This window comes from Leucoraja erinacea, chromosome 3 (assembly GCF_028641065.1).
Source record: "Leucoraja erinacea ecotype New England chromosome 3, Leri_hhj_1, whole genome shotgun sequence".
In the NCBI taxonomy this organism is placed as follows: Eukaryota; Metazoa; Chordata; class Chondrichthyes; order Rajiformes; family Rajidae; genus Leucoraja; species Leucoraja erinaceus.
Genome location: NC_073379.1, coordinates 93403201 through 93620160, shown reverse-complemented (window position 1 = coordinate 93620160; position 216960 = coordinate 93403201). Strand labels below are relative to the sequence as shown.

Genomic DNA, 216960 nt, shown 5'->3' with positions numbered 1-216960 from the left:
GATTCGGTATGTTGCTAAAAATTCTGTTGAACTTCCATGGATGTACAGTTGAGAGATGCTGACTGGATCAATAACTAATGCTCAAGAACAGTGAATGCTCCAGAAAGTGAGGATCATTACCCAGTCAATTACATGTATTGACCGCCTCACCATTGAAGGGGTCTACATGAAGTGCTGCCTCAAAGACCCACACCGTCCTAAGGGAATAACATGCAGATTAAATTGAAGTGAATGGATTAAAATATTTTTTTCAAAGAGCTAATGCTAGTAAACTGAACGGTTCTATTGATTGCTCAAAGAATTGGAAGGAATAATGATTCCTAACAGCACGTTGTGAAATCCTTTGTAACGGTTTGTGGTTTCTAGGCCAGCTCTCGTGTCTATAAAGCAGGGCTGCCAACGCTCACGCATTGAGCGTGAGAATCACGCATTTGGTCAAATTTCCACGCTCTCAAGCTGATCACAAATTTCTCACGTTCTGTCGTGAGAAATTCTGTGATCAACGAAAATTTCAAGAGGGAGGGATGGAAGCAGAAGCAGCGGCGGGGCAGATGCGGACGGGGAGCCCGGGCTGACGAGTGTTTGCCGGGCTGGCGAGTGTTTGCCGGACTGGCGAGTTGCTCGCTGCAGCTCCGGCCATTGAGCAGCCTAGCCTCAGTGCCAGAGTCCCGGGCCGTCGGAGGCATCGGAAGCGTTGCGCCACTGCCATGAGAGTCTGTGCCGAATTCGCCCTGGTGACCGGCATGGATCAGCGCTGCTGGAAGTAGGTACCAAGCACTGGGTAGAAGCGGTGGCCTTCAAATGGAGGTGGTTGGTGAAAGCATCCTGCTTACCTGCTAGATTTTTACTTACTGTAACTGCTGGAAAAATGTTCCCGATGTTGGGGGAGTTCAGAACCAGGGGTCGCAGTTTAAGAATAAAGGATAGGCCGGTTAGGAAAGGACTGAGATGAGGACAAACTATCTTCACGCAGAGAGTTGTGAATCTGCGCTCCCTCGGGCTTGGCCTCTCCCAATTTCTCACTCCCAACTCTCACCCAATGTTGGCAGCCCTGATAAAGAAACTTGATACGTTAAGGGTTTTTCTTCATTGATGCCACCTGAGCTGTGGAGTGTTTGTTTCTCCCCAGTGTTTTGCGGTTGCATATTTCCAGGGTGTGAAATGTTTCACTTTGGGTTATTCCCGTCAATCTGTGATCTGGCCTCAGCCGCCACCGCGTCGGGAACGGCGACCGTTACTAGCACACGCACGTGCCTATTTTAAACTCCCAGCTGCTGCACGCGCCGTGCCTGCCCTTCACTGGGACCGGTTATTTTGTCATCTAAAATGGATCTATAAAACTTAAACCTGCTGATCCATAGACAACACTAGTTGGATTTAGCACAGTGATAACGGCGAAGTTTGATGGTGCAAACTATGCCAACAGTAAATGCGTTATATAAGAAATGAAATGCAGGTCGCTGCAATTTGCACGTGGGAGTGGGAGTAGGCGGATGCTAAGACCCGTGCAAGCCGAGAGCTGTGCATGTTTTGAACATTGATGTTGGGGTCATTGGAGTGAATGGGTCCCTCTGCTAAAAGCAAGGAGAGGTTATGCACACTCTCGCCCCGCAAAACTTCGTCGTTGTCGTTTTGAACATAGGGGTTAGCTCGGTGAAATAGGGAAAGAATCAAACGTTGTTGGAGACTCGAGGCACTGCAGATGCTGGGATCCTGAGCAAATCACACGTTGCTGTGGACGCGCCGCGCACCCACACCGGCTGCTCACTGGGCGCTGTGAGTGCAGCTGCTCGCATCCACTGTGAATTTAGACAGTGGAGTTCAGCTGCTTTTAGCAATGCTGAAAAGTGCCAATGACCAGAATGTTACCAGTGCACCGTCGAGTTGTGATTACTGGGTTGACGGGTCCAACAAGGAGGACGTCCTGGAAGATTACTACGATGTAGAAGCAGAACTGGGACGGTAGGTCAGTGACTGATTCCACTTTCGGTCATCTCATCAGCTGTTCAAAACATTTCTACATACCGTTTTTTTTTGCAGGTTTGATTATGGGGTAATGTTGGGGGAAGGAAATCACTATTCTCCGTTAAACTTCCAAACAAATATGTTTTACATCCCGTCCGTTTCCCTATCGTCTGCGGTCCAAGGCAAAAATAACAAGATTGATGCATAGAGGTCAATATGTATAAATAATGTTAACACGAAAATGTTACCCCTATTTCAACGAGACGAAGCAGTCCCAAGATTATTTTTCACGTTATTGGTTGCCTTTCATAAATTCGTAACGAATAGCGTTCAATATTCACTTATAAATACCGCGTTGCCTATGGTTTTATAGTTTAATAGTTTTATAAAACCGTATGTCCTAAAATTTCGTAAAATCCTCAGGAAGAATGTGGAGGGTTTGTAAAGGGTGCAGAGTAGGTTTACCAGAAAGATGCTTAAATTAGAGGGTATGGACCACATTGGAGAGGTTGGACAAACTTAGATTTTTTTTTACTGGAGCGCCGAAGGTTGAGGGGAGACCTTATAGAAGGGATGTAAAATTAAGAGGCATAGATAGGATATACAGTCAACCTTTTTTCCAAGGCGAAAATATCAAATACTAGAAGGAATAGCTGGGGTTGTGATGGAGGCAGATATGATGGTGGCATTTAAGAGACTGGTGGATAGGCATGTGGATATGTTTGGACATGAAATGTGTGGGCAGATAAGAGTTGGCATCATGGTCGGCATACTGTCCCCATCATTGACTGCATCTACCCACTGTCTTCGGAGAGCAGCCAACATATTCAAAGGCTTTCTCAACCGACACATTCTTCCTCCTCCTCCTCCTCCTTCTTCTCCTCCTCCCATTGGACAGACAATAGACAATAGGTGCAGAAGTAGGCCATTCGGCCCTTCGAGCCAGCACCGCCATTCAATGTGATCATGGCTAATCATCCCCAATCAGTACTCCATTCCTGCCTTCTCCCCATATCGCCTGCCTCCGCTATTTAAGAGCCCAATTCTAGCTCTCGCTTGAAAGCATCCAGAGAACCAGCCTCCACCGCCCTCTGAGGCAGAGAATTCCACAGACTCACCACTCTCTGTGAGAAAAAGTGTTTCCTCGTCTCCGTCCTAAATGGCTTACTCCTTATTCTTAAACTGTGTCACCTGGTTCTGGACTCCCCCAACATCGGGAACATGTTACCTGCCTTTATGGTGTCCAAACCCTTAACAATCTTATATGTTTCAATGAGATGCCCTCTCATCCTTCTAAACTCCAGAGTGTACAAGCCCAGCTGCTCCATTCTCTCAGCATATGACAGTCCCGCCATCCCGGGAATTAACCTTGTAAACCTACGCTGCACTCCCTCAATAGCAAGACAGCTGATATAGAAGCTTGAAAGCGTGCTCCACCAGACACAGAAACCGATTCTGTCCCTCGTCAGCTGCAGGTAAACGTTTGGAAATGTCCGACGTTGGAAATTGTGACAAACCTCAAATAATGTTAGTTTGTATTGTGTGTGTGTGTGCGTGTGTATGTGTATATTGCTTATGTATAATGACTGTTACTGTTGAATCATGTGATTAACAGTGTGTGCAGTGATGTTTAGGGAAAAATCAATAGGCAGGCTGTGTACAGATCTTGGAAAAAAATCTCTCACTCACTGTTTTAGTTCCTAAATAGAAACAGTAAACAATTGATATATTTAGCAGGCAAGCAGCATCTGTGAAGGGAAACATGGTTATTGTTTGTGATTAGTGATCTTTTGTGATGATATTGACGACATGTGGATTCCTCAATAAAAAGTCTCGATCTTCGTGAGATGGAGGCATCGATGAAACAGATTATGGATAGTTGTTCATACTTTTCTGCAAAACATTGTCTTTTCAAACATTCCTTCTAAACTAGAACAATACAACATTCCATATCAGGATGTGCTGTTCATAGAGGACTTGAATGCGGTTAATTTAATTTGATGTCACATGTACCAAGGTAGAGTGAAAAACTTTTGTTGCCTGCTAACCAGTCAACAGAAAGACAATACATAATTACAATCAAATCCTCCACTGCGTACAGATACATGATCTGTATCTTGGTGACAGTTGGTGGGGACATGGTGAATTTCCTAAGCCTAAGGAAGTAGAGGCATTGGTGTGCTTTCTTGGCCATTGCTTCGAAATGGGTGGTCCAGGGCATGTTGCTGGTGATATTTACTCCTAGCAATTTGAAGCTTTCAACCATCTCTACTTCGACACTGTCAATGCATACTGGGGTATGTGTACCAATTAGCTTCCTGAAGTCGATCACTATTTATTTTGTCTTGTTGACATTGAGGGAAAGGTTGTTGTCTTGACATCAGGTCACAAGGTTCTCAATCTCCTCCCTGTAATCATTATTATTTGATATCCGGCCAACAATGGTGGTGTCAGCTACGAATTTGTAAGTTTAATTGGATTTTTACTTGGATGCACAATCAAGGACGTACAAGGAGTAAAGAAGGGGGCTGAGACGCATCCTTGTGGAGCACCAATGTTATGAATTATCGTACAGGATGATTTTTCTCCTATCCTCACTGTTTGTGGTCTATTAGTCAGGAAGTTGAGGATACAGTTGCCGAGATGAGTGCTAACTCCAATTTACCTTAACTGGTACATGCGACAATAAACTGACCTTTAACTTTGACCTTGAAGTTCCACAAATTAGGTGATAAGCTTGGATGGATTAATGGTGTTAAAAGCAGAGCTTAATCTTTTAATAGGAGCCTGACGTAGGGGCCTCTCTTATCCAGGTGTTCCGGGGATGAGTGTAGGGGCCAGGGAGATGGCATCGTTCATAGAAAGCATTTTATCAGGATGCATTACAGCTTGGTTTGGGAACAGCTCCATCCAAGACGGCAAGAAATTGCAGCAAATTGTGGACGCAGCCCAGACCATCACACACACCAACTTCCCTTCTATTGACACCATTTGTACCTCATGCTGTCTTGGCAAGGCTAGCAGTATAATCAAGGACGATTCACACAATGTTAATAATTCCCCTCTATCTGATTTAATCTTTAAAATTGCGAGGCCAGTCCCCTCTCCCATCAGGCAAAAGGTATGTAGTGTGAAAACGTACACCACCAGATTCAGGGATGTTTCTTCCCAGCTGTTATCAGGCAACTGAATAATCCAACCACAAACAGAGAGCAGTGCTGAACTACTATCTACCTTTTTGGTACACAAAACATACTCACGCATAGATTATTTCCTAGTGGATATAAAACGAATCCCTTATACTATGAACCCTAAATATCACACCAATACGATTTCAGATAATTTCCCGCTAACTTTCTTTTTAAAACTGGAAGGAATGTCTACGAATAAATCGTTTTGGAGGTTTAATCCACAAATTTTAAAAGACCCACAAGGGAGTATATATCTAAAAAAACAGATGGACTTATTTTTTGAGACAAACGATACACCAGACATATTGACCACTTTACTATGGGAATCCTTCAAAGCATTTATTAGAGGAGTCATTATCTCATACCAAGCTTTTCAAAACAAAAAGAATAAGAACGAACACAGACAATTAGATGAACAAATCAGACAACTAGATATAGATAATGCTAAAGATCCAACTATGGATAAACATAATAAAATATTAATATTGAAATTTAAACTAAATACGCTATTATCAGATAAAGTTATAAGACTATTCCAAATTACAAAACAGGAACACTTTGAGTTTGGGGATAATCCCCACAAACTTTTGCCACGCCAACTGAAAAAACGGGGAAAAAAAACACGCAATTTTAAAGATTAAATCAGATAGAGGGGAATTATTAACACTACCCAATGATATCAATAAAAGATTTGTTCAATTTTACCAGAGTTTATACACATCCAAAACGCTAACAGACAATAATAAAGTTTCAGAGTTCCTGGACAATTGTAATCTTCCAAAACTAGAATTGAAGGAACAAGAGGAACTGGGAGCACAAATTACATCTAAGGAAATAGAAGACACAATAAACACACTAAAGAATGGAAAAACACCAGGACCAGATGGATTCAGTAATGAATTTTATAAAAGTTTTTACGACATAGTTACACCACGTTTACAGAAAATGTATACATATTAGGTATGTTACAAAGCCTACCTGAATCGTGGCTGAGAATCTGCCCCACCCCGTGTGCGCGATTTTGGCGCTGTTTAGAGGGGGCGGATTTAAAACTCGATTTTTACTAGGCTGTTGCAATCGAAAATGTTCAGCCTAGTAAATCATTAACGAAAAATCGCTGAAAGACCCCATCGCAAAAGGTATTATTAGTTTTTATGGCCTTGTATAATAGTTATAGTAGTTTAAAAACCACTCTCTAAACCCGCGACCTCTCGCAGCCCCAGGGTTTTATAAAGCAAACAATTAAAGGTATGTACCTTATTTTTACATTAAAAGGGGCTTCTTAAGAACCCTGTATATAAAGTTTTCTATAACGAATAGTTCATTTTGGGCTCTTTATATCCCGCAGTATTTTTCTGGGCATTTGAGGGCACAAATCCACTGCAATGTGAACGTTCTAAACCAGCGCGTTCACAGGAACCCACTAGAAAGCCGATTTAAAATGGACTTTAATAGTAAGATTAAACGAGAACTTACCAGTTTGAAGTTTGATCTTTATTTTATGAGGAGGAACGTTGAGGGAATACGTGAAGAACCCCGCTACGGCGCATGCGTGTCATTCTTCAAAGCAGCGGTGTGAGGTCACAGATACACTATAATGACCTAAGATAGTAAGATTATTAAAGAGATACCAGTTTAAGATATGACCATATGAGGGTGGGAGCGGAGGGCACGTATTCCCTCAACGTTCCTCCTCATAAAATAAAGATCAAACTTCGAACTGGTAAGTTCTCGTTTAATCTTACTATTTTACTTCGGAGTCACGTGAGTGACTTCGTGAAGATTTCAAAGCTCTGTGACCTCATGCCGTGGAACGAGTCCAAGCTTCACAACTGCCTTGGTAGTTTGGGAGAAATTGTTACTGGTATTCAAGAAATACATTCATACCAACATTTTAAACAAAAATGGTAAATAATATTTATTAACTCAATTCATAAACCTTGTAAGCTTAAGGTATAAATTATATAGAACTTAAAATTTTGCCCGAAAACGTTTCTTCTTTTCTAACTGGTTTGTTGTAAAATCTGTGAAACGTTTTCTCTGATGACCATCCTGCAGTTCTGAGGATTTTGTCCATCGGTACCTCAAGGCGATTTGCTGCTGATGTAGCTGTAGCCTTGGTGGAGTGAGATTTGAATAAATTAGTGTCCACTCCTGCCTGAATTAAGCAATATATCAGCCACCGTGAAATGGTCTGAGTCGAGACTTTATGGTACGGCTTCTTATGGCTAATCAAAAAAAGCCTTTTCATTGCCTCTGATAGCCCTTGTTCTGTCAATATATAACACAATGTGTTTCACTACACAGAGGCGTTCGTCCTGCGGATAGGCTATGAACTCTATGACCTAACCCGCTGATCCTGGTCTATTTTGCTTAATAAGGTCCTGGATCACGAAAATCAAACTTCCTGTCGCCTCAGTGAAGTTATCCAATCTTAATTTCTGCAATGACTGGACCCTATACGCTGTGACCAGCGCCATTAGCATTACCATTTTCATAGTGAGTTTGTTCAGCGTTAATGCTGTAGCCGGTGACCAATTCCGTAACATGGTTAGGACTACACTCACATCCCAGATTTGGCTATATCTAGCCCTTGGTGGGTTTTTGTTAAAGATGCCTCGTAACAGTTTTACTACTAGAGGATGTGAGCCCACAGCCTGTCTTTCTGTGCCTTCCCATAAATAACTCGACAAGGCACTCCTAGCACTATTGACCGTGCTGTAACTGAGTCCTTCATAGTGCAGGCTTGTGAGAAATTCTAGCACAGCTGGAACATCCATCTTTCTGTGGTCTAGATTGTTATCCAGGCAGTATTTAGTCCATTTCTTAATATGACATAAATACTGTTTTTGAGTCGAAGTTCTCTGTGCTGCTGTGATCATGTCCACAGTTCTATCAGATAGACCCATATGCCGAAGTGGTTCTTTCAGAGTCTACAAACCAATAAATTCAGATAATTATGGCAAGAATGGCTGTCCCCAGTCACCGGATGCACCAGCAACTGAGGACTATGTCTTAAAATAATATATGGTGTTAGCACCAAATCCTGAAGCACCGAGAACCATGGTTTGGTAGGCCAATCAGGTACTATGAGAATCCCAGATGCCGAGTCTAGTTGAATTTTCCGTAGTACCCGATAGATGAGGCAGAAAGGAGGAAATGCATAAATGAACCATTTCCCCCCCAGTGCAGTGAGAATGCATCTGTAGCTTCTGCCCCAGGATCTGGTTCCCATGATATATACATTGGTAACTGATGATTTAACCTGGATGCAAAAAGATCAATATCCGGCATTGCGTACTTTGCTGTGATTTCAGCAAATATCGTTCTGTCTAACATCCATTCCGTATTTTCATTAAATTTTCGTGACCTGGCGTCTGCCACTGAATTAAGTATCCCTGGTAGATACGTAGCCCATAACCAAATATTCCTTTGGATACACCATTGCCAAATTTAATTTGCCAATTCATCACAAGATGTTGATATATTTCCACCCATATGACTTATATATGCCACCACCGAGGTATTATCTATCTACCATCTAACATGCTGCAGTTTCATTCCTGAGCAATAAGATTTTTAGCCCATGAAATGCACTTAACATTTCTAAGTACTTATACCCTTAGTGTTAAGTAGGTTAGCTTCTTGTATATTCCATCTCCCCCATAGCTCGAGATGGTATCAGTTGTACCGTAACCAATTGCACTGGCATCTGTTTGTAATAGCACAGACGGGTTGTGAATAACTATTGGGTTGGAGCAATACTTAACATTGTGTTCCCAACATTGTAATTCTTTTATAGCTTCTATCGTTAGCTCCATTGGCCAAAATAAATGGCCTCTATAATATTGAGCCCATTGAACTCTGTGGCTTTACCTATTAGTAAAGTCCTTATATTAAATGTGTTAATGGTGTCAATTTTGACTTCAGTGGATGGACAATGAATTCCAGCTGTTCAAATAATTGTTTAGTGGCAACCACTACCTAACCTGCCAATTCATAAGTTATTCCCACAATAAGGATATCATCCAACTATGCCATTACTCTATGATTTTCGTGTTGCAGCAGTCCCAAAGCTGTTTTAAAATTTTTCTTCTGTTGGATATTGAATAGTAAGGATCTTAAAGATTAATACTTGCCATAAAGTAGCCTGCTGAAAACTAACTCTTTAGTACTGCTAAAAGTATCCATTTTTAACATGAATATATTGCACAACATTGTGAAGCGTTTATAATCCATAATAATACGGCAACCCCCATCTTTCTTATTTCTAATAAAGATGTTTGAGACAAATCCTGTTGTTCAGGTTTTGTTTATTCCATTACCCTTTTAGTAAGCATGTATATCTGTCCGGTTTATGTTGTACTGGAGGGTTTTGTTTGTGTAGAAACTCTATCAGATATCCCTTAAAACTGCTAAGGATATATCTGTCCATAGATATATTACACCAATCTTCAACATGAAGTTGCAATGTTCCTCCAACTTCCGTGCTCCCTATTAATGCTGGAGCCCCAAATTCACCTACCTCCATGGTTATCGGTGGTAACCAAGTTATTTTCTTGGTTTCATTCGAGGTTGTGGAGGGCCTAAAGGTTTAGGTTAGGGTAGATGCTGACGTAGAGGCTTTTGCATCTTCCACAGTGGTCCTCCCGGGCCAAAAACCCTAAACAGGACGCTGCTGCTGGGTACCTCTGCCCAATTCTTTGTAGTATAATTACAAACACTACCTCTCTTAGGATGCACATAAGGTTAATGTCTTCCCCAGATATCATTTGGATGCTCTAATCAGCCTCAAAGTCGAGCCTCCTCATCCAATTCTTTAACCTGTTTGGACAGGTCTCCCCCAAATAACAGGGTTAATAGCCCTTTGCTTACATAGTATAGCGAACTTAGGGTCTAGAGCTGGCTGAATGGCCCTCTTTCTAATATATTTAGTTCAAAACTGCACATTGCAAAAATAGTGCAATAGCATCCTTGTGGTCACTAATTATGTCCACCTTTTCTAACATGCGGGCCAAAGCTGTTATGCCCGCCATGAGACCTTTCAGAGTATTTTGGATTTTAATATCCCGACTCCTAACGGCCTTCCCAACATGTCTGCAAGTGCACCTGTAACACTGGCTACATTAAGAGCACCACAATATCCCGGGGTATAAATGCCTTGCCAACACTTCAGCAAAAGTATTAGCTTGAAGTTGATGGGTGGACATATATTCAATACTCACAGCCATCCTTCTCGAGATCATTCTCAGTGTGTTCCTGCTGGCAGTACTGGCTCATCATGTTCAGCAGGTTGTTTTATCCCACCCTTCAATAGGGGAAAGGTGGCTCCATCACCTGCTCAGATTTTACCCCGTCAGACCTTCCATACCCTCCTCAGAGGCGTCTGATATTTCATGCAGCCCTTATGGGAAACTGCTGTGGGACTTATATTTTTTGCCCACTGTGGCTATCCTCCAATCCCGGAGCCTGCCACTGTGGAGAAATTCTTTTTTTTTTTTTTTTTTTTTTTCATCCTGGCCTCTAGGTCTTTGCCAGTCTGTTCTTGCTGGAAATATTTGCCCACCATGTCCAGCAACTGTGTTCCCTCATTCCCCATATGGGAACGTGGCTCTGACTCTTGTTCAGAGTCTGACTCAGGCAGCCCTTGAACACCCTCTTCAGAGGAGGATGAAATGTGCAGCAGCCTTTTCTGGCAATGTGCTGAGGGACTTACACCTTTGCCTGTGTGGCTTTTATCCATATTCTGGAGCCTGGCACTGTGGAGAAATTCCTCCCACAACCGCTCCAGCCGACTTACGTGCTCTCCCGCACTGGTCGATCGCGGGTGTTTATTTTTAGCCCACCGCTCTTGCCGACTTTCGTGCCCTCGGGCACTAGTCGCACACGGTTTTTTGTGGCAGCCGGTCCCCATGCCTACCGGCTCTGGTTGCTCCCGGCCGCTCCAAGTGCCGTTGTTCGCCGTCCCGGTACTCATCGGAACATGTTGATGACGGCCCCACATGCTGCAGCCACTCGTACTGATTTCCGAGCTCTGCAGATGTGGTCGCTGCTGGCTGCTCTATGCCCTGCAGCTGGTCATCGTTATTGCGGTATAGGTAAGTATTTACCTGCGACTTTTCGAGCTCACTTTCGCAGCAAAAAATGGAAATCAACCAGTGGTTTTAGTTGCTATATTGGTTTGAACTTGCATCAAGTGAGTAATCCTCAGACTTGGATGGAGGTTATATCTTGCTATACATTAGCCTTCCCGCCCGGTCTATAATTTGTTTTTCCCGGCGCGGGGTTTAAATCTGGCACAGCTGTCTCAGTACAAGCTGCCTGTGCCGCCGGCTGCTGCTGCGGGTCCCCGGCACCTTCACCGCTGACGTCCTGCAGCTTCTTCACAGCCTTTCTGCGTGTTGCTCTGTCCATTTCCTATACAGGGTGAAAATGCAGAGTCACTTACCTGCCGTCCACCGGCTTTGCAATTCTCTCGTTCAAGGGGACGTCCTCCCCAGGTCCGACACGTTCAATGCGTGTATGCGATATCACTCACGTGACTCCGAAGTAAAATTTACAGCAATTGAACACTAAATTCCTTCCATTTGGCCTATAAATTAATGTAAATGAGATTTTAAAATCATGTTTTATTGTGAATTATTTATGAATATTATTTGGACACTTGGGCTACTTAAAAACGTTAATCATTTATTAAGAAATGGATAGATGTTTAGATCTAGTAATTGAAGTTTGAAATTTGCTACACTTGGGTAACTAACTAATTATATGTTTTAATTTCAGGTCATCCAAGTTAGATTATTTTATGTTTGTTTCAGAATGGTTCAATCTACGATAACTGAAAATTTCATTCAGTTCTCTTAATTTTTAAGAAGGTTATGGCCTTTTGACAGCACGCGATCACAGCTTTTTTGTTATGTCCATAGAAAATCAATAGGGAACAAGATGCTAATTTCCGAGTATGAAAATGGCCATAACTTTTTAAATACTTGAGATATGAAAGTGAATTGGGTGTCAAATTAAACTTATTTTTATGCTTTACTGATGGGATAAGTTGCAGACTTGATTTTTTAAATCTCAAAATTTTGTAACATTGCTATACATATGCTTTTAAAGAACAAATCCTACCTGAAACACTAGCAGAATCAACGATTACATGAATACTTAAAAAAGATAAAGACATAGTAGAACCAGGTTCATACAGAGCTATTGCATTGTTAAATATGGATCAAAAAATATTAGCGAAAACACTAGCTAGAAGACTAAGTAAATATGTTAGTAAATTAATAAACGCGGATCAAACGGGATTTATACCCAAGAGACACTCATTTAATAACCTGAAACGTCTGCTTAACATAATGCATTCACACAAACCTCAAGAACAAGAGTTATCAATCATTTCATTGGACGCAGAAAAAGCATTTGATCATGTAGAATGGGATTATATGATTAATGTATTGCAAAAATTTCAAATGGGAGAGAACTTCATCGCATGGATAAAATTATTATATAACAAACCTACGGCTAGAATATTAACCAATAATATACTTTCTACGAAATTCCAATTATCAAGGGGCAATAGACAAGGATGTTCATTATCACCGCTGCTTTGGTAATTGAACCTTTAGCTGAAAGAATCAGAACACACCCGGATATTTATGGTTATAATACAAAATATTCAAATAACAAAATATCTTTATACGCAGACGATGTACTGCTGTACATCACAAAACCCCAAATTAGTATACCAAACATACTAAATCTAATTGAGGACTTTGGATCTTTCTCAGGAGACAGAATAAACTGGAACAAAAGTGAAATGATGTCGATAAAACCAAAAGACTCAACACATCTCTTAAAATTCCCCTTTAAAATAGCCACAGAAAAATTTAAATATTTGGGAATTGAAATTACTAGAAATTATCATGCAATGTTTAATGCCAATTATAGTCCCTTACTTAAGAAACTAAATACTCTAATCAAATTCTAGAAAACGTTCCCGATGTCTTTAATAGGTCGAATAAATGCTATAAAAATGATCTTTCTACCACAAATCCTATATCTATTTCAATCAATCCCTTTTTACCTTCCAAAAAAGTTTTTCAAAAAACTGGACTCAGACATTACAAATTTTATATGGGACTATAAATCCCACAGAATACAAAGAACACATCTGAGCAAACCCAAGGAGCTGGGTGGTCTAGCACTCCCTAACTTTATGTACTATAATTGGGCAGTAAATATTAAAAATATGATTCGCCTGCTGGACAACTCTGTCCAGCAGGTGGACTGGATTGTAATGGGGAGAGAGAGGACTGCTCTCCGTGCAATATAGGAGCGAATCTCCTCTCACCAATTAATCTGAATAACAAAAATTACAATAAAAATCCAATTATACATTGCGCAATTAGAACTTGGAAACAAATAAAACAGAATCCAAAATTAAGAAATCTACCTCTCTTATCGCCAATAGTCAATAATCCGTCGTTTAAACCTACTATAGATAAATCATTTACACAATGGGAAAGAATAGGAATCAAAACGCTCGGAGACTTGTATGAATTTGGAAAATTACTATCATATACAACTGAAATATAATTTGAGAAATAATCAATATTTTAAATATCTTCAAATGTGTGACTATCTGAAAAAATACACAAAATACTATCATAACATGCCTCCGGACTTACTGGACGAAGCAATGAAGACAAAGGCTGAATCAGCAAACCTAATATCATACTTGGCTACTGATTGGCTACAATCTCGCATATTTACATGCAAATGTTAATTAATATGCACTGTCCCTATAAACAAAACATTATTATTATTACTTATATGACACTATTTTAAATGTAGAAATACCTACAACTAACGGTATTAGAAGAGACTGGGAACAAGAACTAGCTATAAAAATTTCAAAAGAGAGCTGGGATAAACACTTACTATATGTGCATAAATGCTCGATCAACGTATGACACACTCAAATTTAAGTCAAAACATTACATAGACTATACTATTCAAAAACCAAAATAAATAAACTTTTCCCTAACGTCTCACCCATTTGTGATAAATGTCAGTCTCAAGAAGCTACCATAACGCACTGTTTTGTTTTTTGTATAAAAATCCAAAAATTCTGGAACAAAATATTTGAAATCTGCACAAAACTATTTAAAATAAAACTGATACCAAAAGCAGAATGGATTATCTTTGGAATAATGGAAGGTAGCCCTGAACTAAACATGTTTCAAAATAATTTATTTAATTACGGGCTAATAACGGGAAAAAAGCTTATACTCAAATTCTAGAAAAACGCTCCTATACCAACAATAAAAATGTGGATTTCAAACGTGTTCGAAACATTACACCTGGAAGATATGAGACTCCTCCTCGCAGGCAAAGCAGACCACTTCCAAAAGACGTGGTCTGCATTTATGGACTTACTACAAGCATATGGTGCAATAGTAATTTAAAAAATAAATGGTGCCAGGATCTGGTAACGGGGGGTGAAAAATATGGTTGGTATATCCCTTTTTGCAGAGTTTTTTATAATAGAGCGATTGTTTATTTTTCTTTCTTTTCTAGGGTCTATTTCTTAACTTTCTTCTCTAACTCTCTTTCTAATGGGCTTTCTTTTCCCAACACTTTCCTGCACTATCATGACCCTCTCTCACTTTCCTTACTTATTTTATTTCTATCTTTCCTAAAGCTCAAAAAATGAAGCGGTACAACAAATGTAATAAGATATATGTGGTCTGTATTACTGTAACTTATTGTACTTCTAATAAAAAAAAATAAAAAATTATTTCATTAGTCACAATATGCTTTTTGTTTATGTTAATCTTATTCAACAACAGATGGTTAATACAAATTAAACATAATACAAGGGCATCTTGACATTCTATCTCATCTTTCAAACAGACCGCGCCACTGCCCCCTCCCCTAGCCAATCATAACGCTCCATTGGCTGCTACTAGCGGCAGGGGGCACGGATGGTCTACCCAACTATTGCTGTTGTGTTTTGTTCACCAACGCTATGCATTCCCGGACCAGAACGGGCTGTGTTTAATTGATTTTGGGAACATGTAAACAATGTTTCCACACACATCACCTAATCTGTATACCAAGCACAACATTTGCCCAAAAGTGTTCGATTGTAAGTGTTCAAATATTCCATTGCAAGTGAAGGATACTCGTATGCCCTTGAGTACCACAAAATGATAATTTTTCACAATATAGTAAATGTGTATTTTTATATGGTTCATTAGTTAAATGTTGGTATGACAACAAGGCCACAGTTTACAAAAATAAAGCATATGGAGACCTGCTTTGTTAACCAGAAATTCTGTAGCACAGTCATTCATTTTTATTTAATTTGACAAGATACTGTGTATTTTAATTATTATCTTTTGTATAAAGAAGTATAGGCTAAAATAAAGTTTGCACTCCAACTGGGGCTTCTTCTTCACTTGCTCTCTCACATAATTATTCATTTATTCAATAATTATTCAATGAAACAATTAGGAGAAATAAGCTTCTTGACAGTCTCTTTCCTCAATGAAATAACAAGACTTCTTCGCACTCAAGTCTGAAGCATTTCCTGCCGTGTTCAGCCAGAAGTGCTGCTTGGTTGACATTCTTGGCCACTCTCTGAGAGACACTAGCCTCACAGAAGTCTGTTTTAAGCCACTTTGATCTGTTCCACGTTATCAGGAAGAGATCAGGAGCTCTGTGACCAGCAAAGACTATGAGAAAGCATCCTAGTTGATTACTAAAACTTGCACTTCAGAACTATCTGAGCTTCTATCATAAAAATATGTGTGAAGCATTCTCTTTTCTCCTGTTGGGCAGAAGATACAAACGCTTGAAAGCACTACCTGATTCAAGACCAGCTTCTTCCCTGCTGTTGTCAGTCTCCTGAACAGACCTCCTGTATGCCAAGTATAAATTCCTGACCATCCAACCTACCGTGGCATTTGCAGTTTTTATCTACACATTATAGCTGTAATATGATTTTCTGCACTCTATATATTTTATCTTTTGCACTACCTGATGTTCTTCTGTATGGTATGATTTGCCTGGGTAGCACACCACATAAGGTTGTCATTGTGTCTTGGTACATGTGACAACAAAAAACTAATAACAAGAATACGTTTGTATTTCTGCAAATGTATTGATATTATAATTGTAATTGTAATTAATTTATTAGCCAAGTATGTAAAAATATACAAGGAATTTGATTTGCCATACAGTCATGCCAAAAAAGCAACAAGACCATATAACCATATAACCATATAACAATTACAGCACGGAAACAGGCCATCTCGGCCCTACAAGTCCATGCCGAACAAATTTTTTTCCCCTTAGTCCCACCTGCCTGCACTCGTACCATAACCCTCCATTCCCTTCTCATCCATATGCCTATCCAATTTATTTTTAAATGATACCAATGAACCTGCCTCCACCACTTCCACTGGGAGCTCATTCCACACCGCCACCACTCTCTGCGTAAAGAAGTTCCCCCTCATATTACCCCTAAACTTCTGTCCCTTAATTCTGAAGTCATGTCCTCTTGTTTGAATCTTCCCTATTCTCAAAGGGAAAAGCTTGTCCACATCAACTCTGTCTATCCCTCTCATCATTTTAAAGACCTCTATCAGGTCCCCCCTTAACCTTCTGCGCTCCAGAGAATAAAGACCTAACTTATTCAACCTATCTCTGTAACACACAACAACATAAAAATTAACATAAACATGTGATGGAACTGCGCACTGTGATGGAAGATAATAACGTATTATCTTCTTCCCTTCTTTTCTCCTGCGTTCGGGGCAGTCGAACCATCCACAGTCGGGGCGATTGAAGCTCCCGCAGTCGACGATCGAAACTCCCGCGATCGGGATCGAAGCGGCTTGGTGCTCCCGAAGTCAGTCCCTAACCTCCACGATGTTAAGTCCACAGGCTCCCGTGGTTGGAGCTCCCACTGTCTATCGCCAGCAAAGGGACCGCCAGCTCCGCGATGTTAGGCCGCAGTGCGGACGGAGATATGATACGGAAAAGTAGCATCTCCGTCGAGGAAAGAGATAAAAAAAGTTTTGCCCCCCCATATAATACAAAACTAAAGATACACTAAAACATGTATCAAAACTAAAGATACACTAACGTTTGCGAGGCTGCCATCATACAGCGCCACCTGGTAAAAATAAATGTATGAATGTAAAAATATAATAACCAATGGCAGCCTTGAGAGTTTGCTCCCATGGCATTTTAATATTAATTCTCAGGATGTCGTTAACATAAGTAGTCATGTGGTGGAAAGGCAATTAAAAAGACCTCTTGTAAATCTTGCATGTAGTGATGATATGATTTGTTTACAAATGTATGCTATTATTCTTTGAATGCAAGGCAAGAAAAATACCAAAGAATTAAGTTTCCTTTTATTAAATGTTTTAAAAATATTTTGAAGCATTCAGTTTCTCTCTGAATGAACTGAATCAGTATGGTGAGTGAATGTTGAAATCCGTTTTTTTCCATAAATTAAACCATGATTTTTGCTTATTAATTGTTAAATATTTGGTTTTGTAAATGATTTGTTTCCACTAAAATGTTGCAATATTTTCATGTTCAAATAATTTCAATTATTAATGCCAAATTATCAGCTTATCAGTTGCAAGTTAAATAGACAAATTTGAGGTTCTCCAGATAATTGACAAATAAAGTTTCACATGGCCCATTGCTCATTACAATAATGTCCAAAGAAAATTTAAAGGAAAAAATGTTCTGCAAAAAATAATTATAAACATAAATGGACTGAAATATAACGTTAATTCAAATTAATATTTACTTTAGTTTAGAGATACAGCATGGAAACTGGCTTTTCAGCCCAAGGACTCCACACTGACCATTGATCGCCCATCCACACTAGTTCTATGTTAAACCACTTTCTCGTCCATCCTGTACACATTAGGGACAATTTTACAGTGACCATTTAACCTACAAATCCACACATTTTTGGGTATGGGAGGAAACCAGAGAACCCAGAGGAAATCCCTGAGGAAATTCCAGAGGGAATATGCAAACTTCACACAGCGAGCATCAGAGCTCAGGATCGAACTGTATCTCTGATGCTGTGAGGCCGCAGCTCTGTTATGTATCCATTTAAAAGTTAATAGATTTGTTGTATAACATGTAAAGATAATTAAAACTGATTTTCTGTTTACTTAGGGGTGCTTCATCAGTGGTGTTTCAATGCAAACAGAAAGGCACTGAAAAACCTTATGCTGTGAAAGTGCTAAAGAAAACAGTAAGTCTTCACTGTTTAGACAAGAATCGATATTTTACATTGAGCTAATAGGGCATGATTTATTTATGAGAAGCAGAAGCAAGTACAGTGCAAAAGAAAAAAATGGGGACACAAGAGACCAGGTGCTGGTATCTTGAGCCGAAAACAAACCACTGGAGGAACTCAGCTGGTCAGGCAACAACTGTGCAGGGACATGGACTTATACTAGATGCTGCCTGACCTGCTAAGATCATCCAGCTGGCTACAGATTCCAGCATCTGCAATCTCTTGTTCCCATTATTAAGGCATCCTTTGGTATGAAAATATACCAAGCATATATACTTTAGAAGATTACACTAAAATATAAGGTATTGTTAACAGTAAAGAAGGTTATCACAGATTACAGTGGGATTCTCATCAGCTAAGCACATGGTATGAAGAATGACAAAAAGTGTTCAATTGACATGTGTGAAGTATTGCATTTTGGGGCATCACACCAGGGTAGGATTTTTGCAGTAAACAGTTGTGACCTGGGGAATGTGGTAGAGTGCTTAATTGTCAAATGTACTGGCAATACAATTAAATTCTTATTTGCTCCAGCTTAACAGGCACGTTAGTACCATAACACATAAACAAAATATAATAAATAATATACAATAAATTATTAACTGTAGGACTAGGTACCTATAATAGTGCAAACAAAATGAAGTGCCTAAAGTGAAACCAGAGACACGACCCAAATAAGATCATGGTCGCTGAGGTAGGATTGAGGTTAGTGTTGTGCCGTATTCAACAGCTTAATGGTTGCTGGAAAAAGGTGTTTTGAACCTGTTGGTTATGATTTTCAGCCCTCTGTTCCACCGCTCCTATGGAAGAAGCTAAATGAGTGCGTTGCAGCAAGATGAGAGCATGATGAAGGTGGTTTGAGTCTGATATTGGCTGCCTTTTGGAGACAACGCCGCCTACAGATGTTTTCAATGATGGAGTGGGCAGTACCTGTCATGGAGTACCTCCTTTGTTCCTGCGTGTTCAAGTTGCCGATCCATGCCCGGTGCATCCAGTCACTATGCTCTCTACTGTACACCTATTAAAGTTCAAGAGAGTACTCGTTGACGTATTGAATCTCCTCAATCTTCCAAATAAAGTGAAGATAGTGGAGATAGGGAAGAAAGAGTGGATAGGGGAGAACCAGTGGATGTGTTAAATCTGGACTTTCAGAAGGCTTTCGACAAGGTCCCACATAAGAGATTAGTATACAAACTTAAAGCACACAGTATTGGGGGTTCAGTATTGATGTGGATAGAGAACTGGCTGGCAAACAGGAAGCAAAGAGTAGGAGTAAACGGGTCCTTTTCAGAATGGCAGGCAGTGACTAATGGGGTACCGCAAGGTTCAGTGCTGGGACCCCATCTATTCACAATATATATTAATGATTTGGACGAGGGAATTGAATGCACCATCTCCAAGTTTGTGGGTGACACTAAGCTGGGGGGCAGTGTTAGCTGGGAGGAGGGTGCTAGGAGGCTGCAAGGTGACTTGGATAGGCTGGGTGAGTGGGCAAATGTTTGGCAGATGCAGTATAATGTGGATAAATGTGAGGTTATCCACTTTGGTGGCAAAAACAGGAAAGCAGACTATTATCTAAATGGTGGCCGATTAGGAAAAGGGGAGATGCAACGAGACCTGGGTGTCATGGTACACCAGTCATTAAAAGTAGGCATGCAGCAGGCAGTGAAGAAAGCAAATGGTATGTTAGCATTCATAGCAAAAGGATTTGAATATAGGAGCAGGGAGGTTCTACTGCAGTTGTACAGGGTCTTGGTGAGACCACACCTGGAGTATTGCATACAGTTTTGGTCTCTAAATCTGAGGAAGGACATTATTGCCATAGAGGGAGTGCAGAGAAGGTTCACAAGACTGATTCCTGGGATGTCAGGACTTTCATATATAGAAAGACTGGATAGACTCGGCTTGTACTCGCTAGAATTTAGGAGATTGAGGGGGGATCTTATAGAAACTTACAACATTCTTAAGGGGTTGGACAGGTTAGATGCACGAAGATTGTTCCCGATGTTGGGGAAGTCCAGGACAAGGCGTCACAGCTTAAGATAAAGGGGAAATCCCTTGAGATCTTTTTTCACACAGAGTGGTGAACTCTGGAACTCTCTGCCACAGAAGGTAGTTGAGGCCAGTTCATTGGCTATATTTAAGAGGGAGTTAGATGTGGCCCTTGTGGCTAAAGGGATCAGGGGGTATGGAGAGAAGGCAGGTACGGGATACTGAGTTGGATGATCAGCCATGATCATATTGAATGGCGGTGCTGGCTCGAAGGGCCGAATGGCCTACTCCTGCACCTATTTTCTATGTTTCTATGTTTCTAAGACGTTGATGAGCTTTCTTCGTGATTGCATCAATGTGCTGTGCCCAGGACAGATCTTCAGAGATAGACACGCCTGGAACTTGAAACGTTTTACTCTTCTACTGTTGTCCTGCTGACGAAGACAGATCCATGGATCCCTGGCCTTCTTTTCCTAAAGTCAACAGTCAACTCTTGCTAACGATGAGAGCAAGATTATTGTTTGGCTCCATTCAATCATATTATCAATCTCTCTCCTGAACTGACTCATCTATACACATTATGTTTCCAAAAACAGTGGTATCATCAGCAAATTTAAAAAATGGCTTTGGATCCGTATCTGACCACACAGTCATGGGTATTGAGAGAGTGGAGCATCGGACTGAGCTCAGTCTTGAGGTCCTCCTGTGTTGATGGTTATTGAGGAGGAAGTGTTATTTTTAATTCGTAGTGATTGTGGTCTGCCGATGTAGAAGGGATGAACAGAGACCCAGTTCTTTGAGTTTGATGATGTTCAGAGGCGATGATGGTATTGAACTCTGATATGTAGTCAATGAACAGTAGCCTGTGTATGTGTTCTTATTATACGTACAATGCAGCATGGAGAGCTAGCAAGATCACGTCCACTGTTGATCTATTAGAGTCACAGGTACAGTCCTTTGGCCCAACTTGCCCAACCGGCCAACATGTCCCAGCACCACTAGTGCCACCAACCCATGTTTGGCACACATGCCTCTAAACCTGTCCTATCCATGTACCTGTCTAACTGTTTCTTAAATGTTGGGATAGTCCCAGCCTCAACTACCGCCTCTGGCAGCTTGTTTCACACACCCTCCACATCTTTGTGTGAAAAAGTTGCCACTTAGATTCCTATTAAATCTTTTCCCCTTCACTTTAATCCTATGTCCTCTGGTCCTTGATTCACCTACTCTGGGCAAGATACTCTGTGCATCTATCCGATCCATTCCTTTCATGATTTTATACGCCTCTATTAGATCACCCCTCATTCTCCTGCGTTTCAAGGAATAGAGTCACAGCCTACTCAACCTCTTCCTGTAGCTCAGACCCTCTAGTCCTGGCAACATAAATATTGTCTGTATCCATTCTAGTTTGACATCTTTCCTATAACATGGTGCCCAAAACTGAACACAATACTCCAAATCTTATACAACTGCAACATGACCTCGCAACTTTTATACTCAATACTGTGACTAATGAAGGCCAATGTGCCTCAAGCCTTTTTAACCATCCTATCTACCTGCAACTCCACTTTCAAGGAATCATGCACCTACACTGCTAGATCCCTCTGCTCTACAACACTTCCCAGAGCCCTACCATTCACTGCGTAGGTACTGCCCATGTTAAACTTCCTAAAATGCAACATCTCACATTTCTCTCTATTAAATTCCATCAACCATTCCTCAGCCCACCTGGTCAATCAATCAAGATCCTGCTGCAATATTTCACAACCATCTTCACTATCTGCAAAACCACCCACTTTCGTATTATCTGCAAACTTGCTAATCTTGCCATGTATGTTCTCATCCAAATCATTGATAGAGATGATAAATAGTAACGGGCCCAGCACCGAACCCTGAGGCACACCACCAGGCACAGGCCTCCAGTCCGAGAAGCAACCTTCCACAATCACCCACTGCTTCCTTCCATGAAGCCAATTTTTATCCATTCAGCTATCGTTCCCTTGAATGCAATTGTGGTGGTACACAAGTTAAAATGGGTCCAGGTCCTTATTAAGGCAGGAGTTGCACCATAACCAACCTCTCAAAGCACTTCTTCACCATGGAATTTACTGCCACGAGTCTGTAGTTATTGATGCATGTCACTTCGCTTTTCTTGGACAACTTCGGACTTTTGTAATGAGAGATTGAAAATGTTCGCAAAAACTTCAGCCAGTTGGCCGCGAAGATATTAAGAATGCAGCCATGTACACCATTAGGACCGGACACTAGTTGTGAAGGATCTTCTGACCTCGGCCTATTACTGTGATTGCTGTTAACGAGGGTTATGGGGTTCCGAGAAGGCACATCAAACAGAGTGCATAGAGCAACATCCTAGGAGTACAAACACACAGTTTGGAGAAAATGATGTCACAGGGAGTAAAGGCAGCGTTTGATACCCAGCATAAGAGTTAGGTCGTTCTGTTGCGACTGTAGAAGACATTGGTAAGGTGACATTTGGAAGATTGTGTACATTTTTGGTAATCCTGCTGTAGGAAAATTGACATTAAACTGGAAAAATCCCTCAGGCTGATGATATGCTAAATGGGAGCCTATTGAACTGAAACAATCCCAAATGCGCGTTGATAGTCAGCTTGGATTTAGATTTGTCATCTACACTTAACTGCAAGTAGGCATTTGTCAAGTCCATTTTTGTGATGACTTGGCCGCCTGTGAGGGTGCTAAACAAATCCTCTGCCGTTGATAGGGTATCTGGTATGCTATCTTCAAGTACCTCGTTTACAGTTACATTATAATCCCCACAAAGTCTAACACTACCATCAGTTTTAGGTACAACTACAATGGGTGTTGCCCATTCACTACTTTCTACCTTACTGGTCATTATTTCAACTTCAAGTCTTTTCAGTTCTTTCTCAACCTTGTCCTAAAGTGCAAACGGCACGGCCCGGGGTTAGTAATGCATGCTTCACGCATACTTTCACCTTGTACCCCTTGATTAGCTCTCCCTGGTCACTGAACACCTTTGTATTTTGCTCGATTACATCCTCCGGACACTTGAATTCTTTGCGAACAAGGAATATCTCGTTCCAGTTGAGCTTCAAGATCTGCAACCAATTCCTACCTAGCAAAGCAGGCTTATCTCCCTTTACAACTACGAGAGGCAACTCGTATTGGAGCCTGTTGCTCCTATACATAACTGGTACCTGTACACTTGCTAACACTGGAATTTTCGCTCCAGAGTAACCACATAGCTCGATTTGCTTAGCTTCCAAAGGAATTTGACTCAGCTTCTCCAAATACACAGATTCTGGAATCACGCTCACAGATGCTCCTGTGTCGACTTCCATGCTAACATGAGCTCCATTCAACTGGACTTGCATGGACACATTCTTTGTCTTCCGGTTTGCTAGTTCAGTGCTGCAGATGGTATACATGTCAAGAGGCTCTTCCTCTGCCTGCAGTTGATCCATAGAACGCAGCGACTGAAGGTGCTTACTTGTTGTTGAACCTGTGCTCTGCTTAGCCTTTTGACAAGCTTTCGCTACAAACAAATTTATTATCACATACACCAATTGGTGTAGTGAAATTTGACTTGCCATTGTATCACACAAATACAGATAAGACACAACATTAAAGAATTTAACAATAAACATAAAAACATCCCCCCACAATGGTTCCCACTGTGAGGGAAGGCACAAAGTCCAGTCCCCATCGCCTTGTCCACCCATATTGAGGCCTCCGCAGTCGCTACTACGGCGGCCCGATGTTTCATGCCCTTCTCGCCGGGTGATGGTGCTCTGGCGTCGGGAGAACCCTCTCAGCGACTTGGGATACCTGGAGCAGTATGGAGAAATATAGAAAATAGGTACAGGAGTAGGCCATTCGGCCCTTCGAGCCTGCACCGCCATTCAATATGATCATGGCTGATCATCCAACTCAGTATCCTGTACCTGCCTTCTCTCCATACCACCTGATCCCTTTAGCCACAAGGGCCACATCTAACTCCCTCTTAAATATAGCCAATGAACTGGCCTCAACTACCTTCTGTGGCAGAGAATTCCAGAGATTCACCACTCTCCGTGTGAAAAATGTTTTTCTTATCTCGGTCCTAAAAGATTTCCCCCTTATCCTTAAATTGTGACCCCTTGTTCTGGACTTCCACAACCTCGGGAACAATCTTCCTGCATCTAGCCTGTCCAACCCCTTAAGAATTTTGTAAGTTTCTGTAAGATCCCCCCTCAATCTTCTAAATTCTAGCGAGTACAAGTCGAGTCTATCCAGATACCAGGCTCCCGATGTTGCAGTCAGTGCCGCCGCCCGCGCTGGCCGCTCCACGGACCCGCAGCTCCGCGATGTTCACCTGCGGTCTCAGCATTCCGGAGCTCCAGCGAGGCGACCCGGGCAAGGCATCTCCGCTCCGCGATAGCGCTCCAATGCTGTGCCGCCGCAGAAGCCATGGTTCTGGCCGGTCCCCTCTGGAAACGGCGCTCCAGACCCGTTGGTAGGCCGTGAGGACGGGTCGAAGATGCTGCCCGGAGAAAAGCCGCCTCTCCAACCAGGTAGGGACCAGGAAAAGCAGTTTCCCCCTACCCCCACATAAAAAATAATAGACCTCCAAACAAAACACTTTTTAACACACTAAAAATAAAAGTAAGAAATGAAAAGACAGACAGTTGCAGGCTGGGCAGCCATACCCAACTGGACGGCGCTAGATGTCCTGTCTTGTGACACGAGTAAAGCTCCGCCTTGAAGAACAAACAAGACTGCTAGATGTGAGCCCAAACAGCGATAGCATGACTTTGCACTAGTCTTGCTACCCCTTCATGGATAACGATTCTCTGGTGTCTTTGTCGACTTATGCGTCTTTGTTTTGCTGAACTCCAGCTTGTTCAACTCTTCCGCTGGTTGTCTAGAATTTGTCCTGGCTTCTCTTGAACCACTCTCTGCCATATCCATTGACAAAGCACTTTTACAAGCTGTTTCAAATGTCAGGTCATACACCATCATCAGCTTACTTCGGATCCGCTCACTTCTCGGTCCACACACGAAACGGTCTCTTAACGCCCGATCTTGGAAATTTCCAAAATTACAATGAATTGATAACCTCTTGAGTGTCACAATAAAATGACTAATGCCCTCCTCTGGAAGTTGGAATCTTGTTCCAAATCGATAGCTTTCAGCTGTTTCTAATGGTCATAATGTTCTGTTAACTTCTTAAGAATATCCTTCAACGGCGTGTCCTTTGGTTTGGCTGGAGCTAACAAATTCTTTACTGTTTCATAAACATCGGGACCATCGGGACACATTTCAGTGAGGAAAATTGCTCTTTTCAAAGCTTGAGTTGCTTCATTCAAACGCCTTGAATCCGCATCAGAAGCTTCTACTTGAGTAATATTATTTGCAGCAAGGAACATCTCTAAACGATCCTGTTGCCATTTTGTGATATTGTATGGTCAGGCACAGTGTACTGTGGTTTATTAAATCATTTGCAATGAGAGAGAAGAGAGAGGGAGAGAGAGAGAGAGAGAGAGAGAGAGTCAGAATTTGGAAATTAATAGCTTATTGTCTTGAATGAAGGAACTAGAGAACCCAGTTACACCCAGTGTCAATGGCTGTGGTCCAGTTGCTTGTCTTTCCTATGCATAATGCCGAAGCAGGTCTTTACAAGTCCAAGGAAGCGTCCCCATTTAAAATTTCACCAATCCATCTTCTCCAGAGATGATGCCTGACCCATTTAGTTACTTTAGCACTTTGTCTTTTCTTGTAAACCAGCATCTGCAGTTTCTTATTTCTGCAGGTCTTTTAATCCTCCAGGTAGATCTGCTCCTGTTGTCAGAGCCCTTGTTTTTTATGCAAATTGGGTATTCACAGTAAAATCTTGTGAGGGTAATGTTAGTTGTGCTTGATATATTAACATGACTGCACTCAGCTGTCAGCCTTCATGCATATGTAAATTTAGGAGGGCACATCATCCGAGGACGTACACACCATTGAGAATAAACGGGGATACTATGGATAGGGTGAGCTGTTTTAAATATCTGGGAGTCCACATCTCTGAGGATATGACATGGACATCACACGCCGCAGCACTCGTGAGTAAGGCAAGGCAGCGCCTTTACCACCTCAGGCAATTGAGGAAATTCAGAGTGTCTCCGAGGATCCTCCAGTGCTTCTACGCAGCGGCTGTGGAAAGCATCTTGTCCGGAAATATTACCATCTGGTTTGGGAATTGCTCTACCCAGGACAAGAAGGCTCTGCAGAGAGTAGTGCGTTCGGCCGAACACACTATGGGAACTTCACTCGCCCCCCCTGCAGGAACTATACATCAGGAGGTGCAACTACAGAGCCAATAAAATCATGGGAGACCCCTTCCACCCCTGCAACGGACAGTTCCAGCTGCTACGGTCAAGCAAACGCCTCCGTTGCCATGCTGTGAGAACGGAGAGGTTGATAAGGAGTTTCTTCCCAGAGGCCATTCGGACTGTAAACTCCTATCTCACCAGGGACTAACTCTACTGAACGTTTTTCCTTCCAATATTTAATATGTAAAAAAATATGTGTGTGTTCATAGTTTGTTTGGTTGTTTGTTTGTTTGTCTTTTTGCACAAAGTCCGCGAGCATTGCCACTTTTCATTTCACTGCACATCTCGTATGTGTATGTGACGAATAAACTTGACTTGACTTGACTTGACATCATGCACACTGAGGACTGGGATTCCATTTCCAGAATTACCTGGAATATATGGCAAATGGACAGGCATTGTGGTCCACTTTATTTGCTTCAGTCAAACTTTCCCAAGTCTTTCCTCATCTAAATCGCCAAATGGTAGTGAAAAAGGTGATTATACTATGGAATGTCAGATGCCGGTATCAATTGCCTTGGAGTCAGAGTAATACAGCACGGAAACAGGCCTTATGGCCCAACCTGTCCATGCTAACCAAATTACTTAAGTGAGCTGGTCAGTCTTACCTGTGCCTGGCCTGTATCCCTCCAAATCTTTCCTATCCATCTAAGTGTCTTTTAAATGTTGTGATTGTACCCGACTCACCCACTTCCTCTGGCAACTCGATCCATGTATGCTAAAAAAAATTGCCCCTCAGTTTCCTATTGAACCCTTCTCTTCTCCCCTTAAACATCTGCCCTCTAGTTTTTGACTCCTCCACCCTGGGGCAAAGACTCATAAGGTCATAAGTGATAGTAGTAGAATTAGACCATTTGGCCCATCAAGTCTACTGCCATTCAATCATGGCTGATCTATCTCCCTCCTAACCCCATTCAGTCTTCTCCCCATAACCTCTGACACCTGTCCTTTGGTTATTCATCTTATCTATGCCTCTTGTTATATCATTTACATCCATCAGCCTCCTATGCTCGAGGGAAATTAGACCCAGCCTATTTAGCCTCTCCTTATAATTCAAATGCTCCAGACCTGGTTACATCCTTATAAATCTTTTTTGCACCCTTTCTAGTTTAATCATAATATTTCAAATGTAGCCAGTGAGAAGTTATAGACTGTTCAGTAAAACCAGAAACTGCTGTATATGCTCAGCAGATCAAGAAGCAATTGGAAAGAGAACTGGATCTTGCCTAACCATCAATATCTTAAAATGTTCAGATTTTATTCCAGATTTCCAGCATCTGTAGGTTTTGGGTTTTTCATTTTCTCAGTTGCTTTAGAGTTACCACCACCTACACTTAAGTAAATTGAAACTAAAACAGATGTAGAATAATTTTGAGCTAGAAAACAAGTTAAAAAAATTATTATGACATTTATATTACGGAAAAGCTAAATTATATTTAATTTTCTATTGTTTCACAGATAGATAAAAAAGTAGTTCGGACTGAAATAGGAATTCTACTTCGACTCTCTCATCCAAATATTGTAAGTATGATTGACTATATTCACCATAATATCCTACTTTCTTACTTATTAATACAATTTTCCATCTTTTTCTTTAAATCATTTGTATTTATGTAGTGTATATCCCAAAGTAAGATATATCCAACAGGATGCGCTTGGTACTGTGGGGCTCCCTCCCCTCCCACCTGCTGCTGCTTCTTACTATCGACGGTGGCTTTATCCACTGCCAGTTCCAGCAAGAAGCAGCAGGAGGGGAAAGGAGGGAGCCCCACAGTGACCGAGCGCATCCTGTTGGTGGCACTGTCCTAAGGAAAGCACTGTCCCCAGGGGCTACAACATGGGCTGCAACAACAGCCGTGTCATGGGACCGTGCGGTGGGTGAAGAACTGCTGCAGCTTGAGAGTGGAAGGTGGGATCGGAAGCCGGGGCTGTAAACGGTTAGGGAGACGGTGGAAGTTGCTGGTGTCAGCAGGTCCTTCCGCTATATCTGAAAACCGTTAAAAGATTTTTAATAGTATACTAGACTAAGTGGGACCCGTTGGGTCCCAGCATCACACGGGAGGGCTGGTCACCAATGCAATATTCCACCTCTCCACCAATTCCAATACTGCTCGCCAGTGGGGGGGGCTGTCTGTTGCGCTAGTATGGGTGTTGCGGGCTGAAGGTACTGGTTTCCAGAGGGCTAGTATAGACATTGTGGGCCGTATGGATGCTTGGGCAGGCATGCAACTGTTGCAATGATTTTAAAAGCCAAGCCAAGGCAAACAATTGGGCTGCAGCCACCCGACAACCAAAATTCATTTTGTGAACACAAACTTGTCAAAAAGGTGAGGCAGACAATTGGGCTGCAGACACCCAACAACCAAAATTCATTTTGTGAACACAAACTTGTTAAAAAAGGCGAGGCAAACAATTGGGCTGCAGACACCCGACAACCAAAATTCATTTTGTGAACACAAACTTTTTAAAAAGGGCTGCACCCACTTTACAGCCGCATCGAGGGGACTCACCGTGGAGTAGACGTGCGTTCAGTGTTATTCGCAGCTCAGAGAGCCGTGACCCTCTCGCTTCCTGGGTCTGGCAGAGACCAAGTGAGGCATGACACTTCTTGGTTTTATAGTCCCTCCCGCTGTTATCAGCGGGGGCAGCAGAGAGAATGGGGAATTTTGTAAAAACATTAATATCTCTCTAATTTTTCATCGACGGAAAAAATCCTCCGCACTCATACGGCGGAGGGGGGCTCTGAGCGAGGTGACCAAAAATGACAGCCGTAGGTGGCGGCGTTCTCTCGGATATCGCAGCACAGTTGGCCAAAAGCGGTCAAGATCAGAGATTTAGTAATATAGACTAGACCAAGTGGGCCCCTCCCCCCTATGTGGGGAGGGGGGGGGGGGGGCGGGGGCGGTGTCACACAAAGGGCTGATCCCCGAATGCAGCATCGGCGCTTACCCCAGAGACAGGCGATCCCCGGAACCAATCACCCGTTCCCCCAACATAACCTGTTCGCCCAAAGCAATATTCCACCACTCACCCTCGCCCCCAAATGCGCAGGCGCGACTCATTTATCCTCATTCCCCAACACTACCTCCCCCTCCTCTTCACCCTCCCTCTTCTCTCCCCACACCTCCACTCCCTCCTTCACCTTTCTCTCCCTCTCCTTTCCCCTACCCTCAGTCACTCCCTACCCTCAGTCACTACCCTCCCACCCTCCAGAACAGCTCTCCCCTCCCTACCTCCCTGAACCGTTGGGCCCCGTTTCCCCAATGCATTATTCCACCAATCACCCGTTTTCCCCCACACAACCTGTTTCCACCACTCACCCGTTCCCCCAACGCAACATGTTCCCCCAATGCAATTCTTCAGACCTAAATGGTCTCAGCCGATGAAATGAGACAACTGTCACACCAAAGATAGACACAAAATGCTGCAGTGAATCAGTGGGACAGGCAGCATCTCTGGAGAGAAGGAATGGGTGGTGTTTCGGGTCGAGACCATTCAGACTCATTCTTGAGGTCTGAAGAATAGTCTCAACCCGAAACGTCACCCATTCCTTCTCTCCAGAGATGCTGCCTGTCCCACTGAGGTACTCCAACTTTTTGTGTCCATCTTCGACAATAGACAATAGGTGCAGGAGTAGGCCATTCGGCCCCTCGAGCCAGCACCGCCATTTAATGTGATCATGGCTGATCATCCCCAATCAGTACCCCATTCCTGCCATCTCCCCATATCCCCTGACTCCGTTATCTAGCTTTCTCTTGCAAGTATCCAGAGAACCGGCCACCACCGCCTTCCGAGGCAGAAAATTCCACAGACTCACAACTCTCTGTGAGAAAAAGTGTTTCTCGTCTCCGTTCTAAATGGCTTACCCCTTATTCTTAAACTGCGGCCCCTGGTTCTGGACTCCCCCAACATCGGGAACATGTTTCTTGCCTCTAGCGTGTCCAAACCCTTCTCAATCTTCTATGTTTCAATAAGATATCCTCTCATCCTTCTAAACTCCAGTGTACAAGCCCAGCTGCTCCATTCTCTCAGCATGTGACAGTCCCGCCATCCCTGGAATTAACCTTGTAAACCTACGCCGTACTCCTTCCCGATGTTGGGGAAGAACACTTGTTCCTGATGTTGGGGAAGTCCAGAACAAGGGGTCACAGTTTAAGCATAAGGGGGAAATCTTTTAGGACCGAGATGAGGAAAACATTTTTCACACAGAGAGTGGTGAATCTCTGTAATTCTCTGCCACAGAAGGTAGTTGAGGCCAGTTCATTGGCTATATTTAAGAGGGAGTTAGATGTGGCCCTTGTGGCTAAAGAGATCACGGGGTATGGAGAGAAGGCAGGTACAGGATACTGAGTTGGATGATCAGCCATGATCATATTGAATGGCGGTGCAGGCTCAAAGGGCCGAATGGCCTACTCCTGCACCTATTTTCTATGTTTCTATGTTTCAATAGCAAGAATGTCCTTCCTCAAATTAGGGGACCAAAACTGCACACAATACTCCAGATGTGGTCTCACTAGGGCCGTGTACAACTGCAGAAGGACCTCTTTGCTCCTATACCCGACTCCTCTTGTTATAAAGGCCAATGTGCCATTCGCTTTCTTCACTGCCTGCTGTACCTGCATGCTTAATTTCATAGACTGATGAACAATGACCCTCAGATCCCATTGTACTTCCTCTTTTCCCAACTTGACACCATTTAGATAGTAATCTGCCTTCCTGTTTTTTATATCAAAGTGGATAACCTCACATTTATCCACATTAAACTTCACCTGCCATGCATCTGCCCATTCTCCCAACCTGTCCAAGTCACCCTGCATTCTCATAGCATCCTCCTCACAGTTCACACTGCCACCCAGCTTTGTGTCATCTGCAAATTTGCTAATGTTACATTGAATCCCTTCATCCAAATCATTGATATATATTGTAAATAGCTACGGTCCCAGCACCGAGCCTTGCGGTACCCCACTAGTCACTGCCCGCCATTCTGAAAGTGACCCGTTAATCCCTACTCTTTGTTTCCTGTCTGCCAACCAATTTTCTATCCATGTCAGCACTCTACCCCCAATACCATGTGCCTTAATTTTGCCCACTAATCTCTTATCAAATGCTTTCTGAAAGTCCAGGTACACCACATTCACTGGCTCTCCCTTGTCCATTTTCCTAGTTACATCCTCAAAAAATTCCAGAAGATTAGTCAAGCATGATTTCCCCTTCGTAAATCCATGCTGACTCAGACCGATCCTGTTACTGCTATCCAAATGTGCGGCTATTTCATCTTTTATAATTGTCTCCAGCATCTTCCCCACCATGTTTTGGTTAAAACAGATTACAGATTATCTGGTGTTTTGAGCGTGGGAGGTTGTGTGCATTATTGAGACAACCAGACGGTATTATTGTGTTTAAACATTAAATAAAACGTGCTTTTTGTTGTCAAGGGGTGGGGGGTAAGGAGATAAAATTATTTGTTATCATGCACACTTGTCATCGGCCCGCCAGGGAATTTGTGTCCCCCCCCATGTGTTGAAAGCGATTTACAATGGCTGGCAATGCGCCGAGCCGTCTGTCCCCGCGGCCGGGGTGGGGGGTGAATCACCCAGTGTAGGTGTCAGGGAATGAATCATCCCGTGTGTGGGTCGGGTTCCGGGTGTCGGGGGGTGGGGGGGGGTGAATCACCTTGGTGTGGGGGTTGGGGTCCGATGGCGGTGCATCGCGGTCAGTGACTCTGGGTGGGCGGAGGGACCAGCCTGTCCCACACCTCTGTTCCATCCGGCCCCGTGTGTGTGTGTGTGTGCGCGCTGTCGACTCGCAGCCTGTCACAGTGCGGCCGCACAGGGGGAGACGATGCAGAGGGCGGCCGTGTCCGTGGGAAAGTGGGGGCTGTCCCGAGGGATGCGCTCCTTCGGCCGCATACAACGTGATGCTCGGGTTCAGGTGCCCAGTCACCTATGGCTTGTGTGGGAAAATGACCCCCACCCTCCATCTCCACCGGCCAGTGATGTGATGGATGCGAGTGTCTGGACCAATCGCTGACAAGTCCCACTCCCCCCCGGTGGAGTCATGTCCGTTATTTTACTTTTCGGCAGTGCGGCCTTTCGGTGAGTTGGCGTTTCGGCATAGTAGCCTTTTGGTGAGTTTGCTTTTAGGCATCCCACCCTTTCGGATAGTTGGCTTTTAGGCCAACCGCCCTTTCAGTTAGTTGACTTTTTGGCTTCATAAGCTTTAGATTAGTTGGCTTTTCGGTTTCATTTCCGTTCGGTTATTTGGCTTTTACTTCTTTGCTTCGGCTTCTCGTCCTTCGACGCCACGCCCGGGTACCATTGCCGAAGGTAAGATTCGAGCACACCTCAGCAAAGATCATAGCTCGTGAGCTTCCCCGAGCACTGGAGTTGAAAACAAAATCCCAATAGTATCTTCCCAATTGCAATACCAATTGACCCTATGGGGGGTAACGTCACTCGCAGCGCGAGCAAGAAGCCAGCTTTTTTGTTTCCAAAGTCTTTTCAGATTCTTGAAGATTTTCATTAATAACTGGAGAAATAAACATGAATTTTTCAGATAAGGCGAATTAGGACTCCAGGGGAAAATCTCTATCGGGATATGTAAAAATTTTAACATTAGCACGTCTTTTTTTTCGAGAAGATGCACGCGCACACACACACACACTTTTAAAAGTATATCGATTTGATATATATGGATATGGATATGATATAGATAAATATCATAAAATACGAGTGATCCACGTCTTGTGGAACAAACTGCACACAACCTTTCAATCATTATAACTCATGTTGTCAATCACCCATATTTATTACCGGTCTTTTGTATTTAAGGTGCATTATTAATTTCATTTTTATTTTATTCTGAACCCTTTCTACCCACGCTAAATCTCTATTAGGTTAAGCTGTCACTGTATGTCCTAAGGTTCTCTTTTTTGCCTTATTTTGCTCCATGTGTTAAGAACATAGAAAACATAGAAAATAGGTGCAGGAGTAGGCCATGCGGCCCTTCGAGCCTGCGCCGCCATTCAATATGATCATGGCTGATCATCCAACTCGGTATCCTGTACCTGCCTTCTCACCATACCCCCTGATACCTTTAGCCACAAGGGCCACATCTAACTCCCTCTTAAATATAGCCAATGAACTGGCCTCAACTACCTTCTGTGGCAGAGAATTCCAGAGATTCACCACTCTCTGTGTGAAAAATGTTTTTCTTATCTCAGTCCTAAAAGATTTCCCCCTTATCCTTAAACTGTGACCCTTTGTTCTGAACTTCCCCAACATCGGGAACAATTTTCCTGCTTCTAGCCTGTCGAATCCCTTAAGAATTTTGTAAGTTTCTATAAGATCCCCCCTCAATCTTCTAAATTCTAGCGAGTATAAGCCAAGTCTATCCAGTATTTCTTCATATGAAAGTCCTGACATCCCAGGAATCAGTCTGGTGAACTTTCTCTGTACTCTCTCTATGGCAAGAATGTCTTTCCTCAGATTAGGAGACCAAAACTGTATGCAATACTCCAGGTGTGGTCTCACCAAGACCCTGCACTACTGCAGCAGAACCTCCCTGCTCCTATACTCAAATCATTTTGCTATGAATGCTAACATACCATTCGCTTTCTTCACTGCCTGCTGCACCTGAATGCCTACTTTCAATGACTGGTGTACCATGACACCCAGATCTCGTTGCATCTCCCCTTTTCCTAATCGGCCAACATTCAGATAATAGTCTACTTTCCTGTTTTTGCCACCAGTGGATAACCTCACATTTATCCACATTATACTGCATCTGCCATGCATTTGCCCACTCACCCAGCCTATCCAAGTCATCTTGCAGCCTCCTAGCATCCTCACAGCTATCACTGCCCCCAGCTTTGTGTCATCCGCAAACTTGGAGATGTTGCATTCAATTCCCTCGTCCAAATCATTAATATATATTGTAAATAGCTCCCAGCACTGAGCCTTGCTAACCCACTAATCACTGCCTGCCATTGTGAAAAGGACCCGTTTACTCCTACTCTTTGCTTCCTGTCTGCGAGCCAGTTCTCTATCCACATCAATACTGAACCCCCAATACCGTGTGCTTTAAGTTTGTATACTAATCTCTTATGTGGGACCTTGTCGAAGTCCAGATATAACACATCCACTGGTTCTCCCTTATCCACTCTACTAGTTACATCCTCGAAAAATTCTATAAGGCTCTAAAACATAGAACAGTACAGTAGAGGAACAGGCATTTTGGCCCAAAATGTCTGTGGCAAATAAAGCACTAACTCAATGTAATCTCACCTGCCTGCACATGATCCATATCTCACAATTACAGTGGCGCAGTGATAGTGTTGCTGCCTTACAACACCAGAGAGCTGGGTTCAACCATCACTGTGGGTACTGTCTGAATGGAGTTTGTACGTTTTCCCACATGGATTGTCTCTTGGGTAGATATAGATTTGCATCCTAAGACTGTCAATGCTGTTTAGAGTCCTGTCAATAATCATATATTTTCCACCTTGTAGTTAACCCAAAATGAAACGCCTTATACTTGTATTAATTGGACACCATTTGTTATTTCTCCAACTGCTCTTTATCCTACTATATATTTGACAACCTTCTTCACTGTCTACAACTCCAAAGTTCTTTGCCATGTGACACACCACTGGTCACAAATGACCAGTCAAAGAAATAGCCCTCCACCACTGTGATCAAGTCAGTTTTGAATCCAGTCCACCAAGATGGATCCACCTACCATCAGGGACCTTATCAAATGCCTTACAAAAGTCCATGAGGACAACATCTATGTTCCATCAATCACTTGTGTCACTTCCTCAGAAGTGTGTAAATCTATGCTAATATTAATTAGTTGTGATTTCAGCCTCGATATGCTGCTCAACTATCCTTTCAACATGCCAGGTTCATTCCCCAAAACCAACTATTTCACTGTCACTTTTGTTGCGGTTTGCAGTATATTTTTTAAAACATCTCTCAAAAGCATTTTACAAATTCTGCTCTATGAACGTCCCTGTTAATATTGCAGTATTTGAAAACGGAGCCATGATGAATGTAAGGTAAAATCTAACTAGAAGTAATCATTCAACGTATTTCCTTTCTTCAAGTACAATATCACACTTGAGATATACTCAGCGGAGTACATCTTTTTTTTAATTCCATATTTTCATGTTAATTTTAACATCTGTTGTAATTTTTCCCTCCTTGCTATTTTATGGCTTTTGTTAGCTGTTTTGACATCTTTATGGTGTTTATGAAGGCTACCCATTATATTTCCATGTGCAAAGAATGTCAAGTACAAATAAAAGCAAAGCCATTCATTATATGCAGTACCCATTGTATTTTGGGTTCTATTGTTATAATTGAACATAAATACTGAACCTGTTATCAGTTTAATTGATATATGTTACCTAAAAAAAATTGTAAAATTCTCAAACTCAGGGACTGGTGAAATAAATAGTACAGATATTTAAGGAGACAAACATATGGGGGGGATGAAACAAGGAGATGAGCAGAGCTTCAAATGGAACATAAACATGTTATGGACTAGCTGGGTTGAATGATCTTTTCTACGCCATGTATCTTATGTAATCCTATTTCAATTGCTTATTAAAGGAGTAGTAAAAAAAAATCTATAATAATTGTAATTAATATTTTTGACACAAATTAATTATTTTTATAGATTAGACTGAAAGAGATCTTTGAGACTCCATTAGAGATTAACTTGGTCCTCGAGCTGGTCACAGGAGGAGAACTATTTGACAGGTCTGTGATTGGTGTATATTGGCATTGAAAAACTGCAGTTTGAGTCTCATTTCACTTTTATCTCTCAGGATTTGGTATACTTTTTATGAAATTTATCTCTTTTACACTTACCAACTTCCTAATAATACAGTTAATAGTTTATCTATCTTTGCATGTAAATGTACATTAATGCAATTGATAAATAGAAATCCATGTTACTTGTAGTGAATCTGAGGATGTGGTTTTTATATCAGTCGAAATACTAACAGTAATGGAAATATGTTTTGAGAGATTATTATAGGAAGTGGGAAATGTCGTAAGTATTCACCATAAAATGTTTACTGTATACTTGTTAAGTTCCTGTGAAAATCAAAATCTTGACCTAGAAATTCAGTGGTGTAGTACAGCTTTGTGAGTTATGCAATGGAGTTTTGGTGAAAACACCATTGCTTCATTGCGCACTGAGGCCACGTCCAGATTTTTCTTTACATAAGTGCAGTAAGATCTAAAAGTTGGAATGCAAACAGGGGGCTCAGGACCACTGCTAAGAAGCGGAGGTGCCCATCATCTTACTGCAATGCAAATAAAGGTGGAGTCCACCCCCATCTTCTTAAGCTTGTCTTTCAGAATCAGGGGTTGGATGGTGTTGAACGCACTTGAGAAGTCGAAGAACATAGTCAGTCTGAAGAAGGGTTTCGGCCCGAAACGTCGCCTATTTCCTTCGCTCCATAGATGCTGCTGCACCCGCTGAGTTTCTCCAGCATTTTTGTGTACCATCCTCACATAGCCACCTGGTTCATCCAAAAAGAAGTAGATACGGTGCAGCATGTAGAGGACTGAGTCATCCACCCCAATGTTGTCCTGATATGCAAACTGTAGTGGGTGCTCGACGTGGTCTCAGGAGACGAATGAGTAGCCGCTCCATTGGCTTCATGATATGGGATGTGAGGGCCACCGGTCTGTGGTCGTTGTTCTTGGTTGGTCCGCCCTGCTTTGGGAACCAGCACGAGACATGATGTTTTCCACAGACCTGGCACCCTCCGTGACTGGAGGCTCAGGTTGAAAATGGTCTGGAGAGGCTCCGCCAGCTGAGCCGCACAGTCTATCAGTAGCCTGGGACATACACCATCAGGGCCAGCTGCTTTACCAGGGCACACGCAGCCTCCTCAGCTCAGCTTGCACCTCGTCCGCCGTGAAGAACAGTTAAGCGGTTGTGGGACGGCTTAGGAGGTGCTGCAGATGTGGTGTTAGGGGGCTGCCTCGTGGAGGTGATGGCGGGGGAGAGGCTGCACCAGTGGAGGTGGGAGGGGATACCAGATCAAACCTGTTATAGAACTCATTGGCCTTATCTACGTCTCCTGACGGCAGGCTTCTCTTCTACTTGAAGTCAATATGGTCTTCATTCCTCTCCACACCTCTTTGATGTTGTTGTGCTGCGGTTTCCTCTCCAGCTTCCTTTTATAGTCCCTTTTTGCCTGCTTCATGCTCCTTTTCAGGTGGTGCTGTACCCTCTTGATCTTTTCCCGATCACCAACCTTGAAAGCCTCCTTTTTTTCGTTTAGGAGGCTCTTGATGTTGCTTGTAATCCAAGGTTTGCTATTGGGAAAGCAACAAACAGTTCTTACTGGCACAACAACATCCCTACAGACGTTGATGTAGTCATCCTGTCGATGTCCATACTGCTGCTGAATTCCTGTGGCTCCATCAGTATGTCCCAGTCTGTGCATTGAAAGCCGGCCCTCAGTGATTCACTGGTCTCTGGTGTCCACTTTCTGAAGGACCGGGTGGTTGCAGGCTGACTCAGTACACAGGGTTTGTAAGAAGGCCTTAGATAAACCAGGTTGTGATCTGAGTTGCCAAGCGGTGGAAAGGCTAAGACACTATAGGCCTCCTTGACATTGACATAGCACAAGTCCAGAGTCTTATTGTGCCTTGTGGGACAGTCAACATACTGTGAGAAGCCCGACAAGTGGGGGCCGATGTTCACATGACTGAAGTCTCCTGATAAGGCAATGAGAACGTCCGGGTGTCGGGTCTGTAATCTCACCTCAGTCTATTGGAAGACGTCACACGCGACTACAGGCTCGGCTCGAGGAGGAATATAAACAATAATGGTGACGATGTGGGAGAACTCCCTCAGTACATAATAAGGTCTCAGTCCAACGCAGTATACGGTTATTCATATACACTCTTCATTACATGTCTTAAACAAAAAACTAATTTCTGGAGGAACTCAGCAGTTAGACAGCATCTATGGAGGCAGAGAAATGGTTGACATTTTGAGTTGAGACCCTGTAGCAGGACTGAGGGTATAGAGGGAAGATGGCCAAAATAAAGAGGTGAGAGCTGGTGGATTATAGGTTGAGGAGGCAGATGATGGGCAGATGGGTGATGGCTTGGGAGAGGTTGTATCGGGAGACAGCAGGTAGGTAGAAACGAACGAGGAGAATAAAAGGAGTCAGATGGAACCAAATGCGGGAAGGAAAGGGTTAGGTAGAAGCGAGAAGATAATAAATGGAGGCAAAAAAGGCACAAATGCTGGTGTCGGATGAAATGGAGTAAGTGCAGGCTCAGGGAAGTTGCGAACGTGAAGTACAACACCTTGTATTCTGCTTGGGGTAGTCTACGAACTAATTGAATATACAATGGAGGTTCCATTTCCTAGTAACCTGCACTCCATGTGTTCTTTTCTCTCTGCTTCTGATCCACCCAGGTTCTCTCACTTAACTTTTCCTTTCTGGTTTTCAATTTCTTGTTCTTTCATATCCCTGTCCCGCTAGTCGTCTAATCTCAGAGTACTGTGTGGTTCCAGTGAAGCCCAATGGTAATTTGAGGAACAGCATCTTGTCTTTTTGTTGAGCACATTACGACTTTCTGGAATCAACTGATTTCAGTAATCGAAGATCATAATCACTGCTTGTAATCTTTTTTCAGGCAGTTGATATCCATGATATTTCTGTTGCAGCCCTTTCTGTTGCATGCTCTGTACTGTGCACCTGCAGAAGTTAGAGAGAGTCCTCCTTGACAAACCGACTCTGCGTAATCTTCCCAGGAAGTATAGGCGCTGATGTGCTTTCTTTAGAATTGCATCAGTGTTCTCGGATCAGGAGAGATCTTCAGAGATGTGCACGCCCATGAATTTGAAGCTCTTGACCCTTTCCACCATCGACCCGTTGATATAAACGGGACTGTGGGTCCCTATCCTACCTCTTCCAAATCCACAATCAGTTCCTTGGTTTTGCTGGTGTTAAGGGCCAGGTTATTGTGCTGACACCATTTGGTCAGTCGGCCAATCTCTCTCCTATACTCTGACTCATCTCCATCAGTGATACGTCCCACAACAGTGGTGTCGTCACAGAACTTGATGATGGTGTTCGCGCTATTACCAGCTACGCAGTCATGAGTATAGAGTGAGTACAGCAGGGGCCTGAGCACGCAGCCTTGAGGTGCTCCCGTGCTGATTGTTATCGAGACTGACACCTTTCCATCAATTCGAACAGTCTGTGGTCTGTGGATGAGGAAGTCGAGGATCCAATTACAGAGGGATGCGCAGAGACCCAGTTCTGCGAGTTTGGTAACCAGCTTGGAGCGGATGATTGTATTAAATGCCGAGCTGTAATCAATGAATAACAGCCTGACATATAGTTTTTGTTGTCCAAGTGATCCAGTGGAAAGCCAGCGAGATCGCATCCAACGTTGATCTGTTGTGGCAGTAGGCGAACTGCAGTGGGTCCAGTTTTTTGTCGAGGCAGAGAGGAGAGAGAGAGGCAGAGAGGAGAGTGGGAGGCAGAGAGGAACGATCGCACTTTATAATGCACCGCCGACCCATTCTGACAGTCGCCGCCGAACAACCTCCCCATTGCACCCTTCTTCACGGCGGCTCTGTGATGTCTCGGCTCTGACCATTCGAGGGACCTACCCGGTAATAACACTAAGAGCAGCTACGGGCCGCCGCGCTCCTCGAATCGACTGGACGCCTAACGGACACACACTCCGTCCTGCGTTGAGCTTGCTGCGGGACGGATAAAATCTCGTGGCCGGCGGGCCATAGTTTGGAACCACTGTCCTAGACGAAGAGCTTCCTGCTGCCGTGACCCAGCAGCTCGTGAAGGCCGACCTGGTCGTCGAGGAAGAGGCCTTTCCACTTGATGTACAGGTCCTTGTCGTGATCCTCCAGGAAGGAGAGCTTCTGGGTATAGTAGGCCACTGCCAGCACATTACCGAGCGAGACGTTTTTAAATCCCACCGTCTGACGGATATCATCGTATTTGGGGATATTGATGCCGGCTGGGATGCCGCTGCCAGTGAAAGTGATCACGTCGAGGGAGGTGAAGTCGGGCTTGAGGAATTGGTCCTTCTTAAAGGGCTGGGGCCAGGGTAGCTGGGGCAGCAGCTGCTCAGCAGAGGCCACTAGCCGGGTTTACCTGGCACTCATGTCCTTGTTCACCAGCGCCTCAAACCCTTCAAACTGGAGCCATAGGAGGTCACGGTAACTTTCAATGAAGCCGATGTAACTATCAACGATGGGCCCCTCGTTCCAAATCCAGTGCTTGGAGCCCTCCTTGTTTGCGCGGAGCCGAGCGTGCGGGGCCGAACGGATCCCAGCAGGGCTGAGCGGGTTGGAGTGCTAGAGGGGGGTGGGGGTACAGAGGGAGAGGGAGCTGAGGGGGGTAGAGAAGGGGAGGGGCAGAGAGGGAGGGGTTAGAGAGAGGTGGGTAGAGAGAGGGATGTAGAGTCGGGGCAGGGAGGGTAGAGATGGAGAGGGCGAGGGATCCCAGATGGGCCGAGCTGGTCGGAATGTCGGAATTCCCTCGCGCCCGCAGCGTGTGAATGTATTGTGATGTCCGTCGGCATTTTTTCCTTCAAAATTAGAACATTGAAAACTTTAATATTTTGAAGCTGTTTTTAAAAAGTTAATAACGTTAAATATAGGTTGAAATGCGACGGGAAGATATGTATCATGTCAGCTGAGAAAATGTGAATAGCATGTGTGAAAATGGGAAGGCTGTGGCCAAGCATTTGGAAGAAGATACAAGTTAAGGAGATTAAAAGAAAGCCAACACAACCCTGGTTCACACAGACATTTAGAATGTCAAGAACAAAGGGAAGAGTTTTAGTATAATAGAAATAAAAGCCAAACCTCCTTAAAACTTCCAGCTGAGAACCTGGTTTTGGATACCTGTTTTAAAATAGTTTATATTTAAATTTGCTTGTTTCTCTACATTCTCAGCCAGCAAAGTATTAAGATAATAATGTCCTATACAGTGAATTGACATTAAAACCGTATTCTTTTCCTCTGGGTATAGTTTTCTCCAAAATTTAAGGATTGTCAAGTAAACAAAGGCAAGGACATTTAAGATACAATGAGTAACTTTTTGGTTAAGTATGCAAACCTGGTGATACCCTAATAGCTACCGGATCAAGGGAGAATGAGCATGTTAATGGATTTCACTGAGTTCTGAGAAAAATGAACTACTTTTCAAGACAGTTTCCAAATTAATAGTTTTGCTCAGTTTATTCTGTTGTTGCCTCAGTGGAAAGATTACGTGATTGCAGTCGAGCCATCCGCACTGTACAGATACATGATAAAGGGAATAATGTTTAGTGCAAGTGTAAAGTCCAATTAAAGATAGTCCAAGGGTCTCCAGTGAGGTAGATAGTAGCCCAGGATCGCTCTCTACATGTTGATGGTATGGTTCAGTTGCCTGTTAACAGCTGGGAAGAAACTATGACCTGTCGCTAGATGTGAATGTAACGAAATGGGGCAATAAATTAATGGTGGAGCTTACTTAGTCAGGATCCTTTTCAATTACATTTTGAGATTGTGTAAACTTTGGTGAAGATGCATGAAATGCTTTGAGAGGCTAGTTATAGAATGCATTGAATCCAGTCTACCAAGCAGCCTTGACCAACTGCAGTTCGCCTACCACCACAACAGGTCCATGGACAATGCCATCTTCCTGGCACTACACTCATCCCTGATCAAATCCTAGAAATGGCTATTCAATTAAATAAATCTAAATTTGAGACTGCTTCTCTGGAGAATAAAATAAAATAAATGCATTTCGTTGTCTCTGTACTGTACACTGACAATGACAATTAAAATTGAATCTGAATCTGAATCTGAATCTGAAAGTTAAAGTTTCAAACCAGTGAGTTGGATGTTGATAGATATGAAGAGCCTGAGAACATTTGGGTTATGTGGGTTATGGAAAGAAGAAAGGAAAATGTCAGAGATGGACTGGAGGACAGAGGAACAGTACAGAGTGATGCAGAGACATGGAAGCATGGCGCCGCATTTTAAAAAGTTGGAGTGCTCTGCCTTCCACTTTATGATAAAGACACAATCTACCCTGCAGGACAATTGGGTAGTAATTTATGATTTTATAAGAGCTGTCCAGAGTTGCACTGTTGCTATATTATCAAAACTACCCCATCCCCAGCTCCATCCCACCTGCAAATAATCTAACACTATTGAAGGACTGCAGGTGCAATTAAATGATCTGAGGAAAGACATTATTGGCATAGAGAAGGTACAGAGAAGGTTCACCAGACTGATTCCTGAGATGTCAGGACTTTCACGAAGAAAGACTGGATAGACTCGGCTTGTACTCGCTAGAATCTAGAAGATTGAGGGGGGAATCTTATAGAAACTTACAAAATTCTTAAGGGGTTCGACAGGCTAGATGCAGGAAGATTGTTCCCGATGTTGGGGAAGGGGGTCACAGTTTAAGGATAAGGGGGAAGTCTTTTAGGACCGAGATGAGAAAAACATTTTTCACACAGAGAGTGGTGAATCTCTGGAATTCTCTGCCACAGAAGGTAGTTGAGGCCAGTTCAATTTTTTGAAGCAGTCTGTGGTCCATGCCTGCTTCAAAAAATCCATCATTGTACCGGTACCAAAAAATGGCTCCCCAGCCTGTGTGAATGACCACCGTCCGGTGGCCCTCACCTCGGTAGTCATGAAATGCTTTGAGAGGCTGCTGAAGAAACACATCTGCGCCTTCCTCCCTCGCAACATGGACCCATTACAATTTGCATACCGTCCGAGCAGATCCGGTTTTGCACACCGCTCTCTCTAATCTTGACAGCCAGAAGGGGGGGGCTACGTGAGGATGCTGTTCATAGACTTCACAGGGCTCTCGCTTAACTTTTTTTCCCTGTTGCCAGCCGGGCAACCTTGGCAGCTTTTTAGGTTGCCAAATGACAGCTTAGGTGGTCATTTAAGACGGTTTGCATGACGCGTGCGATAATGTGCTCGGACGAAGTGCGTAGTTACCAGTCGGAATTATACTCAATGAAGCATTCACATATTATTTCTGCTTCAAATAAAGTCACAAACTAAACATATTCACCAATCAAGAAATGATATATCCCACAATGACATGCAGCAAAATTATAATACAGTATCTCAACTCTTTTTACACATTGCAATGAATGCAATTTCTATTAGTTCTTTCCACTTCCAAACTAAAATGTGGTTGGAACTGAAATATCTCCTGACCAAATTTGTGATGTATATGATCGACAGTAGAAGTAAAACCTGGATACACGTATGGTTGTGAATGTTGCTCATTAAATAACTACAGTACAGATACTCCATATTAAGAGCATTGATTTGCTTTTAAAATGAATTCTGTAATGATGTGTCAACGGCAGCAGTGACAATCGAACACTGCGGTTTTAATGTTTCACGTGTTCACAATATAATTAATCCATCTTTACGGACTAAAATAAACATCTCCAGCACAATAGGGTCAGGGGGAGGGGTGTGTGTGTGTGTGAATCAGTGTGGGGTGGATAGATGGCGGGGGTGGGGGGTTAGAAGGCAGTCGGGGCAGAATGGATGGATTGAGGCAGGTGAATTAGTACGTGTTGGTTGGAGTAGGTAAAATTGTGAGGGGAGAGCACAGGGAATGTCAGTGGTGTTGAATGGGGGGGTTCAGTACGGGATGGATGGGGGTAGACAAAAGTGCAGGAGAAACTCAGCGGGTGAGGCAGCATCTATGGAGCGAAGGAAATAAGCAACGTTTCGGGTCGAGACCCGTCTTCAGACTGTTTCCCCCATTTTTCTTGAATGGGAGGATCAGTACAGGATGGAAGTGGGGGTGGGATTAGCACAGGATGAATGGGGGGAGATGGGTCAGTACAGTGTGGATTGGAGGGTCTGTGCAGGATGAATGGGGGTCACTACAGGATGAATGAGGGGAAGGTGCAGGGTAAATGGAGGGTGGGTCAGTACGGGATGAATGCATGGATTAGTACAGGATGGATGGGGGATCAGTACAGGATGGATGGAGGTGAAGTGCAGGATGGATGGGAAGGGGGGTAAGTACAGGATGAATTGGGGGACCAGTGTAGGATGGATGGGGGGGTGGCAGGAGAATCAATGCGAGGTGGATAGGGTGATCAGTGCAGGATGAATAGATGGGGGAGGGGGGTAGATGGGGATGGGAGCACAGGGGATGTCATTGAGGACTCAATAGAGGTGGGAATGGGGATGAGTGCAGGATGGAGAGGAGGGGTCCCAAGATAAGGTGGGGGGGGTGGAGGGGGCGTACAAGGAGAAGAGAGAGGAGAGAGAGAGAGAGAGGGGGGGGGGGGGGGAGGGCGAGGTGTGGAGGAAGGAAGGTCAGCGCTCCTCGGACAACATCGTCCCGCTGCCTTGGCCGTTGGGATTTCCTCGCCACCGCCTCCCTCCCACGCCAGCCAACAGCAAGGAGCGGGGCCGAGCCGTGCAGCTCAAACATCCTATAGCTATAGGATCTATGGTGCAGCTGCTTCAGAAGATTCAGATTCAGAAGGGTCCCACACAGCGGCAGCAGATTCAGCGACAATTTTAATTGTCATCACTGATAGCCGTGTACTGTACAGAGCCAACGAAATGCGCTTTCAAAAGCATCTCCCTTGAAGAGCGACATAGCAAAGGGGGAGGCCTCGGCATGCGGGAAGTTTGTTTTAAAAACGCCCGGGGGGGGGGGGGGGGGAGGGGGGGGGGGGGGTGATTGGCAGTCACCGAGGTACGTTGTTTAGTAGAGTGACAGCCACCGGAAAGAAGCTGTTCCTCGACCTGCTGGTTCGGCAACGGAGAGACCTGTAGCGCCTCCCGGATGGTAGGAGGGTAAACAGTCCATGGATGGGGTGAGAGCAGTCCTTGGCGATGCTGAGCGCCCTCCGCAGACAGCGTTTGCTTTGGACAGCCTCAATGGAGGGGAGCGTGGAACCGGTGATGCGTTGGGCAATTTTCACCACCCTCTGCAGTGCCTTCCGGTCGGAGACACTGGAAGTTGCCATACCCTACTGTGTGCAGTTGGTAAGGATGCTCTCGATGGTGCAGCAGGTAGTCAAGATAGGAGGGAATTCATCGGATTTGAGGAGACAGATGGCCCCAGGGTTCTCCTCAGTCTCCTCAGGAACCTGTACACACATTAGTGTGGCTAGGTTCAGCTCCAACTGATGAGCCTTCTTGATCAGAGTAGAGGTATTGTGGGTCCAAGAGAGGTCATCGGAGATGTTGACTCCCAGGAACCTGAAGCTAGAAACACGTTCCACCTCCGTCCCGTTAATGATCTACTCTGGTGTGTGGATGGGGGTGTGCGTGCCACCTCTGGACTTCCTGAAGTTCAGAAGGGTCGGAGCGAATGAAGGGTCCCGCACAGCGGCAACAGCGGCCGGGACAGCGGCTCCAACTCCTCCTCACTGATAGCGGCCACTGCTTGCAAACCCGCTAACGGCGCTTTCAAAACAAACCCTCCCGCACGCTGAGGCAGGGAGGAGGGAGGAAGGGGGAGGCCTCGGCGTGCGGGAGAGTCTGTTTTGAAAACGCCGTTAGCGGTTTTGCAAGCAGCGGCCCTTATCAGGGTGGGTGGGTGCGGGAGGAGGAGGAGATGGAGCCACTGTCGCGGCCACTGCTGCTGCTGTTCGGGGCCCGTCATTTGCTCCGACTCTTCGTCACCACGCACCTAGTATCTTTGCCCCGCAATACAGCCGTCGCCGACACGAAACGTCGCGTTCCTTTTCTCCAAAGATGCTGCCTGACCCGCGGAGTTACTCCAATTTTTTGTGTCTATCTTCGGTATAAACCAAGTTGCCAAGCCGGGCAACATGACTCGCCGTTTAGGTTGCCCGGCGGCACTTTGGGTGGTCAGTGGCACCCGGGCAACCGCTAATTTCAAGCCCTGCTTCAGTTCAGCCTTCAACACGATAGTCCCCACCAGACTGGCCGAGAAGCTACTGGAATTAGGGCTCAACACCCTCCTGTGTGCCTGGGCCCTGGAATATCTCACCGCCAGGCACCAGGTAGTCAAGATAGGAGGGAATACATTGAAGTCCGTCACCCTGAGCACAGGATCGCCCCAGGGTTGCGTCCTCAGCCCCCTATTGTACTACTTGTACACACATTACTGTGTGGCTAGGTTCAGCTCCAACTCAATAATCAAGTTTGCTGAAGACACTGTGGTGGTGAGCCTGATCTCAGACAACGATGAGAAGGCCTACCAGGAGGAGGTGGCTGATCTGGCACTCTGGTGTCAGGATAACAGCCTCCTCTTGAACATCAAAAAAAACTAAGGAGCTGATCATGGATTTAGGAGGGCACATCGTCCAAGGACGTACACACCATTGAGGATAAATGGGAATACTGTGGATAGGGTGAGCTGTTTTAAATACCTGGGAGTCCACATCTCTGAGGATATGACATGGACATCACACGCCGCAGCACCCGTGAGTAAGGCAAGGCAGTGCCTTTACTACCTCAGGCAATTGAGGAAATTCAGAGTGTCTCCGAGGATCCTCCAGTTCTTCTACTCAGCGGTTGTGGAAAGCATCTTGTCCGGAAATATCACAATCTGGTTTGGGAATTGCTCTGCCCAGGACAAGAAGCCTTTGCAGAGAGTAGTGCGTTTGGCCGAACGCACTAGGGGAACTTCGCTTGCCCCCCTGCAGGAACTATACATCAGGAGGTACAACTCCAGAGCCAATGAAATCATGGGAGATTTCCTGACCTTCCTCCCCTGCAACGGACTGTTCCAGCTGCTACGGTCAGGCAAACGCCTCCGTTGCCATGCTGTGAGAACGGAGAGGTTGAGAAGGAGTTTCTTCCCAGAGGCCATTAGGACTGTAAACTCCTATCTCACCAGGGACTAACTTTACTGTACCACACTACTGCTATATGGAAAAGAATATGTGATTCTGTTACATTCTGTTTGTAGTTTGTTTGGTTGTCTGTTTGTTTGTCTTTTTGCACAAATTTCATGAGCATTGCCACTTTTCATTTCACTGCACATCTCGTATGTGTATGTGACGAATAAACTTGACTTGACTTGACTTGACTTCATTGGCTATATTTAAGAGGGAGTTAGATGTGGTCCTTGTGGCTAAGTGGATCTGGGGGTATGGAGAGAAGGCAGGTACGGGATACTGAGTTGGATGATCAGCCATGATCATATTGAATGGCGGTGCAGGCTCGAAGGGCCGAATGGCCTACTCCTGCACCTATTTTCTATGTTTCTATGATACCGTAAGATAAAGGATGGTGGTTGCTGCTGGAATGGAGTGTAGCTGCTGCTGGCGCCGACGATGGCGGCCACGGTGTACTGCTCCTTGCATTTTTGTGTGTGTTTGTTCATTTGTGTCATCTGCTAAAACCCTACAAAGATTACTTTCACGAGAGAGGTACTCATAAACATCGGACATACGGTACCTCCAAACATCGTTCCGGATTTCTCTCACTCGCTGGATTATTTGGACATACTCGTCGCTACGTTCAAGGTCTTGAGACGGAGGAGGATCCGTGGGAAGCGCCCTGGAGCACTCACCCCACTCCGGCGACGAGGATCACGCACACCACTCCTGAGCATATTCCTGGCAAACGTACGTTCTGTCAGGAACAAAGTGGACAAACTGCAACTCCTGCATCGGACACACAAGGACTTCTCTCGGGCTGCCGCCCTGTGTTTCACCGAGACCTGCCTGGCTTTGTGAGTCGACCCCGGACAGCGCGCTGCAACTGGCTGGCTTCCAACCTCACAGAGCGGATCACAAAGTGGAGACAGCAGGGAATCAAGAGGCGGTGGAATATGCTTCTATACCAACCAGGACTGGTCAGCTTCATCACGGTACTGTCAAATTCTTGCTCTCCAAACCTAGAATCCCTCTTCATAAACTGCAAACCCTTCTACTCTCCGAGGAAATTTAACTCCTTTATTATCGCTGGAGTTTACATTCCCCCCCAAGCCTGCGTACGTGAGGCGCAAATGCAACTCGCTGACCAGGTAATGAGGATAGAGAGTGACATCCCGGTCTCCATGGTCATTGTTTTGGGGGACTTTAACAAAACTAACCTCAGCCGTGACCTTCCAAAGTACAGACTTCATGTTACCTGCCCCACCAGAGGGGAGAGAACACTCGATCACTGTTATACAGCAATTAAGAACACATATCGCTCTGTTCCCCGGGCGGGTCTGGGTCTCTCTGATCATTGCATAGTTTACCTTATTCCGACCTACAGGCAGAAACTAAAAGCTGCTAAGCCTGTGGTCAGAACAACGAAGAGGTGGACAAATGAGGGCATTGAGAACCTACAATCCTGCTTTGACTACACGGATTGGAAAGTGTTCAGGGAAGCAACCACAGCCTCGATGAGTGTACCGACACTGTATCATCATATGTCTGCTTTTGCGAGGACAGTTGCATTCAAACTAAGACCCGAACATGGTGCAAGAACAACAAGCCCTGGTTCACTGCAGAACTCAGACAGCTCCGACGGTCTAAAGAGGAGATTAGATTAGATTCCTTTATTTGTAATTCAGACCTTTCAGTCTGAACAAAATTTTGTTGCCTGCAGTCATACATATAATAATAAATAACAGAACACACAATAAACACAAATTAACATCCACCACAGTGAGTTCACTAGGCACCTCCTCACTGTGATGGAGGCAAAAGTCTTAAAGTCACTGTCTTTTCCCTCCTCATTCTCCCTCTGCGCTGAGGTGATCCAGGCCTCCAATGTTGTTACCCCACCGGGCGATGGTAATTCAGTCCCGCGGCACAAATGTGCTCCGCGAACGGGCCGGTTCAAGCTCCGCGGCCCGGGGTGGTCGAAGCTGCCGAAGATGCCGCCCTCCAGTCCAGCGGATGCAGCTGTTGCCACGGGAGCTCCATAAAAACAGGTCACCAACCTGTGACCTGCGAGCTCCCGACGATGTCGTCCACTGGCCCGCGCGGCCGAGCCCCGGATTCAGGTCGCAGCCGCCGGGACGCCGCCTCAGCCCCGTGCCGGGTCGCTGCCACCGGAGCGACCCAACAGGAGCGGGGATGCAGACCTCTACAGGCAGGCCAAGTACAAGCTGAGAAGAGGAATCAAAGCTGCCAAGAAAGGTACTCTGAGAAGTTGTGGAGTAAGTTCTCAGCTAGTGACTCTTCTTCAGTTTGGAAGGGATTTCAAGAAATTACCAGCTACAAGAGGAAAGCCCCCCGCTCGTTGGACAATCGTCAGCCGACCAACGACCTTATAGAAACTTACAAAATTCTTAAGGGGTTGGACAGGCTAGATGCAGGAAGATTGCTCCCGATGTTGGGGAAGTCCAGGATAAGGGGTCACAGCTTAAGGATAAGGGGGAAATCCTTTAAAACCGAGATGAGAAGAACTTTTTTCACCCAGAGAGTGGTGAATCTCTGGAACTCTCTGCCGCAGAGGGTAGTCGAGGCCAGTTCATTGGCTATATTTAAGAGGGAGTTAGATGTGGCCCTTGTGGCTAAGGGAATCAGAGGGTATGGAGAGAAGGCAGGTACGGGATACTGAGTTGGATGATCAGCCATGATCATATTGAATGGCGTTGCAGGCTCGAAGGGCCGAATGGCCTACTCCTGCACCTAATTTCTATGTTTCTATGTTTCTATGAATGAGTTTTACTGCAGGTTTGAAAATCAGAAATGTAACCCTGGTACCCCCTCCCCAACCAACACAGCCAGACCCCAGTCTACAAAGAATGGACCCTGCACCCTCTCCTTCCCATTCACCACTTCACACCCACTCACAGCCTGATCTCAGTCTGCAAAGACTGGGCCTTTATACACCCACCCCCCCTCCAATCACCACCACACCCAATCACCCACACCTTCTGTGCTGCACAACATAACTTATCCAAATCAACAATAAAAATAGAGGAGATGGAGAGGCTTTTCAGAGGACAAAAGAGCTGGAAATCTCCAGGACCTGACAATATTTCCCCCTCTACTCTTAAGCTCTGTGCCAAACAGATGGCACCAGTCTATACAGACATTTTTAACCAGTCCCTGCAAACATGTACTGTCCCTGCCTGCTTCAAAGTTTCCACTATTGTCTTTGTACCCAAAAAGGCAAGGAGTACTTGTCTTAATGATTACAGGCCTGTTGCACTGATCTCTGTAGTCATGAAGACACTTGAAAGGCTTGTGCTGGCCAAGCTGAAAAATATCACAAACTCCCTGCTGGACCCTCTGCAGTTTGCATATCGGGCCAATAGATCTGTGGATGATGCAGTCACCTGGGCTTGCACTTCATCCTACAGCACCTAGACCGCCAGGGGACCTATGCGAGGATCCTATTTGTTGATTTTAGCTCTGCATCCAACACCATTGTGCCAGAGCTACTACACTCCAAACTTTCTGAGTTAACTGTGCCTGAACTGCTCTGTCAGTGGATCACCAACTTCCTGACAGACAGGAAGCAACATGTGAGGCTGGGAAAGCACATCTCGGACCCGCAAACGCTCAGCATAGGAGCACAGCAAGGCGCGTACTCTCTACTCTACACCAACGACCGCACCTCCACAGACACCTCTGTCAACCTTCTCAAGTTTCCGGACGACACAACCCTGATTGGACTGATCCAGGATGGGGAGGAATCTGCCTACAGACAGGAAGTGTCACAGCTGGCGTCCTGGTGCCGTAGCAACAACCTAGAGCTCAATGCTCTTAAGACAGTGGAATTGATTGTAAACTTTAGGAGAGCTCCCCCTCCCCTCACCCCACTCATCATCAACAACACCACAGTCACATCTGTGGAGTCTTTTAAGTTCCTGGGAACCATCATCTCCAAGGACCTTAAGTGGGGGGCTACCATCGACTCCACAGTCAAAAAGGCCCATCAGAGGATGTACTTCCTACAGCAGCTGAGGAAGCACACTCTGCCACAGGCAATGATGGTCCAATTCTACACGGCCATCGTAGAGTCTGTTCTCACCTTCTCCATCATGGTCTGGTTTGGCTCAGCCACCAAGCACGACACCTGGAGGCTGCAGCGAATCGTCCGATCAGCTGAGAAGGTTATTGGCTGCAACCTTCCCACCATTGATGAACTGTATGTTGCAAGGGCCAGGAAGCGAGCGGGCAAGATCATCTCTGACCCCTCTCACCCTGGTCACAAACTCTTTGAATCACTTCCCTCTGGAAGGCGACTCCGGACTGTCAAAGCTGCCACTGCCGGACATAAAAACAGTTTTTATCCATGAGTAGTTGTTCTGCTCAACAGCCAAAAATCTGTAGCCTCCCTTTGATCTGGTATTTTGTTGGTTCACATGCTTGATTAATGGTGTTTTATCATTAATGTTTTATTATTATTAATGTTTAGTGTTTTCTGAGTCATTCGTAACTGTCACTGTATGTCATGTTCTTACTTGTGGGCGGAGCACCAAGGCAAATTCCTTGTATGTGAATACTTGGCCAATAAACTTACTTACTTGCACAATAATAAAAGCACAACTTAATGTGCACAAAACGTTGGAAATTATTACATGGAAACATAGAAAAATAGGTGCAGGAGTAGGCCATTCTGCCCTTCGAGCCAGCACTGTCATTCAATATGATCATGGCTGATCATCTAAATTCAGTACCCCGTTCCTGCTTTTTCCCCATATCCCTTAATTCCTTTAGCCCTAAGAGCTGAATCTAACTCTCTATTGAAAACTTCCACTAAATTATCCTCCATGGCCTTCTGTGGCAGAGAATTCCACAGGTTCACAACTCTCTGGGTGAAGAAGTTTTTTCTCATCTCAGTCCTAAATGGCCTACCTCTTATTCTTAAACTGTGACCCCTGGTTCTGGACTCCCAGAACATTGGGACCATTTTCCTGCGTCTAGCCTGTTCAATCCTTTAATAATTGTATATGCACTATAAGATCCGACTCTCATCCTTCCATTATATTCTTATGCATCAATATGTATGTCATAAAGTCATAAATGACAGGAATAGAATTAGGCCATTTGGCCCATCATGTCTACTCTGCCATTCAATCATGGCTGATCTGATAGGAGCAAAGAGGTCCTTCTGCAGTTGTACAGGGCCCTAGTGAGACCACACCTGCAGTATCGTATGCAGTTTGGTCCCCTAATTTGAGGAAAGACACGCTAGAGGCAGGAAACATGTTCACGATGTTGGGGGAGTCCAGAACCAGGGGCCACAGTTTAAGAATAAGGGGTAAGCCATTTTGAACACAGATGAGGAATCACTTTTTCACACAGAGAGTTGTGAGTCTGTGGAATTCCCTGCCTCAAAGAGCGGTGGAGGCCGGTTCTCTGGATACTTTCAAGAGAGAGCTAGAGAGGGCTCTTCTTCTTGCATGTGGCGTGCACAGCCTTAAGTTGTAGGACAACTCGTTCTATTTGATCTTATTTGATTGTGCACACCGGGTTGATTGCATTCGTCGAAACATGGCGGACCACGTGAAGTTTGCAATCTTCCACCCCAATAGGGCTCTGAAACATAGCGGAGTCAGGGGATATGGGGAGAAGGCAGGAACAGGGTACTGATTGGGGATGATCAGCCTTGATCATATTGAACGGCGGTGCTGCCTCGAATGGCCTAATCCTGCACCTATTGTCTATTATCTATATTATCTATCTCTCCCTCCTAACTCTGTTCTACTGCCTTCCCATAACCCCAACACCTGAACTAATCAAGAATCTATCTATCTCTGCCTTACAAATATCCACTGACTTGCCCAAAATTGCTCACAATACTCCAAATGAAGCCTCGCCAGTGCCTTACCAAGCCTGAATATATGATTCTGTGTGCTGAAGTTCTCTCTCTCTCTCTCTGTGTTTGCAGCAACAGGGTTTTATCGGCATGGCAATGTGTGAGAATAGACGGCAGGCATTTGACAGAGGTTGGGCATACTTTAAAGATGTCATCATTTGTGGGGTTGTGGGTGGTGATGGTGTCATTGGCATTTATGATCCACTGCTAACTAACAAGGTGCAGATTTCACTGCTGAGGCTTAGCATTATGTAAGTGTGAAAGCTTCTTCCCCCAAACTTCCTTACTGAACTAGCTGGAATTTGTAAAGTTTCCAGCAGTTCATTTCCGTTTCAATTTATGTGTAGGAAGGAACTGCAGATGCTGGTTTAAACCGAATAGACACAAAATGCTGGAGTAACCATGGCCGTCCGAAGGTGGGGTGCGGTCACCCCCCCCCCCCCCTTTTTTTCAAGAGCAAACAAAAAATCCAGAGTGAATTTTTTTTTTTTTAAATTGGGGCACAATATATTTTTTTATTCTACACCAAAACAGAGGGAATCTTGCCTTTGGGCTCCTTGGCCCTCTTGCAGTCGTACAGCCACTGGATGACCCTGGCAGTGCGCCCAATGACCGAGAGGACAGAGGAACGGGGGCTTGTTCTTTCCTGGGACCGGCTGATTGCCGCTATCGCTGCTACTGTGCCGGGATGGCTCACTCTCCGAGTCTGAGCAGCTCATGCTGCGAAACTTGATGGCAAGGCTTTCGAAGGCTGCATCAATGGCAAACTTCTCCCTGGCCAGGTTATTGATCACCTCGGGTTCGAGTCCACAGTGCTCGAAAAAACTGTCCAAGCCCGAGCTCGGGAGATGTGTGAGCGCCGTAATCCGCCTTCACCAACCCGCCGCTTGACCGCCCCCCTGGGGCGACCTGCTGCTGCTTCTCGGGGCGCTGCTGGAGTGCTTACTTCTGCACCCTGGGATGCTGCTGACATGGCAACTGGAGGGAGGTTGGAGAGGGAGGGGAGATGGGAGGGGAGATGAGGGGAGGGCGGGAGAATGGAGGGGAGAGGAGGAGGGGGGCCAGAGGCTGGGGGAGAGAGGATGGGGGGGGAGAGGAGGGGGGGGGGTAGCAGCGGGGGAGTGGGCAGTGGATGTCAGCCAAAGGAGTAGGGAGGAATGGACGGGGGTGACGACACGCACAGCGCTAGCAAGACAGATTTTTGAAGATTTTCATTAATAACTCGAGAAATAAAGCAGGAAATTTTCAGAATTTTTCAGATAAGGTGATTTTGGACTCAAGGGGGCAAATCTCTACCGGAATATGTAAGAATTTTACCATTAGCGTGTTGTTTTTTCGAGAAAATGTGATTATACACATACAAACACACAGACACGAACAAACACACACACGAACAAACACACACACGTCCAAGATCAGACTTTTTAATAGACCAAGTGGGACCCGTTAGGTCGCGTCCCTTCAATGCGTGGTTTCATGGGGGGTGGGGGTGGGCGGCCTGCGGCACCACACACACACTAACCATACCCCACACACACACACATGCACTAACCACGCCCCGCACACACACACTAACCCACCCCCCTCACACACACACTAACCACCCCCCTTGATATTATATTAATTTTATTCATTTGCTCCTTTTACTCCATCCTCTCCCTATCCACTTGTGCATAGCCCCCAACTCACAGGCGCATCTAGAGAGGGAGAACGAGGGGGGTACATCGAGAGGGCAGAGAGAGGGACAGAGACAGAGAGGCAGAGGGAGGCGCAGAGAGAGAGAGGGGTTGAGACAGAGAGAGAGAGGGCGAGAGGGGGGTGGGGAGGGATGGGAGAGAGAGGGTGGAGGGGGGGGGGGGAGATAGACAGGGTGAGGGGCAGAGAGAGGGGGGTGAGGGGCAGAGAGAGAGGGGGTGAGGGGCAGAGAGGGGGGGGAGAGAGAGAGAGGGGGGGGGAGGACCGGAAGACCGGACCTGAGCTGAGCGAGCAACCGAGTCTTTTGAATAACTGGTGGGAGGGGTCGGGTGGGTGACGTCACTCATAGCACATGGAAGAAGGGCTCCGAACGAGCCAGCCAGCCGTGTCTTTTGAATAACGGGGGGGGAGTGGACGAGGTCGGATGATGTCACTCGCAGAGTGTGGAAGACGGAGCAGACCCATTGTGACGTCATCAGCAAAACTCAGTGGTTTTTAAATTCAATGTTTTTTCTGATTTTTGAACATTTTCAGTAATAACTCGAGAAATAAAGCCTGAAATTTTCAGATAAGGCGTTTTTGGACTCCATGGGAAACATCTCTATCGGAATATGTAAAACTTTTACCATTATCGCGTCGTTTTTTTGCTAAGATGTGACAATACACAAACAAATGAACACGCACGCATGCACACACACACACCCAAGATCAGAGTTTTATAAGTATAGCGATATGATTGAATCAAATTCAAGAATTATAAATTAACATTTCACAAATGGTTTCACACTTCAGTAGTACTGATTCTCATTATTCCATACTGATATTTGAGAATACATGAGGTTGCTTGCAAAATACTGATTTTCAAAAATCCAGTTTCTGTGTAGTACGTTTATGTGAGAAATACCAATTTCCCCAGCAAAATACTGATTTTACTTCGGAGTCACGTGAGTGACTACGTGAAGAACCCGCTCAGTGCGCAGGCACGGCATTACGCCAGCAGTGCAACAGCGGCGGCAGCTGGAGTCAGGCTCTCCAGCTGCACTTTAAAAACGGACCGTCAGGTAAGTATACGGTGCGTGTGGAATAACGGAGGAGAGTTGGAGTTGTGTTTGCCTTTCAGAATGTCGACACAACACAGAAAACTCTCAAAGAGAACTGCCCCCGTTTTAACTCCACCAGAGGAGCGTTCCATTCCAGCGGGGCAGCAACCGGCGGCAGCGTCGCTCTCAGAGCGTTTCGCTATCCCCGAGACCGAGCCAAGCCCAGTCTCGCCAAAGCCTGCACGGCGGACTGGGAAAGCGGCCAGGAAGTCCAACCGGCCGGTCATCTCCGATTCGGCGGAGGGGGACATGTCTCCACCAAAGCGGAGGAGAGACAGCCGCCTGAGCTGCATTCAGCAGTTCCTGGAGCAGGTGCTCCACCGGGACACGCAGCAAGAGCGCTCCTGGGGAGGAAGGACAGGTACCTCCTCCACAGTGTCTTGTGCACTGCCCTCTGCTCCCTCATTACTGGAGGCTAGCATTGGTGACCAGGGCTGGGCTGGTCTGGAACAGGGGCAGGCAGACGAATTCGGGAGTATGCCAGGGGTGCAGGAACAGGAAGAGCTGTTGGGTGTGGTGGACCGCTTTGTAGCAACTCCACGGGCTGGAGCACTGCTGGAACCAAGAATGGCGGCCAGCATCAACCATCTATCCAATAAACCATTACTGGAAAAGGTGCTCACCGAGGTGCTGGAACAACACACAGCACCAGAAAACTGTGAGGCCCTCAAAGTAAAAAGTGTCAACAGCCAAATCTGGGGGCATGTGGGGTCACACATCCGGATCCAAGAACTCAAGCTACAGCGGATCCTAAGGCTCCTGACGTCGGCCATCACAGCCTTTGCTCGTTCCATGGAGACCACGGAGATGGATACCTGCCAGCAGGATGTGCTGGCATTAATGTGTACCACTCAATTTGAGATCAACAATCTCCGGAGAGAAATCATAAGACCTGCCCTCAATCCCAAATTTGCTGGCTTGTGTAAAGCCCCAGCTGCGGAGACGGACGCGCTGCTATTTGGGAAAGATCTCAATAAAAAACTGAAGGAGATGGAAGAAGCATCAAAAACCTTTGGCCTAATGAGGGCAGGCCCCGGGACGAGCAAACCAAGACCTCCGATACCCAAGCGGCAGCACCCCACGGCATCCACCAGTCGAAGACCGCAATATGGGATTGGTGAACACTTGGGGTCCGCACATTATCCCCAAAGATCTTTTTTAGATCAGGGCCCGCAGCGGTCCCCTGGAAAATGCGCCTCCCCCCAACATCGCCAGCATGTCAGAACAGAACCTTCAGGAAAACGAAGAAACAGAATCGCCAATAACCATGGAAGTAGGTGGGTCTGGTTCCTACCAGCATATAGAGAATAAGGGTGCTTTACTAACAGGGGGGAGATTACACTTGTTTAAAGAAGCATGGGGTATGGGCATGAGTGAAAAGTATATACTCAACAGCATTAGTGGATATAAAATTCAGTTTATATCAGAAAAAACGCCGCCAGTTCAACATTGGCCCCAAAGGGTATTTTCTCCCTCCGTCAAAGAGCAACGGGAGGGACAAGCTGAACTGGTGAGACTTATCACAAAGGGGGTCATAGAAAAGACCAACCATGAACCCTTGGAATTTGTATCCAATATATTCACCAAAACCAAAAAAGATGGTGGATGTCGCATCATCATTGACTTAACATCACTAAACAAGTTTGTTAAGTATATACATTTTAAAATGGAAACATTTGTTACTGCTAGACAACTGATTTCCAAAGGATACTACATGGCAAGCATTGATCTCAAAGATGCTTACTATCTAATACCCATACACAAGGATCATAGCAGATACCTAAAATTTATCTGGATGGGGCAGCTGTGGCAGTACAAAGCATTGCCTAATGGGCTCACTTCAGCCCCAAGATTATTCACAAAAATATTGAAGCCAGCCATGGCAATACCAAGGATACAAAAACATATTGTCATGGCATATTTGGATGATATCCTCATCGTGGGGAAAACAATGGAACTGGCTGTGGCAGCAGTCTCAGCTACAAAACAGCTCCTTGAAACTCTGGGGTTCGTCCTACATCCAGATAAATCTAAGTTAAATCCATCCACTATCATGAACTACCTGGGTTTCACAATTAACTCAGTCCATATGACTGTTACCTTGCCGAGGGAAAAAATGATTGGATTAGCACAATCATGCAATAATTTAATGGTCAACAAAAGACCAACTATTCGACAAGTAGCAACAGTGATTGGTAAAATGGTAGCAGCATTTCCAGCTACACAATTTGGACCTTTGCACTATCAAAATTTAAAAAGAGCAAAGGTACAGGCACTAAAACGACATAGAGGTCACTATGATCGTGTCATGATATTACCCACGGAAGCAATGTCAGAGCTACAGTGGTGGACACAAAATGTTTGGCATACTTTTAGTCCTATTATCATCACTAACCCTACTTTAGTTCTTCAGGCAGATGCCAGTGCTCAAGGCTGGGGAGCAACTAACTCCATATCCAGCACAGGTGCTAGATGGACTAACACAGAGTCATCATTACTATCTACACTGGGCATTAACTATTTAGAAATGTTGGGCGCCTTTTATGGTTTAAAAGCATATGCATCCAATATGCAGCACTTGCATGTTTGGTTACAAATTGATAATACTACGGTGGTGGCTTATATTAACCGTATGGGCGGCATAAAATCTTTATCATGCGACAAATTGGCCAATATGATTTGGCAATGGTGTGTCGAAAGACATATTTGGCTTTCAGCTACCTATCTACCAGGTAAGCTAAACACAGTGGCAGACACCAGGTCACGCAAATTCAATGACAACATCGAATGGATGTTAAACCCTAAAGTATTTGCTAAAGTTATCAAGCAATATGGAACGCCAGATATCGATTTATTTGCATCAAGACTAAATCATCAGTTACCTATGTATGTCGCTTGGGAACCAGACCCAGAGGCAGCAGCGGTAGATGCCTTCACGCTGGATTGGGGAAAGTTCTTTTTCTATGCCTTTCCCCCCTTCTGCCTCATCGGTCGGGTACTTCGCAAAATACAGATGGACTCTGCTTTTGGTATTTTGATGGAGCCCGACTGGCCTACACAGCCATGGTTCCCAGTACTACATGTCATGGTGGTAGAATCACCTATGGTGTTTCCCAGTGATCCAGGACTATTAACTCACCCAGTATCAGGCATAAGCCACCCATGCCATGAAGACATTAAACTCCTGGGTTGCAGGTTCTGAACAGAACTTACCTGGACCTGGGATTATCCGAACAAACCATCACCACCATGTCAGCATCCCTTCGAACATCCACCAAAAGGCAGTACTTAACCAGCATCAAAAAATGGGAAAGGTACTGCCAGGAAACAGGGACAACATATGAAACAGCCACAGTAACCAACGTATTGGAGTTCCTGGCCTATCTACACCATCATGAAGGGATCAGCTACAGTGCCATCAACACAGCACGTAGTGCTCTTTCCGCTTACCTCAAACCAGCAGGACAACAGGCAATGGGATCCCATCCACTGGTGGTAAAACTTATGAGGGGCATTTATAATATTAAGCCCCCCAAGTCCAGGTATACCCATATTTGGGACATCAGTGTCGTCCTGACATACCTCAGGGAATGGCCACCAACTAGATCCCTCAGCCTCGAGCAATCAACACTGAAGACGCTCATGCTGATGACACTCGTATCCGCTCAGAGGGTCCAGTCACTACACAAATTGAGACTGGACAACATGGTGACAACCCCAGATCAGATCACATTCATTCTACAAGGTCTGGTGAAACAAAGCAGGCCAGGAACATCCAATCAACTAGTGGTATTCCGGGCCTACCCACCAGAGCCACGATTGTGTGTGGTGACCCATCTACTACAGTATATAGACACAACGCACAACATCAGAGGGAGTGAACAAGCCTTATGGGTCAGCCACAAAAAACCTCATGGCCGGGGTAACAAGCCAAACCATCTCAAGATGGCTAAAACAGGTACTGACAGCTGCCGGGATAGATATTAATACCTTTAAATCTCATTCCACTAGGGCAGCGTCCACATCAACGGCAGCAAGAATGGATGTACCTATTGACCTCATTCTGAATACAGCAGGATGGTCGAGGGAATCAACATTCAGAACATTTTATAATAAGCCGTTGATGAAACCTGATTTATTTGCAGCAAAGATATTAGAAGCTGCAAATATTTAATTTAAGCCCGGGGGAGCAATTTATTTTTTGTTATTGTTAATAAATACCTTTTTGTTTCTTGAAAAACAGATTAATTGGTTAATTACGATAACACTTCCTCCCTCAAGAACTTCGGCAGTGAGTGAATAAAACTGTTACACGGTTTGAAATCACAGAGCTTTGAAATCTTCACGTAGTCACTCACGTGACTCCGAAGTAAAATAGTAAGATTAAACGAGAACTTACCAGTTTGAAGTTTGACCTGTATTTTATGAGGAGTTACGATGAGGGATTTCGTGCCCTCCGCTCCCACCCTCATTATATGGATCAAACTGATAAATTGATGTCTCTTTTTCTTTACTATGTTTACTTCAAATACTTGTGTCTATCTGTGATTCCACACCGCTGCTTGGAAGTATGCCGCGCCTGCGCACTGAGCAGGTTCTTCACGTAATCCCTCATCGTAACTCCTCATAAAATACAGATCAAACTTCAAACTGGTAAGCTCTCGTTTAATCTTACTATTTTCAGCCATCAAAATACAGAAATGCTCGGTAAAACTTGGCAGCCCTTCAATTATTCACAATCACATTGTGTTTGAGAATTCAAAATGTGATCTTGTTTATGTCATCATGGAACTCGAATTTGTTATAGTAGTATGACAGTAAAATAGGTTTGTTTGAAAGCGATCGTAGTAATGTAAATGCATCATTTAGTTTGAATTCAATTTTCATGATGGAAATTGAAGTCAAAATAAATGTTGTATTCACATCACTATTCCATGTTGAAATTGATGTGATGTGAAGTTGTTAGGGCAGGAGGACCATTAAAGGTGCATTGCACACACTAACACAGTCTAACAGTAACAGGCAATCAAATCAACACACAAAACATTTTCTCAAAAATGGTTTTCTTTACAGCAAATCTTACAGTATTTTATTTGCAGTTTTTGCATGCTCTTTTATAACATTTTACAACAGTACAACTTGATTATTAAAACAAGGACAACTTCAATTTCTTGATTTTGAAAAAATGTATACAACAATGACCCCAATCATCCCATTCCACCCACTCATTACTCTTGACTCAACCAAAATAATTTCTGAAATATTGGTCATAAATTTGATGCAAAACTGCTCCAAAATAAGGCTCAGAATGCACCAGAGAGCATCTAAAACCCCAGAACTTACAGGGCCCTTACGTGGGCCCGGAACCCCGACCGCAAGGGTCTTTGTGCTTTCTGCTCGTGATGTGCGCTGGGCGGTGTGTAGGGGGGGGGGTGTAGGGGGGGAGGGGGGATGCAGGGGAGGGGAGTGTGGGGGAGTAGGAGAGGGAGGTTGTGGCAGGAGGCAGGGGGTTGTGGAGGTAGGGGAGGGGGTGTATGTGGGGAGGGGGGGAGAGGTGCGTGGTAGGGGTGGGGAGGGGGGTGGTGTGGGGGGGAGGGGTAGTGTGGGTGGGAAGGGGCGTCGCTGTCCTGGCGAATAACAGACCAATAACTTTATTAATATTTCACCGATTGGACCTTGTCAAAGGCCAGAGTGAAATCATATAGATTACATCTACTGCCCTGCCCTTACACTGTTACCTCTTTGAAGAATTCAATCAAATTGGTCATACTCAATCTGCCCTTGACAAAGCCATGTTGGCGGTCTGTGATTATTCTCTGCCTTTCCAAATGATCATTAATCCTCTCCCTCAAAATCTATACCCAAGTCTATCGCAGGTTTATAGTTACCAGGCTTTTCCCTGCTGCTTTTCTTAAAAAGGGATCTATGTTAGTCACAGTAGCTATCCTCAGTCAAATGATACCTCACATGACCAGCAAGGATCTAAAAATCTTAGCCAGAGCTCAAGAATCTCTTTCCTTGCCTTCCATGACAACCTGGAATAAATCACATCCAGTCCTGGGGTTTTATCCACCAAGCTCAAAGTACCTCTGTTTATGAAACCTGGACTTTCACTAAACCGTCTCTGAATTCTCCAAATACAAAGTGTATATTTAGCTTTGTTTATTATTGTCACGTGCACTGAGGTACAGTGTAAAGCTTTTGTTTGCATGCTATCCAGTCAAAGAAAATATTATACATGAATACAATGAAGACGTCCGCTGTGCACAGATAAAGGATAAAGGATACAATGGTGCAAAGATATAACAATAAAATCCTGATAAAGTCAAGTCAAGTTTATTTGTCACATACACATACGAGATGTGCAGTGAAATGAAAGTGGCAATGCTCGCGAACTTTTGTGCAAAAGACAAACAACAAAACAACCAAACAAATTATAAACACAATCATAACACACATATTCTTTTACATAATAAATAATGGAAGGAAAAACGTTCAGTAGAGTTAGTCCCTGGTGAGATAGGCGTTTACAGTCCGAATTGCCTCTGGGAAGAAACTCCTTCTCAACCTCTCCGTTCTCACCGCATGGCAACGGAGGCGTTTGCCTGACCGTAGCAGCTGGAACAGTCCGTTGCAGGGGTGGAAGGGGTCTCCCATGATTTTATTTGCTCTGGAGTTGCACCTCCTGTTGTATAGTTCCTGCAGGGGGGCGAGTGAAGTTCCCATAGTGCGAACGCACTAGAGCCTTCTTGTCCTTGGCAGAGCAATTCCCAAACCATGTTCCTGGAAAAGATGCTTTCCACCGCTGCTGCGTAGAAGATGGAGGATCCTCGGAGACACTCTGATTTCCTCAAAGGTGGTAAATAGTTCAAATGCTGAAGGTAGATTGGCGATATTTACAACCACTCTCTAGCTGGTGAGAAGACTGTTCAGTTGCATGCTAACAGCTGGGAAGAAACCATTGCTGAATCTGGAGGTGTGCATTTTCAAACCTCTGTACCTCTTGCCTGATGGGAGGGGAGATAAGAGGGAGTGACCTGGGTGAGACTGTTCCTTGATTATGCTGGCGGCCTAGCCGAAGCAGCATGAAGTGTAGATGGAGTCAATGGAAGGGATGCTGGTTTATGTGATAGTCTGGGCATGTTCACAATTCTCCACAATTTCTTGTGGTCTTGGATGGAGCTGTTCTGAAACCAGGCTGTATGCATCCCGATAAGATGCTTTCTATGGCGCATCTATAGAAGTTGGTGAGGGTTATTGGGGAATTCTGAACTTCCTAATCTTTCTAAGAAAGTAGAGGTGTTGATGGGCTTTCTTGGCCATAGGTTCGATGTGGCTGATCCAGGACAAATTGCTGGTGATGTTTGTCTACATCTCTACTTTGGCCCCATCAATGTAGACTGGGGTGTGTTGTACTGCTTTGCTTCCTGAATCAAATACAATTCTTAATTTGTAATTTATTAATGTTTTATGAATACAGACTGACATAAAATACACATGTTGCCTTCACTAATAAGCATTGCATTTTATAGGATTGTTGAAAGAGGATATTACAGTGAGAAAGATGCTGCCGATGTTGTCAGACAAATTCTGGAAGCAGTTGCTGTAAGTTTTATTTATTGTTATTCATGTTATTGTTATGTTATTTATTTATTGTTATTCATGTCATGTTATTCATGTGAACATTCATAGATCTTGAACATTCTGATTTTGACCAGTTATTGGTTTGTAACAATATTGCAGATTTCAAATAACAGTTAAAGTACTTTCCAATAAAGATGTAACCCAGAAATTCCATTGAACCAAAAAGGTGGATGGTTCAGTGAGACGCACACTATTGTTCATTAGACACTTGCTGCAAACTTCAGTTGCATGCTCCATTGGAAACATCCCATATGATCTGGAGAGCCAGGACCAGGATGCTGTGATTGTAATTCCAATAAGGCTTGTCCAGTGGTTTAGGTCAAGATATCAGAACTTGTGTACGTGTGTTGTGGTAATTGGGGAGGGAGGGGGCATTTTAGCCTTCTGTTTCAAAGTGAGAGAAGCATCAGAGCTATGCTGAGTTGGTGGTGGGGTAGGGAGGCAATCGAGAGCTCATACATTCATGGAGGTATACAGAACAGAAACTTGCCCTTTGGCCCAACTCATCCACACTGACCAAGATATCTATCAACACTCATTTCATTTGGCCCATATTTCTCTGAACCTTGTACTGTGTATCTGCCAAAAGGTTTTTAATTGTTGTAAAAGTCAAAGTTTGTAAAAGAAGGTTCTGCCACTTTCTCTGACAGCTCATTCTATATAGCCACCGCCTATTGCATGAACAATGTCCCTCTTGGTTAAACATTATTGCATAATTACATTCCTATCAAAGTATGAATAATGAAAATTAAATATGTTAATTTTCTGTCTTCTTCATAGCAGCAGTTATCACTGAGTCCTAAAAACTTTGGGTGTCCTATAATAAGTTGATGGATTATAAATAGCAAACCTGAATTTTAACCTCTCCTCCATTGCTAACGTTCTCCATGCCATTTAATGTTACAAACATGTTCAACATTGATTATTTAGTGGTAATAATATTGCCATTGTATTCTAATTCTTAACAACCTTTTAGTGTTGTGACTTAAAAGTACCGATTTGTGAATCAGATTTCAAATGAATAAATCTCAGACTCAGAAAGCGATAATTGTGATTCATTTTAGTTTGTATTAATAAAATGCTTTGACATTTCATAGAAATGGAGATGGTAAAAGGTATCTAAATCAGTACATATTCCTACTCTGGATGCATATTGCCAATAAAACAGTTTAATAGGCAAGCTATTTCTGATTTCTGTGCAATGTCATTAAATAGTTAACTGTTCACATCTTACAGATTGGACGGAGTGTATTCATGATCTTTTTAATTTGTTAATCAGTTATCTGAACCCATCATTAAATTATATTTTAAACAATAAGATTTAAATGTCAGGCTAAGCAGTAATTACTGATAGCAGTGAATGTCTAATGTATATACTCCAATGCCCACCATGTCTCCCCACCTCATTATTTGTTAGTAGGGAATCAATGGCCAGCCTTTTATTGTCAGTCCTTAATTTCCCATGGGAAGGTTCTGGTGAAAGGCATCGATGAAGATACTTCCACCGATTTTGGAGTGGGTGTTCCAGAATTTAGGCATTGCCCCTAATTATCGAACGTAAGGATTGTGTGTGACTGCAAGTTTTGTTGTGACAATGTGCCTGGTATTCTTTACCTTATTGGTGGCAGAGGTTATAGGCTTGGAGCATGCAGTTGAGATAACAGAGGCATGTAACCGAGTGCATTTTGCAAGCACACACTGTAGCCGTGCTGTGCTGGTGGTGGACAATGTGAATGTTTATGGTTGTGAATGAGGTGCGAGTCAAGAGGCCTCTTAATACTGGATGGTTTTGATCATCTTAAGTGTTAATGGAATTGCATTCATCCAAGGAAGTGAAGAATATTCTTTTAGAATCCTTACTTGTGCCTTAGAAACAATAAAACTGCTCAGAAGGTGAGTTACTTGTCACGGACCTGTGGAGTCTACTAAAAGAGAAACGGTGAAAAATTATAGTGGTTTGCTATCAGTCTGGAAATTTAACGGTTAAATGTTGTTTGTAACTCTGTCTGTAACCTACATCCACCACCACCCTTCTCCAGCCTATCCTCAAATAATCACATTAACACAATTTTAGTTGAACCAACAACACCTTCCTTTTACCATAACTTCAGCCAGCACTTGAATTATTTCTTAAATCTCTCTTCAGTTCCATATTATCTCGAAAAAAATCTTAAAACCCACACAACATTCTATAGCAATCTTCTATTCTACTTCCATGAAATGCTTCAGGGCGTTTATCCATTTATTTTTTTTTGCCCATCTTTTGCAAAACTTAATTGAATTCCTTCAATTAACTTGACAGAATTTGCCAGAATACAAAAAGATTTCCTAACAAAATAATTTAAGACATTCTACATGACTGTGACGACACCAATCTACTGTTTCTCATTCTTCTCAACCTGTCTGCAACTACTGACACGGATAACCGTACCTACATTTTCCAACTCCTTTCCATTGTTGGCCACTGAGCAAAACTACACTTGCGTGGTTCTTTTTGTATGTAATTCATTGCAGCCACCAAGCCATCCACATGGAACAAAATTTGTGGTACTTATTAGTTATACGAATAAAATGTTGGTCTGAGAATGGAATAGGAAATCTAAAGAAAGGATTATGACGTTAAATAACTAGAGAGACATTCAAATGTGATGAAAAATAAATCAAAGGCATATGCTTAGATGGAACAAAGGAAAAAGGCAATGTTTCGGGCCAAAACCCTTCTTCAGACTCCATAGATGCTCCATAGATGGTGCTGCACCTGCTGAGTTTCTCCAGCTTTTTTGTGTACCTTCGATTTTCCAGCATCTGCAGTTCCTTCTTCAACAGAGAACTGCTGATGCTGGTTTACATAAAAGGACACCAAGTGCTGGAGTAACTCAGCAGGTCACCTGTGCTGAATCTTTTCCCTTTCCATTGATAAGTGGATTTGAAAATCAATTGGATACAATTTTTTTTATGTCCCTGCAAAAATAACAGAAAGGTAAATATAAAGGATCTGTATTAAAGTTTGGTATCTAAACCATCATGTTTATTATGTGTGAGAACAAAACATGGTGATATCTAAACCTGTACATTGTGCTACTGTTTGTATATATACTTCCAGAGGCTTTTTATTGACTTTTCTTTAGTAGGTTTTACACTGTAAATCTATTACTGGACTTTTAATTAGGCACTCACTATACACTCATCATGAATGCTATCTTCTGTTGTCTTGCTGTCCATAATTGTAACAGCAGGATGAGCATTTTCTCCATTATTGTCAGAATAATAATCCTTTATAGGTCAAATAAGAGGAAGAAAGACCTTCACGAGAAATATTACTCTGTTTTATAGTGGTTTTATGGTGTATAACTAATTTATTCCAGTTGTTCCCAAAAAGATCCCAAAATCTACTTTAAGTGTGAATCAGTGAATCTAAAAGAATGTATTTCTGAAGTTAATATTTACAGTATATTAGTAATCTTGTATTTTTGCAAAACATTCTTACAAAATTAATATATTTAGAAAAATGGTCATACAATTTCATAAAAATAGATTGGAATGATAATTGCATGTTATTGATCATCCTTGTTTACCTATGTAAAGGTGTTGCACATAATTTATTATGCATCAGATCAGTTAGTCGATTAAATATAAAACAATTTAATTGTAGCTGATATCATCTCTTAGTAACTGCAATCGTTTTTAAAATTTTGTTCTAATTTTATTGTCAAGTATCTGCACGAAAATGGAATTGTTCATCGTGATCTCAAACCTGAAAACCTTCTCTACGCTTCTCCGACTCCAGATGCATTATTAAAAATAGGTGTGTTCTATAAATGCTGCTTCTGTAGATGATATTTAACATCAAGATATTTTGATATCAACAATGTTTTGCTACCTTTCCTTCTTGCAAATAGTTTACTTTCTAAGCTTCAAAGGACCTATATGGCAAAATAAAATGCACTCTTAAGGAACACTCTGAATGCCCCTTCAAAATGTGAAAAATTCATCACACTTTTTTAATTGTTAAAGGTTTCTCAGATCTATCAGTGGAACTGAATGAAATTTTAAAATTAAAAAATTGGTATTTCCATTTACTGGAAATGATTGTGTAGTTCTAAATCAACACTAGTTGAAACAATTTGATTAAATAATTACGGAAAAATAAAAAACTTCAAATGGAAACAATCATAGAACCAACTAAATGTTTTAGTAGCCCAGAGCATCAAGGCAATCTCCTTGCTATACAACGAAAGGGAGCATTCACAGTTGTACGGTTCAAGTCAATGATTAACATTATTAAGAATGTACATTTTTGTAGATTACATTGTAATCTGAAGATTGAGTTATTATGTGTTGATAATTGATACAATGGTATCTGCATATTGAATGTCATATATTTCTTTAATATAATGATCAATTTTGGGAACTGTGATTAAGAATTTGGTACATTATCAAATAACCTGGTTACTCTCATTGCAATGTTTGCACAATAAGAATAGTTGTTCTTAGATGAGATACTGTAAGGAAAAATGTGCAACACAGAGAAGAGCAGAGTCAAATAAATGAGCCGTGTCAGATCTGAGATTGTGTGTGAGAGAGAGAGGAGAGACGGTTGATGGAGAGGGGTCGAAATGGAGATTTAATTGGTAGAAGAGATTAAGAGATGTGGTGGAATGGAGGGGAAAATATTTCATTTAGTTCTGATGCTAAGCTCATATATGCTCTCACTCTTGCATCCTTCCTCAACCCTCTTTAAACATCCGCTTGCTCTTAATCTCTTAAGCACCTGCACTCTTCCACTCTCCCAATTAATTTCCCCTCTATCTCTACATTCCTTCTCCCCAATCTGTGGTGTTCCACTGCCAGGGTGATAACAAGGGTGCCTGATTGTGAATTTGAGGTGCCTAAGATTCAAGGCAATGTGCTGGGCTGAAGCTATTTTGAAATCTTTCCATTTTTCTATAATAATAATAATAATAATAATAATAATACATTTTATTGTCATTGCACATATGTGCAACGAGATTTGGTATGCAGCTTCCATCCAATGTCGTAACTATTGATGCTTCCATAAAAATTGAACCATTGACTCTGTGTAAATTTAAATCATGGATGTAATGGTGAATATTTGACAGCTCTTTTCCATTAATTTGTGCCATGTTTTACTTAAGAGACAAGACTATGATATATCTATTCAAAGAGCTACTCTCATAAAAAAAATTGACTAAGTACCTAAAGGAAAATGATGTTTGTCGATGTTCTTAAAGTCAGCAGCTTTAAATTTCAGTGGCTGCTTGCAATATCTTACATACTCTGTAGAAATGACAAATTAATTTTAAGCACTGGCAGCCACTACTTGATCGTTTTTCAAAATTCTATTTTTCATAAAGTTACTAATTTAGAAAGTGCATTATTAATATCTCAATGAACATCATCTGAATAATGCATACTTTTTATTCAAGCTGACTTTGGACTTTCTAAAATCGTTGAAGGACAGTTGTCCATGAAGACTATATGTGGGACACCAGGATACTGTGGTAGGTTTTAATATTTAATATACATTTTGAGAAATTATTTGTCTCACCAGTGAATATAAGCATTTATATTAATTCAACTCCAACAAAGACTTATTGCCAGCAACATCAAATTATAATACATGAGCATTTGTAATGATTTTTACAGAAATTTATGCAGCATTTACGTTGTATTCCTGATTCGCATTTAAAGGGCCTGTCCCACGATGCAAGTTCACCCAAGGGCTCTCCCGAGTTAGAAAAAAAATCAAACTCGTGGTACCCCATCACGAGTATTTTTTTACTTGGAAATGTTTCACACTGTTGAAAAAACTTCACGAGTTTCCGCATTTCCCGAGTACCAGCCGTTAGCATTACAAGCCGCTACGAGACATCCATGAGCTCCGACGTACCCGCTACGTACATTCTACGTACTTACCACGAGTTTGATTTTATTTTTAACTCGGGAGAGCTCTTGGGTGAACTCGCATATGGGACAGGCCCTTAACTTAGCAGGCAGCAATTTAAGGATTGTATAGAGATCAGACAACAAATTACCTTTCCTGAAGGACATTGGTTAGCCAGCTGTGTTTTTAATGACAATCTAGTGTGTCATGATTACAGGATTATCGTCATTTTTTAATTTGCTAAATCCTAGCTACTGTGGTGAAATTTAAGTTCAGTACATCAGTAGTTCAGATCCCTAGCTAATAGTCCAGTAACTCAGCTGTAATACTACCATTTCCATTGCCATGAGCAAGTAAAAGATTTATAGACCACCTATATGCTCACTAGAGAGACATTTGTATAACCTCTACAGATGGGAGCTATAAACAATGACGAAAGCTGTAAGTTTTCGTCTTCAACAAACCTTTCTAATTTTAAATATTTCTATAAATCTCGGTGATAAAATATGGATCTCACTGGCAAAGCAGGCATTTTCGTCTTTCCATAATAAACCCTTGTATCATTCGAACAAAATGTTTATATTCCCTCATGAATCTTCACATCTTTCCAAAATGCATTCCTTGGAATTAGACAAAACACTCCATTTATGACCAAAGCAGTGTTTCATAGAAGATCAAAATTATGTCTGTTTTTCTATTCGCTTAAGATACTATTTATAAAGGAGTTGTGCAGAGGCACAACTCCAGGACTGTTTGGAGTCTGTAGACTGGGCAATGTTCTGGGACTCGGCAACGGACCTGAACGAATACGCGACAGTTGTTACAGATTTCATAAATAAATGTGTGGAGGACTGCATCCCTACAAAATCCTTCCGAGTGTTTCCCAATCAGAAACCTTGGATGAACTTTGAGATCCACACTCACCTATAGACCAGACAGCGGGCATTCATGCCTGATGATACAGTGGTCTACAAGAAATCCAGATACGACCTTGGTAAGGCCATCAAAAAGGCCAAAAGCTGGAGGATGAGACAAGTGTTCAGCAGCTGTGGCGGGGTCTGAATGCAATCACCTCCTACAAGGCAAAATCAGGAGGTAGTTCGAATGTCGGCATAACATCACTCCCGAACGAGCTCTGCAATTTCTTCCCTAATGTCCCACAAGGTTTGAGGAAGTACTTGCTCAGGCTCTGGGGATTTATCCACCTTGATGTGCTTTAAAACCACCAGTGCCTCTTATAACCATATAACAATTACAGCACGGAAACAGGCCATCTCGGCCCTTCAAGTCCGTGCCGAACAGATTTTTTCCCCCCTAGTCTCATCTACCTACACTCAGACCATAACCCTCCATTCCTTTCCCGTCCATATACCTATCCAATTTTACTTCGGAGTCACGTGAGTGACTACGTGAAGAACCCACCCAGCGCGCAGGCGCGGCATTACGTCAGCAGTGCAACAGCGGCAGCAGCTGGAGCCAGGCTCTCCAGCTGCAGCATAAAGACAAGACCTCAGGTAAGTGCCTTTTTTGTGTTACAGAGTCGCTCAAGGGAGAATTATGGCCTCTCGAAAGCGACCAGCCAGAAGGACTGCCTGCCCAACTCCACCCGAGGAGGGGTCCATAGCTGGGCGGCAGCCACTCGTAGCGGAGGAGCCGTTTCAACGCTCCCGCTCACCCGACACCGAGCCGCCCCCTGTGCTGCAGATATCGACGCCCCGCACAGGGAGGAAGGCTACTCACAAAACCGACCGGCCGGTGTCCTCCGATTCGTCGGAGGAACGGGAACGCTCTCCACCACCGAAACGGGGAGACGCTCGCATCAGCTGCATGAGGCAGCTCCTAGAGCAAATGATCGATGAGGAGATGCAGGCTAGGCATCTCCCAGGAGGACGGGCTTTGGCCTCCTCCTCACCACACCCTTCTGTACCCTCTATGTTCGAGGGCAGTAAGGGAGGCCAGGACTGGGCTGGCCTATCCCAAGGGCAGGCGGAGGATAACATCAGTATGCCGGGCGTGCTAGAAGAAGAGCTACTGGGTGTAGTGGGCCGATACGCAGCGCCCCCAATGACTGGGATGGTATTACCACCCAGAATGGCGGCCAGCATTAACAGGCTGTCCAACAAGCCGCTGCAGGACAAGGTCGTCCAGCAGGCCCTTGATACGTACACAGCGCCAGAGAATTGCGAGGCGCTGCGGGTCAAAACGGTCAACGGGCAGATATGGAACCAGCTGGGGCAGCAGATCAGGGCTCAGGAAGTCAAGATGCAGCGGGTCCTGAAACTCCACTCAGCAGCCATCCCCTTTGCTCGGTCCGTCGGGAACGAAGATCTAACCATACCCCAGCAGGATGCACTCGCATTGATGTGCAGCACCACTTATGAGCTCAATAGCCTACGGCGGGACAACATTAGGCCTGCCCTCAATCCGAAATATGCAGGCCTCTGCAAAGCTCCAGCGCCCGAACGAGAGGCGCTGCTATTTGGTGCAGATTTGGCCAAAAAACTGAAGGAGTTGGAAGAGGCGGCCAAACCAGTAGGCCTCATGAGGGCAGGGCCAGGACCGAGCAGGGTGAAGACACCCAGTTGGCAGCACGCCTCGGCATCCACCAGCAGGTACCGAGCTGGTGAAAGCCTGGTGACCGCCTCCCACTACCCCCAGAGCTCTTTTTTAGAGCGGGGCCCAGGGCGGAGCCGTGGGAAGATGCGCCGCCCCACCGCAGCACCAACACGGACAACCTTGGGCCAAACCTACCGAAAACGGCCCCACAAATAAACATGGAGGTAGGTGGGTCTGGTTCCTGCCAACATACACAGACAACGGGTGCTGTATTAACAGGAGGACGTTTGAGGTTCTTCAAGCATGTTTGGTGCTCCTTAACTAACAATAAGTTTATACTCAACAGTATCAGTGGATACAAAATTGAATTCAAACCAGGCTTAGAACCTCCAGTTCAGCACATGCCCCAAAGGGTATTCCTTCCCTCAGCATTTGAGAAGGTAGAAGGACAAGCTGAACTAGATAGGCTCGTGGCTAAAGGCATCATAGAAATGACCACACACGAGCCGCACGAATTTGTATCAAATATTTTTCTTAAATCCAAGAAAGATGGTGGGTGTCGCATTATTATTGATTTGACGTCACTTAATCAGTCTGTTGAGTATCAACATTTCAAAATGGAGACATTTGTCACTGCCAGACAACTGATCTCCAAGGGATACTACATGGCAAGCATAGATATCAAGGATGCTTACTATTTAGTACCCATTCATAAGGATTATTACAAATATCTGAAATTTATCTGGATGGGCCAGCTGTGGCAGTACAGAGCCTTGCCCAATGGTTTAACGACAGCTCCCAGATTATTTACAAAAATTCTCAAAGTGGCCATGAAAAAATTGAGAGAACAAAAACATTTAGTCGTGGCCTATCTGGATGATGTTCTCATATTAGGGAGAACAAGGGAACTAGCTGTCGCAGGAGTTTTAGCCACTAAACAACTCCTTGAAACTTTGGGATTCATCCTACACCCAGATAAATCAATATTGGAGCCTACTACTAACATGGATTACCTAGGCTTCACTATTGACACTATCCACATGACTGTCACTCTGCCCAGAGACAAAAAAGTTTCACTCATCGAAGCTTGTAACAATTTAATTGCTACACCGCAACCAAGGATACGGCACGTAGCCAGAGTTATTGGCTCTATAGTAGCAGCATTCCCGGCTGCCCAACATGGGCCCTTGCATTATCAAAATTTGCAAAGGGCAAGGACTCATGCACTACGTCTTAATAGAGGGCATTATGACCGCAAAATGGAGTTACCCACTGAAGCCAAATCAGAACTTCAGTGGTGGGTCGAAAATATTTGGCACAGTCACAGTCCTATCGCCGTCACTAATCCTAACATAACCATTACAACGGATGCCAGTGCTTTAGGCTGGGGAGCTACTAACTCCATAGACAGCACAGGTGGCAGATGGACTAACTCAGAGGCATCGCTACTACAATCACTGGGCATTAACTTCTTGGAAATGCTCGCCGCCTTTTATGGGCTAAAAGCATATACATCTGATATGCGGCATGTGCATGTTAGGATTATGATTGACAACACTACGGCGGTATCTTATATCCAGCACATGGGTGGCATAAAATCAGTATCATGCGACAAATTAACTACTATAATCTGGCAATGGTGTGTCGAGAGACATATTTGGCTATCAGCTGCCTATTTACCAGGCAAGCTAAATTTAGTGGCGGACACCAGGTCACGAAAATTCAATGACAACATCGAATGGATGTTGGACCCAAAACTATTTGCTAGAATTGTCAAGCAATATGGTACGCCAGATATAGATTTGTTTGCGTCTAGACTAAATCACCAACTACCCATGTATGTGGCTTGGGAACCAGACCCAGAGGCAGCAGCGGTAGATGCCTTCACGCTGGATTGGGGAAATTTCTTTTTCTATGCTTTCCCTCCCTTCTGCCTCATCAGTCGGGTACTCCAGAAAATTCAGGCAGACTCAGCCTCCGGCATTCTGGTCGTGCCCGACTGGCCTACCCAACCATGGTTCCCAATGTTCCACGACATGGTGGTAGAGACACCTATGGTCCTTCATAACCACCCCCAATTACTGACTCACCCGGTAACTGGCATTAGTCATCCATGCCACCAAAAATTGAACCTCCTGGTTTCCAGATTCTGAACAGACCTTACCGGGGATTGGGGTTATCAGAGAGAACAATCACCACCATGTCGGCATCCCTGCGAGTTTCCACCAAAAAACAGTACCTGACCTTCATCAGGAAATGGGAACAGTACTGTCTGGAAGCAGGGACATCCTACAAGACGGCTTCAATCTCGGATGTGCTGGAGTTCCTGGCCCACCTGCACCATGACCTACAGATGAGCTACAGTGCCATCAATACAGCTCGGAGCGCCCTGTCCGCATACCTTATGCCCATAGGACAGCATAGTGTGGGATCCCACCCTCTGGTTATCAAACTCCTTAAAGGGATCTTTAACACCAAACCCCCTACACCTAGATACACCCATATGTGGGATGTGAGTGTAGTATTGACACACCTTCGAGGTTGGCCTCCGGTGGGATCCCTGAGCCTGGAACAGTCCACTTATAAGACCCTCATGCTCATGGCGCTTGTCTCAGCTCAGAGGGTTCAGTCACTGCATCAGTTAAATCTGAACCACATGGTGACCATCCCAGATACCATTACTTTCACCATGCCGGGGTTGGTAAAGCAAAGCAGACCAGGTACATCCAACTCCCCGTTGATCTTCCGGGCATACCCTCCAGATCCTAGGCTGTGTGTGGTGACCCACCTTCATCATTATTTAGACACTACCCAAACTCTTAGAGGGAGAGAAAAAGCCTTATGGGTCAGCCATAAAAAGCCTTTTGGACGGGTTACCAGCCAGACAATATCCAGATGGCTGAAATGGGTCCTTGACATGGCAGGGATTAACACAGATGTTTTTAAATCCCATTCAACCAGGGCAGCGTCCACCTCAGCGGCGGATAGGATGCAGGTTCCCCTAGACCACATCCTCAGAGCAGCGGGATGGTCAAGGGAATCGACATTCCAAAAATTCTACAGGAAACCGCTGATGGAAAAGGACGTCTTTGCGGAAAGAATTTTAGAAACCGCAAATTTATAATTTAAAAGCCCAGGGGAGCTATTTTTTGTTGTAGTTAATAAACATTTGTTTTTTAAAACTAAACAAACTTGTTGGTCTTTAGATACCACTTCCTCCCTCGATGATCTTTCGGCAGTGAGTGATATAACTGTTACACGGTTTGAAATCACAGACCTTTGAAGTCTTCACGTAGTCACTCACGTGACTCCGAAGTAAAATAGTAAGATTAAACGAGTACTTACCAGTGCGAAGTTTGATCTGTATTTTATGAGGAGTTACGATGAGGGATTACGTGCCCTCCGCTCCCACCCTCATTGTATAGATCAAACTCGGACTGATGTCTCATTGGTCTTTACTATCTTTACTTCAATTTGTGTCTATCTGTGATTCCACACCGCTGCTTGGAAGTATGCCGCGCCTGCGCGCTGGGTGGGTTCTTCACGTAATCCCTCATCGTAACTCCTCATAAAATACAGATCAAACTTCGCACTGGTAAGTACTCGTTTAATCTTACTATTAATTTTAAATGATAAAATCAAACCTGCCTCCACCACTTCCACTGGAAGCTCATTCCACACAGCTACCACTCTCTGAGTAAAGAAGTCCCCCCTAATGTTACCCCTAAACTTCTGTCTCTTAATTCTCAAGTCTCTTGTTTAAATCTTCCCTACTCTCAATGGGAAAAACTTATCCACATCAACTCTGTCTACCCCTCTCATCATTTTAAAGACCTCTATCAAGTCCACCCTTAACCTTCTGCGCTCCAAAGAATAAAGACCTAACTTGTTCAACCTTTCTCTGTAACTTAGTTGCTGAAACCCAGTACTCCTCTGTACAAAACCCAGTACAATCTCCTCTGTACTCTCTCTATTTTGTTGACATCATTCCTATAATTAGGCGACCAAAATTGTGCACCATACTCCAGAATTGGCCTCACCAATGCCTTGTACAATTTTAACATTACATCCCAACTTCTATACTCAATGCTCTGATTTATAAAGGCCAGCACACCAAAAGCTTTCTTTACCATCCTATCTACATGAGATTCCACCTTCAGGAAACTATGCACGGTTATTCCTAGATCCCTCTGTTCAACTGCATTCCTCAATTCGTTACCATTTACCATGTACATCCTATTTTGATTTGTCCTGCCAAGATGTAGCACCTCACACTTATCAGCATTAAACTCCTTCTGCCATCTTTCAGCCCAATCTTCCAAATGGCCTAAATCTCTCTGTAGACTTTGAAAATCTACTTAATTATCCACAACACCACCTATCTTAGTATCATCTGCATACTTACTGTAAAGGAGTTTAGTCTGACACACTGTAACCTTTACTAGAGCATTTATTAAAGCACATGGCACACACACGTCCCAGCACTGGCTGCATCCAGCCTACAGGCGTACCAGGACCAAATGGGAGGAAGAAAGGGGAGGATATCATAGTTATACTGATATGATGGGGCGTGTTAATGGTGATGATGTAACTACATTATAGGTTGCATGCATAAACCATCTACATCCTTTCCCATACAATTTAAACAAGGTTGCAAAAGTAGCAGGTTAATTGTACAGGACCTGCGAAGCTAAACGAAGTCTCCGTATCGAGCCGGAGCTTTGACAATCCGACCCGAGCGAGTGCGCACAGCACCCTCGCCCTCCCCACCCGAAAGAAGAGGAGGCGGAACGGGAACAGGAACAGGTGGGAGGGAAAAGGCAGGCGGGGATCCCAGCTGGAAAGGGGAGCTGGGAGGCACTGGTGAACCAGGTGAAATAGAAGGGGGAGAACGAACAGGAGTCGGAGAGAGAGAGAGACGGGCAAGGGGCGAGCGGACCGGAGAGTGGAAACCGGGAAGAGCAGAGGGAGGAAGCCGAGGGACGCGAACCGACCGTGGCATGCAGCCAGAGGGTGAGTTATTGGAGGGGGGCGCAACAGGCGGTGGAGGAGAATAAGGAACAGCAGGAGGAGGTTTCAGCTCGTTGACCGCCAACAGGTGCTGGCGGCTGCGCTTGTAGATAGTCCCTTCGTAGTCCACCAAGTAGGAACGTGGTGAATCGTCGACCCCCACCACGGTAGCGAGCCGGGAGAAACCGGTAGACGTCTGTAATCGGACGACCTGGCCTGGCAGCAGTGGGGATAGAGGGCGGCAGGACCTGTCGTGCGAGCGGCGCTGGACTTCGTGCTTCTGAGCAATCCACTGCTGGACGGCAGAAGGCTGCAGGACCCTGGGCACCAGAGACTGCTGGGCAATCGGCATCGGAGGGCGAATGATGCGGGACATGAGCCGTTGGGCAGGCGATTTCATGGTGCTGTCCCTGGAGATATTCCGAAGGTTCAACAGACCCTGGTAGAAATCACCATTAGAGAGATAGGATTGTTCAAGCAGGTGCTTTGCACTGCGCACAGCGCGCTCAGCCAGGCCATTGCTCTGCAGGTACTCCGGACTGCTTGTGTAGTGATCGAAGTTCCACTTCGCAGCGAAGGCTTTAAACTCAGCGCTAGTGAACTGCCGGCCGTTGTCAGTCTGTAACCGAACGGGAGATCCAAACGTGGTGAAGTGGCGGCGGAGCTTGCTGATGACCATCTCCGAGGTGATGGCAGGGAGAAGGTCCACCTCGAACCAGCTTGAGTAAGAATCTACCAAAACGAGGTATTGCTTTCCACGCCATTCAAAAATGGCGGCAGCCAGCGAGGACCATGGCATGTCAGGGGCAGGCTGTTGTAGCAGCGGCTGACGCTGCTGATGCGGGGCAAGAGAGTTGCAGTCCGGGCAGGAGGCCACCCTGGCTTGATGTACTTCGCCATGCCCGGCCAATAGTACTGTTCCTGGGCATGCGAGATGGTGGCGTCAGCCCCAGGATGCCCCATGTGGGCAGCATTGAAGTACAGGTCGTCAGTGAGGCAGGGACGACTTTGTGCCCCTTGATGATAATGCCATCGATGAGCACCAGCTCATCACGAACCAGGAAGAAGGGGTGAACGCCAGCAGGTAAAGAGGTGCGTTTGACAGGCCAACCACGCTTGATGACAGCGGCAAGCTGCTGTAGATCGGGGTCGTCGGCGGTGTGCGCAGCCAGGCATTGGAGCTGCTTGGAAGGGACGAAGTTCACGTTCAGCACCTGTAGGTCATCCTGCTCGAAGGGGTGCTGGTCACATGAGGTCCGGGGGGCCCGGGACAGCGCGTCAGCCACATGCATCTCGGTGCCCCTTTTGTAGACGATTTTAAAGTCAAACCGCTGTAGCTGCAGCATCATTCGCTGTAGCCTTGCTGGAGCGACGTGTATAGGTTTGTTTAGGATCGTCACCAGGGGTTGGTGATCCGTCTCCACAGTGAACCTGTTGCCAAAGAGGAAGTCTCTAAACTTTGAACAAGCGAACACAACTGCCAGCAGCTCCTTCTCAATCTGCGCGTAGCGCTGCTCCGTGTCCGTCATGGTCCTAGAGGCATAGGAGACCGGCTGTAAAGAACCATCATCATGCGGCTGCAGGCAAGCAGCACCCAGACCACACGTCACCACCACAGGACGGTGTAAATCAAAGAACCTCAGAGTGGGTGTGCTGATCAGCTTCTTCTTCAGCAGGTCGAAAGCTTGCTGGTGGTGTGGGAACCAGGACCAGGCAATGTCTTTTTTAGTAAGCTGTCTCAGAGGTGCGCTTAACTCGCTGAGGTCAGGAATGAACTTGCCCAGGTAGTTGATCATGCCCAGGAAGCGCTGTAGACCGGCAACATCCGTGGGGGCAGGCAGTTCGGAGATGGCGTTCGTCTTCTGCGGGTCGGGCTTCAACCCGTTGGCCGTGAAAATGTGGCCAACATACGGGACCTCAGGTACCCGGAACCGGCATTTTGACGGGTTCAACTTGAGATTTACCTGCCTGGCGCGGTCCAGGATTCTGCGGAGGTGGCGGTCATGCTCAGCCACATCTCTGCCGTAGACCAGAATGTCGTCCACAATAATCGCACAGGGCAGACCTGCAAACAGTTGCTCCATAGATCGCTGGAATACCTCACTAGCGGAGTTGATGCCGAACGGCATCCGCAAGAATTTGAACCTGCCGAAGGGTGTACCGAAGGTTGTTAAGTCAGAGGAGCGTTTGTCCAGGGGTATTTGCCAAAATGAACTCCTGGCATCGAGGACGGAAAACACCGTTGCTTGTCCAACCTGGGCAGCGACGTCTTCAACGGTCCGCATTGGGTAGTGGGGCCGCTTGATCGCCAAGTTCAAGTCCTTGGGGTTGATGCACACCCGTATCTCGTCCTTTCCTTTTTTCATCGTGGCGACCATGGTGGAGACCCACTCGGTGGGCTCGCTGACAGACGCCAGCACTCCCATGTCGACCATGTCCTTTAGCATAGCCTCCACCTTGCCCTTCATGGCGAACGACACTCTGTGCGGCGGGCGGATCACAGGCACCACGGAGGGGTCAGTTGCAATCTTGTACACCAGCGGCAGCTTCCCCAGCTTGCCGTCAAAAAGGTCTGGATATTCAGATAGCGGATCCATCACAGCTTGTACCTCGTGGACCGTCCGGTCGAAAGATACCAGACCGAGATCCTGGCAGGTCTGGTTGCTCAGCAAAGTGACACAGTTGCAATCCAGAATAAAGAAGGACAGGTCACGGGATGATTTCTGCAGCACACAGTGGAAGGTGGCCCTCCCCACAGGTGTTAGTTCCTCTCCCCCATAGGCACGCAAAACAGAGCGATCGGCAGTCAACAGCTCATTATTCCTTATCTTGTTGAAAAGCGATGTTGACATAACGTTGACTTTTGCACCAGTATCGAGCTTAGCAGAAAATGACTTGTTGTTCACCGTAATGAGCACAGAAGGATCGGGGAGGCGAGAGCGGCTGTGAAGGACTGTGTAAACACTTGACTCTCCCATGGAATATCCGAGCTCAGAGTCGGGGGCAGTGTCGACAGTGGACTGAGAATCCATCTCACTATCAAGTTGCTGATGGTTGTTTAGGATTCGCCTAGTAGCTGGTGGCACATTCCCACGGGAGCGGCATGCAGCTGCAAAATGGTTCATTTTTTTACAGAAATTGCAGGATTTTCCGAAAGCCGGGCACTGGGACTGCACGGGGTGGACATAGTTACAATTAGGACACTTTTGAGACCGCTGGTCCCGAGATGTACGAGCGGGCCTCGTTGGAGGGCGAGAGTTGTCTTACATACGGCGTGGCCCTGCAACGCCAGTCAGATGGGCAGCCCGGCTGTCAGATCCCCTCACCCCATGCGTAGGGGTTACCACTTCGGCGATGCTGCACGCATGCATTGCCTGAGTCAGGGTCAGGTCAGGCCGTTGCAGCAAATCAGCACGTAATTTCTGGTCCAACATGCCAGTAACGAGAATGTCACTGGTGAGCTGGTCGCGCATTTTCTCAAACCGGCACCGCTGAGCAAGGGATACACTCGACAGGTTTGTCCGGCTGTTGCTTCCGTGAGAAAAACCGAGCCCGCTCCAATATGCAGGTCGCAAATCTCGGCAAATTTGCGCAAAAGACATACCGGGTCGTCGGCAGATTCAGCTGGCACGACGGGCTGGCCGTTGGTATCCAGGACTGCTGGATCGTAGACGAAAGCCTGAGCTCTCTTCATAGCGTCAGGACCTGCCAGATTAAGCAGGAGGGAGGCACGGACCACAGCTGGGTCATTCCTGTGCACAATGTTAACGAAGTGGGTGTAGTCCATCACAAAAGTAGCCCATCGCTCCGCAATGTCGGCATCAAAGACCAGGGGAGATGGTTTCCGGCACGAGGAGGCTATTTAAAGGGAAAACTAACAGGGAACACCGGGCAACAATGAAAAGAAAACCGGTAAATGGGAGGCGCGAGTCTAACTAGCTGACACCATGTAAAGGAGTTTAGTCTGACACATTGTAACCTTTACTAGAGCATTTATTAAAGCACATGGCACACACGTCCCAGCACTGGCTGCATCCAGCCTACAGGCGTACCAGGACCAAATGGGAGGAAGAAAGGGGAGGATATCATAGTTATACTGATATGATGGGGCGTGTTAATGGTGATGAGGTAGCTACATTATAGGTTGCATGCATAAACCATCTACACTTACTAAACCAATTTTCCACTCCATCATCCAGATCATTGATGTACATGACAAACAACAATGGACCCAACACTGAGGCACCCCACTAGTCACCGGCCTCCAACCTGACAAACAGCCATCCACCATTACTCTCTGGCATCTCCCATTCAGCCACTGTTGAATTCATCTTGCTACACCACCATTAATACCCAACTCTTTGGTAATTCGTATATGGTCTAAGACATCCCAATTCGAATGCTTCAGTTTCTTAGCATCCATGATCTCTCCATCTTCCTCTATGTTGTGGAACATTGAGCTGCCAGCCATACACTTCTCTCAGGCATGTTTCTGTTAAGGCTGTAGTATCCCTTGCTGAGTCTCTCCTCAACCTCCAGCATTCCAGATAAAACAATCAAATCTGTTCAATCGCTTCTTATATCTAATACCCTGATGCCAATATCCAGACATCGTACCAGTAAACATCTTCTGCACTCTATCTACTAGTGTGGCCACTTTCAGAGCTTACTGATAGCAGAGGGTTTTGGTGGAAGACAAAATTCAAGATGGAGGTCTGTGACCAATGGCGATCTGCACGGATCTATGCTAGGACCTTTGTTTGCGATATATAAAAATGAATTGAAATGTAACCGGTTGGTTAGTAGGATGATATCAAAATGCTGGAGTCGTGAACTGTGAGGAAGGTTATCAAAGTGTACGGTGGGATATAGATCAGCTACAGAAATGGCCGGAAAAATGGCAGATGGAGTTTAAGCTGATCAAGTGTGAGGTGTTGCACTTTGGGAGGTTGAATGTAAGGGGAAAATATACAATTAAAATATACTAAGATCCTTAAGAGTGTTGATGTACAGAGGGATGGTGGGGTCCTAGTTCATGACTCCGTCAAGGTGGCAACACAAGTAGATAGAGTGGAAAAGAAGGAATATGGTATGTTTGCCGTCATAATTGGGGCATTGAATATAAAAATCAGGAAGTCATGATGCAGCTTTATAGGATTTTGGTTAGGTTGCACTTGGAGTATTGCATCCAGTTCTAGTTGCCACAATACCACACGGCTTTGGAAAGGGTTCAGAGGAGGTTTACTAAAATGATAGAGACAAAATGCTGGAGTAACTAAGTGGGACAGAAGGCATCTGGATAAAATGATGCCTGGAATAGGGGATAATGGCTCAGGGAGAGGTCAGACAGACGGATTATTGTTTTTGAAATTCTGGAGGTTGAGGAGAGAACTGATAGAAGTATATAAAATAATGAGATGCCTAGATAGTGTAGACAGCCAGAACCTTTTTCGCAGGATTAAACAAAAACAAATACTGTCGGGCATAGCTTTGAGGTGAGAAGTCAAAGTTTAAAGGAGATGTGCTGGGGAAGTTTTTTTTTTTTGTGGGTGCTTGGAATGTGCTGTCAGGGACAGTGGTGGGGGCAGATCCAATATCGGCATTTAAGAGACTTTTGAATAGGCACATGGATATGTGGGGAATGGGGGATTATAAATTAAGTGCAGGTAGATAAGGCTTGCCCTTGGCATCGTGTTCGGACGGACATTGTGGGCCTGCTCCTGTGCTGTGCTGTTCTATGTTCTATGGATTTGGACCCCAAGTTCCCTCTGTATATTAATGCTGTTATGGGTATTGCCATTAACTGTATACTTTCCCATTACCTTTGACATCTTTAATTTTAATTTTTAATATTTCATAGGATTGGGGAAATTACCATTAGATTGGACAATAGTGAATGCAGCTCCTTCCTGCAAAAATGGAAAAAGACAGAAAGCTGTTTAACTTGACGTGGCAAAGAGAAAACGTTATGAGATACTTTTTGAGACATCGTAGCATGACACTAAGAAAAATTCACGGTGATAAAGCAAAATCAACTGTTTTTGGATAGGAGCTCATGCTTGACTAAAATTTTGGAATTTGTTGTGAGAAAATGATTGAACAAATTAGTTTTCCCAGTCACATTAAAGTTATAAAAGGTCACATTAGTTATTGCAGAAAATAAAGGTCATGATGTGAGAGATGATATATTGGCCTAGATGAAAGATTGATGTCATACAAAGTCATCATAAACTGGATTTGTAACTTTTGCAGCATATTGAGTTGTGTAATTCATTGTGTCGGTCTGCTTTTCCAACTTGTCAGATGTTTGTTGGATCAAGGCAGAGAATTGGAAGTCTTTATTCCTGCTCTTGAGATTAGGTAGGCGGCGCGGCTCTGGCCAGCAGCGGCCTCTGCAGCCTGTCCGCGTTTTATTATTTTTTTGTCTGTGTTTCTGTGTAGTTTTTGTTATTTTATGTTGGGGGGTGTGTGTGTGGGGGGGTGGGAGGGAGGGGGGGGGAAACTTTTTGAATCTCTCCCTGCACTGAGACCCGACCTTTTCTCGTCGGGTCTCGGTCGTCGTTGAGGCCGTAACGAGGAGCGGCCTCCAACAGGAAGAGACCGGGGACTCAGGTGACGACTCACCTCACCGTCGCGGAGCTGGCCGGGTCCGGAGCGGTGGAGGAGCGTTGCTGCTGCTGGTGCTGTTGCTGCTGCTGCTGCTGGTGCTGTTGCTGCTGCTGGTGCTGTTGCTGCTGCTGGTGCTGTTGCTGCTGCTGCTGCTGGTGCTGTTGCTGCTGCTGGTGCTGTTGCTGCTGCTGCTGCTGCTGTTGGTGCTGTTGCTGCTGCTGCTGCTGCTGCCGGAGAGTCGGGGGCTCCAACGACAGGTCTGTGGACGACGGCGCCGAGCCCACGGCTCCCTGGGGGGGGGCCGCTTTTCGGGGCTTCTGCGGCGGCGACTTCTCCCGCCCGAGTTGCGGGGTCGAAGAGCTCCTGGAGCGGGGCCTGACACCGCTGCCCCGCGCGGCTGGAATGGCCGCGGACTCTGCGAGCGCACACCGGGGGCTCTAACACCAAGACCCGGTGTGCGACCTTGCACCACCCGGCGTGGCTTTAATGGCCACGGGACAATCGCCATCGCCAGCCGGGGGCTATGACTTTGACTCTGACATCGGGGGGGGGGGAGTGCAGTGGAGAGATACGTTTATTTGGCCTCCATCACAGTTATGTGATGGATGTTTATGTTAAATGTAATTATGTTGTGTCTGGGGTCTATTTGTGTGTTATGTATGGCTGCAGAAACGGCATTTCGTTTGGACCTCCAGGGGTCCAAATGACAAATAAATTGATTCTGATTCTATAGCTGAAACTGTTACACATGCAATACAGAACAAATGTACGCATGCAGCAATAGAGGACGCCAGAGGTTTGTGTTTAAATTGGGCAGATTTGACTCCATATTGTTAGTTGACAACAAGTTCTATGTGGTCAGAATAATCCTTGAACTCAGGGTTAAAGGGTATACTTCAGCCAAGGAATAGTTTAGATTATTGTCACGTGTTCCCAGGTACCATATAACCAAATAACAATTACAGCACGTGTTCCCAGGTACCATATAACCATATAACAATTACAGCACGGAAACAGGCCATCTCGACCCTTCTAGTCCGTGCCGAACACATAATCTCTCCTAGTCCCATATACCTGCGCTCAGACCATAACCCTCCATTCCCTTCCCATCCATATAACAATCAATTTATTTTTAAATGATAAAAACGAACCTGCCTCCACCACCTTCACTGGAAGCTCATTCCACACAGCTACCACTCTCTGAGTAAAGAAGTTCCCCCTCATGTTACCTCTAAACTTCTGTCCCTTAATTCTGAAGTCATGTCCTCTTGATTGAATCTTCCCTAGTCTCAGTGGGAAAAGCTTTTCCACGTCAACTCTGTCTATCCCTCTCATCATTTAAAAAATCTCTATCAAGTTCCCCCTTAACCTTCTGCGCTCCTAAGAATAAAGCCCTAACTTGTTCAACCTTTCTCTGTAACTTAGTTGCTGAAACCCAGGCAACATTCTAGTAAATCTCCTCTGTACTCTCTCTATTTTGTTGACATCCTTCCTATAATTAGGCGACCAAAATTGTACACCATACTCCAGAATTGGCCTCACCAATGCCTTGTACAATTTTAACATTACATCCCAACCCTCGTGGGCTGGAGAGTAGTTAATGGTGTTCCTTTATTTAAGAAGGGAAGTAGAGAAACCATTGGAGAGGATTCCTCGAGATATAAATTTCTCCTATTTGGAAGAGAATGGGTTCATTATGGGCAATCAGCATGGCTTTATGCGAGGCAGATTATGTCTCACTACCTTGATGGAGGTGATGAAGGTGATCGATGAAGGTAGGTTGGTGGATGGTATCTCCATGGATTTTAGTAAGGCATTGGATTTGGAATGATTTGGACGAGGGAATGATTTTAACGATTTGGACGAGGGAATTGAATGCAACATCTCCAAGTTTGCAGATGACACGAAGCTGGGGGAGCAGTGTTAGCTGTGAGTAGGATGGTAGGAGGCTGCAAGGTGACATGGATAGGCTGGGTGAGTGGGCGCATGCATGACATGCAGTATAAAGTGGATAAATGTGAGGTTATCCACTTTGGTGGCAAAAACAGGAAAGTCGACTATTATCTGAATGGTGGCCGATTAGGAAAAGGGGAGATGCAACGAAACCTGGGTGTCATGGTACACCAGTCATTGAAAGTAGGCATGCAGGTGCAGCAGACAGTGAAGAAAGCGAATGGTATGTTAGCATTCATAGCAAAAGGATTTGAGTATAGGAGCAGGGAGGTTCTACTGCAGTTGTACAGGGTCTTGGCGAGACCACACCTGGAGTATTGCGCACAGTTTTGGTCTCCTAATCTGAGGAAAGACATTATTGCCTTAGAGGGAGTACAGAGAAAGTTCACCAGACTGATTCCTGGGATCATATGAAGAAAGACTGGATAGACTCAGCTTGTACTCGCTAGAATTTAGAAGATTGAGGGGGGATCTTATAGAAACTTACAAAATCCTTAAGGGGTTGGACAGGCTAGATGCAGGAAGATTGTTCCCGATGTTGGGGAAGTCCAGAACAAGGGGGTCACAGCTTAAGGATAAGGGGGAAGTCTTTTTGGACCGAGATGAGAAAAACATTTTTCACACAGAGAGTGGTGAATCTGTGGAATTCTCTGCCACAGAAGGTAGTTGAGGCCAGGTCATTGGCTATATTTAAGAGGGAGTTAGATGTGGCCCTTGTGGCTAAGGGGATCAGGGGGTATGGAGAGAAGGCAGGTACGGATACTGAGTTGGATGATCAGCCATGATCATATTGAATGGCGGTGCAGGCTCGAAGGGCCGAATGGCCTACTCCTGAACCTATTTTCTATGTTTCTATGTTTCAATTTGATAAAGTCCCCCAAGGTAGGCTGTTCCAGAATATTAAAATGCCCGGGATTAATGGTGATTTGATCATATGGATTCAGAACTGGCTTACTGATAGAAGAGAGTTGTGGTGAAAGGACAATATTCAAGCTGGAGATCTGTAACCTGCGGAGTTCCATAGGGATCTGTGCTGGGACTGTCCAAGCAAAAAATTAAATGCTGTTCCTCCAATTTGCGTTTGGCCTCACTCTGACAATGGAGGAAGCCTAGGGCAGGAAGGTCAGTGTGGGAATGGGAAGGGGGATTAAAGTGTTTGGCAATCGGGAGATCATATATGTCTTTTGTGTCTATCTTTGGTTTAAACCAGCATCTGCAGTTCCTTCCTATGAATAACCATATAACAATTACAGCACGGAAACAGGCCATCTCGACTCTTCTAGTCCGTGCCGAACACATAATCTCCCCTAGTCCCATATACCTGCGCTCAGACCATAACCCTCCATTCCCTTCCCGTCCATAGCATCAGCTAATCTCCAGTCCTCCAGGGCTTCATCTCTGTCTAGAGAAGATACAAATGTCTAGGCCAAGGCTCCTGCAGTTTCCTCTCTTGCCTCTCTTAATAACCTGGGATATATTCGATCAGGCCTTTGGGAATCATCCACCTTAATGCTTATCAAGTGCTCCAACGCCTCCTCTGCATTGATTTCAAAATTGCCTTTGTATATTTGATTACCCCACACTGATCTCACTGCCCTTGTCTTTCCCCGAGGTGAATACCAATTTATTGAACTTGTTTAGTAGTTTCCTACATCCTCTGTCTCCCAAGCACAAATTCTCTCCTTTATCCTATCTTCTCTTGGTTACCCACTTGTATTTAATGTACCGTAAAAAGCTTTGGGAATTTCTTTAATCTGACTCGCACAAGCCATTTTGTGGCCCCTTTTGCCCCTTCTAATTGCCCATTTGAGTTCTTACCTACTTGACGGAAAATTGCCCTTTGAAATAGCCTCGCAAGGTTTCAGGACCTGGTGAGGGGGGGAGGAAAAATACGAAGTTGGTATATCCCTTTTATCTCTTTTTTTTTTAAAACTTTTAATATATCTTCTGTTTTTTTTTTCTCTTTTTCTTTTTCTATGGCTTACTTCTTAACTTTTTTTTCGATTTTTTCATGTCTAAGGGTCTTTTTTTGATCACTCTTTCACACACTATCCTATCTCACTTTCTTTACTTTTCTTTTTAAAGTTTAAAATATGAAGTGGTACAGGAAATGTATTATGTTATTTTTGGCTTATTATTGTAATGTACACTACTTCTAATAAATAAAATTAAAAAATTAAAATTAAAAAACAGAAACAGCCTCGCAAGCCACTCTGTTTAGGAGCAGCTAGGGTTCGGCAATAAATACTAGTTTAGCAGGTGATGGCACATTACATGAGCACATAAAGAAAAAAATAAAATTCTAAGATAATAAAATAAGATGTGAGTGGTGCTGATAAGCTTCATTTATATCCCCAATTTTTCTAGGGCCACGAGAAATACTTAATTTATTTCTCACTGCCCAGCAAATTTATGAAGTTGTAATGACTTTTATTAAAGTACCTAACCTCTCTTTCTTTTTGTCCCAGCCCCTGAAATCTTACGAGGCTATGCCTATGGACCAGAGGTTGACATGTGGTCAGTGGGAGTCATCACCTACATATTGTAAGATTCCAGAAATATAGTTTGTTTTTCCATTCTTTCATATATTCTGCTAATTGAATGTGGAACTAATCTGAAATTCATCCACTACTGAAGATCAGGAAAATAAAGAACTCTAAGACCTAAATCAAACAAAAGGAGGTTTGATTAAATCTCCTCCATCATTTAACAAATTTTACAGATCTTTGAATCAAACTAAGTTTTGATTAATCATGTGCATAAATGTGATCCACTGAGTAGTGTTGGCAGAGGAGATAGAGAGAATCAAATAATCAATTTTTCCATTAGGGTCCAAGAAACAATGGGAGGAGATGCCATTGAAACTAATCCAAGCAATCAAACCACATGACAAGAGTAGTCCCACTTGTCTCACCATCCACCCTACCAGCCGTCACATACAATAGATAAGCCTCTGACATTTTCGCTACTCCACAGGCCACATCTTCCCATTTCCTCCTCTTTCAGCTTTCCGCAGAGACCGCTCCCTCCGTAACTCCTTGGTCAATTCATCCCTTCCCACCCAAACCACCCCCTCCCCTAGTACTTTCCCTTGCAACCTGCAGGAAATGCTACACTTGTCGCTTTACCTCCCCCTTCGACTCCATTCAAGGACCCAAGCAGTCTTTCCAGGTGAGGCAGAGGTTCACCTGCACCTCCTCCAACCTCATCTATTGCATCCGCTGTTCTTGGTGTCAACTGCTCTACATCCGTGAGACCAAGCGCAGGCTTAACGATCGCCGCCCTACACCTCCGCTCAGTTCGCATTTAGGTAGACCCTACGTTCTCCTTCTTTCCCCTCCCCGTCCTAGCTCTCCTACAGCCTACTGTCTCCGCCTCTTCCTTTCTTGTTCCCGTCCCCCAACCCCGCCTCAGTCTGAAGAGGGGTCTCGACCCGAAACGTCACCTATTCCTTCGCTCCATAGATGCTGCCTCACCCGCTGAGTTTCCGCAGCATTTTTGTCTACCTTCGATTTTTCCAGCATCTGCAGTTCTCTCTTAAACATGACGTGTTTCATTAACTTTGGTTCAAACCAATGCACAGCTGCCAATCTCGCTGCCTACAATGAAGATGCCGAGACGTGTGTTCACCTCTGGCTGAACAATATCTAATCTTGTGATGTGGAGTCGATAAGTAGACTTTGTACATATGGTCAAGATCAGTATATAAAAAATCAAATCCCAATTTACAGTTGGTTACACAGAAAAGCTGGAGAAACTCAGCGGGTGCAGCAGCATCTATGGAGCGAAGGAAATAGGCAACGTTTCGGGCCGAAACCCTTCTTCAGACTGATCAGGGGTGGGGGTGGGTGGGGACAAGAAAGGGAAAAGGAGGAGTAGCCGGAAGGCTGGAGGGTGGGAGGAGACAGCAGGGGAGCTGAGGAAGGGGAGGAGACAGCAAGGACTAACAGAATTGGGAGAAGTCGATGTTCATGCCCCCGGGATGCAGACTCCCCAAACGGAATATGAGGTGCTGTTCCTCCAATTTCCGGTGCTGCTCGCTGTGGCCATGGAGGAGACCCAGGACAGAGAGGTCGGAGATGGAGTGGGAGGGGGAGTTGAAGTGCTGAGCCACCGGGAGGTCAGCTTGGTTATTGCGGACCGAGCGGAGGTGTTCGGCGAAACGATCACCCAACCTCCGCTTGGTCTCACCGATATAGATCTGCTGACATCTAGAGCAGCGGACGCAATAGATGAGGTTGGAAGAGATGCAGGTAAACCTCTGTCGCACCTGGAACGATTGCTTGGGTCCCTGAAAGGAGTTGAGGGGGGAGGTAAAGGGACAAGTGTTGCATCTGCTGCGGCCGCAAGGGAAAGTGCCCGGGGAGGGGGTGGACCGAGAGGGAAGGGAAGAATTGACAAGGGAGTTATGGAGGGAGCGGTCTTTGCGGAAGGCAGATATGGGGGGAGATGGGAAGATGTGGCCAGTAGTGGGGTCACGTTGGAGGTGGCGAAACTGACGGAGGATTATTTTTTGTATGTGATGGCTGGTGGGGTGAAAGGTGAGGACTAGGGGGACTCGGCCCTTGTTGCGAGTGCGGGGATGGGGAGAGAGAGCAGTGTTGCGGGGTATGGAAGAGACCCTGGTGCGAGCCTCATTTATGGTGGAGGAGGGGAACCCCCGTTCCCTGAATAGTGAGGACATTTCAGATGTCCTGGTGTGGAACGCCTCATCCGTGGAGCAGATACGGCGTAGACGGAGGAATTGGGAGTAGGGGATGGAGTCCTTACAGGAAGCAGGGTGGGAAGAAGTGTAGTCCAGATAGCCATGGGAGTCAGTGGGTTTATAGTGTATGTCGGTTAGAAGTCTATCACCTGCAATGGAGATAGTGAGGTCAAGGAATGGTAGGGAAGTGTCGGAGATGGTCCAGGTGTATTTCAGTGCCGGGTGGAAATTGGTGGTGAAGTGGATGAAGTCAGTCAGTTGTGTGCGGGTGCAGGAGGTGGCACCAAAGCAGTCGTCGATGTAGCGGAGGTAGAGGTTGGGGATGGGGCCCTGGTATGTATTGAACAAGGATTGTTCGACGTAACCTACAAATAGGCAGGCATAGCTGGGGCCCATGCGTGTGCCCATAGCTACGCCTTGTATTTGGAGGAAGTGGGAGGAGTCGAACTCGAAGTTATTGAGGGTAAGGACCAGCTCCGCTAGGCGGAGGAGAGTGTCAGTGGCTGGGTATGGGTTGCTTCTCTGGTCGAGGAAGAACCGGAGGGCTGTGAGACCATCGTGGTGGGGGATGGAGGTGTATAGTGATTGGACGTCCATGGTGAAGATGAGGGGGTGAGGGCCTAGAGAATTGAATGCGCGGAGACGACGGAGAGTGTCTGAGGTGTCTTGGACATAGGTAGGGAGGGATTTAACCAAGGGTGATAGGATGGAGTCAAGGTATTTGGAAATGAGTTCGGTGGGGCACGAACAGGCGGAGACAATGGGTCTTCCGGGACAATCTGGTTTGTGGATTTTAGGGAGAAGGTAAAATCGGGCTGTGCGGGGCTGGGGAACGATGAGGTTGGAGGCTCGGTCGGGTAGGGCATTGGAGTGGATGAAGTTGGTGATGGTGCTGGAGATGGTGGCCTGGTGCTCGTCAGTGGGGTCATGGTCCAGGGGTAAGTAGGAGGAGGTGTCCGATAGTTGGCGCGTGGCCTCAGCTTTGTAGAGATCGGCGCGCCAGACTACCACACAACTGACTGACTTCATCCACTTCACCACTAATTTCCACCCGGCACTGAAATACACCTGGACCATCTCCGACACTTCCCTACCATTCCTTGACCTCACTATCTCCATTGCAGGTGATAGACTTCTAACCGACATACACTATAAACCCACTGACTCCCATGGCTATCTGGACTACACTTCTTCCCACCCTGCTTCCTGTAAGGACTCCATCCCCTACTCCCAATTCCTCCGTCTACGCCGTATCTGCTCCACGGATGAGGCGTTCCACACCAGGACATCTGAAATGTCCTCACTATTCAGGGAACGGGGGTTCCCCTCCTCCACCATAAATGAGGCTCGCACCAGGGTCTCTTCCATACCCCGCAACACTGCTCTCTCTCCCCATCCCCGCACTCGCACCACGGGCCGAGTCCCCCTAGTCCTCACCTTTCACCCCACCAGCCATCACATACAAAAAATAATCCTCCGTCAGTTTCGCCACCTCCAACGTGACCCCACTACTGGCCACATCTTCCCATCTCCCCCCATATCTGCCTTCCGCAAAGACCGCTCCCTCCATAACTCCCTTGTCAATTCTTCCCTTCCCTCTCGGTCCACCCCCTCCCCGGGCACTTTCCCTTTGCGGCCGCAGCAGATGCAACACTTGTCCCTTTACCTCCCCCCTCAACTCCTTTCAGGGACCCAAGCAATCGTTCCAGGTGCGACAGAGGTTTACCTGCATCTCTTCCAACCTCATCTATTGCGTCCGCTGCTCTAGATGTCCGCAGATCTATATCGGTGAGACCAAGCGGAGGTTGGGCGATCGTTTCGCCGAACACCTCCGCTCGGTCCGCAATAACCAATCTGACCTCCCGGTGGCTCAGCACTTCAACTCCCCCTCCCACTCCATCTCCGACCTCTCTGTCCTGGGTCTCCTCCATGGCCACAGCGAGCAGCACCGGAAATTGGAGGAACAGCACCTCATATTCCGTTTGGGGAGTCTGCATCCCGGGGGCATGAACATCGACTTCTCCCAATTCTGTTAGTCCTTGCTGTCTCCTCCCCTTCCTCAGCTCCCCTGCTGTCTCCTCCCACCCTCCAGCCTTCCGGCTACTCCTCCTTTTCCCTTTCTTGTCCCCACCCACCCCCACCCCTGATCAGTCTGAAGAAGGGGTTTCGGCCCGAAACGTTGCCTATTTCCTTCGCTCCATAGATGCTGCTGCACCCGCTGAGTTTCTCCAGCTTTTCTGTGTAACCTTCGATTCTCCAGCATCTGCAGTTCCCTCTTTAACCCAATTTACAGTAACTGCTATGTACTGCTTTATGCAATGCAATCTCATTAGCGTATCATTAGCCTAAGCAATAAGCTCTGTAAATCAGGCTTTATAGCTAACATTCAAATGCACCTCATACATATTCATATGCTTAATTGTCGATCCAAATTGCATTTCGTAGCTTCAATATGCTGTGCATATCCCATATATTTTGCAAGACACTTAAAAACATGTTTCTGTGTATGTACTGTCTTTCCGCTGACTGGTTAGTACACAACAAAGGCTTTTCACAGTACCTCAGTACATGTGACAATAAACTAAATTAAACTGTCTCTTCTGCAGGGAAGGATGGCATATAATTGACGCCAATAGCGCCGAATGAAAAGAGTTGTGACTCCAACAATTCATTCAACAGAATGATACAGAAAAACTGATCCTGTGTTTGTACCTAATCTTCCTCCAGTATTTCATTATGCCATTACCTCACAATCTCTTCAACTTTACAAACTTCAGATCGTATTTACCACCCTTATCCCACATCATTCCCAACCTAGTGACCTCTTCTTTCAGATAGCTGAAAGCATCCAAAGGGCTTTAGGCACAAGTGAATGGGAAAGGAAGTGCCCTATCACTTGATTTGACTGTAACTGGTGCTCAAATACTGGAATATGTATATGGTAAAAGTTTTCATAATTTTGCTGCAAGAGGTAATATTTTTCATCTTTTCACCAAAGAAATTGGGTATTGCTGGCAAGGCTGGTTTGATATTAGATGAGTGTATTCCTTCACACTTCTGGCTTGTGCTCTGTGAATGCTGGAAAAGCTTGGAGACTGAGGAGCTGGATCATCTACCACAATATAATCTCCCCCTCTTGTAATAGTACATAAGTATTAGTACCATCACAGGTGGTAAGATTATGATTATTATTTCAGATTTTCAACATATCCAATTTTTTTTCTTTTCCTTCTCACTTATTGAGAATTGTCATTGCCCAGCCCATGTAAGAACATAAGAAATGGAACCAGGACTAGACCATAAAGCTTCAAATCAGTTTTGCCATTTAATAAGATGCATGCACATTTTTTGTGCAATTCCATAGAAAATAGGCACAGGAGTAGGCCATTCGGCCCTTCGAGTCAGCACTGCCAATCAATATGTTCATGGCTGACCATCCAAAATCAGTACCCCGTTCAGGTTTTTCCCCGTATCCCTTGATTCCCTTAGCTAAATCTAACACTGCCATGAAAACTATTATCTTGTCTGTCCTTCTAGTTAATGTAGTAAATTATCTAATACTGAATAGGCAACTTTGGGGGAATTTTATTAGAGTGGCAACAGATTGTTGGTTGCAATATATGGCAGATTTTTGAATGCCACCTTTGAGAAATTATATATCAGTCAGGTAAATATAGAACAGCTGCTCCCTAAAAACTCGGGAACTGCTAGTGCTAAACAGATCATAATCATAATAGACATTTATTAGCCACGTGTAGCTGGGACTCGCAGGAGTCTGGCCAAAAACTAGTTGGACACGTGTTGTGTACACCAGATGTGTTTAATCTCTCTAACACAGCTCCCTACGCCTTCAAGGACACGGTGTTGCCCGGCCTTAAATACCAAATATGGTACCGACCCCATGACTAGTGCCTCCCACACCAAGATGCCGCCCTCTAGAGCCGATGGTTCTTTGTGACCTTGGGTTGTCACCAGGTGCCGCCACATGACCCCCAGAACACGAGGCACCGAACCGGACAGGACGCCGAATGGGGTGGCCAGAACGCTTAGATACAATCCCACACCCCGGGGGCTTGCTTGGTTTGGAAGAATCTCCAGGAGCCCGGGACGGCGGACGCCCGCTCCGGTCCAAGTGGGCCGGTAGCTTTAGGGAGACCGACTTGAGTCCAGCCTCGCCAGCCTTGTAGGTGGCAGCAGCAGAATGCATTGTTTCCTCAAATTTCCCTTCCAGGATTACACTCCTGGGGGTCGGGGGTCACCAGTGTAGCGGGGACTCACAGGAATCCAGCCAAAAACTAGTCGGACACGAGTTGTGTGCACTAGACGTGTTTAATCTCTCTAATAAAGCTCCCTACTCCTTCAAGGATACGAACTCGGGTACCGACCCCATGACTAGCGTCTCCCACACCAAGACGCCGCCCTCTAGAGCCGATGGTTCATTGTGACCTTGGGTTGTCACCAGGTGCCGCCACACAAGTATGTTTTACAACATACGAGAAATTTGATTTGCCATACACTTACTTAATTACTTACTGCCTATTATACCTCTCGGCATGTGGGGCAGCAACAAAGGTCCTCCTGTCTGTTCTGGTCTGTCCGCCCGCTCGCAGCAGCAGGGTCGCCCGCTCAAAACACACCGCAAATCAGAAACCCCAGCTCCAAAAGGCAGGAAGCTCCCCTGTCTCTGTGCCCCTCTCTGTGTGCCCCTCTCTGTGTGGCCCTCTCTGTGTGTCCCTCTCTGTAGCAATGTTACCAAATTTTGAGATTTAAAAAATCAAGTCTGCAATTTATCCCATCAGATAAACCATAAAAATAAGTTTAATTTGACACCTAATTCACTTTCATAGCTTCAGTATGAAAACAGTTATGGCCATTTTCATACTTGGAAATTAGCATCTTGTTCCCTATTACTTTTCCATTGACTTAACTCAAAAGCTGTGATCGAGGACAGTCAAAAGCCCATACCTTTCTTAAAAATTAAGAGAACTGAATGAAATTTTCAGTTATAGATTTATGCATTCTGAAACAAATATGAAACAATCTTACTTGGATGACCTGAAATTAAAGCATATAATTAGTTAGTTCCCTAATTGTAGCTAATTACAAAATTCAATTACTAGATCTAAACATCTATCAATTTCTTAAGAAAAGGTTAACATTTTTAAATAGCCTAAGTGTGCAAATAACATTCACACAAGAGTTCACAATATAACATGATTTTTAAATCTCATTGTCATGGGTTTATAGACCTAATGGAAGGAATTTTGTGTTTAATTCCCGTAAATTAATGGCCATTTTAATCATCTTGCGAGTGGGATTTTGTGGAACGCGATCGTTTGGAACGTTGCGGTTGCGGTGAATTTAAACCCCATATCGGCAGAAGAAATACTGCTGGTTCGTATGGGTCTTATGTCACCTTTTCGCAACGTAAAAGTTTGATTAAAGGCATCCTAAGAAGCACGTTTATAAGTAAAATAAACGGCTTTCCTTTACCTGTTCTGTACGTGAAATCCGTCCCCGTTGTCGGTGTTGATGGCTTTAGAAGTTGATTTTTTAATCATTCCTGCTCTTAAAATATCCAGTGCAGTTTAAAAAAAACTAAATAAAACCGATGTTGGAGCAATTATTCTTCAGCAGCTAAACAGCCTGACAAAAATCGATTTGAACAGGCTGGGAAAAATTTTTTAAACCATTAAACGCATTTTAAAACCACCCCCCTCGCAAAGGCGCCAAAGTCGTGCACATGGGCAGTGACAGAACTGCAGTGCCGCTGAAGGTAAGTTTTGTAACATACCTACTCTCTATGTGTGCCTCCGTGTCCCTCTCTGTGTGCCTCCGTGCCCCTCTCTGTGTGCCTCCGTGTCACTCTCTGTGCCTCCGTGTCACTCTCTGTGCCTCCGTGTCTCTCTCTGTGCGTCCGTCTCTCCCTCTCTGTGCCTCCATGTCTCCCTCTCTGTGCCTCCATCTCCCCCTCCGTGCCTGCTAAAAAAGTAAAAATTCTAAATTAAGGCAAGGCCAACTGATGGTATTGAATAGAAATGTGCTAAAGTTGATTGGAGGAGGTTGTTTATGGACCAAGGAATGTCTGAAAAGTGCTTCAAAAATTGTGATGACATGAGTTCACAGCATGCGTGTTCCTGATAGAGTGAACCTTTTCACACAAAGGGTGGTGGGTATATGGAACAAGCTGACAGAAGGTAGTTGAGACAGGTACTATCATTATATTTCAAAGACATTTGGGCAGGTACATGGACATGAAAAATTTAGAGGGATATGGGTCTGAAGAAGGGTTTCGACCCAAAGCGTTGCCTATTTCGTTTGCTCCATAGATGCTGCCTCACCCGCTGAGTTTCTCCAGCATTTTTGTTTACCTGGGCCACACATAGCCTGGTGGGAATTGTCTAGATGGATTTGACCCAAATTAATACTCATAGGAGCATCGCAAGGCTGCATACTCTTCCCTCTCCTTTACTCTCTACACCAGCGACTGCACCTCCTCAGACTCCTCTGTCAAACTTCTCAAGTTTGTGGACCACACAACCCTGAGTGATCTGATCTAGGATGGGGAGGAATCTGCCTGCCGACAGGAAGTAACACAGCTGGCGTCCTGGTGCCTTTGCAACAACCTGGAGCTCAATGCTCTTAAAACGGTGGAATTAAGAGCATTCCATTAGGGAGAGCCCCCCTCCCCTCCCCCCCCCCCCCCCCCCCCCCCCACCCCCCCCCCCCCCCCACCCCCCCCCAACAACAACACACAGCAAGTAAGATCATCTCTGACCCCCTCTCACCCTGGCCACAAACTCTGAAGCACTTTCCTCTGGAAGGCAGACATAAAAAATGCTTTTTTCCACGAAAACTACTCAACAACCAAAAGTCTGTAGCCTCCTTTAGCTCTGGTATTTTGCTCTGGTATTCACATGTTTAAACTATAATGTCTTATTCTTAATGTTTTATGTTTTATTCTTAATTGTTTACTGTACGTCGTGTTATTACTTGCGAGCTGAGCACCAAGGCTAATTTCTTGTATGTGTACATACTTGGCCAATAAACATTAATTGATTCATTCATTCATTCATTCAAAAGGTGAAAATGCACATGATGGAATCTAACTGCATCAAAATACCATGGTCCCCTGATTAGTGTAGGCTTGCAATATTCAGGATAATAGTCATCTGGCTCTCTTCTTTTGACAGGTTATGTGGGTTTGAACCTTTCTACGATGAAAGGGGTGATCAACACATGTATAAGAAGATTCTTAACTGTGACTATGACTTTGTCTCCCCCTGGTGGGATGAAGTCTCACTTAATGCAAAAGATCTGGTAAGTACCAAAACAAAATACCTTTGCAGAAAACTAATGACAAACAATTTACAACACAGTTCTTGATGTATTTATTACATCTATTATTACACATTATTTTTCAAAATGATTTCAGACACTAACATATATGTCAAATGACAGAAACCAGACTGCAACAGGTGAAGGGAATTTTTCATGATAGACATTTTTAGAATTTCCTGAACTGAAAATCCCCAAAGAAAGATGGAGCTAATGAATCCAGCAGATTTTATATTTACTATAAAATTTGTATTGCATCCATTGAGGAATTTTTTCATGACACTCAAATCATTATTTTGCAGGTTAGAAAGTTGATCCTTTTGGACCCTAAGAAGCGTCTAACTACTTATCAGGCACTACTGCATCCATGGGTAACAGGAAGAGCTGCAAATTTTGTGCACATGAACAATGCACAAAGGAAACTTAAAGAATTCAATGCTCGCCGCAAACTAAAAGTAAGATTCACTAAATTCTGAAAAAATAAATTTAGTCTTTTAGTTATGTGTTATAAACTGTAAACTTTGCTGTTTTAGATTTCTTCAGATTTCTCAATGAATGTATCAAAAACAAAATTTGCTCCAGTCATGTATGCTCCTGCAATATGCAAAAAATCTAAAAACGTTCATGTACTTTTGCAATCACTTTTCAGAGTTTATCTTCAAAACTGCAAACTATTCTAGTGAGTGAGATCCTTTGTGAGGCAACAAGACTGGGTTCTTTGTGCATCAGTAAGCTTGATCTGATCTTTTAACTAAATCAAGGTTTCAAGGTCAGTTTATTGTCACATGTACCAATTAAGGTACAGTGTGACATTTGAGTTACCAAACAGCCATGCTAAGTGAAAAGCAACAACACACACAACTACATAAAAGTCACACAAAAGTTACCATAACTTCCATCACAGTGGATTCCACATTCCTCACTGTGATGGAAGGCAATAAAGTTCAATCTTCTTTGTTTTGTTCTCTCGCGGTCGGGGCAGTCGAACCATCCGCAGTCGGGGGCGATCAAAGCCCCCGCAACCGATGATCGAAGCCCCGGTTGCGGAGTTTGAAACTCCCCCGTCGGGGCGGTTGAAACTCTCTCCATGACATGAAGCTCCTCAGTCGGCCTCTTCTTACCTGAGACCGTGAGCTTAACGATGTTAAAGTCCACAGGCCCCACGGTTGGAGCTTCGATCCCCGACAAAGGGATGTTAGAGTCCTGCAGACTCCTGCTGCTTGGAGATCCCGTTGGTCTCCAGGAAAGGCCGCCAACTCCACAATGTTAGGCCGCAGTGGGGACAGAGATACGATACGGAAAAAAATCGCACCTCCGTCGAGGTAAGAGATTGAAAAAAGTTTCCCCTGACCCCCACCCCCCCACATAAACCAAACCAAAGGAACATTAAAACATAATTTTTGATACATACTAAAAATAACAAAAAAAAAGAAAGCACAGACAGACTGTTGGCGAGGCAGCAGTAATGAATAGTGCGTGAAAATACCTGGTCTAATTACCCGATAGGCTAGACTTCCACTGGAAATGTGTGCTATGTTAAAACATGTACATGTTGGCTTTTATCTGCAATTTGCACTCAATTTTACAGGTTTATGCCTTCAATGCCCCCCTGGGTTTCCCATATTCCCAATAGGAATTCCCCTCAAGGAACATTCACATGTGATTGTACATTTGGAATCCAAATACATTAAATGTAATAGATTGGTCATTCACGTTGCCCTTCCAACACTTCTGATCGGGGATTCTACAAAGACCATGCTAATTATAAAACCTAGTAAAGTTCATCTAGGCTAGCCTGTATCTATCATGAACAGCATCACTTTGTAGCATTTCACACAGGGAATTAAAAGCAATAACCAGGTTCCTGAATAATGTAATATTCTGTACCCGTCATGTCGTGCAGAAATGAAAAAACGTCCGTTAGACCTAACCTCACTTTATCGAACAGTATCAGTAATGGCCACATTTGCAGTAACTAATTGTTTAAATGTAGTGTCTACACAAAAAAAACATATTTTGCAACAATATAAGTTGCACAATGCAACAGTACAGATCTAGTTAAAACTCAATGGATGAGTTTGCAGTTGAGAACCCAGATGAGTTTATAGAATGTAGATATTCAAGGTGAAACATATTTGGGGTTGGTTGCAATGGTTACCACATTTAACCTTCCAATGTGCCAGTGACTAGTAGTGTTCCACAGTTGCCACTCTTCATGTTGAATATCAATGATTTGGATGATGGAATTGATGGCTTTGTGGACAGGTTTCCGGTTGTTATGATGATAGATGGAGGGTTAGGTCGTGTAGAGGATGCAGGGAGTCTGCATACGGACTTAGACAGATTGGGATAGTAGACAGGTGACAGGTGGAATACAGTGTAGCAAAGTGTGCGGTCATGCACATTGGTAGTAGGAATAAAGGAATAGACTATTTTCTAAATGAATTGATTCAGAAATTGGAAGTGCAAAGGGACTTTGAAGTACTGGTACAGGATTCCCAAAAGGTTAATTTGCAAGTTGAATCTGTAGTAAGGAAGGCAAATGCAATGTTAGCATTCATTTCAAGAGGACTAGAATATAAAAATAGGGATGTAATGCTGAGGCTTTATAAGGCTCTGGTCAGACTGCATTTGGAGTATGTGAGCAGTTTTGAACCACATATCTGAGGAGAGATGTGCTGGCATTGGAGAGGGTCCAGAAGATGTTTACAAGAATAATCCCAGGGATGATTGGGCTAATGATATATGATGAGCATTTGACAACTCTGGGCCTGTACTCGCTAGAGTTTGGAAGGATGAGGGGGACCACATTAAAACTTACCGAATCATGAAAGGCTTGTATAGAGTGGATGCGGAAAGAATGTTTTCACTAGTGGGAGAGTCTAGGACCAGAGAGCACAACCTCAGAATAAAAGCATGTACCTTTCAAAAGAAGATGAGGAAAAACTTTAATCAGACAGATGTATATATATGGATTTCAGCTGATTAAATGAATGAATGGTTCTTCATTTTTTCAGCTGGAGGTCTGTGACCAATGAAATTCTGCAGGGATCTGATTTGTGTGAGATATATACAAACGACTTGAATGTATAAATAGATGATTGCTGTTTGTCATCTATATCAATGATTTGGATGAGATTTGACAAAGCTAGGTGGTAATGTAAATAGAGAAGATAATTGTCAAAAATTGCAGAAGAATCCTGGAGTCATAGAATGTGGAAACAGGACCTTTGGCTCAACCTGCCCACACCAACCAACATGTTGGCTCAACTTGCTCACACCACCAACCCATCTGCATTAGTCCCACTTGCCTGTGTTTGACCCATATCCTTCTAAACCTGTCCTATCCATGTACCTGTCTAAATCTTAATCGTTGCGGTAGCCCCTGCCTCAACTACATCCTCCGGCAGTCGTCCATACACCCACCACCCTTTTTGTGAAAAGGATACTCCTCAGATTCCTATAACATCTTTCCACCTTCACCCTAAACCTATGCCCTCTGGACAAGAGACTCTGTGCTTCTACCCAATCTATTCTTCTCGTGATTTTATACATCTCTATAAGATCCTCCTCCACTCCAGGGGATAGAGTCCCAGCTTGCTCAACCTCTCCCTATAGCTCAGACCTACGAGCCCTGACACCTTTGTAAATCTTCTCTTCACTTTCTAACTTAACATCTTTCCTTTAACATGGTGCCCAGAACTGAACACAATATTCTAAATGTGTCCTCACCAATGTCTTACATAACTGCAATGTGACCTTGCAACTTCTATAGTCAAAACTCTGACTGATGAAGGCCAATGTGCCAAAAGCCATTTTGACCACCCCATCTACCCATGATGGCACCTTCAAGGAACTATGTACCCGCATTCCTAGATCCCTCTGCTCTACAACACTTCCCAGACCCCTACAATGCACTATGTAGGTCCTGTCCAGGGTAGACTTTCCAAAATGCAACACCTCGCATTAAATGCAACATCTCGTATTAAATTCCATCAACCATTCCTCAGAACACATGGTCAACCGAATAAGATCCTGTTGCAATTTTTGACAACCATATTCACTATCTGCAATACCACCAACTTTTGTATCATCTGCAAACGCTAATCATGCCATGTACATTCTCATCTGAATCATTGTTCAGTGCATTCAGAAAGAATTCAGACCCCTTCACTTTTTCCACATTTTGTTACATTACAGCCTTATTCTAAAATGGATTAATTTTTTTTTTTTTATATCGACCTACACACAATACCCCATAATAACCATATAACCATATAACAATTACAGCACGGAAACAGGCCATCTCGGACCTACAAGTCCGTGCCGAACAACTTTTTTCCCTTTAGTCCCACCTGCCTGCACTCATACCATAACCCTCCATTCCCTTCTCATCCATATGCCTATCCAATTTATTTTTAAATGATACCAATGAACCTGCCTCCACCACTTCCACTGGAAGCTCATTCCACACCGCTACCACTCTCTGAGTAAAGAAGTTCCCCCTCATATTACCCATATAACCAAATAATAAAAAAAGCTTTACTCAGTACTTTATTGAGGCACCTTTGGCAGCGATTACAGCCTCAAGTCTTCTTGGGTATGACACGACAATCTTGGCACACCTGTATTTGGGTAATTTCTCGCATTCTTCTCTGCAGATTCTCTCAAGATCTGTCAGGTTGGATGGGGAGCATCGATGCGTAGATATTTTCAGGTCCATCCAGAGATGTTCGATCGGGTTCAAGTCCGGGCTCTGGCTGGGCCACTCAACGACATTCACAGACTTGTCACAAAGCCACTCCTGCGTTGTTTTGGCTGTGTGCTTAGGGTCGTTGTCCTGTTGGAAGGTGAACCTCTGCCCCAGACTGAGGTCCAGATCGCTCTGGAGCAGGTTTTCATTCAAGAATTTCTCTGTACTTTGTTTTGGTCAACTTACCCTCGATCCTGGCTAGACTCCCAGTTCCTGCCACTGAAAAACATACCCACAGCATGATGCTGCCACCACCATGCTTCACTGTAGGTATGGTATTGGCCAGGTGATGAGCGGTGCCTGGTTTCCTCAAGACGTGACGCTTGGCATTCAGGCCAAAGAGTTTAATCTTGGTTTCTTCAGACCACAGAATTTTGTTTCACATGTCTTTTGGCAAACTTCAATCGGGCTGTCATGTGACTTTTACTGAGGAATGGTTTCCGTCTGGCCACTCTACCATAAAGGCCTGATTGGTGGAGTGCTGCAGATTTAGTTGGCCTTCTGCAAGGTTCGCTCATCTCCATAGAGGAACTCTGGAGCTCTGTCACAGTGACCATCGGGTTCTTGGTCACCTCCCTGACCAAGGCCCTTCTCCCTCGATTGCTCAGTTTAGCCGGGCAAATGGCATCAAGTTGGGAAAAGGGAAAGTACAACAGGATCTGGGGGGTCCTTGTACATCAGTCTATGAAAGTAAGCATGCAGGTACAGCAGGCAGTGAAGAAAGCAAATGGCATGTTGGCCTTTATAACAAGAGGAATCAAATATCGGAGCAAATATCGGAGCAAAGAGCAGTTGTACAGAGCCCTAATGAGACCACACCTGGAGTATTGTGTGCGGTTTTGGTCCCCTAATTTGAGAAAGGCCATTCTTGCTATTGAGGGAGTGCAGCGTAGGTTTACAAGGTTAATTCCTGGGATGGCGGGACTGTCGTATGCTGAGAGAATGGAGCAGCTGGGCTTGTACACACTGAAGTTTAGAAGGATGAGAGGGTATCTCATTGAAACATACAAGATTAAATTAAGGGCTTGGACACGTTAGAGGCAGGAAACATGTTCCCGATGTTGGGGGAGTCCAGAACCAGGGGCCACAGTTTAAGAATCAGGGGTAAGCCATTTAGAACGGAGATGAGGAAACACGTTTTCTCACAGAGAGTGGCGAGTCTGTGGAATCCTCTGCCTCAGAGGGCGGTGGAGGCAGGTTCGCTGGATGCTTTCAAGAGAGAGCTTGATAGGGCTCTTAAAAATAGCGGAGTCTGGGGATATGGGAAGAAGGCAGGAACGGGGTACTGATTGGGGATGATCAGCCTTGATCACATGGAATGGCGGTGCTGGCTCGAAGGGCCGAATGGCCTACTCCTGCACCAATTGTCTATTGTTTATTGATCCCATGCGATCAAACCTTCCAGAGCATCCTACCATGTGGAATCTCGTTGAATGCTTTGCTGAAATCCATATATATACATCTACAGCTCTGCCCTCATCAATCTTTATCGTCACATCTTCAAAAATCTAAAATCACATTTGTGAGACACGATATCCCACGTACAAAACTATCCCAGCTATCCCCAATCGGCCTTTACCCATCGAAATGCATGTATATCCTATCCCTCTGAAAAGTCTCGTCACCTCCCGTCAACACATGTTACACATTATTATTCCCAGCTCTTTCCCTGCAGACATTCTTGAAGAGAGTCACAACATTTGCCACCCTGCAGTCTTCCACCCTCGTCTGTATTTAATGACAGCTCATAAATTTCAGCCAGGGCTCCCGCAATTTTCTCTCTCGTTTCCTAATGTCCTCGGAAATATATCTGATCCGACCCGGGAGATTTGTCTACCTTCACACGCATCAGCACCTCTTTGACCGTAATACTGACTGCTCGCAAGACACTTCCATTGACTGCCCCAAGTTCCTCAGTTCTATTGACTTTCTTCACAGTAATAACAGATATATACTAATTGAGGACCTTGCCCATCTCCTGTGGCTCCAACGAGTTGACTGTTTTGATCCCACTCTCTCTACATTTACCCTTTATGCACATAAAATCTATTGGGATTATCCTTTCTGCCAGAACTATCTCCTGTCCCATTTTTGCCCTTCTGATTTCATTTTTAAGTTTGCTCCTTAGTTCCCAAAACTCCTCCAAGGATACACTTGAACCCCGCTGCCTATACGTGTCCCATGCCTCCTCCCTATTTTTGACCAATGCTTCCATTTTCCTCATCATCCAAGCTTCCTTATGTTTGCCTGCCCTGCCCTTCACTCCAACAGGGAAGTGCGTGCATGTTCAGAGCCCTTGTCAGCAAAAATTTAAAACCATTCCACTTTCCTAACATTTATTTTCCTTCAAACAACCTAGTCCAATCTACCTGAGCGAGTCCCTGTCTCATACCTTCAAAGTTGGCCTTATGACAATGTTAAATTTTAACTGATTCAATCTTGATCAGTTGGGCAGGAGGGCCAAGGAATGGTTGATGGAATCTAATATAGAAATGTGAGGAGTATCATTTTGGGAAGACTAACATGGGCAGGACCTACAGAATGAATGGCAGGCCACTTGAGAGTGCTGTAGAGACTGCATCTACTCGTAAAGTCTTAACTACCCGTTGAGTAAAGTCCAATTAAAGATAATCTGAGGATCTCCAATGAGGTATTTGGTAGGTCTGGACTGCTCACTAGTTAGTGATATGATGGTTCTGTTGCCTGTTAACAGCTGGAAATAATCTGTCCCTGAATCTGGAGGTGTATGTTTTCACACTCCTGTACCGCATGTCTGATAGAAGAGGGAGTGCGGACAGTGAGACTCGTCCTTGATTATACTAGTGGCCTTGCCGAGGCAGCGTGTGGTATGAAACTAGTGAATTAAACTAGAGGGGTGAATGAAAGGTGAATGACTTAATTTATTCTGATTTTTTTTTCCTATATTTAATAAAGGCATTGCCATTTAAGTGGTTAGTAAGCGCGTATTGGTTTTAATGGCAGTGGAGCTGAAAATTTTATTTTTATTTTCACTCTAACTATGGTTTTCTAATTTCAAAGTAGCAAGATATTTCCCAAATTTACTGTAATATAAGCTTTTAGGGAAGACCAAACTAGTGGGATCATAAATAAATAAATGGCAACACTGGAGGATCGCCGTAAGCAACGGTGATACAACGGTGATTGGCCTCATCAGCAACAACGATGAGTCGGCCTATAACCATATAACCATATAACAATTGCAGCACGGAAACAGGCCATCTCGACCCTTCTAGTCCGTGCCGAACACATAATCTCCCCTAGTCCCATATACCTGCGTTCAGACCATAACCCTCCATTCCCTTCCCATCCATATAACTATCCAATTTATTTTTAAATGATAAAAACGAACCTGCCTCCACCACCTTCACTGGAAGCTCATTCCACACAGCAACCACTCTCTGAGTAAAGAAGTTCCCCCTCATGTTACCCCTAAACTTCAGTCCCTTAATTCTCAAGTCATGTCCCCTTGTTTGAATCTTCCCTACTCTCAGTGGTAAAAGCTTTTCCACGTCAACTCTGTCTATCCCTCTCATCATTTTAAAAACCTCTATCAAGTCCCCCCTTAACCTTCTGCGCTCCAAAGAATAAAGCCCTAACTTGTTCAACCTTTCTCTGTAACTTAGTTGCTGAAACCCAGGCAACATTCTAGTAAATCTCCTCTGTACTCTCTCTATTTTGTTGACATCCTTCCTATAATTAGGCGACCAAAATTGTACACCATACTCCAGAATTGGCCTCACCAATGCCTTATACAATTTTAACATTACATCCCAACTTCTATACTCAATGCTCTGATTTATAAAGGCCAGCACACCAAAAGCTTTCTTTACCACCCTATCTACATGAGATTCCACTTTCAGGGAACTGTGCACAGTTATTCCCAGATCCCTCTGTTCACCTACATTCTTCAATTCCCTACCATTTACCACGTACGTCCTATTTTGATTTGTCCTGCCAAGATGTAGCACCTCACACTTATCAGCATTAAACTCCATCTGCCATCTTTCAGCCCACTCTTCCAACTGGCATAAATCTCTCTGTAGACTTTGAAACTCTACTTCATTACCCGCAACCCCACCTATCTTAGTATCATCTGCATACTTACTAATCCAATTTACCACACCATCATCCAGATCATTGATGTACATGACAAACAACAGTGGACCCAACACAGATCCCTGTGGCACCCCACTCGTCACTGGCCTCCAACCTGACAAACAACCATCCACCATTACTCTCTGGCATCTCCCATTCAGCCACTGTTGAATCCATCTTGCTACTCCACCATTAATACCCAACCATTGAACCTTCTTAACCAACCTTCCATGAGGAACCTTGTCAAAGGCCTTACTAAAGTCCATATACACAACATCCACTGCGTTACCCTCATCAATTTCCCGAGTAACATCTTCAAAAAATTCAAGAAGATTAGTTAAACAAGACCTATAGGGAGGAGGTCCAGCTCCTAGCAGCATGGTGTGCTGACAACAACCTGGCCCTTAACTCCAAGAAGACCAAGGAGCTCATTGTAGACTTCAGGAAGTCTAGGGGCGGCACGCACACCCTCATCCACATTAACGGGACGGAGGTGGAACGTGTTTCCAGCTTTAGGTTTCTGGGGGTCAATGACCTCTCTTGGACTCACAATACCTCTACTCTGATCAAGAAGGCTCACCAGCGTCTCTTCTTCCTGAGGAGACTGAAGAAGGTCCATCTGTCTCCTCAGATTCTGGTGAACTTCTACCGCTGCACCATCGAGAGCATCCTTACCAACTGTATCACAGTATGGTATGGCAACTGCTCTGTCTCCGACCGGAAGGCACTGCAGAGGGTGGTGAAAATTGCCCAACGCATCACTGGTTCCTCGCTCCCCTCCATTGAGTCTGTCCAAAGCAAGCGTTGACTGCGAAGTGCGCTCAGCATCGCCAAGGACTGCTCTCACCCCAACCATGGTCTGTTTACCCTCCTACCATCCGGGAGGCGCTACAGGTCTCTCCGTTGCCGGACCAGCAGGTCCAGGAACAGCTTCTTCCCTGCGGCTGTCACTCTACTAAACAACGTACCTCGGTGTCAAGGGTGAATGACATTTTGTGATAAAGGCTCAAGGGTGAATGACACTGAAATAGTTTAAGAAGCACTGCTCTAATGTCCACAGCTGGTTGCCTTGAAATTTCAATATCAATTATATTAATTGTTCAATAGCATTCTCATACTATGTCAGCTCATATTACAAGTTCAAGCTGTTCCCTTGCTGCAGCTCAGAAATTGTGTTTGGTTTTGTATTTAACAGGCTGTAGTAAAAGCTGTAGTGGCATCCAGTCGCCTTGGAAGTGCTGGTCAAATCACCATTCCGGATAGCAGTGCCAAAATCGGTAATACATCCATCGAGCAGAGTGAAACAGTACAAAATGAAAACAAGCAAGGTTCGCAAGAAGAAATTGAAGGTAATCAAAAAAACTCTGGGAGCAACAGCAAAATTGATGTAACTCCTAGTGATGTAACTCCTAGTGATGTAACTCCTGGTGATGTTAGCATTCTTGGTGATGTTAGCATTCTTGCAGTAAGTTCTGGTGATCTCAGTGCTGTCAATCTTCATGAATTTGACAAATCTGATGCCAGTGAAATGACTATTGGTGAAGTTAGTCCATAAGTTGAGCAAAAGGTTTATATCATATAAGAAATGTTACATGAACATGCTAAAGAAGCCAGCACTAAAAGAGTTGGCAGTAATGCAAAATTAATCACAGGAAATGTATTGTGAACAACATGAAACCCAACTCTTCTACATCAGCAATTTGAAATTTATGCTGTGCGTGAAGCTAATGATGTGGCTTAATTTTATGTTGTTTAATTGTGGCAGCATACTGATGTGTAAGTTCACAATATTGAAAGTTCCACTACATTTCCTTGCATGCAGCTTATTCATTAAAACAGCAGCAGAATCCTGAATGGCTTGGGCAGTGCAGAATGTGAAAAATGGAGGCTGGTTGTATTACACAGTCTCTTGGCAGTATTTCAGTCAATGTTAGCTTTAAGGTTTCAGCCTAATTTGTCTGTTTAGTTATTAACATATAAACACGAGTTGAAGTGAGTGTACTGATTTTTACATTCGGTTCTATGTTTTCTGTACTTTTATTAATAAGATTTAAAATCCATTCATTTGTCGGAGTTTTTATTCATGTTTTTGCCCTGTTCATACTCCATATCCTAAATTATTTCAGTAAAATAAGTTTAGCCATACAAACTGTAATGTTAATATGGGCAATGCGATTTTCTCATAACTTTAAGTATTGCTTCCAAAGGCTGCAATGAACACAGTCAATACACAATGAGCAAAATGCATTTAACTTTTTTTTAAATTGTTATTTATTTTAATGGATTTGCCTAAATATGATTGTTAATATTATAAAGTGTTTTTAAATGTTCAACATTTTCTAATGTATTGCTGACAAATATGTTGAAGAAATTTAAGTTGCAACTGGAAATGTCATAAAGTCTTCTGCAAATGATCTATCTTTATTAGTGTTTTCAACTGGAACGCCATTACACGTTGTGTGGAACAATGTAACTGAACTTTTTTTTTTAATTACCATGTCAATAAAAGCAGTTAACTAATCAAACTGTTTTTATAATCTAATTCAAATGATGGAGTTACATTGTATTCATACTGATAATCAGAAACCTTCATTCAAGCACTAAAATAATTAAATATACTATGTATCCAGACATTAAATGAACATTTACTTAAATAAAAGTTCCAGATATCTCAAAGAGCAAGTCATAGTTTGTCATAGCATTTAATTGCAGAACAGTAGCAAGCAAGACATTCATGACAAAAAAACTGGTAGGCAACTTGCTGGTTCAGTAGAATCGTTTTTTGAAAGTATTGTGGATGTATTGAATTCATTGAAAAAAGTTGGAAAGTTCATACCATCACTTTTGCCTTTGATTGAAACCATTTTAGCATTCTTTGGTAGGGGCAGAAACCAAATTGGAAGGATTGAAACTGTTATGGGAAAGATAACTTGATAAAGATAAGATGAGGAAAATACTTTTGCAAGAAAATAAAAGCGGGAGGGGGGAGGTTTTTGGGTATAAAGGAGATGAATGGCTCTTTTGATAGGGAAGGGCATGTACTTGAGGAAAAGGGCAGTACAAAAAGATCATATAGAAAGCAGATACTAGACTTTGTGGATTGTCCCGCATAATAAAATAGATAGCAATAGCATATCAGAAAGCTAGTTATACAATCAAATATCTCATACAACATTTTCCATATTGGCTACACATCTTTCAAATGTGTAGCCAATGTTAGCCCTGCATATGCAAAGCCACGATGATCCTAGAAGCAATTTGCCATCCTACAAGAACTGCACAGTTGTGAACCACTTATGTTTTGAGACCTGTATTCAGGCATTGCAGTTTTCCTTCCAATTTACCACAACCTGGAAATAGAAAAGGCCACAAAAGATATTCCATACTGAAGTACGCACTATACAAAATATTTGCTTATAAAATTCCAAAAACACAAATATGGGAAGAAAGGAAAAAATCTGAAAGCTTCCAGCCTTGGACTTTATTCCTTAGATTGCAGCAGGTTGAGGGGTGATCTTATTGAAGTCTATAAAATAGATAAATTGACTGCACAGGCTATTTTGCCCAAATTAGGGGAAATCGAGAACCAGAAGACATAGGTTTAAGGTGAGAGTGGAAATTTAATGGCAACTCTCCGAGAGGCAACTTTTACCACATGGAAGTAGCTTGGACCTTATAGTAAGCAACACTAGGCAATATGGTGCTTACTATAGCAACATTTAAAAGACATTTGGACTGATAGTTGATCAAAAACATTAATTATTACCCAACTGCTTCCTCACAGATTACACAGAGTAATCTGGCATCATCTATTGTACAATAGTTCAAAGTAGTTTTGCTGCACCAAACTGCGTGAGCTGTTGAAAATTATATCAGGCTTGGAAATTCATACACTTGATACATATGTTTAATGCACTACACTAATCATAGGTTAATTCAATTGCCTACTACACTGACATGTCCCACAGATGGCAAGGTACAAGACTGAAGACACTCAGCAATATAACACACATTTGATCTCACCATTACACTACTGGAGTGTGAATACCAAACATTTTTAAATAGCTTTTATGGCTCTAACTATAGGAACAAGGTCCATTCATGCATTCCCTTAAAGAGGCAGATGATACATGTACTGCTGGTGCACAGACTGCCATGCATTACAAAACAAATTCAACATTGATGCAGCAATGGACTGCATTTCTGAGCATTTTGCAGATGAGGTATTTTTCTGGCTGAGTATTTGAGGGACGTGAGGTCTGCAAGTGATTCAATCTTTTCCTTCGGTATCCTCTCCAATAATGAACAATTGAACAACAAGGTCAGATGCCCAATTCTCTTTTACATGCAGTGTGATAGTCCTACAGTCACCTATCCCCTTCCAGCAGTGGATCCAGGTTAGAAATTTGATATAAAAGCTTAAAGCTTTTACGGGATAGTTAGCAGGTAAGTCCATCTACAATTCATGAAATAGTGCAGTTTTTATGTGCATCTAAACTAAAGGCACAGGAATTATGTTGTTCATACATCAATTTGCAAAACATTGTCCTTTCACAAAAATGTCTTTCTCCCACAGCATCAAATGAAACTAGTGCCATTTGAATGCACATTTTCAAGAGATACAGTTTGAGCATTGTCATCAATTAATATAAACCCATCTTTCTGATTTTTTGAAACCACAATAGTTAATTATTTGAACACAAACCTCAGGATGAATTGATTATGGAATTATAAGGCTGCACATTAAGATTAAAATCCGTTAGCTAATTGTTACTGTGTAAGAAAGAACTGCAGATGCGGGTTTAAATCGAAGGTAGATACAAAATGCTGGAGTAACTCAGCGGGCGAGGCAGCATCTCTGGAGAGAAGGAATGGACATTTCGGGTCGCGACCCTTCTTCAGACTGAGCTCATTGTTACTGATAGCTTTACGTTGAAGTTGTCATATTGTATTTAAACTTAAAACTTACTAAACTTAAACCCCTGTCCCACAGTACGAGTTCATTCCAAGAGTTCTCCTGAGTTTGCCCTGATTCGAACTCGGAGATTTACGGTCATGGCCACTCGTCGGTACTCGGGGCTCTCGTGGACATTTTGCATCATGTTGAAAAATCTTCACGAGTCGTCCCGTGCTTACCTGCCGTTAGCTAGTCTTCCCGAGTACCTGCCGTTAACGCTAAGAGACGTCAGCAAGCTCAGACGTACCCGCTACGTTCATTCTCCATGCTAACCACGAGTTTGATTTTTTTTTTTAACTCAGGAGAGTTCTTGGAATGAACTCGCACCGTGGGTCAGGGATATTACATCACGGGATCTACAATAAGCCTGGCTACTGCCAATAAATATTACACTTAATGCCAACCTGAGCTCTAACACAATAGAATGGAATAGCAACATATTAAGGAGTTACATGTATCTTTTAAAAGGGGTCATCTATGGTTATTATTTTATCCCAGACTTAAGTTTTTAAAGCATTTCGGAGGTCATTATAGAAATTAACTAATGTATTTCCCATTGCAGTGTTCACTAATGTTTGTGGCAACATTCCTCTTAAGTCAGTCTGAATAAAACCAGTCAAGAGGCTGTGGTCTGGGTCACTCTTCAAGGGAATGCAAAACCATCCACATGGGTGATTAAATCCACGAACAAAACTGTCTTGTTTCTCCCCGTATTCAACGCTGACTCCTGTATTGGGTTAAGAAAAAAGGTTGTTCTTTAACAGAATTAGATAATTCAAAGCATTAGTCCCCAAAATAATTAAACCCTTTACAGTATAACACATGAGTTCTATGAAAATTAAATTAGGAATGAAACAAAACCATCTTTACAACGTGGCTGCATGTATGGCTTTAAATTGAATATGAAGTAGATACTGTTTAATGAGAATAATTTAATATTATACAGTAATTTCTCTGAGTTTGGAATCTTCGCACAAGGCAATGCATACTGGAAACATGAATCCTGACCCCTGCAGCAATCGCCGAAACATAACTAATGCAATTTGATGTCGATAATACAGTAAACCCTCATAACTGACAGCACAGGGGTAATGGTGTCTGCTATAAAAAAAGTAAGGGATTACCAAGAAATAGTGTTGTTGCACAGAACGGAAGAATCTGGGAAATCCAAGGGTGGAGGAGTCTGCTTCATGACCAATAATAACTGGTGCAACCCTGGATATATTAAGATGCTTTCTCGTTCCTGCTCGCCGGACCTGGAGCATCTGATGATCTCATGCCGTCCATTCTACCTTCCCCGTGAGTTCAGCTCAGTGATCATCACAGCCGTCTACATTCCACCGCATGTGGACACCGAAGTGGCACTATCGGCCCTACACGATGTGCTATGTCGACACCAAACCAAGAACCCGGATGCGGCTATGGTGGTGGCTGGAGATTTTAACAAATTAAATCACAAAAAGGTCATGCCTAACTTCTGCCAACACATCACGTGTGCCACCAGGGGGGGAAAAACTTTGGACCACTGCTACACACCGTTCAGGAAAGGCTACAAGGCTGTTTCACTCCCTCCTTTTGGAAAATGTGACCACGCTGCTATTTTCCTGCTACCGGAGTATAAACAACGGATAGTACGGGAAGCGGTAGTGACGAGGGACGTAAAGCGGTGGTCCAACCAGTCAGAGGCCATGCTGCAGGATGCACTGACTGATGGCGACTGGAATATGTTCCAAGCAAGTTCCAGTGACGTCAGTGAGTTCGCGGAAGCAGTCACGGACTTCATCGCAACAATAATCGACAACATCGTCCCCACGGTAAGCATCTTTCCTAATCAAAAATCCTGGGTAGACGGGTCCATTTGCATTGCCTTGAATGCTCGCACCGCTGCCTACAACTCTGGCCTGGCATCCGGAAATATGGACGACTACATGGTAGACTTACCGACTGCGAAGGGCGGTGAAGGACGCAAAAAGGAGGTACAGGGACAGGATGGAGCAGCAGGACACCAGATGCCTTTGGCAGCGGCTACGGACTACAACTTACTACTGGAGCAGCCCCCCCCCCCCCCCCCCCCACCCTCAACCGGAAGTGCCGGCACCTCCCTAGCTGACGACCTGAACTCTTACTACGCACAATTCGAGATGGGCAACATCACCCCTAGCTCGCCGGCTAACAACAACACCACCAGCGTGATGGCTAGCGAGGCTGCAGTGAGGAGGGCTCTGACACGTGTGAACATGAGGAAAGCTGTAGGCCCAGATGGAATATCTAGGCGAGTACTTAAGTCTTGTGCTACTCAGCTAACACCAGTCCTCACCACAATATTCAACCTCTCCCTGGCCAGGTCCATGGTCCCTGCCTGCTTCAAAAGATCCATCATTGTACCTGTACCAAAGCATACCTCTCCAGCTTGCTTGAATGATTACCGACCGGTGGCCCTCACCTCGGTAGTCATGAAATGCTTTGAGAGGCTGGTCAAGAACCACATCTGCTCCTTCCTCCCTCGCAACATGGACCCGTTGCAGTTCGCCTACCGTCCGAACAGATCCATGGACGATACGGTCTCCCAGGTTCTACACACCGCTCTCTCTCACCTTGACAGCCAGAAGGGGGGAGCTATGTGAGGATGCTGTTCGTCGACTTCAGTTCAGACTTCAATACGATAGTCCCGACTTGCTGAGAAGCTGCTGGGGCTTAACACTCCCCTGTGCATCTGGGCCTTGGACTTTCTCACCGCCAGGCCCCAGGTAGTCAAGATGGTAAGTCATACATCGACCACCCTCAGGATTCCCCTAGGGTTGCATCCTCAGCCCCCTACTGTACTCCCTGTACACACATGACTGTGTGGCCAGGTTCAGCTCCAACTCTATAATCAAGTTTGCTGATGACACTGTGGTGGTGGGCCTGATCTCCGATAACAATGAGAAGGCTTCCCGGGAGGAGGTGGCTGATCTGGCACTCTGGTGTCAGGACAACAGCCTCCTCTTGAATGTCCTCTTGAATGGGGACCGCCGCGAAGAACAATGAGGAACCGGAGTGTGGGGATCGCCGTAAGGGTCAGTGGGAGAACAAAAAAGGGGGGGGGGGGGGGGGGGGTTGTCACTCCAGTTTAGAATCCTCTGCCCAAAGGATAAAGCTGTGTTTGTTTGTTTGTTCATTTGTTCCGGTGAAGGCGCTGTGCACACGGCAGCTAGACGACAATCGGTTGTTTTTTTATTTTTGTTTTCACTTCTAATTTCAAGTTTCTGTGTTCCTTGGGTGTTGTGACTGTTGGCAGACCAATTTCCCCAAAAAAGTTTTATCGTATCGTATCGTTCAGAGTCTTGGTCTGGAACCGGGCCTGGAATCCTGGTGAGTTGACAGCCGGGAGAGTGGTGAGGATTGGCGGAGTCATTGGTTACGGCCTGCAGGTAGCTGGAGTGCAGGTAAGGTTCAGCAGTGGCGGTGGCAGTAGGCACGGCCTAGAAGTGGCCAAGGAAGCCGTGTGGGCCAGCAGTGGGAGCAGTATGTCCAGCCTGGAAGCAGTCGTGGGCCAGTGTCGGCATCCTGGCCTGGCGGCGATGGTTGGAAGGACTGGTCTGGAAGCGACTGAGATGATGGTGTGGCTCGGCAGCAGCTTTGGTGGTCCCAGCCTCAAAGAGACCAGGGAGGAGGTGAACATTGGTGCTGCATCTCCCGGCACCACTGCGGGTCTTGGCCTTGTGGCGGTCGGGTGCGAATCACGATCCAACAGTAGGTCTCAGCCCTAATGTCACCTATCCATGCTCTCCAGTGGTGCTTCCTGACCTGAGTTACTCCAGCAGTGTCCTTCATCATTGCACAAGTGTTGATCAAAGCAATTGGCCTCCCACAGTGTAGAGAACAGTCTGTGTTGTTAAAGAGACAGTGGTGTCTGATTATTGTGGGGACGCTCCATCCACTATGACAGAAATCGGTTGTGAGGGTTAACGTAACTCGTAGCTCGTGGAAAACAGTGCCCAGAAAACCTGCGTTGAAAACTGCGCAGCTAGCCGCGTGGAGCAGAGCTATTGCGACATCATCAGCTCGTTAGCTTTAAAAAATACCTTCGTTTTGTGAACAAATTTAATAAAAAACTCAGGAAATAATGAATCAAATTTTCAGATCAGGCCATTTTCGAGATCATGAGGTAAACCTCTATCGGAATATGTAAAAATTTCATCGTTAGCACGTCGTGTTTTCGAGGAGATGTGATTCACAGAAAAACACACAAATAGACACACAAATAAATACATCCACATCCAAGATCAGGGTTTCATAAGTATATAAATACCGTTCAGTTGTAAGCTACTCAAGCAAAGTATGAGATGGTGTTCCTCCAGTTTGCATATGGCCTCACTCTGTAAATGATGGTGGCACAGGACAGAAAGGTCAGTATGGGAATGGGAAGAGGAGTTAAAATGGTTAGCAACCAGGAGAATCTACGCTTGCTCTCGCCAATGTACAGGAGCCCACAACAGGAACACTGGAGGCAGTAGATGAGGTGAGGTGAGGTGAGGTGCACATAAACCTCTGTCTCACACGGAAGGACTGCTGGGGTCCCTGGATGGAGGCGAGAAAAAAGGTATAGGGACAGTTGTTACATCTCCTGCAGTGGCAGGGGAAGTATATGGAAAGGGGGTGGTTTAGGTGGGAAGGAATGAGTGAACCATGGAGTTGCAGAGGGAGCGGTCTCGGCCAGGAATAGAGAAAAGACTGTAAACTTCACTGCATATGCTTACCACAAGTTAGCAACCCATCCTGGTAATCTGTGGTGTAGGAGAAGTCAATGAATTCTCTTGGGGCAATCACATTCCACAATTGTCCTGCTGTGGTGTATTGCATCAAACAACAACCCTGCTGAATAAATTTGTAGGGTATCAAATATTATTTTCTTCATTATTTTATGGGATAAATAACAAAATATTTACTTAACATCTTCTGCAAAATAAGAGTCATCAGCATGAAACAGGCCGTTCAGCCTATATGAACTATCAAACAACCATTTACATTTATCCTACATTAATCCTTATTTTTATTCTTGTATTTTCATTAATGAATGAATCCGCACCCCAGAAGGTATTACTCATCTACACCCCAGGGCAATTTATAGTGAAATACTGGTAAATCTTGTCCCTAAGAATCCCCTCCAATAACCGTTCCACCACAGATTTAAAACATTGTATACCGGTACTTAATCAGTATTTCACTAGTTTCCTTCTGTTGTTGACCATCAGATCTCCCATGTTAATCACAATTCAAAAGCCAAAGGGGGACCAAATTTGTAACTCGAAAAATACTAAATACCCTTTTGCACTTCCGCAGCACCATTCTTCAGCATGCCTTTTCCCATCCTAGTGTTCCTACATGATGTGATCCCATTTGTGCAGCCTGACGGCGGAAGACTGTGGAATTCAAATGGAAGAGACTGCAAATTACTTTGAAGAGTGATTTCAGCAGCTCTAGCACTCGAAGCCAAAACTTCAGATCACACCCTCCTGTTAAGAACAATCACCTGCTGGCGGAACTAGCTAATGGGCAACAGGGAGGACATTGCCAACTGAGTCATGGGAATGAGAATCCGTCATATTGAAAATAGTCACAGATGTTATGGTCTATGGAGTCATTCTCATTCCCCTGGGATTGTACCTCAATCATTCCCAGTACCCTGTTATGGAGTAATTGTCATTCCTCTGGGATTGTACCTCAATCATTCCTAGTAACCTGTAGGCACATAGATTCCGGACTATGAGGACACTGTGGGAGCCCTTTTCAACAATGCTAACTGAGCTCATAAACTGGATTCCATTGCAGAACCTAGATACTGGTTAGATTCTGCTTATGCTGTTGTACAAGTTGCGTCATAACTATCAGACTTTGTGTTATGGTTGGGATCAGGTCTTTTCCACAGTTGCTCACCACTTCCATGTTCAAAATAATAGGCTTCATGCTCTAATCAATACCTTGTGCACAGTTAGTGCTGAGTTCCACCATGTGCACTCTGGCATTTTTGCAGGCCAGCCAATATATGAATCACTTTACGTCATTTACATAGATACATAGATAATAGGTGCAGGAGTCAGCCATTCGGCTCTTTGAGCCAGCACCGCCATTCAATGTGATCATGGCTGATCATTCTCAACCAATACCCCGTTCCTGCCAGAGTTTTCTTCTGTAGTCTACTCCACTTAATTCTCTTAAGAGTCCTCTTCAGGAAATTAGCTCAAGAAATATACATGCCTGCTCCCCTGAGATTGAAGTTACACAAACATATATACGTGAGCCTCGAAATGACATTGTCAGTGTCTGGGGTGTTATGTTAAATTGAATGATAGTATAATTTCATCTTCACCCACTTGTGTTTCTACCAAAACCTGATCAGGTTGCGATAAAGTCGTTAAGGCATGGAATTGAGGAAAGCACAAGGTGCATTTTTGTGCTTTGACAGAACCAAATTTTTTTTTTTAAATGAGAGTTAATGGAGAAATGAAGAGGTAGATGTGCTGCAGGGGTATCATCTATAGTTTCAATGCTGTTACTGACTATCTCAGTAGTGATAAATCCAATGATGTCGAGCACTGGAGTATGATGCAGTGGTACCTAATGTTGGCTGTTGCTGCTTGCAATTATGTACCAACAAGTCATGCATGAGAAAAGGAAGTGTGGTACAGTTCAACTTGTCTCTACTGGTGTAGCTTTCTCTAGCCTGAAGGCCAGAAATGTAACTTGACCAAGGGGTGACAGAAATACAAGGATACGGCAGTCACAACGGAATGGCTAACTATGTGTAAGCCTTTTGAAATGAGAGGGTATGGTAAAGTATAGAAACAACAGGTACAATTCCTGGTTGACGGAGCATACTGATAAAAATAGGGTGCAATGGCAGCACTAGCACCTGCTGCAGCGAGGCATGATATTCACCCCCCCAGTGGGGTTTAAGGGGACTCCTGCATTTTTATTAAATTGATTCCCAAGCTTTCTGCTGGTAGTTTACATAACAGAAGCTTAGAATTTTTCTAACACATAACCAGTAAAATAACCCCCCAAAATATAAATATTTCATGAAATAAATGACTTCGTACAGCTAAAAAAATCTTTACAAAAAAATGCTAACTGAAATGTCTCTTTGCCTAGCACTGTGTGCAAACAGTACAGAAAAAGTGATTTTGGCTGCAGTCATCTTCTGCTTCAGTAGGAATAGCTGGTTGGTGATTGGCCGCAACGGCCCTCGGAGACTGCGTCTGATTGGCCGGCAGGAGACCGATTTCTTGATTGGACGGGAATTTTAAGGGAAGCTGGTCGGTGATTGGATGCAACCCCCTTAGAGACAGCGGTTGATTGGCCACCAAATAATCGGGCACAAAAAAATTGAAAAGTAGGAAAACTAAAAAAAATCAGAATTCCGATTTAAATCTGAAGAATATCATGCCTGTGCAACCAAAGTACATCCCCCCTCTTAAAAGTGCAGGTTGGTTTTATATACTACGGTTTAGCTTTAACAAATGCTGGTCACTCTCAATACTGAGCCTCCTTTTGACGGATGCCGCCAAGGAACAGTGTGGTTGTGCCAGCTGTCCACATTAATCTAGCAGGCACCATAAAGCAGTTTTGGATCATGAGGGAAATAGGTTTGTGCCAATTATGACAAGCAAAGTGTTCCACATGGAGAATGATGCAGTGGTGCCTGATGTTGGCTGTTACTGCTTGCAATTATGTACCAGGTCCTGCAAGGGGGAGGGATGTATAGTACTATTCAAGCCCAATTTTGGGACTCTCCAATTTAGATCTGCCATGAATCAATGTAAAAAAAAAACCCAAGTGCACAGGAAAGGAGATATGGCTGCTTTGGTAATATATTCTCAGTCAAAAATACAAATTGGGCGAAACATCTTGTATCACTATCTTCTTCTTGTGTATGGGGTGCACAGCCTAAAGTTGTAAGACAACTTGTTCTGTTTGATCTTCTGTTTGCGCACGCCAGGTTGATTGCATTCGTCGAAACAGGGTGGACCTAGTGAAGGGTGCAATCTCCCACCCCTTGTATCACTATGATGGAACAGAAGTCACATCTGCCAGTGTCAAAGAACATATTGCAAGGAGGGTTCTGTTCACAGGGTGAAAGAGTACAGATCATAACATGCAAGGGAAAATTTAAGAAACATCCCCAAATACCAGTCGATATCAAATCTGTACTTAGACACTTTGATTATCGATTGAGATTCAAGCCAAAGAAAGAATATATGTCTTTTATGTTATTTTTTAATCTTTTATATTAAGTTAATCCTCCATTATCTACCCATGTGGAGCATGGGAGCTTTAACAAGACTCACTGGTGACAGCTGTTAAGTAATACAACCACGTTGAACAGGTTATTGGGAGATTAGTCTCTTCACTACGTTCAGCGTGACAGCATTCTCATGCCCATGACTGTCAAGTTAGCAATGTCTTTACTGATATCTATAAGCCAGTTCAACCAGAATATAATTGCTCTTAAGCAATGAATTGTGACTCTTTCCACAAGCACTTAATATTGACATTGAAAACATCCATTTATGTCAACCAGATGAAAAATCATCTAATTTATCTTGAAAATGGATTTTAGGCCATTTTGATGTGCCACACAAGAGCTACACAAGCTGGGGTAGATTCTCCCCCAAGAATATTGTGAAAGTGCCTCAGAACATCTTTGAGAGTGTGGTAAAGTGGGAATGATGGTGACTTTTAAAGCACAATATTTAATTTGGGGGAATCTACAGACACTGTCACACAGATACATCCTTCAATATGCACTGATAGCAGCAATACGTCTAATGGCAGCAAAGGTCAGCAAAGGGAGGCTGTAGGAAGCAAGAGAGAACGTCTCAATATACCCTATGCGATTTAGGTTTATTATAGTGATGTGTACCGTGCTTTGGTTTGCATGCTGTCATTTAGATCAGACAATACTGTACATTAAATGCAGTCACAACAAACTCAAGTACAATAGCTAGGGCAAAGGGTACGATACAGAGTGCAATACATAGTTTTCAGCGTTTTAGCGCATTAGTTCAAGAGTCAAGAGAGTTTTATTGTCATCTGTCCCAGATAGGACAATGAAATTCTTACTTGCTGCAGCACAACAGAATATGTAAATATAATACAAAATGGAAGATAATAGTTCAATAGTGTCTATAGACCATATATACACAATAAATAAACAGATATAGTGCAATAATAATAATAGACTGTTATTGTTCAGAGCTTATTTGATGTCGTGATTAATAACCTGATGGCTGTGGGCAAGAAGCTGTTCCTGAACCTGGATGTTACAAATTTCAGGCTCCTGTATCTTCTTCCCGATGGCAATGGTGAAATGAGTGTGTGACCAGGGTGGTGTGGGTTTTTGATGATGTTAGCAGCCTTTTTGAGACAGCGACTGCGATAGATCCCTTTGATGGTGGGGAGGTCAGAGCCAAAGATGGACTGGGCAGCAGTCACAACTTTCTGCAGTCTTTTCCACTCCTGGACGTTCAAGTTGCTGAACCAGGCCACGATGCAGCCAGTCAGCATGCTCTCTACCGTGCACCTGTAGAAGTTCGAGAAAATCCTCCTTGACATTCTCACTCTCCGTAATCTTCTCAGGAAGTAGAGGCGCTGATGTGCCTTCTTTATAATTGCATCAGTGTGCTGGGACCAGGAAAGATCTTCGGAAATATGCACGCCCAGGAATTTGAAGTTTTTGACCCTTTCCACCATCGTCCTGTCGATATAAACGGGATTGTGGGTCCCTATCCTTCCCTTTCCAAAGTCCACAATCAGTTCCTTGGTTTTACTGGTGTTGAGAGCCAGGTTGTTGTGCTGGCACAATTTGGTCAATCAGTCGATCACACTTCTCTACTGGTTCATCACCATCTGTGATTCGTCCCACAACAGTGGTGTCGTCGGCGAACTTGATGATGGAGTTCACACTTTGTCCGGCTACACAGTCATGAGTATAGAGTGAGTACAGCAGGGGGCTGAGCACGCAGCCTCGAGGTGCTCCCGTGCTGATTGTTATTGAAGATTACATATTTCCGTAGACAAAGTCCAATGTCCACAATGGGATAGAGGTGAAACACACAGCACCCTAGCTTATGGAAGGACCATTCAAAAGCCTGATAACAGAGGGGAGGAAGCTGTTCCTGAGTCTCATAGTGCGTGCTTTCAAGCTTCTGTATCTTCTGCAGAATCCACTGGGCACCCGTCCACCCGTCCTTCCCGTCACTCCGATGGAAGCAAGGGGAATGGGGAAATGGGTGGGGTGGGACATGTGTTTGAATAGGTTGGCTGCTTTCCCAAGACAGCATGAAGTGAGGGTGGAGTCGATGATGGAGAGTCTGGACTAGGACTCCACAACTCTCTGCAATTTCTTGTGGCCTTGGGCAGAGCTTTTCCCAAACCAAGCTGTGATGTAACCCGACAACATGCTTTCTATGGTGCATCTATAGTTTGTAAGAGTCATTGGGGATATGCCGAATTTCCTCAATCTTCTGAGGATGTGGAGGCGTTAGTGTCCCTTCATGGCTGTTGCTTCCATGTAGTTGCTCCAAAACAGATCATAGGTAATATTAACGTCAAATAACATGAAGCTCTATACAAGTACTCATTATTGCCATAGATGCCAGGAAAGAGATCCTGTGATGCAGGGTTGTCTGGTGGTCCAGTAGGATCACCAGTGGGAAAATGTGAAAGGAGTTGGCTCAGCAAAAATCTCTGCACTAGACAGTATGCAGGTTATTAAATCTGCTGACTATGCGCGCAGTGTTCCCTTCTGATGACAACATCCTAACTAAATTCCTGATAACTGAATAACTGAACTGCACTGCTGCATCAACAGGAAGGAACAAATGCTGAATCTTGTCCTAGAACTTCAAAAAAGTTAATTAAAGAAAACTGGCAATTATTACTGCATCATGCTTTCATAATGGGACAAATTGATAGTTATGTCAAGATTTCTAAAAAAAGCATAATTGAATTTCCTTTATTGTCATTCAGACCTTACGGTCTGAACGAAATTTTGTGCCTGCAGTCATACATACAATGATACAATAATAACAACAATAAACACAAATTAACTTCCACCACAGTGAGTCCTCCAAACACCTCCTCACTGTGGTGGAGGCAAAAATCTTAGGGTTGCAGTCTCTCCCTCTGCTCCCTCTGCGCTGAGGCGATTCCCCACCGGGCGATGGTATAAACAGTCCCGCAGCTCACTGAACCCCGAGAACGGGCCGGTTCAAACACTGCGGCCCAGGGTGGTCGAAGCCGCCGCACCTCCAGTCCAGCACACGCAGCTGCCGGCCCGCGGCTGAACCCAGGACTCTGGACATCTCCACCAGAACGTCGTCCCAGCCACCGGAGCACCGTCCCAGCCCCCGGACCGGATCGCCCTCACGTGAGTACCGTTCCACCCTCGGGCTGGGCCACTCCGACGGGAGTGCCGTTCCTCCCTCGGGCTGGGCCACTCCAGCGGGAGTGCCGTTCCTCCCTCGGGCTGGGCCACTCCGACGGCAGTGCCGTAGTTCCTTCCTCCCTCGGGCTGGGCCACTCCGACGGGAGTGCCGTTCCTCCCTCGGGCTGGGCCACTCCAGCGGGAGTGCCGTTCCTCCCTCGGGCTGGGCCACTCCGACGGGAGTGCCGTTCCTCCCTCGGGCTGGGCCACTCCGACGGGAGTGCCGTTCCTCCCTCGGGCTGGGCCACTCCGACGGGAGTGCCGTTCCTCCCTCGGGCTGGGCCACTCCGACGGGAGTGCCGTTCCTCCCTCGGGCTGGGCCACTCCAGCGGGAGTGCCGTTCCTCCCTCGGGCTGGGCCACTCCAGCCCCTCACCATGCCGCTCTCACGGGAGCACCGTTCCATCCCGGGCTGGGCCGGGAGCGAGCCCAGGACGAGTCCTGTCAGCTGCCTCCAGAGTCCCGAGGTCGCCGGCTCCGCTAGGCCTCAGCGTAGACGGAGGCAAAGAAGGGGGATACGACAAAAAGGTCGTATTCCCCCGAAGGGAGTGACAGCAGCCCCCGTTTCACCCCCCCACCCCCCTCCCCACATAAACACAGCCTAAAAACCAAAAACATAACTAGACAAAAACGAAAAAAAACAATACAAAAAGTAAAAACCAACGGACTGCAGGCGAGCCGCTGCTGCCAGGGCAGCACCACCACTTCCGGAGCACTAACTACACAGAAAAAGACAGAAAACTACAAAAAAAGATCCCAGAGGAATAATCCTTGTAAATGCAAGGGACAAATAAAAAAAATGAAGAAGTCAAGAAGTGTATCATACCTGTTCAAATTCCCCAACAATGTCCATGGAAGTCATCAGGCTGTCCCAGGCTAATCTACATGGGCCAGGCCGAATGAAATCCACTATTCTGTTGGGAGTCTCTTTCACAATTCCTTGAGTTTTATAGCTGTGAATTACATACATGTCTTGTTAAAAATCTCTACTAACATTATCCTTTCCAAACAAACTAATTACAAATAAGTTTGCAGTGTATTTTTTTTTAAAGACAGTTGTACTCTGCTCCTCTCTAAATAAATCTATCCATTTTCACTTGTAAACTCATACACACTTCAACATAAATTGCATTGGCTCCTCCTATTCCAGTAATAAACTGTTGTTACTTGCTTTTGAACATGTGTACAAACTATTAATTATAAATGAAAAATGAAAAGGTCTCAGTCCAATTTCTAGACTGAAATGTCCAGTATGAATTTGGATATTGGATGAACTGATTTTTTAATAAAATATAGGTAAAATGCCAATTATAGTAGGAGTATATTAATTAGTCTAATCTGAAGAGAACAGAAGAATGGATCAGATGTCAATAGAAAATGAGTTAAGAAGAAGGTGGAGTTGAATCTAACTATCTATACAGACCTGTAATTTCCTGTCACTATAAAGGTGGAATCTTTTAGAAATTGAAAGAAGGACTGAAGAAACAGAGATACAACGTTTCCCAATTTTCAGTCAGAGTGATACAGCGTGGAAACAGGCCCTTCGGCCCAACTTGACCACACCATCCCACATGTCCCAGCTACACTAGTTACACCTGCCTGCGTCTGTTCCATATTCCCTCAAACCTGTCCTATCCATGTATCTGTCTAACTGTGTCTTAAATTTGGGATAGTCCCAGTCTCAACTACCTCCTCTGACAGCTTGATCCATACACCCACCACAAGTTACCCCTCAGATGCCTATTAAATCTTTCCCCCTTCACCTTAAAGCCATGTCCACTGGTCCTCGATTCACCCACTCTGGGCAATAGACCGAGCATCTACCCGATCTATTCCTTATGATTTTATACACCTCTAGAAGATCATCCTTCATCCTCCTGCACTCCAAGGAACAGAGTCTCAGCCTACTCAACCTCTCCCTATAGCTCAGATCCTCAAGTCCTGGCAACATCCTCGTAAATCTTCTCTGTACCGTTTCCAGCTTGACATCTTTCTTGTAACAGAACTTAACAATACTCTAAATCAGTGGTTCCCAACGTGGGGCGTACGCCCCACAGGGGGGCAATTTGATTTTTAAGGGGGGCAATTGAGCGCGACTGAGGTCTGGGTCCAAATTTTCGATTTTTATTTTTTAGGATTTTCCATCAGGTAATTGTAGTTTATGTTTCAGATGTTATTTTGAGTAAATAATTTTTTTGGGGTGAAAAAGGTCTTTATTGTGTAGTTATTACAACCAAGGTATTGGCGTTTTAAGCTTCTTCAGCTGAAACGGAGTTCACTTTTTAAATGATAAGAATTATATATCACCACATGGGGGGGCATCAGGATTTTAGAGGTGATTAGGTGGGGCATGGCCAAAAAAAGGTTGGGAACCACTGCTCTAAATGCACATCTTATACAACTTCAACATGGCCTCCCAATTTCTATACTCAATACTCTGACTAATGAAGGCCAATGTGCCAAAAGCCTTATTGACCACCCGATCTACCTGTGACTACACTTTCAAAGATCTATGTACCTGCACTCCTAGATCCCTCTGCTCTACAACACTCCCCAGAGCCCTATCATTCACTGTAGAGACTTCCCAAAAGGCAACCCCTCACATTTCTCTGTATTAAGTTCCACCAACCATTCTTCAGCCCACTTGGTCAAGATCCTGCTGTAACTTTTCACAACCATCTTCACCATCTGCAAACCCCACTTTTGTATCTTCTTCAAGCTTGCTAATCTTGCCATGTATGTTCTTATCCAAATCATTGATGCAGATGGCAAACAGTAACGGGCCAAGCACCGAACCCCGAGGCACCCCACTAGTCACAGGCCTCCAATCCGAGGAGCAAACTTCCACCATCACCCTCTGCTTCTTTCCATGAAGCTAATTTTCTATCCATTCAGCTATCTCTCCCATGCGATCTAACATTCCAGAGCAGCCTACCATGCGGAACCTTGTTGAATGCTTTGCTGAAGTCCACTCTGTCCAACTCCCTTTTCTGAAGATTTATATCAAAATAATGGTTTGCATGTGTATCTACCTTTTTATCAAATCATGGTTTGTATGCGTACCTACCCTTGGTATCTTTGCTTCTTAAGTCTTATTGGTTGAAAGGAATAAATATCCATTTGAATACATATTTCCATTGTATCTCTTCCTCAGCCCACATGTCTCACTTGCACCATTGTTGATAAAAGTGAAAATGATTATTAAATATTTGTTACTATTTGATACTATTCAAGCTTGCACTTCTCAAATTATCATCTTTAATCACTATCTCAATTTTTTTTAATTCACTTTAATTACAACGACCTACTATGAAAGTACTTCTAGGGTGGCACAGTGGGTCGGGTTGCTGCCTTATAGTGCCAGACACCCAGGTTCGATCCTGACTACAGGTGCTGTCTGTATAGAGTTTGTACATTCTCTCTGTGACCACATGGATTTTTCCAAGGTGCTGCGGTTTCCTACAACTTTCCAAAGGTTAAGTTTCAATGAATACTTACAGAAATCCCCCAAATTCCTCCGAGGGCTTCTGCCAAACAGTTACATCATTCTGCAAACCCAGGATTAAATAGGTCATAAAGTGAACGGAAATGCAAAATACACTTCTACTAACATTTTCCCAACACAGCAGATTGTTTACTGCTAAATTATAAAAAACATATATTTATAAATTAAAAAAGACCATGAAGGCAGACAAAATAAGATCATGCATTCTAATTTATCACATGCAACTGTAGAGGAAACCATATTTTACATATAGAATTAAATTATCAATTATCTAGGTTGAATCTAATTTTTTTAAATATCAAACTTGTAAATCATCTTGAAGAATGTGGAAATCTACAGTGCATCGGTCCTGCATATGCATTGATTATTCCCAAAATATAACCAGACAATTCTGCAAAGAAACTCCGTAAGTCAAGCACCATCTGTGGAAAGAGAAACAGCCCCATTGTTTCTGGTCAAAGACTGTTGGGTTCTGACAAAGGGCCTTTGACCAAAACTTGTGGCTCGGTTTCTCTTTCAATGGATTCTGCATGACACACTGAATGTTTCTTGCATTGTTTTTTTTGCAAATTTCTAACATCCGCAGTTTACTCTGATTACGTCTGATCCTTAGGTAGTAAGAAAGATGGTAAGCTTGGATATGTGGTTTTCTATCCCAACACCAGCAAGAGTACTCCTTAATACAATTCCCAGGTCACTCCTTCGTGCCACAAACAACATCATAGATACTTACTGTTTCCTTTGCAACTCTCCATTCATCCTTTCCAATGCTGTAGTAATTAATAAGAATGCTTTCAACTTCTGTGGCTAGTTTTTGTGAATTAGGTAAAGTTTCCACTTCCATTAAACTGCAATGTTAAAAGATAGACATTACATAATTCCCCCAGAAAAGTTAATTCTTTCATTTCAATCTTAGATGGCATTAATTAACCAAAGTAGGAGCATGGGACAGAACTACAGATTAAAAATATGCTCAAAATGAATTATCCTTGAAATAAAATTCATTCTCCATTCATTGAACATAATCTTTGACAATTATTACTAAGACAAAGTAATGTTGTTGAAACAGGTAGTAGAGCAGCCGAATAGAGGTACATGATGGTTAGTGTGGACAAAGTGGGCAAAAGGGCCCATTTCTATGCCACATGACTCTGACTTCCTACAGTTTCTATCAATAACTTGGACAAAGGCACCAAAAGGTATGATTGCTAAACTTGCTGATGACAGAAAGATAGGTTGGAAGGAATTTGTGAAGATGACGGGGAGGGGGTACAAAGAGATTCAGGTAGATTATGTCCGTGTGCAGAGAACTGGCAAATGGCACTATAACATGGTAAAATGTGGCATTTCAGTACGAAAAATACAGTGGTCTTGGTTTCCCCCTACACAATTTAGAAGAGGCTAGTATGTAGGTACATTAAGTACCTAAGCAAGCTAACAGAACGGTATGGTTTATTGTGAGATGAATGGAATAGAAGTTATGCTTTAGTTATGAATGGCATCGTTGAGTTTACCGGACTAATGCTTGGAATAGCCTTGAGGAAAAATGGGACCGGCTAGGGTTGCATCCATCAGAGATAACACTTTATTGAAACATACAAATTCTGGGGATCTCTACAGCATAAAAATTGAGGTAATTTTTGATCTCATGCGAGAATATATAAAGAGGGATCACTAGTTGAAAACAAGGGTTGCTTGTTTAAGACAGCACTTTGTTTCTTCTCAGAGGATCAAGAATTTTTAGAACCCTCTTCCTGGGTGGAAAAAGATTTTGAATATTTTTAAGGCAGTCATACATAAATTCTTGATTAGCACGGTGTTGAAATGTTTTCCCAAGTCAGCAGGAATACAGAGCTCAGATTTGAATCTCATCAGTAAATGGTGGAGCTTCTGCTCTTAATTTCTATGTTCACATCTACGTCAATGCAATATAAGGGATTGCCATAGCATTCCTTTGTAGAAAAAGTGATTTTTTTTTTGATTTTTTTTAATATAACACGCGTTTCAGAATTTCTACATTATATTGATATTACTCAAGAAAATGATCACCTAGGTTACCATGTACAGGTATAATATTCCAGAACAAGTGCTTGTGAAGCAAAGATCACATCATGAGATTAAGCACACAAAGCTTGAGATGGCAGTTATGAGATTGTTATTAAACCAAATTGTTTCAGTAGCTAGGAAAGATTCTGGTGTTTCTCTCATGAGATTCTGTGATTTTCCAAAATACAATAAGTTTACCAGGAGTTCAAAAGGAAACACATTACAAACAACTTATTTTTAAAACGACAGTTAAGATGGTTTAACAAATATTTCAGCAACTATTTTTACAGAAATAGCTACCATGATTTGATAAAGATAATACAATGAAAGAAAACTGGGTAAATAAACATGCTTCAGGAACGTGCATACTTACTCTAAACAAAAGAACAGTGATTGCTATAAATATTGTGTAATGCGGGATGCCTGACTAAAGCAGTACAAAATCCTTGTGTATTTCAAACTGAGACATAAATTTGAAAACTGACCAGAAATGTTATTCTGCACCCAATTCTAAAATTGGCTGAGCACTAACTGACTCTGGCACTGGAAAGTGATATCGGAGATGAAGTTCTAATTAAAATAATAGTTAAAGGGTAGGCAAAATGAACGGCCAAGATACTGTAGCTCAGTGCTTCTTCATCCATTTCCCAATTATATATGACCCAAGTAGTTTCTCCAGAGTCGTTGCACATTACCAGCATTCATCCAACATTTATTTTCCACTGTTAAAATGCTCCATGTACCCAAGAAATGTTATAGCCTTTGCCATGTGCAAGGAGAGTACACTGTGTGAAAAGTGGCCAAGCGCACAGTAAACATTTCTATGTGGTACTGCAAAATGGCTTGCAGTAAATGATAAATGTAGTCAATACAATGTCGTATGATCTTATTAATCAAATAGGCTTATCAGTCTACTGAATCTAAACCGACTATCAAGCACTAAGCCTAAACAAATCCCATTTCTATCTTCCCAAATCTACCACTCACCCATACACTAGGAGCAATTTACAAAGGACAATTGACTCACCAACTAGCTTGTCTTTGAAATGTAGGTGAAAGCCGGAGAACTTGGAGGAAAAGCATACAGTTACTGGGAGAATGTGTAAACTCCACACAGTCCGCACTGCAGGTCAGGACTGAACCCAAGTTGCTGGAGCTTAGAGGCAGCAGCTGCTGCGCCACCATGTAGCTCCAAAGGGAATTTGGGAATAAGGTGTTTGAGAGCCAATCAACAAGAACCTTGAGGTAATGAAGTAATGTTGGCTGGGACAACAATGATGAGGTAATGTAGGAACAAGGAACTGCAGGTGCTGATTTACAAAAGACAGAGTGCTGGAGTAGCTCAGTGGGTCAGGCAACATCTCAGGAGAACATGGATAGATAATATTTCAGGTTGGGGCCCTCTTCAAACATATGATGTCATGGCAGGATGAGCATTGCCGTACAATTAGAAGCTTGTGCATTTGCATTTAGAGGCTAAAATTCCCTTCAATGTTACACATGAAGGCCAAGGTGAAAGCAGCCTAATTGAGCAAAGAGTGTGGAAAGAGGAGGATAAGGAATGTGCACAAGTAGGTACATTGCTTGGTAGTAGTAAAATAAATTTGTTTTGGTCTTTCTTCCTTGAGGAAAGCTTTCTAGAAGAGAAAGGTTCAGTAGCGATACAAGCTGGGTTGGTATTGTATCATCTTTCTACAGGGTGCACAGCAGCAACTCACCAAGACTCCTTAGACAACACCTTCCAAAACATGGTCTCTATAAGCTGGAAGGATATGCAGCAAAAGCATGGGAATACCACCGCCTCAAAGTAGCCCTCCAAGACATACACCACACCGACTTGGAAATGTACCGGCATTCCTTCGCAGTTGCTGGGTCAAAATCTTGGAACATTTGGCTTAACAGCAATGTAGGTACACCCACACCCCATGGACCACAGCAGATCAAGAACACAGTGAACCACCATCTTCCCAAGGGCATGAGATGGGTAATTAAATGCTGGATCAGCTTGTGAGGTCCATATCCCTTGAATGTATAAAACAAATGTTCAAAGCCTCATTGAAGAAAAATGCAACATCACCAGTGGCAGACATCAAGCTGTATAAAATAGAAACAGGCCCTTGAGCCCTCCACATCCAAGCCAACTGGTTTTCCCCATCTACAGAAATCTCAATAAGGGTTGGATCCATATCCTGAAATAAGCACTAAACAATATTCCCGTATCATGAATCTATGCACTGTAATGGCTCATCTGTAACCATGTATTGTATTTCTGCTGATTGGATGGCACGCAACAAAAGCTTTTCACCATACACATGGCAATAAACTAAACTGAAGCAAAGAACAGAAGTACCTCTCTAAGTGTCTCTTAAATCCGGTCATTTGATCTAATTCCACCACCACAACTTTCCCCTCAAATGTCCTTCCTCTCACTGTAACCATATGCCCTCTTATTTTTGATACGCCTACCATGATATAAAGATTCTGATTGCACATCTCATGATATTACGTAACTCCATCAAGCCACCTGGGAATCTCAGGCCTATGGTCGCTCAAAATTGAGAACAGTACATTAACTTCGTTTTTATATTCCTGGATATGGACTACCATCGGAGTGAAAATGTATACCTCAATAAGGTCCCCCCTCAGTTTCCTAGCTCCAAACTAAAAGACCCAGCATCTCCAACTCCCAATAATTCAAGCTCTTAAGTTCAGGTAAGTCTTGGTAAATCTCATATGTACCCTTTTCAACTAATGGATAACTTTCCTATAACCTGGCGACTAGAACTGCACACAGTAAGCCAAGTGTGGTCTCACCAACATATATACAGCTGCACCATGTCATCCCAAATTTTGTACTCGATACCCTTTCCAATGAAGACACATGTTCACTACAATGTCCACCTGAATTGCCACTTTCAGGGAACCTTGCACCTGCACTCCCAGATTCTGTTCTGCAATACTCTCAAGGGCTCTACCATTTACTGAATACGCGCAGCCCTTGTTTAACATACCTCACACTGGACACCTCACAAAACTGACACCTGTCAGAGTTAAATTCAATTTGATTTTTTTTTTGGCACATCTTCCCAACTGGTCTAGGTCCTATTATAAACATAGACTCCATTTCTCACTGTCCGAGATATCACCAACTTTGGTGTTGTATGCTTATTTACTAACAACGTTAACTACATTGTCATTCAAACTGTTAATGTTAAATTGTTAATTTTTAAGAAACCACAATGGACTCAACACTGACCCCTTCAGCACCCATTCATCACAGATCAGCAAAACAACCCTCCACCACTGCCCTTTGATTTCTTACTCTAAACCAATTTTGAATCCAATCAGCTAGCTCACCGTGGATTCCATGCAATCTACCCTTCTAGACTTGCCTAACATGCGGGACCTTGTGACAGACCATGCTAACGACCATATATACAACAGCCACTGCCTGGCCATTATTAGTCTGCCTGGTGATCTTTTCAAAAAACTCTCAGATTTGTAAGACACTTGTATGTCTTTGGGACGTAGGAGGACACTGAAGAAACCAAAGCAAATCTATATGGTCATAGAAACAAACTACCCACCGTCCATCCCATCAGCACCTCAGATGATCCCATCAGCACTTTATCCCATCAGATGAAAGATTCTGTAATTCCTACAGAGCTACAGAATCGGACACTACTTGCTAATGTTCCATTGCCCTCGAAGAGGGTCATCTAGATGTTTCCCCTCTAGCTCCTGTGTGCCATGAAGCAGAAATTATGTTCGAATTGACAAAAACAAATGAAAACAAACCATTATCAATCCTCCTCTTTGAGAGTTTTTCCAGAATATCCTTACCTCAAAACGATACAGTTGACAGAATCTGAAACCCCCTTGAATTGATCAGACAGCTTCAGCCTGAGATTGACACCTTTAATCCAGGAGGGCAGGCACTTTACAGCTTTGTTTCGCCGGACTGGCACTTTATCCTGGAACCAAAATCTTCACCTGGATCTTGATCTTTACCCAAGACTGAGTGAGGACTTGAACCTTCAATTGGGATTGATACCGTAACTCACTCAGGATTGCCAACACTCTGCAGCCGTGTGTCCCTGCGACTGTCACCTTTCCTCACAACTGACAGTTTCAACCATTCGAGACTTTTTAAGAACTTGCCGTTGTTTTCAATTCGTGTGAGGTTTTATTTCCTGCATATATTCACAATCCTCGCTGGGTACCGTTGTCAATACATCCGTTGTCTTCAGTGCTGCCCACTCATACTTCCTCGAATGATTCCTTCACCTGCTCTCCGTGTGATTGGCGGCTCGCGGTGCGGCAGAGACGTGGAGGGAGGGGGGCGTTGGTGGCGGGGGGCGGGGCGGCCCGCGGGGGGGGCGGGGCGGGGCGCCCCCGCGAGAGGGGGCCGTTGGTGGGCGGGGGGCGGGCGGGGCGGGGCGGCCCGCGAGAGGGGCCGTTGGTGGGCGGGGCGGGGCGGGGCGGGGCGGCCCGCGAGAGGGGCCGTTGGTGGGCGGGCGGGGCGGGGCGGGCGGCCGCGAGAGGGGGCGGGGCGGGGCGTTATATAACAGCGCGCACGCCATATGAGCCGGCGATGGGCGGGGCTATGGGGTGACCGTTGCTCGCTCGCGCCATCGCCTCGAGAGCGGGCGGTTGGACTGGCGCCGTGACGTCATCTCACCCGAACTCCGGATTGGTCGGCAGGCAGTCGCCAGGGGTCGCCAGGTCCTGTAGCGAGTTTTGACACCCCCTGTAGCGAGTTAGCGTCTATCTTTAGGTTGCCAAACATGCTGGAGAAACTCAGCGGGTGCAGCAGCAGCAGCAGCATCTATGGAGCCAAGGAAATGGTAGCAATGTTACAACATTGAGATTTTTTAAATCAAGTATGGGATGTAATGTTAAAATTGTACAAGGCATTGGTGAGGCCAATTCTGGAGTATGGGGTACAATTTTGGTCGCATAATTATAGGAAGGATGTCAACAAAATAGAGTACAGAGTCTGTAGCAATGTTACAAAATTTTGAGATTAAAAAAATCAAGTCTGCAATTTATCCCATCAGATAAAGCATAACAATAAGTTTAATTTGACACCTAATTCACTTTCATATCTCAAGTAATAAAAAAGGTTATGGCCATTTTCATACTCGGAAATTAGCATCTTGTTCCCTATTGATTTTCTATGGACATAACAAAAAAGCTGTGATCGTGGACAGTCAAAAGCCCATAACCTTCTTAAAAATTAAGAGAACTGAATGAAATTTTCAGTTATCATAGATTGAAGCATTCTGAAACAAATATAAAATAATCCTACTTGGATGACCTGAAATTAAAGCATATAATTAGTTAGTTACCCAATTGTAGCTAATTTCAAACTTCAATTACTAGATCTAAACATCTATCCATTTCTTAATAAATGATTAACATTTTTAAATAGCCTAAGTGTCCAAATAATATTCACAAATAACTCACAATAAAACATGATTTTTAAATCTCATTTACATCAATTTATAGGCCAAATGGAAGGAATTTAGTGTTCAATTGCTGTAAATTAAAGTCCATTTTAAATCGGCTTTCTAGTGGGATCCTGTGAACGCGCTGGTTTAGAACGTTCACATTGCGCTGGATTTGTGCCCTCAAATGCCCAGAAAAATACTGCGGGATATAAAGAGCCCAAAATGAGCTACTCGCTATAGAAAACTTTATATACAGGGTTCTTAAGAAGCCCATTTTAATGTAAAAATAAGGTACATACCTTTAATTGTTTGCTTTATAAAACCCTGGGGCTGCGAGAGGTCGCGGGTTGAGAGAGTGATTTTTAAACTACTATAACTATTGTACAAGGCCATAAAAACTAATAATACCTTTTGCGACGGGGTCTTTCAGCGATTTTCCGTTAATGATTTACTAGGCTGAACATTTTCGATTGCAACAGCCTAGTAAAAATCGCGTTTTAAACCCACCCCCTCTAAACAGCGCCAAAATCACACACACGGGGCTGGGACAGATTCTCAACGACGATTCAGGTAGGTTTTGTAACATACCTATACAGAGGAGATTTTCTAGAATGTTGCCTGGGTTTCAGCAACTAAGTTACAGAGAAAGGTTGAACAAATTAGGGCTTTATTCTTTGGAGCGCAGAAGGTCAAGGGGGGGACTTGATAGAGGTATTTAAAATGATGAGGGATAGACAGAGTTGACGTGGATAAGCTTTTCCCATTGAGAGTAGGGAAGATTCAAACAAGAGGACATGACTTGAGAATTAAGGGACAGAACTTTAGGGGTAACATGAGGGGGAACTTCTTTACTCAGGGAGTGGTAGCGGTGTGGAATGAGCTTCCAGTGAAGGTGGTGGAGGCAGGTTCGTTTTTATCATTTAAAAATAAATTGGATAGTTATATGGACGGGAAAGGAATGGAGGGTTATGGTCTGAGCGCAGGTATATGGGACTAGGGGAGAATACGTGTTCGGCAAGGACTAGAAGGGTCGGGATGGCCTGTTTCCGTGCTGTAATTGTTATATGATTATGTCTTTAATTTATCCCATCAGATAAAGCATAAAAAGAAGTTTAATTTGACACCTAATTCACATTCATATCTTCAGTATTAAAAACGTTATGGCCATTTTCATACTCGGAAATTGACATCTTGTTCCTTATAGGGGGGTTGCACGGAAGGTCACTGGGTCATAGGGCTCGACGCACGGAGCCGCTCAATCCATCTGGAGGACATCCGTCACTTCCGGTATATGTTATTAATGCAAGAAACGCGTACTTTCCTACCTGTTAAAAACTACCAAAATGTTGAATTTGTGCGCTGAAAGAAATTGTTGGGAGTCGGGGTAAGTATGAAAGACGTGTACCCAACTTCAGAATTCCAAAAGTGAAGCGAAATGAAGGTATAGACAAGCGAGAACTGAAGGGACAACAGCAGCTAAAGTGCTTGGTAAACATTGAAAATATTGGGAATTATCGCGTTTGCTCACTGCATTTCATCAAGTAAGGCATTATTTGTCTTTTTTCTTGATTCCTTTGGTATATAAAAATTCTCAGAAGTGATAAATCTGGCTGTAAATTTTACTTCAGATGTGTTTCCATTTTGTATGTAAAAACCCACTTGAGAACCATGGGCGATTTAAAAAATTTACAGCCAGATTTATCACCTGAAACTTTTTAGATGCCAAAGAAATCAAGAAAAAACACAAATAATGCCTTAGTTGATGAAATGCAGTGAGCAAACGGCCAATGTTTGCTAAGCACTCTGTTGTTGTCCCTTCAGCTCTCGTTTTTATCTACCGTCATTTCTCCTCACTTTTGGAATTCTGAAGTATGCTAAATGTCTCACACGCTTATCCCGATTTCCATAATTATTTACAGCACAAAAATGGACAATTTCAGCGGTGGGGTTTTAACGGGCCCACTACGCTGGAAACAATGGTAAGTGCCTACCTGCAGTACATCGTGTGTAATCCATTTGGAGTAGCGTAGCAACAGTACGGGTCATGGGTCGTGACCCCACTGCCGTGAAACCTCCCTATTGGCATCTTGATTGGTTTCCATTGACTTAACACAAAAGCTGTGATTAAGAACAGTCAAAAGCCCATAACTTTATTAAAAATTAAGAGAACTGAAAGAAATTTTCAGTTATTATAGATTGAAGCATTCTGAAACAAATATTAAACAATCTTACTTGGATGACCTGAAATTAAAGCATATAATTAGTTAGTTACCCAATTGTAGCTATTTCCAAAATTCAATTACTAGATCTAAACATCAATCCATTTCTTAAGAAAAAGTTAACATTTTTAAATGGCCTAAGTGCCCAAAGAACATTCACACAAGAATTTAAAAAAAAAACACGATTTTTAAATCTATGTCATTAATTTATAGGCCAAATGGAAGGAATTTTGTGTTCAATTGCTGTAAATTAATGGCCATTTAAATCGGCTTGCGAGTGTTTTTTTCTGGAACGCATTGGTTTGGAACGTTGCCATTGCGGTGGATTTGAAGCCCATATGCGGCATGAAAGATACTGTGGGTTTGAATGGACCCTAAGTCACGTACTCGCAACTTAAAATTTTGAATAAAGGGATCTTAAGAAGCACTTTTTAATGCAAAAATAAACAACCTACCTTGCCTTGTCCCCTACATAAGATCCGTCCCGTTGTCGGTGTTTGCGGCTTTAGAGGATGATTTTTAATCTACTATAACAATTAAATAACCCAATTTAGTTTAAAAATAACTGCAGCAAACTAATGTCGCAGCGATTTTTCGTCAGCAACTAGGCAGGCTGAACAACCTCGATTTCAATAGCCTAGAGAAAATCGCGTTTTAAACCCGCCCCCCTCTCAAAGACGCCAAAGTCGCGCACATGGGCAGCGACAGAACTGCAGCACTGCTGAAGGTAAGTTTTGCAACATACCTAAAAATAGGCAATGTTTTTGGGCCGAAACCCTTCTTCAGACTGATGGGGGGTGGTGGGGAGAAGAAAGGAAAAAGGAGGAGGAGGAGCCCGAGGGCTGAGGAAGGGGAGGAGACAGCAAGGACTAACAAAATTGGGAGAATTCAATGTTTATGCCGGTAGGATGCAGACTCCCCAAGTGGAATATGAGGTGCTGTTCCTCCAATTTCCGGTGTTGCTCGCTCTGGCCATGGAGGAGACGCAGGACAGAGAGGTCAGATGGGGAATGGGAGGGGGAGTTGAAGTGCTGAGCCACCGGGAGATCAGGTTCGTTAATGCGGACCGAGCGGAGGTGTTTGGCGAAACGATCGCCAAGCCTCCGCTTGGCCTCGCCGATGTAGATCTGCTGACATCTAGAGCAGCGGATGCAAGAGATGAGGTTGGAGGAGATGCAGGTGAACCTCTGTCGCACCTGGAACGACTGCTTGGGTCCTTGAATGGAGTCGAGGGGGAGGTAAAGGGACAAGTGTTGCATCTCTTGCGGTTACATCTATCTTTGGTTGGAACGCTGTTGCGGGGGGGGGGCGAGAGGGGAGAGGGAGCGAGAGAAAGGGAGGGGTGAGGGAGAGAGGGGGGAGAGGGGGGGGGAGGAGACAGTGGGGAGGGGGAGGGGGGGGGGAGAGAGAGGAGGGGTGAGGGGGAGGGGGGGAGAGGGGGGGGAGAGAGAGGGGGGAGGGGAGAGAGGGGGTGAAAGGAGAGACAGAGGAAGAGAGGGAAGAGGGAGAGGGGGGGAGAGGGGAGAGAGGGGGGAGAGAGAGGGGGAGAGAGAGGGGGGGGGGGGAGAGAGATGGGGAGAGAGAGGAGGGGGGGAGAGAGGAGAGAGAGGGGGGGAGGGAGGAGAGGTGTGCGGCAGAGAGGCTGCAGCATGCAGCGCGCAGCATGATCGACCTCTCCACCAAAGTATCTTTGCTCTCCACCCACCCTGGTGGCTGGTGAAATACCGCAGCTCCCCAAGTCCCCAATCTGAGGCCTTAAAGGGCCAGTCCCACCAGCATGCGTCTAGCGCGACCAAACGTGGTTGCCTGAGGCGTACGGCCTCGCGGGGCCCGGTCCCCATTCGAACCGCGGAGGCGTATGGAGTTGTGCAGGGCTTGTCCCGACATCATACTCACCAATCAGCTGGGCAGGAGGCGGGCCAACTGAATTTGGACGTCGGGCGGTGACGTCATCACGCAACGCCAAATCATCGCGCAACGCCACACGCTAGGCATACGCCGTCAAAACTCTGCGTACGATGTCAAGACGATGCGTACGGCCTCAATGCACCTGCGGGCCGTTGGCGCGCGGGATCTTCGGACAGTGCAAGATTTTTGGAGCCCTGCGCGATGTCGGGACCAGCCCCGCACAACTCCATACGCCTCCGCCGATCGAAGTGGGACCGGCTCCGCGAGGCCGTACGCCTCAAGCGACCACGTTTGGTCACGCTAGACGCATGCAATCGCATGCTGGTGGGACAGGCCCTTTACTCCCCCTCTCTCTCCAAATGACAGCATTTTCCATTTCATTCCATTGTACTAATCCCCACACTGTCATTAAAGCTGGTAATTCAGAAGGTAAAGAAGGCAACATGTCCTTCCTGGCAAATTGCTGGAGTAACTCAGCACAACAGGCAGCATCTCTGGCTAGAAGGAATGGTCTGAAGAAGGGTCTCGACCCAAAACATCACCCATTCCTATTCTCCAGAAATGCTGCCTGTCCCGCTGAGTTACTCCTGCATTTTGTGTCTATCATGTCCAACAGCATCTGCAGTCCCTACATATTTCATCTGCTCCACAGCAAAATCTGCAGGTATGCCAACTTTGAAGAAGTTCTCCACTCGACGAGAGTTCTGGGTCTGAAGAAGGGTCTCGACCCGAAATGTCACCCATTCGTTCTGTCCAGAGAGATGCTTGACCCGCAGAATTACTCCTGCATTTTCTGACTAATTCAGATAGCGTTCTTGTTCACTGAAGATCTGACCTGTCAACACGCCAAATTCAGCATTGAATTCCTCCATCCGCAACATGGCCTCATAGCCAAACTGCCTCCTTCTCCGATATCCAACTATAAATCTATAAAGAAAATAGAATATACGAATAGAGTAGCAAGACAAAATAAATTCGTACTACCGTGGATTGTAGAGTTTTGAGAAAATTGAGAATAATGAGGGCAAATGTCGCTTTTGCAGACATGGATGTCTCCCCTTTCTCCAATTGATGAATACATACGTTCATACGTTACAGGAGCAGAATTAGGTCATTCTGCCCATCAACTCAATCATGGTTGACCTATCTTTCCCTGTCAACCCTATTCTGCCTGTAGATGATATGTGCATGTACCTTTAATATAGTTACCTCACCACTACTAACCACTCCCCATATCACAAGTATAATTACAACCTCCCCACCCACTGCACTCGCTCTAGTTCCCGTGACGGGCCACGTACAGCTAGTGTTCATTGTAATGTTACAGTATGTTACAGTATGAATGTAAAGAATTAAAGCTTACTCAGTGTTTAGTAGAAAACACAAAAAACAGAAGGGAGAAGGGGGGGGGGGGGGGGGGAGAGATAGGTGGTGCTATATACATATATACAGATGGAAGTCCGGGTGTTGGGCTGTGAAGTCAGTGCATGTGTGAATTTGAATTAAGAGTAGTTATAATTTTCGGAAAACAGCTATTCCTGAGTTATTTGTCTGGATTTGATGCTTCCAGAGGGCAGCCTCCTGTTTACTGTCGGTATGAATTAAAAGTTACAGTGTTATGACACTTCTTTTCATACTTTTGCGCCCCTGTTTATCGGTTGTTCCCGTTTCCCGTTCCCTTTCTCTATTTTCTCGTTATGGCCACTTCTTGCCGCAAGCCCGATGTGCTTGTTTTCGATTCAGACATTGCCCATTGTTGGGATGTCTTTTGACGTGACTTCGACCACTATGTCACAATCGCCCATCCTGCCGCCACCCCTGAAGTCAAAGCTTCTCTGCTTCTCAACCTGGCTGGTCCCGATGCCCTGGAACGGTCTGAATCATTCGTCTACGCTGCAGATGAAACTGCTCGGGACCCGGTATGTTTATTGGCTAAGTTTACCGCGATGTGCGACATCCCCTCTAACTGCATCTTAGAGCGTTTTAAACTGTTCGGGCGGCGTCAGAACTCGGGTGAATCTATTGAGCATTACGTTGCTGCGCTGCAACACCTGGCCAGGCGGTGCCGCCTTGGCACGCTGACCCCCGATGAACTGACCAGGAACATTATGGTTTATGGTCTGCGCGATGAAAAGCTGAGGGTTGAAATTTTGCGGAAGCCCGACCTGTCTTTCGACGAGGCTATGCACGCCTGCCATCTGGCCGAAGCCGTCACCTTGGCGGTGTCACCGGCTGATCACGATATTAACTTTGCCAGCGTTGCTAGCCGTCGGCGGTACACGGCCCCGCCACGACCACGGGGGTCCGGCACTGCTCCAGGGGGAGGCACCCCGCAGCGTTGCCCCAATTGCAACTTTGCCACTCATCAATTCAATGTGTGCCCTGCCTTGGGTAAAACATGCAACTATTGCAGGAAACTGAACCATTTCTCTGCTGCCTGTCGTTCCCGTGGGAAGCCTGTTGCTGCTCCACGGCGTATGTTAAACAACTTGGTGCAAGCTGATAGCGCTCGGTTCCCAGAACCAGCCTGACGAACTCCCTCTGTCTGACTCGGGTTCCTCCCAGGGGGAGACCAGCATATTTTCACTGTTGGATGCACCTGCCCTAATAACGGACCCTTCAGTTCGTGTAACTGTCAACAACTCGACCTTCACCGCGAAGATTGATACTGGGGCAGTCGCAAATGTAATGTCAACAAGCCTCTTCAGAAAGATAAGGGCTAATGAGCAAGTTACTTCTGATCGCTCCACTTTGCATGCCTACAGGGGAGGGGTGCTCGTTCCTGTGGGAAAGGCAACCCTGCACTGCAAGATACTGGAGTCCACTCGCCCCCTCACTTTCTATCTTCTCGATTCCAACTGCATCACCCTGCTGGGCATCCGAGCATGCCAGGACTTGTGCCTAGTCTCCTTTCACCGTGACATCCACAAGGTGCAGGCCCTAATGAACCCGTTGATCGAATATCCTGACCGTTTTGACGACGAGCTGGGCGAGCTGCCCTGCAACTACAAGATTGTTGTCGACCGCAAGGTCGAGCCAGTGATCCGTCCGCCACACCGTGTCTCCTTCGCCATGAAGGATAAAGTTGAATCGACGCTGCATGGCATGGTAACCATGGGCATCCTGAAGGCGGTGATGAACCCACCTGGTGGGTCTCCACCATGGTTGGTGCCGTGAAAAAAGACAAAAGCGAGATACGCATTTGCATCAACCCCAAAGATCTGAACCTCGTCATCAAACGCCCGCACTACCCCATGCGAACAGTAGAGGACGTCGCTGCACAGGTCGGCCCGGCCACAATCTTTTCTGTTCTCGATGCCAAGAGTTCCTTCTGGCAGATACTGCTCGATGAACAGTCCTCCTACCTGACAACTTTCAGCACCCCCTTCGGCAGGTTCCGGTTCCTCCGAATGCCATTCGGGATCAACTCTGCTAGCGAGGTGTTCCAACGGACAATGGAACAACTGTTCGCCGGTTTACTGTGTGCCATCATCGTTGACGACATCCTGGTCTATGGTAAGGACGTCGCTGAGCACGACTTCAACCTCCGCCAAGTCCTGGACCGGGCCCGGAAGATCAACTTGAAATTGATCCCCAAGAAATGCCGGTTCCGCGTCCCAGAGGTCACATATGTTGGACATGTATTCACGGCCTCGGGGCTGAAACCCGACCCGCAGAAGACGACTGCAATCTCCGGGATGTCTTCACCCACTGACGTGCCCAGCCTGCAACGTTTCCTGGGCATGGTTAATTACCTGGGGAAGTTCATCCCCGACCTCAGCGAGCTGAGCGCGCCCCTGAGGGACTTGATTAAGAAGGACAATGCCTGGGCTTGGTTCCCTCGACACCAGAAAGCTTTCGACGTCCTGAAATCCAGACTGATCAGTACTCCCACTCTCAAATTTTTTGACCTGAAGCGTCCCATTGTCATCACCTGTGACACCTCTCAGTTCGGGCTCGGTGCCGCTTGCTGCAGCTCCACGACGGCCTGCAGCTGCCTGTTTCCTATGCGTCCCACACCATGACCCAGGCTGAGCAGCGCTATGCTGATAGAGAAGGAGTTGCTGGCTGTGATGTTTGCCTGCTCGAATTCAAGAACTACATTCTGGGCAACATTTTCACCATCGAAACCGACCACCAGCCGCTTGTCACCATCCTCAACAAGCCGATCCATGTTGCCTCATCCCGGCTGCAGCGCATGATGCTGCAGCTCCAGCGTTTTACTTTCGAGATTGTCTATCGTAAGGGCAAAGACATGTTCGTGGCCGACACGCTATCCCGCGCGCCGCTGACGTCCATCGTTCGCCACCCCTATGAGATGTCTGACCTGATGGTGCTCAATGTTAATATTGTCCCTTCACAGCAGATGCAGTCCCTGGTCCAGCACACTGCCAGTGATCCTGCCCTGCAACAGCTTGCTGCAGTCATCCAGCAGGGCTGGCCCGACCGTCGTTCCGCTTTGCCGGCTGGTGCCGTGCCCTACTTCCTGGTCCGTGACGAGCTCGTACTGCATGACGGCGTGGTTGTGAAGGGACACAAGGTTGTTGTGCCTGCTGCGCTGCACGACCACTATTTTCAGGCCGCCCACCGCAGTCATCCTGGGGCCGAGGCCACTTTGTCTCAAGCCCAGAGCCAGTTCTACTGGCCTGGTATGGCTCAATACATCCGGGAGAGGGTCTCCTCGTGTTCCACCTGCAACAGCCTCGCCCCCCACCAGCAACGTCAGCCGCTTCTACAGCAGCCTGCTCCGGAACTACCCTGGATGGCGGTTGCCACTGACATTTTCGAATGGCGTGGCAAGCACTTCCTGGTGCTTGTCGACTCTTACTCCAACTGGTTCGAGGTTGACCAGCTGCGCTCCCTCACCTCTTCGGCCGTTATCGATAAGCTGTGCCACCACTTCGCTACCTTCAGATCCCCGGCTAGCCTGCAGTCGGACAACGGCAGCCAGTTCACGAGCGCCGAGTTCCGAGCTTTCGCGTCCAGCTGGAACTTCCGCCACTACACCAGCAGCCCAGAATACCCGCAGAGCAACGGTCTTGTCGAGCACGCCGTCCGCAGTGCAAAGGACTTGCTGGAACATTGTCGTTTGTCTCATTCCGATTTTTACCTTGCCCTACTTAACCTTCGCAACATCTCCCGCGACCCTGCCATGGGTTCCCCTGCTCAGCAGCTTATGTCTCGCACCACCAGGCCCCCCGATCCCGGTGGCCCAGCGCTCCCTCGAACCCTCCGTCCTCAAACCGGCTGTTGTCCAGGAACGCATTGCCCTCAAGCACGAGGTCCAGAAGCACTCCCATGATAAGTACTGCCGCCCCCTTCCGCGCCTCTTCCCCGGTCAGGTCGTCCGCATGCAGTCCCCCTCCGGTCACTCCAGGCTCGCCACCGTCGTTGGCTCCGCGGGCTCGCCTAGGTTCTATCAGGTTGACCATGTGGGTACAGTCGACCACCGGTCCCTCGTCAACGAGCCTCCACCACCACCCGTCGGACCCCTTTGCTCCTCCGCTGCAGTCTCCTGCTCCACCCGCCGCTCCTCGCATGCCTCGGTCTCTGCCTTCCCAGCTCTATCAGTCCCCTCCTCCTGCGGCTCAGCCCCCTTCGCCTGCCCGAGCGCTGCCCGCCGCTGCGCCCGCGTCCCCTCCTTCTTCTCCGTCTCCTCCCAGCTCCCCTGTTCCAGGGGCACCTGCACCTGCTCCACTTTTTCCTGCAGGGAGGGAGGATGGCGAGATGCGAACCCGGGCGGGACGTGTTGTCAAGCTGCCTGTCCGTTATGGCGACTTCGCGTAACCGTGTATAGCGAATGAGACGTGGTCGCCCTGTCACTACCTTGTTGCTTTTGTTTCCTAGGAGAAGGATGTAGATGATATGTGCATGTACCTTTAATATAGTTACCTCACCACTACTAACCACTCCCCATATCACAAGTATAATTACAACCTCCCCACCCACTGCTCTCTCTCTAGTTCCCGTGACGGACCACGTACAGCTAGTGCTCATTGTAATGTTACAGTATGAATAAAAGTAAAGTTACAGTGTGGTGATGACACTTCTTTACACTGTCTTCTCCCCATAACCTCTGACACCCGTACAAATCTAGAATCTAGTTAATCTCAGTCTTAAAAATATCCATTGACGTCCTCCACAACCTCTGTGGCAATGAATTCCACAGATTCGCCACCCTCTGACTAAAGAAATTCCTGCTTAACTCCTTTCTAAATGGTACTTCCTTTTATTCTGAGGCTACGGCCTCTGGACAAAGACTCTCCCACCAGCAGAAACATCCTCTCCACATCCACTCTATCTAGGCCTTTCATTATTCAATACGTTTCAATTAGGAAAGTAAGTTTGAAGGAAAAATAAACTCCCATAGGTGCTGCGGAATCTGAAATCCAGTGCAAATGACAAAAATATATCCAGTAAAAATTATCAGTAATGAAAAACTAGAGAAGTTAATAAACGTGAAAACTGAATAATCTCAATTCGGAACAACAATGAGACTTGAAATAGCAGCAAAAGAAAAGCTAATATGAAGAAATTTCCTGGCTTTATACGTTTTGAAGAAATCAAAGCCCACAAAACTAAATCTATGATTTAAGAGTTATCAGGAACTCAGCTGTTTGTTTGTCTCAAAGTTCAATGTTGATTTCCCACTTCAGAGCATTACATCTCCAGTACCAGATGGAGGAAGTGCATTGTTACAAGTGCCACCTTTTGGATGACTATAAAACAACATCCCTTTTCAACAGGAAGTGAAACGGCCCAAGATGCTATTCTGAGAGAAATGGAAGAATTCCATCCAGTGCCCGGGACGCAATGTACTATTTAAAAAACATAATTTGGAATCCTCATTGGTGGTTTATTTCATAATTTTTGAAATCTTGCTACTTGCAAATTTACAAACTTGCTACATTTATGCAGTCGCTATATTTTAAAAGTACTTTATTGGCTATGAAGGCAGTCTGAAGTTCTGATGGAATTACATACATGTTTGTTTCGGATCAGCTCCGACTTGCCGTAACATATTCTTTTACTCGGCAGTTGCGTGATATTTAGGTGGCTGTAAATTTAGCACCAGCTGCATTTGAATTCTGCAGATAAGTGACAGTCCCTTTTTCCCCAATTCGGTCTCCATCCATTTATGCTCCATCTCATTTCTTAGAATGTATTTGCTTTTGAGCCTATTAGAAAAAAACAATATTCATAGTGCCTCTTCAGAATTGTCGGGTCTGCACTATTGCATTTGGAGCATTCTACTGTTAAAGGCCATTGTTAGTTAGAGAATATGAATGGACTGTACAAACTTAAAAACCAAGCTCTACACTTGCCTGGTGGACTCATGTATTTTCAGTTGAGTAACTGGTTATGTATTCAGGATGGGAGAAAACATCAGCTATTGTTCACTAAACAATTTTAACATTGGGGGAAATTAGAAAATTTCTCCCACTATTAAAATACCCATTACAGCTGGATAGGTAGTGTAAGTTACCATTTTTTTGTGTTAATTGATGAAGCTAAAGAAACAAAAAGCATAGCATATGGTTAATATAGACTATCATAATGATAGCTACTTCTTTAGAAGATTGAGGAGATTTGGTATGTCAACAAATACTCTTGAACTTCTACTAGCGTGCAGTAGTGGGCATAGTAACTGGTTGCATGCCCTGGAATGGGGATGCAATACCCTGGAAAGAAGAGGGCTTCAATGCCCTGGAAAGAAGAGGATTGCAAAAAGTAGTGAATGCTGCCAGTGAATGGGTACGGACCTCACCACCATCGAAGGGATCTAAAGGAGTCATTGCCTCAAAAAAGCAGCCAACACCATCAGAGACCCATGCCACCCTGGCTATACTCTCATTTCACTCCTGCCATAGGGAAGTAGTTATAGGAGCCTGAAAACTGTAATGTTCAGGAACCAACATCTTCCCTACAACCATCAGGCTATTAAACACAAAAAACTCAAAAATACATTGACTTGGGGGCATTGTTTGAGTCTTAGCACTATAGTTGTTTGTATACCCACACCTTTATTTGTTATTTATTATGATGTTTGCAAAGCAGATCTGTTGTGCTGCTGCAAGTAAGGATTTTATTGTTCCATGTGTCAGCACATATAACAATAAAACACTCTTGACTGTTGATCCCAAGCAGGATAACAGCTGTTAATATTACTTATTAAATAATTAATTTCTGTCACATCTTTGTCTGGGAGAGCCATACTATGTAAAATGGATCATTCTGATTCTAAAAATAATGGTGACAGCATTTTTGGCCTCATGCAACAAAAAACGTCCTGCCAGTATTTTTAATGAAAACTTGCTGTTTAAAATGAACACACAAAATCTAACTTGCAGCTGTTATACAAAAGCTAACTTCAGCCCATGCCCTTTTTTATATGTCGCAAAGATAATATATATATAATTCATATTCTAAAAATATATATATAATTCAAAGGTGGATAAATATTTTTAGATATATATATATTTTTATATACGTATACCTTTCTTTTATATTTCTCTTTAACTGAAGTACAAAGACTTATTTAGATTAACTTCTGCCACTAGGTTGTGCAAATTTAAAGTCACATGAAAAGACGTACAAACTGTGGTTATTATGAGAAATGGCTAAAGTAAAAGCAGAAGATTTTTTTTTAAAGTAGACAAATTAACTTCCTACTATCTATAATGAAAATAAAGTACCCTGCAATTACAAATTCACGTGGTGTACATGCTTTGGTAAATATTCTTAATTTAAATTCTCCCATAATGAAAACACATAAAAACTGTAGTGAATGTTAGAGTTTCAATGCAAGTAAGCATTGAATTCTGGCAAGCACATACTTGGCTGTGAAGGCAGATTTAGAATAGTTTTAACAGCAGGGGACGAGGAAAGTAATGAGCCGTTCCTGCGGTGATCTGTACTGACATGAACCTTCTGGCAAGGCTATGGAAGGTTGGTTGTTCTTGCAAAAGTTTCCTAATGTGAAATGGGTTAAGATGACTGGTTTTAAACATTAATTTGAAAATGTTATGGTTGGATATAACTTACTTACACTTTCTGCTATTTGTTAATACTTTCCAATGTCAATTACTACTAGTATTTCACATTAATGTAGCTGGTCCAATGCTTAACACCAGGAAAACAGTTTATTAAGAATTACATTAGGATTTCTACTACATTTCCTGAAACCCTAGATGGTTAAAGGTTGGCAAGTAATAGCCTGATTCAGATGAGGAAGGTACTTCGATAGGCAGATGGCTGGACAAAGGCCAGAGATGGAAAGACAGAAGGTGTGAGATCAAGAATCAAGGATGCAAATTGTGAAGCTAGAAGAAGGAATGCATGGAGGGGGAGGGGAGAAGTAGGTGCGAGTCCATAGTTGCAAGCTACCCAATGGGAACACCGGATACAGTAGCTTAGATTACGCGAGATGCACGTGAATCTCTGTCTCACCTGGAAGGACTGCTGGGGTCCCTGGATGTAGGTGAGGGAGGAAGTATAGGTGTCAAAGTTTGTTTCTTAAAAAGCAGATAGCAACAAAAACAGTTAAAGGTAAACCATGGCAATCTTTCTTCTTTAATTGATTCATCAGACGGGAGTGGCAAAGATCTACAATGAGCACAAACGTTGCTCAGTGCTTTTCAGGCTCCACTCACAGAACAAAGGAGAGTTAGCACAATTATACATTTTTCTTATCAGTAAAATACTCCTACCAAGTCTGATTGTGACATGACTGAAAGATTCTGTAGCCTTTCAGAATATAAGAAAAGCTGGGTCCAAATCAAGCTCAACCAATAACAAATTATTACTTATCTCTGGAGCATCAGCTATATTTTTCAATCTTGGCTTCTTTATGGCCTTGAAAAGAAGCACATTTTAGTACGCAGGCTGCAATCTTAATGTCTTTATTGAAAAGACAACCTGTCCTCCATATTGTGTTCCATATAATTTACAAAGTCATTCAGACTTGGCCCCGAGCCATTCTTTTGTTCTACTAGATCATACTTTTGTAGAAGAACTCGATTTTAGATTTGACTATTAGATTTGACTGTTAGTTCTTTCATTCCCTCCTTTTTATCAAACATGATAACATTCACAGTCTTCGGTAGGTATACACAATGGTCGCAAGTATTAGTCAAAGTCAAAGTCAAGTCAAAGTCAAAGTCACTTTATTGTCAATTCAATTATGCAACAGTAGTTACACATAGGATCAAAATTACGTTTCCCCATACTCCAAATGTGCAAGTAATATTAAAAACACAGACAGACAACATATCAATAAAAATAGACAATAGACATGCATTATTTAAAATATTAAAATATTCACAGTATGCCAAAATGTAGCAAAACCTTTGAGGTTAGAGCAATGATTAGCAGAATGATAGAGCCATAATGTATCACAGTACCCCAAAGTCCACCAAACCATAGGTATGGCTACCAGTTCAATAGTACCCCAAAGTCCATCAAACCAGTTCTCACTCCCTTCATTGACAACCATCCTGATGAAGCTTGTTTAGGGTCGATGGATCAGGTGCCACCTAGGTGGTATAATCCTTTCAGCCGATATTGGGGTTGTGACATAAAGTTTGCACCTGTCCGAGAGTGTTGCCAGTCTCTTCGTAGATCATTGCACAGGTGAGGTCCTGTGGCGGGATTCATCACCTTGATCTATACGCCAGAGTTGCCGTGGCTTTGGACAGCTTCTCCTCCCGGTAGGTTTGGGTGGCCTGCTTCCACATCACCACGTAGAAGCAGCTGCTGGACTGGAAGCCAAAGACAAAGCCAGCGTAGATTGCAGTTTGTGTTGATGTAGAAGTTTCCACTGAAGTGGATGCCGTTGAACTCCTCAAATCCGTCAGCAAGGCCAGGGTCAGATTTGGCGGTCTGCAGTAACTCCCTGCCCTTGTTGCGCACTACCCAGTCAGGAACGATCTGCATCGTCCCCTTTGGAACTTCCTCAGGTCAGTCTCACTATTCGCGCTATTCTCGGGCCACATGTCATAGATATCTCGGATGTTGTTGTCAAAGTCCATGCAGGTGTCTCCTCTCCTGTCACCATCAGCATCGATCTGATCAGGGTTGGGAACAAAACGGCATTTGTCCTTCTCATCAGAAACGCCTTCATTGCCATCCTCATCAATGTCCTGATTGACATCACACCAGATTACCCACCAGGTTTGATTCATTGGTTACACAAAAAAGCTGGAGAAACTCAGCGGGTGCAGCAGCATCTATGGAGCGAAGGAAATGGGCAACGTTTCGGGCCGAAACCCTTCTTCAGGTTTGATTCATTGTCTTCCTGGTCAGGGTTATGCATAATCTCTTTCAAGAGGTCCATCAGTTTCAAAATGTTCAGCTTCTCTCTTTCTATATCCTTGGTCATACGATAGAGCTCAAAATGCTTCAAGATTGTTGATCAAATGTGATTTGTCTTTCCAAAGTTGTGTACCAAAGGCTTTGCACTTCCTCCTTGTAGATTTAAATGGACTGCAACATGGAAATAGGCTGCCCATGGCGCAATATGGGCATTGGCCATTAGATGGCACTTACTTTCCCAATCTCATTTTCTAATTAGTTTAATTATTTAATGTGCAACTTTTGGCACTGACGAGTTATGACATCCTTCTCAATTATATTTCATTTTTGATGCTTGGCCCACAATCTACTGGAAACGGCCGTTAAGGACGACACTATGTACAGCCTCCCCCCCCCCGCCCGCACAAAACAGCTCCTCGGCTCACAGCCTATGTGTGATGGAAGCGAGATGGTCATTTTCAGACTGGGCATTGGTGAGCACATTTCTCATCTGTTCCAGCTCTGTATGAGGCTCCGGGATAAGCTGCCACATTTTTCTGGTTACTTCAAGAACCTGTGGTAATGGATCCATTTTGGTCAGTGTTATAAACGTAAGGACAGTTGGCAGCCTTATTCAGGATGTCTTGGTGCAGGGCTGTTTCCCCAAGTCCAGCCCATCTGGGCCAACCTCAGGATAAAAAGTAGGGTCAATAGCCCCATTGTCCTTTCTTGGTTCTCCTCCATCTATACTCAATCGTATCAGATGTCTCCAACAGGAGTAATCTTCAATCTTCACAGCGGTTGGTGTTATAGTAGCCCCTGGTACGGTCCCCTCCAACATAGTCCCAATTTTGTCCAATCCCAGTACTTTATCAGTACGTGGTCTCCCAGTATTATGGACTGTGTCTGTGTTCAACTGGCAGTGGCTTCTGCGTTTCCAATCCCTGTGAATGCAAGACTGACAAGGTTCTGCTTAATTGCTCTGCGTATGTAATTAATACATTGCCGTGGGCCTGTAGGTCATAACTAATTTCCACACTCTTTAGTGTCCTATTCATTCCCTCCACTAATCCATAATTCTACGGGTGATGGGGGATGCGAGATCACTCTTTAACTACCTATAAGGCAGACCCTTTAAAAATAAATAATTATACAAAAAAAACAATTAAAAAAATATTCCCAATTGTTCCAAACTACCTCCCCAAATTTACAATTTCAAATTAACAGATTTTGTTCTGAGATAAAGGCATCACCAATCTCATCTAACACATCTACCCGAATGCCACGTGGCCACCATGGAATTCAGGTCTCTATTTGAACTCAATTCAAAAGGTAAGAAATAGGAAAAAATAAACTTAAAGTTAAGAGAAAACAAAGAATAAACAATTAATTTTTATAGATTGCAAGCTCATTCAATGACATCCTATTTCATCTGACACGGACCATTTCATCAAAAGGGACATATATATGAATATTAAATATAGCCTGGGACTGGATGTCAAGTATCCCGATAGTCTTTGGGGTAAATTAAACAGACATAGCGAAATCTTGAACATAGTAAGAGCTGCCAGTTTATTGGCAGCATGGCCTTGAAAAGACCAGTGAGCTCTCTAATTAGATAAGAAACAGAACTTGGATGAGTGACAACTCGAAAGAACAGGAAGATCTGCTAATCAGATAAGAGCCAGAACTTGGAGTGACAACTTGAAAGAACATTGTAGAATACTTTTTAGAGAGCTTTTGGGTTTGAACGAATACTACATTTCGAACATTGAAAGAAAATTAGTACAAAAAACAGGCAAAATACACATCGGGTACACAAATTTAATCTAAGAGGAGTTAGACAAAGTGGCGCAGCCCCCCTCGTTTCCAAAAAATCGTGCAAAACATTGGAGACATCTCTCTGTATTAACTATATATTCCCCTCCCTTGTCTGACAAAAGCCGTTCTGTTTAAAATAATCTTTGTTTCTGTGGGGACCAATTTGCAGAATTAGCAAGCTAGAAAATTCCCCAGGCAGATTTTATGAACTGGGACTGCGAAGGTTTGCAAAAGTTGTCTTCTGTTGGAGTGAGAATTTAAAATGAACAAATGGAGTAGTTTAATGTAATGGTGGGCGGGCTAATGTTCAAATTAGGAGTGGTCTGAGCTGTGATTGGACAGTAACCCAGATTGTGATTGGCCACCTCCCCCATCTTCTATAGACAGGGTCGCCATTGCCAGACATAGGGTCTCGAGAGGACTTTCTGGTACTAGGTTTTTTCTCCGAACTCTTATCAGCGCTTTCTTTCTCTCATTTCTTAAAAAGCAGATAGCAACACAAACAATTAAAGGTAAACCATGGCAATCTTTAATTGATTCATCAGAGGTGTGGCAAAGATCTACAATGAGCACAAACGTTGCTCAGTGCTTCTCGGGCTCCACTCACAGAACAAAGGAGAGTTAGCACAATTATACATTTTTCTTATCAGTAAAATACTCCTACCAAGTATGAATATGGCATGACTGAAAGATTCTGTAGCCTTTCAGAATATAAGAAAAGCTGGGTCCAAATCAAGCTCATCCAATAACAAGTTATTACTTATCTCTGGAGCGTCAACGATTTTTTTCAATCTTGGCTTCTGTATGGCCTTGAAAAGAAGCACATGTTATTACGCAGGCTGCCATCTTAATGACTTTATTGAAAAGACAACCTGTCCTCCATATTGTGTTCCATATAATTTACAATGTCATTCAGACTTGGCACCGAGCCATTTGTTTGTTCTACTAGATCATGCTTTTGTGAAGAACTCCATTTTAGATTTGATTATTAGATTTGACTATTAGCTCTTTCATAGGGACAGGTGTTACGTATCCTGTGGTTGTAGGGAAGGTGTTGTTTGCATGGGAAGGGATGAGTGAATCAAGAAATTGCATAGTTTGTGGAAAGTGGAAAGATGTGACTGGTGATGGAAATGTCAGAGAATATGTCAGATGCGAAGGTTGGTGGGGTGAAAGGCGAGGAACAAGCGTGGATTCGGCAATCATTTCAGCGAACACATGCACTCGAGCAGTATAGGACAGCAAGTTTAAAGGCAATAGATTAGTGAGAGACTTAATGGCAGCAGGGATCATTATCCTTTTATTCCATTAAAAACCACGAGTTATCTAGTAAGATATAAAGTCCACATTGGACAAGATTCACTCACCATTCACTTCATATCTTCAACAAAAATCTAAATAATTTGTGAAAACAAATTTTCATTCTTCTAACAGGCCTGCTCTTCCATTTTGAGATACAATTGCTTATTTGAAGAAAAATAGATGTCCAATACAGTCCAATACAGTCCAATACACAAAAACAATAATAGTAGTAGGAAGATATTTTAAGTTTTGTTCTTCTCATAACTGGCAATGATCCTCAACAATAACATGCTTGGAGTTCTGTCAATGTTCTTCAATTGATACATTTCTTCTCATCATCAGACGAATTCTAAATGTTAAATTATACACTTAATTCATTGGTGACAAATATAATGTATTAGTAATGAAGGTTGCTATTATTTTAATGAAGCAAAATTGTTAGACTTGGATGTCGACCTGCTAGGCTTCCAGTAGGAGTAGGAAGATAAAACCATTTTGGCCCAATGATACAAACACTTTGCCAGAAGAGTTCCAAGGATGAGGAATCAAGAGTGCCTCGTCTAAAGGACACTTGGACCAATGATCACATTTCCACATATTCAAGGAGCAATGCATCCAAAAGCTAAGATTTCAAAACAAGTGACCACTGAGATCTTCCATCTGCTGCAGATTAGGGTTCCTGTCTGAACTGCTCAGCTGGTGGAGATAATGACTCTGTGGATCACTCCAGATGTTGCTGCGTAATATTTACCATATCTTACATCCTGCGTTATAAAATTGCATTGAGACTGTCAAGTCAGATATCAACAAAATTTGATGTTCATTAATCTTGACCATATTGGATCATTAACCTTTTTCTGGTTATAGCAATAGGCCTTGGAGCATCACAATATCTTTCTAATGCCAACTGCCACATCCTTCTAATTTCAAATTGAGAAATGTCATGGTGCTTCAGACTCTGGGGAAGCATGTAAATCTGAGTTTAACTTCCCTTTGAATGGCTGAGTGCTATTGGTTTTAGATGCCCACTGGCCACAGTCAACAAGTTTGAACCTGCAATATCCTAAAACATTTCTGAACATTTTCCTCAGTTATAACGTTAAGCCAAGTAATACTTCCATTCCAGTAAAGGCAGTCCTGCAGAGTAGTGAAGCAGTATTTGAATTCTTATCAATTATATTCTATTGATGTGCCTGACCAGGAAAAGATATTCATGTCTCTGCCAAACTCTGGTATTTAAAACCAGACCTTATACCAATCTTCAAACTTTAGAATTGCAAATTGGCTTCAATGCTGTACCAGAAAATTATTGTGAAGGGAATTATGAAATACAAATCTAACCAAAGTGCAAATGATGGATATCTCCTGCATTGTTATTTTTAAGCATGTAAATTGATAAATCAGAGTAGTGAAGATATTCCCCACAGGAAATCCTTCTTTCATTGTACCAATATTTGGTATGTACCTGTATCTATTTAATGTGTCCATTGTGGGACTGTCTATTAAACATAATTTGAAAGTCTCTAATATGAGAAATTGGATTATTTTCCTCTTGATTCCGTGAACTAACTTTAGAAATTTCTCAAATTGCTCTGATTTTATCTGAATGAATTATTTTAAAGTCTCCAATTTGACATAATTGTAGGGAGTGGGCATCATTGATAATTGTATTAATAAGGCTATAAGCAGTGCCGATAACATTTATTTATATTGTTGCAACATGCAGAGACCAATCAAGCACAAATGCAAAAATATTAACCAGAAGCTGCATTCTCCTCCCACTTGATTTATGCATACATTTTAAAAATCCAATCAAAGTAAAGTGTAAAAAATTGCAGAATAGTTCACATCAACAACCATATGTTTTAATCTAGGAGAACCCTTATCCTTATCTAATCATTAATACGAACAGAATGACATGACTCCTCCGTACCCCTCCCCCCATTTCATACATTCAGCAATGTGAAATAATGTGAAAACCGACCTAGATTTTGTTTTACATATTTAATGAGCAGAGGAATGTTATATAAAATATTGTTCAAAGGAAAGGAAGTGTGTGACTTTCAAATATCTTTACAAAATGTAATCCATTTACTGAAGAGTAAAGAATTTTGGATGGCATTTGCTACCATGCAATCTTTAAAATAATTAATATACAAATCCATTTCATAGAAAAATGGTAAAAATCCAGAAATATGACAGGTGGCAAGGAGTGATTCATGGTGCAGCGATCTAATGATTTATCCTGGGATCAGCTGTATTCGCAATCTGTTCTTCCAGACCCAGAAAAATGGATTAAGGGAACATTTTTAACATTGCCTTGCTACAGTATCTGGCAAACATATTGTGTTATTACATAGAAACATAGAAAATAGGTGTAGGAGTAGGCCATTCGGCCCTTCGTGCCTGCACCGCCATTCAATATGATCATGGCTGATCATCCAACTCAGTATCCTGTACCTGCCTTCTCTCCATACCTCCTGATCCCTTTAGCCACAAGGGCCACATCCAACTCCCTCTTAAATATAGCCAATGAACTGGCCTCAACTACCTTCTGTGCAGAGAATTCCAGAAATTCACCACTCTCTGTGTGAAAAAAGTTTTTCATCTCGGTCCTAAAAGATTTCCCCCTTATCCTTAAACTGTGACCCCTTGTTCTGGACTTCCACAACATCGGGAACAATCTTCCTGCATCTAGCCTGTCCAACCCCTTAAGAATTTTGTGAGTTTCTATAAGATCCCCCCTCAATCTTCTAAATTCTAGTGAGTACAAACCGAGTCTATCCAGTCTTTCTTCATATGAAAGTCCTGACATCCCAGGAATCAGTCTGGTGAACCTACTCTGTACTCCCTCTATGGTCATTCCTCAGATTAGGAGACCAAAACTGTATGCAATACTCCAGGTGTGGTCTCACCAAGACCCTGTACAACTGCAGTAGAACCTCCCTGCTCCTGTACTTAAATCCTGTTCAAATGCACCATAAAGCAGTGCAGAGAAAAGATCAATAATATTGTATGTGCGCACATATTGTACATGGCTTAGTTTTACTATTGTCACGTATGCTGAGGTACAGTGAAAAGCTTTGTTTTGCATGCTATCCTGCCTGCATGTTGTTAGTGTCTCCAGAGTACAAAACATTGGATGACATTTTCTATGAAGTGAATAGTTTTGAAAGTTTACAGTTGTGCAAAGAGATACTTCATAAAGTTTCCGTGTAAGTCACGGTGTTCAGTTACCCAGCATTAACCCTGTTCCCTAGTCACCAATTCGGTCTCTCTCCTTGGCTCTTGCATGAAGCTAAACAAGACCATCTGCCGCCTTAGTCTCATTATTGACCTTTAGGTGAGTTTACAATCATGTATTCACAGCATTATTAAAATTTACTAGACTAAGTGGGACCCGTTGGGTCCCTGTCACACTGGAGACACTGGTCCCCCAAAGCAACCCTTCCCCAACGCAATATTCCACCACTCACCCGTTCCCCCAATGCAAACCGTTCCCCCGACGCAATATTCCACCACTCACCATAGCTTCCAACCGCGCAGGAACGGTTCATTTCCCCTTATCCCCCAGCACTCCCTCCCCCTCTTCTTCATCCTCCCTCTTCTCTCTGCCGTCCTCATCCCTTCCTCCTGTCCCCAATTCCTCCCTCTCCTTTCCCCTACCCCCAGTCACTCCCTCCATAACTCTCCTCCCCTCCCTACTCCCCTCCTATCCCTCTATCCCAACTCCTCACCTCCCCCTCTCCCCCCACTATCCCTCCTCACCTCCCAAATGCCCTCCTCTCCCTCTATTCCCCTCCTTCCCCCACACTCCCTTCTCACCTCCCCTACTTTCCCCCCCTCTCCGTCCCTGCCCCCTCCACTCCCTCCCAATCCCCCCCCCCCCCCACTCTCCTTCCTCACCTCCCCAGGATCTTGAGGTTGCTGCTCCTTTCCCACGGAGCGGCGGCTGTGGCCCGCGGCGGTTCTGGCTGTGGTGGCGGTGGCTCTGGCCGTCCCCTCCGGCCTACTGGCTGTGTGGCTATGGCTGTGCTACACCGGGCATCGCTGGACGAGGAGGGCGCCGCAAGTGAATGACAGGACAAGAGGTCAATCCGTGGTTTTAAAATTTTCAAACCCTAATAACTTTGAAACTATACCATCGATTGGAACAAAACTTGATGCACTTGAGCACAGGAGAATGGTTAGTAAGGTGGTTTTCATGCAAAGAGAAAAAAAAAATGCAAACATGAAGGGCACAAGATCAGAGTTTTAGTTAGTTGGGGGGATCTTATAGAAACATAAAATTATAAAAGGACTGGACAAGCTAGATGCAGGAAAAATGTTCCCAATGTTGGGCAAGTCCAGAACCAGGGGCCACAAGAACGTCCTTCCTCGAATTAGGGTACCAAAACTGCACACAATACACCAGGTGTGGTCTCACTAGGGCCCCATACAACTGCAGAAGTACCTCTTTGCTCCCATACTCAACCTCTTGTTATGAAGGCCAACATGCCATTCGCTTTCTTCACTGCCTGATGTACCTGCGTGCCTTTCATTGACTGATGAACAAGGAGCCCCAGATTCCACTGTACTTTATCCCAATTTGACCCAATTTAGATAATAATCTGGCTTCCTGTTTTTTCAACCAAAGTAGATAACCTCACATTTATCCACATTAAACTGCATCTGCCCACTCACCCAACCTGTCCAAGTCACCCAGCATTCTCATAGCATCCTCCTCACAGTTCACACTGCCACCCAGCTTTGTGTCATCTGCAAATGTTCTAATGTTACTTTGAATCCCTTCATTTAAATCATTGATGTATATTGTAAATAGCTGTGGTCCCAGCTCTGAGCCTTCCGGTACCCCAATAGTCACTGCCTGCCATTCTGAAAGGGACCTGTTAATCCCTACTCTTTGTTTCCTGTTTGCCAACCAATTTTACTTCGGAGTCACGTGAGTGACTACGTGAAGAACCCGTCCAGCACGCATGCGCGACATGCTCTCACTACAGCTTTAAAAAGACGGACCGTCAGGTAAGTTTACTTTGAGGTCGTATTAGAAAACTTTGCTTTGCTTTGTTCACGCCAGGTCGAGACAACTGGGGAAAATGAACAAAGCGAGACAAGCAAAAAAGACCGCCACCCGTTCGACTCCAACAGAGGAGCGTTCCATCAGTGGGGGGGGGGGGGGGGGGCGAGAGGCGGCAGGACCGCACACCTTGCGGTCCGCTATTCCTGATACCAAGCCGAGCCCAGTACCGTTAGCGCAGCCTGAGCAGCACTAGAGCTGTATTTGGCCTCAGAAAACTGCATTTCGCTCAACGTACCGGCCGTCAACATCCAAATTTGGGGGTACGTTGGGCAGAACATCTGCAATCAAAAATTAAAATTACAACGTATTCTCAGGCTCCTGACATCAGCAATTACATCTTACGCTCGTTCGGTGGATGGGGTTGACATGACCACAAACCAGCAAGACACATTAGCTCTGCTGTGCAACACCCAATACGAGATAAACAACCTCCGTAAGGAGATAATAAGACCTGCCCTCAACCCCAAATTTGCGGGATTGTACAAAACACCGGCCTCATAGCCTCAAATCCTGCTCTTTGGTAAGGACCTCACCAAAAAAGTAAAAGACCTGGAAGAAGAGTCCAAAACATTTGGCCTCACGAGGGCAGGCCCTGGAACGAGCAGACCCACAAAACCCAGACGGCAGTACCCCACCGCGTCCACCAGTCGACGTCAACCTCATGGGACTGGTGAAAGCTCGGGGTCCGCATACCATTCCCGAAAGCCTTTTTTAGGCCAGGGCCCAGAGCGGACCCCATGGAAAATGCGCCACCCCCAACCAGCAGCACATCCGACAACACATTGTCCAACGAAGAAACAGAAGAAGGGATCGCACCCATAACCATGGAGGTAGGTGGGTCTGGTTCCTACCAGCATATAAAAAGTAGGGGATCTATACTAACAGGGAGGAGATTACACCCGTTTGTGGAAGCATGGAGGTCTATCACGAATGATAAATATATACTCAACAGTATTCATGGTTACAAAATAGAATTTGTTCAAGAAAACATGCCACCAGTTCAGCACACACCCCAAAGGGTATTTACCCTCTCAGTTAAAGAAAAACTAGAGAGTCAAGCAGAACTGGTGAGGTTACTTACAAAGGGTATCATTGAGAAAATGAAACATGAACCTTTGGAATCTCAAATATATTTACTAAAACTAAAAAAGATGGTGGATGTCGCATCATCATTGACTTGACCTCACTAAATACGTTTGTTAAGTATATACACTTCAAAATGGAAACATTAACTTCCAAACAACTGATTCCAAAGGATACTTTATGGCAAGCATCGACTTAAAAGATGCCTATTATTCAGTACCCATTCAAAAGGATCATCGCAGATACCTGAAATTTACCTAGATGGGGCAACTATGGCAGTTTAAAGCGTTGCCTAATGGTCTAACATCAGCCCCAAGATTGTTTACCAAGATACTAAAACCAGCCTTGGCAATATTAAGAAAACAGAAACATATTTTCATGGCATATCTTGATGATATCTTAATAGTAGGAAAAACCATGGAATTGGCCAAATCAGCTACCAAACAATTGTTTGAAACCTTGGGATTTGTCTTACATCCAGATAAATCTAAGTTGACGCCATCCACAACTATAGACTATCAGGGATTCACAATTAACTCAGTCCACATGTCTGTAACATTGCCAAAAGAAAAAGGAGCAGAATTGACACAAACGTAACAAATTAATGGTCGACGACCGGCCAACCATTCGACAAGTGGCAAGAGTAATTGGCAAAATAGTAGCAGCATTTCCAGCTACACAATTTGGACCTCTGCACTATCAAAACCTACAAAGAGCAAAAGTGCAGGCGTTAAAAAGACATGCAGGTCACTTTGACCGAATCATGAAATTGCCCATTGAAGCAATATCAGAACTACAATGGTGGGTAGGGAATGTTTGGCATAGTTCCAGCCCTATCGTCATCAATAATCCAACGTTATATATACAAACAGATGCCAGTGCTCAAGGCTGGGGAGCAACCAATACCATATCCAGCACAGGTGGTAGATGGACTAATTTTTTTTATTTTTTTATTTTTTTAAATATTTTTATTAGAAGTAGACATATAAAGTATAGTTACATATTATAGTAAGAAGACTTTTCATATACATCAGTCATACATTATTAAAATTTTCAATTATCAATTACTTCTGCTTCTAGTGTTTTTATAGAAAAAGAGAGAAAGAGAAGGTAGAAAGTTACAAATAAAAAAATTAAAAAACAACAACAAAGGAGGTGGAATGGATTACCTGTAATACGTCAATGAAGATAGGTGGACTAATCTAGAGTCATCTTTGCTACAGACACTGGGCATAAATTATCTCGAAATGTTAGGTGCTTTTTATGGTTTAAAAGCATATTCAACGAATATGCACCACTTGCATGTTCGTTTACAAATAGATAATACAACGGTGGCGGCCTATATTAACCATATGGGCGGAATAAAATCGATATCATGGCAGTGCAATTTGGTCAACACAATCTGGCAATGGTGTGTCGATAGACATATTTGGTTATCAGCAACTTACCTACCAGGTAAGCTAAATATAGTGGCAGACACCAGGTCATGCAAATTCAATGATAACACCGAATGGATGTTCAATCCCAAAGCATTTGCTAAAATTACAAAGCAATATGGCACGCCAGATATCGATCTGTTTGCATCCAGACTAAATCACCAGGTACCAATGTATGCCACTTGGGAACCAGACCCTGAGGCAGCAGTGATAGATGCATTTGCGCTGGACTGGGGAAAATTCTTCTTTTATGCTTTTCCTCCCTTCTGCCTCTGATGAGTCGGGTACTACGCAAAATACAAATGGACTCTGCTTCAGGTATTTTGATAGTACCCGACTGCCTACACAGCCATGGTTCCCAGTGGTCCTCGACATGGCCATCGAAACCCCAATAACTTTCCCCAGCAGCCCAGACTTATTAACTCACCCGGTATCAGGCATAAGCCACCCATGCCACGATAAAATTAAACTACTGGGTTGCAGATTATGAAAAGACCACTACTGGGCCTGGGATTGTCAGACAGCACGATCAACACGATGACAGCATCCCACCGCATGTCCACAAGGAAACAATACTTGTCGAACATCAAGAAGTGGGAAAGATACTGTTCGAATACAGGAACTACATATTCAACTACAACAATAACCAATGTACTGGAGTTCCTGGCAGGCCTTCACCACAATGAAGGACTCAGCTACAGCGCCATTAATACAGCCAGAAGTGCTCTGTCAGCCTACTTAATTCAGGCACCAGGACAACAGGCCATAGGGTCCCACCCGCTGGTGATCAAACTCATGAGAGGCATATTCAACTCTAATCCCCCCAGACCCAGGTACACCCAAATCTGGGATATCAGTGTGGTCCTGACATACCTTAGGGGATGGTCACCAGCCAGGTCCCTCACCCTTGAACAGCTAACCCTGAAGACAGTCATGCTGATGTTTTTGGTGCTAAAAAAGAAAGACTTAAAGTAACCCAACACCTTCACTCTCTGTCCCTGAAAACTTCAAACAAAGCCAGAAATCTCGGGGTTATTATGGATTCAGATTTACATTTCGACAGTCACATCAAATCAGTAACAAAATCGGCCTACTATCACCTCAAAAACGTAGCAAGATTAAGAGGACTCGTGTCAGCTCAAGACTTAGAAAAACTTGTACATGCCTTTATTACTAGTAGGCTAGATTATTGTAACGGTCTCCTTGCAGGTCTTCCGAAAAAAACTGTCAGGCAGCTACAGCTTGTTCAGAACACTGTTGCTAGAGTTCTAACAAAGACGAAACAATTTGAACACATTACACCAATTCTTAAATCCTTACATTGGCTCCCTGTATGTCAGAGAATTGATTTCAAAATCCTGCTGCTCATCTATAAATCACTACATGGTTTAGGACCAAAGTATATCACTGACATGCTTCCACTATATAAGCCTTCTAGATGGCTAAGATCTTCTGAGACCAATCTGTTAGTGATTCCCAGAGTAAATACAAAACATGGGAAAGCAGGATTTAGTTACTATGCAACAAATAGCTGGAATAAACTTCCTGAAGATTTAAGACTTGCCTCAACTTTGACCACTTTTAAAACAAGACTGAAAACTTTTATGTTTACTTTAGCTTTCAGCTAAATCTTAACTACATTGCACTTTTAACTTTTGCACTTTTTATAATGCATTTTTAACTTTGCTTTTATTTTCTTTTAATTCTTCTATTTTATTTCATTTTATTATTTCATTTTATTGTATGATATGTTTTTATGTGAAGCACTTTTTGAGTCTGCCTCGTGTATGAAATGTGCTATATAAATAAAGTTGCCTTGCCTTGCCTTGATGGCACTCGTCTCAGCACAAAGAGTCCAGTCCCTCCATCTACTACAATTGGACAATATGGTTATAACACCAGACCGTGCTGCTGGTGCACCCGCAGGAAGATGCCCCGACTGCTCTCACTGTGGACGCCTCGGAGTCGGCGGTTGGTGCTGTGCTGGAGCAGCTGACGGGCGGAGTTTGGCGGCCTCTGGCCTTCTTCAGTCGGCATCTCAACCGCGCGCAGACCAAGTACAGCGCGTTCAATCGTGAGCTCCTGGCTCTGTACCTGGCTGTGCGCCATTTTCGTTACTTCCTGGAGGGCCGCCCGTTTACCGCCTACACCGACCATAAGCCGCTCACTTTCGCCCTGCAGAAGGTTTCCGACCCCTGGTCCGCACGTCAGCAGCGGCAATTGGCTTACATCTCCGAATACACCACAGCCATCCGCTACGTCAAGGGGAAAGAGAACCGGGTGGCCGACGCATTGTCCCGCCCTGCTATAAATACCGTGTTTGAGGTGGCGCCCGGAATGGACTATTCTGCTCTGGCGGCGGCACAGCTCACGGACGACGAGGTGCCCGCCTACCGGACTGCCATCTCCGGCCTCCGCCTTGAGGATGTCCCTCTCGGTCCTGGGGGTGTGACAATCCTGTGCGATGTGTCGTCCCTGCCACCTGGCGCCGGAGAGTGTTCAAGGTGATCCACGGACTGGCTCACCCATCAATCCGGGCGACAACGGCACTGGTGGCAGCTCGCTTCATGTGGCACGGTCTGCGCAAGCAGGTTGCCCATTGGGCTCGCACCTGCATCCCGTGCCAGACGGCAAAAATCCAGTGCCATGTCCGCGCACCTCTCCAGGAGTTTGGTCTACCTCACCGGCGGTTCGACCATCTCCACGTGGACATTGTGGGGCCCCTTCCACCGTCCCGGGGCATCACCGACCTTTTGACCATGGTGGACCGCTTCATGCGGTGGCCGGAGGCCATTCCGTTGGCTGACACCTCAACGGCTACGTGTGCTCGTGCGTTGTCCGCGCACTGGATTGCTCGCTTCAGGGTGCCGGCACACATCTCCTCCGACCGGGGGTCACAGTTCACCTCCGAGTTATGTTCAGCCATGGCTCGCTTGCTGGGGGTGCAGCTGCACCACACCACGGCTTACCACCTGCAAGCTAACGGTCTGGTGGAGAGGTTCCACCGGCAGCTGAAGGCGGCATTGAAGACACGACTCACCGGCCCGGACTGGATGGACGAGTTGCCGTGGGTCGTGCTGGGCATCCGGACCGCTCCCAAAGAGGACTTGGCCTCATCATTGGTGGAGCTGGTGTACGGGTCGCCCCTCACAGCGCCCGGGGAGTTCGTGCCGTCGGCGCCTGAGCAGCAGGAAACGCCCTCCTCCACCCTTCAACGCCTTCGCGAGCGAGTTGGCAGGCTCGCACCCGTCCCGACATGGGACATTTCGCCCACACGTGCCAATGGCCCTCACGGACTGCCCATACGTCTTCCTGCGCCGTGATGCCCACCGGACGCCACTCCAGAGGCCGTACGAGGGCCCGTTCCGGGTGCTGGAACATGGGCAGTCGACTTTTGTCCTGGACATGGGGGGCCGGCCGGAGGCCGTGTCGATTGACCGTTTAAAGCCGGCGCACCTGGACATTGACCAGCCGGTGCTGGTTGCCCAACCTCGGCCCCGAGGGCGTCCCCCCTCACGACTCCCTCCACCTGTCCTCCCGCCGGTCTCTCGACCTGTCCCTCCACCTACGCCCCCGCAAGCCCCGGGATCTGCTGACTTCCGCACGCGGGCCGGCCGGGTCGTGCGCCCGCCGGTGCGTTTTGTGCCTCTGGTTCTGGGGGGGTCCTGTGACGGCTCCTAAGGGTCGTGCCATTATACTGCCGAACCCCTCGGCACAGGAGTGGTGCAGTCCGGAGGCGGCCCTTAGCCGGAGGGTTTAAAAGGCAGGGTTTGGGTGCCATCTTCCCCTGGTTTCGTCTTCCCTTGAACCGGGAGGAATTAAATAAAAGTGCTTCTCAAACTTTGGACTACTTGCCTCATTTTGAGACCCAGGCACTACATTACTAATGTTTTCCTCTTCACATACCTAAAGAAGCTTTTACTATCCTGCTTTATATTCTTGGATAGCTTACCTTTGCACCTCACCATTTCTCCCCGTATTACATTTTTTGGTATCTATCGTTGTCCTTTAAACATTACCCAATCCTCTTGCTTCCCGCTCATCTTTGCTACGTTGTACTTCTCTTTTATTTTTATACTGTCCCTGTCGTCCCTTGTCAGCCATGGCCGCCCCTTACTCCCCTTGGAATCTTTCTTCCTCTTTGGAATGAATTGATCCTGCACCTTCTGTATTATTCCCAGAAATACCTGCCATTGTTGTTCCACTGTCATCCCTGCTAGGGTATCTTTCCAGTCAACTTTGGCCCCATAGGTCCCCTTTACTCAACTATAACACTGACACCTCTGATTTACCCTTCTCCCTCTCCAATTGTAGATTAAACTTGACCATATTATGGTCACTACCTCCTAATGGCTTCTTAACCTCAAGTTCCTTTATCAAATCCGGTTCATTGCATAACACTAAATCCAGAATTGCCTTCCCCCTGGTAGGCCCCAATACAAGCGGCTCTAAGAATCCATCACGTTGGCACTCCACAAACTCCCTTTCTTGGGGTCCAGTACCAACCTGATTTTCCCAGTCTACCTGCATGTTGAAATCTCTCATAACAACCGTAGCATTACCTTTACTACATGCCAATTTTAACTCCCGATTCAACTTGCACCCTATATGCAGGCTACTGTTTGGGGGTGTTACGACTCCCGAATGCAGGTACTTCAGAGCCGCATAACACAAGGCAAAAACCAGGTTCAAGTTCAAAAATAGTTTTAATTATTCAATGGAACACAAAACCCAAACCTTATTTAAACAACCCAGCCAGGGATATGGATGAACTGACAATCAATTTAACAATGCTCCAGCCAGCCACGTGATGGACCATCGAACCGGAGACTCTAAAACCTGCCTAAAGAGATATAACCCTGAAACAAAATACACAAAAACACTAAGGTCAGCCCTTATCCGTCCCAATTCAATATTTGTTACCAAGGAATGGTGAAAGTACACAAAGTTCTATGCCATGTGGCCAGGCCTCCCTCGGCTCACACCAGCCGTCTGCTCATCAGTCAGGGTCGACGAAGAAGAGAGAGAATCCTGGGAAGCTCTGGTATTTAAGCTTCAGATGAGTCACCCGTCACCTGACGCAGCTTGGCCAATCGGGTACAGGAGCCTTTAACCCCTTGATTCCAGACTCACAGCCACGAGGCCTGTACTCGGAAGAGAAACAGAGAAAGGTAAGTACATAGCATTCACCAGGAGGGGGAAGCGCCTAGCACCCCCACCCAAAGATACTGAAAACGTTTCTGAAAATGAACTAAAAAACACCACCAAATTTCAGCAACTATTCAGTAGATATCACTGGCGCGACAATGCATCCGCCAATACATTATCCCTGCCACGGATATGCCTGATCTCCAGGTTGAAGTCTTGTAGCTGCAAACTCCAGCTCATCAACCGCCGGTTCTTATTCCGCATATTCTGCAAAAATACCAAAGGATTATGATCCGTGAGTACGATGACAGGGACATTCGAGGAGCCAACATAAACCTCAAAGTGATTCAGAGACGTTAAAACAGCAAGGGTTTCTTTCTCAATGGTGGAGTACCACTTCTGATGACGATTAAACTTCTTAGAGAAGTACGAAACTGGATGCTCCACCCCATCTGAATCATCCTGTAGAAGAACACCACCAACCCCACGATCACTAGCATCCACTGCCAGCTTAAATGGACGCTCAAAATCAGGTGCCGCAAGCACAGATGCGCGCACCAGAAGACTTTTAGTATGATCAAAAGCTTGTTGACACTCTGCGGACCACACAAAAGCTACCTTCGGACTCAGCAAATCTGTTAAAGGGGCAGCCACCGCAGAGAAGTTTGGACAGAATCCTCTATAGTACCCAACAATAGCCAGATACCTACGGAGTTCAGTCCTAGAGGTTGGAGCAGGAAATGCGACAATATGCCCCACCTTTCCTTGAGAGTGCGAACCTGACCCCGGCCCACCACCTTACCCAGATACGTTACATAGAAACATAGAAATTAGGTGCAGTAGTAGGTCATTCGGCCCTTCGAGCCTGCACCGCCATTCAATATGATCATGGCTGATCATCCAACTCAGTATCCCGTACCTGCCTTCTCTCCATACCCTCTGATCCCCTTAGCCACAAGGGTCATATCTAACTCCCTCTTAAATATAGCCAATGAACTGGCCTCGCCGACCCTCTGCGGCAGAGAGTTCCAGAGATTCACCACTCTCTGTGTGAAAAAAGTTCTTCTCGTCTCGGTTTTAAAGGATTTCCCCCATCCTTAAGCTGTGACCCCTTGTCCTGGACTTCCCCCAACAACGGGAGCAATCTTCCTGCATCTAGCCTGTCCAACCCCTTAAGACTTTTGTAAGTTTCTATAAGATCCCCTCTCAATCTCCTAAATTCTAGAGAGTATAAACCAAGTCTATCCAGTCTTTCTTCATAAGACAGTCCTGACATCCCAGGAATCAGTCTGGTGAACCTTCTCTGCACTCCCTCTATGGCAATAATGTCCTTCCTCAGATTTGGAGACCAAAACTGTACGCAATATTCCAGGTGTGGTCTCACCAAGACCCTGTACAACTGCAGTAGAACCTCCCTGCTCCTATACTCAAATCCTTTTGCCATGAAAGCCAACATACCATTCGCATTCTTCACTGCCTGTTGCACCTGCCTGTTACCGTGGCCTGGCCAAACTCACACTTCCCCACATTGATCATTAGGTTTGCCTCCGCTGGACGATGAAATATCGCCTTCAGATGACCGATGTGTTCGAACCACGACCTGGAGCACACAACCAAATCATCAAGCTATGCCTCACAGAAGGACAAACCAGACAATATAATGTTCACCAACCGTTGGAAGGTTGCCGGCGCATTGCGCATCGCAAATGCCATTACCATGTACTGAAGAAAGTCATCAGGCATAACGAACGCAGAGATCTCCCTCGCCCGCCTAGTCAAAGGAACTTGCCAATAGCCTTTTAACAAGTCCAACTTAGACACAAAAGATGCACTTCCCACACGATCCACGCAATCCTCCATCCGTGGAAGAGGATAGCAATCCGGCTTAGTTACACCATTTACTTTCCGAAAGTCCGTGCAAAACCTGTCCTCCCCATTAGCCTTCGTAGCCAGTAGACACGGAGAACTCCACGGACTACAACTAGGTTCGGCAATGCCATGCCGCCGCATATAGTCAACCCGACTTCTTAGACGATGACGCTTGTCAGGGTTGACCCGATACGGATGCTGTTTAATTGGCGCAGCACCGGGCACGTCAATGTCATGCTGCAGCACAGACGTCTGAGAAGGCACATCTGAGAACAGTGACCCATGTCTCCGTGATCCTAACTAGATCATAGTCATTAATAGTCATTAATAGCTATCTGCACATTCAACTCATCCACCTTATTACGAATGCTCCTTGCATTGAGACACAAGAGACACAAAGCCTTCAGGCTTGTTTTTACAACACTCTTACCCCTTATACAATTATGTTGAAAAGTTGCCCTTTTTGATTTTTGTCCTGGATTTGTCTGCCTGCCACTTTTACTTTTCACCTTACTACCTATTGCTTCTACCCTCATTTTACACCCCTCTGTCTCTCCGCTCACACATTTAAGAAACCCTTTCCCTTTAACTCCATTTGGCACCTCACCCCCCTTATTCAGTTTTAAACCACCCGTGTAGCAGTGGCAAACCTGCCTGCCAGAATGCTGGTCCCCCACCTGTTAAGATGCAATCCGTCCCTTTTGTACAGTTCCCCCTTACTCCAAAACAGATCCCAGTGATCTAAGAACCTAAATCCCTGCCCCGTGCACCAGTTCCTCAGCCACACATTCAGGTCCCGTATCTCCCTGTTCCTGCTCTCGCCAGCACGAGGAACTGGAAGCAAACCGGAGATAACAACCCTGGAGGTCCTGCTTTTCAGCATTTTTCCGAGCTCTCTAAAGTTACGCTGCAGAATATTCATCCCCTTCTTTCCGACATCGTTTGTGCCGACATGCACTACCACATCCGGCTGTTCACCTTCGCCCTTGAGGATTTTCTGCACTCTGTCCGTGATATCCTGGATCCTGGCACCAGGAAGGCAGCACACCATCCTCGCATCCCGTCTGTTGCCGCAGAAACCCCTGTCCGTACCTCTCACAATGGAGTCTCCCACTACAATGGCGTTGCCTGACGTTGGCCTATTTGGTTTAGGCTCAACAGTCCTATTTGCTTCGCTAGCCAGTCCGCCACTCAGTGTAATAACGTCTTCTGGCCCTGACAGCTTCTAAGTGGGTGAACCTGTTCACAAGAGGTACAACACCCGGGGACGTTTGCATTCCATGCTTCCCTCCCTACCTTTCTCACCGTCACCCACCTTCTCTCTTCCAGTACCTTAGGTGTAACAATCTTACTGTAGGACTTGTCGAGGAACGACTCAGTTTCTCGGACAAACCCGAGGTCATCCACTTGCTTCTCCAGTTCCTGCTAATTTCTGTAATACATAGTTTCAAAGCGTCTGGAAAATATCGCTGATTCTGCAGGCCTCGCCGGCCCGAGACCCCGCACATAAATTGATCAAAGGAGCAATTGGTGAAACAGTAGTCCCAGTAAAAGAAGTGCATTGCAAACATTACCATTGCACTGGTCTGCTATATAAATTTACATGCCTCTCTTTTTGGGCGAATTTGTTTGCATTTGTCTTGCATGCTTTTTCATTATTTATCAACCATGTTTGTTTTTAGTAAGGGATATTATTAGTTACCAAAGTAACATGTATTAGGGGTTGAGATAGTTTGGATGGGGGGGGGAGGGGGGAATAAGTAGAGGTACATTTACCAAAATATACATTTCAGACATTACAAATAATTCCCTTGTAAATATGACACTGTGAGTCAGACTTACACGCCCACCCATTGTTTTAGGGGTTGTTTTGCAGACTATGTGCAAAATGGTAATGTTCCATTAAATACAGCATCCTGTGGCTTTTGTTGTTTTGGCTTAGAACCACTGCATTCTCTGCTATGAACTTTCCTTAATGGTGCCAAAAGATTTCTTGTTGTCCCTGCCTTATACTTGAATTAGACTTGGTTGAATGCCAATATTTCTAAACAATAACCATCAGCATCTTCTGTTTATTTCCTGAAGCTTACTGAGAAAGATGAGCTGAAAGCTGTCTATCCAAACGTGTTGGTTCCATAAATTTGTTATAATCTACAAAAATATAATTTATAGTCTTAATATGCTAGGCTGATGTTTACATTTGAACATTAGATTAGCTGCAAAAGAGAAAGAAGAACATATAATACACAGAATTCAGATAGCCGGAGAGGGAAACAACACCTATCAATGAATAATTTCAGAAATGCATAAAGTTTTCACCCTTTCTTATCTAAAGTAAAGTAAAGTATCCTTTATTGCCATTCAGACATTTCAGTCTGAACGAAATTATAAACCTTGCAGTCACAACATAGAATAAAATAACAAAACACACAATGAACACAGTTGAACAACCACCACAGTGAGTCTACCAGGCACCTCCTCACTGTGATGGAAGGCAAAAGTCTTAAAGTCCTTGTCTCTTCCCTCCTCGTCTCCCTCTGTGTTGAGTCGATCCAGGCTTCCGATGTTGGGACCCCACCGGGTGATGCCAAGTCCTGCGGCCGCATCCGAGCTCCGCGAACGGGCTGGTTCAAACTCCGCGGCCCGGGGCGGTCGAAGCTGCCACTTTCCAGTCCAGCGGACGAAGCTGTTGTTGCGGGAGCTCCGGAGAACCGGTCACCAACCTGGGACCTGCGAGCTCCCGACGATGTCGTCCACTGGGCCCGTGGCCGAGCCTCCGAGGCTCCGAAGTCGGGTCGCCGCCGCCGCCGCCGCAACGACACCACAGCCCCGAAGTCGGCCAGCCTCTAGTTGGAAAGTCCTGGCTCTGCCTCCGGAACCTCGAGGTCGGTCCCAGTTGGATGCCGCCATCTCCGCGATTAGGCCTCATCGCAGACGGGGGATACGACAAGAAAAGGTCGCATTCCCCCCCCCCGAAGGAATTTCAAACTTCAACTAAAACAGTTTCCCCCCCCCCCCCCCCCCCCCACATACACAACTAAAATAAACGAAATAAACTAAACAGGACAAAAAAACAAGTAAAGACAGACGGACTGCAGGTGAGCCGCAGCTGCTTGGGCAGCGCCGCCACTTCCTGATCTTTCTCTCATATGAATGAATTTCATAGAGAAAGGATACTATTTAATACACAATCGCTTAATACAATTAATTGTAGAGATCCAATTAACAGCCACTTCAGAGAGCAGTTGAGGTACCAGTTTAACACCTCATCTACAAAAGCAGCATATCTGAGTGTGCAGCACACACATACCAGTTTGCCAGATATTGTTGATATTATTTGAAGTAATCAGCATTTTTTGAGATAATACATATATTTATCTTTTCACCCTTAGCCCTAGAGCCACATTCTAAAGCTGGAGCAAAATGTAACCATCATCGGGACAGAGTTTTCTTAGTCGGCCATCTGTCAAAATGTAAATGGTTGTTGGCAATTAAACAGTACCTCCACTAGGGCGAAGTCACCAACAGACATCAGTCAGGACATTCTACCTGAAATCAGTAAGAAGGAACAGCAGATGCTGGTTTGCACCGAAGATAGACACTAAATGCTGGTGTAACTCAGCGGGAAAGCAGCATCGCAGGATAGAATAAATGGGTGATATTTCGGGTCTGAAGAAGGGTCTCGACCCGAAATGTCACCCATTCCTTCTATTCAGATATGCAGCCTGTCCCGCTGAGTTACTCCAGCATTTTGTGTCTGTGTACCTAAAAATCAGTTGGGTGATGATAAGCTGCAGTATTCAGCAACACTGGACCATAGTATCTGCAAATGTTGATATTTTATTGTTGATCAGAGTGGATAGCTACACATGGCTCCCTCCAGAAATCATCTCTCATGCTCACTTTGATGGCATCTCACTTGATTTGTAGATATTGCAAGGCCAATAAGACCTGATGGCCATTGGCTGTGTGCATACTAACCTCCAGACATCTTGAAATTGTGACACTGGATTTGGATGGACTATTTCAGAGAGTGAAGGAGTTGAAGATGGGTCTCGACCCGAAACGTCACCCATTCCTCTCCAGAGATGCTGCCTGTCCCGCTGAGTTACTCCAGCATCTGCAGTTCCTTCCTAAACACCCTGACAATTCTCCACTACACACTCTCCAGGCCCAATCGCATTCTTCTTCTGTGACAACCTGAACTGCATACAATACAGCACAAGTGGATGGAGGGGTAAAGAAAACATATGATACGCTTGCCTTCATTGGTCGGGGCATTGAATACAAAAGTCAGGAAGTCATGATACAGCTTAAAAGGACTTTGATAGACTGCATTTTGAGCATTGCATGCAATTCTGGCCGCAAGAAGACGTGGAAGCTTTGAATAGGGTGCCAAGGGGGTTTACTAGAATGATGCCTTCTTTAAGGGGCATTAGTTACAAGGAGAGTTTGGCCAGACTTGGATTGTTTTTCTCTGGAATGCCGGAGAGCGCAAGGAGGCCTGAAAGAGGTATATAAAATTTATGGGAGGCACGGATATGATAGACAGTCAGAACTTTTTTCAGACATTAGAGGACATTGCTGTAGGGTGAGAGATGCTAAGTTTAAAGGAGATGTGTTGGGCAAGTTTTATTTTAAACGTAGAGGGTAGCGCTGCCGGCAGTAGCGGTGGAGGCAGATATAATGGTGGCATTTAAGGGACTTATGAAAAGTATAAAATATAAAGTATCCTTTATTGTCATTCAAACTTTGAGTTTGAACGAAATTACGTACCTTGCAGTCATGACAGAGAAAATAACAGAACACACAATGAACACAGTTTAACATCCACCACTGTGAGTCTACCAGACACCTCCTCACTGTGATGGAAGGCAAAAGTCTTAAAGTCCTTGTCTCTTCCTTCCTTGATCTCCCTCTGCGTTGAGGCAATCCAGGCTTTCGATGTTGGGGTCCCCGCTGGGTGATGGCAAGTCCCGTGGCCGAATCCGAGCTCCGCGAACGGGCCGGTTCAAACTTCACGGCCCGGGGTGGTCGAAGCTGCCACCTTCCAGTCCAGCGGACTAAGCTGTTGTTGCGGGAGCTCCAGAGAATCAGTCACCAAACTGGGACCTGCGAGCTCCCAATGTTGTCGTCCACTGGGCCCGCAGCCGAAGCTCCAAAGTCGGACTGCCGCCGCAGCGCCACCACAGCCCTGGTCGGCCAGCTTAGCGATGGCGAGTCCTGGCTCTGCCTCCGGAGCCTCGAGATCCGCCCCGTTGGAGGCCGCCAGTTCCGCGATTAGGCCTCAGCGCAGACGGAGATACGACAAAGAAAAGGTTGCATCCCCCTGAAGTAATAGACTAAAACAAGTTTCCCCCGCCCCCCACACATACACAACTAAAAATAAACTAAAACATGCGTCCAACAAGACAAAAGGAAACAAAAAAAGCCAGACGGACTGCAGGCAAGCCGCAGCTGCTTGGCGAGTCGCAGTGCCACCACTTCTGGATAGTTACATGGATATGCAGGGAATGGAGCAAGATGGATTATATGCAGGCAGATACGAGTTGGTCTTGTGATTATGTTTGGCACAAACATTGTGGGCTAAATTGTTGTATTGTACTTCCGGTGGCGCTGGTGCCAGCAGCCTCCACCTACAGCCCGGTATCTTTTTGTTTTTTTGTTTATTTAGTTATGTTAAATTGTGTTTTTTTTTAAATTTTTTGGTGTCTTTATGTGGGGGAAGAGGGCACGGTGTGGGGGATACCGTCCTTCAGCCGCTTCCTGGTGAGGACGCGACTATTATTCGAGTCGCGTCCTCGCTCCCCCCCCACAGCGGCCTACCTACCTGGATTGGCGCGGCCTTTCCTGCCGGGATCGACCGGAGCTCCAGCAGCGGCGGGACAGCGCTGGAACATCGTGGGGCTGGCGATGCCTTACCGGGGGTCGCCGTCTGGACCTGCTGCACCAACATCATGGAGCTGCGGTTTGCGGAGCTCCCAACGCGGGCGGCGCTGATGGACAGCGCGGGGTCCTGCGACTCTGCCCGGCTCGACCTGCGGACTCAGGAGCTGCAGACTCCGGCAGCGGGAGGCGGCTGATCAGGAGGTCCGGGCCGCTGAGGAGGAGGATGCTCACCGTCAGGGTTCGGCGTCGGCGTTCCACCGGCCCGGCGTGAGGGCCTGAACATCGGGCCACCCGGGGCGGCGACTGCGGGTGCTCGGAGGCCCCGACCACGGATGAACACGGAGGGGAGGCTGGCTGGACTATGGTGCCATCCTCACCTGGGTGCCATTTATGTTATGTTGTGTTGTGGACTTTCTGTGTTTGTGCTTCTTTTGTAATTTAATTTCAATTTTATTTTTAATATGTTTTATTATTTATTTATTATTTATTTATTCTTTTTTATGATTTTATGATACTGCCTGTAAGGGAAATTCATTTCGTTGTCTCAAATTGAGACAATTACAATAAATTTGAATACAATACAATACAATACAATACAATAAAGGGCTTATCCTGTGCTCTATTGTTCTATGTTACATGTAATACTCCAAATGCAGTCTACCCAGTGTTTTGGAAAAGTACAATAATGTCCTGACTATCAGATTCTCTGCCCTGACCCCAGGCCACATGCTTTCTTCACCACCATATTGACCAGCGATGCCTCTTTCAGGGAGCTATAGACCCCAAGGTCTCTGAATTCAATAACATTATTTAATGCCACTGTCATTTACTGTGTATGTCCTACACATTTTGACTTTCCAAAATGCATTGCCTCATACTTGTCAGGATTAAATTCCATCTCCAATGCCCTGCCCAACTTTCCATATGATATCTAACCCATCTTAGACAACCTTTATTCACTCTCTATGATGCCACCAATTGTCATGTCATCCACAGACATACTAATCAATTCTCCGATGTTCACATCGGTCATTAATGTATACCACAAATACCCAAGGTCCTTGCACAGATCGCTGTGGTATATCACTGGTCACAGAATACAAATCAGAAAAGCATTCTTCCACCATTATCCTCAGCATCTCACCAAGCCAATTTTGGTTCCAATGATCCAACGCCCTAGTTCCTTAACCTTCAACCTACCAAGAGGGATATTATCAAATACTTTACTGGCCCATTTAGAGAGTTTCTACCTCGCAGGCTTGATCGATCTCCCTGGCTGCATTCTCAAAAAACCCAATCAAATTATTATGGACAGTTGAAGGGAAAGGAGAGGTAATACCTTGCAAATATTAGCTACGAGGTGGAAATATTTGATATTGAACATTTTTAAACATTCTGAATTGATCTTTGCCAGGGAAACTGCGTCTTATTTATACCTTTAAAATGAGAAAGTACAGAAGTTAGCATGAGACTCAGAAACCCCTATTGGACAAATTAAATAATTACTTTTGAAAAATTATTATGATAGATTTAAAATGAGTGGGGGGGGAGAATTAATAGGATCCCGAGGGGTAACCTTTTTTTTAAAACATAAAGGGTGGTGAGTGTATGGAACGAGTCGCCAGAAGAGGTAGTTGAGGCACGTACTATCGCAACGTTTAAGAAACATTTAGACAGTTACACGAATTGGACAGGTTTAAAGGGATATGGGCCAAACGCGGGCAGGTGGGGACTAATGTAATTGGGACATGTTGGTGAGTGCGGGGAAGTTGGGCAGAAGGGCCTGTTTCCACGTTGTTTGACTATGTGTGACTCTATGATGATGCAGTGCTCTGTAAAACTTGAAATTTGATACGACTATTAAATCAAAAATATGTTAACTCCAAAGAAATTGTTGAAAGGGAGCAATATTTAAACTTGCAGGACATGAAAACCAAAGCAATGGCTTGGACAGTGGGCCTGTGAAGATACAGTTGGTAATGCAGGCTACATTGAAACTACAGGGATATGTAAACAAAGGAAAGTACTTGAAAAATGTAAAGTAGGACAAGAGCACTGATTAAAACAGAGAGAAATTAATTCTGCAAAGGATGTTAATGAAATAAGTGATATTCATCACAGAATCATAGACAATTAGTGAAAGACCAGCATTCATGGAACAATTTTGTTCACAGGAGAGGTTCAAGTAATAAATTAAACAAGTGTATTGATGAGAGATGACAAGAACAGTAATTAAGATTAAAGATGAAAACACAGATGTCCAGAGTCTCTTTACAGGATGCAATGCAATTCATTGAAACAACAGGTGGAAGCCAGATAGAGCAACAAGTGCACAGAACAAGATACCCTTGATAAAGGTATCATTGCTTAAAGCAGGACAGCAGGATGCAAGCATAGTGCTACAGAATCGGATTGAACTTCTCAGTGCCAAGCCTTACTTTGTAGGGTAAAGGAACAAATGTCCCTATATAATAAATACTGGTTTTAACGGACCTATTTGGAACAGATTTCGGTTGTAGCAGACCAAATCTGTTGTGGACTGAGTATGTCGTTTCATGGAATGACCACTAAGTGGAACGACCGAATGGTGTTTTTGAATTAGTTTAGAATTGTTTAGTTAGAGATACAGCGTGGAAATGCCAAGTGTGTGCCCACACCTTATTACCCATCCACTTTCTTCATTTTTTCCATCTCTTCTAAAAGTTAAATGTCGACTACAACAGAAAAAAATATATACATTTTCTCTTAATAATATTGCATATTTTCATGTATTCATTGATAATCTTGTTCTAGGATCTTTTATTAAAGAATTGGTAACAAGATACTTAGAATATGTCGAATCTCAACCCAAAATGTTACCCATTCATTCTCTCCAGAGATGCTGCCTGTCCCACTGCACTACTCCAGCGTTTTGTGTCTATCTTCGATTTAAACCAGCATCTGCAGATCTTTCCTACATTCTTAGAATATAAATGGGGTTAGAAACAATTAAGATGCAAGGATATTCATCTCCTAGGACATACTTTTAATATTAGCCACGAATAAAGTTAAGACCAACATGGCCAGTACTAATTATGAAAATCAGGCAAGCATTTAATCATCAACTTGATGAATTTTTCTTTAGAGAAATGAGTCATTGCTTGCTGTACTCAGGATACAGCCCAATGGCATTATAGGAATGAAAAGCAAAAATTAAATTGGCTGAATATTGATGAGTATTTCATTCATCTCAAAATCGATTGTAGATGGGAACTTTCACGATAATGGTGTAATTTATCATGCAAGGTAGTTAAGTAACAGTAAAAATTATATGGTGAGAAAGTCAGCTTTATAGAGGTATTGGCACAAATTCAAGACATTTAGACAATAGACAATAGGTTCAGGAGTAGGCCATTCGGCCCTTCGAGCCAGCACTGCCATTCAATATGATCATGGCTCCAATTAGTACCCCGTTCCTGCCTTCTCCCCATATAGAAACATAGGTGCAGGATTAGGCCATTCGGCCCTTCGAGCCTGCACCGCCAGCCAATGTACACTACATCCACTGATTCTCCCTTGTCCATTTTTCTAGTTACATCCTCAAAAAATTCCAGAATTTTAGTCAAGCATGGTTTCCCCTTCGTAAATCCATGCTGACTCGTACCGATCGTGTTACTGCTATGCAAATGTGGGTTATTTCATCTTTTATAATTGACTCCAGCATCTTTCTCGGTCTTCAAGGGTCCAACTTTGGTCTTAACTAATTTTTTCCTCTTCACACAACTAAAGAAGCTTTTACTTTTCTCTTTTATAGACGTGTCTAACTTACCTTCGTACATCATCTTTTCTCCCCGTATTGCCTTTTTAGTTACCTTCTGTTGTTCTTTAAACATTACCCAATCCTCTTGCTTCCCGCTCATCTTTGCTACGTTGTACTTCTCTTTTATTTTTATACTGTCCTTGACGTCCCTTGTCAGCCACGGTCGCCCCTTACTCCCCTTGGAATCTTTCTTCCTCCTAGGAATGAACTGATCCTGCACTTTCCGTAATATTCCTAGAAATACCTGCCATTGTTGTTCCATTGTCATCCCTGCTAGTGGATCTTTCCAGTCAACTTTGGCCAGCTCCTCCCTCATGGCCCCATAGTCCCCTATATTCACTGACACCTCCGATCTACCCTTCTCCCTCTCCAATTGCAGATTAAACCTGACCATATTATGGTCACTGTCTCCTAATGACTCATTAACCTCGAGGTCCTTTATCAAATCCGGTTCATTACAAAACACTAAATCCAGAATTGCCTTCTCCCTGGTAGACTCCAATACAAGCTGCTCTAAGAATCCATCACGAAGGCACTCTACAAAGTCCCTTTCTTGGGGTCCAGTACCAACCTGATTTTCCCAGTCTACCTGCATGTTGAAATCTCCCATAACAACCACAGCATTACTTTTACTACATGCCAATTTTAACTCCCGATTCAACTTGCACCCTATGTCCAGGCTACTGTTTGGGGGCCTGTAGATTAGTCCCATTAGGGTCTTTTTACCCTTGCAATTCCTTAGTTCTATCCATACCGATTCCACATCTCCCGTTTCAATGTCACCCCTTGCAAGGGACTGAATGTCATTCCTCACCAACAGAGCTACCCCACCCCCTCCGCCCACCTGTCTGTCTTTTCGATAGGAGGAATACCCTTGAATATTGAGTTCCCAGCCCTGGCCCTCTTGCAGCCATGTCTCTGTAATTCCCACAACATCACACTTGCCAATTTCTAACTGAGCCTCAAGCTCATCCACTTTATTTCTTATACTTCGTGCATTCATATACAACACTTTGACCTCAGTATTCACGTCCCCCCTCGCAAATGGCCCCGACCTTACTCTTTTATCCCTTCTCCAACTTTCCTTGCCATTAATTCGAGAATCTTTTGTAATTTTTCCTGTACTCACTTCCCCTTCAACTCCATCTTTATACTCCCAATTTGTCAATCCCTTCCCCCACACCTGTAGCCCTAGCAAACCTGCCTGCCAGAATGTTAGTCCCCCTCCAGTTAAGGTGTAACCCGTCCCTTTTGTATAGGTCACCTCTACCCCAGAAGAGATCCCAGTGGTCTATAAATCTAAATCCTTGCTCCCTGCACCAGCCCCTCAGCCACACATTCAGATCCCCTATCTCCCTGTTCCTGCCCTCACTAGCACGAGGTACTGGAAGCAATCCAGAGATAACCTACCTAGAAGTCCTGCCTTTCAGTCTTCTTCCCAACTTTCTAAACTCATGTTGGAGAACCTCCTTCCTCTTCTTCCAGATGTCGTTTGTGCCGACGTGCACAACTACTGCCAGCTGTTCACCTCCTCTCTCTCTCGAGGATGTTCTGAATTCGGCTTGTGACATCCTGAACCCTGGCACCAGGGAGGCAACAGACCATCCTTGCGTCTCGTCTGCCGCCTCAGAATCTCCCGTCTGCTCCTTGGACAACGGAGTCACCGACCACTATGGCTCTGCCCTACGTTGGTCTCGCCGGTCGAGTCCCATCTCTAGGATTGGAACCACCGACGTGTCCGCCACTCGGACTGGAAACATCGTCTCCCCCGACAGTTCCCAAGAGGGCATACCTGTTTACATTAGGTACAGCCACCTGGACTCCACGGTTACCAGCCTTTCTCTCAGTCACACACCTTCATTCTTCCCGTATCCTCAGCGTGACAACCTCACTGTAGGTCCTGTCCAGGAAACTCTCGTTTTCACGGATGGCCCCTGAGGTCATCCAGCTGCTTCTCCAGTGCCCCAACACGGTCCTTCAAGAACAGAAGCTGGACGTACTTGCCACAGTTGTAGCAGCCACCAGCTCCATCCATGTCCCTGGGCTCCCACATTCTGCAAGCATCACTCCGTCTCATCTGTCCTGTCATGTGTTCACCACGTCCCGTCCACTCCAGCTTTTTGCATAGCCTCCCCTCCTCGCCGAAGACTCTCAAGCCAAAGACTAACACTTTACTCACAAAGCCACTCCCTTAGAGCAACCTTGCTTATATTGACTGATAAATTGCCTAATTTACCAATTTACAAACCAAATTCCTCAGTTTTAAACTGTTTTTCCCTGAGTCTTACTCTCTTTTCCCGCGGGTTTCAGCCAATCAGCTCCCTGCTTCTCTTTGTTGCTGCTTGTCCAAGATCCACGTAACTCTGGGCTCTGTAAAGCATTTCTCTGCTTTAAGGAAAACAACATTTCTGGCCACAGCCATAACTGACTTGAATACTCAGATTGCAGCCATTCCATTATTTCCACACCAGTAGTCATGTTCTTGGCTCAAAATTCAAGTTTTTTCCCCAGTGTGTCCAAATACGGACACTGATTTTTATTCCACTTGCTTCTTTACTGAGCTAAAGTTTCCTGAAGGACAATACATCGTAGGAAGATGTCAATGCCTTCAGTAAACCTATGCCATTTGCTTTATTGGTTGAATTTAGATTCATTTGCACTAAATGGAAAATATTTCCATTAGGTCAAAAACAAACCCAAATAATCCATCTGAATGAATAATAAAATCACTTGGATTTATGATTAGAGAAACCCAAAAGGCAATTAAAAAAAACAATAGTGAATGGGTCACAGATCGGAAAGGCTTTGAAGTGCTATTTGACCTTTTAATCACATTTCTGTAACATGCAGAGGTATTGCAAAAGCAGAGAATTCTCAAAGCATTTTTTAATTCAACCAACAACAGGTTATGATTGACATGGTAGAAGAATGTTTGCACTGTGTTACAGTTGGGAGTACTTTATTTTAATACAGGTGCACAGCCTTTTATCCGAAATTCCGGAAACCGAAAAGCTCCGAAACCCGGACATTTTTCCCAGGATGTCGTCTGCACACCAAATCTAGCGTTTGGCGCCAAACTTGACCCGAAATGACCCACGGTCAACCCAGGTCTGTACTACTGTAGCGGCTGCCTCCTCCCCGACACACACTTAAACATCTGTAAATCATTGCTTAAATGTTAGCCAGTTAGTTTGGAGGTTTTTATGTGGTGGGGGGGGGGGGGGGGGGGGGGGGGGGGGGGGGTGAAGGGGGAAACTTTAATTCTCCAGAGAACTTTAATACTCGATCCCTGGCTCTGCGGCGCTCAAATCCAGTGCCGCCCGCGGCCGGATGCACGCAGCCCCAGCCGATGTTGGGAGTCGGCGGCCACAGCGCTCCGAAGCTTACGGCACGGCGACCCGGAAAGGCATTGCCCGCTCCCCGCCTCTCCGACCAGGTAGGGGACTAAGAATTAAAGTTTCCCCCTTCACCCACCCACCCCCCCTCCCTTCACCACATAAAATCCCTCCAAACTAACTGACTAACATTTAAGCAATGATTTACAATGATTCCCCGGTCTCCGGGGAGGAGGCAGCCGCTCCAGACTTTTCAAGCCGCCCGCGCTACCTATCTAATCTACGCTAAAAATCTTCCATTCCGACATCCGAAAAATTCCGAAATCCGAGAAGTGTCTGGTCCCAAGGCTTTCGGATAAAAGGTTGTGCTCCTGTACTGAGTTTTGCAGTGTATACCAACACGAGCACCTATCAACTTGAAAAACACAAATCTTCAGGCAAAACAAAATCTTGCCATGTCTGGAAATACAAACAATAGCATCTGATCCAGAAAGGGAAGAGAGACCCTGAAGATAACTGTCCTCCCAAGATAAGTCAGGCAGTTGGTGAAGCCTGTAGAGCAACTGACACTTCACAAGATTAAGCCTCATATGTAGGTACCAGCACCAAGAATACTTAAAGTAAATATAAATAATATATTTTCAAGTTGGCCAGTGGTAGAGGTGTTACCAAACCTTTCTTGATAACGGATGAGGTCAGTTATCTAAGCAGAATTCTTTACCCTCTTGTTCTCTTCTATTCAGCATTCAATGAGAGAGTACGGTCAGCATAGTGACGGCAGTTACTGGCAGAAGGTTTCTTTGTCCAAGATGACGCCTTGAGAACCTCATGGATCAAAAATCAAAGTTGAGGACTTCCAAAGGCACTCCTTCCCACCAATGTAAAAGACATTTGGTGGGACGACCCTGCTGAGAATTATGATATAAGATTGAGAGTTTAAATGAGGTAAATTATTCTGCAAATATGACTAAGGCAGACAGGCTCTCAATTAGCCTTACTGTATATACCTCCTCTAAATTTGCCACTTTCCAAGTTGTCATTTCATTTTATTTTCATATTTTCATTGCAATGGTTTATACACAGCAAGACAGAGTTAAAAGATGGAATATGGAATAATATCACACCTGCAGGGAAATTTCCTTCACAAAAGATGAAGTAGTGAATCAGAGATGGCAATCTGGGAGTTTCACCATTGTGACTGCTTCCTGCAGTAGTTTCATTAAGTAACTCGCAACATGTTTAAGTAATTGAAGAAGGGTTCCGACTCAGAATGTCACCTATTCATGTTCTCCAGAGATGCTGCCTGACCCGTCGAGTTATTCCAGCAGTTTGCGTCTTTTTGTGTAAATCTGCATTTCCTTGTTTCTATTTTGAAGTAGCTAGTTTCATTAAGTAAATGGTTTCATTAAGTAAGTTAATTTAAATGCCATTATTAATGGAGTTAGTGCCAAATGCTCTCCATGTCTAAGCCTAGACATGGAACAGTAAAGCACAACAAGTGGCCCTTCGGCCCACAATGATTGTGCCAAACATGATGTCATGGCCATCTCTTATCTACCTGCTCATAACCCATATCCTTCCATTCCCTGCCATCATTTCATCTGAAATTGGGGATGATATTTTGTTTTACATTCCCAACATCCATTTGAATTGAGATGGCAATTTTGTGGTGGGTGCACCATACCCATTCTGCCAGGCATTGAAACAGCTGGTAGCTACTAGAGGTCGAAACTCTAAACTTCATGGTGTGAATCAATAATCCAAGCAAGGAGTTTTGAGAATGCCAGTGAAAAAGGACAGCGCCACGCAGACTTTCAAGAGGAGATTTAAGGTAGATCTGAATCTGTTAATAGACCATGATAAAAGGTGGAGTGACTCAGCGGGTCTTATTCTTAAACTGTGACCCCTAGTTCTGGACTCCCCCTACATTGGGAACATAGGGACATAGGGCTCTTCTGCCACATCTGAGCTTTTCTTTGTGGGAGAGAATCCTATCCATCCAGTGACAATCCTGTCTCCAGTCTCCAACATTCGCCCACCTCTCCCCTCCCCCCACCCATACCCAGCCTTCTACCCTCTCTGGACCTTTTTATATCCACTGTTGGTGCAACAACTGTTGGTCTTGGCTTCTCTACTCCACTGGCCCACTCAAACCGGAAGGGTCCTGACCTGAAATGACAAATGTTTGTGAGCATCTCTGGAGAACATGGATAGGTGACGTTTCACAGTGCTAGAGTAACTGAGCAGGTCAAACGATGTCGGAAAGAAGGGGATGAATATTCTGCAGCGTGACTTTAGAGAGATCGGAAAAATGCTGAAAAGCAGGACTTCCAGTGTTGTTAAGATGGCGGACTGTGGGGGTGATGCGCCGTTGTGTATGGCTGCTCCTCCTGCAGTCCGTCCTTTCTCCCTTTTTTATTTTTATTTTTAGTCCAATGGTATCCTCCCTCTCCCTCCCTACCTCCTCCTCTTAATCCCCCCCACTCTCTCTCCTCACCTCCCCGGGATCACGATGTAAACCACCGCCAGCCCCGTTTTCTCCACAACGTCGGGGATTAAGTTGTACTTGAGGTCGGGGGGGGAGGCTGAGCAGCCTGGAGCCGGGGGAGGCCGAGGCTGCAGCCTAGTCCTTGCCCCGGGTCCCGCTCCTCTCCCTTCCCGTGGGCCAGGTGCAGCAGCGCCGCCGCCCCCAGACCTCGCCCCAGCCTCATCGCCGTGGTAATTTCAAATCCCACACACGCGGATACCGGGCCCACGCAAGGGGCGACTTTCAGTTATCTTTAAATCTGCACGCGTGGATACCATCAGTCACTTCCTCCCACCCTCCATAACCCCTCTCCCCTCCCTACCTCCCTCCTCTCCCTCTATCCCCCTTCTCCCCTTATCTCCCTTCTCTAAGATGGCGGACTGCGGGGGTGATGCGCCGTTGGGTATGGCTGCTCCTCCTGCAGTCCGTCCTTTCTCCCTTTTTTATTTTTATTTTTAGTCCTGTCCGTGGGAACTTTTAATTGGAAGTCTTCTTTTATGTGGTGGGTGGGTGGGGGGGAGGGGGGAAACTGTTTTAATCCCAGTCCTACCTGGTCGGAGATGCAGTTTTCTTCTGAACCACTTCTTCGTCCTCTCTGTGCGGCCTACCATCGAGCTGGAGCAGCACCGGAGCGACGATTTCCTGCCGGGATTACAGCTTCGCCAGCGGTGCAGATGCTGGGACACCAACACCAACACGCAGTCCAGGCCGCTGAAGAATGTTCACCCGACGCCGATGATCCAGCTTCGCGGCAGAGGTCCTGAGAACATCGAGTTGGCTGAGGAGGCCACATTAAGACCCCGACCTCGGGTGGACTATGAGGGGGAGAAATGGATATTTTTAGTGCCTTCCCTCACAGTGAATTCTGCTGTGGGGGGACGTTTCATGTTGATTTCTATAGTGTACTGTTCTGTGTCTTTTTTCTTTTTTCTCTTTTTTGTTTTGTATGGATATATTGACATTAGATCTGTTCAATTAATTTAATCAATCTCTGTAAAGCACTTTGGTTCAAATACTGGTTTTGTTGAAAAGTGCTATATAAATAAAGATTATTATTATTATTATTATACATGAGGCTCCACATCTTTGTTTGAATCGGATTATCGTGCTGCACTCATACAAGATTATCTCGCAATGTTCAATGCTACAATGGCTTTTTAAGTACCGTGAAATGGTCAATGACAGATGACTTATATTTTCTTGTAGCACACTTATAAATATTGGTAACCTCAATAGCTTGGGGAGAGTAATAATTGTCTAATTTCTGAAGTACCATGAGATTTGAGAGCATGTTCAAATTTCCTGCCAAAATAATGCAACTTAAAAAACCCTATGTTTTCATTAATCTTGCCTGTTCATCTTGCTTTCTGCCCAAGAGACTTCTAATATTCCAGCAGCATTTCTATCTGCAGCAAAATTAATGTGTTGCCTTGTTTCATTGAATCGCCGTGCCCTCCACCAAATGTCATAGTGGCATCCGACTGCCCCATGTGACTGCCTTGACCAATCACCCCCGACCTAGGCCAGTATGTCACCAATCATCCCAACCTAGGGCTGTATGTGACCAATGACTGGCCACCTAAGGGCGCAACCTTAGAGACGCACCTGACCAATGACCCACAACCTAGGGGTGTATGTGACCAATGACTCGCCACCTAGGGGCGCAAACTTAGAGACACACCTGACCAATGACCCACAACCTAGGGGTGTATGTGACCAATAACCTGCGACCTTAGACCTGCCTCTTCCACTTACCGCCCATGTACAGAGGTCACCACAGGTGAGCACTGCGTTAAATTGCTCCAAGTGAGTAAAGATCAAAATCCTTGTTCCTAATTTGAATGCTGATAATCTACAAAATTGAATTGAAGTTTTATTTGCCTTGACTGGAATATTCATAAGGAAACAATAACCCTATACTAGGTATGTCACAAAACCTACCTGAATCGCCATTGGGAATCTGCCCTCAGCCATGTCGGCGATTTTGGCGCTGTTTGGAGGGGGCGGGTTTAAAACGCGATTTTTACTAGGCTGTACTAATCGCACATGTTCAGCCTAGTAAATCATTAACGAAAAATCGCTGCAAGACCCGGTCGCAAAAGGTATTATTAGTTTTATAGGCCTCGATAATATAGTTCTAATAGATTTTAAATTACTGTTTCATCTCGCAACCTCTCGCAGCCCCAGGGTTTTATAGAGCAAACAATTAAAGGTATGTACCTTATTTTTACATTAAATGGGGCATATATATAACCCTATATATCAAATTATCTATAACGAATAGCTCATTTTGGGCTTTTTATATCCCGCAGTATTTTTCTCGGCACTTGAGGGCACTAATCCAGCGCTATGTCAACGTTCTAAACCGGCGCGTTCCACATGAACCCACTAGAAAGCCGATTTAAATGGGCATTTATTTACAGCAATTGAACACTAAATTCCTTCCATTTGGCCTATAAATTAATGTAAATTAGATATAAAAATCATGTTATATTGTGAATTATTTGTGAATAATCTTTGGACACTTAGGCTATTTAAAAATGTTAATCTTTCCTTAAGAAATGGCCTGTTGACTATCCAAGATCACAGCTTTTTTGTAATGTCCATTGAAAATCAATAGGGAACAAGATGCTAATTTCCGAGTATGAAAATGGTCATAACTTTTTTAATACTTGAGATATGAAAGTGAATTTGGAGTCAAATTAAACTTATTGTTATGCTTTATCTGATGGGATAAATTGCAGACTTGATTTTTTAAATCTCAAAATGTTGTAACATTGCTACCTATACCATGTAAAAAGTTACTGGCCTATTTAGCATGGATCCCAGTGGAGTGTTAAATCGTCAAATGGAAGATAAACCTAATAGTTTATGAAGACACAGAAACTACAGATGTTGGAAATTTGAGAATGAATAAAATTGCTGGAGAAAATCAAAGAGAGCCATAAAGTGCTTGAGTAACTCATTGTCAGGCAGCATCTCTGAAGAAAAGGGATGTGCGACATTTAGGGTCAGGACCCGAATGCAGTCTGAAGAAGGACCTGAAACGTCAACATCCTTTTTCCCCAGAGATGCTGCCTGACCCACCAAGTCATCAAGCATTTTGTGTCGATCTTTGGTATAAATCAGTATCTGCAGTTCTTTGTTTCTACATGCTGGAGGAAATTAATTAGTAAGGGTGTCAAAGGTTACAGGGAGAAGGCAGGAGGATGGGCTTGAGAGGGAACGACAGATCAGCCATGATTGAATGGCAGAGTGGACTTGATGGGCTGAATGGCCTAATTCTGCTCCTATGGCTTACGAACTTATGAAATCAGTAGGTCAGGCAACATCTGTGGAGGGAAATGGGCAAATGATGTATTGCGTCAAGACCGTTCTTGATGGAGTAAGGGAAGAAAAAGCTAGCAAAGAGTCTGTTTTGCAGCCTTTTCCACCCCTACCCCACATCACATTAGTCTGAAGAAGGGTCCAGATCCAAAATGTCTTTTGTTCATTCCCTTCACAGATGTTGCCTGACCTGCTGAGTTCCTCCAGCAATTTACTTTTTAGCTTTTTTTATGATCCATGATATCATCATGTTATGCAAGATTTTAACATTTAATCAGAAAACAATTTTGAGAAAGGTTTATTAAACATATCTAAAAAGTACATAACTTAATTTTGTGAAATGCCATAACATTGTGATGAAAATGGCTTTAATCAGTTGATTAATCATCTTTCAATGTTTAATTATCATACAATTTAAAAATAGAATATTCTCTCAGCTTATGTAGTTTTGCTCCCAGATGTCCCCTTCCCTTTCAAATAAGATGCAAATAAGATGTCAAGTTGGCAATCATAGATTAATGAAGCCAGTTCTTTTTAAACACTCAGTAGCTGCAGCAGCTAATTTTTTTGCTCAGTTCCTGGATGACAAACTTCTTTGTGCATTATCTTCAGATAAGTATTGATTTTGTGATGGTTTAAAAGGTTCCTTTACAAACATGACAGCAAGAAGCCAAACAGTTTATGTCCTGAACTGAAAGCATTAACTATATAAAAAAATAATTGTTATAAAGATTTGTACTGGACTTTCGTTCAAAGCAGAATATGGAAACCTGGAGAAGAACAATTGTTACTACTCTATCCAGAATAAAAACTGTCCACAACGGCGTGCACCTAAATATCCAGACCACCTTGACTGACTACTTATTACACTTTTTAATCAAAATGTAAATCATCAGGGAACAGATCTAGTTTCAGTCAGGATTATAGATTGGAATCCAATATCTTGATCAATATTGCATATTACGAATAAATGGTTTGAGAGTTTACCTCAATACAATTTTTAGAAATATATCTGATTCAGATATTTGTTTACAATTTGAATTTAGTTAATGAAAGCACTAAAGAAACATCTATGCCCAAGTGAGGTCAGTATGATTCAGGCATTGGAAGACAAAGACAAACTCACACAAAGGACATCTATTGTCACGTTCACCACTTGGTGCAGTGAAAGTTGAGTTACCGTGCAGCACACAAAAAAGATAAACACCACACTTCAGAATTTAACATAAAACATTAAAATAACATCCCCCACAGCGGAATCAGCATTTCCGCACTGTGAGGGAAGGCAACAAAGTTCAGTCTCTTCCTCTGTTCACCCTTGGTCGGGACTTATTTCTCCTCAGTCACCGCTACGGCGGCCCGATGATTTCAGGCCGTCGAAAGGAGGAACACTCTCAATAGCCCGGAGCCTCCGAATCGGCCACTTCCTACCGGAGACCGCGGCTCCCAAGGTCCACAGGCCGAGCTGGACGGAGATTCAACGCTAGCGTCCTTGGCGAGAGATCCCTGGCTCCGAGATGTCAAAGTCAGCGTCTGGAAAAGGCTGGAAGCTCCCGTCGCCCGTGGCTGGAAGCTCCACAGACCACAGCTCCACAGTGTTGAAGTCGGCAGTCACAGCACTCCGGAATTCCAACACGGCGATTCCCGACAAGGCATCGCTCGCTGCGCGATGGAATCTCGTGTTGTGCCGCTGCTGAAGTCGAAGCTCTGGCCGGTCTCCGGCAGGAAAGGTTGTCCCAATCCAGATGGTAGGCCACGAGGAGGGGGCGAAGAAGCGGCTCGGAGGATAGACGCATCCTCGACCAGGAAGTGACTAAGAGAAATGGTTTCCCTCTCACCCCCCTCCCCCCACATAAAAAAGACTAAAGACCAAAGATACTAGAGGAGCTACCTTTCCTAAAGATCTCCAAAAACAAACTTTAAAACAGACTAAAAATAACAAAAAGGATGAGAGGACAGACAGCTGCAGGCGAGGCAGCCACACTTGATGGCGCCACCACTCGAACAGAATGTAACATGTGCAACACACAAAGTGCTGGAGTAACTCAGCGGCATCTGTGGAGACAATGGACAGATGACATTTCGAATTGAGACCTTTCTTCAGACCCATATAACCATATAACAATTACAGCACGGAAACAGGCCATCTCGGCCCTACGTGCCGAACAACTTTTTTCCCTTAGTCCCACCTGCCTGCACTCATAACCCTCCATTCCGTTCTCATCCATATGCCTATCCAATTTATTTTTAAATGATACCAACAAACCTGCCTCCACCACTTCCGCTGGAAGCTCATTCCACACCGCTACCACTCTCTTAGTAAAGAAGTTCCCCCTCATGTTACCCCTAAACTTCTGTCCCTTAATTCTGAAGTCATGTCCTCTTGTTTGAATCTTCCCTATTCTCAAAGGGAAAATCTTGTCCACATCAACTCTGTCTATCCCTCTCACCATTTTAAAGATCTCTATCAAGTCCCCCCTTAACCTTCTGCGCTCCAGAGAATAAAGACCTAACTTGTTCAGCCTTTCTCTGTAACTTAGTTGTTGAAACCCAGGCAACATTCTAGTAAATCTCCTCTGTACTCTCTCTATTTTGTTGACATCCTTCCTATAATTGGGCGACTAAAATTGTACACCATACTCCAGATTTGGTCTCACCAATGCCTTGTACAATTTTAACATTACATCCCAGCTTCTATACTCAATGCTCTGATTTATAAAGGCTAGCATACCAAAAGCTTTCTTTACCACCCTATCTATATGAGATTCCACCTTCAAGGAACTATGCATGGTTATTCCCAGATCCCTCTGTTCAACTGTATTCTTCAATTCCCTACGATTTACCATGTACGTCCTATTTTGATTTGTCCTGCCAAGGTGTAGCACCTCACATTTATCAGCATTAAACTCCATCTGCCATCTTTCAGCCCATTCTTCCAAATGGCCTAAATCACTCTGTAGACTTTGGAAATCCTCTTCATTATCCACAACACCCCCTATCTTGGTATCATCTGCATACTTACTAATCCAATTTACCACACCTTCATCCAGATCATTGATGTACATGACAAACAACAAAGGACCCAACACAGATCCCCGAGGCACCCCGCTAGCCACCTGCCTCCAACCCGACAAACAACCATCCACCATCACCCTCTGGCTTCTCCCATTCAGCCACTGTTGAATCCATCTTGCTACTCCTGCATTTATACCCAACAATTGAACCTTCTTAACCAACCTTCCATGAGGAACCTTGTTAAAGGCCTTACTAAAGTCCATATAGACAACATCCACTGCGACAACATCCAACCCGATCGATGCTTTGCCTGTCTATTCCTTTTACAGATGTTGACTGACCCACTGAGTTACTTCGGCACTTTGTTTTTTACTCAAGATTCAAGCACTTGCAGTTCCTTGTGTAGCAAAAGCAGGTATAGTGCAAAGTTTGGATATTGCAAAGGATCCCATTCTGTCAGTTGATTGAACCGCAGGAGTATTTAACTCTAATGTGACTAAACATATACATACATCATTACCACTATGTGCAAAGGTAATGAGGTCAGTGGTTCTGGCCTGATTATGCAATCGACAAAGTAGTCTGTAGTAAACATGGCTGAAACCTTGCCAGATAAGATGTAGGCAACATTGCCTCATAGTACTCTGCATCATTTGTATTCAGAACGGATATAAAATCAATGTCAAATTGCACAATGGACAAATGATACTAAGATTATTAAATCTGTACTACCATTAATATTAAATCATTTTACTTGTCAAAGCATCTGGTTTTATGGATATTATGGTTTGTTTCTTCTGTCATCATTAATAAAAAGGTTCACCGATAAAGGGCCTAGACCACTCTATGATGAATGCATTATATCGTGCTGGTTCAAGAATAAGATTTTGCCTAAATTTCAAGTTACATCTTACATACTGTAATGTGGCTTTTACTCATAATGTTTTAGATTTAGGGAGAAAAAGCAGAGATATTGAGTGAGAGGAAGTTCATGTACAGCATTTGAATGCTATATGTGTTAACTGTATTTGAATGCTATATGTGATTGACTTAAATTTACCGATTGGGACTTATCCTATCGAGTTGCAGTTAAGACCAGCACAGAGGTTAGCATTGCCACCTCAGCACTCTTGCAGCCAGTATGCAACCTTGGCCTTGAGTGCTCCCTGTATGAAGTTTGGACATTCTCTCTGTGACCATATAGGCTTCCCCTGGGTGAACTAGATCAACGGTTCAAAGACTCCAAGGTCTGTTTATTGTCACGTGTACCAATTAAGGTACAGTGAAACTCGAATTACCATACAGCCATACTAAAAAAAAGCAACAAGACACACAACTCCATAAAAGTTAACATAAACATCCACCACAGCAGATTCCCCATATTCCTCAATCTGATGGAAGGCAATAAAGTCTAATCTTCTTCCTCTTTATTCTCCCGCGGTCGGGGCAGTCGAACACCCGCTGTCAGGGCGATCAAAGCTCCAGAAGCCGGCGATCGAATCTCTCGCGTCGGGGCGGTCGAAGCTCCTGTGGGTTGGAGCTCCCGAAGTCTCTAACCAGGGACCGCGAGCTCCACGATGTTAAAGTCCGCAGGCTCCCGCGGTTGGAGCTCCCAAAGTCGGTCTCCAACAGAGGCCGCCAGCTCCACGGTGTTAGGCCGTAGTGCAGAAAAAACTTGCATCTCCGTCGAGGTAAGAGATTAAAAAAGTTTCCCCGAACCCTTCCCCCCCACATAAAACAAGCTAAAGAACACTAAAACATATATTTAACACATACTAAAAAACAACAACAAAGGAAGGGACAAGACAGACTGTTGGCGAGTTTGCTCCCAATGCCAAGAACGTGCTCTTTGGCAGGTTAATTGACATCTGAAAATTGTCACAGGTATAGATGGATAGATGGCAAAACAGGAAATGGGACAGGGAGATAATCAAGACAGAATGCAAGATTACTACACTGGGTGTTTGACGTTCAATTTAACATGCCAGGCTGAAGGGCTTGTTTCCAAGCTGCATAATTAGCAATGACTTAAGGGTCTGTCCCACTTGGTCGTCATTTGCGCGTCATTTACACGACATCCTAAAAATTGGTTGGCGTGTCATGACACGTGGTGAGGCGTGGTGGCAAATGCAGTGACGCGCGGTAGCGCGCGGCGCCCCAGGATTTTGGGATGCTCAAAATCCTTGCGCGCCACCTGCTTGACACACAAACGACGCCCAAGTGGGATAGGCCCTTTACTGGCCTAGACATTGGATTAGTCAGTACCATTTACTTTCTGCCTGATTTGTGTGCATTTTTGATGGCAAAATAAAAACACAACATAATAACGTGGCTCATGCTGCTTGTGTTATGCATTGTATTTGCTGCTAGAAATATGCAGTGGTGACTTCATTACTTATATTGTAACATATATCTGACAATCTGGGCTACCATGCACACTTGGATCATACAAGGGTCTTAAAGGTGTTTAAACCATCCACCCTATTTAGAGGGTAGACAAAATTGCTGGAGAAACTCAGCAGGTGAGACAGCATCGATGGAGCGAAGGAATAGGTGACGTTTTGGGCACTGTTCTATTTAGAGGAATATTTAAATAGTTTCTGATATACTGGGAATTAAATTGGAGGATATTTGTTATGTGGAAGAGGTACCAGCATTATTGGTACTATTGGATTAGATAGCACCACATATTTCTAGCAGTGCCGTTCCAGATTTGCACAGAATTTTGATTGCAATCCAGAAACACAACATGGTAACATAATCTCTCAAGTCTACCTTACCATTCAATGTAATCATGGCTGATCTGCCTCAGTTTGAGGCGAATATTACAATTTACCACAGAATCACAATTGAGGTTCTGCTAGGCTTACAGGGTCTGGTGGAGATGGCACACCTCCATTGCCAGAGGAAAAGAAAGGTCTGGCTAAGAAGGCCCTTTCCAAAAGTCTTCCAGGAATAATTGCCCAAATTGTCAATGAAACACTGAATCCAGTGACTAATATTTCAAAGGAAGTAGAATAGTGATTTGTCAACGATTACAAGTGGATTTTTTTTTTCATTTAAATTTTTATTGATTTTTCATTTTTCACAGAGATATATACAAAACAGTGCAACACCATCACCATAAATAAAACAAAATAAGAAAAACAACAACTAAAATTTAAAAAAAATAAATAGATAGGGGAAAAAAAAAAGTAAATAAATACAAAAAATGGAATAAGACCTTGTGGTTCATTTACCAAATTAAAAAAAAAACCTTACATTGATTAGTTATCTGGAGATATTTCAATTTTCACACAAACATACCATCTAGTTCTATATAACCCAATCTTCCCATATCTAGCTCAGCATTTGTCTAGTTGGTGTCATGGCTCAAATAAACGGTCCATTTTTCCCAGATCTTCTCAAATGAATTCTCCTTGACTCTCAAGGAATATGTCAGTTCCTCCATATTAAAGATGTCTTGCACAATTTCTAGCCACTGTTCCTGTTTTGGACTTTTTTCATTAAACCAGTTCCTGGTAATGACCTTCTTACTTGCTGCAAGCAAAACTTTAATCAAATATGTATCCTCTATCTTTACAATATCTTTAATGTGCCCCAGATATATCACAGGTCAGGTATTTGGGATTTTATAACCCAAGATATTTTAACAACTGCGTTAACATTTTCCCAGTATGGCCTTATCTTTACACAGTTCCAGAAAATATGCGAGTGGTCTGCCTCCATACTCCCGCACAGCATCCAACAGTGTTGTTGGACAGCATGTTGTCTGCTTTTTATTTTGGGTGTTTATAAATTCTCTCCATACTAGTGAGCTTGTGGATGTACATAGTGTTTCACACATTTGATACCATTCTTCTTCTGTTATTTGAATTTTTAATTCTGCTTCCCATTTTGTTTCTATGTAGAGCGTTGATTCTCCCCCGCTTCCCACCAGAGCTTGGTAGAAAGCAGAGGGGGCGCCGTCCTGTGTGGTATGGCTGCCCAGCCTGCAGCTGTCTGTTTTTCATCTTTTTTCTTATTTTTAGTTAGTTGAGTGTTTTGTTTTTAGGAGTCCTAGCCTTTTTTATGTGGGGGGCGGGGGGGTGATGAGGGGGAAACTGCTTTCTAGGGTCTCCTACCTGGTCTGAGAGGCAGCTTTTCTCCGGGCTGCATTTTCGACCCGTCCTCGCGGCCTACCAGCGGGCCTGGAGCGGCGTTTCCTGAGGGGACTGCCCAGAACCTCGGCTTCGGCGGCGGCACAGCGCTGGAGCGCTATTGAGGAGCGGGCGATGCCTTGCCTGGGTTGCCGCGCAGGAGGTCCGGTGAGCTGAGACCACCGATTAAACATCATGGAGCTGCGGGTCTGTGGAGCGGCCAGTCGCGGGCGGCGGCGTTGACTTTAACATCGGGAGCCTGGGATCTCTCAGCGAGATCACCAGTTGTGGAGCTCCATCAGCGCGGCCTTGTCGGCTTCGGAAGCCACGGTCTCCGGTAAGGGAAGCGGCCGTTCCAGGTGTCCCATGCCGCTGAGAGGATTCTCACGATGCCGGAGCACCATCACCCCGGCGAGAACGGCCTGGAACATTGGGCCTCCGTAGAGGCAACTGTGGAGGCCTCAATAGGCCCGACTATGGGTTAACTAGGGATGGGGACTGGACATTGTGCCTTCCCCCACACTGGGAGCCATGTGGGGGGATGTTTTTATGTTTAAATTTCTTTATTACTGTTATGTTTGTATTCTTCCTTTACGTGCTGCATTGGCAAGAAGCATTTCACTACACCTAGGTGTATGTGACTAATAAAAAAGAAAATAACCTTTGAGATGACCCAAGACCCCTTCTGCTTGTATGCATCCACAATCACCTTGATCACATTATTTGAAGTTTCACCTAGTTCTGGCCTTATCTCTTTTGTAAAGTAGTCTCTTAATTGCAAGTATCTAAAAAAATCTTTGTTTTCGAGACCATACTCTATAAATTCGCCATTTTCTGAAACTGTATACATTGCCGTTATGCCTTTTTGTGCCCATTCTTTGAATCTTGAATCGTACACCCCTGGCCTAAAACCTTTGAGTCATATGCGAACCACTTCAATGCGTGAACCCCTCTTTTTAATTTGTATTTTTCCACTACAACATTCCATATTTCTAATGTAAATGCTACTATTGGATCCATAACATGTTTCAAAGTCCCTCTCAGATATTTGTCTCCCACCAAAATCTGGGTCTGGTAACACTGAATCTCCCTTTCCATTTCTTTCCATCGAGCTTCATAATCAGGTCTACACCAACAAGCCAGAGGTCTGAGTTGAGCTGCATAAAAATATTTCTGCAGATTTGGTAAAGCCATTCCACCCTTGCTTTTCAGCAGTTGAAGTGTTGTTAGTTTTATTCTTGTTTTTTTGCTATTCCAAATGAATCTAGAGATCATCTTATCCCAGGCTATGAATTTATCTCGAGGAACATTAATTGGGAGAGATTGAAATAAATATAGTAGTTTAGGTAAGATATTCATTTTTACTGTTTGTATTCTGGCACTGAAGTCTAGAGGAAGGGTCGACCACCTCTCAACATCCTTTTTGATGTTTTCTTCAATTTTGTTATAATTAGTTTCAAACAAGTTGGAAAGTGTTTTGGTTATAGTTACACCAAGATACTGCATCGTTTTAGAATTCCATTTCAGATTATATGCGTCTCTGATTTGTTAGGATGGAGAATAATTGAATGAAATAATTTGTTTTTTTTGTCATATTCAGTTTATACCCTAAGTAGTATCCATATGTTTCAAATAGGTTCACTAGATTTGGGAGACATATCTGGTCGTTTAAGAAAAATAATGACATCATCAGTGAAAAGACCAATAATATGTTCTTTCCCCCTTATTTTGACCCCCTGCAGGTCTTCTCTCTGCCTTATTGCTTGTGCTAAAGGTTCAATATACAAAACGAAGATAGGAGAAAGACAGCATCTTTGCCTTGTGCCCCTCTCTAACTGGATCCTTTTTGATATGTTTCCATTTACCTTAATCCATGCTGTACACTCCTGATATATTGTTTTAATACACCGATTTGCATCTTCATTTAGACCAAATCTCCTCAGTACTTCATATAAAAATACCCAACTAACACCATCAAAGGCTTTTTCTGCATCTAAACTGACCAGGGCCATATTTGTATCCTTTTTTTGAGCATCATCCACAATGTGGAGGGTTCTTCTAATATTGTCCTGTGTTTGACGCCCCCTAATAAATCCAGTTTGGTCTTCATTAATCAGATCTGGTACAAAAGTCTCGAGTCTTTTGCAAATGATTGAGGTAAATGGTTTGTAGTCTACATTTAAAATTGAGATTGGCCTGAAAGTTTTTACATTGTTCTTTGTCTTTGCCTTCCTTAGATAAAATGGTAATAATTGCTTCCTTCCATGATAATAATAATAATAATAATAAATTTTATTTTTGGGCGCCTTTCAGACATCTCAAGGACACCTTACAAAGATTACCAGGAATAAAAAACATATAATCAGAATAAAATAAATAATAAAGACATCACAGAAACACAAATTAAAAACAGAATTCAGTCCAAAAACAAAAAATCTAAAACACAATGTGAAAAGAGAGCAGCGGCAGCTAAAGCGCGCCAGCGTCCACTCTCTCTGCACGGCAGCCATCTTGGACACAGACTAACAGGATTACGTACAGACAAAAAATCATCCCCCCACAATGGATACCACTGTGGGGGAAGGCACAATGTCCAGTCCCCAACCCCAAGTTCACCCAAAGTCAGGCCTATTGAGGCCACCGCAGTTGCCTCTACGGAGGCCCGATGTTCCTGGCCGTTCTCACCGGGTGGTCTTGCCCCGGCGTCGGGAGAGTCCACTCAGCGGCTGGGCCACCTGGAACGGCCGCTTCCTGACTGGGGACCGCGGCTTCCGAAGCCGACAAGGCCGCGCCGCTTAGATGCTCCCAGGCTCCCGATGTTGCAATCGGCGCCGCCCGCTCTGCTCCGCAGACCCGCAGCCCGGAGGTGTTGAACTCGGCAGTCTCAGCTCACCGGAGCTCCAGCGCGTCGATCCAGCGCGGCGACCCAGGCAAGGCATCGCCCGCTCTGGTCCACGATAGCGCTCCAGTGCTGTGCCGCCACCGAGGCCGAGGTGCTGGGCGGTCCCCGGAAACGGCGCTCCAAGCCCGCTGGTAGGCCGCGAGGATGGGCAGCCCAGAGAAAAAGCTGCCTCACCGACCAGGTAGGGACCTAGAAACAAAATTGCCCCCTACCCCCCACATTTAAAAAGTCAATTTCTCCAAACGGACGAGACACAGGACTAACTAAAAACTTTAAAAAAGCTAATTAAACGGATGGCTGCTGGTTAGCAGCCGTTCCCCAAGATGGCTCCTCCTCAAGAGCCCTGCCCTCTTTAAGGGTCCAGTTAAAGCAAGACAGGAGCAGAGGTGTTAGCTCTTTCTTAAAGGCCTTGTACCATTCTGGTGGAAACCCATCGCTGCCTGGTGATTTACTAGCCTTAAGTCTACAGATTGCAGCTTCCAGCTCCTTAACCGTAAATTGTGACGTAATGGTATTATTTTGTGTCTCACCAATGGATGGCAGATGAAGTGAGTTAAGAAAACTTCTCATTGTTCTTTTGTCACCTGATGGTGGCTTAGAATAGTTTCTTATAGTATTCTTCAAATATTCTTTCTATCTCATCTGGCTCATGTGATAATTGATTGGTTTTAGTATCTAATGAATTGTATTAGAGGCCTGCTGTTTACGTAGGCGTCTGGCCAGGAGTCTAGTTGCTTTTGGACCTGCTTTATAATAGGTCTGCTTTACAAATCTTGCCATTTTTTCCATATCTGCCCTGAGGATCTCATCTATCTCCCCCCTTATTTCCTTAATCTGTTTTAGTACCAACTGATCCTGTATGTTTTTATGTTTTTTCTCCATTTCTTTCAATTTTTCTATATGTTCATACGTAGCTAGCCGGGCCATTTTTGTGATGATGTCAGGGCGGTCAGCTTTCTACATATAACTGCCTTCATAGCATCCCACAGTATTACAGGATCCACATCCCCGTTATCATTCTCTTCTATGCGCCTTTTTATCTCTTCCTTTATTTGTTCCACATTTGCCTTATTATTCAAAATACCCACATTGAGCCTCCAAACATTATTTATTTTTCTACTACTCAAGTGTACTGTCAAGCTGAACGCACTGTGATCAGATACATCTGCCACCCCGATTTTACACTCTGTGATCCTGGGGCTTTCACCCGTATTCATTAAAAAGTAGTCAATCCTGGAGTAGACTGAGTGAGGTACTGAATAGTGTGTGTAGTCCCTTTGTAAAGGGTGAAGTTCTCTCCAAACATCAATTAGGCCCATTTCCTGCACAGATGTGTTACTAAACTTCGTCAGATGCATCTTGGTTTTTTTTAGGCTTGTTGTATCCAAATTATGATTCATAACCACATTGAAGTCCTTTCCACATATCAAAATACCTACAGTCTCTAAAGCAATAATGTCAAACAGAGTTTTGAAAAAACATTTGGTACTCTCTGGGGGGGCATATACATTGATCAGTGTCACGACTTTGTTTTCCAGCTTTCCTTTAACTAATACCTACCTTCCCTCTTTGGCCCTGACTTCTTTATGGCATTCAAATTGGACTGCAATTGTGATTAGGATAGTCACTCCCCTCTTTTGGCCAGTTTTTATAGGAACTATAAAATGCATTTCTAAAGCCAAAGCGTTTTAGTTTCTCATGTTCTTGTTGAGGCAGGTGGGTTTCTTGTAAAAATAGTACCTGAACCTTTTCTTTTTACAGTTTAGCATTACATAGTAATAGTATTAGTACTTTAATAGTATTACATGAGATTTAATTTACCTAATCCTGTATTGCATTCATAAATCTCCAGATAACTTGGAACTGTGCCGGTCTGAACATCTGGACAACATGTGTCAAATAAAGACAATTTAAAAAAAAGAGGAAACAGTTGCCTTCCAAGTAAGGGTGATTCCTTGCCACCCCGAGTCCCCGTTGGCAGGTAGAGGGGAAAACCTCCTCCCTGAGGGCCCCTCACTAGAGGTGAAACACTCCATTTCATGCATCCTAGTATCGTCCAGCGTCATCCAATAACACTTATTTTCTAGTCCAAAAGAAGTTGTGACACAATAAAAGCTAGTGGATGGGGTCTGCTCAGACTCCTGTAGTCGATCTCTTGCTGTCTCACTCCCGTCTTCGCTCCTCTTTCCAACTCTCTGCCATGTCATAGCCTGGAGAAGACGCTCCATCTCTGGGTCCACCGGCTCCTGTAGATCAGTGCATGTTCCCTTAACCATAGTGACCTCCCCATTACTAACCACTCCCCATTGTCTCCAGTATAATTGTAGTGTCCCCACCTCTAGCTCGCTCTCTAGCTCCAGTGATGACCACGGACAGCTACAGCCTAGTGTTAACTCTCAGTTAATAAACAGTTACAGTAAAAAGACTTGTGTGTGCAGTAAGTCATTTTACATGGTGTCACAGCGGTAGACCTGCGTCTCCTGTTTATCGGTTTTTATTTTCTTATTTCTTTCTCCCAGTCCTTCCCTCCGTTCGTTTTATCATGTCCCACTCCTGTCGTCGACCAGACACGTTGGTCTTCGACACGGACATTGTCCATCGCTGGACCGTGTTCCAGCGCGATTTCGAACACTACATTGCCATTGCCCATCCTGATGCCACTCCTGCTGTACAGGCTCACCTGTTGCTCAACCTCGCGGGACCTGCAGCTATGGATCAGTATGCATCGTTCCATTTCGCCGCCGGAGAGGACCGTCACGACCCGGTATGTCTCATCGCTAAGTTCACTGCCCTCTGTGATATACCCATAAACAACATCATAGAACGCTTCAAATTCTTCCAGAGGCAGCAGCTGCCAGGCGAGCATATCGACGCTTACATTGCCGCCTTGCATCACCTGGCTCAGCGCTGCCGCCTTGACACAATCACCCCTGAAGAATTAATTAGGGACGTCCTGGTTAATGGTCTCCGCAACGATAGACTGCGTGAGCAGCTCCTAGTGAAACCCGATCTGACACTGCGGGATGCTATGTATGCTGCACGCATGTCCGAAGCCGTTGGTTCCGTGTCCAGACAGGCTCCCCAGGACATTAACTTCACCGGTCAAGCCGGTCGCCTGACTACACAACGAAACCCACCGGCTCTCCCCATAAAGGTCGCCACCTCGACTGTCCCGCGCCGCTGCCCTAACTGTCATTTTACAGCACATCCCTCAAACGTTTGCCCCGCACAGGGCAAGACCTGTCTTTCCTGTGGCAAACTCAGCCACTTTTCTGCCGCCTGCCATTCCCGTGGGAAACCCGTCCCTGCTCCGAGAAGGAGTCTAAACAACCTCGCCGATCTGAACAACCTTGCACTCCCTGATAGCGCTCTGCTTTCTCAGTACGAGCTGGAGTAGCTCCCAGACTCTGATGCAGTCCCCTCCCATGAAGATCCAACTATTTTTTCACTCTTGGGTGCACCTGCTCTGATTACGGATCCTTCTGTGCATGTTACTGTGAACGACCATTCCTTTTCTGCCGAGGTCGATACTGGCGCTTTCGCCAATGTTATGTCAATAAGCCTTTTCAAACAGATCAGATCTGGTGAGAAAGTTCTTCCTGGCGACACCTGCCTCCATGCCTATGGGGGGGGCGGGGGGGGCGTCCTGGTTCCCGTGGGAAAGGCAACTCTTAGCTGTACAGTTCTAGAGACCTCTCGGCCCCTCACTTTCCACCTTCTGGACTCTGACAACGTCACCCTGTCAGGACCTGGGGCTAGTCTCATTCCACCACAGCATTCACCTGGTGCAGGCCCCCATGGACCCCCTGGCCGAGTACCCCGACCGCTTTGATGACATTCTGGGCAAGCTGCCCTGCGACTATAAGATTGTTGTCGACCCGAGCGTCGACCCGGTGATTCGGCCGGCACACCGCGTCTCCTTTGCAATGAAGGGCCGCGTGGAATCTACTCTGCGTGATATGGTGACCATGGGCATCCTCAAGGAGGTGAGCGCTCCCACCAGGTGGGTCTCCACCATGGTCGTCGCCGCCAAGAAGGACAAAAGCGAGATCCGGATCTGCATCAACCCCAAGGACCTCAACCTTGCCATCAAGCGCCCCCACTACCCCATGCGGACGGTAGAGGACGTTGCTGCACAGGTCGGCCCTGCCACTGTCTTTTCAGTCCTAGATGCCAAGAGCTCCTTCTGGCAGATCCCTCTGGACGAACGCTCCTCATTCCTCACTACCTTCAGCACTCCCTTCGGCCGGTTCAGTTTCCTCCGCATGCCGTTTGGGATCAACTCTGCCAGCGAGGTTTTCCAGCGCACCATGGAACAGCTGTTTGCCGGTTTACCGTGCGCCATCATCATAGATGACATTCTGGTGTACGGGAGGGACGTTGCTGAGCACGACCTGAACCTCCGCAAAGTCCTGGACAGGGCGCGGGTGATAAACCTCAAGCTTAACCCGAAGAAATGTCGATTCCGGGTCCCGGAAGTCACTTACGTTGGCCATGTCTTCACGGCAAGGGGTCTCAAGCCCGACCCCCAGAAAACGTCAGCGGTCACAGAAATGCCCGCTCCTACCGACGTCCCTGGCCTGCAGCGCTTCCTGGGCATGGTCAATTACCTGGGTAAGTTCATACCCGACCTCAGTGAACTGAGTGCCCCCCTGCGGGAACTAATCAAAAAGGACTCTGCGTGGGTCTGGCTCCCGCACCACCAGTCGGCTTTCGTGACTCTGAAGTTAAAGCTTGCCGCTACCCCGACGTTGAAATTTTTCGATCTGCACCGACCAATCATCCTCACTTGCGATGCCTCCAAGTTCGGTCTCGGTGCCGCTTGTCTGCAGCTTTATGACAACCTTCAGCTGCCCGTCTCCTACGCTTCTCGCACCATGACCCCTGCCGAGCAGCGCTATGCCCAGATTGAAAAAGAACTGCTTGCCGTGGTCTTCGCTTGCTCCAAGTTTAAAGACTACATCCTCGGCAACTCTTTCACCATCGAGACTGACCACCAGCCGTTGGTGACAATCCTGAATAAACCCATCCATGTTGCTTCTTCCCGGTTGCAGCGCATGATGCTGCAGCTCCAGCGTTTCACGTTCCAGATCGTCTACCGTAAGGGCAAAGACATGTTTGTAGCTGACACTCTTTCTCGTGCTCCGCTGCCTTCCGTTGTCCGCCACCCGTACGAATCCTCGGATCTTCTGGTACTAAACGTCAACATTGTTCCTTCACAGCAGATGCAGTCCCTGGTGCAACACACTGCTGATGATCCTGCCCTGCAACAACTTGCGGACGTTATCCGCCGTGGTTGGCCTGACCGTCGCTCCGAACTGCCTGCTGGCGCTGTACCTTATTTCCTCGTTCGCGATGAACTGGTGCTTCACGCCGGCGTGGTGGTAAAGGGTCACAAGGTCGTGGTGCCTGCCGCACTGCGGGATCATTACTTCCAGACTGCTCACAGCGGCCACCCTGGGGTGGAAGCTACTTTATCCCATGCCCAGAGCCAATTCTACTGGCCAGGTATGGCTCAGGACATCCGTGACAGGGTCTCCGCCTGCGCTGCCTGCAACACCCTGCACCCCCATCAGCAGCGCCAGCCTCTCCTGCAGCCGCCGGCTCCAGAGCTCCCATGGATGGCCGTTGCCACCGACCTCTTTGAGTGGCGCGGAAAGCACTTCCTGGTCCTGGTGGACTCCTATTCCAGCTGGTTCGAGGTCGATCAGCTGACCTCCATCACCTCTGCCGCCGTCATCGGGAAGCTTCGCCGCCACTTCTCCACCTTCGGCTCCCCGGTGTCCCTCCGGTCCGACAATGGCAGCCAATTCTCCAGTGACGAGTTTAAAACCTTTGCTGCCCGTTGGAACTTTCACCACATTACCAGCAGCCCCGAGTTTCCTCAAAGCAACGGACTTGCTGAGCGGGCCGTACGTAGCGCCAAGGAGCTGCTGGAACACTGCCGCCTGTTCCGTGCTGATTTCCACCTTGCCCTGCTCAACCTCCGCAACATTTCCCGCGACCCCTCGCTCGGTTCCCCTGCCCAGCGCCTTATGTCACGCACCACCAGACCTCCCCTGCCGGTCTCCCAGCAGTCCCTCAAGCCCTCTGTACAGAATCCTGCCACTGTCACTGAGCGCATTGTCAAGAAACAAGTGATCCAGAAGTCCGCCCGGCCCCTTCCACGTCTGCTCCCGGGGCAGGTTGTCCGTATGCAGTCCCCCTCTGGCCACTACCGCCTGGCCGTCGTAGTCGGCGACGCCGGTTCTCCGCGCTCCTACTTCGTCGACTACGAGGGGGCTATCTACCGTCGCTCCCGCCAGCACCTGCTGCTTGTGAATGAGCCCACTCCGCCTCCCGCGGATCCTTCCCACCCCCCCATATCTTCTCGAACTCCCGTTGCCCCTCACGCCCCGACAACACCTCGCATGCCGCGCACCCTACCCTCACAACTGTCCGCCCGTTCCCCTGCCTCGCCTGTCAAGCCGGCCTCGCCCGTCAAACCTGCCTCGCCTGCCAAGCCTGTTTCTCCGCCCGGAGCCCCGCGTTCTCCTCCGCCTGCATCTCCTGCCGATCCCCCGGCTGCTGTCCCTTCTGTTCCCGACGATGAGGAGGAGGGCGGCTTACGCACCCGCTCTGGCCGGCTGGTCAAGCCGCCTGTCCGCTACGGGGAGCTCGCATAGTTTTATACTGTTGCCGGTGCGGTTGGTGTTCGTAGCGTATGAGCCGTGGTCACTCTGTATAGTACCCGCCATGCTTTTGTTTCTAAGAGGAAGGATGTAGATCAGTGCATGTTCCTTTAACCATAGTGACCTCCCGTATTACTAACCACTCCCCATTGTCTCCAGTATAATTGTAGTGTCCCCACCTCTAGCTCGCTCTCTAGCTCCAGTGATGACCATGGACAGCTACAGCCTAGTGTTAACTCTCAGTTAATAAACAGTTACAGTAAAAAGACTTGTGTGTGCAGTAAGTCATTTTACAGCTCCTCAGCGCTGTAATCTGGTGTCTCCACAGAGTAGCCTCTCCTCCTCAACTCCTGCACTGTGTCTTGTGCACTATGGTATGTGCATGTTCCTGAGTCCCAGTGAATGCGCATCTTGTCCAGCGGGGTCTGGATGCAGACACCTCTCTCCATCAGGGCCCTCTTTATCCCCTTATATGCCTTGCGTTTCTGGACAACCTCCGCTGCATAGTCGTGGTCAAATGATAGACGTCGCCCATCAATCATTATCTTCTTTCCCCAGGCCTTTTTCAATACCATTTCTTTGGTATGAAACTCCAGGAAATTTACCACTATGGACCTAGTTACGTTCCGGTTTGCGCGCCAAAGCTCTGTGCGCGCGCTGGATCTGTACGTTGGTGTCTGTTGTTATTGCGAGTTCAGTTTTTAAATTCAGACATGGATTTGCCTTCTTTCTCTTCGCCGTACGCCGTAAATGCGAATGTTATTTTCTCTAGACCGTCCTTCCAAATCAGTTAGTTTTTCTTGCATGACTTTCTGTTTTTTCATACATTTAAACAGCACATTTTTCAAAGCCATGTTAATAGTCTCAGCCTCTTCAATTTGTGCCTCTGCTTTGTTTAGTCTAGTTTCGTGGGCGTGGATTTGTTTGGAGTTAGCAGAGAGTTTATGGTAAATTTCTTGCTTCAGATCTTTGAGTTCGGCTTTCATGTCTTCTTTGAGTCCTTCTTTAAGTTTATGTAAGTCCACATTATATTCAGCCCTGAAGTCACGTATTTCCTTACTGATATTGTGGAGCATTGAGCGCATGGTTTCTGCCGAGTCATCGTTTGAGCTTTGAGCTTTGTCCATCTCCGGTGAATTATTTCTTTCTGGTCCGTCACGTTTCTTTGGATTTCTAGTTGTCGCTCCCCCACTCATTCCAATACAGAAAACTGTGAATTATGTGGCAATTAGTGAATTAAGGGAGTGTTTTAAGAGGGAACTGCAGATGCTGGAGAATCGAAGGTTACACAAAAAAGCTGGAGAAACTCAGCGGGTGCAGCAGCATCCATGGAGCGAAGGAAATAGGCAACGTTTTGGGCCGAAACCCTTCTCCAGTCTGAAGAAGGGTTTCGGCCCGAAACGTTGCCTATTCCCTTCCTCCATGGATGCTGCTGCACCCGCTGAGTTTCTCCAGCTTTTTTGTGTAACCAGTGAATTAAGGGAGGCCAGTTTTAAGCTTGCTATCGGGAGCTCGAGATTAAGCAGCCATCTGCTCGCCACGCCACCGGAAGAAACAAGTGGGTTTCTATCCACGCATTTGACCTTGAAACTCTTTGCCTGCAGAGGTAAAGGCCATAATGACAATGCCTCAGGCAACAGTTTCTGATAAATGTAGTTAACACTTGAATATGAATGGACTGATCAGCTAGTTCTCTGCTCACTGCTGCATTTGCAATTTCACCAGTTGGAGAAAGGGAGAATTCTTATCTTGGAAATCAAATATTTGCACTTGCTGGAAATCTAAAATGGAAAGATAAAATGCTAGAAATACTCTGCCAGTCAAGCCTCATCATGATATGTTATTTGACCTGAAGCTTTAACTTGGAATCTTCTCTTCCTTGGTGAAACGGCCGATTACATGGGAATGATGGACTACCTTGATATGACATTATGGGCTTTTCATATGAACCCCAATCTGATCAGGATCAGCAAAACTTTATATAACTACTAGACTAAGTGGGACCCGTTGGGACCCTGTCACACGGGAGGCCTGGTCCCCCAACGCAATATTCCACCACTCACACCTATCCCCTTCCCATCAAATCCACTCCCCCTGTCCCCCTCAATCCCATCTTGCCCATTACCCCGGACCCCTTGACCGCTTCTACCCCACTCCCTACCCCCCTGCACTCCACTACCCCTCTAACCCACTCCCTCCCTCTTTCTCCCCTCCCTCCCCTCCCTCCACCCCCCCCCCCCTCATTCCTCTCTCCTCTCCCTCCCTCCCTCCCTCTCCCTCTCTCCCATCCTTCCCACATCCCTCTCTCCCCCTCCCTCCGTCTCTCCTCCCCCCCACCCCCCCCCCCCCCCCCCCCCCCCCCGTGCTGTGGGCCGTGCTGCAGTGCTCCCTCTTGCTCCCTCACTCCGTGTAACGGTGCGGTGTGTTAGGGCCGCTCCCGGTGCCCGCGCCCGTGGGCAGGAGCCGTTGGAGCGCTGCCCATCCAGGGAACCCATGGTGTCCCTCGCCAGTGAGTAGACAGCGGGGCTTGGCGCTGCCCCCACCCCATCTCCTTCCTCCTTATTTCCCTCATCCTCTACCCCACACTCCCATTCCTGCCCCAGCACCTACTCAGGTCGTAGAGCAGCGCCTTGAACTCAGCCTGGTTCTCGTACTCAAGTCAAGTCAAGTCAAGTGAGTTTATTGCCATGTGTCCCAGATAGGATGGGTCCTTGATGATGTTGGCAGCCTTTTTGAGGCAGCGACTGCGATAAATCCCTTTGATGGTGGGGAGGTCAGAGCCGATGATGGACTGGGCAGTGGTCACAACTTTCTGCAGTCTTTTCCGCTCCTGAATGTTCAAGTACTAACCAAGCCACGATGCAATCAGTCAGTATGCTCTCTACTGTGCACCTCTAGAGAGAGTCCTCTTTGACATACCGACTATCCGTAATCTTCTCAGGTAGTAGAGGCGCTGATGTGCTTTTTTTATAATTGCATCAGTGTGCTGGGACCAGGAAAGGTCTTCGGGAATATGCACGCCCAGGAATTTGAAGATCTTGACCCTTTCCACCAAAACCAAGTCCCGTTGATATAAACGGGATTGTGGGTCCCTATCCTACCCCTTCCAAAGTCCACAATCAGTTCCTTGGTTTTGCTGGTGTTGAGGGCTAGGTTGTTGTGCAGGCACCATTTGGTCAATTGGTCGATCTCATTTCTATACTCTGACTCATCACCATCAGTGATTCGTCCCACAACAGTGGTGTCGTCGGCGAACTTGATGATGGAGTTCGCACTATGTCCAGCTACACAGTCATGAGTATAGAGTGAGTACAGCAGGGGGCTGAGCACGCAGGCTTGAGGTGCTCCTGTGCTGATTATTATCGAGGATGCCACATTTCCACCAATACGGACAGACTGTGATCTGTGGATGAGGAAGTCGAGGATCCAATTGCAGAGACCCAGTTCTGCGAGTTTGGTAACCAGCTTGGAGGGATTGATTGCGTTAAATGCCGAGCTGTAATCGATGAATAACAGCCTGACATATGAGCTTCTGTTATCCAAGTGGTCCAGCGCGGAGCCAGTGAGATCGCATCCACTGTGATCTGTGGTGGCGGTATGTGAACTGGAATGGGTCGAGGTTCTTCAATTCAATTCAATTCAATTCAATTCAACTTTAATGTCATCGCACAAATACAAGTATCAGTACAACGAAATGCAGTTTTGCGTCAGTCCGTAGTAGTTGTACATAAAGAAAAAACAAAAAAAATAGAAAGAGGGAAGATACAGAATAACCAGGAAATACAGAATGATTAAACAAAGGGGACGGAGGGACCAGAGAAATCTATCGGCGGGACTCCGAGTTCAGCAGTGTGATTGTGTGTTGTAGAAGCTTTTCCTCATCCTGCTGGTACGTGACCTGAGGCTCCTGTACCGCCTCCCTGATGGGAGGAGGGCAAACAGTCCATGGTTGGGGTGTGAGGGGTCTTTGATGATCTTCCCAGCCCGTCTCAGACACCGTTTTCGGTGGAGGGCATCCATGGCAGGGAGCAGGGCGCCGATGATGTGCTGCGCAGTTTTCACCACCCGTTGTAGTGCCTTCCTGTCCGCAGCAGTGCAGCTGCTGTACCATACCGTGAAGCAGGTGGTCAGGATACTCTCTATGGTACAGCGGTAAAAGTTGGTCAGGATCCGGTGGGACAGGTGGGCTTTCTTGAGCCTCCTCAGGAAGTAAAGGCGCTGCTGTGCCTTTTTGATCAGCTTGGAGGTGTTGAGGGACCAGGACAAGTCCTCCGAGATATGTACTCCGAGGAATTTATAGCTGGAGACGCGCTCCACCTCAGTCCCGTTTATATGGATGGCGGTATGACTGCCTCCTCTGGTCTGCCTGAAGTCAACAATAATCTCCTTCGTCTTCTTGGAGTTGAGGACGAGGTTATTGTTGGCACACCAGGTGGTCAGGAGTTGATATGCGCCATAATCAACCTCTCAAAGCACTTCATCACCACAGATGTTAGTACCACTGGTGGATAGTCGGCCCGGCCCTGGCTGTAGGCTGCCGAGGCACTCGCGTACCTGGATCTCGATGGAGCCGGGCTTGATGTGCCGGAGGAGGGGTGAGGGTGGTGGGCGGCCGAGCCAAAGTTGCCTGCAGAGCAGGAAGCGGAGGATGGTGGTGGCCCCCGAGGCGCTGGTACACGACTCCAGCCTCAGCTCGGCCACCGCCTGGGATCCAGTTCAGGCCCCGACTTCATCTTCGGGCTCAACCCTGACGCTGGACCCAGGCTCGTCCTTGGTTCCAGCCCAGGCGCAGTACCCGGGCTCATCCTTGGTTCCAGTCCGGTCCCAGTCCCCTGGCTTGTCCTTGACTCCAGTCCGGGCCCATTCCCTGGTCTCAGCCCGCGACACCACCCTCCCCACCAGGTACTGCATGTTTCCTTCACCATGGCATCCCAGCGACGCCCCTTCCTCAGTGACAGGAGAGGAGACCATTCAGCAATCTGCACATGCGCATATTTTTTACGATTTTTAAACCTCGATAACTATTACAATATACTATCGATCGGAACAACACTTGTTGCACTCGCTGCACAGGAGAATGGTGAGTAAGGGGGCGAAAAATCGCAGTGCTATCGTGTACAGTTTTTGGGGATAGATAGATAGATAGATAGATAGAGAGGGATAGATAGATAGATAGATAGATAGATAGATAGATGGATAGATAGATGGATAGATAGATAGATAGATAGATAACATCTACCCTATGTCTGTCTCCTCAAGATTTAGCTAAATTAGCGAAAGGGAAAGATTTATAACCATCGACCCTATGAATGCCTTTTGTAATTTTATATACCTCTATCATTCCACTCCTCGGAAAGCAAACACAGCTAATTCTCATAATAAATCCCTGGCAACATCTGGGGGAATCTTCTCTACATCCTCTCCAGTGCAATCATGTTGTCAACAAAATGTGACGACTGGGACTGTACATAGTCCCAGTCTCCAACTCTGACCTAACCAATATTTATTAAGTTGTACCATAACCTGCCTACTCATATTCCAAGCCGTATCTAATGAATGGAACTATTGTATAGTTCTTCTTTGCCACCTTATCCACTTTCTGAAATTTGCTTGCAAATTTGCTCCTCCACTTGGCTTTCGATATATGGTGGCTATATAATGCGCAGTCATCTAATATCTCCTCTTTTGTTCTTTTTAATTCAATCCAATAGAAAATATGTGTTAAATTCTCTACATCATTGAATTTCAGGGCTGTAACTATATCTATAACTTTGAACCTTGTTATACTTATCCCCTGAAATAGCACCTTGTTGTAAAAGGTAGATAAATATTCATTGCAAAGTAGCAAAAGACAGAAGTCATTTTCAGCCCAATCACTTTCTTTAAAATTTAAAGAAAGATCAGTTAGGGTGATTACCTCTGCGCAAACATGCTTGAATATTTTGGAGCACATTTGCGGAGTGCTTTGATGATAGCTGCAGCACAGTCTGCAGAACATGTACTCCTGCTTATGGAGAAACATGAAGGCATGGGGCATCAGTGGGTGATACAAAAGAGTCAGAAATAGGAATGAATCTTCCTTGAGCCAGATGGACAGGACAACTGATGTGGCATTGAGTAATGTCAGAGTTCATAAAACAGTACTTGCATAAATCACAGTTCTAAGTGGAAGAAAACAATTCCCAATTTCAAACGGAATGAAAATACCACTGAAACTGAGAGAAAAAAAGATTTTGTAGTTAAAAAAGGAAACATCATGAGATGCAACAGTTTTCAATATATAGATACATCAGAATCAGATTTTATTCGCCAAGTATGTTTTGCAACATACGAGGAATTTCACTGGCCAGGTCAGTCATACAATTAAAAGCAACAGACTCAAAAACACATTTTAACATGAACATCCACCCCAGTGACTCCTACACATTCTTCACTGTGATGGAAGGCGAAATAAAGTTCAAGTCCTTCCTTTTTTTCTTCCTCGGTCGGGGGCCTCGAGGCCTCCATTGATGGGATGGTCTTGACTCCCGTAGCTGGTGGGCGTTCGAGCCCTCCGCGTCGAGGCGTTCAGCTCCTGCATCGAGGGGATGTCAGCTCCCCCACGCCGGGCGATCGAACCTCACGTCGGGGCTGATTGAACCTTCAGCGGCGTTGGAGCTTCCCGACTAGCCTCTCCCGAGACACCAGTCATTGAAGGTAGGCATGCGGGTGCAGCAGGCAGTGAAGAAAGCGAATGGTATGTTAGCATTCATAGCAAAAGGATTTGAGTATAGGAGCAGGGAGGTTCTACTGCAGTTGTACCTTGGTGAGACCACACCACACCTATTGCGTACAGTTTTGGTCTCCAAATCTGAGGAAAGACATTCTTGCCATAGAGGGAGTACAGAGAAGGTTCACCAGACTGATTCCTGGGATGTCAGGACTTTCATACGAAGAAAGACAGGATAGACTCGGCTTGTACTCGCTAGAATTTAGAAGATTGAGGGGCAGTTTAAGGATAAGGGGGAAATCTTTTAGGACTGAGATGAGAAAAACATTTTTCACACAGAGAGTGGTGAATCTGTGGAATTCTCTGCCACAGAAGGTAGTTGAGGCCAGTTCATTGGCTATATTTAAGAGGGAGTTAGATGTGGCCCTTGTGGCTAAAGGGATCAGGGGGTATGGAGAGAAGGCAGGTACAGGATACTGAGTTGGATGATCAGCCATGATCATATTGAATGGCGGTGCAGGCTTGAAGGGCCGAATGGCCTACTCCTGCACCTATTTTCTATGTTTCTATAAGTATTTGTTTTGTAACCAGCAGCCGAGGAAGTTGTATTTTACAGAAAGCATGTCAGTTTGAGCCTCTTCGAAATCTCACTTCAATGGATTTTGTGCTCAGCATGATGCCCGTTGTGTCCATTGCTTTGTCGGGAGTCTTTTCCCAGCTCAGCGATTCCTTTTTGTAGAATTGTTTAGAATACCTCAGCTTCTCATTGCTATCTACTGGTTTAATACCAAACATTAAGTATTCCGTTCTTCTCACTCCAGTCTACCCTGCACCAAAATTGTACCATTCTATTCTTCCCACTGACATGACACTTATTGATAGACGTAGTATTTCTTGGCAAACTAGGGCTCACCTTTCTGGAACCTTCAATCAGCTCTCTGACATCAGCGTCTTGGACTAAGATGCCACCACTAAACAGAAAGCCATCATTTTCCAAATTATCGTTGACCTCGCCTCTAAATCTTCCATCCAGATTCGAAGTTCATAGACACTAACCACACATCCCACTTCTACTCATTTCCAAGATTTATAAACAGAACTGTTCAGATATACTTCCCCTTCCAGCCTGTTCTAGCTCCATAGTTCCAAATGCATTATATCCTGATATTTTCGTTCTCCATAATCTGGATTCTTAATGTTTACACCCTCAACTCTTTCAATACCTCTACAACTTTTAGTATTTTCCAGTTTAAAAATCCAATCTCATTTTCACCATAGATGTCCAAATCCTCCTTCATTTGTTGCTTCCCGATAAAAACTAATTCACAATCACTGAAACTGGGGTTGCCTGATCCTTATCACTGCAGAAGCTTGAATTTGGTATAAAAGAAATAACCAGAAGAGAAACAACCATTGTAAAGTATTGTTAATGTTGTGTATTTAAATGATGGTAACCCGATTGCTCCTTTCTGGCAGACAACTGTTTGACCTGATCGTGCAACATATACGTTCGGTGGACGCTCGCAGCCGACGTCACCTTGCAGGTCGGTGGGAGGTTCGCAGGTCGACTCATGGTCGGCAGTTGACGAGAGCGCAGGGGAACCATAAGTGGGAGAGGGGGGGAAGAACAATGGAGGACTCAGGTTGGGGATCCGCCAGGAGGAGAGAGAGCAAAGGAGGAGCCGGCCGGGATACTTCGTAAGTGCCCTTTATGTGGCAACTATTTGCATACCTCAAACGTTCATATTTTGCTGGCTGTATAATGCATTTAATCCCCAAGAATTTTGGAAGATTAATTTATTCAAGTGATTTGATCTTATCGGATGTATAAAGGAACATTTGTAACTGTAAAATAAATAAATAAATGCACTTTGTACAGTAACCTTAATTGCGATTAATATTTATTGAATTCTACTAAAACACAAAATAGTGATATACTGGGTATATGTCATATAACAGTAAAACAATTGAAGATCACATTTTCATTAAAACATGTCATATCATTTCATTATCATAAAGTATAACCTTTGTACATATGCTAAATGCTACTAATGGCCTACTTTGTTAGTTACAGCTTCAACCGTAATGTTTAAACACAGTAAATAATGATTACATGCATCAGCATTTAACAGTCAGAAACTGGAATATTTCAGAACAAGCAGGAAAGCTTGAATGGAAGGAACAGCTAAAGAGACATTAATATATTTCTTAAGGTGGGCTTTCAGACCATATCTAACACAGCAGCATCTCATATTTGGTGGTACTATATGGTTTAGTTTGAAAGGGAGCAAACACAAAACAGCAAGCATCCTTTTCATTCTACTTTGTCCCCTTGTTCACAATGAGTATTTTGTGTTATTTTTGTTCTTTATCAAAAATGAAGACGAGCTTCTTTGGAAAAATAAAATTTGCAAAAGAACACTAACATTTAATCCACAATTAGATAGGCAGCCAATTATAACAATTACAGCACGGAAACAGGCCATCTCGACCCTTCTAGTCCGTGCCGAAATTAGACTTGATCAGCTTCACAGTCAATTGTTAAATCCAATCGATTGGGTATCTCTGTAGATTGATCAATGTCATAACTGATACCAAGTCAAAAGGTTTCCCTTAAATTCATTTTTACATGCCGTTTGCATCTATAATTGTTTAACTGTAAAAGCTTAAAGAGTATCAAAAGTTAACATCATCAGGTTTACTTATAGACTAAGTTTGACTTGGTACTTAGTGATAATTTTAAAAATCCCATCTCCAATTTATTGAATTGTGCCAAGAGGGAAACAGCCTCCCACAATAAAGAGATTAGGGTTCTGTGTCTCCCATGTTTGGCAATATATTCCACGATCCATTTTCTGTCAAATAAAGAGTCTTCCAAAAGCACATTCTGTACTTTGTCATAGGAGTGTATTCTATTCTATGGATATGTCCCAGTTTTCTGTTCCAAACATTTCATTATTTCTAGTTACCCTATTTTTATATGTCTGAAATGTGCAGAATACTGCAGCTCATATTATAGTCATGGTTATAGACTTTGCATACTAAGGACATAATTAAAACAACAAATGACTATCTCAACCTACAGCTGAGTATTTAAAAGAAATGCTTTTTAAAGATTTCTTAGAACTATTAAAGTGCTTAGAGGGAGAAAGCAATTTAAAAAAGACAAGATTGCAATGCTGTAATTGTCCCCTTTTTCTCTCAGGCACTGTCATGCATCCATTTTGCTGCAATTCAACTCTTCAGTCAATAGGTACTGCTCCTAGCCTAATAAATCCAAAATTAAAGCCACCAGTCACTCAAGTCCAAAAAATTGAAAGCAATCAGAAAAGCATCAATATGCTCTCAGAACGGTTAAAAAAAAAATCCATCAGAGCTACCTTGCCAAGGAGCATGTTTTAAAATCCAAAATAGCACCATTCATCAGTGTCTCATATCCCGTAGCAGCACCACTATCAGTTACCACTAGGAAACAATGCATTACATACTATTACAGTATTTCTATACATAAAATTTACAGAGCTAAAATATGAAGTTACATAGGCAATTGAAGATTTTGGACATACATTATGAACTAACAAGCTTAATGTATTGAAATAATATGTAGGGGGCTCTCAGTCTTTGTATGCTATTGTTTAATGATGAGAAAGTGACATGTAAAAGTTAACTCTTTGGTTATGCACTTCTAATGTAGTAATGGAAGACAATATGTTGCATGGTACGACAAGGCCAGAAGGCCCACCTGTATTGGTTGCAAGCATGGTTGTTCAGTTTGTACAGTTTAGTGTTTCCAGTTTGGTAAAACTATTGTTTGTTGTATTATTATCCATGATTTAAAATCAGCCAGGTTCAGAGACCCCTCAATTAGTTTTTATCTAAAAAATTAAAAAAATGAACAAAAACATATTTGTAAGCGTGCCACCTCAAAACCCATGGAAGAAAAATGAGTGAAAGATGAGGGACTCCATCTTCTTTCAGCAAAATATAAATCTGCATCCATTGAAGGAGTCGTGAGCAAGACTTCAGTTTTACTGTTCCTCAACTTGAAGCCATCTTTTTTCCTGGTGGATGGTCGGAAGTATTCCCTTTAATAAAAATGTAACATTACATAATATAGAGCATAATTCCTTAAGCAGGTTTTTTATATTGTAACACAAAAAAAAAATTGGGAAGGAAAGCAAATTACCGCATTAATTAAAGATAAACCTTTACTTTCATTGTGATTGCAACATTGAAAATGAAACCATCCAATACATGGTCAGTGCCAGTAACTATTCTTATCTCTGAGAACCCTTTATTTGGATATCTCAACAACTGAAAAATCTGTTTTCTCCTGCCACAATAACACAAGAAATCGTTTTGGTTTTTTTTTTAAAGCACTAACCTATTCAAACCCTCCTGCCTATTCCATCATTGACCATCTTTTGATAATGAATATTCCCAAACAGTTGTTGAGAAGAGATTCATTCACACAACATTTGATGTTGTGTGATATATTCTGTGTGGTTCAGCTCTTGAAATGTTGGTGATGAAATCACCTGCTCTGTGCTGTGCAGGGATAGTTGGCAGCAACTGAATCCATTGAGTATAGAGGACAAAGGAGCACAAAAGAGGAACATCAAGAGGGCAAAAAGAGGACACAAGAAAGCCATGATAGGTAAGGTAAGGGGAAATCCAAAGAGGTTTTACTAGTATATTAAGGGTAAAAGAGTAACTAGGGAGAGAATAGGACCTTTAGTGATCAACACTTCATTTATGTATGGTGGCGCATGAGATGGATAAGGTATTGAGTGAATATTTCTCATTTGTACTTACACTGGAGGGACATCAATGTGAAGGAAGATACACAAAAATGCTGGAGAAACTCAGCGGGTGCAGCAGCATCTATGGAGCGAAGGAAATAGGCAACGTTTCGGGCCGAAACCCTTCTTCAGACTGATGGGGAGTGGGGGTGGAAGGGGAGAAGAAGGGTTTCGGCCCGAAACGTACCCATTTCCTTCGCTCCATAGATGCTGCTGCACCCGCTGAGTTTCTCCAGCATTTTTGTGTACCTTCGATTTCCCAACATCTGCAGTTCCTACTTAAACAATCAATGTGAAGGAACTCCATGTTAATAAAAAACCTCAACTTGTAATTTCTTGATCATGGGAAATTCTGAAACTTCATGTTGTTTCAAACAGTTAACATTTCTAAATACATTTACTGCCCTTCTTGCACCTTTGGTTATCACTTTATCAAAGAATTTTCAGAAGCAAGTCAAAATCATTACTGGGCCATAAATGGAAAACCTGGGCTTCACTCTTTGGCACTGTTGTGAAACAGGGAAATTTGTTGGAGGGTATGGAAAAAGCTGTATACAAAATGGGAAACTATTTCCAGGAAAGCTTTCCAAATATTTCGTGCTTTTCTAAAAATGCAATTGAAATCTTAATGGGATTCTATTCCCTGACAAAAACTATCCACTGATCATCTTCTGGCAAAATCTGCATGAAAAGTACGAAGAGGGCAGTGAAAATGTACGTAATTTAATAATAATCTAGGGAAAAGGAGTTTTAGTTTTGTAGCTAAGTTACAACTGAATGATCAAATGATGTTATGAGAGGCAGGCTAAAGTCCTGGCTAACATCCAAGGGGAATTGTGCAGTTCCTTCCAGCTGCAAAAACATTTTTTCTTGAACAGATCCCACAAAAAAGGACTTAAATCCTTATATGGTCCACTGGATAATGAATTCATCAAATGGAAATAAACCATAGCTTGTATAGTACAGTGACTCAATGCCAGAAAAACAAAAATCAATTTGTTTAAGAAATTATACCTAAAGAAGCTTTGTCCTCAATAGCAAATATTTAACACATTACAGTGTCAGATTTTTAATGAATAAATTGTACCTTAGCATCATGGCACATGATGACTAAAAGTGCGTAATATCATACAAAATCTATTTGTAAAAATAATATTTTTTTGGTGAACTTTATGCTAATTAAAAATCATTAATACACATACACAAACAAAATTCTCCCCTAAACAAAACAAGGTTCTGTCACATTATGCTAATTATGCAGTTATTTTTTGATAACCTACATAATATGTTCCCTTCGGTTTGGCAGTAATGTTTACCCTTCATTCCATTACAATTTTTATGCAATCATTTAAAAAAAAAATTAAAGCCACTGGCAATGAACATACAGGGTATTTATCTGCTCAATTGAAGCACAGTATTTAGGATGGAGGTTTGATACCAGTGGAGTTCTGCAGGTATCTGTGCTGGGACCTATGTTGTTGTTGATGATATATATATGATTTGGTTAGTAAGTTTGCAGATGCAGATGCAAGATTGCTGGTGGCTTGGACTGAAAGGATGTCAAAGTATACAGCGGGATAAAGATCAGCTACAGAAATGGTTGGAGAAAAAGGCAGATGAAGTTCAACCCAAGCAAGTGTGAGGTATTGTACTTTGGGAGGTCAAATGCAAGGGGAAATATATATAATTAATGGCGTGGCACTTAACAGCATTGATGTATAGAGGGGTCCAAAAGACAAAGGAACCGAATTAGACAATTAGGCCCATCGAGTCTACTCCACCATTCAATCGTGGGTGATCTACCTTTCCCTTTCAACCCCATTCTCCAGCTGTCTTCCCATAACCTTTGACCACCCCCTTACTAATCAAGAACTTATCAACCTTCGCTTTAAAAATACCCAATGTCTTGGCCTGCACAGCCTTCTATGGCAATGAATGCCACAGATGCATCACCTCTAGCTAAAGCAATTCATCCTCATCTCCATTCTGAAGGAACATTCTTCTATTCTGAGGCTGTGCCGTTAGGCTTTAGACTCTCCCTTTGTTAGATGCATCCATCCACATCCACTCTATCCAAACCTTTCATTATCAGGTACGTTTCAATTCCGTAAGTCCCTGAAAGTGGCAACTTTAGGGTAATAAAGAGGGCATGTGGTCTGCTTGCTTTCATAGGTCGGGCAGTGTGTAGAAGAGCCAAGAAGTCATAATGCAGCTTTAAAGGAATTTGATTAGTCCACATTTGGAGTATTGTATGCAGTTCCAGAAAA

General features: G+C 44.6%; 2 protein-coding genes and 1 long non-coding RNA gene across 4 annotated transcripts in view; 1 reads left to right on the top strand and 2 right to left on the bottom strand.

The window, feature by feature from the left end:
• The first annotated feature begins 1226 nt into the window (after nt 1–1226).
• On the top strand, nt 1227–109349 carry LOC129695840 (calcium/calmodulin-dependent protein kinase type IV-like). Its single transcript, XM_055633210.1, has 11 exons — nt 1227–1962; nt 18375–18453; nt 28308–28370; nt 36531–36613; nt 63937–64009; nt 67763–67853; nt 69496–69570; nt 88550–88625; nt 97980–98106; nt 98427–98579; nt 108189–109349. The coding sequence occupies exons 1-11, from the start codon at nt 1838–1840 to the stop codon at nt 108546–108548; spliced, it is 1305 nt and encodes a 434-aa protein (XP_055489185.1). The 5' UTR covers nt 1227–1837; the 3' UTR covers nt 108549–109349.
• A 46-nt stretch (nt 109350–109395) lies between these two features.
• Nucleotides 109396–133303, bottom strand: stard4 (StAR-related lipid transfer (START) domain containing 4). Of its 2 annotated transcripts, none has more exons than XM_055633212.1 (6): nt 132811–133303; nt 127655–127769; nt 126915–126964; nt 124243–124369; nt 116690–116804; nt 109396–112677 (listed from the first exon to the last, which is right to left on the bottom strand). In XM_055633212.1, exons 2-6 carry the CDS (start codon nt 127763–127765, stop codon nt 112451–112453), a joined length of 630 nt encoding a protein of 209 aa, XP_055489187.1. In that variant the 5' UTR covers nt 127766–127769; nt 132811–133303; the 3' UTR covers nt 109396–112450. The 2 variants fall into 2 exon arrangements, with proteins under 2 accessions (XP_055489187.1, XP_055489186.1); XM_055633211.1 differs by having other exon boundaries at nt 116690–116807; nt 132811–133302.
• A 78472-nt stretch (nt 133304–211775) lies between these two features.
• LOC129695842 (uncharacterized) overlaps nt 211776–216960 on the bottom strand; it is a 16852-nt gene continuing 11667 nt past the window's right edge. The window contains exon 4 of the long non-coding RNA XR_008723234.1: nt 211776–213976. This is a non-coding gene — a long non-coding RNA (uncharacterized LOC129695842). The remainder of the gene's footprint in view (nt 213977–216960) is intronic.

Coding starts and splice junctions, on each gene's coding strand:
- LOC129695840 (XM_055633210.1), top strand. CDS start 1,838: ATGCTGAAAAGTGCCAATGACCAGAATGTTACCAGTGCACCGTCGAGT. Junction 18,454..28,307: donor TGAAAGTGCTAAAGAAAACA/GTAAGTCTTCAC, acceptor ATTGTTTCACAG/ATAGATAAAAAAGTAGTTCG. Junction 64,010..67,762: donor AAATTCTGGAAGCAGTTGCT/GTAAGTTTTATT, acceptor TTTATTGTCAAG/TATCTGCACGAAAATGGAAT.
- stard4 (XM_055633211.1), bottom strand. CDS start 127,765: ATGGAAGTGGAAACTTTACCTAATTCACAAAAACTAGCCACAGAAGTT. Junction 124,370..126,914: donor GAGGAATTTGGGGGATTTCT/GTAAGTATTCAT, acceptor TGTAATTCACAG/CTATAAAACTCAAGGAATTG. Junction 116,808..124,242: donor TTGTTGGGGAATTTGAACAG/GTATGATACACT, acceptor AAATTTATTCAG/CAGGGTTGTTGTTTGATGCA.